The sequence below is a fragment of the Procambarus clarkii genome, chromosome 19 (assembly GCF_040958095.1).
Source record: "Procambarus clarkii isolate CNS0578487 chromosome 19, FALCON_Pclarkii_2.0, whole genome shotgun sequence".
NCBI lineage: Eukaryota > Metazoa > Arthropoda > Malacostraca > Decapoda > Cambaridae > Procambarus > Procambarus clarkii.
The window spans coordinates 24,700,299-24,936,674 of record NC_091168.1 but is presented as its reverse complement, the minus strand read 5'-3'; the positions used below and the strand labels follow the sequence as shown (position 1 = coordinate 24,936,674).

General features: G+C 42.2%; 7 protein-coding genes across 9 annotated transcripts in view; 3 read left to right on the top strand and 4 right to left on the bottom strand.

Moving 5' to 3' along the window:
- The window catches only part of LOC138366340 (prion-like-(Q/N-rich) domain-bearing protein 25), a 3,404-nt gene extending 2,907 nt beyond the window's left edge, over positions 1-497 (bottom strand). The window contains exon 1 of the mRNA XM_069327373.1: positions 304-497. Coding sequence (XP_069183474.1) covers positions 304-497 — 194 coding nt within the window. The remainder of the gene's footprint in view (positions 1-303) is intronic.
- Positions 498-11,577: 11,080 nt separating this feature from the next.
- Positions 11,578-66,845, top strand: LOC123757576 (Cyclic-AMP response element binding protein A). 2 transcript variants are annotated; one of them, XR_011229111.1, is made up of 7 exons: positions 11,578-11,875; positions 54,391-54,773; positions 56,511-56,676; positions 59,119-59,309; positions 60,627-60,770; positions 61,216-61,508; positions 62,615-66,845. XR_011229111.1 is itself a non-coding variant. In XM_045741337.2 (7 exons), the coding sequence occupies exons 1-6, from the start codon at positions 11,602-11,604 to the stop codon at positions 61,438-61,440; spliced, it is 1,383 nt and encodes a 460-aa protein (XP_045597293.2). In that variant the 5' UTR covers positions 11,579-11,601; the 3' UTR covers positions 61,441-61,444; positions 62,615-66,845. The 2 variants fall into 2 exon arrangements, 1 of the variants encoding a protein (XP_045597293.2); XM_045741337.2 differs by having other exon boundaries at positions 11,579-11,875; positions 61,216-61,444.
- A 3,001-nt stretch (positions 66,846-69,846) lies between these two features.
- LOC138366238 (uncharacterized) lies at positions 69,847-90,895 on the bottom strand. 2 transcript variants are annotated; one of them, XM_069327163.1, is made up of 4 exons: positions 90,743-90,895; positions 82,642-82,775; positions 82,025-82,177; positions 69,847-81,699 (listed from the first exon to the last, which is right to left on the bottom strand). In XM_069327163.1, exons 3-4 carry the CDS (start codon positions 82,175-82,177, stop codon positions 81,514-81,516), a joined length of 339 nt encoding a protein of 112 aa, XP_069183264.1. In that variant the 5' UTR covers positions 82,642-82,775; positions 90,743-90,895; the 3' UTR covers positions 69,847-81,513. The 2 variants fall into 2 exon arrangements, with proteins under 2 accessions (XP_069183264.1, XP_069183265.1); XM_069327164.1 differs by lacking the exon at positions 82,642-82,775 and having other exon boundaries at positions 90,743-90,891.
- A 2,309-nt stretch (positions 90,896-93,204) lies between these two features.
- On the bottom strand, positions 93,205-99,190 carry mRpL36 (mitochondrial ribosomal protein L36). The gene is made up of 3 exons (XM_045741338.2): positions 99,053-99,190; positions 94,846-94,995; positions 93,205-94,689 (listed from the first exon to the last, which is right to left on the bottom strand). The coding sequence occupies exons 2-3, from the start codon at positions 94,975-94,977 to the stop codon at positions 94,477-94,479; spliced, it is 345 nt and encodes a 114-aa protein (XP_045597294.2). The 5' UTR covers positions 94,978-94,995; positions 99,053-99,190; the 3' UTR covers positions 93,205-94,476.
- A 5,512-nt stretch (positions 99,191-104,702) lies between these two features.
- LOC123757575 (protein mono-ADP-ribosyltransferase PARP3) lies at positions 104,703-137,703 on the top strand. The gene is made up of 13 exons (XM_045741333.2): positions 104,703-104,791; positions 109,679-109,740; positions 110,285-110,429; positions 111,717-111,848; positions 113,921-114,074; positions 116,365-116,538; positions 117,864-117,961; positions 120,923-121,093; positions 123,109-123,198; positions 125,577-125,668; positions 125,796-125,965; positions 133,279-133,443; positions 136,789-137,703. Exons 2-13 carry the CDS (start codon positions 109,679-109,681, stop codon positions 136,959-136,961), a joined length of 1,626 nt encoding a protein of 541 aa, XP_045597289.1. The 5' UTR covers positions 104,703-104,791; the 3' UTR covers positions 136,962-137,703.
- Positions 137,704-153,932: 16,229 nt separating this feature from the next.
- LOC123757574 (FMRFamide receptor) overlaps positions 153,933-236,376 on the top strand; it is a 687,359-nt gene continuing 604,915 nt past the window's right edge. The window contains 1 exon segment of the mRNA XM_069327162.1: positions 153,933-155,274. The gene's annotated coding sequence lies outside the window, so the exon portion shown is untranslated.
- On the bottom strand, positions 220,764-221,180 carry LOC138366339 (clumping factor A-like). Its single transcript, XM_069327372.1, has one exon. It carries the CDS (start codon positions 221,178-221,180, stop codon positions 220,764-220,766), a length of 417 nt encoding a protein of 138 aa, XP_069183473.1.

Below are 236,376 nucleotides of genomic sequence, written 5' to 3'. Positions count from 1 at the left end.
GATTTTCTGTTTTACTTTCCTCAAGACTCCCTCCTCTCTCTCATAATCTGGTATGTCATTTATCAATTAGAAGCAAACCATGGATACAGAGCGAGGACTTCAGGTTATTCTAAATTTTGTAATAGGATGGTCGGCCATGTCATGCAGCCTGAGTTTAGCCCCTCTCTAAATGGCGCATTTTTTCAGTCTAAGATGTAACGCCCTAATGTGGTGGGGTTGTGAGGTAGGCTTCCACCCCCCCACCACACCCCAGGGGAGGGGGTTGTGAGGTAGGCTTCCCCCCCCCCCCCCCCCCCACCACACCTCGTTTCTGCGGTTGACTTTACAAGCTTGAGTGAGCTGTTTCTTTGACCCGTCTCGTGTGGGTTTTTTGGTTTGTATTTCATCTTTGAATTATGTATTGAGGAGTTTGAGTGCCCTCGAGTACATGCTCGAGCAGCACTGGCTCGACGCCCCGCTCCCACAGGCCCAGCAGCTGTGGGAGTGGGGCGTCTCATCTTGGGCCACCAGCTGTGGGAGCGGGGCGTCTCATCTTGGAGTAATCTTTCTAACATTGGGTCCTCTTAACATTTCGATGGTGTTCCACACCCTGATGGCTTGGTGCTGCAGTCTGATGTTTAGTGTTCCGTGTGTTCAGGAGCTCCTGGATTGTCTAATCATATGGTGGACGGTGTTTTGTTGTGCTCTCCTTAGTGCCATATTTTGCTTGTAATATTTTCATGCAAGTTTTCTTTAAGGTGTGTGCATGTATTGGGGGATATTCTAGATGCTGCCGAACTAGAGCAGCTCGTGACGCTCAATGCTCAATGTTTGATATTCTCCATTATTATAGATTGGCATAGATTGAAGTCTCCAAAGAAGATAATATTTGGCCCCTGATTTTCTAGATTATCGAGGCTGTTTTCTATTTTGTTTATCTGTTCTGTTAATTCCTCAACTGTTACATCTGGCTGTTTCTATATTAGAATAATGTGGAGGTTTATATTCTCTAGTTTGATTCAAAGTTCTCTACTGCCTCATGTGTTAGAGCTTAAGATCTCTGTGCATACAAGTTCCTTTTTAATATATAGACCTACTCCTCCATGTGACCTGTCTACCTCATCACATCTTTATCAATTATATTTTGGTATCCATTCTTCACTGTCCATATAATCGTCTGTAAGTGTTTCTGTGATTGCTCCAGATATTGAATTCGACTCTAATAGGAGGCCATTTATGAATGTAAGTTTAGTTCTTGAGTGTGACTTTAGGTCTTGTATGTTGATCAATATAAGCCTTTACATATTGTGTCGATTAAATGGTAAATTTTGAGTTCTCTTCTATTTCCATCGTGAACAAGGTTGTGTTTTAATTGTCAGTAATATGTCCAATGTTGATAACAGCATTGGTGTTGTGGTGTGTGTGTGTGTGTGTGTGTGTGTGTGTGTGTGTGTGTGTGTGTGTGTGTGTGTGTGTGTGTGTGTGTGTGTGTGTGAGACTTGGGGTGCAGTCTTGTGCATTTCTCGACCCCCATCCCTGCTCTTGCGATGTTTCCGTCTGCCTCTGAACAACTTTCAGCTTACTGTAGTACTCCAATTTTCTTCAGTTCTTTTGCGTATATATATATATATATATATATATATATATATATATATATATATATATATATATATATATATATATATATATATATATATATATATATATATTAGTATATATATATATATATATTAGTATATTTTGGTAGCAGTCTTTCCTGTAGACATATATTATTAAATATGACCGAAAAAGTAAGATTAATAATTCTAACACGAATTTTCTCGATCTTTCGTACGTTTCTTTTCACGGTTGGTGGTAATTCAAAAATCAATTCTCCAAAATTCATTTTTATTTCTAGTCTGACGCGACACTTGAGCGCGTTTCGTAAAACTTATTACATTTTCAAATGACTTTAGCTTACACATACACAACTGAATAGAACTTACACATCTTCGATTTGTTTATATCTACATTTGAGTGAGGTGGATGGGGTGAGGTGGTATTAATAGGGTATTAAATTCCTAAACACAAGACAGAACACGAAACAATGGGTATTGAATGGAAGTGATTTGTAGAAAGCCTATTGGTCCATATTTCTTGATGCTTCTATATTGGAGCGGAGTCTTGAGGTGGGTAGAATATAGTTGTGCATTAATTGGCTGTTGATTGCTGGTGTTGACTTCTTGATGTGTAGAGCCTCGCAGACGTCAAGCCGCCTGCTATCGCTGTATCTATCGATGATTTCTGTGTTGTTTACTAGGATTTCTCTGGCGATGGTTTGGTTGTGGGAAGAGATTATATGTTCCTTAATGGAGCCCTGTTGCTTATGCATCGTTAAACGCCTAGAAAGAGATGTTGTTGTCTTGCCTATATACTGGGTTTTTTGGAGCTTACAGTCCCCAAGAGGGCATTTGAAGGCATAGACGACGTTGGTCTCTTTTAAAGCGTTCTGCTTTGTGTCTGGAGAGTTTCTCATGAGTAGGCTGGCCGTTTTTCTGGTTTTATAGTAAATCGTCAGTTGTATCCTCTGATTTTTGTCTGTAGGGATAACGTTTCTATTAACAATATCTTTCAGGACCCTTTCCTCCGTTTTATGAGCTGTGGAAAAGAAGTTCCTGTAAAATAGTCTAATAGGGGGTATAGGTGTTGTGTTAGTTGTCTCTTCAGAGGTTGCATGGCTTTTCACTTTCCTTCTTATGATGTTTTCGACGAAACCATTGGAGAAGCCGTTGTTGACTAGGACCTGCCTTACCCTACAGAGTTCTTCGTCGACTTGCTTCCATTCTGAGCTGTGGCTGAGAGCACGGTCGACATAAGCGTTAACAACACTCCTCTTGTACCTGTCTGGGCAGTCGCTGTTGGCATTTAGGCACATTCCTATGTTCGTTTCCTTAGTGTAGACTGCAGTGTGGAAACCTCCGCTCTTTTCCATGACTGTTACATCTAGAAAGGGCAGCTTCCCATCCTTTTCCATCTCGTAAGTGAAACGCAGCACGGAACTCTGCTCAAATGCCTCCTTCAGCTCCTGCAGATGTCTGACATCAGGTACCTGTGTAAAAATGTCAACATACCTGCAGTATATGGCCGGTTTCAAGTTCATTTCGACTAAGACTTTTTGCTCGATGGTACCCATGTAGAAGTTTGCAAACAGGACACCTAGGGGAGAACCTATGGCGACCCCATCTACTTGCTTATACATGTGCCCATCCGGGCTCAAGAAGGGTGCCTCTTTAGTACAAGCTTGGAGTAGTTTCCTTAGGATGTTTTCTGGTATGTCAAGAGGAGTGCAGGCCGGATCACGATACACTCTGTCGGCTATCATCCCGATTGTCTCGTCCACAGGTACGTTGGTAAACAGTGATTCTACGTCCAACGAGGCTCTTATCCCTGTGGCCCGTGTGCCCCGCAGTAAGTCAACAAATTCCTTTGGAGACTTCAGGCTGAAGGCGCAAGGGATATTAGGAGTCAGCAGGCCGTTGAGTCGCTTCGCTAGTCTGTACGTGGGTGTGGGTATTTGGCTGATGATTGGCCAAAGTGGGTTTCCAGGCTTGTGTGTCTTGACATTTCCATACGCATATCCAGGTTTATATTCCCCAATAATCTTTGGCAGGTGGAGTCCGGATTTCTTGGCGTTCACAGTTTCGATCAGTTTGTTGACCTTTGCTTTCAATTCGGCTGTTGTTCGTCATTCTTAAAAAAGACGAATATCTGGCGAAAATGAACCTCATACTCTCTGACCAAACTAAATTCCAAAGGGTAACGAAGGACACTACAGCCGAATTGAAAGCAAAGGTCAACAAACTGATCGAAACTGTGAACGCCAAGAAATGCTTGGCGTTCACAGCAACAACCAAGAACGCCTTGGTTGTTGCCCAAGGCGAGGTTTGTGTCCACGCTGAGCTGGCCTAGCACACACCTGTGGTGGTCTGGCAATAGTACACACCTGTGGTGGTCTGGCCCTAGTACACACCTGTGGTGCTCTGAACCTAGCACACACCTGTGGTGCTGAGATGTGGCGTCCCAGTCACACATCCCGCCTCTAATTGTATATTTGTCTTGGAAGTTTATATAGCTTAGGAATTAATCTGATAGTGTTTTTTTCGAAGTTTGTGGTAGTACTGACACAGTACACAGTACTGTACTGTACACAGTACTGTACTGTACACAGTACTGTACTGTACACAGTACTGTACTGTACACAGTACTGTACTGTACACAGTACTGTACTGTACACAGTACTGTACTGTACACAGTACTGTACTGTACACAGTACTGTACTGTACACAGTACTGTACTGTACACAGTACTGACACAGTACACAGTACTGTATTGTACACAGTACTGACGGAAGGCCTGCATTTTTAGTATTGGAGTAAATTGATGAATTGCCGTCAGTGGGAGGTTTTGTCAATACCAGTTTGTTAATTGTGCTAATGGCCGGCGCCTTGTTCGTAAAGCCTTGTTATGTACGATGGTTATGGGGTCCTTAAGACGGCACTCAGTGTGTGTGTAGGTTGTTAAGGTCTGTTGTGGAGGTTGTTAAGGTCTGTTGTGTAGGTTGTTAAGGTCTGTTGTGGAGGTTGTTAAGGTCTGTTGTGGAGGTTGTTAAGGTCTGTTGTGTAGGTTGTTAAGGTCTGTTGTGGAGGTTGTTAAGGTCTGTTGTGTAGGTTGTTAAGGTCTGTTGTGTAGGTTGTTAAGGTCTGTTGTGTAGGTTGTTGAGGTCTGTTGTGAAGGTTGTTAAGGTCTGTTGTGAAGGTTGTTAAGGTCTGTTGTGAAGGTTGTTAAGGTCTGTTGTGGAGGTTGTTAAGGTCTGTTGTGTAGGTTGTTAAAGTCTGTTGTGAAGGTTGTTAAGGTCTGTTGTGAAGGTTGTTAAGGTCTGTTGTGTAGGTTGTTGAGGTCTGTTGTGAAGGTTGTTAAGGTCTGTTGTGAAGGTTGTTAAGGTCTGTTGTGTAGGTTGTTAAGGTCTGTTGTGTAGGTTGTTAAGGTCTGTTGTGAAGGTTGTTAAGGTCTGTTGTGAAGGTTGTTAAGGTCTGTTGTGTAGGTTGTTAAGGTCTGTTGTGTAGGTTGTTAAGGTCTGTTGTGTAGGTTGTTAAGGTCTGTTGTGTAGGTTGTTAAGGTCTGTTGTGAAGGTTGTTAAAGTCTGTTGTGGAGGTTGTTAAGGTCTGTTGTGGAGGTTGTTAAGGTCTGTTGTGTAGGTTGTTAAGGTCTGTTGTGTAGGTTGTTAAGGTCTGTTGTGTAGGTTGTTAAGGTCTGTTGTGAAGGTTGTTAAAGTCTGTTGTGGAGGTTGTTAAGGTCTGTTGTGTAGGTTGTTAAGGTCTGTTGTGAAGGTTGTTAAGGTCTGTTGTGTAGGTTGTTAGGGTCTGTTGTGTAGGTTGTTAAGGTCTGTTGTGTAGGTTGTTAAGGTCTGTTGTGAAGGTTGTTAAGGTCTGTTGTGAAGGTTGTTAAGGTCTGTTGTGTAGGTTGTTAAGGTCTGTTGTGTAGGTTGTTAAGGTCTGTTGTGAAGGTTGTTAAGGTCTGTTGTGTAGGTTGTTAAGGTCTGTTGTGTAGGTTGTTAAGGTCTGTTGTGTAGGTTGTTAAGGTCTGTTGTGTAGGTTGTTAAGGTCTGTTGTGAAGGTTGTTAAGGTCTGTTGTGAAGGTTGTTAAAGTCTGTTGTGGAGGTTGTTAAGGTGTGTTGTGGAGGTTGTTAAGGTCTGTTGTTGCTTGCGTGGGCAGTATAGTTGCCGCTCTGTGCTCCACAACACTTGTAATTGTTTTTTCATTGTTGGGGACAAAAGTTTATACATTTTTCCTCAGGCTTTAATCTGAATATATTTTCCTCCCAATACTTCCTGAATTCCTGTTCTTGTTCATAAACTTTATTTCCCCGAGGCGAAATAAAGTCGAGGTTTTAAAGCAGGTTTTGTACTTTGAAGCTGTTATTTCTTCCCTCCCATTTCAACCCATCTTTTTCCCCCCCTTCGTTTCCCCTCTTTTCCTCCCTCCCCCCACTCTCCCTCCCTCCCCTTTCTTCCCTTGTCTCTCATCTCTCCCTACCATTTTCCCTCCCTCTCGGATCTAACTCTCATCCTCCTCCTCCCCCCCCAGTAACCCCCCCCCCTCAATAACTCCTCCCCCCCTCCTTCTCTCCACCGCCCTCCTCCTACCGCCACCCCCCCTAACACCCCACACTAACTCCCCCACCCCCCTCCCCCCACTATCTCCCCCATCCCCCCCCCCACACTAACTCCCCCATCCCCCCTCCCCCACTAACACACTCCCTGTCCTTCCCCACAAATTTAAATTATTTCCAGTAATTTAATGTGTTGCAATTCACGTGTGTCGGGGAGCAGGTCTCTGTATAGTGGTCCACTTGCACCTTGTGACGACCCCACCACCACAAGTGTTGCTCTCACTCACTCACTCACTCACTCACTCACTCACTCACTCACTCACTCACTCACTCAGGACCTTGTGTATCACTTATGTCAGACCAATCTTGGAGTATACAGCTCCAGCCTGGAGTCCATCCGCTAATTAAATATAAGATAAAGTTAGAGATGCACAGACGATAGAGAGAGAGAGAGAGAGAGAGAGAGAGAGAGAGAGAGAGAGAGAGAGAGAGAGAGAGAGAGAGAGAGAGAGAGAGAGAGAGAGAGACCGACCGACCGACCGACCGACCGACCGACCGACCGACCGACCATAATGAACAACGTCTGAGGAACCATGGCTTTCCTCAAAGTCAAGAAGGTAAAAGAAAAAGCAAGAGAAAGCGGAAACAAAATAACGGAGAGAAGAAAACGGGAATAGCAGCAGCAGCAGCGCTTACAAAAGTCCACAAAGATGAGGAGAGTACCAGAAAGTAACCCTCTTAAAGGTCCAGAGTTGTTTCTATGTTCAGGATGGAACGTTAGCATATAGCAATATATGTAATAAACTAGAGTTTCAAGGAATTGGTGAGGAACTAAATGGCAATTTGCGTGGTGGGCAAGCTGGCTAATTGGCCACACCTTGTTAGGAAATTAACCCAAGACGAGAGACGTGATAAATATTGATGTAACAGCCGTGGACGTGATAGGTCAACCAGCTAGACTTTGGTAATTGAGAGCCACGAGACGATGCATCACTATGGATGTTAAACAAAATCTGCCGAGCCCTGACAGAGGCCTGGCAGCTGAGTGGACAGCGCTTCGGATTCGTAGTCCTGAGGTTCCGGATTCGATCCCCGGTGGAGGCGGAAACAAATGGGCAGCGCTTCCTTCACCCTAATTTCCCTGTTCACCTTGCAGTAAATAGGTACCTGGGAGTTTAGACAGCTGCTACAGGCTGCTTCCTGGGGATGTGTAACAGAAAGGAGGCCTGGTCGAAGACCGGGCCGCGGGGACGCTAAGCCCCGAAATCATCTCAAGATAACCTCAAGATAAGATGCCCCCCTCCCCCCCTAGTGAACCTCTAGAGAGGTCACGACCTCTCCGTAGGGTGCAGTCGCACCTCCACAGATCTCCAGTATCAACTAATGATACTGGTAATGGCTCCAAAGGGCTACCACTTACGGGCTATTCATGCCCGTGCCACCTTTTGGGTGGCTTAATCTTCATCAATCAATCAATCTGAACCTCAAGCATTGATCTTCAAGGAGTCAACTGGGGAAAGTTTATCCCAGTTGGAGGAAGAAAGCGAATGTGGTCGCAGTGTATTGCCGGAACAACCGTGGACATCTTCAAGAGAAAACTGGACTGTTTTCTAAGAGAAGTTCCGGATCAGCCGGGCTGTGGTGGGTATGTGGGCCTGCGGGCCGCTCCAAGCAACAGCCTGGTGGACCAAACTCTCACAAGTCGAGCCAGGCCTCGGGCCGGGCTTGGGGAGTAGAAGAACTTCCAGAACCCCATCAAGCAGGTGTACAAGAATGGGGATGAGGAGGAGGATTCACTTGACTACATATACCGTTGTCGCCGACAAACTTACGGGCTCACCATAGCCCGTGCTACATGAACATTTCGTTCTGAGTAGCTAAATCTAAAACAACAGCAAGCAGACAAGCGTTCTCTGCGAGGTATTGAGAAGAACAGGACGGAAGAGGAGGCGTGTCCAGGGAACGCCTTGGGAGAACGTGATGTTTGAACAAACACTAAAATGGCTTCTCTAAAGTCGTGCTTAATGAACCAGTTTCTGGACTGCCAAAAAAGAAAGAAAAACAAAGTTTTGACGTGATTCCACATACGAGACTGTTAATTTAAATCAGAGTAACAGTAAGGGGTCGAGCAGCGACACGGGTGAAAACACACACACACACACACACACACACACACACACACACACACACACACACACACACACACACACACACACACACACACACACACACACACACACACACACACACACACACACACACACAGAGGAATCTGTACACCAGTTGATTGACAGTTGAGAGGGGGGACCAAAGAGCCAAAGCTCAACCCCCGCAAGCACAAATAGGTGAGTACAAATAGGTGAGTACACACACACACACACACACACACACACACACACACACACACACACACACACACACACACACACGTACACACACACACACGCACACGTACACACACACGTACGTTCGTGTATGTGTCAGTGGGGAGGGGGGGGGTGGAGAGATGTCGGCTTGGCAGAAGGCAACAAGCGGAGTCCCTCAAGGATCGGTGCTGGGCCCGACACCGTTTCTCGTCCACATCAATAACATACTGTATACAAGGGGGAGGGGAGGGAGGGTCCAATCCTACATGTTCATATCCGCAAACGATGCAGACTTGAGCAGGGACAAGACAGATTGGGGGGGATTGTAAACTATTCGAAGATCACTCTAACAGTTGCAGAGTTGATCTGAGAAATGGCAAGTGGATGAGAAAGGTGATTAATAGCAGGTGCCAGGAGACCACGAGGGCAGTACTCCCACGCCACGACAGTAGAGTAAGGACAGTACACGGTGAAGGGGGAACTCTACTTCCTTGTAACAGCGAGACTAACAAATGTCTGTGAGTAATAATTATTCATTGTATGGGGGGGGACAGGAAGCCAGAGTATGTTCATACACGTTAGGCTTATAACGACGTCCCCCCCCCCTCCTTCCCCCCTACTTCCCCCCCCCCTCCTCCTTCCCCCTACTCCCCCCCCCCCTCCTCCTTCCCCCTTCTCCCCCCCCCTCCTCCTTCCCCCTACTTCCCCCCCCTCCTCCTTCCCCCTACTTCCCCCCCCTCCTCCTTCCCCCTGCTTCCCCCCCCCTCCTCCTTCCCCCTGCTTCCCCCCCCCTCCTCCTTCCCCCTACTTCCCCCCCCCCTCCTCCTTCCCCCTACTTCCCCCCCCCCCAAGGTCGAATTACTGACCCCACAACAAACTCACTCACTCCTGAGTTCCTACATACTGCTAGGTGAACAGGCGCATTACGTGTAAAGGAACTGTGCCCAGGCATTTCTGCCCCGCCCGGGATTCGAACCCGGAATTGTTGATTGTGCGTCGAGAACGAACTCGACTGTACTAGCTGCCGGGACCAATGATTGTAATAACTACTTGCAGCATACTATACACTACCTTTTGGATCGCTTTTACACCACCTATGTCAGACCAGTTGTAGAGTATGCAGCTCCATCGTAGAGCCTCGCCTAAAATGCACATCAGGAAACTTAAAAAAAAAAAAAAAAAAGGTTCAGACTTGACCCAGGAATACGAGCGATGGGGTTCGAATGAGGTCTAGACTGACAAGAGTGTTGAGAGATGTTCAAAATGAACACCAAATGAACGTGGAGGGAAGCTTAAGAAACGCGCGTGTCATAACAAAAATGTAAAGTTCTATTTAAACGTGAGAGTATTGGGGGGGAAATGGAATGCACTAAATGAGTAGGTTATAGAAGCCTAATCCATTTGAAAAGTAGATATGAGAGGGAAGGACGTCGGAGTCACTATATTAGACATCAGCGGCTGGAGAGATGGGGTCCTAGAGCGAAAGGTTGATCCTGCAGGTACAAATAGGTGAGTACGTATACACACACATGAGCACACCTACGTACACACACGCTCACAGCACGCACATTATGGGGTGCGTGTATTAGTGCTGGCGTGCATATATGTTTGCGTGTATATGTTTGAGTGAGTGCGCGTGCATGCGTGTGTGTGTGGGGGGGGATGCATTCACTCGTACCCACCCATTTGTGCCCACAGGATGGAACATTAGCTCTTGGACCCCGACTTTCTGGTGTGTGTGTGTGAGGGGGGGGGAATTGCCTGTGCTTGCAACCCATTTCCTTCATTTGCTATAACCTGCAAAATCTAACCTAACCTAACCAGAAACGTACACACCCCAGCAACCCACTAAACCAAACCTAACCGATGTACAGAAAACGCTGATATTTGACGAGCAGTTACTTGTCGCCATAATCAGTGACATTTTTACACGTTGGTCGCCATATAACATCTGAAACACGACTGTGTTAGTTAACTACACAATATATGGATGCGAGAGTGCGCGTCCGCGCTCGCGCGTGTACACAGGTGAACCAGGTTTGGTCGGGACACCTGTGTAGCCACGTAATCAACCTTTGTCGGCGGTTTATAGAGCCGACAGCTTTGTAGTATTCTATAGAGTCGGCTCTCTATATTTTTTTTCCTCAGACTTCGCAGTTTGTGAAGACAAATTATATATATGTTGGTATTTGCAGCATACCTCTTTAAGATGGAGATATATTTCGGGTATATTTTGAATGGAGTAATGCGGCTTGTCACGCCAACACCCTGCGGCTTGTCACGCCAACACCTGCGGCTTGTCACGCCAACACCTGCGTTGTTGTTGATCAGGAATAATTATTGCCGATTGTTCAGGAACTAGGATTCATTATATTAATAATCATTTTATTGTTGCACAAGATTGAGACTTATCATCATGTTCTTCAAGAACACACATTGAGTATGAACAGCCAATCATGCCGAGAACCGCAGCAATTAGATTTTGTCTGTTGTTTTAGATTCAGCTACTCAGAACAAAAGATCCAAGTAGCACGGGCTATGGTGAGCCCGTAGTGGACTTACCTGGCACAGGAGCGGTGCTGTGTATGTGTGAGCAATTAGACTTTTGGGCAGTCTTTATTCTCTAGTGGACTTGAGACGTAATTACGTAGTTATTGTGCACTAATTGATTATTAGGAGACTGTGGAAGTTAAAAGGCGTTAATGTGGTTTTTAAAAGATGTCCAAATTAGAGCAATAATATTGATGATAGCAGTAATTGTCATAGGTTAATGATAGGTAATAATCTTGTTACTCGAGGCCTTGACGGATGCAGAGTCGAATAATGATTGTTCTGACTAACAACTAACTACTACGGACATGTGAGCCGACATACGCTTCACTGGCGGTAACTAGCCTTGACGGGGCCCCGTAACTAGCCTTGACGGGGCCCCGTAACTAGCCTTGACGGGGCCCCGTAACTAGCCTTGACGGGGCCCCGTAACTAGCCTTGACGGGGCCCCGTAACTAGCCTTGACGGGGCCCCGTAACTAGCCTTGACGGGGCCCCGTAACTAGCCTTGACGGGGCCTCGTAACTAGTGTAACCACGACCACAAGTAACAGTTGTTTATGTTCCCTCAGGAGGCGCTGAAGGCGGCCAGCGAGCTGGACTGGGCGGGAGTGCTGGAGAACAGCGGGATGGGCGGCGCTGCAGGAGTGGTGCTCAACGACCGCTTGATGACCGAAGCCTCCCTCGGGGTCATCTCCCAGCTCAGCTCCCTGGGGTCTCTGGGGCCTCTCAGCACCATCCTCGCCGTCCACCACCACGACACGCCCGCCGTCAAGGTGGAGCACTCCTACAGTCTTGTCGCCGACCGTGTCGACCCCGCCTCTCCGCTCTCAGGTAGGTCACCCTTCTCTGCTTCCTAGTTGGGGTCCACCCCTCTCGGCTCCCTGGCTGGGGTCACCCATCTCGGCTCCCTGGCTGGGGTCACCCATCTCGGCTCCCTGGCTGGGGTCACCCATCTCGGCTCCCTGGCTGGGGTCCACCCCTCTCGGCTCCCTGGCTGGGGTCCACCCATCTCGGCTCCCTGGCTGGGGTCACCCATCTCGGCTCCCTGGCTGGGGTCACCCATCTCGGCTCCCTGGCTGGGGTCACCCATCTCGGCTCCCTGGCTGGGGTCACCCATCTCGGCTCCCTGGCTGGGGTCACCCATCTCGGCTCCCTGGCTGGGGTCACCCATCTCGGCTCCCTGGCTGGGGTCACCCATCTCGGCTCCCTGGCTGGGGTCACCCATCTCGGCTCCCTGGCTGGGGTCACCCATCTCGGCTCCCTGGCTGGGGTCACCCATCTCGGCGCCCTGGCTGGGGTCACCCATCTCGGCTCCCTGGCTGGGGTCACCCATCTCGGCTCCCTGGCTGGGGTCACCCATCTCGGCTCCCTGGCTGGGGTCACGACACGGCACAGTGGGTGAACTGGGAGTCCCCATGCAGGTGCGCCGCCCGTGGGACACTGTATGGTCCCCGAAGCATCCTCGAGAGCCTCCCAAAGATAACTCGTACGAGATGTTATCTGGTGGTCGTTTGGAAAGGGGGATAGTTAGTAAGGTTAGTTCTAACGAGCTGGCGTGCCGGCCTGGGATTTCGTCCACTCAACGTCATTTGTTTATCATTGATGATTCGCGTTTCCCAAAGATCAAAACAGTTTGTGGAGGCTTCTCGGGTTATCACTTTAGCGCCTGAACTTCTCGGCCGGTTTAATAGAAAACGGAAGAAGTTTACCGTCGAGGGATTAACTATTTTTGTCGAATGTTTTTGAAGAGATTTGAAGGATAGTTCAGTTTCTATGTGTTAGAAAAAATGGTACATAAATTATATTTTGAGAGGATAAGGGTACAACTGCTTGTTAGGTCAGTGTGGAACGATACCGAGATACTGTCTTCAGAACTACGACTACAGATCCTGAGTTTATTGTAGTTTGCTTATATTCTAAATAACGTTCTGTGGTGCAAAGGATTGTCAAAAGTATTTTGATTGTCTGTGAAGTCATAATTACACAATTATGAAGCGCATTTGAGAGCTATCGTTTAAACCTTTACTGCAGAGTCGAACCAAAGAAGGAATATCGCAATTTCTGGCACGGTAGCCTAGTAATAATTGTCAGGGTATAATCTCTGCCTCCTAGTGTATGTGAGATGCATTTGTGGGCGTTTATCTGGGGGTAATTAGTGGCCCTGGCCCAGGACTCTGTGGGCCTCTCCACTCTCAGACCATTGCTCATGCATAACTTGTTGTTCTTGTAATAACCGGGGGCTTGGTGGTTGTGACCCCTGGGGGTGCCACAACAGCCTCTTAGGGACTAGCCGTAAAGGTAAACTACTGATTGTAGTGGTTACTTGAACGTAATTGGTGACGGGTGTGAGTGTAATTGTGGTGGTGGTGGTTGAGTGTATTGTGGTAATAGTGAGTGTATTGTGGGGGTGATAGTGAGTGTATTATGGGGGTGATAGTGTGGTAGGGGGGAGGTATACGAGTGCCTGCAGGGGTTGCGGTGAGCCCTGCCCCCCTAGGGGTTGTACTGTGTCGGGCAGGTGATGGTCCTATACCCACCTGGCGTGGGTCTGCCATCCCTGGGGTATTATCGCTCTCTCGCTCTTGCTCTCTCTCTTCCCTATATAAACATGCATATACATTTACTGTAGGTTTTAAGTTCAGCTTAAAATAGGCTTCTTGCTGACAGTATCGGCCATGGTGAGAGGATTACAGAATTGCATATTACAAAGCCAAGACTGTTCAATTTCAAAATTAAACTGGAAAAGATTATCAAGGGAAGTGATAAAATGCAAATGATAGGGCAAATGAGGGGGGGGGGCACCTTCGACAAGCCGCCGGCTTCATGTTCTCGTCGAAGCCACTAGTGTCGATAGCCCTCGGGTAAATTACTGGACCCCTAAGTGGTCTGTATGCTAAGCAATTTTCAATATTGATTAAATAGTTTCTTGTTTCACTGAAAATGGAAAGTAACTATCAAATGAAACTGTCATAAAGGCTACATAGCCGTATGTTGCAAAATACAGCCATGTTGCTTGTTGTCAACTCTTACATACAAGTCACATGCTTCGGCAAGTCAGTTCTGTTATGCAGGCGGAGTCCAAAGCGAGATCAAATTGATTGATTAAGATTAAGCCGCCCAGGGGGGCACGGGCATGAATAGCCCGTAATGGCACGATGAAATTCGCATTGTTGTTGTTTTTTTAGATTCAGCTACTGGGAACAAAAAGTTCCAAGTAGCACGGGCTATGGTGAGCCCGTAGAGGACTTACCTGGCACAGGAGCGGGGCTGTGGAAGAGAAATTCGGGTGAAACATAATCTAATACACTTCTTCCGCCAGGGGCGGTGTGACCACCCGCGGCCACAATAAGTATACACACATGCCAGTTATCCATCTATTAAGGAAGACATATCTGTACACGGTATAAGTCTGCTGGTGCGTTATTAGTGGTTAGATTTCACTAGTTTCTGGTTATATACAAAACCTGTGTACAGAATATGAGCAAGAAAAAGGGAGCCGGTCGGCCGAGCGGACAGCATGCTGGACTTGTGATCCTGTGGTCCTGGGTTCGATCCCAGGCGCCGGCGAGAAACAATGGGCAGAGTTTCTTTCACCCTATGCCCCTGTTACCTAGCAGTAAAATAGGTACCTGGGTGTTAGTCAGCTGTCACGGGCTGCTTCCTGGGGGTGGAGGCCTGGTCGAGGACCGGGCCGCGGGAACACTAAAGCTCCGAAATCATCTCAAGAAGATGATAAAAACTGATTTCAACAAATACAATGCTGAATAATTACATTGAATGGAAAGAGACTTCGAGCAGACGATGTGCTCCTCGTCTGAGACACTGACAATGTTGTCTTGTTTACAAACCCGCTCACAAGATCTTAAAATTTAATGTTGTACTTTTCTAAGTTGTAATTTTATGACACGCGGACTGGCCACGAGGAATTGTATTAATGTAGATGCCTTACAACTAGCTGGGGAGTGAATGGCAAGAAAGATTACAGCTGTCACACTGTGTTTGGTGCGAAGGACTTAGAATTTGTGGGGTGAGGACAGGGCAGAGCAGTAAGCTTCTATATATATAGTCTCCCGAGGCAGGGTTTAGCACTTCTGCTGTCCTGTCTACAATCATGGTATATTTCTCATATAATTCTAGTTTGGAGGTCGGAGGCAAGTGGCGCGCCTCGCCCACAGGAGGGCCCTGGCCGCCCCGTCTCCCACTGTCACCCACCCGGCCTCCAGTCGTGTACCAAGCTGGATTATAGTCATCCCAAGTTCAGGTATATTTGACAGCAATCTTCGGGCCATATTTGTCCTGCTCTCGAGCATGCGTTAGCGCGGATTATACTGATTGTAATTGAAAGCAAATTTGAGAAGCCACCCGAGAACCATAACGTTTTTGCACATTGGTGAAGGTGTTATAACAAGACTTTATCACTGGTCCAAATCAGGAGGTAATTGTTATATATATATTTTTTTGTTAGTGGAGACAACAGCGTCTGGCAGATGATGAGATAGAGCCGAGTACACAGCGTGGAAATGAGGAATGTGGTGGTGGTTGTGGCATCGCTTTATAGTGGCAAATGAGAGCAGACACCTGTAGCCTAGCTGCCCCGCAGCGCTGCCAAATTGCTGCTCATTTCTCGTTTTCGTTTTCTTTTTTTTTTCTTTTTCTTTTTTTGCGTGTGGTGCGTGGGATAGATGCGAGGATGGTAGCGGGGTACAGGAGTCAACTGCCTGTGTTCCGCCAATCACCACCACCATGTGCCAGGCTGTCGGCTGTAATTATCCCTCGGCTTCGTCGCCCTGGGAGGAGGGAAGGTGGGGGCGAGGTGCTGCAAGCCACGGAGACGCGTGTCTCTCTCTCTCTCTCAGCACCCGGGACCCATTTTTTTGTCTCCGACAAAGATTGGTCCATAATACTTACATGCGTATCACTATTACAACTCTTTATTTTTTGTTGTTTTGTTTTTCTGTTTTGACTTGCGAGGGTGTGTCAACAGCAGTAATGATTAGGCCACTTACTCCCGTCAATATTTGGTGTACACACCTTTGTAGAAGGACCTGTACAAAACGTTTATATGAGCGACAGTGTATGGAGGATGTACCCTTCTGGAGAGTGGATGTAGACCGGAGGAGTGACAAGACTCGATTCCTATTCTGCATTTGCAGACAATGTTCTTCCGTACACACTGATACTTACACATGACACACATACGAGGAAGGCCTGAGAGGAATGAAAGGGAGCCATGATAACATAATATTCTAACTAGAATTGACAAAGTAGCAATGTTGAGAGCTGGGAAGAGCAGAGCGAGGGGCGAAAGCTACAGAAACAAAACAGTCGGGTGTTAGAATATCTTCGGTGTCAGTTGTAATTATAATAGGAGTGATTGAGGTTAAATGAGTACGGGTGGCGGGGCCAGTAGCTGTAGCTCGACCCAGCAAGCACATCTAGTTGAGGACTTGCATACACGGGCTGTGAGGTCAATTATAAGTATGGTGAGAGGGCAGGGCACGCGTGGCGGTAGTGACTTTTTGTTTTGCGACTACAGTGTACAGGAACACTGCTTGAGAGCGGGGAGGCTACCTACCTTGAGGCTACCTTGAGGTGCTTCCGGGGCTTAGTGTCCCCGCGGCCCGGTCGTCGACCAGGCCTCCTGGTTGCTGGACTGATCAACCAGGCTGTTAGACGCGGCTGCTCGCAGCCTGACGTATGAGTCACAGCCTGGTTGATCAGGTATCCTTTGGAGGTGCTTATCCAGTTCTCTCTTGAACACTGTGAGGGGTTTGCCAGTTATGCCCCTTATGTGTAGTGGAAGGGTGGGACGGTGGGGGAAACTTGTCGAGAGCCAAGAGAGTTGTTGGATGTGTGGGAGACAGGAATGGGGGAAGTTGTGATGTGGGGCAGGAATGGGGGGAGCTGTGATGTGGGGCAGGAATGGGGGGAGCTGTGATGTGGGGCAGGAATGGGGGAGTTGTGATGTGGGGCAGGAATGGGGGAGTTGTGATGTGGGGCAGGAATGGGGGGAGCTGTGATGTGGGGCAGGAATGGGGGGAGCTGTGATGTTGGGGAAGAACGGGAGTTGTTGGGATGTTGAGGTAGAGGAGGAGGGAGCAGTCATTGGGAGGTATGTTTCTTTTACCACAAACCTAGCCATTCATTTCAAATGCTAACACGTGTGTGTGTGTGTGTGTGTGTGTGTGTGTGTGTGTGTGTGTGTGTGTGTGTGTGTGTGTGTGTGTGTGTAAAAAAAAAAAAAAAGGTGGCCCAAAAGTTACTGTGCCGTAATACTATTTTTATTACCGCAATAATAATGTAACAATTTTAATCAAAATTAAACAATACCAAAATTAATAAAATTACGTGTATTTTAAAAATATAAAATAAATGCATTTTAATTTGTATATTTTTGCATGAGATAGTGTTAATTAGATAGTATTACGATACACTAACCTTTCTCTATATATATAATTATGTACATCATATATTACCTTGAAGTATTTCTATACTGATCTTCAAGGTATTCATATAAACCCTTTTTTTTCCTGCGAGATAATTGAAGGTTTGGAGCAGACCGGAAAATCTGTCGATTGTGAGCCTAGCGGATGGAGAATAATTGTATGTCTCTCGCACGCTCATCGCTATAATTTACCGCCTTTATTTTGATCCATAAAACAGGTATTGGGCCAATAATTTGTCCTCTCTTTACTGGAGTTTTGTATTATCTTCTTGTAATGATCTGGTTGTTCAAGTACGTTTATTGGAATAATAAAATACATATCAAAGGGATAGAGTAGCTTAGGCTTTTGTTGTCTGGCCAGCGTGTTAATACACTTTGTATTAACTCCGTAGCCTATGGTATTGGCTCGCCAGCGTGTTTTGCTTCAATGTATATCTATGCCATGTTAATACATTATTGTATTTCCTGGGAAGCCCGTGTGTTGTATTGTGTCTTGCCTTCAGTACAGGGTTGTACTGTCCTGCCCCGAGTGATACTTGCTTAGTTTATTGGCTTAAGAGGTATTCTTGTAATAATCTGGAGAGCCTGAAGGCGTATTTTGTCGGAGCACACTCCCTGCCCGCACCCCCAATCTTGTATGTCCCCCCCCCTCCCCCCTACTGAAGCACTCTTCTCTCCCCTCTTCAAGCACCTGCCCCCTCCCCCCACTCCTGCAGCAATCCTCCCCCTCCCCCATCTCTCACCGTGGCTGGTGGTGCAGCTTGGTGCTTGGCTGTTTACTACTTAAATAACAGCCTCCAGGCTCTTGTTCTTCACGTTTTTCTATTTGTTCCTTATTCTTTGGAGTGGTGGCGCTGGTGGTGGTGGTGTGGCTAGTGGTGGTGATGCTGGTGGCAATGTTGCTGGCGTGGTGTTCGTGTTGATGGAGGGGGTGATGCTAGTTGTAGTGTTGGTGGCTGGTGCTGCTGCTCTTCTTGTTGCTAGTAGTAGTAGTAATAATACTGCTTCAGCTACTGTTTGCATGTTTATATAATATATATATAAACATATATATATATATATATATATATATATATATATATATATATATATATATATATATATATATATATATATATATATATATAATAATAATCATGAATAGCCTGTAATACAGAGGCAGAGGGAAAGTGGATACAAAGTCGCTGGGATCACACCATGAAGGATGAGGTTGTTGCTTTAGATGTAGCTACTCAGAACGAAATGTCCATATAGCACGGGCTATGGTGAGCCCGTGATTGACTTCGGTTGTTCGCTATAACCTTGTTACTGTGATGCTTAGGTCAAAGTTTTAAATGGAGTTGGTGGGGTTTCTTCCTTTTCTCTCGTTTCTCCTTCGCTTTTGTTTTAGCGCACCGGTTTTAGTCTTGTTTTAATAACATTATCATGGTGGCGGATATAGGATGCACAGTGTTCACTAGTGTGTCCCAGTCTTCAACTGCTATTTCTAACCATTGTAGTCGCTGTGGATTTTGCATCTAATGCAGCTGATGTCGTTGGATTAATGTTGAGTTTGATGCTCAGGGCTTCAGAGGTGAAGGGTTACAGAGTCAATGCCGTCTGGGGCAGTAGGTGAAGTGTGAGGTTCTGTCTGGGTCTCGGTGATGGTATGGTGTAAGCAAGCTGGCTGTTGCGAGTTGAGACTTTGTGTTTGATGTGTAGTGCTTCGGTCATGTTTAATCTCATATTGTCGTTGTACCTTAAAATTATTTTGAGGTTACTGGTTAAAATATGTCTGGCGAGGTTGTGTGTAGAAAGTCATCTTCTAGAAAGCCTTTTCAGCGACCTGGAGAAATGATGATGTCTTGCTCTGTATTGAGATAGTTGGGACTGACCATACTAGTGTCTTTCGATGTGTTTCGCTTGGTGTCGGGAGAGTTCAAGCTGCAAGAGTCTTCTTGCTCTTGTAGCAAGTGAAGTGTGTGTGTCTTCCCCGGTTAGTGACGGCAGAGGTCATGTGTCTGACAGTAATATACCTAAGTATTCTTCCCTCTGTCTTATGGGTTGTTGTAAAAAAATAAAAGTTCCTGCAGAAGAGTTTAGTATGTGGAACGGATTCTCACATGGGGGATTCTCACGGTAGCCAGCTAGCATGGCGGTTGAAACCCGTCTTCTCATTTAAGTCGCATTTTTTTACGAAATCTAACAAAAAAAAAATAAGATTGGTGTCAATATTTGCAGATAAAACCAAAATCAGCATGAAAATTTCTTCTGTAGAAGACATTGAAAAAACGACAAGACGGTATCAATAAAGTCCTTGACTGAGCACCGGAAAGTTACACGTTTAACAAGTGATAAAACACAGTGCACAAGACCTGAATATCTGCAAACTGAATATCAAAACATGTCCTCGCCAACATCTCTTCCTCCAGCACTTGCCAGCACTTACTCACCCCCCCCCCTCCTCCCCTCCCCCTCCCCCCCTCCCCCTTCACACTAACCAGCTCCTCTTCCAACCCCTCACACTCACCGGCGCCTCTCCCCCTCTATCCCCCCACACACTCGCCAACTCCTCTCCCACACTCCAGCAAGCCAGCACCACCTGTGGTGATGGCGGCTTCCTGTGGTCGGCAAGTCAAAGGTCGCGTCATGGCCGTCCTCAACAAATGCTTAAACCCGCGTTATCTACAATAGTTTAATAACACAAGTTCTTTGTGTTCATAGTTATAAGTGTCCGGGTGTGACAAGGCGGTTTCGAGAAAAGGTTTTGAGTAGCGTTTAATCATTATGTTGTAATGTAATTTATAACGAGAATTGTTCGGAGGAGTTTCGTTTGATGACTATATGGAAAATGGATCCTGGTAATGTTGATTAAAAAGTTTAAGTGGGTGGCCTTCCATGGCTTCAGAGATGGCCATTACTTGTCAGGCACATTACTCTTGTAGTGGGCCGCGGGCTGGACTTGTAGTGGGCCGCGGGCTGGACTTGTGTACATCCCCCGGTGTCTGTTGGGCAAGATGTGCCTGGTGTTGGTCGTACGTAATCACTACTCATAGGCAGTGATGTGGTGGAGGCAGACTCCATTCACAATTTCAAATGTAGATTTGATCGAACCCAGTAGGCTCAGGAATCTGTACACCAGTTGATGGACAGTTTAGAGGCGGGACCAAAGAACCAAAGCTCAACCCCCTGCAAGCACAACTAGTCGAGTACAGGTAGTCGTCCCTGCTCACCACTCCCACGGAGTCTTCCCTCAGGTATGTGAAGAACTTGACAAGGGATTTCAGGTCTTTTCAAAACAACTAGTGTGGAAACCATGACATTAGCAGTCACTGTAGAACAGATTACTAAGATGCAACGAAATCAGTACGACCAGACTTGACATTACCCTGGCCGCTGGAGGGACAGCTGATTCTCCTTCCGTCTCTTAACTACATTCCAGACTGGAAACCTCCCAGAATTTTAGAAGAAGACAAACGTAATCCGTTTAAAAAAAAAGGGTTGGACGAGGCATGTAAAATCTGAAGACTGCAGAACTCCTGGAGTAAGCAAACAAATGGTTGGTAGAAGTCAATCTGAACAAGTATAAGGCAATAAATGTGGGAAAGGGAGAAAGTAGAACAGAAGGTGTCTACACCGTAAGAGGAAAACAATAGGAGCCAGATAGAGAAAAGGATTTGAGACCGGATATAATTTTAACACCAGAGGCACACACACAAACAGGGGCAACATCAGCAGCATATGTGACGCTGACAAACATTAGAACGTCGTTTAGAAATCTAAATCGGGGCGTTTTCACGGCAATTTATTCAGCCTATGTTAGACAAATACTGGAATATGCAGCACCGGCCTCGAATCCACACGTTGTGAAGCATAAAACCAAAATTGAAGTAGCACAAAGATTTACAACCAGATTAGAGGTAGAACTGTCTCCAGTAGTGAGCGATAGGCAGGTACTGCTCCCACAGTGTCTCGCCCACCCAGTACCTTGCTCGCTCCACAAGCTTGACAGGTTACCATCAAGAAGACAGTAGTAGTAACACTACAAATGTTGTGGACGCCTAGAGAGACATGACGTCAACCACCACCACCACATACCTTGTGGTTACCTTGCCTTGGTTCCGAACATCAACATCCCCAGCGGCCCGGTCTCTGACCAGGCCGCCTCCTGGTTGGTGACCTGGCCAACCAAGCTATTAGACGCAGCTGCTTACAGCCTGGCAATCACAACCTGGTTAATCAGGTATTCTTTGGAGGTGTTTATCAGGCTCTCTTTTGAACATAGAGAGAGATCGGCCACTTATGTTTAGAGGGAGAGTGTTAAAAGGTTTTGGTTGCACAAAGAAATCACATTGTGATTGTATTAATGAGAACATCAGTAGGACCCATAAGGACTCGAACTGGCTTGGGAGTCCACCAGAACATAGATTCGAATTCTCCTCCACAGTTCCTAATGTCTTCAGTCTTGGTTCCCTCGGTGTTGATAGGTATCAGCTAACCAGTTCCAGCATCCAAGTAACCACGTACATGAGACTATCACTGCAGATGCAGCCAAAGCTCACTTTTTAATACAGATTGTATGATTTCAGAAGCTCTAATACTCATTAAATGTGGTAACCCAAATATGCTGCAGTTTATAAGTAGATGTGGAGCATACTGCTCGTGCTGCCATTTAGCGCTGTAATGGCGTCGCTCGACACCCCTGTAACCGATGGGTGTTGTTGTGTTGTTAATGCTTCGTGTAATGACTTTGAATAGCACTGTGGCGGTGATCATCACGGAGCCGTCGGCACCGCCTTCGGCCCATCGTGTTACACGCATTCCGCTCAGATATGTGCGTGGGACCAGCGTTTGGGATGTGCGTGGAGCCTGTGTTTAGGATGTGCGTGGAGCCTGTGTTTAGGATGTGCGTGGAGCCTGTGTTTGGGATGTGCGTGGAGCCTGTGTTTGGGATGTGCGTGGAGCCTGTGTTTAGGATGTGCGAAGGGCCCGTGTTTGGGATGTGCGTGGAGCCCGTGTTTGGGATGTGCGAAGGGCCCGTGTTTGGGATGTGCGTCGAGCCCGTGTTTAGGATGTGCGTGGAGCCTGTGTTTAGGATGTGCGAAGGGCCCGTGTTTGGGATGTGCGTGGAGCCCGTGTTTGGGATGTGCGAAGGGCCCGTGTTTGGGATGTGCGTGGAGCCCGTGTTTGGGATGTGCGAAGGGCCCGTGTTTGGGATGTGCGTGGAGCCCGTGTTTAGGATGTGCGTGGAGCCTGTGTTTAGGATGTGCGTGGAGCCTGTGTTTAGGATGTGCGAAGGGCCCGTGTTTGGGATGTGCGTGGAGCCCGTGTTTAGGATGTGCGTGGAGCCCGTGTTTGGGATGTGCGTGGAGCCCGTGTTTAGGATGTGCGTGGAGCCCGTGTTTGGGATGTGCGTGGAGCCTGTGTTTAGGATGTGCGTGGAGCCTGTGTTTGGGATGTGCGTGGAGCCCGTGTTTGGGATGTGCGTGGAGCCCGTGTTTGGGATGTGCGAAGGGCCCGTGTTTGGGATGTGCGTGGAGCCTGTGTTTAGGATGTGCGTGGAGCCTGTGTTTAGGATGTGCGTGGAGCCCGTGTTTGGGATGTGCGTGGAGCCCGTGTTTGGGATGTGCGTGGAGCCCGTGTTTGGGATGTGCGTGGAGCCTGTGTTTAGGATGTGCGTGGAGCCTGTGTTTAGGATGTGCGTGGAGCCCGTGTTTGGGATGTGCGTGGAGCCCGTGTTTGGGATGTGCGTGGAGCCTGTGTTTAGGATGTGCGTGGAGCCCGTGTTTGGGATGTGCGAAGGGCCCGTGTTTGGGATGTGCGTGGAGCCCGTGTTTGGGATGTGCGTGGAGCCTGTGTTTTGGGATGTGCGTGGAGCCTGTGTTTTGGGATGTGCGTGGCCAGCGTTTTGGCTGCACGTTTCATGTTCTTGGGCGAGTTAGGTTCCGAGGAGGTTGTGCCATTGCCCTGGTGGTGGGCATGATGGTGGGGCAAGGATAGAGGTGCCTCCAGGGAGCCCCTCAGACACCCGCCCGCCCGCCACATTTTGCTGAATCCGCTTGAGGGGGCCCTTGGAAATTCAGAGTTGGACCCTTGGAGGCCCAGCGGTGGCCCCGGGAGGCTCAGCGGGGCCCCTCCGCACTCGTTATTACCACGCATGACAACGACTAATTGGTCTTGTCACGCGCCACTCACCGTAATTGACCATTTTTTGGGCGGGAGAACTCGTGGGCCGGTGGTTAGTGGGGACGGTAGCAGGTAACTGCTGGGGCACGCGCTGGCTGGCTCGCTTGCTCGCTCTTCTTTTGTGGCTCAACTCTCTTGTTTCTCGCGGTCTCTGGTTCAATCCTCTCGTCTCTCCCGGTCTCTGGCTCAATCCTCTCGTCTCTCGCGGTCTCTGGCTCAATCCTCTCGTCTCTCGCGGTCTCTGGCTCAATCCTCTCGTCTCTCCCGGTCTCTGGCTCAATCCTCTCGTCTCTCCCGGTCTCTGGCTCAATCCTCTCGTCTCTCGCGGTCTCTGGCTCAATCCTCTCGTCTCTCGCGGTCTCTGGCTCAATCCTCTCGTCTCTCGCGGTCTCTGGCTCAATCCTCTCGTCTCTCGCGGTCTCTGGCTCAATCCTCTCGTCTCTCGCGGTCTCTGGCTCAATCCTCTCGTCTCTCGCGGTCTCTGGCTCAATCCTCTCGTCTCTCCCGGTCTCTGGCTCAATCCTCTCGTCTCTCCCGGTCTCTGGCTCAATCCTCTCGTCTCTCGCGGTCTCTGGCTCAATCCTCTCGTCTCTCGCGGTCTCTGGCTCAATCCTCTCGTCTCTCGCGGTCTCTGGCTCAATCCTCTCGTCTCTCGCGGTCTCTGGCTCAATCCTCTCGTCTCTCGCGGTCTCTCTCTCCGTCTCTGGGTTTTATAATTGTCATTCACATTAACATATAAATACTGCAACTTAAAGCCTTTATGCTACATCGTCTCGGTTTTAAAGCCTGATCTTAGAAGTTATTGGTTTGTATTGCAGAGCTCTTGTGTATTTACTCTTCATAAAGGATGAAGCTGCAGTCATTTGGCCGTAGCTGTCATCATACATGATCAGTTGACTTGATTTGTCATATATCGATTTATTAGTATATAATCCAAGTGCTATAGTTGAGGGATTGTGTTATAATAAGTGACCAAAGGATAGCAGGCGAGCTGTCCGCCTTGCTGACACAATGTGTGAGTGTTGCCAGCTAAGCTAAGCTTGCTCTCTTGTCAGGGAGCTGTGAGTGCGTGAGAGGTTTTTCACGCTAGTTTCGGCATATATTTATGTATATAGATGAATACTGTGTAGCATTCATGTATATATACATCACAGATGCTTTCGCATATGTTTTGATGTTCTGTTTACGACCATTATATTATGTATTTTTATTTTATTTTGTACGAGAGGGGAATGGATTTCTGATCAGTATTTCATCTAGGAATTGTGTATTATGGGGACCTGGCTTTTTATCTAGTAGATCGAGGCTCTTGAGCCACCAGCTGTGGGAGTGGGGCGTCTCATCTTGGGCCACCAGCTGTGGGAGTGGGGCGTCTCATCTTGGGCCACCAGCTGTGGGAGTGGGGCGTCTCATCTTGGGCCACCAGCTGTGGGAGCGGGGCGTCTCATCTTGGGCCACCAGCTGTGGGAGCGGGGCGTCTCATCTTGGGCCACCAGCTGTGGGAGCGGGGCGTCTCATCTTGGGCCACCAGCTGTGGGAGTGGGGCGTCTCATCTTGGGCCACCAGCTGTGGGAGTGGGGCGTCTCATCTTGGGCCACCAGCTGTGGGAGCGGGGCGTCTCATCTTGGGCCACCAGCTGTGGGAGTGGGGCGTCTCATCTTGGGCCACCAGCTGTGGGAGTGGGGCGTCTCATCTTGGGCCACCAGCTGTGGGAGCGGGGCGTCTCATCTTGAGCCACCAGCTGTGGGAGCGGGGCGTCTCATCTTGGAGTAATCTTTCTAACATTGGGTCCTCTAACGTTACAATGGTGTTCCACACCCTGATGGCTTGGTGCTGTAGTCTGATATTTAGTTCCTGTGTGTTCAGGAGTTCATGGAGCTCCTGTGGATTGCCTGATCATATGGTGGACGATGTTTTGCTGGTGGAAAATTTTGCATGTTAGTTTTCTTTAAAAGGTATGTAATGGTACTGAAGGGTATTAAGAGATGAGACCGGACCATAGAGCCTTGTACAAGTGTACCACCCTCCTTCTCTGTCGACAACCCCCCCCTCGCCTTCTACCGCCCCCCCCCTCGCCCTCTACCGCCCCCCCCCCCTCGCCCTCTACCGCCCCCCCCCTCGCCCTCTACCGCCCCCCCCCCCTCGCCCACTACCGCCCCCTCACCCCCCCCCTCGCCCACTACCGCCCCCCTCACCCCCCCCCCTCCCCCGGCTCCATACACCAACATAACAATTAGAGTGGTGTTGGCCGGGTTTAGCAGGTCGCCGCGACCATGGCCGCCCCCGGCATGGAACAAGAGTAAAGGTGAACACTTGAGAAGAAATAATTGATGGGCTGGTGGCTTGTGGGAGGAGGGGGGGGGAGATTGTCATGATGAGGAGCAGTTTAGTGCACGCAATTTGTTTGCTTGTGGCACGCAGGTTGTTTGCTTGTGACGCGCAGGTTGTTTGCTTGTGGCGCGCAGGTTGTTTGCTTGTGGCGCGCAGGTTGTTTGCTTGTGGCGCGCAGGTTGTTTGCTTGTGACGCGCAGGTTGTTTGCTTGTGGCGCGCAGGTTGTTTGCTTGTGGCGCGCAGGTTGTTTGCTTGTGGCGCGCAGGTTGTTTGCTTGTGGCGCGCAGGTTGTTTGCTTGTGGCGCGCAGGTTGTTTGCTTGTGGCGCGCAGGTTGTTTGCTTGTGACGCGCAGGTTGTTTGCTTGTGGCGCGCAGGTTGTTTGCTTGTGGCGCGCAGGTTGTTTGCTTGTGGCGCGCAGGTTGTTTGCTTGTGGCGCGCAGGTTGTTTGCTTGTGGCGCGTAGATTGCTTGCTTGTGACGCGCAGGTTGTTTGCTTGCCAGGCGCACGCAGATTCTCCAAACCACACTCAAGTGTGCGCAGTTACGTTCCCTTAGTGTAAACAATTGAGAATCTGTTGATCAGTTGAGTGTGTGTACCTGGAGACAACACTGGCCGCTGCCACTGTGAGATATGGCTGCACGGTGGTCACCCTTAGTGCACGGAGGACACCTTTCCCACTTGAATATATATGAATAATATTAGATTATTCTCTCGCTCACACACTCGATCTCATCCGGCCCCCACACTCGCTCTCGTTCATACTCTTGCTCTTGTACGTACACACACACACACACACACACCACACACACACACACACACACACACACACACACACACACACACACACACACACACACACACACACACACACACGTACGTACACGTACACGTACACGTACGTTCTCCTGCTCTCATTCGCCCTGATGAAGAGATTAAGAGAAATTAAGAGAATGTAAGTTATATTTTTAAACTCTAAAGAGACCGAGTAGTGGCGGGCGAGACGATTGAAGTATACAGATGTATCAAAGGGTTGCACGGATAAGTCCACTACGGGCTCACTATAGCCCGTGCTACTTGGAACTTTTTGTTCTAGGTAGCCAATCTTTAACAATAACAACGGTTGCACGGAAGACGATGTGCACAAGGTGTTAAAGATATCGACACAAAATCCTGGATATAAACGGGGGTCATTTTTAGACCCGTGAAAGACCTGGGCAAATACTGGTTTGGGACCACTTGTTGATTTATGGGACAAATTACCGGGTAACGTGTAATAGACGGGGGAATTGCGGGATTGTTTCAAGCGTAGGCTAGACATGTATATGAGCGAGTTTGTCTGGATATAAATGCAAGAGCTACATTGTATGGCCAATATATGCTTTTTGTAGTTTCGTTTGTGCTTATGTTTTTTTGTGAATTGGAAAGTGGGGAGGGGGGGTGAATTTCAGAAAAACCTTGTGTTATACAGTACTTGCAAAAGAGAAATATATTTGACCTCCATCCCTCAACACCCACACCACCCCCCACACCACCAGGACCCACTCCCGTGGTGGTAGAGTATTCAGAAAAGTGTTGAAGGGTCGTGGTTATGGTTGAGGGTCGTGGAGGGAGGAAATGCAGAGGGGCTGTGGTATTGCTTTTTGCAGGACGTCTTTAGAGTAGTCGTGTGCCAGGGTTAGTGGTGGACCTTGAGGTGGCGGGTATAGGTGATAGTTCCTGTACTGGTGGTTCAGCTAATGGGGACGACAGGTGCAGCACTGTCCCTGGGATGCTGGTCGTCCTGGCCTATCCCTTCTAGTGAGGTTGCTGGTGTGTGTGTGTGTGTCTGGGGAGGACATCTTCCACCCTAGCAAGGCTGTTGACCTCCTCCAGAGGCACGTGCCCCCTACACCCCCTGCATGGCAATGCCATATCCACAACCTAATCACAGCGAGAGCGACATCATCCCCCTTACGTCGTGGGCACTGTGGCGGGGGACGCGAGTGTACAGCTCGCTTGTCGACTGTCAATGGCATATAGCTGCTTGGCACGCCAGTCATCCTACAAAACACCCTAGTGCAACATGCCTCTTGAATCATTTAATATTTCTGAGTATTTACTGCATGGCTAGAGTGTCATGTTTGACACGTCTCGGGGGGGGGGGGCGTACCAGCTACCATTTGCCTCATGTCGTGTTCATTGTATTTGATAACTGGTTCCATGCCGGGAGGGTGCGGGGGTTAGGCTTGTAAGTTTGAGCTCCGAGGGTGTTGTGTAGGGCGCCGCCGCCTGCCGCGAAGCTGTTTACATACAGCCTCACGTTAAGTTTGACATTTATTTTTCACTTTCCATCAGTGTTGCTGCACGTCTCGGCTGTGTTGCGTGTATAGCATTAACTGGAGGCGTATTGTGTTGTCGTGCGCTACTTAAGGCTGGCCTATACTTTGCGTTTTCTATGGAGAGTCGCGCTTGCTTGTCAATTATGAAGAAAACCGTCAATTTAGGGGCCCTGTCAAATTTATATTTTCAATTGCTATTCGTAAAGTTGTAACACTTTTGTTGAATCAGGGTTTGCCTAATTGTAACAAATTTTATTAGACCATCTGTACAAGTCCATACAATCACGTGTTAACAATTTCTTGGGTAAGACAGATTTTCGGGATGGAGGCTTTTATTTACAACTGATCTGAATGCTCCGTTCACCAGCAACTTGACGACAATTTCAGTGTCTAATGTAACCTCTTAGGTGAAGTTAGGTTGGGTTATATTAGGATAAACAGTTTGTAATTCGAATAATATTGGATCCCAGATTCAGCGTGTTTAAAGAAAAACACACGATGAAGTTAACATAATATTTTGTAAACACCACTCTGGTGTTAATTATATTACGGTATGCGCCTGGTACCCGTCATAGCCGTCCATATAATGGGCTCAAGGAAGGGAATTATCAGGAGGAAAAGCGCCAAACCATTCCGACTATATAGCACTGGGAAAGGGTCAGGATAAGGTTTTGGAATGGGGGGGGGGGGGGAAGGAATCTTGTCCAACCACTTGGATGGTCGGGGATTGAACGCCGACCTGCATGAAGCGAAACCGTCGCTCGACCGACCAGCCCAAGTCTCTGGCCAGCTTTCCTTCCCCCTCCTCCCCCCCCCCCCTTCCCCCCTCCTCTTCTTCCCCACCTTCCCCCCTCCCTCCTTCCCCACCCTCCACCGGGGGGGGGGGGAACTGAACCCCGGTATTTGTTGAAACAAACACGTAACACTACTGAATTATGACCACTCGTGTGCTTTGTTCCGCTGTTTATACTTCCTCCCGCCAAAATGTTATCGAAATAGGCGTCAGAGGTGAAAACATGCTCCATCTTGATCATATTTATGAGCGAACATTTATAAGCTAACCAAAGGATCAGCTTACAGTGGTTACTTAGTAGTGTTTGTACATTTTATAAAGGCACTAATTCCTCGAGGTGTCTCGATCCATGAGGCTCAATAGTTGACCCAAATAGAACTTGGTGGCAGATATTGCGAAGAGTAATGCAGAGGAAACGGGGTAAAGTTAGGTTAGTGTGCGTCCACAAAAAGCGACGACGCTTGGGTCTATCCAAATAATGTCGCGCACAGACGTAACCAGGGTGGGACGAGGGTAGAGATAGCCTACACTGCTCTATCCTTTTGAGATGGACTTCCTTCTCTCAATAAGATTGATTTATTGATAAAGATTAAGCCACCCAAAAGGTGGCACGGGCATGAATAGCCCGTAAGTGGTGGCCCTTTTGAGCCATTACCAGTATCAATAGATGATACAGGAGATCTGTGGAGGTGCGACTGCACCCTGCGTGACGGGAGATGTCTCCCGTGATTCTCGGTAAACTTTCTTGAACTGGGGGCGAGGGTGAAGCTCGTACATTGTTTTTCTCCACAGACGTGGTCATGCATTTATGCAATGGTAACCATCATACATACAGTTTCTTCAGTCCTCTGTGGACAGAGTTAAGAGTTCTGTTAGACAACATAGTGTAGTGCGTTTTTGACCACTCGAATACAGAAGATTAAAATGCTTTTACAATGCTAACCAGCAAACATACAATACATACACAAGTCTTGTGTGGTGGGTGACCAGGCCTAAGAGATTTTATTCCGCAGGATCCTTTAGGTACAGACTCTTGAAGCCTAAAGGATTACAGAGCCTGGTCACCTGATGCTTGATTCCCACTCCTGCTGGGATGATCCGATATCATATATATTGATCCGATATCATATATATACATGATGGGAGCGGCCGGAAAGATATTGAAAACAAATTTCAGAATTCCTAATACGAAGTGTTTTGTCGGATCTGTGAACGACAAATTATTCATTACGACTCGGCTTTTCAAATGCAGACAGGGACATCAGGACGTGAATTCGACGTGTTTTGATATGACTGCTGCCTGGAACTAGCAATTTTCATTCGGTCAGATGGCAGCCTCGTGCAGAAAAAAAGGTTTTCTTTCTATAAAAAGCGAATATTTTGTGCCCTGTTATAAGTGCCGGGAAATGAAGCCTACAGTGAACCGTTTGTAACTGTGAAGCGGAGTCCGGGTATTAGGTGTGTAGTCAGCAAATCGAATCTGAATTCAACACGGTACTGTTTATGTGAACGTTGCAGATGAGAGCCCTTGACAGAGATGAGCAGCAGGTAGAGGATCTAAAGACAGGTGAGATATTCAAGTAGTTTCAATATTTATACATATGTATGTATGTATGTACACACACTCACTCTCACACTCTCACTCACTCTTGTCCCCTAGTGTGATGGTATACAGCTTATGTATACCATCACATAAATTACGTTGAAATTAGTTGCTGGCACTCTGAGTGCGAATGATACCCAGACTAGAGGAATAAAATAAAAATTGAGTAATCAATTTTTGCGGGTACGTAACATGCTTGTAGACGAGCATACACAAGGTAGCTCCTATGTTTTAACTTCGGACGGGGGGTCAAAGTTGTAGAAATGTGGAAAATATATATTGCGAGTTGTAATAGCAGACTGGGCTGTCCGCCTTACTGACGTGATTGTGATTGGTTGTTTAGGATAATCTCTCGCTAGCAGGAGGAGGCTAGCGAGTATTTGTAAGGATCAACTTTTGTTGATTGGTGATGGGGCCTCTGAAAGGTGGGTTCATATGAATGGTGATGGGAATGAAGACGGTGGTGAGGGGGGAGGAAGGATAGGCCCGGAGGAGGGTGGGAGGTGGTGGTGGACATGAAAAGGGTGGGAGGGGGGGTTGGACGTTAGCGTTTGTCATGTCTACAATGGTTTGAGCGTTTCAATAATGTTGGTGGATCAGTTGTGCTAGATTGCTTTACGGATCAGTTGGAGGTGGATTTGGAAGGTGGTGGATCAGTGGGGGTTGGGGGTGGATGAAGCGTGGTGGATTAAATGAGCCAGGCGTGGCGGGCCTTGACGAGGTGGACCAGGTATGGGTCCACCTCGTGTGGTGGACCAGGTATGGGTCCACCTCGTGTGGTGGACACATTTGGAGAGTGGCGTAGTGTAAATCACTCCCCCACTAACACACTTATTGACTCTTGTGAAAACTCTATGATTTGTACACTCACACATTCAGTCATGCAGTTACCACACTCTCTTTCTCCCCTTTCTCTTTCCTTCTTACTCTCTCTTTCTCTCTCGATATATTGTTTATTATTATTCATTGTGCTCTTGTTATGTTCTTTGGTTCCATTATGAGAGTGAAACCTTTAGAGGCGCGCGTTTCGGACATTCAGTGAATGAAGCAATTTGTTTTAAAGTTGGAACCTAATCACTTGTGTATAACAACGCGTCCTCGTCGACACGGGCCAAATGCTCATTAGTCCACTCGACAGACCCCCTCTTGTTTGTGGATGAAAAACACTTCACCCGACTCTCAGCTGACAATACATGTACTTTTAGTGATTCGTTCACGTCCTCTTCTCGAATCCCACCTCTCGAAAGGCTTTCAAATACGATTATTGCGTCTCTAAAAGCTTCATCCACTTGATGCAAATATCAATAATGGCCAACAGAACATAAACACTTAAACCCAACCTTAGTTAAGGCTAATTATCTAACACATTTAGATAACACATTATCTAACTTCATTTCTAACAGTGAAGGGACGACGATGTTTCGGTCCCTCCTGGACCATTCTCAAGTCGATATAGTGAGAGTTTTCCCCACCTACGATTCTTGAACCCGTTGTTCAAGAATGAACATTAAACTGTGTAATTAGCTCAAGACATGCTTACCCAAATGAATTTTTGGGGGTTCAGTTCCTGAGCCCGTTATGTGCCTGTGTACCCTTTCCACTACCACCCACAGGATGGGTATGTGGGAGTTCACTACCACCCACAGGATGCGTATGTGGGGGTCCACTACCACCCACAGGATGGGTATGTGGGGGTCCACTACCACCCTCAGGATGGGTATGTGGGGGGGGTCCACTACAACCCACATGATGGGGTATGAGGTACATCATAAATGAACTAAATACAGCATGTGCTACTGAAGGGAGGTGTTCCAGCATGTTGTTGCACACACTTGTAGTGTTCACGTGTTGTGTTGAGGTTATATTGAGATGATTTCGGGGCTTAGCGTCCCCGCGGCCCGGTCCTCGACCAGGCCTCCTTTTTGTGTTAGGTGTGAAGAGTTTTTTTTTTAGAATGGTTCATGTCTCCCTGGCTGGGCACTTTCCCTGTTTGGTGCTCTATACAGCAGGTCCTGGGTTATGGCAGTGGTTTTCCTGGAGCCGAAGGTAGGTAGGTGTGTGTGTGTGTGTGTGTGTGTGTGTGTGTGTGTGTGTGTGTGTGTGTGTGTGTGTGTGTGTGTGTGTGTTCAGGCATATTCAGGTGGGGTTCATCGACAGACAACTCTCGCTGCGTTATTTAGACGTACGACGACGACTCAGTCACAAAGTTTACTCCAGTATCCGTTCCTTGTGATACTGGACGTTTGTTTTGGCCTTTTGTGGAACATTTTAGGTGTTTTCGTTAATGTTCCCTAGCTTGAGACATTTGTTTTTCTCAGTTGGAAACTGACCTTTTGGGACCCATGCATAATGGTGCTTGTTAATGGCAGGTTTCAGTAACATTGTGTTCGGGCCTGTAGCAGCTGTGCTTTTTACAGTAAAGCTTCTATTTCTGTGCCTTGGTAGCTTCGATTTTCTAGTGCCAAATAAGTCTAAACTTAATATATTTTGCTGGATTTAACACCACTTGCTACTCAAAAATGAAAGAGATTTCTACTGCAGAATAGAACCCTTCACGCGAAAAAGAAAATGGCGGCCGAGTTAGGCGGTGAGGTGCGCGGCCCCCGTCTCCCGCCCAGCTGGCTGGGAGGCCACGAGGGGCCGCGCTGGGAGCCGCCACGGAGCTGCTGGGAGCCACTCCAAACTTTTTAACTTGACTCTTTTCCTCCTCTAATCCTACCTACCGAGAGCCCTCGTCATGTTAAACATCACCTTGGGTACTCCTCATAACAGCTTTCCTTAGAAAATATCGTAGCGTAAGCAGAAGATCCCATTTTTTTTGTAAGCTTCCAGTATCTCACGCGGCCGACGCCATTTTGTTATTGGATCGGACCACGTGTGAGAGTTTGGTGGGGAGGACCGGGGGAGAGTTTGGAGGTGCATTAGGGAAGGTAACGTTACGTGACCTCATTGCTTCTTGCTATTATGCATTCGTCGAGACGATATTTTCCATGGGGAAGCAGTCGGTACCAGCCGGCGACCTGCCCGGGCACCTGCGTCTCGCCTGGTCATCACTCTCCCTGCTCGTACCTCCAGGCTTATCCACATCTTCCTTGTAGTCATTACATTCGTTTTCATTGTCTGGTGGACTGCATCTAGGCCTCTGGGAGGGGCGAGGGTCTCAAAACTTGGGGGGCGGGTGGTCCTGAGGGCACTGGCCAAGGTCTTGGGGTCCCTTACCCTCTGGATTATACCCTTGAATATCCTTTCGCAACCCCCTCCCTTTGGCCCCCCTCCCCCTCTACTTAACTCCGCCCCTCCACTACCCCAGGGGCCAGCGAGCCCTTGACCTTATGATTTTTATTTTCAACCAGAAGAAATAGAGAACACGGATTACGAACATGATTATATTTTTTTTGTTTACAACAGGGAGGAGCAAACCTCGCTCCCTGCCACGTGGCGCTTGGAGTCGCTGGCGATATAAGGAGACTGGAAACACTGTATCAATACATCGTTATAATCAGCTTTAACCGTTCATACCTCACGTGTTTGAGTGAGAGTGACAATGCAGCAACATGGCATCCATCGTGAGAGTCGTGTTGAGGACGTGGCCACCAGGAACTGTGGGGCTGTTACTACGCTAGCGATGGCCGTCGCTGAAGCCCAGTGTCGTCCTTGAAGGCTACTGGTACTCTTGCCGTTTGCTACCTCATTGGTCCCCTCAGATGAAATAAAAAGTTAATACGTCAGGTTTCAACACAATGGCAAAGAGGGAAGGGGCTAGCACGCCATTAATGCTTGTATTCAATGGTACTTGTCTTGGTAGGCGCCGAGAACTTTGGTACTTGGCATCAGAGAAAACACTTAGACGATAGGTGCCTCGGGCGAAAAGGGTACACCGCAGTTCCAGGTTTGTCGTCATTAAAAGTGGACCCTGATGGTCGCCGGTGGACCCTGGTGGTCGCCGGTGGACCCTGGTGGTCGCCGGTGGACCCTGGTGGTCGCCGGTGGACCCTGGTGGTCGCCGGTGGACCCTGGTGGTCGCCGGTGGACCCTGGTGGTCGCCGGTGGACCCTGGTGGTCGCCGGTGGACCCTGGTGGTCGCCGGTGGACCCTGGTGGTCGCCGGTGGACCCTGGTGGTCGCCGGTGGACCCTGGTGGTCGCCGGTGGACCCTGGTGGTCGCCGGTGGACCCTGGTGGTCGCCGGTGGACCCTGGTGGTCGCCGGTGGACCGCAAAGGGTCGCTGGTGCTGACACAAGATACTGTGATGTCTGAGAGACCCATCAGCACCTTAGGCTTGGGAACACCTTTTAACCGGCAGTGTTATGTTTATTTATGCGTCATAACTTGAGTAGCATCAGATTTTATTCCTAAAGTGTACACATCCACGTTGTTGACAGTGTTCCCAAGACCCCTATGGGATGTTGGCTGTAAAGAACTGGTATGAATTATATGTTAAGAAGAGAGCAAATAAACGCTGTATGCGAGATTGTCGAGAATTTACCCGAGTGTGTTTCATGTCTCTTGCTGTCGCAACATCAAGCAGACTTACAAGTGAGGGTTCGATCCCTCTATATAGCTTCAATATTTCCTCGTAGATAAATCCACGTTCTTGTGATGTAATTGTGCATTAGAGAGTGGTGGTATCAATTGCATGCGAATATTTAGGAAGAGACGAGACTAAGGGAATAGAGATGGAGATTCAAGTAAATTTATTGAGATAAAACATATCCCATAAAGGACCGAGTAGCTTAGGCTACTTCCGACCCTCCTATTTTTTGAAGCGATACACTGGTGCTTGTCCTCATCAGGTCCGATGAGGACTCACAATAAGAGTCCTCATCGCTGGTGACAATTTAGTTAATCACCAGAACCTCCCGGTTGATTTTATTGATCCAACAGATCCTCCTGTTTGACCGGGGGAGTGGGCTCCAGATCCCCGTTGATGGTAGATATGATCTACCATTATGCTTGTATTTTCATTGTTACAGTCGACAAATCTGGTATCTTCGTGCCCTTCACAAGGGTCTGCATGAGTTGTACTGTGCCGAACACAGAGACATCTGATACTTGAAGGATTGGACAATGTCTTCTGGAAATTGTAATGTTTGTATTTCAACATGGCAGCCCCAAGTGATATGGTGTCGTTGGCAGGGTGAACTTTGTAATCAGCATTTCCCCACGGATAACCTTGTTTTACGCAGTGGCCAGTGAAGACTACCTTGGAACCAAGGTGCCCATGTTGGGTTATTAGCACGCCATCACAAACACGTAGGCTGGAACTATCGGACACCACGACAATGAAAATGTCCGCGGGTCCTGTACGGCCTTGGTCACTGACTCCCGCCGCCACCCTCTTGCGCCGAGCCGATGGTTCTCTGCGACGTAGCCGGCGCCCACGTGGCCTACCTCGCCCGCCCGGCTCGACGCCATCATGCTTTCCCTCGCTATAACCGAATGTGCTGTCAGAACTGGCACTCCCGTGGTTTCTACACCTACACAGTATTAAAACGAACATGTGGGCAAGACGCTGAGCATTGTGTTAACCAACATTCTCCCAAGAGGAAGGTCCAGCAGGCGGGGGCTTCAATGACCTTAAACCAGTGCCCTCGGGGCTTAGCTTGTTTTTCTCGTCGAGGTCACTATCCTCCGGTTGTTGACTTTTCACCTTATCCAATTTTAACAACACATTTAGAATTCAGTAACCTGAGACGCAATAACCTTCGTATCCCGCAACTTCATGGTCCAATGAAGGGACTGTGGTTTGATCTCGTCTCATCGTCCAGAAGTGTTGTTTAAAGAACAGGTGGATCTTGGCATAGGTAAAGCGCGTGGCAAAAATGGTGATTAATTTATCGGTGGTGGAGACATTGCCCATCGGAGAGCATTAATACAGGTCCTGATGCCGGAAGGTGTTTGATGGTTGGTGAGAGATACCTGGAGGCAGACGCCAGGTGGCGCCAGGTGACTGACAATGTAGTCAGGTGTAGACGTGGCACAGTGTTGTCTGGAAGAAGACAAGGTGTATAACCTTGCAGGTGTGGGCGTGATATATATAGTGATTGTTAGGATGGAGGCCTGGTCGTGAATAGGGCCACGGGGACGTTGAGCACCGAAATCATCGCAAGGTATGCTTGTTATAGCTTAATATGTTCTGGGGTAGAGTTACTGTTATCTTACAGTATGATCCAAAGAGCTTGTACTGTTATATATATATTTACAACGACCTATTTACAACGTATTACAGCCTATCGTGTGATACTTTACCCACGATCAACCTATAACCTGCCGTCATAAAACTCCAAATATATACTTAATACGCAAAATCCTAATTACTTGATTTGTGAGAAACTAGGAAGACCAGGGAAGCGGATATATACAACTTTGATACATTTAGTGTAGTAGGCTTCCTCTACTATTTCTTACTATTGCAGTAGTTCAGGGAATGCCAAATGTGTTCCATCTGTGTGGAAGAGTGATTTTGGGCCAGGCTTGTACTTCAGTATGACAGCCTTCAATCATCTCTATGAGAAACGCTGTATATGTGTTTTTATTTTAAGTTAATGGTATAATTATTATTTTTTAAATTGTATGCTTCTTTATTTTATATTTTATATTCCGATTTTTTAACATTTATCTTTTAATGTCTATAAATTATAGAAATATAATGTTTAGTTATTCTCAGCTGCCTGACTAAGTGCCACCTCACTCTTACTCTCAGCTGCCTGGCTGAGTGCTACCTCACTCTTACTCTCAGCTGCCTGGCTGAGTGCCACCTCACTCTTACTCTCAGCTGCCTGGCTGAGTGCTACCTCACTCTTACTCTCAGCTGCCTGGCTGAGTGCTACCTCACTCTTACTCTCAGCTGCCTGGCTGAGTGCTACCTCACTCTTACTCTCAGCTGCTTGGCTGAGTGCTACCTCACTCTTACTCTCAGCTGCCTGGCTGAGTGCTCCCTCACTCTTACTCTCAGCTGCCTGGCTGGGTCCCCTCCCCCCCTTCACTCTTACTACAGAAGAACTGGTTGTCGAAACCCGTGTCACGTTTCACTTTCCTTAATAGTTTGGGCTTGTACTATTTGTCTCGGTTTGCTCCTTGCTCCCAACAGGCAGAGGTCCCTGCTGCTGCTCCTTTCCCACACAGGTAGGGTCCCTGCTGCTGCTCCTTTCCCACACAGGCAGAGGTCCCTGCTGCTGCTCCTTTCCCACACAGGTAGGGTCCCTGCCAACTTGTCCTCCCACAAAGAGCGTCGCATTTCGATCGTATACGTTACGCAAGTCCAAAAATTGTTGTGCTAGAAAATGGAAGCGGCTCGCGAAAGTGACGTACTGTCCCGTCTTCTGTTTTGGGTCTTCTGGTAGCTTAGGAGAGGACGCTTTAAATTAAACGTTTTCTTGACGCTGGGAAACCTTAGGAGGACGGGCTGGGGGTCTCTGCTGGCTGGGACGTCGAGAGAATTATCCGTGTACACTGGTGCATAAATTATCAGGAATGTGTTGGGATGCCGGAGGCGGGGTTCTGTTTGTTCCGTCTCTGTTAACGGCGCGCCGGGAGCCGAGTGTTCTTTGTTAACAGTAGTGTACAGGGAGCAGCTGATTTTTTTAACACCCTTGTTTACAATCGGTGGGCCGAAGATAATTGTTGTTCACCTGTTAAGTGTCATGTGAACAATTGGACCCAGTTAATCAGGGGTGGCTATCCACCTCCCCTCCCCCCCCTCTCTCTCTCTCCTGTTAACAGCATTGGAAAACTGTTCTAATTTGCTATCATCACTATACATGATTAGTAAATTGAAGTTATTCATTATTTGTCTTGAGTATTTCTGAATATTTCTAGGTGTGAATTATGGCTGATGTATTTTGAGACGAGACGTTGCATCGTAGGCCTAACAATAGTTGTTACTGTGATACTCTAGGGAACTAGACCGTTGTTAAAGAAGTGAATACACAAATAATTAACCTTTTAGGGTGCAGGCGATGAGTCACAATAACGTGGCTGAAGAATGTTGACCAGACCACACACTAGAAGGTGAAGGGACGACGACGTTTCGGTCCGTCCTGGACCATTCTCAAGTCGATTGTGTTGAAGAAACGTCGTCGTCCCTTCACCTTCTAGTGTGTGGTCTGGTCAACCTTTTAGGGTATTTGTTTCAGCCACGTTATTGGGATTTTTGAATATATAAATAGTGAGAAAAAGCTCGTTTCGAGGAATAAGTAACAGGGGGGGGGGGATGTGTGGATTTATTTTAAGACGATCTAAAGGGTTGTCTTGCGGGAGTCAAGGAGCAAGACGTCTGTTTTCTGAGGATGTGTGGATTTGTTTAGGATGTTGGGGGCCGAGATGGACGCAGGATCACAAGAACTATATGGTTGTCTTGGTGGGGGGGGGGGGGGTGATGCCACCTGGTATATTAAAAACCAAATTCTATGGTTCTTTTTATATTTCCAGTTAGAGGTGTTCGTTCAGTACAATATGGGTCCCTTTTCCTGCGAAAATTAAGTTTTTAAGGTCAGGACCTGGGGAAATGTTGGATGTAGTTAAATATCTTTACAGAGAAGTTGTTAGTTGTTGTTCTTCATATGGCAGTGTGAAATAATAATTTCGCTGGGTGAAATCTGCCCATAGAGCGTGGGAAATATTAGGTATGAATGGTAATTGAGATCAGCTGCATATGGAGTAGGCTGTCAATGAGAGTAGCCGTATAAACCTCTTGTAATGAAGGAGGTTAACCTTGTTCTCGTTAGCCAATGACAACCCTCAAAGTACTTTCACTTCACCATATATATATATATAGAGAGAGAGAGAGAGAGGAAGAGAGAAACACCCCCTCAACAGGGCGCCCATCGTTGCCTCCCCCTCTCTCCTGCAGGCGGTCTCTGGCCTCGACTCCCCCCCCCCCTTCACCCCCACCAACCACCAGCCTCCCTCCCCTTCCCCACAGTCAGGGTTGTCCCCCCCTGGCCGCCCTCCTTTCTTACTCCCCTCCTAAACAAAAAAAATCAATCAGGCTTGCATCTGAAATGACTAATAATGATTATTTACTTTTAAGATTTTCCTGATTACGAAATTGGTATAATTGGAGTTTTCTGTTTACGATGATTATAATAATAGCAAGTGCTGGCGATGACAGTGTCTGGGAAGAAAAGCGAGAGCCTGAGTGGGTGGCAGCCATATGAAAGGCAGTCACCCTCGTCGCCGCCTGACGTACAGGGTTGCAGTGATCCATTTGTTCAAACTACCTAAATTCGGGTCCAAGCCACTCTGCTGAACCTGGGAAGCCGACGGTCTTCGGCGCTGAAGTAGCCTCGAAGTAGCCCCAAACAGTTTAAGGAGTCTGGTTGCACCGCTTCTGGGCCTCTCGACTGCTGAACGACGAAAATGCACTAACAGTTTGATATATCTTTTATCTTGCGAATTGACGAACCCCAAAGAGCAACAACAACCTTCGACTCTCAACTGTACTTACTCCCCCTCACAGTGTTCAAGAGAGAACTGGATAAGCACCTCCAAAGGATACCTGATCAACCAGGCTGTGACTCATACGTCAGGCTGCGAGCAGCCGCGTCTAACAGCCTGGTTGATCAGTCCAGCAACCAGGAGGCCTGGTAGACGACCGGGCCGCGGGGACGCTGAGCCCCGGAGGCGCCTCAAGGCAAGGTACTCTAGTCCATATAACTGGCGTAGACACGAAAGCTATAGAGAGCGGCTTTATGGTCAATCTTGCAGCCAGTTGAAGGGAGCACAACGTTCAAGACGTTTTAAAATTCAATGCTTTCGGTAAAAGGACATTTAAGAAACTAAGTAAGGATAAATCACGAAATTGTATGAAATACAATGAATTTTGTTTACAAAGATTTATAGGCATTAAAATCTGAGCGCCTCCTAAAGAGTAAAAAAAATCAGAGCAAACAGATAAATTATTGAGGGAAAAACTTTTTAGGGAAGAGGTGCCAAGTCGATGATAGTGTTTTCAGCCCTTACTGAAGGTGGCTGGAATATATTAATCTATACCTGGAAAAATATTAATGACTGGCTTTAAAATTGCCTGCTTTAAATCATTTTAACTTCTGGTGAGAGCAAGAGACGCGGTAGAATGCGGACACCATCTCTAATGATCAGTGAGGTTCAGCAAGTGTGAACATAAGCGTGCATCAGAGATGAAACAAAAATTGAGGTTCCTCTTTTCCAGAGGGCAGCAGAATAGTTCCACTTGGTCTTCCAGAAGACAACAGAATAGTACCCCCCTGATCTTCCACGGGGCAGCAGAATAGTACCCCCCTTGGTCTTCCAGAGGGCAGCGAGGATAGTGACCTCTTGGTCTTCCAGGAGCCAGCAGGTGCGGTAACCCCCTCCTGGTGTTCCAGAGGGCATCAGGTGATCAGGTGTGATAGCTGCCCCCCTCCCCCCCAGTCCCTGCTCTTCCAGAGGGCAGCAGGCTGAGTAACCCCATGAAATTATCAAAAGGCAGATTACCTGCCAAATAGATATCATTTTTTTCAGGTTTTCAAATGTCCATGAAATTAATTTTATTTGCATATACAAGCAAGTACGTGGACAAATTCGTCACTGTTCGTCATTATGAGAACAAATTTGTGTGGAGGAGTATAGCCCCGGCGGCAAGGGGGTGAGAGCAGAGGTAATGGGACTCGCCAAGTCGTCATTAGTGGGCTTTGTGTTATTGCTGCCCCGCCACGCACCGGGGCAGTGGTCCTCGCAAGTATTTGTGCAGGCAAAATTCCACGAGTTACGACATCTGTCTCTAGCAACTAAGCATGCAATGGCTTGGCTGAGGGGGCTCTGATAATAATAGTTCTTAGCGGAGCCAAGGTCAACTTCCTGTGAGGTGGTGGTGCTGCTTCTGGAGTTGTTAGTCATGTTGAGAGAGGAGTAAATAGGTCGGCATCACCTGGGTCTGGCACCTCGGTGGGAGTATTGTAGAGCAGGGTGGTGGGAAGGACATGTGATTTAGGGAGCTGCATCACAGTCTTCCTGTGCAGCCTCCTGGGGTGGAAGGGGGAGCTGGTTGTGGCCCCCCATACACGGCCAGTCACTGCCCCTGGCCGCCGCCCCTGGTTCCCCCCTGTACCACCGCACCAGAGGGAGTGCGTGCGATCAGTGTGTATCGTGTAATTACAGGGAGGGGCCAGCGGTGATCAGCACTAGCACCGCACACTCGGGCTACCGATTCAATAACATAATGAGAGGTTGAGAGAAGCTGTTGTTTTGCGGGAGCGTAATATATTAGATGGTGGTTTGTGTCGGCGGTGGCTGGTACACCGTGGCGGGGCACCTGGCTGCTGCCCCGCCGGCGTCCCGCGCCCACAGCTGATGCTTGCCCGGGTCTCAGTGCCTGGTACACCGTGGCTTTGCCGCCCTCCTTCCTGCTGCACCTACTCCTGCTTCAATGTCGCCCAGCAGGTTCCCCCAGATGAAGACAGTGACCCCAGGCGAAACCCACGCTACAGGAGGGGGTATACGCACCGGGGGTACTGCTGGGGGGTGGGGGGGGGGGGTACACGCCTCAGGCCAAAGCCCGAGGTCACATTATTGGCCAGTGGTTGGGGATGATGGAGATAACTGATTGGTAATAATAATAATGATCTCGGCTTCTTGTTAGTGTCATAAACAAAAGCTGAGGATATAATGTGTGCCAAGAGTGAGCAGGAAGCACAGAGCCACATGACACAAGTCTGAGGGCCCCAAGACCGAGGCGCAGTTGATGGAGACACAGAGGGAGATGATACCGCGTCTCTATCATTATCAACTTCATTACCTTTCTCAGTGAGTGACATAAGCTATATAGAGGCTAATCAATATGAGCATACTAGTACTTTGAAAGAAATGGGAAACGAGCGATATGATAAACTAATTTCAGATGCATCAACTACAAGCAAGGGTTATGAAAGGATGAAAATACCATTGTCGTACTCTAGGCGTACCATTGGCGTACTCTAGACGTACCATGGACCTTAGTTTAACTTGGTATACTAGCAAACTACAATTCGCACGAGAGGTATATGTAATATTTCAATTATTTCTTCTGGGTGGACGGTTGGAAAGCAGAACGGGAGGAGTGGCGTGCGTCACCACCTTGACGAAACACGATGGATGACCGACATGAGACTGAACTTCACGGGCCTGAGCTCTATCCTATAAACCACAAATAGGTAATAAAGTTAATTATCATAGAGACGCGGTATCATCTCCCTCTGGGTCTCCATCAACTCCATCTCTCCATCAACTGCGCCTCGGTGTTGGGGCCTCAGACTTGTCATGTGGCTCTGCGCTTCCTGCTCACTCTTGGCACACATTATATCCTCAGCTTTTGTTTGACACTAACAAGAAGTAAGGAAGTCATTCAAAGAACTTGCCTAATAGTTTTAAAGTATCGAGCCTTAGTTCTTGATACCTACCTTTCCAACTATAATATAATGACTCCCGAACCGTGTATTTACTATTTGTCTACAGAATCGAGCTATTAGCTCTTGGAACCCCGCCTTTCTAATCAGTTTCTTTCCTCTATTATATCTACTGCATATATTTCTAACACGTGCACACCAGGAAACAGCCCGTAGCAGCCGTTTAACTCCCAGGTACCTATTTACTGCTAGGTAACAGGAGCATCAGGGTGACAAACTCCGCCCATCTGTTTCCGCCGGCGCCGGGAATCGAACCGCGGACTACGAGTACAGCGTGCTGTCCACTCAGCCACCACCCACTTGTGCGTGCGTGCGTCACATTCGTCGCGTTGACCTCAAATATGCGTCAAGCATCCAAGAGGGATGTAACCCTAAGACCCAGCCCGGGCTGCTTCTGTCCATCCCCAGGGGCTCTACTTGCACTGTTAATGAACCCAGGAGTCACGTCTGCCCTCAGGCGAACTGTTAACGAAAAGAAGAGTGGAGTATTGCGGCTGGACACCGATCTCTGGGTCCCCACTGTTGTTAGGTCAACTCTGGAGAGATGGAGGGGAGGGGGAGAATTAGAATCTAAATTAGTGGATGTTCAGAAGTTTAGAGGGAAGGCAAGTAGGAGAAGATGGATAATGATAGGTTTTGTGGACGTAAAGTAGAGTCGACGGAGGTTAATCTGGGCGACCAACAAGGCGCTACTGAACAGAAACTTTTGGAAACATAATGTCTTGTAGCAAGAGGGTTTATTTTTTTTTTCCTAGATGTGCTCCGAGTACCCTAAGGGAGCGACTTGCGGCGAAACACCTTAGTATTGAACTGCTCGTTTGTTTTATCAGATATTTTGTACCATCATTTAATTGATGGCAGGTCTTTTATTTGTCGAAAGACCTCCTGGCGTTGAAGTCCTCTGCCTCCTGGCGTTGAAGTCCTCTGCCTCCTGGCGTTGAAGTCCTCTGCCTCCTGGCGTTGAAGTCCTCTGCCTCCTGGCGTTGAAGTCCTCTGCCTCCTGGCGTTGAAGTCCTCTGCCTCCTGGCGTTGAAGTCTTCTTACGTTGTGTAGTCGGCTGGTTGCAGCAAAGGTTTACGAGACGCTACATACAAAATGTTGATTGTATCGTGTTTCTTAGTAATGTTGTCGTGTTGGTTTGTGTGACATTCAGAAGAGCTTCATGTTTAAGGCCTACCCTTCTAAGAGTCTATTATTTTTACACATATTCTTATTTTAGGTCCATAATGGGTTTATAATCATCAGTGCCCATGGTCTCGTAAGTGGTCTTCGTGATGTGGTCGCTCCTGGCTTGGTACTTTCTCTGGTACTCCGTGCTGGCAGGTCCTGTCAAGCTGGACTGTACATCTTGGAGATATGCTGAGGTATGCTTCCTGATGTGTGTAAGAATGTGCAGCCTGAGAGGTGCACGTTGGCATAGGTTTTCTCGGAAGCACGTGCTGGAGCGTGGCTTGTAAAAGGTGCGTGCCGGAGCGCAGTTTTTTGTAAGGTGCGTGCTTGCATGTGTGTGTGCGCTCGCGCGCCGAGATAATGAGGCTCGTGTCAGTAATCAGTCTTAAGTGCAGCTTGGAGGGTTGGCGTGAGGTCACGTGTCACGCACTTTGTCTGCCCTCCCGTCTTCTACCCCTCCCACACCTTCCCCCACACCTTCCCCCACACCTTCCCCCACACCTTCCCCCACACCTTCCCCCACACCTTCCCCCACACCTTCCCCCACACCTTCCCCCACACCTTCCCCCACACCTTCCCCCACACCTTCCCCCACACCTTCCCCCACACCTTCCCCCACACCTTCCACTAGTCTATCCTGGCCCGCAGCCGCCACCACCCACACCTACGCCTGGTGCCTCGGAGCTCATAAACCGTTTAATATATGTAAACAAAGCCGCCAACAATCGAGATAAGATGTACAAGTTCATAAGTTCTTGCGTAACTGCTTGGTGAATCGTAACGTCCCTCTTAACACCTCCATGTTACTTTCCTTAAAGGTGAAGGGTTCCGGTGCGCGTAAGACCTTAGCTGGCAAAACAAAATAAAATTCGAAGGTTTAAAATGCACTTTAAAATCACGTTTGTACATATATAAAAAAAACTGTGAAGCGGAAGCATAAATTGTCCAATTAGTTGTCATGTAAGTCTATTTTTTCAGGTGGCATTGTGGTCACGAGGGAACATAGAGCATTAGTGAGGGGCAGCAGATGTAAGCGCTGTACATCACAACACGACCCACTGAGGCTGCTCGTTAAACCCTAATGGAAGATTTGTAGCGGTGAGAGTGCGGCGCCGCCGGCCACCCCGCCTGCCCGCGGCCCCGCCTGCGGCCGCAGTACCCGCGGTCCTTACCAGCTCGCGATGTCTCCACTCCTCGCTCTCCACCCCCCCCCTCCTCCCCCCCGTCCCACACACCTAACCTCCTCCCCCCCAACCCAACCCCTTTCCTATTAAATCCAACCCCCCGAAGTCACACCTTGCTCGTTCGCTGGCGCGCACAAGCGCAGACGACATAGGCCCTCTGGCACATGATCCAGAGGTGTGGAACGAGGCCTCGATCACACCTGTCAAGAGTGAACACTTCCTACCACCTGTCCTGGTTGATACCTGGTTGATACTTGGTTGTGCCTGGTTGATACCTGGTTGATGGGTTTCTAGGAGTTCTTCTCTCTGCCAATATGTCTTCATTCGACGTCAGAATCCCCCAAACGGACAAAATATGATGCTCTATAAATCCCAGCGGCTCACAAACATTCACGTTTGCCAAGCGTGGGTCGCTCAGTTTTGGTAAGGTTTGGGTGTTTTAGTACACCATTTTCTGTCCGTTGTGGCAACTCGAGAGGACGGGCTGGAGGAACAGCTGAGGGAGCTAGACCTCAACTCAAGACAGAAGAGGCATGATAACGACATACAAGATTCTTCGGGGAATGAAAAAAAACCCAGTTCAGTATATGGTAGGATAGAATAAGGGAACATGTTCAGAAAAAGGTGGCGTAGAACAAGGGAACAAAGTGTTCATTTTGAGGCAGGGTAGAACACGTAACATGTTCAGTACTAGGCAGGGTAAAACACGGGGATATTGATGAAAACTCGAGGCACATACAAATCACAGGGATGTTAAAATAGACCATTTTAACTTGAGGTTAATGAGCATATGAAAGGACAAGACCTTACTTCAATGGATAATAGACAGCTGATAAGGTGGAACACAGGAGTTTGCGCGCGATCCTTCAAGCACGTTTAGGAGAGAATGTACAAAGCTTAAGTATGGCTTCAGTAAGAGCAGATCATATCTAACGCGTCTAATAGTTTATGATGAATAAACAGGAGAAAGAAAGGTGGGCTGCGTTTTTTTTGACTGGCGAGTACGTTTGACACAGTCCCGCATGGGTCTCGTATAAAATATTGAGAACTAGGCTAGCATAACTGGAAAAGCGGCGAGGTTTGCGAGCGGCGCGCTTTCTGGTGGGGAACAAATGGAAACCTTGAGACGGGAGAAGTTAAAAGTGGTGAGACGCTATTCCTTGCCTCAGGGATCGTTAGTGTGGCCCCAGTGTATTCCTGGTGAAGTCAACGACCTGGCAAAGGAAATAAGTCAACTGTAGCTATCTTATGTTTGCAGATCATGCAAACTGCTGAAATTTAGAAGCCGAGAAGACTTGCGGAAGGCTACAGGAAGATCAAGAAGGGTTCCAGCAACGGTCATACAGATGGTCACTTTAACCCTAACAGTTTCAAAGTAAGCTTCACCAAGGGTAGACTCTTTTTTAACGTTATAGAATTTTCTGTACAGGCGAGAGAGATTCGTCGATATAGAAAGGTGGACCGCCTATATTTTTGGACTGTGAGGAAACCGTCAACACAGTCCCCCACATGAGACAGGTGCACGAGTTTTAGAAACAGACAGGAGTGAGTGGGAATATAAGGTGTTGTAGCAGATAACGGAGGACCTATGCAACAGTAGACAGAATCATATTGAGGAGGAGAGTTGTCACGAGAGAGGCGTTCTCCCTCGTGACATCTTACTTGTGATCCACGCAAATGGAATCCCACAGAGTTACTCATTCTTCTTAAAGTGTCTACTAATGGACAGACTGAAAGATTGGTTCAATATGTGGCTTCTAGAGCTTAACTCGAGTGCAAAATAATGGTCCTTGATGCTGGGAACAGCAGACCGAACACAGGGACCAGATGAGAGAACAAACCCTATTGAAATGGAATTGAGAAAATAGCTGGGGGTTGATCTCGCATGTAACCTTCCTCCTGACAACCACATCAAACGGGGTAACATCAGATTGGGTAGCATACGAACGGCTGTTAGAAGTTTGAATACGTTATCATTTAGAACCTTGTGTCAGGCTTTCGGCGCTGTGGAGAGGGGAAACCTGCTGCTTGGGTAACATCTTCTCCTCCGTATCAACCTACCCTGATACTTTGCGCCCTGGAGAGGTCACTCCAGACCGACAACCAGAGCGCAACTCCATAGTCTCCTGCGACTGATGGATGCCTACTAGTAGAACCTTGTGTACTACATATGTCCGACCCGTTCTAGAATATACGGCTCCAGCGAGAAGTCTTTCCTTACGTTAAAGACAAAAACTACGGAAAGGTTTTGAGGTCCGCCACCAGACTAGTCAGAGAGTTGAGAAGGATAAGTTCAGAGGAAAGACTGCAGATATTTTACCTCTTGCCACTGGAACAGAGGAATTCTGACATAATATTCTCAGAACTTAAGCGAACACCCAACCAAACTTGTTATACAGTGAAAAAAAGATTCATTCTAATAAAGAAAATATTTTTATATTCATCAAATCTTCAATCCGAGATGTCCCTGCATTCATACGCGCACCAATTCACATTCTAAGATTGCTTGCAGCTCATTGTAACATTTCGTCACAGATTTGTCTGCGTTAGTTTATAATTGCGTTATAATTTGTCAGGAGAACGACGGCTGGTATACGTGTGCTCATTTGTGAGGAGAACGACGGCTGGTATACGTGTGCTCATTTGTCATAAAAATGCAACAATTTAAACATTATTTTGTCCTTGAGGAAATTACACTTTTTTTTTCAAACCCGGTACGTGTGTAATCTACGGTTGAAACAATCCACGTTTCAAGCCTCTAGAAACAATGTTTATACTCTGGTAATCCTTTTCCAGGTTTTTCTTTGACAGATCGTGACAAGTTTATTCAGATTTTCAAAAATGATACATATGACTTAAGATGTGAATGTGAATTCACTAGATAGTGAATATCTCCCGACATTCACCAAGAATGGTGAATGTCGGGAGAAATGAACGCACAACGAACGAACCCGGTGGTTAACAGGGAAGACCAAGGGGTAGGAATTATACGGAGAAAGCGCCAAGACATTGCGACTATATAGAACTTGAAACAGGTCAGGATAAGAATTTGGGATGGGACCGGGGGGGGGGGGAGGAATGGTGCCCAACTACTTGGTTGGTCGGGAATTGAACGTCGACCTTCATGAAGGGAGACCTTCGCTCTACCGTCCAGCCCAAGTGGTTGGGCAGGCGAAGACCAAGAGCTAGATCCAACTCTCCGTAGGCAGTTAAGCAAACACATACATGCGAATATAGCCACACATCCTATCACTGGTTAATAGTTGTTCCCACAACAAAGTTCTTTCAATGTGTAGTTTTGTTAAATAATTGTTTTATATTGCTCAGCGAAAAAAAATCTAATTGGTGGTTGTGATACGGAGAGCTGGGTGGAACCAGTGGCGTGGGTCCGGGCCGTCACACACTCTGACACGGTGATGCGTCAGTCTCACAAGCCGTCAATGGCTCAATCATAATCTCTCAAAGTGTATAATTCCAAAGGGGGAGGGAGGAAGGGATGTCGGGTCATTTTCATGGTGGCCGCAAGGGCTGGCGGCCCGCGGCCCGGCCTCTTATAACATGAATGACGACACCGCCTCCCGTCAATTTCTCGCGCAACAACCTTTGAAGGATAAAATTTCATCTTTGAGATAAGTGGAGTGAAGTGCGGGAGGCCTGAGGTGAGAGCGTGTCCCTCGGATATGTTTACCATCCCGCGATATCCCGGCTCTTGGCTGCACCGGCCCCCACCTCCACGCCCACCACCCACGGCAAGGAATTAGTCTCCATCAGCGGTCTCCCGCCCGTGTAATGTGCAGGTCTTGGTGTTGGCGGCGGTACTGGAGAGCGAGGCGACGGGTCACGGTCATTCCCTGCTTCCTCAGGTGGTATTTTTTTTTTATTATTATTACTCTTAACAAGCTTAGGTACAGCTGTGCGCTGGTGCAGTGGTCTTAGAGGGCGATCTCACAGTGCAGGCCAAGAGCTAGCATATCCTCTTCTTGCAAAGTTTGGTCATACTAGTGGCCTCTACTCTCATATATGGTATGAGAATAGTGAGAGTAGAGTCTACTAGTGTGTACTAGCAGACTTCGGGTAGACTGACATTCCTCCAATGTGTTCCCTCCCACTCTGATATGGCAGATGCCTCCCAGGTCTATCTTGCTCGCAAACCGTCTGTTGGCCAACGAGGCTATAATCGAGCAAACTCAAATTTGAGAATGGGTGTGATTTTGAGAGAGGCAGTTGGAGTGTTGAGGATGATGGCGTGAAGGCGCAGGCGGCCCGCAGGCTGAGGGGTAGTGGGCCGTGTGCACCCCGGCACGCCCTCCTCTGCTCCTATTAACGCCTCCCGGTAAACCCATCCCACTGCCTCCGAGCATAGTTTTTACTTGGCCTGTAATACCTATGGAGAGTAGTGCTTAGCTCCACAGAGCACCAGACAGCGACTTGCGCAAGGGCGCTTAGTATCTCTGGGAGTTTACCTCATGCTGCAGTGCATTTCACTAAATGTAAACCGTCACCAAAGCTATACACACACACACACACACACCCAACATCACTTCGTAATTGAATATGAAAAGGTGTGAGAGTTTTGAAACACCCGTATCTTAAAGAAATGCTCAAATATTTCCGAATCTGAGCAGAGAGGTAGTAACATAAAGGAGTCCACTGATTTTACTGGATGATACATTAATGCGTGACTCTTCTTGCGTGATAGTATGACGATGGATGGAGCTGCTAGTATAGATTTCACTGTGCTCAGTTTTCTATGGTGACGGGGAAGAGGACGGAGGTAGTGAGCTTCAACGACCCGAAGGGCAGCGAGTGTGGCTGGTGAAGCCCCCCTCTTCTGGCCAGAGGATAGCACACACCGCAGCCCTCTAGACATTTTTAGCCATAATCTGAGCGTCTCTAATTTGACGTAGTCCAGCATCGAGAAAAGATCACTTTGCTAAAGGAACACATTTTGTTACTTACAACTCAGTGGATGTAGGTATGTAATTTGCTGAAACTTGACAGACAATCTGATAAAAAAAGAGCAAGGGTTGCTAACAGGGCGACTTCAGTTTATCAAAGATATGGAGGATTTTCCCAGCTTTATTCAGGTTATATGGCTGGATGTTAGCAGTGTGATGGGAGAGATGTTAAGAGAAGCTTCTGGTAGTAGTTTAGACCGCAGCTGTTGTAACCGGTCACAACGTTGCCTGAACGTACAGATGAAACTTCAAGCGCAGGAACGCCCAGGTTCTTGTGAGGTAACTGTGTGGCAGCACTGAATGTGACCTGACTGGTCCTGGTGGTCACACTCACCAGTCCAGCCCTCCTTACAATGCTCCCGAGGTGCTGGATTAACAACAACGGTTGATAAGAGCGCGAGATAAAACTTAACTGAAGGACCAATTCTTTTTTTGGATAGTTTTCTTCCGTATAGACGTGATTAAATCGCGTCGAGCGAAGATAGTTTCACGTATTGGATCCAGGGGGGGGGGAGGGTAGAAATAGCCTAAGCTACTCTATCCCTTTGATATGTATTTCTTTCTTGTCTCAATAAACATTACTTGAACTTGGATCCGGTTAAAGCACGGTTCCGGATATGATTGCATATCCTTAACTGTGTGGTAGTGACCCGAGGACGGGTCGACCCGTCTGCCACGCTCTCAGTTTTTTTTGTTTTAATTCAGCTACTCGGAATAAAACGTTCCAAGTAGCACGGGCTATGGTGAGCCCGTAGTGGACTTACCTGGCACAGGAGCGGGGCTGTGCACTCTCAGTAGTGCTCACTGGTATTTATACTTCCTGGGGCTGTCCGGATTAATGTCATTTATGTTTCAGAAGTGGTGGTTCTCTGCGCGCTATTAACTTCAGCGTGGTTGCCTCCTCTTTTGTAGAAGTGGTACGATACATACGGTGGTGGTATGAGGTTGTGTGGTAGCAGAGTTTTGGTATGGGGTGGCGGATGTATGGGGTAGCGTGCCTAACAGCAAGTTTGTGAGACTCCACTTGCTGCATCCCTCCAGCTAGACGTGTGTGTGTGACTGTTCGTCGGGTACTTTATATCTGTCGGGTACTTCCTTACGCAGTTCAGTGTCTTTTGGTATGATTTTGGTAGTGTGGTTGCAAATTGTTGTGGTGCAGCCTACTCCACCTGAGGCGGTGGTGCTGGTGGCGGCATGGTTGCAGTAGTATTGTGGTATGACCCTTAACCCCCACCCATGACAGAGCCCACCACACCACTACCCTCAGGGTCCCAACACAAACAACTCGCTCTCTCATGACAAGATAACTCTTCTCACATGAGCACCTGTTTTCACATCCCTGCGCGTCATCCATTAATTACCGCGTGAGGATGGGGCTCTAGGAGTGAGAATGCATCTCTTTCCTGAGGCACCAATTATTTTGGCTTGAATTGAGTATAAACTTCTGAACCAGTGCTTTGATATCAGTCTCCGTGCGCTGTGACTCTATGGTCTTCCAGCGCTGTGACTCTGTGGTCTCCCAGCGCTGTGACTCTGTGGTCTCCCAGATGCTTTGTCACACCAATTTATAAATTGGTGTGACAAATTATGTAAGGTTACGTTCGTCTACCCGCTGCTGCTCCCCCACACCCGCATACACCTGGAGAAAAATATTATAGCAAGACAAACAGTATGGTTTTCGATCTGGAAGATCCTGTGTAATGAATTTACTTAGGTTCTTTGATGGAGCTACAGAGATTTTACAGGAAAGAGATGGTTGGGTTGACTGCATCTATCTGGACCCAAAACAGGCTTTCGACAGAGTTCCACATAAGAGGCTGTTCTGGAAAGTGGAACATGCGGAAGGTGCTAAGCTACTAAGGAAGATAAGAAACTCGGACGATTGTCATGTCCTTCGAGAAAACCTGAATAAAAAGAAACTGTATGGAGCACCACTTGGCAAATGGAATTTATTGTGAACAAATGCCATGCTATGGAATGTGGATTAGGAGAAAATAGACCACATACACAACCTACAAATTACGTGAAAAAAATACAAAATTCTGAAAAGGAAATCTAGGAGTGATTCTAGACAGAAAACTATCACCTGAGGACCACATAAAGAACATCGTGCAAGGAGCCTGTGCTACACCTTAAAATTTCAGAATTGCTTTTAAATACATGGATGGTGAAGTACTTAAGAAATTGTTCACAACCATTCTGAGATCAGGTTGTATGGTGCTCATATCTTAAGAAGCACTTCAACAAACTGGAAAAGTGCAAAGGCATATAGCTAAATAGCTCCTGGAACTGAAAGACAAGAGCTACGAGAGAAGGTTAGACACATTAAATATGACAAAACTAGAAGATAAAATAAATAGGCGATATGATCACTACGTACAAAATAAGTAACGGGAATCGACAAAATTGGTTCCGGAGACCTGGTACTTTAAGAACAAGAGGTTATAGATTTAAACTAATTAAACAAAGCTGCCGAAGAAATATAAGAAAGTTCACATTCGCAAACAGAGTGGTAGACGGTTGGAACAACTTAGGTGAGGTGGTGGAGGACAAAACCGTCAGTAGTTTTAAAGTGTCAGTATGACAAAGTGTGCTGGGAAGACGATACACCACGAGCGTAGCTCTCATCCCATAACTACACTTAGGTAATTACTCGTTCCACTTTCTCACAACTTGTACACTTAAGGTGGTTCAGGCTGAGATGAGCTTCCAATTTCCACCTGAAGCCTCTCTCGTGAGGTTCCCACGTGACCCCAGCAGTGTCCTGTGTGTTGGGATGGTGGTGGCTGGTGTTGTACTTACCTGGTTGTACTTGTGAAGGTTCAGCTACAGCTAAAAGCTGTAGCTGAAGAGTCAACTCTTAATGGATTGGTATATAAATTCCTGATGCTATTGGGCCCCGTCATATCTACCTCTGAAGCCGTGAATGGCGTTTACCTCCATCAATCCACTTTTTAACGCATTCCATTTGTTTATTAAAACGAACAAATTCTTTCTAACGTCTCTGGTTCATTCGGGTACTTTGTTCCCAAGTGTGTTCCCTTGTTCGTGTAGCAATTATGCTGAATTGTCTTCACTTTTCTGCTCTCTTTATTCCTGGGAATTTTGTACGTGGTTTTGTTGTTGTTTTAGATTCAGCTACTTAGAACAAAAGTGCCAAAGTAGCACGGGCTATGGTGAGCCCGCAGTGGACTTACCGGGCACAGGAGCGGGGCTGTAACTGCGGTACGTGGTGATCAAGTTTGCCTTTTATCTTCTCTTCCATTGGTGCGAAATCTATTCCATTGTCTTTCTTTCCATGTAGCTCATACCCCTCGGCTGTGGGACGAGTCTGGTGGCATACCTCTGAACTTTCTCCAGCTTCGTTTTGTGTTAACGAAAGGACTCCACACATTATATATATATTCATATATATATATATATATATATATATATATATATATATATATATATATATATTTATATATATATATATATATATATATATATATATATATATATATATATATATATATATATATATATATATATATATATATATATATATATATATAATCATGTACTAATTTTAAGATATTCTAGCTTATTTTTCACTGAGTTGGAGGGGTTTATAGTGATTTGTTGTTGGTTTTTAGATTTAGTTACTCAGAACGAAGTCTCTATGTAGCACGGGCTATGGTGAGCCCGTAATTAGATTATAGTGAGAGATGTGCCGGGTTATAAAAAACACGGTATAACCGTTTATACACGGGGCTGTGGCCGTGTATGCGGGTGTGACTTTGATTCACATTTTCCACACTGTCGACATTAAAGAATATAATTGACGGTTAAAAACTGTGAATGATGTGTTCAAACATCATTGTCCTGTGCTGTAACTTTAGACGTTATCACGACAGTCATGAATGATGTGCATAATCTTACTGTTCATAATCTTACTGTTCTGTGAACAATATTTAATAATATTCTCTTTTGAACAGATTTGGAGAGTGAATGTTTCCCCGCTATCCCGATCTCTGAGGCAGAGGGTGTGGTCGCCCTGTCCTCCACCTCCACAACCACTACCACCACCACAACCACCACCACCAGCACTACCAACACCCTCCTCACTCCCTCCGCCGCCAAGTCTTCCACCATCAACACCGCTGATAAAGATGGCGGCGAGAAAATCCCGTCCAACAGCTTCTTCATCACGTCAACCCCGGGGAACTTATCGACGTCGAGCAGTGCCTTCCGTAAAGCACTTGGGGCGCCGCCCCTGTCCCCGCTACTGTCACCCTCGCCGGAGGGCACTGGGGGGGACGCCGCTCCTCCAACTGGGGACCCCTGTTCCTCCACGCTCCTCAGTATGCCTTCTATTAGGGTGAGTTGCTCTTCTTTAAGAAGCTTTAACAACTTGTAATGATTGTTATCTGTTTATACAATCATAGATTTGTAGGCTTGACAGTGTGGGATTCCCTCCTGCCTGGAGGCTTGACAGTGTGGGATTCCCTCCTGCCTGGAGGCTTGACAGAGTGGGATTCCCTCCTGCCTGGAGGCTTGACAGTGTAGGATTCCCTCCTGCCTGGAGGCTTGACAGTGTAGGATTCCCTCCTGCCTGGAGGCTGGACAGTGTAGGATTCCCTCCTGCCTGGAGGCTGGACAGTGTAGGATTCCCTCCTGCCTGGAGGCTGGACAGTGTAGGATTCCCTCCTGCCTGGAGGCTTGACAGTGTAGGATTCCCTCCTGCCTGGAGGCTTGATAGTGTAGGTTCCACTCTCGTCGGAACTTATACCACATGTGATCAGATTCTTGAAGACGGTGAGCAGTTTAAGACGGACGCCTCCGAGCCGTGTCAAGCTGGGAAGTGTTGGCAAACTTTGATTAATTCCTCCACGATTTCTGAAGTGCCAGTAACAAGTCCCTGGAGGATTGCCTAAGCACCAGGGACACGGGGTGCGTCTCGCCTAAAAATACCGTTTTTAAATTAGCTCCAAAAATCTTATATTAATTTGTTTTCATTAGAATCTACACAAGTTTTTAAAAAGGTAATCATAATTTTTGTGTACGTTTGTATGAACAAAGTGTACAGTGGCGGTACCCATGTAGAGTACAGTGGCTGTACCCATGTAGAGTATAGTGGCGGTACCCATGTAGAGTACAGTGGCGGTACCCATGTAGAGTACACAGCGTAACTAAGTGTAATCATGTGTCCTGTACACAGCTGGTAATTAAACCTCTAGTAACGTGATACATACAAACATAAGAGTCTTCCCACCACCCACACACCTGCGAGGGCTGACAACACGTGTGACAGAGCACAGGTGTGTGGCGACAGAGTTGCTGGTTTGTAATAAACAGGAACACCTTCTTTGAAAGAGTTGTATATACTTTAATATCCCGGAGTATTTTATTTACAACTTTATATATTCCTCTATGATATTTGTTGGTCCCTTTGCCTAGTTTGATTCTTTGTCTTAATTTCCAAACGAGTTTTTTTTTTTAGGGGTGGGGGAGTTTTTTGTATTTTTAGGGGAGAATTAGAATGTGAATCAATTAATATAGCTGTGTGGGAGGACAGAGTCGTTATATGTAATGTCTTCCCATCATACTTTCTCAATTTAGACAGATAACCTCCACCACCTCTTCCTTAACACTGTCCCTGTGTACTGTCAGTCGCAGAGTACCTTATATGTTGTGAACAGGTCTACGCTTGTTCTCTCTTAAGTGATGCGAATAGCAATCCTCCCAACTTCTCATATCCCAGTCCGTAGTTTGAGAGAGAGAGAGAGAGAGAGAGAGAGAGAGAGAGAGAGAGAGAGAGAGAGAGAGAGAGAGAGAGAGAGAGAGAGAGAGAGGGGGGGGGAGAGAGAGGGGGAGAGAGAGAGAGAGGGGGAGAGAGAGAGAGAGGGGGAGAGAGAGAGAGAGGGGGAGAGAGAGAGAGAGGGGGAGAGAGAGAGAGAGGGGGAGAGAGAGAGAGAGGGGGAGAGAGAGGGGGGGGGGGAGAGAGGGAGAGGTGTTAATTGTATTTTCTATTAATGATTATCAAATCAAGAGCTTGGCAAATTAAAAACAAAAATAATTGTTGGTTGTAGATATAAGAATGTTTGATGACTTGCAGACGAGCATGGGCCTGCTGCGGCCCAGCAGCGTGGTGGTGACCCAGAGGTGCGGCCCGGGGGCGCCAGCGCCGTCAGTCTCGCGCCTGGGGCTAGGCTCCCTCACCCTCAGGCTGCCCGCACCCTCCACCACCACCCCCGCCGCCACCTCCCCCTCCGCTGATGCAGGTCAGTTCTTCAATATTCATACAAATTACAGGTGAATTAGCGAAAGCCAAGCTACTTTATATTCATGATTGCTGGCTTTAAATTTCAGAGGGGTAATTTCTGTGACTTATTATTATTATTATCCCCTATGTCACATTCATGGATTGGGGAGGCGGGAGTCCATGGGTGTGGGGGGAAACATGCTACTGATATTAACAAATAATGTCTATTTACCTCGTCTACCATTTACGTCATTACACACTACTGTAACCTATTCTTTACAACTTCGTGTAAGCAGTCGGCTCGTAACCAATTGGACCCAGTTCGAATCTCGGGCATGCTGGGGCACGTTTCCTTACACCTGATACCTCTGTTAACTCCAAGGCAGGAAATAGGCACATTGGAGTTAGGCGAGTGTTGTAGGCAGCATCCTGGTGAAGGCGGTCGTTGGCCCTGTGAGAACCTTCATAAACGTAAGAGGATTCCTGTCCCCGGCCATGGGAAACGAGAAACCAATCCCCCGCCTGTCTGTCTGTCTGTGTCTCTGTCTGTCTGTCTGTCTGTCTGTGTGTATCTCGCACGACGCACACTTGACCAGATGATCACTCACCACGACCAAGTACCTATATAGGGACATATACTTTTCATTGTCATACTATTTCGTTGATATTTTAATTTCTTGTTACATTTATTCTCCCAACATTATTACTACTGTAATAATAATATTACTCATTATTTGTTGTTGTTGGTATTCGAACACATTTAGAACATGAATATTAATGTATTTACATATTCTCGTAGTGTATTTACATACATATATTTACCCTTCCCATTAGCACGTCTCACACCTATCACATCTATTTCACCAGTTATGAGATTTTCTTTAATTTCTTCTTTCCAGCCGTTGTCATCATTTATTCCAAATGGTCATTAAATGTGCGCCCACAACCTCGAACACTTAAGAATCCGAACAACCCAAGTCTTGCTTTTGTTTTTTTTTAGTTCATTGATTATGCAGCCCATACCCATCCTGTGAGTGGTGTGTGGCAAGGGTTGCTGAACTCGGGAATTGAACCCCAAAATTTGTTTTGGCAAAGCAAGCTCGGCTAAAGTTAATTAAGAGAGTTTAATCAGCCGGGAGAGTCTACATAGTTTTTTAAACTATATATATATATATATATATATATATATATATATATATATATATATATATATATATATATATATATATATATATATATATTATATATAATATACTACCCCAGCAAAAACGGAATGTTCTTTAGGTTGGGAGCCGGTCGGCCGAGCGGACAGCACACTGGACTTGTGATCCTGTGGTCCCGGGTTCGATCCCGGGCGCCGGAGAGAAACAATGGGCTGAGTTTCTTTCACCCTATGCCCCTGTTACCTAGCAGTAAAATAGGTACCTGGGTGTTAGTCAGCTGTCAGGGGCTGCTTCTTGGGGGGTCGAGGACCGGGCCGCGGGGACACTAAAGCCTCGAAATCATCTCAAGATAACCTCTCAAGATAGGAACCAGAGAATATGTTAGAACATCATACAATTGATTTGACAAAGATTAGATGAAATACAAATTAATAAGCCAGAAAAAAAAGAAACAAGGAAGTATAGTACTATTTCTTTTAATTCCACCACTTAACTATTTTATTGTTATTGATAAGCTTAGGTACACAGTAAGGTACTAGGGTATTCTTGAGCGGGACCACAGAGCCGAAGCTCAACCTCAACAAGCACAACTAGGCGAGTACCCTGTTCTATGAGGGACTACCGAGTCAAGATCAAACACGACCTATCAGTTCATCCAATATCCCCCCCCCTCCTTCTCACAGGATGGTTAGTCATACAAAAAATCAAACAAAGTGATGTAATAACGAGACTCCCACGAAGGCATTAATAGCACTGGATCCTTATAAGACGTTTTAGCACTCCAAAACGATTCTTCGTGGGGGTCGTATTCCAGGGTCCTGTCCGAAACGCTACGCGTACTAGTGGCTGTACAAGAATGTAAAAACTCTTGTATATATCTCAAAAAAAAATATATATATGTATATATGTCCCATACATGGAGTGGTAACGTTCTTAGGGTAAAACAAGTTTTCCCAGAACCCTTGTGCCTTCGCCTGTAACTATTTCGTAGCCCTACTCATTCCACTATATTGTACTGAACAAATATGCATTTATGTACAGGACCCACTTTAATTATTACAATTATTTGAATGAGTAAATAAGTATAGAGGAAATGAGGTCATACATAAAAAGTTGCCATTGTTCGTAGCGTTGTTATATAATTGAAAACATTTAGTAACAATCTTCATTTCAAATAAGCTGGATTTTATTTTAATTAAGTATGGCTATCACTATTACCAATAACAGTTATAGTAGTTTGTATGTCTTGTTATTTCTAAATCAACTATTTATATACAGGTCTCTCTCACCCTTTTCAGGATTTTCTATGCCACCTACTCCACCTTCTTGCTCAAGTAGCGACAGTGAGTGCGGGAGTCAGTCGCCAACGCGCACGCCTCCGCTCTACGAGACACTCACACCGCAGTTCTGCAACCCACGTAAAAACACGTCAAGAATTATGGTTTCATCTCGGCATCCCATTAATACTCCCCTAATTTCCACCCAACCTGTAAGATATTTTCAAGTGTTTATTTTCGTTAGTCAGAATTGGTATACAATATTTTGTAGCGTAGATACACTACTTTCCAGGGTATGCGTTCCAGGTTTTCCAGGGTATCTCCATGTGGGTTCCGTCCCTACCTGGATTTGATTGACCTGCATTCTGTTAATAGCACAAAATCCAGTTCTGTTTCTTTAAGCGGAGTTTGTCACATGCTGTCTTGTAGTAGTCCCGTACCAGGTCAAAAATGTTCATCTGCTATTTGCCATGTTAAATTCACCCAGTCTGATGCCTTATGGTTAAAGAATTTGTCTGCAGAATTTATCCCATTTATGAACGTTTGTCTGCAGAAACTTTAATTAACATTAATGTAAGCCTTCAAATTACTATGCTTTCGCTGTCTGTATTTTGTAACATATTCTCACTATTAGTTTAACAATTTTGAGCCGTGTACTGTATTACACGAGATAGATTTTGTGGTCCCATGTTATGTGAGTCTTCATTTTTAGTTCCGTCCTCTTTTTCGGCTAAATAGTATGCATCTTGTTGGTCTTGTCTTCACCAAATGGAGGGTGGAATTTCCCATAAACTGTATCTTAATTTAATGTCAAAATGTTTTGCTAGCTGATGAAATTCTCTGCCTCGATGCATTGGCATAATTTGTTTAAGTGTCTCGATAGTACAGTTGGGTTCGATCTCTACTCACAATCGGGAATACCAGGCGGGATAGAAATGGTTGAGCATGTTTGCTACCACCTAATGCCTCTGTTCACATAGGAGTAATTAAGTAGGTAGTACCCAGGACGTAGGCTACTATTATGGAGTTGCATCCCTGGGGAGGGTCAGTAGTTTCGACCTTAGGGTGGGGGGGGGACCTCATCTAAGCCTTATTAATTGATGATAAATAAATTTAATAATTTTATCAAGATTTAGGTATTTTGTATATGAAAAATTTAAATTGTTAATTGTTCTTTGGAGATAGATTTCTTTGTTTTTACCACTAGTTAGGACTGCATTCTAATAATTAATAATCTGCACGCTATTATCCAAGCTTTTGACAATTTGGGGTGGCACAAAGTTGTTGGCAAAAAGATAAAGTTATTTACTTACCAACTGTGACAAGTGCTTGGTCGTCGTCTCGCCATTATCGATATGTCATTATCATCTTATCTTTAGCTAGGAATTTGAACAAGGAAACATGATTTGCAGCTTCATTAGTTTGTCATTTCCCCTGATGCATTACAAGGTCTGGAGAAATGATGCTACACAATGCTTTTGAAGTCTCGGAAATGGCCACATTTCTATTAACTTGTATTTTGATTACAGAAAGGTGCGACAGGAGCCTTAAACTTGACAGAAGAGGAGAAGCGCACGCTCCTCTCTGAAGGCTACAGCATCCCTAACAGACTCCCTCTTACGAAGGCTGAAGAAAAGTCCTTAAAGAAAATAAGGAGAAAGATAAAAAATAAGGTAAACATTAAGAACATTTATATAGTACAGTTTAATACTGTATTCAAATTAATTAATTACATTTTTTTTATCTTCGGTATAATTTGTTACAATACGTACTTATAATGGTGCAAAGCTAGTTGTACCTAGGACATCACATATGTTATTTATTTACTAACGTTATTGATTTTCTGCACCACATGTTGGAAATGTGGAGAAAATCTGCATCACATGTGCAGATTTTCTACTATACAAATTGAATCCCTCTCTCCTAAGTGCCCCCCCCCCCCCCCACCACATAAAAGATGGAAACAGAATAGTGACAATACATTGTTGAGTTTGTATACAATACAAAATTAAGTTTGTATACAATATATTGTTTGTATACAATAAGTTTACATTTTAATATATTAATTAACTGTTTATAATGTTTAAATAAGACTATTAAACATAAATCTCCTTATAGATATCTGCTCAAGAATCTCGCCGGAAGAAGAAGGATTACATGGATGCCTTAGAACGTAAAGTAGAAAAGCTGAGCAGTGAAAATATTGATTGCAAGCGTCGTATAGAAGTTTTACAGAATTCCAATTCCCAATTGATGTTGGAGTTGCAACGCCTTCAGAATATGGTGGAACAGGAAGAAAAGTACCGGATCAGATCATCACCCATAGCGACTCTACTTGCCTAAAGTAGTTAGTACTGTATTTTCAGGGTTGCTTAATGTATGGGAAGATGAAGACTTCTAATATATTATAGGTACAATGGCCATTTCCAAATCTCCAAAACGGAGGACACAGTTGCTACATGTATAATTATGTATGTATGTATATGCATGTTGTTGTTGTTGAATATGACCTAAGGGATAAGATTAATGATTTTAACATGAATCTTTTCAATATTTCTTGTTTTTTTCTTCACTGTCAGGGAAAGTTGAAAAATTAACTCTCTAAAGTTCATTTTCACACTTATCTTTGGTCTGACACCTAGGGATGCATTTTGTAAGGTCACTCCTTACACTCTCAAAGACTAATTTACCATGCTTTTGCACAGGCTTATATTCTCTTTGGGTGAGGTGGTACAAAAGCATGATAAATTGAGAATGTAAGGAGTGACCTTGCAAAACACATCCCTAAGTGTCAGACCAAAGATAAGTGTGAAAATGGACTTTGGAGAGTTAATTTTTCAACTTTTGGCAAAAGCAGTGTCCATATCTTATCCTTTCGGTCATATTCAACAAGTTTGCAAGAAAGACTGCTAACAAAATATTCTACAGTACTGTAATTATGCATGGGTTGTGTGTGTGTGTGTGTGTGTGTGTGTGTGTGTGTGTGTGTGTGTGTGTGTGTATGTATGTATGTACATGTATGTATGTACATGTATGTATATATGTATGCATGTGTATGTATGTGTGATTATATATATATATATATATATATATATATATATATATATATATATATATATATATATATATATATATATATATATATATATATATATAATTATTATGCACATTTTAGAATTGCATAACCTTGCTAAATTTCATTCAAAATTCATACTGTAAACAGTATGTTAGCATTCTTCTCGTTTAGTATTGGGTGTTGTAATATTTACAGAGTTCAATACATCAGGATGATGATTTTAAATTAAAATATAATAGGCAGCCATGTACTTGCCTAGTTGTGCTTGCAAGGGTTGTGTGTAGTTTATCATAAAATTTTCACATGCAGTATAGGTATTTTTATAATTACAAGTCACATGCTTGCATCATGTGTAATGAAAGAAATTATCTTCATGAACTGAGGATTTTTAGGGATTCCCTTTTTATAATATTTTTATAATGCTGCTTTTTTCTCTTTCAGAAAAATCCCTCCAGATAATTCACTTCATGGTTTGTAATTGGTTCATCATTCATCTCCATATTCATCTATTTCATTGGAAGATTTTACAGAAGTAAAAAAATCTTTTACTGTTCTTTCATAATGAGTGCCTTTTTCCTGGTCCCAAGTGGCATTATTACCAGAGTAAGAATATAAACACAGTATCAGGTCATCTCGGTGCATTCCACAATGACGAAAGTTTACGTTTATTGTTGTGGTTGTATGATGTTGAATAATTTAGTTTGGGAGCCTGATCAATGTAAATAATTTATAAAAAATAATTTATACAAAAATATTTTAATAGTACTGTATACACAAGTTTGATATTGCAGAATTTTAGATTGTTGATGAGTTTTAAGAGTTTAATATAAATGGTTGAGTGCTGTTGAGAGGTCATTTAAGACACTCTTTTTGATGATTACAATATTGAATTGTATAACCGAATGCTGCATAGTTCACTCTTTCCAAATATTGTTAGTTCCTGATGGTAAGGTTCATATCACTAATACACGTACTACAAATTTGTCTATTTAAGCAATTTTCCACTCCATCAAAATCAAGAACATAAACATAAGAGATTGTATAATTAATAAGTATGAGATACTTTTCTTTTAAGGAATCATAGGTTTGGAATTCAGAGTACAAAATTAGTTTCTGTATGAAATAAGTGTAAGTAGTTATTGTTGAGAATACTGTATGGATACAGTTACCAGCTTCAGAAAGTACTGTATAGTTTCTGAGAAAGAAACAACAAGGCAAATGAATGCATGCAAGAGATGAGGTAATGAGTATTAAAAAAAAAAAATCAAGCTAGTATGAGTTAAGATGTAATGTAGAAGTGTTCAGAATTTGAATGCTTTCCAAATCTTAGTGATGTTCAGTGGACAAACATATCATGTATGTTCATATATTTGTCTATACAAAATAAATACTGTACTGTATAAATGTTAGAGAAAGATGGAGATGGTTGTCTCTTCATTACCATCAGAAGCTACAACATAACTGTGCTTGTTTTGGGTTCTCACTGCACAAAATTACTTAAGTGTTTCCTACATGCATAGGTAGCATTATATACTGTAGATTAAGTACATTATTTTGAAACTAGTGTATCATCAAAACCCAGTGAGATGAAGTCATGTTATTCTGTGGAGTTTTTGCTGCCTAATGTTTATACCTTTTAAAGAGTACACACATTCTGACTAGTTGTTCTGAACCATTTGTCTGCTCATTTGTACAATAAGTTATGTTTAGGTATATTAAGCTTATGGTTAAGAGTGTTGAATATAAGAATATTCAAGACAACCATATCCCTTAGTGCTAAGACTGAAGGTCAACTTTCAAATTACAGTACTGTACTATACTGTACCGTACCGTACTGTACTGTACTTCAATATTTATGAAACCAACACGTTCGGATTTTCGTATCCAAATTTTTAGAATTCGGTTCTCTATATTAAGCAGAAATTAAATTGAAGAGTATGTCAAGGAAGTGGTTTGGTAATATATATTTAGCTTAGTTTAACTCGCTCACATTCCATTACCACGTTATGTAGCATTTACCGGTACTCACAATTCATAGATTTCTTTTAATTATGTGCACTTAAATGTTTAAATTACATGCTAGACAGCTGGGGAGCATAAGGCAGAAATTAATTTCACTTCAAGTGCCAGGTAGTTAGTACTTTACAAGCAAAATGTGTTTAAATAAAACTGCTCAAAGAGTGCAAGTGCATTAAAAACGTACGTTCATGTTTATATGCAAACAAAACGTATAAGAATAAAGAGCTGTTCAAGTGTAATTTGTTTATATATTTCAAGACTGGCTGACTTATAGTTTGGTAGGCAAAAATTATCTTTCAGTATCACTATGGTACAGTAATTAAAACTTATGCATTCCAATTTTTATGTTTACTATACAGCAAAAATAAAATGAATATAAACAACTGAACAATCAAAATGCTTATGACCAATCATGTTCAGTGTTCAATTCTCTATGCACTGCTCATGTTCAGAGAAACTGGGAAGAGTATGTTGTTGGGGAGGGTGGGGAGGTATGTTGGGAACACGATGATGATAAGCCCCAGAAGTGTATAATATGCCACAATTTCAGGGATTTAGCTTAAGGAAATTGGATTTGTCTCTGATTATTTTTGCTGATGTAGAGTTCTGAAGGGTGCCATTACAGGGATTAGTTCATTATTTTATGAAGTGTTAGTTGTTATGACTTTAGTTGTTCAGAGCAATGAGAAATTCTATGGCATGTATGCAGAGGCAAGGTAAAATATTTTAATATTAATTTGATTTAGTTCATGTGTGTGTTTTATTGCTGTATTGAAGTATGAACATTAATTTAATTCTCAGTCTATGTACTGTGGGTAATATAGTTATTTAAATGGGTTGCATTAGCCTTTCTCAAAGACCAACAAATTATAATCTATTTAAGATAGTACTGATTTTATTATAATTACTGTATGAGTATTTTTATACTGTACTGTAAGTAATTTATTCATTACTATATTAAACAAATAATTACACGAAAGGCCCAGATTTGTGCAATATTCTTCGTTAAGTATATAATAACTGTCCTTATACTGTACAGTACCTTCAATCCTAAATAAGCAAATTCCTGTACATCACTAGCATTACAGTACTTAGTTAACATCAGAGGCTATTAGTACAATATTATAAGTGATTTATCATTGATAATTATATATAATTTTGTTGAATATTCTCATAATCACCACATTTCATCTTGGACAAGGGAATCAAGATGATCATTTAAGTATTATGCTTTCATGATCATGTATGCTTCCATCCAGTGTAACACTTTAAATCTTGAAATTTTCAACATACACAATATTTGATTATTTCTTCTTGGTTGTTGAGTCTGCACAGTCAAGTCGAGCATGTAACCGTTGCTTGTAATAAGATGTGCAAACGTGTGAAACAAACATGTGATGTGCAAAGCGGTAACAAACACGAGGTAAATGAATGAAGTGTTTTTCTTTATTTTTCATCATACATTATTAAAGAATAGTGCCAAGTTTGAAAGTTCATATTGGACTGTCAATAGTAAGCTTCAAAATAAGTCTTAACATAAATGACACTTTTTTGCATGTTTCATAGCAGTGCTTCCATGGGCACATAATTTACTACCTATGCTACTCTGTTGCATTGCATGATTTGGCCCAAGGATTTAAGTGTACACATCTTGCCAGAACCTCTAGAAACTGCCTCCTTAAGATCCATTGGCAGACAATGAAATATCAAATGTTATGTACAAGACCACCATTGATTGGTGAGCAAATATTTTTATAAAAAATAAAATTGAGGCAGGTAGCTAGAAATTCTCCAGTGATTTCTAGAATTATGCATGATTTTCATTACAATGTATATTGTTTTCATTGATGGAGATATCTTTAAATCATGTTTCTGCATATCTGATGTTTGTGTACAGTTCTCTTTACTGTATGGTTTGGATAGGTCAAGATAGTGTAAAATTTCTTGTGTAGTGTATAGAATGCCTTCATTCTAATTAGTCATGTATAAATGTACAAAGTAAATATTTATAAGGTTGTATTCTGATTAAACTTAAGACAGTCTTATTCTCAACTGTTAAGACTTAGTGGACCAATCATATTCAACACATTTAGAAAACATTTGTATTACTGTATTTAGAAGTGTTTTCAATGTGATTGTCTTAAAAGCTGCTGCTATGCCTGATTTTCATTGCTTTAGAGTTACTGTATATGATGTACTCCTGAGATGTCATATGGATGAACTGATTATTTCTCACGTTTTTTAACAGTATAATTTTAAAGCAGACAGTTGTTCATTGTGGTGCAAGTACAATAGGTCGTTTCTATTATTTTTGGCCAAAGTGCAATGTCGGTGTTGTGAATATTGTGTGTGGTTGGGAGTGCTGCTGTTGGTTGCTAGAGCAGATGATGTGTTCATACAGTGAAAATAGCCACATTTTTATCAAAATCTTAAATTTACAATAGCTTCATTTATGAAATCTGTTGCTTTTACATAAAGGACTAAAGCACTCAAAGCTGTTGAAAGTTGAATTGTAAATCAAAGACTCTATTTTGTGTACAGTATCTATAATATCGGTGTGTGGTACTATTGACACCGTGTGGTATAATTGAGACTGCCCTGACCATTCCTGATCTGCCATCTCACTTGTGTGACAATAAACACACCAGATTTCTTGGGCTATTTCTTTTACCTAATGTCATGTTTATAATCTTGTTTTGTGTGTGTGTGCATGTGTGTATATATATATATAATCTATATTCTATTGTGAAATACAGTACCTTGTATTAGACAGGGAAGGGCATGTTGAATAATGTTTGAATATTTTGTTCAACAACTAACTCCACATCTTTGCGATTTGCCGGCATGTGCAACTCATTGTGGTGGGGCTTGTGTGATTTGCTCATCCCTAGTGGACTCTGTTAGTGGGTCCCTTGACTCCCAGTTGGGACTCCTTTGCCAAACTGGCTGCTGGTCTAGAAAGTCGTCTGAAGGTTGTCTTTGGCCTAACGCAATTCATATACTTGCTGTGCATGGAAAGAGACAATCCCCATTGCCCTTCATCTGAACATTGGATCTGCTCAGGATACTGCAGCTCTTGGGAAGGGGGATCCAAACCACCTCTTTGGTGGTAGGGTGGGGGGCAATACTTGAAATTCAGTAATGTCTAGCTGAATCAACTGGCTTTGTGTAGCTGGACTAGTGTCAAGTGGACATTGAGGAGTGAGCACACTTATTGGTTTTGAGTGCTGTTAATAGTGATCTGCATATGGTCTACCTATTATTCCTGGAATTTATGCCCTACATTTGCCCCTTATATCACTTAGTTGGGCATCATGGTGAGTAGAGAGGTCTTTAATTTTGTATCTCATTGACTACCATTCCTGCATCTTCTGGCTTGAGGTGTGGGCAACAAGGCCCTTTTCTTATGCCCATAGAAGATCTGCTTCTCCCTTAAACTGAATGGAGCTCCATGGTGATTTCTTGACTTCTACTTAAATAGGTTCTGACACGGCATTGCCCCTGACATTTTATTCTGTTGGTGACAGATGGCCAGGTATATCAAGTGCTGTGTTCAAGTCCTGAAGACTTAGTCAAACATCCCAGCATTAGGTAAAGTTATTCTAAGAGCCTGTAGAAAAGTAGTTTATTGCAGTGGAGAGCCATGTATTAATTTAGCTCTGGTCAAATAAAACAGCAAGATGTTAAGTTTACAACTGTTCTCAGGCTCACTCTTCGCTGTTGTAAAAACCTAATTCCACCCAAATCTACTACAAAAAACACAATAATTATTACAGTATAGCACCTATAAAATCATTTATGACTCCATACAACAGTTTAACATTTTGTTAAGCTAAATTACAGACTTCCTCTTATCGAGGCCCCTGCCAGCCAAAGGCAATGTAGTCCGTATGATTACCGAGTAGACCTAATATGGTTTAACCGAACTGACAAAGACATGTATGGTACATCCTTCACTGCATCATGCCACTGGAATTGAGCAAAACATTTCATTTTGGTGAGTGTTCTACAATAATAGTTTTCTCTATGGATAAACTAACTACAGTATTACTATAATCTGGTTGGTTTAAATTAGTTTTGATTACTATAATGATTCATTAATATATAAAGTTATTTAATTATTTATTAATTACTTAATAATAGAGTTCTTACTTGTAAAACCACTAGCATGCAAAGCTTTTCGGGCAGGTCCTTAATCCTAATTTTCCCTGGAATATGATTTGCCAAACTGTTTAGCAACCAGGTACTCATTCACTGCTAGGTGAGCAGAGGCTTGGCACTTGATCAATTCTCCCCCATACGACGAGGATACGAACCCAGGCTAAATTGCTCGCGGGATGTGGGGGCGAGTGTTTTACCACTGCTCCATGGGGACTACTGAGTTGTATAGTAAGTATGTATCACATCATATTGAATGATAAGAAAATCAACTGGAGCTCTGAGGTGACAAACCCATGACCAGGAGATTCCCAGTTGCTGATGCTAACCACTGGACCACCCCTGACTTGTAAAAGTCTTTATAACCTGGTAAAGTTTATATAGACAGATTTCAACTGAAATCACAGGAAGTCTGGAGGCCTCTACTGAAGCCAGTCCAAGTTTCACATATAACCCCCAAGCACTCTGCTATAGGCACCGTAGTTTATCTTCCATACACCCGAGTGCTTGGGGATTACATGTAAAACTTGGACTGGCTTCAGTCAAGGACTGTAGACGTCCTGTGATTTCAGTAGAAATCCGGTTCTATAACGTTTATCAAGTCAGGGTGGTCCAGTGATTAGCGTCAGCAGCTGAGAGTGTCTGTCATGGGTTCGAGTCACCTCAGAGCTCCCATTGCTTTTCCAATTGATATACAGTATATCATGTTAATGTGATTTCTTTGTGCATTTGAATGATAATCTTACGATGGTTTAGAACTTCATGGTACAGTACAGTTCTGTAAAGTACAGTACAGTGTACTTATATTGCAGATATTAAAATTTTAAATAATGTTTTCTACATTACAAAAAAATGTAAGGATGTAAGACCATACTGCAAGGACAATCTCCGAATTAAACATACTGCATATTTGTGGCAGACATTAAAATTAAATGGAACATACTTAAAATATATGGAAGTTCAAGTTATAAATTTGAACTGTATTACAATCAGTGGTACATACCTCTGTTTACAAATTTAATCCGTTAGTACTCGGTATATAATGTACCTAATAGGTCAAGTTGACTATCAAGTATTAAATTTTAAAAATTTGTTACAGAATTTTTTCATTATAATGCATTTGATTTTTTAATGTTAAATCTAACAAATTTGATCAAACATATCATAAGTCAGTATTTCATGTATTTAATATTAATTGGAATAAACTAATTAGAAAAGAAATTTGAAAATAACAAATCACACTGTTAGGTAAATTGGGCCTTGAATACTAGACCAAGTAGTACAGTTCTGGCTATTAGGTACAGTAGTAGGCATCTATCAGATACAACAAACATTATATATAATTTGTATACAGTACTGTATTTTGGTAGAAATCTTTCTTGTTGACATGTTATTGAATATGACAAAGAGCAAGATCCATGATTCTAGCATGAATCTTCTACTTTTTTTATATTTTCTTCACCTGAGAAGGAAATTGAAAAATTAACTCTCCAAAGCTCATTTTACAATTTTATTAATGCATGACACAGAGATGCATTTCATTAACCCTTCTCAACATCAAAGGCAAAGTTCAAATGATTACAAGTTTTTTTGTTTATGTTCTAATCTTCATGAGAAACTTGGATAAAACTTCAATATTTTGGTGGGGGTGCCTTATATGCTTAATTGTTTCTATTATCTATATTTCAAGTGCTGTTCAATCTGATCTGTGTATTCATAAAGTAATAGATAACCCAGTTAATTAAAATTATCTACTGTACTGTACTGTGGTTTTTTTTATTTAGTTATTTTTAATAGTAACTAATAGTGTCTACACCTGTAAATGTTGTGAATTAATACTTTTTGTGAGCTGTAAAAGAGAGGATGAATTGTGTGTGTCCAAGTATTAATAAGTGTATGATATGACATTCATGAGCAGAAAAGTTTTTTTTTTTTTTTTTTTATACTTACTGACAGCACTGCCAATGAAAACCTTAATTTGGATATTAAGAGAGTTCCATGTTCCTGTTCAAATTAAGATCACATTATAAAATAGTTGGCATAGGCTATATAAAATAGTTTTCACAGGGGTGTTTTGAATAGTTAAGACGGTGGCTCTCCTTAAAACACTACGGGTTATAATATTTAACCCCTACCATTTGCTTTGTAGATGGCTCTCAGAAATATTTCTTTATACATTTATTTTTTCCACTGTCACTTTTAACCTGTCAGAAGCTTTATCATTCTGAATATGCCAAACATTCGCATAAAAATTACAAGGAAGAATCTAATATATTAAGCAGAAGTCGAGTAAATTTCACATGGTTTACATTTTTGTATGAACAAAAAATAACCCAAAGATAGCCGTTACACCCATAATGCAATTTATTAAGTACTATGCTGTCCTTTCCACCATTTCCCAGCCACAAGTGTAGTGGTCCTCAGTGATTTACATGTAATGTTAGCTTCTCTAAAGTTGGTCAAATCAGGTTGTACTCTCCGAAGGACCTCTTCGTATGTCTTGAGAAGCAGGTCACTGGACACAGGTCTATACTATAGTCCTGCACATGAATAATTCTTACTTATGGAAATAAATATAATGTTTTATTGTTTCTTAATTTTCATAGTACTGTACTGTATATTTAATACTTTTGAAAAGTACTTACACTGTAGATGTATTTTTGTTACTGTACTTCTTTATATACAGTAAATACTTTTCTTTTTACAAATTCGACTTGCCCAAGATTATTAAAGTCTAAATGAGTTATTATAGATGTTCGAATGGTCTCCCTTGTGTATGAATTATTCCCTCTATGGAAACGTCTCGGATAGTTCACATTTGGTATTTTAAAAATCTGACATTTGGAAAAATAATGCTGTCAAGGTTACAGGTAAAGCATCTAAGGCAGACATATGGCCCCAGGCTCAATCAAGCTTGCCAACAATATCTGATTTTACTCAAATATTACCATGAAACCTGTCAACCATTTCCACTCTCCCATGCACAGTGCTAATTAATGTTTTAAGACCAAAAATTTTTCCAACAACTATTATTGAATTGTTTCCAACACCAGGACAAGGTAGTACTGTATACTGATAATCATGTCTACAACTGGCACATTAAACTATTTTGACAGTTGATTTGCAGACAAATAACTTGTAAATTGTTAGACAAAACCTTCATCATAAACCAAAATCTATGGAGACATGTGTCATCTATTCATTGAAGCTGAAACAATAATATTTACATGCATTGTGACAATTAGTTTTGCAAAAGCCTACATGTAAAGTTTATGCCATAAATGATTTTTTTTTATAATAACTATAAATAAATATGAAGAAAAATGTACAGTAATATGATCAAGTGTATATTGACACATAATAGAGCCTTTCTATTTCTTTTAAATAAGGCCACTAATCACGCACAGCGTTTCAGGCAAATCTTAAAACTAACATTGGAGTATGTGCTTGAGTTTATCACCAACACTTGTTGCTGCCAATACTTATAAATAATCATAAGTGGTCACATTATCATGTTTAGGATTTCATTATTTCATTAGTACTGTATATAGAAGTCTATGGGAATGGGGAGGGAGGAGGACTCTCCATTGCCTGGGTCTCTCTGTTGTTTGTCTGATCAATCTCTTTCTCTAGAAGGGGGTACCCAGCAGTGCCTGGGATTCTCTCTCTCCCCCCCCTCCCCCCCTCTTTTCCTCTTTTCCCCCCTCAACCCTTTCCCAGCCTCCTCCCCTCTTCCCTTTCGTCTTCTCCCATCCACTGCTCATCTCCATCTCCCTACTCTTCCCCCCACCTCAAACAGATAGACATTTCCATTTATAGTTATAGAAGAGGAACCTAGCTGCACCTGGGTCTTTTCCACTCCTTTAAACCTTTTCCCCTCTTCACCCCTATCCCATCCCCTTGGTCTATTCTTTGTGATCCCCATCTTAAGAAAAATGTATTGTCAAGAAGCACTGTAACAATCATATGGGTCTTCCAGAAAATATATCGTCACTAAGAACTCTAGGGAACTGATACCAAATATTTGGCATTTGACTAAAAATCACATGGGTCACTATAAATGCTAACATTTCTTAAAATATTTAACTTGGGTCTACCCTGACCTACCTATGTCTGTCCCATACCCCAGACATTTCCACCCTGCAAATTTGGGTAAGGCTAGCCCCAAGTAGAATCTGGCCTCCAACTCTGGACAGAGACAGACAAGTTGACAAACAAACTCTCATAGTATTGATTACCAGAAGAATGAATTTACTACAATTAATTAGAATATGAATGATGGAGTTTACGTGGTAGTAAGTATTGGGTTTAAACAGGGAGAATAGTTATGATAGTACACATACAGTACAGTGTTTAATACTAACAATAACAGCAACCACTACTGGCTGAATTAAGATACAGATTATATGAGATTAATGCTACTTGGTATAGCACATTAAAAGACCTCTTCTTTTAAAAAAAAGAACTTCTTTAAAAGGTTCAATGCAACACACAAAGGGGGCAACAGTTTCAAGCTGAAGCTACAATACAGGACAGAAAACAGGACATGTTTTCCACTCACAGGGTTAAAACCCAATGGAACTGCCTACCTGCTGAAGCTGTAAATGTCAATTGAATACTTCAGTTGAAAACTGAGCTGGAAAAAGTACTGGAGAACATTGATCTTTGACAAGCTACCAACTTACTATCCCTAATGAGGCCACTAGAAATGATGGCCACCTCACGAAAATTCAAGTAAAACCACCTGCTAAAATCTCAAGTTACACACACCACAACCACCATCTCGGGCTACTCACTCCTCAACCACCATCTCAGGCTACACACATGACAACCGCCATCTCAGGCTACACACATGACAACCACCATCTCAGGCTTCACACACCACAACCACCATCTCAGGCTTCACACACCACAACCACCATCTCAGGCTACACACACCACAACCACCATCTCAGGCTACACACACCACAACCACCATCTCAGGCTTCACACACCACAACCACCATCTCAGGCTAAACACACCACAACCACCATCTCAGGCCCCCCACACACCACAACCACCATCTCGGGCCTCACACACACCACAACCACCATCTCGGGCCACACACACACACGCACCACAACCACCATCTCGGGCTACACACACCACAACCACCATCTCAGGCTAAACACACCACAACCACCATCTCAGGCTAAACACACCACAACCACCATCTCGGGCTACACCCACCACAACCACCATCTCGGGCTACACACACCACAACCACCATCTCGGGCTAAACACACCACAACCACCATCTCGGGCTAAACACACCACAACCACCATCTCGGGCTACACACACCACAACCACCATCTCGGGCTACACACACCACAACCACCATCTCGGGCTACACACACCACAACCACCATCTCAAACTAAACACACCACAACCACCATCTCGGGCCACACACACACCACAACCACCATCTCGGGCCCCCCACACACCACAACCACCATCTCGGGCTCCACACACACCACAACCACCATCTCGGGCTACACACACGACAACCACCATCTCGGGCTACACACACCACAACCATCATCTCGGGCTACACACCACAACTATCATCTCAGGCTATGCACACCACAACCACCATCTCAGGCTACACACACCACAACCACCATCTCAAACTAAACACACCACAACTACCATTTCGGGCTACACATACACCACAACCAAAATCTCAGGCTACATATGCCAAAACCACCATCTCGGGCTACACACACCACAAGCACTATCTCGGGCTACACACCACTACCAACATTTTAAGCTGTATAATAATTTGAAATGTTACTTGCTGTTAAATGTTAAGTATTATCTTAAAATAATATAACCAAACACCGATTAATGTTAGGTTTGGCCTGTAGCAAGTATACTATGTCAGTAATATACTTTCTCCATATTCTTATCAGCTTATGTGCAGATAAAGAGAGGGCTCTGTTAATTCTACTTAGTCCACTAATTACAATTAATACCTCTTCCCTGACCTACTAGAGGATAGTCGGGCAAGGTGTGGCCCAACTATATAAGCCATCAATAAGCAAATAATCTTACAAGATATTCATGCCTGTGCCACCTCTTGGGTGGCTCAATCGAATAATTATCCATCAGTTACCTGGCACAGGAGCGGGGCTGTAAGTCCACTACGGGGTCACCATTGCCTGTGCTACTTGGAGCTTTGTGTTCCGAGAAGCTGAATCTAAAACAACCAAAACAACAGAATAATCATTATCGAGTTACCAATAATCATTGGCAACTTGTCAAACAGTAATCCACAAGACAATCCAACCCAGCCAAGAGTACATAAAAAACACCAGCACCAAAATAACTAGCACTCCTCAACAAAGCCCATCTACAATAAAGTAGCAGAAGGTTTATCTTCTACAATATGGTATCTACAGGCTACCAAGTTAGATAGGCTAAATATCTTGACTGGAATCCACAGGGAAATAGCAGTTCGGTTATATAGACTACGTTTAGGTTACAGATGTAACTGGGATGATGATGAACCCAGAGCTAGGGAATGCATCTTCTGCCAAACAATCAGACAAGCCACTACTTCACTATCTCCTGGAATGTGAAGCACTTAATTAAGGGTCCCTGAATCTTGCAGTAACCACCCCAAAGTCATCAACACTGCCACTCTTCTGGTAAAAAAAAAAAAAAAGTGTCCAGCAGCTAGACATCCTCATAAATGCTGTCAAGAAGTATCCTTCCCCACGATAGCAGCCACATATTAAGGAGTGATGATTTCAATGTGACCTCAGCATGCCGTATGAATTCGCTCCAAAAAAATTTACCTTTTATGGGCTATTCATGCCCATACCACCTCTTGGGTGGCTTATTCTTCATAAATCAATCAATCGGATAATCAGATCAGTTATCTGACACAGGAGTGGGGCTGTAAGACAATACTACGGTTCCACTACGGGCTCCATAGCCCGTGCTACTTGGAACTTTTGTTCCGAGTAGCTGAATCTAAAACAAAAACAATGATGAATAATCATCAGTAATATCAACAATGGTTCAGTACAGATACTGGAGAGATACCACAAATCTTCAACATTCAACAACAAGAACAACATTCAACACTGTCCAGTTCCTACCATCACAAAACGCTTTAGCCTCGACACAAGAGCAAACATCCAGACTCCGCCCGCATCAAGCTCCTCGACTTTGCCAGCCACGCTCTACGACTCTCACCCCGCATCCGAGCTCTCTACTCCTGGCCTCACTCGGCTTTCTGCCCTGCTCCAGACTTCGTCTCAACTTCTACGACACTACACTACACTGCCAACAATCCAACTGCTATAACCAAGACTATACAGTACTCAATAAATATAAAAAACCACTAAACTGTGTGTAATCAACCAAATACATACATATAGACATTCGTTACAGGCCATAAGGCTGTGTGGGATTATACAAAATATTGTACCAACTGTGTAAAAAGTGTATTTCAAATCCTGAAATATTTTCATGTGATAAAATAATATTAAAATTATTATTACAAGATACTGTACCTCCCTTTTTTATTTTTAACATACTGTACTGTTTTCAGTGACAATGCATGGTATGTAACCGTGTACATTGAGAAGTATGTAGGGCAGGTTAACTGATTAAAGAATATCTGCCAAAAATGTTGTGTTCCAAGAGAATTATTGTAGTTTATTACAGTACTTCATATAACAGGAATCAATCCTTCAGTAAATTAAATATGCAGACAAACATTATACAGTACTGTACATTCCATACTTTTAATGTTTCATTTGTAAAATGGAAGTACACAGCCATTAGATTATAAGTGTGTTTGTCCAGTATGCATCTAATAAAAATTAAAAGGAATTTGACAAACTGACTCACTGATAGAGCCTCCAGTAATAGGTTTTAAGTATTTGTTTCCTATTGTTGGGGATAGGAAGCCAATTAGGCTTATCAAATTCCCCACAGGAAGCCAACCACTGACCTTTCCCAGTATCAGAAAGTAACCTATAACAGATGCCCAACTCCCAGGTATCCACACAGCACCGCTCCTGTGCCAGGTAAGTCCACTATGGGCTCATCATAGCCCGTGCTACTTGGAACTTGTTCCGAGTAGCTGAATCTATAACATCATCCCAGGTATCTATTTATTGCAACAAGAGCAACAGCATCAAAAGGCGTAAAGAAATGTGATCCAACATCTCGTCCTGCCGGGAACATTCAGTTGTCAATCAACTGCACCGACCATTGCAGTACAGGAAGAGAGAGAGGCCTTAAAAGGCCTGGGTCATGAAGAGGTTTACAAAACCATGAAATATGGGATCCGAGAAAGCCCAAGTGTGGTTTAGTAACAGTAATATATAGATGTGTATATTGAAGAGCCTGACAGCACACTATTTTCACCTGTAAATGTGTAGTGACCTGGGTAAGAAATGTTTGCAAAGTGAAGATTATGTACAGTAAGATATAAGGATCTTCACTTGGTTGCAGCCTGGGTGAGAATCATATAGTGTAGAGCTTCCTCCAGGCATGTAGACTGTCAACAGCAATTATCGTCTTTATTGAGGCTCAGTCTGGATTAATATTGTATATACAGTAGTTAAAAGCATGTATCCTGTATATTGAAAATTGTGCCTACTGAAGCTCATGTGTAGCAAAGATTATGAGTAGTAAAGATCTTGTATAGCAAAGATTGTGTACATTGAATATTATACGTAATAATTATTGTCCATCGTAAAAATTGTGAATATTGAATATGTACACTATTAGTGATAATGTGTGGCACAGTGGTAAGTGCAGTTGGGTCACCACAGAGAGGTTCTGGGTTCAATTCTGCCCAGTGACACAGCCAGGGGAGAGAGCAAAAGCGGCAGTCACTCCCCCCTGAGCACTTTCTTCAAAAGTGGAACCTTTTCAACATTTTGTAACTTGTGCAATAAAACTGATATTACTTAAGAGTTTCTTTCATTCAAAGACATACAGAGATCACGAGCACTAGCAATATGGTAAATTCAAGTGTCGGGAAACTGATCATCAACAATGGCATAAATTCAATGACGTGTTCCATTTATTCAAACCTATTCATACGGTATCACATTTTTCTGACCATACCAATAACTAGCTCAGATGCGGAATGATCATTTAGCCTCAAGTACAAAGTCATACCATCATCCTACAGTGGGCGAGAATAGATTGTCTGGGTTAGCTTTGCTCTTCATTGAAAGGGTTGACTACTGAGCTGGATTATAATTATGTAATAAATATCTTCCAAGAATGAAGCCTAGATGAAAGAGGCTGCTGAAGTTGCTTCATACATTTTTCATATTGCTTTGTTTTCTTTTTACATGTAAAATGTAAAATAATTAAATAACGTGTTTTGTTATGTTTTGATTTTAAATACAATATGGATTCATGAGCCTACTGTAAAGCTTTTTTTTTATTGTATTTTGATTTTAAATACAAAATGTGTGTAATATAAAAATATATGATACATGAGTAGTGCCTTTTTTCACATGCTTACTCCTCCCTAACTTTAGAACCTTCCTACACCACTGATTCTGGCCCAGAACAAAAGTGTCTGTGAACTGTTTCCTTTCATCTGATGCCACTGTTCACCTAGCAGTAAACAAGTAGTTGAGAGTTAGACAGCTGTTGTGGGCTGAATACTGGGGAAGGTCAGAAGATGGCCTAGGGAGAACCTGGATAAGCTTAAGCTTAACAGGCCTCCTGTCCCATCATTGGGAAACCGTAAGTATTGACGTTCAATCTCTGTGGGGCATGCCAGGAGGGTAATTTCCTGTTCTGCACCCAGATAATACCCGGATACTTCTGCTAGTTATCAATGCAACGTGATAGGGTACTTCAGATATTTATCAACAAAGTAATACAAGATTACGAGAGGCATTCAACACGAGTTCTGCATAATGTTGTATGATCATAAAATAAAAGTAAAAACAAATATGTAAAAGCTGTGAGCATAATGTGTGTATCATTATCAATACAGTACCCCTGTTCTAAAGCTATCCATTGCTACAAAATGGTGGTTATAATTTGTAAATAAGTATGCACAACACACACACACACACACATCAGCTGAAGAATCATACATCCTACATATATATTGCTACTGTAATATTGTAAAACTGGAAGATTTTATCTATGCCCTTCCATGTTTCTAAATGAAATATAAAGTAATATAAGAACTATACTCGAGAAACAATTTTTAATTAAGTGCAAAATGGTGCACTTACCATACATACAGTACATTCACTCTTATCTCACACACACAACACACACACACACACACAGTAGAGAGTTGGCTACTTGGAGGTGTAAAAAGATTATTATTAGATAGGTCACGGAAATTACAGATACTGCACAGTAAACAAAACAATGCTATTGCATACTTGAGTTTGACTAGTATCACAAGGAATAAAGATGCCAAATGTCATACCAAACTAAGATTTGTTCAGATATATATGATGGTACACATGTAGTAGATACTGTACATGCAAAGATGCTATGTACAGCAAAACCCATTCCTTCTTGAATAGATTGTCAAATATCAACCAAAATAAACGTGAAATTTTTGTATTTAAATTTATAATAATACTGGTATTGATAAAGTGCTTTGGTGCGATATACATTTAGAAACTCAACAGGAAGGTAGGATACTTGTAGGCCTTTTTGATAAAAAAAAATTTTTTTAATAAAAACAAGAATATTGTTACATTTCTTATCAAAGCCACATACTGTATTGTTCTTCATATGTAAATCTAACTATTTTGTAAATAATTAGTAAATTGAGTAAATAAAAGTAAACTAAGCAATAAAAATAAATGACAACTTTATTTTCTATGAGGTTTGTAAAACTTAGCTCTCCCATACAATTCATAATAATTATTTTATTCATTTTGTGTGTGTGAGCAAAATACTTATGAGAAATCTTGTACAAACTTCAGAACATAACTAATGTTTAGATATCAGCACCATTATTCATATTGTATTATTCACATGAAAGAAGGAATAATAATAATTATTAATTATAATTATTATTATATTAATACAATTAATTAATTATTACTCTTCCTTCTGCTGGGTCATGGAGGAAGCCGCCTCGGGTGAAAGAGGGATGTTACGATATCTGTCTGGAACCCGTAGGTGCGAGGCTCGGTCGTCCACCTCCTGGGGCTCTTGTGGCCCAGGCTCTGCTTCAGGAGGCTGGGGTCATTCTTGCCCTTACTGGGGTGGTTCTTCTCCAGCCCCAACAATGGCAGTCTCCAGGTTTGGAGTCACTGTGCCTTCTTTTACTAACTTCGAGGTAAACTCCAGAGGTGGAGCCCCTAGGGCAGTTCATTGTTGCCTTTAACCTTGTTCCGACAGTTCCTGCAACAACGGAATGCCAAAACCAATCGTTTTGGCGTTTGCCTTTCCATTGGAGACTTTCTGTGCCGAACAAATGGGTGATGGCGCCTGTCACCCATCCCTGCTGCATGGGTGACAGCTTCTTCCCCGTATCAACCTACTCTGGCTTTGTGCCCTGGAGAGGCACCGCCAGACTGACAACCAGAGCACAACTCCATAGTCTCCCGAGACTGATGGATGCCTACTACTACTATTGGGTGAAGAGATACATCATGATGGTAGATTAGACCAACTTGCTGGTATAAGGAATGACAAAGTAGGTGCACAAGTGCCCCTAAAATAACAAGCAGCACATCACTCCAAGTTAGGTATCCCAAATTCCTCTCATACGATGAGAGTCAAAATGACTAATGTAAAAAATGCTATACAGTATGTATTACCATATATTGTACCAGAATATGCAACCTAAATCTGATACCTGGCTGTATTCGAAACTTTTGTTTCATTCATATTATAACAAAGATATTATTCATAAGAGTTCTTTGCAAAACAAAACAAGAACAAATATATATACTGTACAGAACAGTAACATGATCTGGTAACATAACCCTACCTATAGAAAACATTTTTACTGGACAAAAGCAGTTCTGACTAAGAGTATTTATAAGCCTAAACAAACTTGTACAAGAATACAGTACTGTACTTGTAAATACAGTAAAAAAATTATTTTAATTATCAAATAAAAAATTACGAGTAACTACATTCCATAACCAATGTGATGTTGTACAATGCCATTCTGATACAGCCTACAATAAATGAAAATGATAGATGGTTGGATTCTAAGTTTTATATGATTATGTATCTCTTAATGGAACCTGTCCTCAGGGTAAAGTGATTACCACGAGACACCAAACCCATTCTTACATCAACTGGACAGTTATCTAGATATTTGTGATGCTCTGAAAGCATATTACCGTTCCAATAATAGTCGTCTTGTAGACAACTGGCAAGACAACCTTTATCCTAAACAGAATATTTTCAAGATGTAATTGTATCATATTATAAATCATTGGTTTAAAATATAAAGTCTATGCTTAACTCCTTTTCTTTGAAATTCTCCGAAGAATTTGGTTTTCTGTAAATTAAATTCTAGGGATATAAATAATTTTTGAATTTCCTATTTCACATATTTGAGAATGCACCATATTAATTTAACCAAATGTAATTAAAGTTGACCTAACCTAGATAGGGAATAGATAGACAAATAGCACTAAGTATATAGTGGTTTAGAAGTAATACCCCCAGAGTACCACCTCCCTGAGGACAGGTTGTTTAATGTCACAATTTAATGAATAACCTCTCTGTAACATCCACATATAAACACAATGACATTAAAATGATATAACACATTTAGATTCTTAAGACAATACAATATATTACAACTCATTTAAAATGAAGCAAAGTGTAGAACAACAGAGTGACTAGTTACAAGACAAAACTGAATTATATTCTGTACATATTTTATATACATAAATATTCCTACACAAACTTACATTAGTTTATATTTCACTTCAAATTAGAACATTCAATTGTCTCTTAATCTTTTGTAAAAGAAAGACCACTAACCTCTATAAACCCTCAAAGGATGAAAAGGCTTCTTCTTGGCCATGATGAAATACAGTGCAATACTGTAGTGTAGTACTTTAATACTCTTAAAGCAGCAGAGATTTTCATGTGGTCATCAGTGACTGTTGGTGGTAGTCCTCATTGGTTAACTATTGATGAAGAGCATCCTCTGGAACAAGTCCTCCTGGCTGGATCCAGATGTAACCAAGAGCAGACATGGTACAGTAAGCATGGTAGTAGCGACCCGGGCTGCGGCACCAGTACCATCTAGGACACTTGCACCGAAATTCTGCTTGGAACTCTGTCTTGCACACTTCGCCAGTCCAGCATGTTCGCTTTGAGAGTAATGTTTTATACCAATAATTATAATTCAACAAATGAAAAACTACATTCTTTACACAAAATAATGGTTAACTGACAACCAAAATTATTTGTTAAGTACAGTACTATGTTTATCCTGTATTTATATTTGTAGGATGATACAGAAACAAAATAATTATTAACAAACAATTAAATGTACATGATTTAGTTAGAAATGGAAGTCTGTACAAATTACGACTAAATATGTAATGTTCTGTATCTAAAAACCTTATCAAATGCTATATCTTATTGCTAAAAAAATTATGAATATGAACTTTTATAACTAATTCAAGACCTTACCTCATTATCATACTCTTTGATGGATGTATCAAAATGTGGACCTCGTCCAGGCTTGGCATCTACAACCAACATTCCTCCTGTTAGCACCACAACAATCGTCATTAGCAATGCTACTCGTCCCATTAGTAAAGGATTTGAAGAACTATGTGTCATCTGAAATTCACAAATTATATTTCTTGAAGTATTGTTGCTTAACATTGCATGATGGTTTAGACTAATATATTGCATGTTAAGCAAGGGGTTGGTGCTTAAGCATTAGAGAAAACAAACCCCACCAGATATGCAGCATAAGATAAGTATTGTTGTGTCAATACAATACTGAATACAAATTAGGATCAGGTTGAAACAATTTTAGTTCCTATTCCAGATTAAAGTAGCATCCTTGCATTTTCAGGTTAGTAACTTCTTGTGATGGAAATACTTTTCAAGTGGCTAAAGACCTAAGTCCACTTATGAGCATAGCCAACTTGCTCTATTATCATCAAAATATGTACTCTATGTCCATTGGTACATTATGAGTTCTAATGGAACACACTAGTGTCTGAGACTCAATCACCTGAGCACAAGATTTCTCCCTTATGACCTCAAGAGAACCTACAACTGGGTGAATGACTTACCAACCATTGTTGTATGCAAATATATCACTGCAACTGCAGACTGCTCCAGCTGGATTCATCAACATGGACATCGTAATTTGTGGATTGATACTTTAGTTCAATGCCAATCTGAATTAATGAAGAACGCTCATCTTCTGTGAAACATATAATAGTGAGTAGATAGTTCTCTGAACTGAGTTAAGATGACTTGATAGTTCTTAAGCAAATTAATGCTTATCACTAGCTAATAATAATTTAAAAGGTCTCACTTTTATATACTGTATATATAAAAATATTCCTGGTCATGAAATGTACAATTACAGCCATGACCTAACTATAGATTGGTACTTATGTGATAGTGGATGTCCAGATCACTAGTGTGCCTCCCCTTGCTAGAATTATGCAGTGTCATCACAATACACTACAAAACACTTGCAATCTGTCTTCTCCATCTGCTAGACAAAGGGAGTGTGTATACTCAGTTGTACTCTTACTGTATTTACTTATACTGTACAGCTGTACTTTTAGTCTGTATACTTTATAATCCATAATGTTTTTATCTGCTGTTTATATGTAGCTTACATATACAGGATCATTTACTTTACAAATCATATTCTTACTGTTACTTTAGTTCATAATTGTTCATTCACCATCTTATTTCATTTACTTTATAACTTACTTTATTAAAAATCATTTTCTCAGACTGTCTTTTGCTCAAACCTCAGAAATCAAACGTATTCAAAATGTGAATTTTCTGAGAGCGAAAAACAGATCCTCCGAGGTCGGAAGGGTCTCCCCTCTCTCACCTGGGGCATATAAGGGTGGATGCTCATTCATCCCTGGTTCATAATTGGTACTGTACTTACATATAAACACCGTGATTGCCTTAATCGTACTTACATATAAACACCGTTTATATGTAAGTTCCCATGAGCTGAGAAAAACTCAAACCCAAAGGCTTTATGACAGCACACTTGTGCCTCAAGGCTGATAAATGCACTGCATGGTAGGTGCTCAATAATACGTGGCATTATTCAGGGAGGCAAGAGCCACCCCACAGGCTGTCGATAGCCTGTGGGGTCACAGGCTGTCGATAGCCTGTGGGGTCACAGGCTATGGACAGCCTGTGACCCGACGACAATGCGTCAGGCGGCCAGTGTGTAGTCGAATAGTCAAAAGCCAAACGCGCTAATACCAAGAATGCCCCTGTAATACTTAAAACCCCAAATGGGCAAAACTCAGACTTCTTCCTATGACCCCAGGGCTAAGCAGTAGACAGCGGGCCTACCAACTCCGGCGCCGGATACCAATTTCCCCAATCCCTCCCCCAGGAACCAGCCAGAAAACGGGGCAAAAATAAACTTCCCTGTGCGGCGTCAAATAGTGGGCTGCTGAAGAGGGATGTCAGGCGGAAAATATGGCGAACCAAAGAGAAATAAGTGCGTTCCGTCCCCCGGCGACGCCCAGGCGGAGTAGGTGTCCAGAAGTCCACTCGTCATCAAGCCTGAACCAAGAGTCCTCAAGGAAGGAGTGTGTGCCAACCCCCGTGTTGTTGCTCGAGGCGCGCCGACGATCGAGGTATCGTATGCGCCAAGGCTGCCCGATACCGAGAAAAAGACTACGGGCTCACGATAGCTGCTTGGAATTTTTGTTCAGAGTAGAAGAGTCTAAAAACAACGGGAAAAAGCAGGGATGGGATCCCTAGTCTCTTCAGGCCACGGACAGGACGAATGAAGCGAAGGATGTCATCATAACGGACGTCTTCGTCTCTCGCACCTGCCCCGGTTACCCGGTAAGAAGAACGGGAACCACGAGGTGGGGAATATTCAGCCAACAAACGGTCTGTAGTCTGACGCGAGCGCTAAGAAATAATAGGTATTTGTATGCTCAGCACAGTAACCGGACCAGGCAATGTGATGTAGTCATTGTGCGAATTCGCCTTTGCTATAGACACATCTGGCAGGTTAGTGAGGCTGAGCCACTACCAGAATATTCAGATTGTAAACTCTGTGATAAACCTTTAAGGCATTCACTAGAACACTATATTGTTGAATGCGAAACTGTAAAAGACTTTAGACCTCCTGGCCTCTTGTACCACCAACTACGTAACTATTTCATTGACTCGGGTGTTCTGGACAACATCCTAACAATTTATCCAAAATTTGCTTGTCCATTTTAAAGAATGAAGAACAATTTTATTTATATTACTTCTAAGCTGCATCACATGAACCCATTCCTGCCCTGTGTGGCAGTGCACAACAGAAGTTTGTTTTCACATATTCATACATTAAAACATTGATTGTAACCATGATATGTATGTGCTTAAGCCCACAGTTTAGACCTATTGTCTTGTGTATGACCCTCTGTCCTGTGTGACAGTGAATACCAGCATTATCCTCACTTTAATAAGAATTAATCGAAATCCCCAGATTAGGCAAAATGGTAATTAATTTTGTCAATAAAGGTGTTCATAATAAATGAAATCGTGGACAGTGGAGGTGTTCCAGTGATATGGGTGGGGCACTACTGGATTCAGTATGGAGAATCTACCAACCGTAGACGATGGAGATGTGCATTTTGCACGCCTGTAGGGTCCGGGCAAGTCGGTTGTCTCCCGCTAGTTCCTCTGTCATTTTTCTCTGATCTCTGCAGTGCTGTAGGGGGCAGTGAAGTCATTACAGCATGTGGCCCCCAACTGTTCCTGGACTAAGAGTCGATTTAGTTCTGGAATGATTTCTGTTGCCCGTGTTGAACTTCCTCTAAAGCGGCTATGTCTTTCCGAAAGTGATGTCTCCGTTAAATAATCCGATAAATAAGCCAATAATTCTGCTCGAAACGCTATGGGTGTTAGTGGCTTTGCATAAATATAAAAATACCAGTATTATGTAATCTCACCAACCCATTGTACTTTCTTGCAAATTAAAAATTATTATTATTGTTATTACTACTACAAGTGGGGCGCGCTAGAGAATTATATAGTTGAATTACTACCTTCTTTTCCTTAAAGTCAAATATTTGCTTGACAATTCCTTGGGTCATGGTTAGCTTTTTTACCGCAGCTCCCACTTGTGCAACTTTCAGTGAATGATGAATTTAATTCCAAGCTGGTTTTTTTCTTCATCAATCTGCTGTAGGGAAATGTCAATTTGGCAGTAACGTAGATTGATTTTACCCGAGGACCACTGACACTAGTGGCCTCGACAAGGACAAAGCCAGTGGCTTGTTGAAGGTTACCCCCCCCCCCCCTTTTATTGAAAGACCTTGTATCTGGGGCATAATTTGTCGCACGTTATGGATATCCCTCAATTTGCTCTCTTCACCTTCAAACATTTGTGTGGGAAATGTGATATTGTCTAATCTCTCTAGTGTGAACACGTGGTGTAAAGTATTCATTCAGAGTGTTTGCTACCCTTTAATCGTCTATTACAACTTAGCCTCATTTTAAGGGGTCCTAACTAGTTTAGTTTAGTTCATTTATTATGCACCCCATACCCATCTTGTGGGTCCTAACTGCCGTGTCTTTTGTTTTGGTTTTACTTCTTATATAGGCATAGAACGACCTTGTATCTTTCTTTGTTTTCGGCAAGTTTCCTTTCGTAGTTTCTTTTAGCTGATCAGATATCTTGAGTAGCTGAATTTAACGCCTTCTATATATCTCATAGTCTTCGTAAATTTATACCTTCTCCAGATTTACCTGAATTTACCCGAGGCCCACTAACAGTGGCTTCAACGAGGACAGGAAGCCGGCAGCTTGTCGAAGGTTCCCTCATTTGCCTTGACTTTTTACAGTTAGACTTTAAAATTTAAGAGAGTTTTGGCATTTACGGCTTCGGCGGGTTGGCGGTTCCAGGAGTTTATAACCCTCTGGGGTGGAAAAAAATATATGTTCTCAGTCTTACATTGTAGACTGTTCAGCTTGAAACTGTTGCTCCTTGCTTGTGTTACATCTGACCTTATGAAGAAATTGTCTGGATTTTCCACTTAATATTAAAGCCTGTATCATCCAACTACTTCCCCTTTTTTTTCCTTCTTGGAATATATTTTTGAAAAAGAGTTCAGTTTTTAGTTTAGTTCATTTATTATGCACCCCATACCCATCTTGTGGGCGGTAGTGGAAAGGGTTACAGAGGCACATAATGGGCTCAGGGACTGAACCCCACAATTCATTTAGCTAAGCAAGTTACAATCTTGATGAGCTAGTTACAACAGAGTTCAGTGATGACCTTTATGAGATTTTTCTACGATGCTTCCATACCATGATCTATTACAGGCGACGAGTCACAATAACGTGGTTAAAGTATGTTGACCAGACCACACACTAGAAGGTGAAGGGACGACGACGTTTCGGTCCGTACTGAACCATTCTCAAGTCGATTGTGACTTGAGAATGGTCCAGGACGGACCGAAACGTCGTCGTCCCTTCACCTTCTGGTGTATGGTCTGGTCAACATGATCTATTAGCTCCCTCCAGGAAGTGTTTTGCAATTCCTCTCTCATTCCTTGATAAGTCACCTCGAGGACAATCTAGACATGCATCCTAGTTCAAGTGCATGCCCGCCACACCGTTGACGGCAAGTGGGTTTGGACGACCAACATGCGACGCCGATAATTCCCTCATCAGGCAGGGTGCACACACGCTCCTGCCCAGGACTGGGGCGCCTTGTCATGTCCTGGCTGCCCTGTCGGGTTGGGTGGGGTGCTCCGAAGTACAGTTATTAAGGTCACTTAACATTTATCTCTGCACATGCAGACCATAGGCTGCAACTCGCAGTTGCAAATTATAACAACTTGCAGATGCAACTTACTAGCAACTGCGAAGCTGTAAAGAAATCCAGTAGCTTCGGCTGCAAATTACTAGCAACTGCAATTGCAAATATTTTATTATTAATATTAAATTTAATAAAATGTTATATCGCCTATGGTGTTTTGTTTTACCCAACGCACAAAACTGATCGTTCATGCCATCTTCCGCAGTTATCATAAGATCTAGAGTGCCATTTCCTCGAGTGGGCTCTGCCATATGCTGTGTGAGAAAGGAGACAAACATTTCAGCATGATGCTACAAACATTTCAGCATGATGCTAACAAGAGATCACCATCATGCGGGTGGGGTTGACCTTGAGCAAGAGGCACCTCCCCTCACTTCATTGTTAGTATCCGGCTCAGCCCTCCTAGACACAGGTATTGCTGCTGTCTGGTCTGCTCGAGTGGTGCCAACAGTTACTGCTGCTGTCTGGTCTGCTTGAGTGGTGCCACACGCAACCTGACCACACCCGCAGCACCAGACCCAAATCTTAAGGTGTTAGCTATGGTTTACGATTCATACCGAAGGTGTTGCAAGGAGAACCCCCAGAGTAAAAGGACCATGTTGCAATGTGTGGCGGGTGTCTACACCAGGTGCCAACTGTTGAAGGGGAAATGGCAGGTAAAACCAGGCCTCTCTCGCTTCTAGTAGATGGGGAATGTAGACACCCATCCCACATGTATGGAAGGAAAGGGAGTCACTTCTTTTCATATTTGTGGGTTGCGTCACTGAGTGTCTAATTTTCGGCCACGTTATTGTGAGTCAGTTAATAAAATACGTGTGATGAACGTACAAGCTATATAGAATAACATCATACACACCAACTTTTCTATTATCCTGTAATATCAAATGCGTAAAACTATTTTAAGTATCAACAAAATAACTTGTTTGCACTGTGCAATAAATGAATCTGACTGGAAAAATGTGGCGAGTGGAGGTACCGCAAGGCTCCATATTGGGGCCAACCCTTTTTCAAATACACCAATGACGTGAGAATATTACAATCCACATCATCAAATTTGCAGATGACTAAGATATGGGGTAAAGTGGGAAGTGAAAATGATATCGTCTTACAAAAAGATCTACATGAACTCTACAAAAAGTCGAAAGACTGGCAAATGTTTTTGAATATTGAAAAATTTCAAGATCTGGGTTGTGGCGCATAACAGTGCACGTCACAACTACCAAATCAACATTATTTACCCGAGGGCCACTAACACTAGTGGCCTTGAGGACATGAAGCCGGCGATTTGTCGAAGGTCAACAACACCCACCCACATTTGCCCTGATAATCTTTTCTAGTTGGACTTCAAAATTCAACAGCATTTTGGCATTTACGTCTTACGTCTTTTACCAATACATAAAATATTTAGATATGGAGATATTACAGGATCATAAAAGAGCTGTTGTTTGTGATTATTAGTCGTTACACTTCACAGCCTATTCATAACCTCAAGTCATTTATCTACTAGAAGCGGAATATGGATACAGTGCAAGGATTTAAAGTATCATTTGTAATAAAATAGCTTGTCATGTCATGCAGTGTGAATTTAAATTTATCTGTAAAGAGTTAAATGCTTACAAAGTCTAAGATGCAATGTGCTAGTGTGTGTGTCCCTGTATTTGTCCACACACTCTTTGCTTCATCTAGATCCCTATACAAGTCCAAATGGCACAAACCTTAACCAAGTCGTATTCGAGCTGTGAAAATTAACATGTTACTCTATTGACTTTGTTCCTTGCACAATACACATGTTTTGACACATCTCATTGTGGTAAACAATGAATCTGCTTGTTCCTACTTTCTTCAAATTCAGTCAAGAGCTCTCTTCTAATGACACATTTAATGGATTTACCCGATAGCTCAAGATTACGTTCGACAATTTCTGTGTTTACTACAAGGTTAGCAAGGGTATAAGCTTTATCATGCTCTTTTAGTCCACTGCCGAGACTCGTGTACCCGCCTCGCCACCGATCGACTACCCATCTAGCCCTGAATTCCCTAAATATTTCCATAGTGAATCGCAACTCTGGGACGCTTCGCCCAGCCCTCTCACCTTTAACCATCTGCGTCTCGGAGGGGACCCAACCCTCGGGGTGCCTTCCCTGGCTCTAACCCATCTCCCGTCCGTCCTAGTGGCCCTTGCTCTTTAAAGCATTTTCGTTCTATATTTAGCAGCATTCGTTTCTATACTAGTGCATCCGCTTAAATTCTTTTTTCTCTCTTACAAGCGTGCCCTTTGTGTTATAGTGTCTTTACATTCATTACGTATATCTGAATATTTATGTTACGTACATAAGTATCGCCAAATATTGCTAGTCTGTTGCCATTCCTACCGTCGTTAACAGTCTCGTTAAATGGTGATTGTCAGTCATTATACACCCCCGGCCACCACCCCTCACAACCCCGTGTCGTTGTAACTGTCTACGATAATCGTCAATGAAGGTTATCATGCAGTTTGGTGTCATTTGCTAGATTAATGGTCAATCTATATTCGTTCCCGAGAACGTCTCATTGTAGTAACCTTAAATATGCATGATACTATTTTGGGACGAGTTTGTTAACGTTTACCACCAAGTTGACATTATAATATCAGGCTGAATTGTAATAAATAATATGTATTACGCACTCTCATGCACTCACAACCCAACCACCAATTGTGTTGACAAGGCAATTGTCGTGAACAGCACCACCTGCTGTGGACAATTAGGACAACTGGTTCAGCTCCTGAGCCCCATCATGTGTCTTCTCTCTAACCTTCCCGGCCACCACTACCCATAGGATGGGATGGACCCGCGTATATTGGCCACATAATAAATGAACCAAACGAAAAACTGCACGGGAGACATCTCCCGTCACGCAGGGTGCAGTCGCACCTCCACAGATCTGTTATGTTACGTACATAAGTTGCCAAAACGTACGTACATTGCTCAAAAGGGCCTCCACTTACGGGCTATTCATGCCCGTGCCACCTTTTGGGTGGCTTAATCTTCATCAATCAATCAATCGAAAAACTGGTATACACAAGACAACTGGTGTAGACAACACACTTGGTTAACAATGTGCTGCAAACAACGATTAACTGGTGGCGGGTGCAGACAATACGAGTCCTAATGAATTGGGCCGGTTGGGCGACACGACTTTAAATTGTGGCTGCAAGACTGATGCAGTAAGCTTGAACTGATAACAATATATATATATAACTGTAGGCTACACTTAATTATAATTATAACATGGCGTGTTTACTCTAAATACTTTAAAATGCAATAACATGTGTTTAATGCAGAAATGGCGATTGTTGTCACAGTTCCACTTACCCTATAGTAGTACAAACACAGACACAGCAAAAAAGAGTAAGGTTTGAAGAGCTTATCGAGTGCACCTTACACCTAAAACGTTTCCTGATGCACTGATTCCCCTCGAACCTCTCCAGCTGACGATGCCGGCAGCAAACATCGCAGTTGTGAGAAAGCGCGGTTGATTGTTCAGCCGTTGCCAGACGTATAATGTAGGTCGAATTTCGGGTGGGGTTCAGCTGCCACTGTCTTCACGTAGATATACACTGAGTGCTGCAAAGCCCATGCTGTGTTAAGGATGTGGTTTAGATCTTCTATCATTGTGGGATCTCGCTGTTTAAGGGGATTGGTTTATCATCATTGCCAGACGTATGATGCTCAGCTTATTGATGCCGTTGTTGTTAATACGGCTCATTAGTTATTGGATAATTTTATTGTTACCCCCAGTGGTGGCTATAGTTTATTGTGCACTCCATACTCATCCTGGGCACAATTTAATCAAATCAAATAAAAAACTTTATTTATAAACGGTTGTGCATTTGTAATTAGAAAGGTTACATAAAAAATATAGTACATTAGTTACAGAAGTCACAATAACAGAATAACAAAGAGGCATTGTCATAATCACAATCGGCATCATAATTGGGAACAAATTACACAAATCATTTCAATGTTTGCTAAGCTGGTGTACTGTATAGCTATCTAAATAAAAACACATTTTAGGCATAAAGTGCATGCCATCTTTCTAATTCTAAGAATTAGAAAGATGATACATTGTATAGATACAATGTCACAAAATTATGATGATGAGACAATTAGCAGAACAATAATTAACAATATCAATACATATATTTGCACACTCACAGCATTTTACATCAAAAGATTTCTGGCTCAAAATTACTCCAAACACACAACTCATAGAACATCGATCTGACTTCAGTTGGACTCAAAATGCCTGCCAGTAATCCATCTACATGGGCAAGCATTTTGGTATGAGTATGAAGGGTCACTACTGCCCATACTCATTCCATAGGCAGTAGTGGAACCCCCCCCCCCCGCCATACTAATCCTAGGCCTGTATCCCCCATACCCATTCCATGGGCAGTAGTGAACCCCCCGTACCAATCCCATAGGCAGTAGTGACACTCCATACCCATTCCATTGCAACCATGCACTGACTACATTGAGGACGGATTGTCCATAGGCAGTAATGGACAATCCCCCATATCCATCCCGTGGGCAGTAGTGACAATACCCATCCCATGGGTAGTACTGGACCCCCCATACTCATCCCGTTGACAGTAGTGGAAAATATTTTATTATATGGACTCAGGATCTGAACCCCAAAATTAATTTAGCTAAGTGCAGGATATAATAGAAGTGTTTCTGTTTATTATTTTAATCTATCGTATGTTGGTGTCTGCTTTTGAGGACATGACGGCAGTGATGCTGGATGCTTATCACATGCCTCTGTATGATTAACCATCCTGTGTGATGGGGATTTGATCACATAGTATTTTTTAGCACTTTAAACCTCCTCATCTCCCCCCAATGAGGAGGAAAGTTCTGATGCTAAAGGGTGTTTCCCACTTGGATAATCCAAGTCCTTGGGCAGTGTGTTAAGCGTGATTTGGGTAGGGAAGGAAGAGTGCTAAGAATTATAAGTCAAGATCATACTTCTTGAGTGTTGAACCATGGATTACTGCAGTGTCTGTCTCTGTTATGTAATGATCTGTTCAAATACTAATAAATATTAGGTTTCGATTGCCTAATTCGGTAACATATGGCTAGGATGTTTGCTTGATTTATTAATTGTAACACTGTCTGCACTCTAGTGGACTGGTCCCTCCAGTTACCTTATCATTGAATGATAAGAAATGATAAGTTTTTTCTCGTGGATAAAAAAAAAACCCATGTGGCTGTTTTTTTATCTACCCAGAATCGCTAGTTCCAATGTCTATGTTCAACTAATAATGTATAACACACAAAAATCACAATAGCATGATGCATCAAATGAACAAATCCACAAGGACTGTGATGAGGGTTCGAGCCTATGTCTGAGAGGATCCCAGATGCGCCTTAATCGACTGTGCCACGACACGGTCAAAAGAATTGCAACCGGGAGTTCATCTGCCCTCACACGGATCCTGCAGTCTCTCCGAGACACAAACCAGGGTTTTACACAATTCCCCCGGGCACCCGGGGGAATTGGTAGAAAAAAAAAGGTTAGAACAGCTTGTTGACAGAGCCCGGGTGTACGGGGGAATTGTGTAAAACCCTGGTTTGTGTCTCGGAGAGACTGCAGGATCCGTGTGAGGGCAGATGAACTCCCGGTTGCAATTCTTTTGACTGTAATGGCACAGTCGATTAAGGTGCGTCTGGGATCCTCTGGCATTTCTGGCATTACCAGTTTCCTACGTCACTCAAAACTATCTGTATGAATAGTCTGGGAGATGAAGCACAAGGTTAATCAAAATATTGCATTTGTTATGCAACTCATATATTTATCTTTTGAGTGGTAATGGGAAAGGTTACACAGGCACACAGTGTGCTCAGGAACTGAATCCCAAAATTTGTTTATGCAAGCAAGTTACAGCATTGATGAGCTATTTACAATTCATTAACATGTATAATAATAATTCATTTTATTAAGGACACAAAGCCTGTGTATACATATACAGTATTTTAAGCTTGTATTGAGGTCATCCCATGGTCGAACCATTGACCTTTCTGAGGATGCAACCCAATAACAGTTGCCTAACTCCTGGATACCTATTTACTGCAAGGTGAACACCTGAATTAGGTAAAAGAAAATGTGTCCAACCATTTCTGTCCTGCTGTTCATAGTTTATCTAACATCAAGACCCCAAAAAGCTTTAACATACATACACTAGACAGAATTTAGTTTAATAATTATTTTATTATGAATCTGATATATTCCCACCCTGTGGGTGATTGGCAGGAAATTTGTCAGTGTCACAAAATGGGTTCAAGTTCTGGGCCCCAGTGATCTTCGAGATAAACAATTTACATTTAATTGTGGTAAGCCAGTTACACGTAATATTAATTTGCCTATCATGCACCCCACATTGGTATCTAGTGGGCAGTGGTTGAAAGATCATGTATAATGCACATTGGTTTACATACAAATGGGATCTAATAAGCTACTTTTTTTTAATACTATGTGCATGTCCCTTATGTCTTTTTCCCATTACAGTATTTCATTCTTTTATCTCAAAAGTTCTGTACATTTGTTGGAACAACTCTCTTAATACATGCCTCTCTTGATATAAATAATCCAAACAAGTATCATTCACAAAACAATCCCTACCAAAAATGCAAAAATGTCTAGCAAGAAATACTAGAGACTATCTACCTCCACAATAGTCATAAAAATATGATGAGTAGATATATACAGTACTGCATGTGCATTTGTACATATTGTATGTATTATCATCTACTAAAAAAAGAGCTCCCTCCCCCCCCCCTCCTTGAACCCTAACCCTTGTATAGAATCTTTTCTTAACATTTGTAATGCCTTCCAGCAAAATTAAAATATGTAAACAATGCAGTTGTATAGGTTAATAAGACAGCAGATATTATTACAAAATATTTACAATACAGCAACATTAATACAGTTCTCAGCTGTTGTAATCCTTGAAATTCATAAATACACAAGGGAAATAGGATATGGCTGCAGTGTAAGTTTTACGTGTCATGAAAACCACATTGAAGATTCCCAGTTGTTAACAAGCTTACCATGGTCGTTTTGGTGACATTGTAGCATGTGATAACATCCAAGTGTTTTTTTCAGATTTCTGCATGGCCATCTGTTTGTGACGAGGCTTGGTATGACACATGACATAAAGTCGCCCTTGCCGCACAACAAAGAAGCAGTCTTTACAACGTCGCCTAAGTCGACCCTTCTGTTTCATTCCACATACTGGAACAAGTGTGGGAGTGATTGGCTGTTTTGAAGAGAAAATAACTCTGGCTGTAACATTTAAAGAATAACAAACTATGAATACTGTACACTCAGCAAGCAAATCTAACAAAATTATTTTGTTTCAGGCATGAATATATTGAATGTTGAAAAAGCATCTATAATAGACCTTGTCCCTCACCTGCAAAATCGAGTTTCGTGTTGTGATTATTGGCTCAATTGGTCTAAGAATATGAAGAGGCCTTACTAGTGGCGGAACTACCTTCAAGATATTACGTGGAACTGCTCGACAAAGAAATGATAAATAGTTCATTTCAGATGCTGGTACTATCTGCAAAAAAATAAATACATAAATAAATAAAAAAGATAATACAACTAAGTACAATACTTTACATACTGTACATACAGTACTATACACACACACACACACACACACACACACACACACACACACACACATTATACAGCAGTAAGGAGAGAGGCAGAAAGAAATTTTGAAAAAGGGATAGCAGATAAATGTAAAACAGAACCGGGCCTATTCTACAAATTCATAAACAACAAATTGCAGGTAAAGGATAATATCCAGAGGTTGGAAATGGGAAACAGATTCACGGAAAATGAAAAGAAAATGTGTGAAACATTAAATGAAAAGTTCCAAAGTATGTTTGTACAAAATGAAATCTTCAGAGAACCAGACACAATAAGAATTCCAGAGAACAACATAGAGCGGATAGAGGTGTCTAGAGATGAAGTGGAAAATATGCTAAAGGAGCTCGGGAGGAACAAAGCAGCTGGCCCAGATGGCGTTTCACCATGGGTTCTGAGAGAATGTGCATCTGAGCTCAGCATTCCACTTCACCTGATCTTTCAGGCATCCCTGTGTACAGGAATCGTAGCAGACGTGTGGAAACAGGCTAACATAGTTCCAATCTACAAAAGTGGCAGCAGGGAAGACCCCCTCAATTATAGACCTGTATCATTGACAAGTGTAATAGTGAAAGTATTGGAAAAGCTAATCAAAACTAAATGGGTAGAACACCTGGAGAGAAATGATATAATATCAGACAGACAGTATGGTTTTCGATCAGGAAGATCCTGTGTATCGAATTTACTCAGTTTCTATGATCGGGCCACAGAGATATTACAGGAAAGAGATGGCTGGGTTGACTGCATCTATCTGGACCTAAAAAAGGCTTTCGACAGAGTTCCACATAAGAGGTTGTTCTGGAAACTGGAAAATATTGGAGGGGTGACAGGTAAGCTTCTATCATGGATGAAAAATTTTCTGACTGATAGAAAAATGAGGGCAGTAATCAGAGGCAATGTATCGGAATGGAGAAATGTCACAAGTGGAGTACCACAGGGTTCAGTTCTTGCACCAGTGATGTTTATTGTGTACATAAATGATCTACCAGTTGGTATACAGAATTATATGAACATGTTTGCTGATGATGCTAAGATAATAGGAAGGATAAGAAATTTAGATGATTGTCATGCCCTTCAAGAAGACCTGGACAAAATAAGTATATGGAGCACCACTTGGCAAATGGAATTTAATGTTAATAAATGTCATGTTATGGAATGTGGAATAGGAGAACATAGACCCCACACAACCTATATATTATGTGAGAAATCTTTAAAGAATTCTGATAAAGAAAGAGATCTAGGAGTGGTTCTAGATAGAAAACTATCACCTGAGGACCACATTAAGAATATTGTGCAAGGAGCCTATGCAATGCTTTCTAACTTCAGAATTGCATTTAAATACATGGATGGCGATATACTAAAGAAATTGTTCATGACTTTTGTTAGGCCAAAGCTAGAATATGCAGCTGTTGTGTGGTGCCCATATCTTAAGAAGCACATCAACAAACTGGAAAAGGTGCAAAGACATGCTACTAAGTGGCTCCCAGAACTGAAGGGCAAGAGCTACGAGGAGAGGTTAGAAGCATTAAATATGCCAAAACTAGAAGACAGAAGAAAAAGAGGTGATATGATCACTACGTACAAAATAGTAACAGGAATTGATAAAATCGACAGGGAAGACTTCCTGAGACCTGGAACTTCAAGAACAAGAGGCCATAGATTTAAACTAGCTAAACACAGATGCCGAAGAAATATAAGAAAATTCACCTTCGCAAATAGAGTGGTAGACGGTTGGAACAAGTTAAGTGAGAAGGTGGTGGAGGCCAAGACCGTCAGTAGTTTCAAAGCGTTATATGACAAAGAGTGCTGGGAAGACGGGACACCACGAGCGTAGCTCTCATCCTGTAACTACACTTAGGTAATTACACACACACACACACACACACACACACACACACACACACACACTCTACATTACAAGCTTACTCACCATGTCTGTAATTCATTCAGCATGCCCAAACCATCTCGATCTGCTCTGCTCTGCATTTTATTTTTAACGTTCTACAAATCTCCATGATATTCTCATTCATTATTCCATCTGGATTACTATATTCAACCACAAAGGCCTTGCCTCCTAAATGACATATCTGCTTTGGAGAAAGTTCAACACAGCATGACAAAAAACATCCCAAAACAGAGTCAACTCTCATACAAGGAACAGTTGAGGGCTACAGGACTAACATTGCTGCAAATGAGACATGACAGGGTTGATCTCATCGTGACCAGTTCACACCAGTTATTCCCTCTATCATCATTCTATTATGCAGGAAGAACTGCATGTCTATGGGTCATCCAATAAGGTTAGCAGACCTTCAGATGTTAACACTGTTAGGCTTAGGCTTGGCTGCAAGTGACTCTAGGGGTTTGCATCATCTGATGTATATTTGACTAAATATAAACTCTGTCAGTAGAACTATTTGCATACTTTGCAATATTATATAATGTTATGTGAAAAAAAATTGGAATTCAGAGATAACACCATCAATGGTGTCCAACAAATGTGTAAGTACTTCATTCATAATGATGTACGGACTGCCAGGAATCTTAGCAAAGTACAGTATCCAAAATTTGATTACTGTACTTAGGTAATGCATGCACATGACTGCAAAGTTGTTGCCCAGTTGGGTGGGTGCGAAGCAAAAACAGTAACTGTGTGACTGTGACTCACCATAGATGTAAAGTGCCTTGTATAGAGACTGTTGTTGACTCACTTATTATATAAAAAGATTATTGACATGTATTTGTATTTGTGTACTGTACATGGATATATATATATGTACATGTGTATGTAATATTATCAATTGTGTAACTAGCTTCAAAAGATTGTCACTTTCTTAGCTAAACGAACTATGGGGTTCAGTTCCTGAACCGATTATGTGCCTCTGTAACCCTTTCCACCACTGCCCATGGGATGGGTACGGGGTGCATAATAAAGAAATGAAATGAAAATAATTGAGACCCTAAAAATACTGAACCAGTTTGAGGATATTAATCCAGGTTACTTCTTTAAAAGATTATATGTTACACATAATGCATCATCAGCTTCAAACTTTACAATTCAAAGTGGACTGAAAACAGTTGTTTTTTCACCCATAAGGTTAAAACCCCATGGAACTACTTATCCACCAAAGCCATAAATGTTTCAGTTTAAAATCAAGATATAAAATATCCCCAGGAACTTTGGATAAGATGCCAACTTCCTTTAACTCTTGAAGCCTTTAGGGATATATTAGCCTTCTGGTAAATTCAAATGATTCTTTAACACTACACATGTTTTTCAAATTGTCAAATTTGACTGCTTTAACTCTTTGTTTTTTTCATGTTCATACCCCATCATCACATACACTTACATATATACAAGTTAACACCACTCTTTCATACAGAAGAACTAGTACAGCATCAACAGATTATGCATCAATTTTAATAATAATATAATACAGTATACAACATGCAATCAATGAGCTTGAGAATATATACACCACAGCATAAGGGATATGACATAAAGGTATTAACCATATATTTGGAGGTACCAAGCATATTCTTGAGAGCTGTATACCACATGCCTTGTCGCTTGGTCACTAGTGGCAAAATGGTATCAATATTTTCTTCAGCCATTCATCCAGCAGTGAATAGCAGCAGTGAATCATCCAGCAGTGAATAGGTGCCTGGTAGTTATGCAACTGTTGTGGGGTTGCACCCTGGGTAAGGTCAGTAGTTCAACCTAGGGGGTCTTATTTATGTATGTATATGTATATGTATATGTATATGTATATGTATATGTATGTGTGTGTGTGTGTGTGTGTGTGTGTGTGTGTGTGTGTGTGTGTGTGTGTGTGTGTGTGTGTTTGTTTGTTTGTTTAGTGTGTGTGTGTTATTCTACTGTATACTGTACATACACAAGTAACACAACGTGCCCATTGTACCTATACACTTAAACAACGCTCATATTAACTTGAACAAACCTCTGTACGATATTCTTTTCCTGGAAAGAGCCGCAGTGTGCTCGAGGAGTCCAAAGGTCAGGCAACAGTGTTGTTGTGGAGACAATCCGCGCGGGGGTTCGCGACGCCCGGACTATCCGGATACTGGCCGCCTGCGTTCGCCTAGTCTGCTTTCTTCAAATTCATAATAATAATATTATTATGAACTTTCTACAAATTCATAATAATAATAATAATATTATTATGAACTTTCTACAAATTCATAATAATAATAATATTATTATGAACTGTCTACAAATTCATAATAATAATAATAATTATAATAAGCTTTCTAATAATATTCTAAGCTTTCTCGTCTAATGACACTTTTTTAGGGAACTATTTCATAATAAAAAAATGCGGTGCGCCTCATTTCCCACACAAGAATTTGTCAAACTTTTTTACACCGTAAGAAGTGCTCATATATTAATTTTTAGGCCTAGATCTAATGTTTTTATTTGTGTATTTATTTATATTGAGGTACGTATATTCTTCAAATTTTGATTCATCATACGATCTGCAGTATAGATTGTTATATACATAACAGTAAGTAAACTTGGGATACATGACTACAAGATTTCTCGTAGTAAGAGTTTTTTTATTTTATTTTTTATTAACAAGCTTGGGTATAAACAGTAATGTGCTGCTACCTAATTTTATATGAAAGATTACACAGTGTAGATAAAAAACTAGTTATAACTTCATCTAATATCCCCATCTCAGAGAAAATGCCTGCCTCAATTCAAAAAAATTTGACTAGATAATAACTTCATGATTTTCATGAGACTAATTCAATTCAATTTCTTTCTTTATTATGCACCCCATACCCATCCCGTGGGCGGTGGTGTAAAGGATTACAGAGGCACATAATCGGTTCAGGAACTGAACCCTCTAGTTCGTTTAGCTAAGCAAATAACAATCTTCTGACGCTAGTTACAAAACTATTAATGTTATATATATGTGTACACATACTCATGCATACATGTACATATACATATATACATACACATACATATTTAATCACCCACACAAATACACACATCAATAATCTTTTGAGTCACAAGTGATTCAACAAGAGGCTCACAACAGTCACTATACAAGGCACTTTACATCTATGATGAGTCCCATAGTTACTAGTCTTGCTGCACACCCACTCAACTGGGCAGCAGCTTTACAGTCATGTGCATGCATTACTTACAGTAAGCAAATTTTGGATACTTCACTAAGATTTCGGGCAGCACATCATTATGAAAGAAGTACTTACACATTTCTTGGACACTATTGATGGTGTTATCTCTAAATTCCGCTATTTTTTCACATTCCATTATATAATGACGCAAAGTATGCAAATAGTTCTGCTGACAGAGTTTACACTTAGTCAAATCTACATCAGCAGATGTTACAAATTCCCTGAGGTATTTGTAGCCGAGCCTAAGCCTAGCAGTGGTAACATCTAGAAGTCTGCTAACCTTATTGGACCACCCATAGACGTGCGGTACCTCCTGCATAATAAAATGATGATAGATGGAGTAACTGGTGTGAATTTCACTTTGCCTCAAGTCTCCGAAATTTAGTTGATGTTCCCGGAATATTACTGCCCTCAGGCTGCTCAAAGGCAGTCCGAGTTGGTAATCAATTCCCTCTTTACGAGCAAAAGTCTTGGCCAACTCATCAGTTCTATCATGCATTCGGAGACCAATATGGGAAGGAATCCACAGGAGACAGACTCTGACTTCATCATTGATTATTTCATTATATCTGTGTCTAGCTTCAGAGATAAGCGCGTCACAGTTATGCCCTTGGGGAGCTGAGGGCAGTCAAGGATGACAAGGAGTAAGCAGTGAATCATGGAAATATTATATTATAATAATTATTTTTTACCAATTTCTAAAAGATTCCTCTCAATTTTTTTAACAAGCTTAGGTATACACAGCAATGTGCTGCTACCCTATTCTGTATTTGGAATTTAAATTTTTAAACAAAGTATAAGAACTATAGCAACTGAGGAATTAGTATATGTTCTATATAGACCAAATTTAGTTTAGTTAATTTATTATGCACCCCATTCTCATCCTGTGAACGGTAGTTTAGTGTGCACCCCATACTCATCCTGTGAGCGGTAGTTTATTGACCTGAATATTATTGGTAGTTATTATTTATAGGTAGTGACCTGACAGACGCATCAGGGCCCCCGCCACCAGGCACAGGAGCAGAGGCACCCTGGCGCACATCCTTTCTTAAGCCCACGACGAGGCCCTGCTCAGCAGGAGCAACCTTCCGCCGTGGGAAGCTAACAGCAGTAAGCGCAGGGGACGCCACAGGAGTGAGCACGTCAGAGCCCCCCACAGCACCGCCAACCACGGTGGGAGACGCCGGATCAACATACTCTCCTACCTCCACCCAAGACACACCACGAAGGGGAGACACACTCGGAACCCGCCTGGAGCGCTTGGAGACAGGCTGCCGGTCGTCCGAGCTATCACCTTCGTCATCCCGTAACAGCAGAATTCTCCGACGGGCGCGCCTTCAAAGCCCCTACCGGACCCCACACTGCAGGAGACAGCTCCTCGCGGACATCCAGAGTGACATGAGACGCCGTATGCAGGGACGGAACAGGCAGGGGCGGCAGAGACGGGGCTTGCTGGGGCGTCAGGGGCAGGAACGACTCAGGCGGGGAAGCCGGCGGCGGGGGTGGGGCCGCCCCAAACCCCACGTCAACATCTACACCACCACCCACATCCGCACCCAGACGTACCGCAAGATCCAACACCGGGGCAGAAGCCGGCAGGGAAGCAACACACATTCCAGCACTTGGAGACAGGTCCGGAGCCGACAACGGGGCAAAATCTTCCTCCCGGAAGAGGTTAACAGGGGTGACCCGGCGCTCCTCTCACCCCGCAGCCTGGTGGCCCGGTAGGCCGCACCTGAAATAATGTCCTGGGTTGTCCTGCTTGAAAGACACGAATCAGGAACCCCAACAGCATGATGGAGGACGGTACAGGATCCCTGAGGCGCAAGGCGAGAGTGCGGGTCCCACACGACACTCTTCCATCTCCCGGTAGGGACGGCATTCATCCTCACATGAAAGACCCGCCCAAAACAGGCAAAGTACCGACGTAGAAGGTCCTCAGGGAACTCGAAGGGCATCCCATGCACTACTACATGGGATGAGCCACTACTACAAACGTCGTGGCTCAACAACGGTCAGAGAGGGACACTGACCCACCATCTCCAGGAAGATTGAACGAGCGTCCATCATAGCGCGTGACGAGATCTTGGTACATCACTGGGGAGCCGAACTTGACACTCGCCCGCCGTCCGGCAAGCAGCTGCACCCTACACACAGACTCCACAGGGACACGTAGCATATCAATTAACACCACCTCTACAGCGTGGTAGGAAGCATTCCCAGAGAACTCCAGGCCAACGGAGGCCTGCTTGGTGACAGGAGGAAAAGGCCCCCCCACCCCCATGACTGCAGACCGTCATGGCCCCAGGGGCCCCTCAGTAGAAACATGGGACGCAAGCCACATCAGCAGCGACACCCACACCTCGCCGGGTTGACAACAACTCAGTCAGATGGAAGTTGTTGATTTATCTAGTCAGTGTATGCTGACCTCACCTAGTTCAGTTGCTGGTCGACCTGGGCATACTACTGATCTTGATTGTCGCGCATTAAAAGTTTCCCAGAGTTTTGTAACAAACTTTCCTAGTTTCCTGTGACGTTTTGTGCAACATTCTTTGAAAATGGAATACGCTTTGCACGATGAATGTGTGTACTTTACACTTACACAGAGTGACGGTTTCTCTTCATGCAGGATCGGCGTTCAATCCCCGACAGTCCAAATGGTTGGGCACCATTCCTTCCCTCCCCCCGTGCCATCCCAAATCCTTAACCTGATCCCTTCCAAGTGCTATATAGTCTTAATGGCTTGGGGTTTTCTCCCTGATAGTTCTCTTCCCTTCCCTTCTCTGATAAGAGTGCGCTTTGTTAACAAACACAGTAGTACAAACAGTGCGCTAAACACTGTTAATGGAAACGCAAATTATACGATCAAGAGCTATGTATTTATTCAGATGAGAACAGCAGCGAACACAAACCAGCACATATACGAACGAAAGGATTTGTATGTACAAAATTCTCAGTGAACAAAGTTGTTTCGACGATTTGACCAGTCCCCTACTCATCCTGTGAGCGTTAGTTTATTGTGCACCCCATACTCATCTCTTGAGAGGGTAGCCCAAAACGCATTACCTGAAAATAAATGTCAACTGGATTCACTCATAATGACCTAAACGCGACACGTACGTAATTATGGCTGTATGAAATACACGTTTACTCTATCTGCTAAGTAACCAATGTAATTAATTATTATTATTATTATTTTATCATTATTAATATTATTTTATTTGTATTATTATTAATATTATTATTATTATTATTTTACTATATTATTATTATTATTATTATTATTATTTTATTTTTATTATTATTACTAATATTGTTCGAACCTATGTCCTGGGTGTTTCCAGACGCTTTCTAGTCAACTGAACGTCAAGAAGAATTGTTCGCCCCTCAAAGGTCCATGGAACTGCCTACCCGCCGAAGCCGTAACTGCCAAAACTGTGTTGTATTTTAAAATATACTTGGATAAGATCATCAAGGCATTTTTTTTTTGGGGGGGGGGAGGGGAACCTTCGACAATTCGCCGGCTTCCTGTCCTCGTCGAGGCCACTAGAGTTAGTGGCCCTTCAGGTAAATCAGGTATATTAATTAAACATAATGCGCTTATGAAGTGGACATGTTCACAGACCACAGCCCCGCTCCTGTGCCAGGTAAGTCCACAACGGGGCCCAACGGGCCCACAACAGGGGCCTGACAGCTGAGTGGACAGCGCTCGGGATTCGTAGTCCTAAGATTCCGGGTTCGATCCTCGGTGGAGGCGGAAGCAAATGGACAGTTTTTCACCCTGATGCTCCTGTTCACTTAGCAGTAAATTTATTTATTTATTTATATACAAGAAGGTATATTGGGTTTGTGAGGATACATAGCATGGTGTTAAACATGCTATGTAAATAGGTACCTGGGAGTTAGACAGCTGCTACGGGCTGCTTCTTGGGGATGTGTAACAAAAAGGAAGCTTGGTCGAGGACCGGGCCGTTGGGACGCTAAGCCCCAAAATCATGCCAAGATAACCAAGAAAATAACGGGCGCACCGTGGAACTTTTGGTTCCAGATACTTGGAACCTTTGTTCCGAGAAGCAGAATCTAAAACAACTTTGTGTACTAACTCGACTGAAGGATGAGAAGTGGGACCAAAGAACTGAAGCTTAATCCCCGTAAGTCCAAATAGTCCCCTGTACGTGTAGGTAACTCTAGTCGATAACATGCTACAACAGGAATTACTGTACTCTAGGTAGTGAGTGAGTTGCTTAATGTTATATTGAGTGCTTATTTTTCTGACTATACCATACGTTAATTATAATAATTAACCATAGTCCGCGCCGTCTCTTATTAATATTTGTAGCAGATAATATTGTAATATGAAGAAGAGGGGAATTTAGTGCTGTTATTTACATGGTAATTGGCAATGAGTAGCCACATATAAGTCCGCGCAAGGCGAGGCCCGGCAGCAGTGTGGCGTAGCGGGGCGTAGTGAGTGTGTGTGTGTGGCGGACTGACTAGCTGCTCCTGTTGCACCACACTTCAGTTTAGTCCAGGTAGGGGGGGGCTTAATTTATATATATATTCTAGGTACCTAGTAAGAATGTTAATGTTTTTATTTTTCATTGTAATTAAATTCGGGGAACTGAAGTTTTTTTTTTTTAAGAATCGGCGTCCATGTGACCTTGAACATTTGTGCATAGTATATTCTAAAATAATATGTAATTTTTATATAAAATATGTATATAAGTATATATAATATATATATATGTATAAATTATGCTATGAAGAGGTTTCTTTGCAAAGCGCAGTGTCGAACAAACGTCAATACTGTTTGTTGAAATCCAAGTTGGCAGGCATCCATGACGACACACAGCATGCAGGGGGCGGGTGGTTGGGGGCGTGGGGAGGGGAAGGGTAGGTCTGGGGCGTGGGGAGGGGAAGGGTAGGTCGGGGAGCGTGGGGAGGGGAAGGTAGGTCGGGGAGCGTGGGGAGGGGAAGGTAGGTCGGGGAGCGTGGGGAGGGAAAGGTAGGTCGGGGATTTAAGGGAGATGAGGGTGAGACAGGCAACAAAAGAGGGGGGGAAGGGGATGCGATAAGGTGGTGATGGGGCAGGAAACTGCATGAGGTTGGAGGGGAAAGGGAGGTGGTGGGGGGTGGAGACAGGTTGTGGCCTGGAAAGAAAGGTTGGGTTGGCTAACCTGATGTGTTTGATTTAAAGACCTGCCTGAAACGCTATGCGTGTTAGTGACTTTGCATGAATGTTAAAAAATACCAATTTTATGTAATCTCGCCAACCCATTATACCTTCTTGCAAATAAATTATAATTGTTATTATTATTATTATAGGAGGAGGAGGGATATTGGCCTGGGCGGGCTGTGAGAAAGGGAAGGTAGACGAGGGGAAGTTGTGGGGGCAGTGAAGAGAGTTGAGGGGAAGTTGTTGGGCAGTGAATGAAGGTGAGGGGAAATTGTCTACGTACATTGTTTTGTCGTAGATCTCCAGGAGCAGATAACGATATGAGATATGGATAGATACGTGAATAATACATTCATTATAGTGCTATCAGGGCAAAGCGAGGTACATGAAAGTACAAAGAATCTCCTACTCTGCTCTTAATATTATTATTATTATTATTATTATTATTATTATTAGTATTATTAGTATTATTTTGTATTTACACAGTTGGGTTCAGGAACAAACGACTGCTGACTCCTTTTAGCAATCTGAGAGCTTTCCCATTCCATAGCTCACGATAAACCTCCCCACTAGGTTCCTTGGAACGCGACCCGCCAATTAATCATTTAACATCCAGGTACCTAGTCATGCTGAGTGAACAGAGGCGTACAGTTAAGGATTGGCGCCTAGTCAATCCTCCCCGGCCAGATATATAGAACGCTTGAGAGTATCTGCAGAGACATGATGTAACATGTTGAAAGATTTCAGTAAGGAGCAGAGTGATGTCTGGGATTGGGATTTGTTATTGTTCTAATTGCTGATTTCTGTTGAGTAATTAGGGGCCGGAGGTAATTAAGGGTGGTAGATCGCCAGGCACAGATATCATAGATATCACAAAAAAAAAAGATGAGATATGGATTAATGAGTGAATAATATAGAGTAACTAGGGGCGGGCGAGTAACATAGTATCTGACTTTGGAGAGAATGCCTACTGTTTTAAAAACTGTTTAGTTACTATAAACAGTATATTGTATATGGCAATGGGAATTTAGTTTGTAATCGTGAACACCAAGCTAGGACTTTCCTTCTATTCTGCTCGTAATTTAGGTATTGTTACTTCTTAGATTAATTGTTACACTTAACCAAACAATATGTAAAACATATTGTCAATGTTAAGAGTAAGTTTGCTAGAAGTCAACCACAAATGGACTTGATTAAGTTCAATATTCACCGTGTCATTTAGAATAAGTGGGTAAGCATGTGACAAAATTAAAGACTTTGTATCATCAGAAAACAGAATTGGCTTCAAATGTTGTGTGGTATTTGGAAGATCATTGATATTTACCTACCTGAGGGCTACTAACCATAGTGGTTAACTAACCCCAAAGAGGACAGGAAGCCGGAGGCTTGTCAAAGGCCCCCCCCCCTCCATTTGCCTTGATCTTTTCCAGATATATTTTGAAATTCAGCATAGTTTTGGCAGTTACGGCTTCGGCGGGTAGGCAGTTCCAGGGGCTAATAACCCTGTGGGTGAAAAAGCATCTTCTGTTCTCAGTCCTACATTGTAGCTTGTTGAGCTTAAAACCACTGCTCCTAGTTTGTGTTCCATCTGACCTGAAGAAAATATCTTGATCAACATCCTCTGAGAATGATATAAATGTACTGTATATTATATATATATATATATATATATATATATATATATATATATATATATATATATATATATATATATATATATATATATATATATATATATATATGTCGTACCTAGTAGCCAGAACTCACTTCTCAGCCTATTATTCAAGGCCCGATTTGCCTAATAAGACAAGTTTTCCTGAATTAATATATTTACTATAATTTTTTTCTTATGAAATGATAAAGCAACCCTTTTCTCTATGTATGAGGTCAATTTTTTTTATTGGAGTTAAAATTAACGTAGATATATGACCGAACCTAACCAACCCTACCTAACCTAACCTAACCTATATTTATAGGTAAGGTTAGGTTAGGTAGCCAAAAAAAGCTAGGTTAGGTTAGGTTAGGTAGGTTAGGTAGACGAAAAATCATTAATTCATGAAAACTTGGCTTATTAGGCAAATTGGGCCTTGAATAGTAGGCTAAGAAGTGCGTTCTGGCTATTAGGTACGACATATATATATATATATATATATATATATATATATAATATATCCGACGGCGCTCGATGGGATGGTCAACTTGGGCATAGATATTTCACTGAATCACCTCACTTGGTGGAACCACGTGAGCAACACAAATGCGAACACAATTGAATGGGTCCCAAGCCAATATGCAACTGAAAACTGCACACCCCAGAAGGATTCGAACCCAGACAGCCAGGAGCACTATGCACCTTGGCATACCTGGTACAGTACCTTAACCACTAGACCACACTGACTGTACAAAAATCTTAGTACTCGTGAGACTATTTATCCAAGATCCTACAGCACTTGGTGGTCAACTTGGGCACAGATATTTCATTGAATCACCTCACATAGTGAGGCCACATGAGCAACACAAATGCAAACAAGTTTGAATGGTCTCCAAGCATATATGCAACTGAAAACTCCACACCCCCAGAAGTGACTCGAACCCAGACCGCCAAGAGCACAATGCAACTGGTGTACATTGTACTTTATCCACTCGACCATCAGTAACCGTACAAAAGACAATAATAGCCGAGGCTATTTGACCACTGTCCCGATGGCACTTTGATGGTAATTTTGGGCACAGTTATTTCATCAAATCACCTCACTTTGTGAGGCTACATGAGCAACACAAATGCGAACAAGCTTGAATGGTCTCCAAGCATATATGCAACTGCAAAACTCCACACCCCAGAAGTGACTCGAACCCAGACCACCAGGAACACAATGCAACTGGTGTACATGGTACCTTATCCACTCGACCATCAGTGACTGTACAAAAGACGATGATAACCGAGGCTATTTGACCACCGTCCCGACGGCACTTTGACGGTAATCTTGGGCACAGTTATTTCATCAAATCACCTTACTTTGTGGGGACACATGAGGAACACAAATGTGAACAAGCTTGGTCTCCAAGCATATATGCAACTGAAAACTCCACATCCCAGAAGTGACTTGAACCCAGACTGACAGGAGCACAATGCATTAACTGGTGTAAATGGTACCTTATCCACTCGACCATCAGTGACCATACAAAAGACGATGATAGCCGAGGCTATTTGACCACCATCCCAACGGCACTTTGATGGTAATCTTGGGCACAGTTATTTCATCAATAACTGTGCATGGGGGTCTACCACTGCAAACCACCTCAAGCCCATCATCACCCAGCAAAAATCTGCTATCAGAATAATAACAAACTCTGCTTTCAGACAACACTCAGCTCCCTTGTTTAAATTCCTTAACATGCTAAATATTAACTTCCTCCACACATTCTCTTGTGTCAACTACATTTACAAAACCCTGTTCTTAAATGCAAACCATGCTCTGAAACTCTCCCTGGACAGATGTAATAGGACCCATTATCACCACACCAGAAATAAATATCTCTTTGATATCCCCAGGGTCAAACTTAATCTGTGTAAACACTCTATGCAAATAAAGGGACCTAATCTATGGAACTCACTCCCTAGTGAATTGAAAAGCTGTCAAACTTTTGCCTCATTCAAAAACAAAAACAAAAAATACCTAATTTCATCTTCGTTGTTTCCTGCACTGAGCTTTAAATTTGCTCTGTATCTAGTGTTACCCAATCTCCCAATCTTTATGTACTTAATCCAAACAACTTTATCATTGTGTTCATTGCTGTCTTCTTTTATGTGCTAGCCATACGCTGTATTGTGCCTACTAATTTTTGTTAAACTACCTTTCAAGCTGTCATTGCAATCAATCTGAGCTACCTATGTGCTTTAATATACAGTACCTACAATTTTCTCTCATCTTTTATGTTTTTCTTGCTATGTAACTGTTATCATTTTTATAAATTTTGCTAGTATTTACCTACTTAAAATTTTCTTAGATTAAGGACCTGCCCGAAACGCTGCACGTACTAGTGGCTTTACAAGAATGTAATTACTATGCTATGGCTATGTATCCTCACAATCCAAATGTACCTTCTTGTATATATATAAATAAATATATGTATATACATATATATATATATATATATATATATATATATTTATATACAGTATGTAAGTCAGTTAAAAATAAATATTGAAGTTGCATAAACAGATTTAAAAACTCGGTTTCAGATGGCACGGGGTCGAGGACGGGGACGAAAGGTTGCTGTAAAACGAAAGAATGATGTTGACGAGTAGGTTGTCATTGTTTTTTGTTTATTAGCTGGGTGATAAGCTCTTGTGATGCTTATTTAACAATTATGGCACTTAACTTTATATATTAATGAACAAGATCTAGCTTTGCATGTTTAGATAGGGCTAGAGAAGGATGACTTAATGAGTTTTAAGACAATGATATATTTCAGTGAAAAGGAAAAATAAAATAAGTTAGTCTGAAATTAAATAGTAGTACAGCAGTTACCAATTACAGAATCTCGATGCCTGAAGGCTCAGTTCCTGAGCCCATTATGTGTTCTAATCTTTTCCACTACCACTCATACAATGGGTATGGGGTACATAATAAATTAACTAATTACACTAACTGAATCATTCTTGAATGATTACATCCATATAGGATTTATACGTATTAAAAGTTAAGTTTTGGAGCAATCCTTCTTAAAATTTGGTACTGTAATCAATATGCAAGATGTGTATCTTCTGCATTACATTGAATCAGGTGCACAGCAATATACATGTGCAGGTCCTGTATTTTTAAGACCAAGCTGAACACACCCACAGTGAGCCTCCAGCCAAGCTGCAGCGTGATGAGAGCACCAACACAAAGCTGCGACGTGCTATCAATGAGGCTAAGGAAACTGCAACACAAGATGACAAACCCAAGCAGATTAAGCCAGATGAAGTTCTTCTTAGAAGCTTCCCACAAGTAATATATTTCTTCATTGCATTTAATCTTTTTCTTTGTTTCTGGGAGGAGCTCTTTGGGGACTTCCTGAAGCCATCTCACTAAAATGGCTTCCAACTACTAGGCCATATCAGTCGGATGGAGTGAGGATATAATATCATCACCCCACTAGGAAAACTAACAGAAAATCAGTGTAATTTTTACAGATAGCTGCAATGTCCATAGAAAATGAAGCAATGAAACTGAAAAATGACTCCGCAGAGTGTGTTCAGGAGTTTGCCCCTTCAAGACATTGTACCATTCCAGGTACACTGCTTTTGCTGCTGTCTTTTCTAACATGTCTTGGGCAAATGTTAGAGTTTGGGGTTTCAGGGATTGAGCAGGGTCTTAGTGGCCTGGTACTTTGTTAATGTCACTTGTCCCAGTTGGTCTCCATAGTTTATTTTTGAACTAATAAAGCAGGTATTTTTGGACTAATAAATCAGGTAATTTAGGTAAATCGGGTAATACCTGTCATTTTTCCTCCTCTCTGGTAAGTCCCTTGTTTCCTATTTCTCTGTATTTACTTAGCTTTAGGGAGCCACCAACGGCCTCCTCCCAGAACATCAGCATTACATGCAATGAAATATCCCCTTCTGGTAGAGCCCTGATGGCTCCCGGGTTATCTTCTCTACCAGATTAATTTATTCGAGGTGCATCAGCTCTGGATTGGCCTCAGAGTCAGCAGTGGGGCTGGGGCTCTGGGCACCTAGTGCCGGCTATTGGTACTTACGGGTTTATGCTAGTTGGAGAATCCCTTGTTTACACTTTAATAGTTTGCAGAATCTTTTGTCAGTTTCATTGCATTTTTCTATGAGCCTTGCAGTTGTTTGTAAAGCTTTGCTGACTTTCTGGATGTGGGATGATATTATGTCTCTGTGAGAGGGCCAGGTTCTGTCTCTGGTTTCTGGTGGGCCAAAGAGGACTCTTGTGACTGATGTGGCCATCGGTATTGGAAAGCCATCTCAGTGAGAGAGCTTCAGGTATTTACCAGGGCTCTACCAGAAAGAGGTATTTCATTATTTTCAATGTTTTTTTTTTTTTTTTACAATTGTGTTGGTTTTTATTTGCATGTTATTTATTAAAATTAAATAGTGTAATATATAGTTGACATGATAGTGTAATATATAGTTGACACCAACTATTTCTTGATCTATGTTATTTGTTTCACTCATACTCAAATGAATGTTCAAGAATAGAAATTTTTTGAAATACTGGTACTGTATTTTAAATTTGTATTAATTTGTTATTGCACTGTTTACTTTACAGGCCACAGTTTATGAAGACTTTGCCTGTATGTTAAACCAAACAAACATTGGCCATAACAACAATAAGTTTTACATCATCCAAGTAAATCAAGATAAGAAACGCTACATTTGCTTCACTCGCTGGGGACGTGTGGTAAGTATTGTGGGAGTCACAAGTAGCTTTACTCGTGGGAGATGTGTGGAATTATTTGGAGACATCAGATGTTAAGGGAAAAAATGGTTATTTGCATTTCATTATATTAGTATGCTCTGAAATATATTCTATTGTATTGTACAGTGGCACCTCGATTAACGAGTTTAATCCATTCCGGCACCGAGCTCGTCATATAGAAAACGCGTCTTGCGAAACAACAACAAAACTGTCGTAAAAGGTGTCTGAGAACCAGCTGGAAACGCTCGTTAATCGAGGAAAAGCTCGTTAGTAGAGACAAATGTTCTGCGAGTGGCTCACTTGTTACTTGAAATGCTCGTAGATAGAGCTGCTTGTTAATCGAGGTGCCACTGTATTATAATTGTTTCAGAAATATTTCTTTAACTTGATCTTTAAAATATTTCTTTAACCCTCAAAGTGTGGTCATAGTTATGCAATTACCTAAGTGTACAAATGTAAAGTGTAATTACGCAATGAGAGCTATACTCATATTGTCACGTTTTCTCAGTACTCTTGATACTGGATCTCAGTACAGTAGTACACTTGGGTTCGTTCTCGACTCACAATCAAATCCCGGACCGAACAGAAATGGTTGGGTGCATTTCCTATTGCTTAATGGTTCTGTTCAGCTAGCAGTAAGCAGGTATCCAGGAGTTAGTCAGCTTGTTGTGGGGGTTGCATCCTGGGGAGGGTCACTAATTCAACCTTGGGAGGGGGACCCCTCGATAATAGCCTAACATGGATATACTATACAATGGCTGTCTATTCCTTGACACAAAGAATTAAATTATTATATGATACTTTGAACCTGACAGTTTTGGTTTCAACCACCTTCTAAACTAACTTTGTTAACAAAAGTGTGTTTTAATAATAATAATTTGATTTAAATATTAGACAGAAGAACATGATACAGTAGTTAATTGTTACAGAGCATGTACAGTTAATAAGGCATTACTATGCAAAGCATTTTTGACATAACTTAATATAATTCATTTCAATTATTTATAGTCTTGATGGTAGTAAACTCTTAATACTAAAGGAGAAGTTAACTAACATAGTGTATATGGATTGTTCCAGAAATTTAGCAAGTGATAACAGATTTTAAGTGATTATGAAGAAAGGTGTACACTACGGTACTTTAATATAAAATCTGTAGTATTAGCAGCAGAATAGTTATAGTGATAAATATTTACAATACTGTAACAGGACGACACAAAATTGATTTATTTGGAATGAGGAAATGTAAGTGAAATTTGTTACATGATGGTAATTTGATATTTCTTAGTCTATTCTTTAATCCTTGGGCTGCACCCCTGTTTATACAAGACAATGCCCTGTTCCACAGGAAAAAAATTAAACAAACAAAATTCCCCTTCTAATATTGTAAACTGCATTATGACTTTCACAATGCAATTGTGAAAGTCAAAGTCAAGTGTGACTTTGGCTGTGGTGAAGAAGAAAAATCTCTCAATGGCATCATGATTCATAAGCGTTCATGTAGCAATTGCCCTATGGAGGTTGTCCCGGGCCAGGCATGGGCCAGAAGTTACTGCAAAGATATTTCATACATACACAGTATTTATTTCAATATCGCTGATTTGATTTTTCTCTGTTGTTTGTAGCAATATTATTCAGTATCATCCGAGAAACTTATATAACGAAATTTGTGGAACATTGAAATGCTCATATATTCGTGTAACTGATTTGCACAGCATATTATGTTCTTAGAGTAATAAAATGTACTGTACTGTAGGCAGCTGTAGCTATTGTCATTTGATGATTTTTATAATTTAGCCCAGTTTGTGTACCATTAATGTTAATATATTATTGAATTAATTCTGAATGTGACAGAAAGGGCAAGATCAATGATTCTAGCATGAATTTGCACTATTTTTCTTACGTTTTTTACCTGAATTTACCCGAGGGCCACTAACACTCTAGTGGCCACGATGAGAACAGGAAGTTGACGGCTTGTCAAAGGTCCCTCCCATTTCTCCTGATGATGATTTTTCAAACTTATTGTTAATGTTAATAAGCATATTATTTCATCCCAGGGAGAAGAAGGCCAGTCTAATTCAGACTGTCATAAGGATGCAGAAGCAGCAATAAAGGTATTCAAAAAGAAGTTCAAAGACAAAACCAAAAATGACTGGGAGAAAAGGGAAAACTTTACACCTCATACAGGAAAATACACCCTAATAGAAATTGGTAAGTGAACTGAATGTCAAGGAAGATTTGCTTGCTGCCTTTGTGTTCGGTGCATTTTATAGTTATTTTATGCTCTCTCTCTGCTTGTCTGTTATCTCTCTATTGACTTCATATTATCCCATACACCTACAGCAGTTTCAAAATTCTTTTCTGAGGGAAGCCCTTTGTGGCTCCCTGAAACTATGCACTGAGATGGGTCCCACAGTCAAAATAAACCACTGCTGGGTTCAAAAGAGACCAAAGCCTCACAACCCACCTAATGAACTCCCCCTAACTATCTAAACAAATGATGACGACAGTGCTGTACTTCCTGACGACAGTACTTCTAACTCTGAAACATCTGCGAGTTTCTGGGTCAGGGCAGGGTTCAACTCAAAATGTGGCTAGATCAGCTCCTGGGGTTGATCCTTCCAATTGAGGTGCAGAGGCAGTTGAGTCAGCTACTTCTGCTACAAAGTTTTGGGGTTGTCCTTTCAGCCAGCCCCTCTCTTTTGAAACTTTTCCCCTGGACTCCACTGTTCTATCCTGGGCAGCGGTGCATTCACAAGACCCAAGAGTGCAGCGTCCAGGGTGGGGGGGTTAATATTGAATCCTGGGTCTTGTTTGACTCCAAGTAGTTCGTGTTCCTTCCAAGGAGGGTCTCCTTTTGCAGGAGGAGGGATTTTCATATACCCCCCCTTCTTGTATAAGTATAATTTGGCTGCAGCTTCCTCCTAGGGTTCAATTCCATGGGCCTTTGGGCACATCAGGATTGTCCCTTTGGAGGCTTCCTTCCTCTCAGGAAACCTTTGAAAACTTTGGAAACCTCCTTTGGTGGCTCGGGAGGCTCTCCTCACGTACCGCATGCGAGACCCAGATTGCACCTCTTTAATGGACCCTTCCACTTTTGAGTTTGGATCTTTTGCTTTTTGGATGAATTATGAGGTTCCAGAGTCTTCCTGGCTAGTGGACAATCCTTTATTCTTGCTTTGGGCTTGATGCCGCTTTTGTGTTGCCTGCATGCTTGAGTGACATGAGGTGTCAACGTGTTGCAAATGTTCCTGGGGGTGCCTTTCTTTTGTGTCCCTCAATGGTTGCCTGTTTTCTCCTGCTCTGTCTCACGATGTGGGTCTTGTACTGCTCCATGCCCAGATGTCTCTGTTGTCTGCAGCGCTTGTGGTGGACGACCTTTGTCTATTTTCGCATTTTGGTTCCATCGTGCAGTTTCTGGGCCATCCTTGAGATCCATAACATCTCTGGGTGGATGTTAAGGTGCTTGGTGCAGGACCTATTGCGGTGTTGGCCTCTGCTGCTCTTCCCACACTGTACACTCCCATGCTCCGAGAGGCAGTTATATCACATTCTTCACCATCCTAATGGGTGGTGATTGGGCCAAAACAGCCTTCACAAGGATGTATTGGCCCAGTCTTTGAATTAAGCATGGGCCCTGGATCTCTTGTCCACCTCTCCCTTCCCTCCCCTCCCTTCCTCTTTCCTGAGAGGTAGTGTAGCAGTTTCTTTCCTCTGCGGTTCCTGCTTGTAGACCTATTTCAGACCTCCTTTGTTCTTGTGGTATCTCTCATCCTTGGAGACAGTCAGATAGAGCTGGGGTGATGTGTGCTGTGCATCAGGGTAGGTCTGCTGTGGAGCCAGATTCTGGGTCACAAGTGCTTCACCCAGCTGGTCCTTCTCCAACTGGTTGGCACAGTGTTCGCTCAGCATGGGAGGCACCAGTTCATATATCTGTTCAAAAGGGCTGGCATGGTTCATGCCGACCCTTTTGCAGTTTGCCCCTTTCATGGGGCAGAGGAGGCTGGCTCACCTGGTTTGCCAGCTCCTGGTTCCATGATTTGTCAGCTTTTCGGGAAGGCGGGGCAAATGAGTTCATGCTAGTTTCGAGAGATTCGATCGTTTACTCACATAGTTGGGAAGATCATTAAGTGGGTTGTGAGGTTTTTGTCTCTTTTTGAACCCGACAGTGGTTTCTTTTGACTCGCTGACTTTCTGGATGTCTTGCCTGGTGAGGTGACAAAAGTCACCACTCCCTGTACCTCAGTGAGGGGGGCCAGGTTCTGGCTCTGGGCCACAGTATGCCCAAGACCTCTATTACTGATGTGACCTGGTAGATGGGAACCATCTTAGTGTATAGCTTTAGGGGAGCCACCAGGACTCACCCAGAAATTGGCATTTTTATTACATTCAACTGTTCTTTTTTTTTGTTTTTATTAATTTCTGTAACTAATAACTCATTATTTATATATTTTTAACTAAAGCTTATATTTGTCGATTATCATGCATCCTATTTTCCTAGATGATGCTGATGATGAAGATGAGGATGGAGTGGATGCAGTAGATGCTGGAGGTCTAAAGAAAGAGCTGGTCACCTTCTCAGGGCCTTGCTCACTAAACTACAGGACACAAATCATGATAAAACTTATCTTCTCTGACGACATGTTTGTCAACCAAATGTCACACATGAAACTTGGTATGGAAATACAGCACTGTATAGTATACATACTATGATAACTGTAACATTGTGTTAAACACCCAATAAGGTTTGATTAAGGTTATAATACTCTTTGTTGTTTTGTATAACTGCTTACATAATGAGTAGGATGCTCAGTAAACTGGCTGCTACTGGTGGCAACAATTAACTAACAGCATCTACCTTCCCCTGACACCAACTCCCACAACTGACACCATCAGCCTCACCTGACAATAGCCCCCCCACCACTGACACCACCCGCTTTCCCTGACACTAGCCACCACCAATGATACCACCTGCCTTCCCTGAGACCAACTCTCACCACTGACATTGCCTGCCTTCCCTGACACCATTCCCCACCACTGACACCACCTGCTTCCCCTAATCCTATTTTGTCATCCTCAACCCCCCCCCCCCCCTTGGATGTAATGAGTAAGTAAAATATAACTGTACAATTGTGCACACTTTGATTAGGTGAATCATGGATGATAACATCCACCTCCCGACACTAGGCCTCGGTGACACCTAGGATGAAGAATCCTTGCATAATTAAAAGTATGTTTCACTGAACAATTTGTAGTGAATACAGTTTGTTCGGACCATCTAAGAATTCGATGGAGTGGGGTTTGTTAGTGAAGATTACATACACACATATGCATATATGTATGTAATAAAGTATCCATAGGGATACTTGGGCTAGATCTTCTGCTTTTATGCCAAGTTTCTCAATGTCTCTTCAGCGACTCATTTTGTTGTTTCCCGTACTCGGGGCCAGGAAGCCTATTTTGCTTATTGAGGTCCACCTACACCGGTGACTTATTGTAGTCAAGATTTAAATCATGATAGTTGCCTAACACCCAGGAAGCTATTTACTGCTAGATGAGCAGAGGCAATAACTGCAAGAAAACGTGTGCAAACATCTTGCTCTATTTGGGAATTGACTTGGGTTCAATCAGCTCCAATCAGCTTTGAGCTGATTGTGCTAACCACTGTGAGTACAGGTATATTTATGTAATGGCTGCAAGAGGATGGAGAATGGTATATACAGTATAGTCATCTCTTGCATTTCCATTTCTCATGCAAAACCTTAGTTTATTTCACCCTCTGATAATACAGACATGATTTTCTTTATTAATGTTGAACAGTTAAAGTTAGGTAGTCTTTAAGTGAAACATTTGAGAGGAAGTACAGTACCAGTAATGTGATTATAGCATTGAGGGATAGTATATCAATTGGTCCTCATGCAAATTTATTAATTGTTTATTTAGAGATGAGAAGAAATACTAGTGTATCATTAAATTAACTTGCTTTGTCATTCGACACAGATGTAAGGAAGATGCCCTTGGGAAAGCTCAGCAAGCTCCAGATTGCAAAAGGACTAGAGGCTCTCATTGATATTGAAGAAGCTATTAAGCAAAATAAGGTATAAACAGCATTACATAAAATGGCACTGTAGTGGAATTTTATTTATTATTTTCTTGGGGGAGTCTCTTGGTGCCTCCCTGAATCTATCTTGCTGAAATGTCTTCCCACTATGGAGTCATATCAGCCATAGGAAGTGTGTTTAGCATACCAGGGACCAGAGCCAGAACCTGTCCCCTCCTCACAGGCCCAAAGAGCTGGAGATTGTTATGATTACCCACACTGAGAAAGCATCTAGAAATTAAGCAAAACAATATAAATAAATGCAAGGTTCACAGAAAACAAAGCACCAAAACAGCCAGAATGACTTTGGAAATGATTGATTTAAAACCATTTGGTACGCTCGAAACTATTCAAGCTCCATTTTGAAAATGGGAACCAACACATGGCACCCCAGAACTCCTGGCTTCCACCTTGACCATTAGTAAGTCCTGTTGCTGATGTTTAAGAGGTTAGACCTTCTTGAGTTACAGGCCATTGGCGAGTCCCACTTCTTTCCAAAGATAAGTGATTGCCATCCTTTGGACATTGTCTTGTGGGAGCCATTTGCATATGTGTCATTCCCAACCTTTAATATTTGTTTCACAATACATGTGTGCTTACAAGCCTCACTTCTTGTGTGGACTTTGTCAGTTTGCATATTTGCTATGAGCAGCATGTGTTTAGGACAGACTTTCACTAAGCACATATTCAGCGTGGGCCTTGCATTGACATTAACTTCTCTGGTGTGTTCGGGAGTTTGTCACTGTGAGCCCTGACCACCAGAGTGGAGAGCCTTGCCCTGGTTGGTGCACAAGTTGTTGACTACTCTGCAGAGCCCTGTAATTGAGAGCATCCGCTTTGTCCTTTTATGATGTGCACTGGAGGTTGCGCAAAAAGAAACTTAAATTACTACATAGTCATATTAGAAGTAAATGTTCTGGAGGAGTTGGTCCACCCTGCCCCCTCTGTCTGTTCAGAGGTGTTAGGTTAGGAGTCCTCTCCTCATCTCTGCACTGTCATTACGACGTGGTTGGACTCTGGTGTGGTCAGGTTAATCTCCTGTCTTTGGTGGGGTGTCCTAGTTGTTCCCAGTCCCCAAGCAGGACTCGGTGAACCTACAGTACATCCTTGACCTCTTGGGATTGAACAGCTTCATTCCCTGTTTGACATTCTGCATATCTATTTTAACTCAGGTTTGCCATTTGCTGGCTCTTGCATCATCGACTTCAGGGTTTTTTTGGTTTGGTTGAATGGCACCATTCTCCTACATTACTCAGTGTATATACAGATGCCTCAATTCTGGGTTGGGGCTTTGTGACCAAGCCTCTCAGGGTCAGTGGTCAGGTCCACTTTGTTGGTGCACACCATGGTGTGTGTGATTTCGTGACCATGTGGAAGGTCCTTCAGAGGATACGCCATCTCGGCTACATCTTCCGGCTCCAGTCTGACTGCTCTCCAGGGGATTTATTTCCTGAACCATGGGGAATTACTTCTGTCCTTTCTTCTTTGGAACTGGAATTATTATAAATATAACTCAGCTGCATGTGTAGGTTGTGTCCAACATTCTTGCAGATGGTTTCTCTTTTTTTTCTTCCCATTTTCACAGAGTGGACCATTGATGACACATCTGTCTGTTGGCCTTGATAGACACTTGGTCACTTTAGGGTAGACCCCTTTACATTAGCATCGAACCAGCAGTGTTGTCTCATGCTTTCTTTCACCTCCAGCTGGCTCATGCTTCTCCTGAGCTATCTTGGGCTCTCAGTAGGGTGCTGCTCTTTTTATTCTTCCTCCCTCCCCCCAGGTTCATGACTGCCCCTTTAGTTTGGATATCTTTTGTAAGGCATTGTTTTTGTTGGCTCTGTCCTCTGGTTGTAGGGTTGGAAGCTTTGTGCTTCCCGTCAAAGGCATGGGTACAGTTCTTCCGGCCGAAACTCAGGGGCCTGCAGAAACTGCACGGCCCTGGTGTTCAGTTTCTTTATTTGCTGCCTGATCCTTCTTTTCTGGCAACGAGTGAGATGGATTGTTTCCAAAGGAATCTTTTAGTGATTGAGGCTTGGTTTGGCCAGCTGGGGTTGCATTATTTGTTGTCTGGTTGCAGTAGTTCACCACTACCTCCATACAACCCACTCTGCTTCAGTGGATGCTATGTTTGCTGATCTGGTTTCCTTCATTCCATGTTTCAAGGCACATTTATCCCTGGTTGTCAACTATGTCATTACATCTCGCCTCTACCCTTGGTCCATGTTGTTGCTATATGGCTATGGCTGCTATATTTGGTTCTGTGTTTTGGACTGTTCTTCAGGTTCAGGGGGTTTGGAAGGTCTATCTGGGTCAAAACGACTTGTGTAATTGCTGCACTTCTCCTGGTAAGTTCTATGTTTTCCTTCTTCTCTTTTGTTAGATTGCTTCAGTGCTTCAGGGAATCACCAAGAAGCTTCCCCCATTAAACTGGCATTGAATGTAATGAAATGCTTCCTTCTAGTAGAGCCTTCCCTCCTACCAGGTATGTTAGATCGTAGTTTATCAGATCCTAACTGGCTAATTGTTAGGGTGGATGCCTGAAGCTCTGAGATGCCACTATGTTGGTGACTATTTGCACTAGGGGGTTCGAGCTAGTTTCAAGTAAACCAATTGATTTTGAATGAATCAATTGTAGTCAATTGGTTGTTTTGATGCTTGGTTTTCTGTGAATCTCACAGTTGTCTGTATTGCTTCACTTACTTTCTGGATGTTTTCTTGGTGTGGGTGATTATAACAATCCCCAGGTCTCCACATCTCTGAAAAGGGCACCAGGTTCTGGCTCTGCTACCAGCTAGACCAAACAGGACTCCTATGGCTGATATGATTCGGTAGTGAGAAGCCATCTCACCAAGATAGCTTCAGGGAGTCACTAAGGCTCTACCAGAAAGAGGTATTTCATTACATTCAGTGCTTGTTTTTAATTATCCTAGTTAAAGGTCTGAAATTTTTCTTATAGCCTCGGAGTGTGCTGATGGAATTATCATCCAAGTTTTTTACACTTGTACCGCACAACTTTGGTCGACAAACTCCACCTGTACTAAATGATGACAAAGTGGTGCAAGACAAGAAAGAAGTAATGTTGACCCTCAGTGATATTGAATTGACACAGAGTCTTCAGAAAGATAAGGTATAGTACAATTCTGCTTCATGATCATTGTTGTGATATTTTTGTGTAATTGCAGCCCTCAGGCACATAATTACTCAACATATATCAGTCTCTATGCAACCTTTAAATAAATCTTTGAACATGTTAAATATAAAAACACTTGATATACTCTCAAATGTGCTTTTATACTGGCTCTTCAAACCTCAGAAGTGTCATACCAGTTCCAACCTCAAACACTTCTTAGAGTGCTGCAGTATAACCCATAGATACCACACACACAACAAATATAAATTTGACATTCATAAAGTCCAATTCAACCAATCAATAATAATAATAGTTTTATTTAGAAAAAATAGAGTGTCAGAATAGATACTTAGTAGGAACAGTTTTTGTATATTTTATAAAGCCATTAACTACATTTAACATTGTTAAGCTAATGAGTGTATTGAGTTTTAAATTTTTGGGGTAATACTCAAATCTATATTATATGTAATCTAACATATACTGTATATAAATTATTACAAAATTAGAAAATGATATACAGTTTTGTGAAGGTGATAATGATGAAAGGTATAGACTTCATAATTTTATATTCTGTAGCTTTAGTGGTAACTTTAATAATAGTACATTTATGGTGTTTAATATTCACAATAACAGAAGACACAGATTGTGTGCATTAGAATGAAGAAATATGAGATTTATACTATTGTACGTGGTGCGGCAGATATATAAATGCCAATACTGTATGATTTTAATTAGGTATTCCTTTGTTTCTCTTTAAAAATGGATTAAAGGTAAGGTAAGGTAATTATCAAGAGAAAGCACCAAGCCATTACGACGATATACTGTAGCTTAATGTTAAGAAATTAAAACAACATTTTTTTTATTTGAGAAGTTATTATACAAGTTAGGATATTTATTTGCATGGCATTTCTGCTTAGATTGAGTCGTACTCTTGAAATATCAAAAAGATATCTGTTTGTTTGTCGTGTGGTGTCCATGGTTTCTGTTGAACCTCAGACACTCCTTAGAGGACTGCAAGGTTAATATTACTTCTTTAGAATTTTATAGATACAGAGTACATTTCAGAGTTTGTTAGCTCTTTAATATTTAGCCTGTTCAAGGATTTAACTGTTCTTCATACTGCCTGGAGTTGTAATTTGTTATAGTTCTTATTGCTGATTTATGTTGATTAATTGTCCGAGGTAGTTTTGAGTTACATACATATATAGTTCCAGGCACAGGTAACATAGTTGAAATATGGATAGATGAGTGATTAATAGTGTAATCAGGGCAGAGCAAGGAACATAGTATTCAATTTTTTAGCATGCCTACTGCTTCATACTTTTGAATTATATTTTGTATATAGCATTGTAGCTCGGCTTGTTGTCAGTGTGAACAGCTTGGATTTTCCCTTCCGCTCTGCTCTGTTTGGCTATTGCTTATTCTTAATTCTATTTGGTTGGTTGACTTATTTCCAAATAATATGAACATTAATGTATTTTCAATGTTAAGGATGAGTTTGTTAGTGGTCAGCCACATGTAAATGCTTTTAGTTTAATATTTACTATGTCAGTTATGGGTAGGTAGATCAGTTGGCATTGGTCACATGGAAATACTGCCTCAATTGATAGATTTTATCTTTGGGTACATTATAACTGTGCCTTAGTACATAAATGATCATCTACTCTGTTTTCTCTTAGTCTCCACATTGTGGCTTTTAATTAATACAGTATTGTTATCTCATTCTGGGTGTTTTCCCTTTCCACTAGCATCCAGTCTTTTCAAGTTTCTATCTTACTTCTTTGAATTTGAAATGGCTGGTCATGGCTGTATGAGGCTGAGCTCTGAAGGATGGATATTTTCTAGAGAAGATCTACTCTGATAGATCTGGACTCGGATCTATCATAGATATAAGATAATTAAAAAATAATCATAACATTTCACTGATAATTAGGTATCAGTGATATGTTTAGATTGAACTTATTCTTTATTCTCTTATCAGACCAGAAATAATGTGCAATATCATTTTATAGGTCAATAAGGACATGCATCCTCTGTTGGAAAAGTATGAAATGCTTGAGTGTGTCCTGGAGTTGATAGACAAGAAAACAGCAGAGTTTAAGGTAATATAATGCTAAGAATGCTTCTTTATTACTATTGTTTGCTTATTTGGCTACATGCTGGAATTTCAAAGTACTGAGGAGGACATAGAAAGCTATTAATTGCTGCCTTTAATGTTACATTACATACAATTGTTACATTCTTATAAAGCCACTAGCACTCATATCATTTTGGGCAGGTCCTTAATCCTAATTTTCCATGGAATATGACCTCCAAATCATTTAACAACCCGGTACCTATTCACTGCTGGGTGAACAGTGGCTTACAGTAAGGATTGGCACCCTAGTCAATCTTCCCTGGCCAGGATATGAACCCATGCCATATTGCTTACAAAGTGCGGGGCGAGTGTCTTACCACTGTGCCACGGGGACTTACCACTGCGCCATTTGAACTTTGTTCTTCAAAGTATTGGTTATGACCCAGAACTAGACCACAAAATGCTTATTACTGGGTCACAAGGTAAACAAAATTTAATATTAGGTACCTTAGTACTGTATATTGTAATCGTAATATTATTTACAATTATATATATTTGTTTTGCTGTACTAAATTTTTGTTATTAGGTATTTAAGGAAAAAGTATTTTTAAGTTAACAGGAACAATATCAAAGTGAGAGAGTGTGTGTGTGTGTTTGTGTATAATGTGTATCCTCTCAAGTCATATACTGCCTCACATTCTGAACATGTCCAGGCCTGGTACAGCAGTGAGTGCAAAGACTTGGTTCTTTTTATTGTAGATGTGGGAGAACATTTACTTCTTTTAATTCTGTCCTAACAGGCATATTTATTAGGCAGCATCACATACCCTGTGAGTGATTATACCACCATAGCAGCATGTTCAACACCCCAATTGGACAAAAACCCGCTGGGTTGTTCATCCTGTTACTTGTACCCAAATGCAGCTGGGACTCTCTTAACTTCAAGTGAATAGTCTGTCTGAAATTTTTTATCTTGCAATGACTACAATTGCATGGCATGCCACCAATTTGCACATGGTGGCCTGCTCAGTAATGGTTATCAGTGGCAAGATTTAATTATGAGAGCAGTTGTACCTGACCAGAACACAGCTAGTTGAGTAAGGGGATCCTTGGTGGGTATCCTTTCTCAGATCTAGTCATGATCCACTGGGTTGTTAGTATCTCTCCAATGCACTGAGCAATTTAGAGGAGTATTTAAGTTGGTCCTACACCAAATATTTAGTTTATTTGTGATTATAGGCTACAAGGTTTTGATACCCCAGAACTAAGTCAATGGTTTAATTAAAGTAATAATTGTAGCAGTACTTTAGGTGAGTAAACGTAAACGTACTTTTAAATATTAACAATGTTTATTCAGTAAACTTACTAATATACTGGGTGCTTGACTTTACTTGAGATTGGTTACAAAGCTAATATCTTGCATCAGAGGGATATGAAACATCCAGCTGATTTTGCTTCCAGTGAAGAACAAAACCTATCTTAACACTTCACTTGATAACCAATTGTAAACTCGGCTCCAATTACTGCTGGTATCAAGGGATTACACAGGAGCTCCAGACTGAATGATCTGGGAAAACACACATAACGGTATGCACAAAGAAAGCAACTCGGTAATTACTCACAGAATAGATCACACATGACTTATCAGTGAGACAGTCAACACTATATGATTGTAGCTAAATGTGTGGTGTATAACAATCACATATATGAATAACTGTGTGCAATGTGGTACCACTCAGGTAATCGCATAGATATGCTATAGTCTTACTCAATCTTATACTTCATGCCTCACATCTTCAGAAAGACATAGCTGCTTTGGAGAAAGCAGCAAGAAAAAATCATTCCAAAACTAAGTCGACTCTCACACCAGGAATGGTTGAGGGCCACAGGGCTAACAACACTACAAACCAGATATGACAGGGCTGATCTCACCGTAACTTTTAAAATGCTGAACAATTTGGAAGATATTGATCCAGACAACTTCTTCAAAATGTCAGATGTAACGCAAACAAGAAGCAACAGTTTCAAGCTCAACAAGTGACAATGTAGGATAGAAAACAGCAGATGCTTTATAACCCATAAGATTATAAACCCATGGATCTGCCTACCCTCCAAATCCATAAATGCAAAAATGCTGCTGAATTTTAAGATCCAGCTTGATAAAATCATCAGGACAAATTGGGGGACCTTTGACAAGCTGCTGGCTTCCTGTCCTCATCGATGCCACTAGAGATATAGTGGCCCTCTGGTAAATTCAGGTAAGTTTTAGAAAACAGAAAAGATGTCTCTAAAGATTTAGTTAAGATGTGTGATGTTCCACTAATATATTTTAGAGTAATGTTTGAACAAGCATGTTTTTACCTTCAGTAGCATATAAAAATACAGTAAATATTTATTTTGCAGATTCTTGAAGAATATGCAAAAGCATGCCCAAATACCAGAAAGGGATCATTACTGGATGTATGGAGAATCGATCGTAAGGGTGAACGGGAAAGGTAAATTGACCCTAAAATAAATTATTAAAGTATTACCAAGTTTGCTCTGTATGAGAAAGATTTAAATTTTTCAATATTTCCTAAATTAGTTTTAATTAAGTATTAAACATTCTTATATCTGATACAGATTTGCAGCCCATGATGACATAAAGCATCGCAAGTTGTTGTGGCACGGTACCAATGTGGCTGTGGTGGCAGCCATCTTGAAAGCTGGGATGAGGATCATGCCCCACTCTGGTGGGCTAGTGGGCAGAGGAATTTACTTTGCTTCTGAGCATGCAAAAAGTTCCTGGTATGGTAAGTTACAAAATCTTGATGGTTCTTTATAAATAAATACAGTAATAATAAATAAATGTTAATTCAGGCAAAGTACATACATTCAAAATGAGTTACAAACAGAATGTTGGATTTCTAGATAGAGTTAGTACATACTACAGTATGCCTAAAGCCACTAATACACACAGCATTTTGGGCAAGATGTGGGGAAAAACACTTAGACTAAAATTTAAACATTAAGATTTAGATAACATAAAATTTAGACATTAAGTCACTGCACATTCTCTCATGTGTATTATACATATATAAAACCCTAAACTATAATGCCAATCCTGATCTCAAAAGCTTCATAGAAGGTTGTAACAGAACCCATGAGCACCACACCAGAAATAAATACAGTTTTGATATTCCTAGAGTACGACTTAATCAAACCAGAAATGCTCTACAAATCAAGGGGCCCAGAATGTGGAATGACCTTCCCAACTATGTTAAAGACTGTACCTCTCTCAACCAGTTTAAGTTAAAAACGAAGCTATACCTAATAAATTCCCTGTAACCTACCTTACCCCTCTGTTGTCAACCCATGTATGTTTTTTGTTTTTTTTTTGTTTTTCAAATCAACGCTGTTTGAATGTAATTTTCTGTAATAATTTGTAATTGTATTTGTGCTGCTTTTTCAACAATGTTCCCCCCTCTTTTACCTCTATTTTTATTTGTACTCAACACATTTTATTCTTTTTACCCATTAGTTTTAAGCTTTAGTCATTAGTGTTTTTTCCTGCCCGAAACGCTTTGCGTAATAGTGGCTTTAGGCATTGTATGTACTAGCTCTATCTATAAAGCCAACAAACTTTGTAAAATCTCTTTATGTATGTACCTTTATCTAAATAAAAATAATTATTATTATTATTATTATTATTATTATTAAAACTAATTGAAATCAAAAGCATAAAATGAATTGAAAAAAGGAAACAAAAAAAGAATGCAAATGCATTCTTTGAATTTTTTTAATCCATTTTACATATTATTTTTATTTTTACAATAATTACATATTATTATTATTTTTTGAATGCATAATTGAATGCATTTTTTAATTCGAATTTGAATTTTGAATTAAAATAATTACATGTTGGATGGAAAAGCATTAGTAATTTTAACTAAATAAACAGACGACTATAATTTTCTTAATTTATACTTGGCAGATATCAGCACATATACAAGTTGGTTAATAATCAATATTGTTTGAAAATAGCAAGACATAGGTTGACATTTAGGAGGTAATGTTGGTTACATGGATTTTATTAGGTAGTACTTAGTTTTTCTATTAAACTGGTTGAGAGAGAGACAGTCTTTGATGTGATTGGAAAGGTCATTCCACATTCTGGGTCCCTTGATTTGCAGAGCATTTCTAGTTTGGTTAAGTCGCACTCTTGGAATATAAAATAGATATTTGCTTCTAGTGTGGTGCCCATGGGTTCTGTTACAACCTTCTAGGGTAGCATTTAAGGTCAGGATTGGCATTACAGTTCAGAGTTTTATATAAATAGCATACACTTGAGAGGATGTGCTGTGACTTAATATCTAACATATTCAAAGATTTAAGGGGGCCGAGTGCTATCTGGGGCCAGAGTTTGTTATTGTTCTACTAGCAGATATGTGATGAGTAATTAGAGGATGTAGATGATCTTGAGTAGTAGAATGCCAAGCACAGATACCATAATTCAGATAAGGATAATTGAGTGAGTAATAGAGCATTATCAGGGCAGGGTGAGGTACATAATATCTGATTTTAGAAAGAAGGCCAACTGTTTAAGAAACTTTTTTTGCTATATTTTGAATGTAGCCCTGGAAATTCAGCTTGTTATCAATGAAAACACCAAGGAATTTACCATCTACTTTGTTACTAATTTGGATATTGTTAATTCTTAGATTAATTTGATCTGAGGATTTATTATCAAACAAAATACAGTAAAGAAAGTTTTGTCAATGTTAAGGATGAGTTTGTTAGCAGTTAGCCAATGATGAACTTTAGTTCGGTATTCACTGTGCCATTCAGAGTAAGAGAGTTAGGACTGGATAAAATGAAGGTTGTGTCATCAGCAAATAAAATTGGCTTGAGGTGTTGAGAGGCATTTAGAAGGTCATTAATGTAGATGAGAAAGAGGAGAGGGCCAAGTATACTGCCTTGTGGAACACCAATGTTGATTGGTAGGGTTGGAGAATTGGGATATTTCTTAATTATTTATTACTCATTACTTTTTGTCACTATATAATCCATGTTACATAGTAGCAATTAATGAGCTACTGTATGTAAAATATTATTATAATACTGTACTTAAAATACGTAATTCCCATTGTCAAAGACAGAAAGCCTGAACGGTACCAACTTATATTGAAGTCCCCCAATTGGTCAAAACTATTGACCTTCACCACGATACAACCCCACAGCAATTGCCTAACTCCTGGGGTATCTTATTATTGCTAGGTAAACACAAGCATCAGGTGAAAGGAAACATACCCAACCATTTCTCTCCTACCTAGGATCCTTGATTGTGAGTTGAGAATGTAGACAACTGTACTATAAGTCCCGTGTGAAGGCACAGTATATATTATTTATTTATTTATTTATTTATTTATTTATGCATATACAAGAATGTACATAAGGAATGTGAGGATACAAATATGGTAATTACAGTCTTGTAAAGCCACTAGCACGCGCAGCGTTTCGGGCAGGTCCTTAATCTAAGAAAATTTTAAGGAGGTAAATACTTGCAAAATTATAGACAAAAAATGATAACAGATTACATGAAATGAAAAAAAAGATGAGAGAAAATTGTAGGTACAGTATATTAAAGCACATAGGTAGCTAAGATTGATTGCAATGACAGCTTGAATGGTAGTTGACAAAAAAATTGGTAGGCACAATACAGCAGAAACAATATAAGATTGGTTGCAATGACAGCTTGAATGGTAGTTGACAAAAATTGGTAGTCACAATACAGCATATGGCTAGCACATAAAAGAAGACAGCAATGAACACAATGATAAGGTTGTTTGATATTACATAAAAATTAGGAGATTGGGTAACACTAGGTACAGAGCAAATTTAAAGCTCAGTGTAGGAAACTAAGAAGATGAAGTTAGGTACTTTTTGGTTTTGCTTTTAAATAAGGCAAAAGTTTTACAGTTTTTCAATTCACTAGGGAGTGAGTTCCATAGACTAGGTCCCTTAATTTGCATAGAGTGTTTACACAGATTAAGTTTGACCCTGGGGATATCAAAGAGATATTTATTTCTGGTGTGGTGATAATGGGTCCTATTACATCTGTCCAGGGAGAGTTTCAGAGCATGGTTTGCATTTAAGAACAGGGTTTTGTAAATGTAGTTGACACAAGAGAATGTGTGGAGGGAGTTAATATTTAGCAAGTTTAGGGATTTAAACAAGGGAGCTGAGTGTTGTCTGAAAGCTGAGTTAGTTATCATTCTGATAGCAGATTTTTGCTGTGTGATGATGGGCTTAAGGTGGTTTGCAGTGGTAGACCCCCATGCACAGATACCATAATTAAGATAGGGGTAGATTAGTGCATAATATAGTGAGAGGAGAGCAGAGTTAGGAACATAATATCTGATTTTGGAGAGTATACCAACTGTCTTAGAGACTTTCTTAGTTATGTGTTGAATGTGGGTGCTGAAGTTGAGTCTCTTGTCTAGGAATAGGCCAAGAAACTTGCCATCATCTTTATTACTGATGTTAATGTTGTCTATCTGTAGCTGAATTGCATTTGATGATTTGCTTCCAAATAAGATGTAGTAAGTCTTTTCGATGTTTAATGTTAGTTTGTTCGTTGACATCCATAAGTGGACTTTTTTTAATTCATTATTCACAACATTATTTAGTGTATGTGGGTTGAGGTTTGAATAGATAAGAGTAGTATCGTCAGCAAACAGTATAGGTTTGAGAATATTAGAGACATTAGGCAGATCGTTTATATATATAAGAAATAGAAGAGGTCCTAAGATGCTGCCCTGTGGCACTCCAACGGTAATTGGTAGAGTGGAAGAAGTTGTATCATTGATGGTTACATATTGGTGTCTGTCACTAAGATAGGATCGGATGTAGTCAAGGGCAAGGCCTCGGATTCCATAATGCTGGAGTTTAAGTAAGAGGTAGTTGTGATTAACAGTATCAAAGGCTTTTCTTAGGTCAATGAAGAGTCCAATCGGAAACTCATTTTTGTCAAGGGCTGAGTAGATAACGTCAAGGAGACTAATGATTGCATCGTTGGTGCTCTTTTGGGACCGGAAGCCAAACTGGCAGGGGCTGAGTATGTCGAATTTTACGAGGTAGGAATAGAGCTGTTTGTAAATAATTTTTTCAAATATTTTTGATAGAATGGGTAGATTTGATATTGGTCTATAATTGTTTATGTCCGCCGGATTGCCTCCTTTATGGACTGGCGTTACTCTTGCTTTTTTGAGGATATCAGGGAAGGTGTGACACTCTATAGATTTGTTGAACAGTAGTGCTATGGGTGGGGCAAGGGCATGGGAGGCTCTCTTGTACACAATGGACGGAATTTCACTGGTGTTCCCTGCCTCGGTTTTTAGAGAGTGTATGATGGACACAACATCTGCCGTTGGTACTTTCAGTTGGTACTTTGGTACTTTCTAGTATGAGCTCAATGAATAGACACGTGAACATTGCTTTCCTTGACCTTCATGCCAGTGTGAAATATGGTCGTACAGTAGATGAATTATTGAATTATTGGGTAGAGCAGTAAGAGATCAAAACAGTTGGTACTTTCTAGTATGAGCTCAATGAATAGACACGTGAACATTGCTTTCCTTGACCTTCATGCCAGTGTGAAATATGGTCGTACAGTAAAACGGTATGTGGATCTTTGGAATGAGAGGTGTGGATCTTTAGAATGAGAGGTGTGGATCTTTGGAATGAGAGGTGTGGATCTTTGGAATGAGCGGTGTGAATCTTTGGAATGAGAGGTGTGGATCTTTGGAATGAGCGGTGTGGATCTGTGGAATGAGAGGTGTGAATCTTTGGAATGAGAGGTGTGGATCTTTGGAATGAGAGGTGTGGATCTTTGGAATGAAAGGTGTGGATCTGTGGAATGAAAGGTGTGGATCTTTGGAATGAGAGGTGTAGATATTTAGAATAAGAAGTGTGGATCTTTGGGATGAGAGGTGTGAATCTTTGGAATGAGAGGTGTGGATCTTTGGAATGAGAGGTGTGGATCAATAGAATGAGAGGTGTGGATCAGTAAAATGAGATGTGTGGATCAGTGGAATGAGATGTGTGGATCTTTCGAATGAGAGGTATGGATCTTTCGAATGAGAGGTATGGATCTTCGGAATGAGAGGAGTGAACCTTTGGAATGAGAGGTGTGGCTCCTCAGAATGAAAGGTGTGGATCTTCAGAATGAGAGGTGTGGATCTTTGGAATGAAAGGTCTGGATCTATGGAATCAGAGGAGTGGATCTGTGGAATGAGAGGAGTGGTCCTATGGAAGCAAGAGAAGTGGACTTGTGAAAATGATTAGTGGACCTTTGAAATCTAGAGACATGACCATGTGGAAGCGAGAGGTGGGGTCCCAGGCAGCAAGAGGACAGGTCCCAGGCAGCAAGAGGACGGGCCCCAGGCAGCAAGAGGACGGGTCCCAGGCAGCAAGAGGACTGGCCCCAGGCAGCAAGAGGATGGGCCCCAGGCAGCAAGAGGATGGGCCCCAGGCAGCAAGAGGACTGGCCCCAGGCAGCAAGAGGACTGGCCCCAAACAGCAAGAGGACGGGCCCCAGGCAGCAAGAGGACGGGCCCCAGGCACCAAGAGGACGGGTCCCAGGCAGCAAGAGGACGGGCCCCAGGCAGCAAGAGGACAGGGTCCCAGGCAGCAAGAGGACAGGTCCCAGGCAGCAAGAGGACAGGTCCCAGGCAGCAAGAGGACTGGCCCCAAGCAGCAAGAGGATGGGCCCCAGGCAGCAAGAGGACGGGCCCCAGGCAGCAAGGATGGGCTCCAGGCAGCAAGAGGACAGGCCCCAGGCAGCAAGAGGATGGGCCACAGGCAGCGAGCGGGTGGATGGGATTTTGGATTGGGGTACATTCAATAAACATGAAGAAAAAAATATGTTATAGGCCTGCTTTTGCACAGGAAGGAATAACATAATACAGTAATATTCTGTTTATGAAGAAAAGTTCATATGGTTTGTGTACAAAAATAAATTGTGTTTATATACCTGTAGTATAATTCAATTTTAATACATCGGAGCTATAACTGAATTTATATGGATTCGGTAAAAGATTAGGCGTATAGGAGTGACTGGGCTGGAGAGATCCAGACATGAGATAATGAGGTGGTTAAAAGAAATTCTTAATGATACATTTCTGTAAAAGTTTTACAAGTTATCCTACTTGGCTCTCCCAAAAATAAGGTCTGCTGTGGCTATAAAGCCAACATAATATTGACACCTGTACCACAGGGAATGCTTCAGATGATTCCTATAGGGTCAAAGAGGTGTTAGGAAGTAGTAGAGAATATTCACTGATGGCTACATGTGATGCCTGAGATTGTTTGGCAAGGCTTTAGGTTTTTATTGTTATAACCTGCCTGGAGGTCATTTTGAGATGAAAAAGTATTCTTCCTGCAGTGGTCATTTGAAACACGTGAAGTTGACATCAAAATTCTGTCTATTAGCTACAGCACATCTTGACTTAGAGAGCAACCAAGTATGCAACAACTAAGGAGCTTATAAAAACTTGGCCTTATTAATTCTGACATAGGATATTCAAAACACTTTTTTCATACTACTGTATTGTATGTAATACAGTATTATTAAAGATTACTTTGTTGATCATCCTGACAGTTGGCAGCCTGTCCTCCAAACAAAGACCCAAAAGTGATTCCATGCACCCACCAAACTCCCTGTTTATGAATGAAAAATGGTTTATACATGACTCACAACTGGTTTCGTTCGAACACTTCCGGAACAAATGCTTCACTGACGAATTTTGTTCGAGCCACAACGCTATAAATGCTTCACCCACATACTGTACTACAAATACAAATAATCGCCAACAGAACCTAAACACCTAACCAAACCTAACCTATGCCTATATATGCACAATATGCTAATATATTATAATATTAATTTATATTTGAGAAAATTCCCATTTTTAATGAACAGCATGTTAAAATTTATGAATGTGTCTGTGGGGTCGACCACTGGATGTAATGGACTTGAGTCGAGGACGGGTTGACAGTTGGCCACCTGTAATACGGTAATGTAATACCTAATTATTAAAGATTACTTTGTTGATCATCCTTACAGTTAGCCCACACTATGGTACATTTGAGGGCGAGGATATGGTGGGCTTCATGTTCTTGGTTGAGGTTGCACTGGGGCGAGAGAAGAGCATACAAGAATGTGATTCTAGTCTCACCAAAGCACCTCCTGGGTATGACAGCGTTGTAGCCAGAGGAAGGTGTGAGCCAGGTGATTATTTATTAAGTTTTGTAGCAGTATCAGGGAGGCCTCTAAAGGTTTTCTCACATATTTTTGGTTTAAATTTAACTACTGTATATTTAATCAACTAATTTGCTTCAAACTAGAAATATTAGTGTATGTGGCTAACAACATTGTTTTTATGGCTACCTTGGGAGCTAATTTTTGTCATTAGAAACTAGGAATGTTGAGTGTTCTGTTTCTATTTTTTTAAATTATTGAGCCATTTTCATAAAATGTGGTAATGGCAGGTGATGTACTTTCATAAATCTCAGGCATCAGTTTACTTGAATTTACCTGAGATCCACTATCTCTAGTGGCCTCGATGAGGACAGGAAACTGGTGTCTTGTCAAAGGTCAGTCCATTTGTTCTGATGATTTTTATCAATCTGGATTTTGACACTGCTGATAAAATTCAGCAGTGATTTGGCATATGCAGCTTCGACAGGTAGGGAGTTCCATGGATTTATAACCCTATGGGTGAAAAAGCTTCTCCTGTTTTATGTCTGACATTGTGACCTGTTGAGCTTGAAACTGTTGCTCCTTGTATGTGTTACATCCAACCTTTTGAAGAAGTTGTCTGGATCATTATCCTCCAAATTGTTCAATATTTGATGATTTAAATGAGATCAGCCATGTCGTGTCTGGTTTGCTGTGTTACCGATATGGTCCTCAACCATTACTAGTGTGAGAGTCTACTTAGTTCTGGAATAATTTTTGTTGCCTGGTGTTGAACTTTCTCCAATGCAGCTATGTCTTTCTGAAAATGAAGTCTCCATGCCTGGATACAATAATCTAAGTGGGGGGGGGGCACATCAGAGTTGAATACTACCTTCTTTTCCTTTAAATCAAAGGTTGGCTCGATTGTCCTTAGGGTTTGGTTACCTTTTCTGTGGGAAGCCCCATCAGCTCCCTGAAGCTACCTGAACTGATATGTGCTATATTAGTTTGGGTCATCAGTCACAGGAGTTCTTATGCCTACCACAAACCATGGGCCAGAACCTGGTCCCTTCAGAGAGATGGAGGGAACAAAGGCCCCTGAGCACTTTACATTTAAAGTATGTTATAATTGCCATCGACTAGGGGAAGGACCCAGAAAGGTAGGCAAATCTAAACAGATCACTGTCTGGTTAACCTGTGCAATCTACGTCCAAAAATATAAAAATAACTCTAGAAAGAAACCTAACAAGCAACACTTCATGCAACTAGCACTCACACTCATTAGTGCTATCCCCCCTTCCCCATACAGAGGGGGGAGGGGGAGCCGCAGCCCACCACTCCAGTTCTTGAACTGCTGTGCTGATGGTCAGATCAGTCACTTTTGGCCTCAAGTTGCTGATATGGATTTTTGCCCTGTGTATCTACTCCAGCTTTGTGTGTGGTGTGGTGGCCAGGTGTCTTAGTATTCAGGAGCAGCATGCACCTAGGGTGACCTTCCCTAGGTGCTCCGTGAGTACTGCCCTTGCATGCCAGGGTTAATGCTTCCCTGGGGCATTCGGGAATCACTCCTCGTTTGAGGACTTCATCACTTGATGTTGTCTTTGCTCTTGGGGTACGTCAGGGGTCTAGGGCTTTCCATCTTGTCCCAGATAGAGAAGTGTTATTGGCTGGGTGGGGCACTGCGACTGGTGCAGCTATCTTTACTTTAATGCTGCTTTGATGTTTCTCTCTGCCTGCCAGTTTGTTTGTTGTGTCTTTGGGAGTTTTGTTTTAGTTTTCTTTTCATTCTCTGGTGTTCTCACCTTGTTAATACAGTACAGAGGAGGTCTGCTTAGCTTCTTATTAGGCAAGCCTAGGTTGTGTTGGTAGTCCTCTTATGTTGCCCCCGAGGTTTCATAGCCACTACTGGTGGTCAGTTTGTGATCTACCTGATAGAGTTCTACCGGCTTAGCTGGCCTCAGTGCTTGGGCTTCCCATAGGGCTAAATTCACCCTACTAGCCCTGGAAAACCCCTGTGGGCTCAGTCGTACAATGACTACTACTTCTGAGCCCACAGGGCTCCCTGAAACTTCTGAGTTTCAGGGAGCCTCCAGGGCTCACCCAGAAAATGCCATTTCATTACAGTCAATGCTGGCTTTTTACTATAGCTTATCCTTGTTATGATGTTGGATGAGCTTTCTGGATGAGCCCTAGTTTGCTTCTTCCCTCCCTACCAGGGGCCAGATTCATGAAGCAGTTATGCAAGCACTTACAAACCTGTACATCTTTTCTCAATCTTTTGCAGCTTTGTTAATAATTATTAAACAGTTAATGAGCTCTAAAGCACCAGGAGGCTGTTTATAACAATAACAACAGTTGATTGGGACGTTTTCATGCTTGTAAACTGTTTAATAAATGTAACTAAAGCCATCAACGATTGAGGAAAGATGTACACATTCGTAAGTACAGTACTTGCATAACTGCTTCGTGAATTTGGCCCCCTGGTTAGCCGGTTAATCTGTGGGCTGTTTATCAGCTCCAGAATTGAATAAGGAAGATGGCTGCGTGCAGAAGCAAGGCCATTTTGTGATGGCGTTTGGTACTAAGAGCTTTTACCTGAATTTACCTGAGAGCCACTAACACACTAGTGGCCTTGACAAGGACAGGAAGTCAGCAGCTTGTCAAAGGTCCCCCCCATTTGTCCAGATTTTTTTCAAGCTGGATTTTAAAGTTTAACAGTGTTTTAACATTTACGGCTTCAGCAGGTAGGCAGTACCATGGGTTTGTAACCCTCTGGATGAAAAAGCATCTTTGCTTTCAGTCCTACAGTGTGGTTTGTTTAACTTGAAACCATTGCTCCTTGTTTGTGCTAGTTGAAGAAGTTGTCTGGATCAGTATTTTGCACGAAGTTTGAATGTTTCTCCTGTTTTGTGCGAATTGTTTGGTTGTTTTTAAGCTTCGGTTTTTGTCATCTCTTCAGTTGTCCGTAAAACTTCGCTGACTCTCCGAATGCTTTCCCGGTGAGGTGGTGAATTGTCACTCGCTCTCTGCACTCCTGTGAGGGAAGGGGGACCAGGTCTGGTCCCCAGTAGGCCAAACAAAACTTCTGCATCTGATGTGAACCATTTGTATGGAGCGGTCTTGGCAAAATAGCCCCAGGGAGACACCAGAGCTCATCCAGAAAAAGAGGCATTTCATTACAATCAATGCTGCATTTTTGTTTTGTGTTTTTGCTTATTTTCTATTTATCAGGTATAACCCTTAAGTTGCTCCAATTGCCCTGGAGCAATTGGTCATTAGGTAACAATATTCTTGCACAGAATAAAAATTTGACTGTATTTGGATGGTTTTATCAAATATTTGTGCAATATTTTAGTGATTGAATTTATATACAGTATATGTATATTTTTTTTGCAGATCCTAAGAAGAACAAGATAAAAGACTTTGAAGGTAATGAGGTGGTGATTCCAGTTGGAAAGCCAGTTCCTCAGAAGGAATGGTCAGAAAGCAGTTTTCAACAGAGTGAATATCTTGTCTATAAAGAGAGTCAAGCTCGAATCCGATACTTGCTAAAGTTTTCATTCCAGTAGATGTTTACATTTGGGAATTCTTGTTGTCCACCAGTCTTTTGGTGTGGTTTGACTCGAATGTTTTCACAGAAGTGCATTTTAAATATTGTACAAGTTTTTTTTACACAAACATCATGCTCTTCAGGTACTGTACAGTTGTCTAATATTTTAAACTAAACTAAACCAATTTATTGATATGCTCTTTATATGTACTGTACATACACGTACCGTATTGTCATTTTCTCAAGATGTAGCACATTTGTAAACAATGATTCCTCAGAAATTAATCAGTTTTGATGTGGAATCATTCTGTACAAATGAACTGTACACTGGACAGCCATATTGAAACTAAAAAAAAAAAATTAGATATGGTACAGTTAACAACTTATTTACCATATATTGTAATATAATATCCACAGATTGCAGTCCCTGTGGCTCAGTGACAACACTTGCCATAAGCTTTGCAAGTGATCATATTCTGGTTCTATTCTGGTGATCATATTCTGGTCTAGGTTCATATTCTGGCCAGGGAATGTTGACTAGATAGATATGATACTGTTTATTCAGGTAAAAGTACATACATTCAAAATGAGTTACAAACATAATGTTGGATTTCTAGATAGAGCTAGTACATACTATGCCTAAAGTCACTAATATGCTCAGCATTTTGGGCAAGGTGTGGGAATAACACTTAGACTAAAACTTAAAACTGATTGAGATCAAAAGCATAAATTGAAATGAAAAATGAAAAACAAGAAAAAAGGAATGATAATAATTAGATGATGGATGGAACAGCAGAAATTGCAACAGTACAGCAGGAGTAATTTTAACTAAATAAACAGAACACTACAATTTTCTTTTAAGTTTATACATGGCAAATATCAGCAGTTAAGCAAGTTGGTCAATAATCAATATTGTTTGAAAATAGCAAGACATAGGTTAACATTTAGGAGGTAAGGTAGGTTACATGGAGTTTATTCGGAAGTTCTTAGTTTTTCTCTTAAACTGGTTGAGAGAGGTATAGTCTTTGACAAGATTGAGAAGGTCATTCCACATTCTGGTCTCCTTGATTTGCAGAGCATTTCAAGTTTGGTTAAGTCGCACTCTTGGAATATCATGTAGGTATTTGTTTCTAGTGTGGTTCCCATGGGTTCTGTTACAACCTTCTAAGAAGCATTTAAGGTTGGGATTGGCATTACAGTTCAGAGCTAGCTATACATACATACATACATACATACATACATACATACATACATACATACATACATACATACATACATCGTACCTAGTAGCCAGAACACACTTCTCGGCCTACTATGCAAGGCCCAATTTGCCTAATAGGCCGAGTGATTTTCTTTATTTTCAATAAATTTTTTCCAATTAGTTTATTTGAATTATTATTATTATATTATTATATTATATTAGGAACTTAAATTATTGACTTAATTGTGTTAGTTTAGATTAGGTTAAGATAGGTTAGGTTAGGTAGGGTTGGTTAGGTTCAGTCATATATCTACGTTAGTTTTAACTCAAATTTAAAAAAAATTAACTCATACATAATGAAATGGATAGCTTTATCATTTCATAAGAAAAAATATTGAAAAATATATAAATTCAGTAAAACTTGGCTTATTAGGCAAATCTGGCCTTGCATAGTAGGCTGAGTATGATGCTCTGGCTACTAGGTACAATATATAATATATATAAACATCTAACATATTCAAAGATTTAAGTAAGGGGCCGAATGCTGTTTTAGGGCCTAGGCACCAATCCTTAACTGTATGCCTCTGTTCACCCAGCAGTGATTGGGTACCTGGTTGCTAAACAATTGGCAGGTCATTTTCCATGGAAAATTAGTGGGTAAGGCTTACCTGAATTTCCATGAGCTATGGGAAAGAAAAGCTCGCAGTCTGCAAACAGGAGTTGGCAGTCGTCTGTTCCTGTACCCACCTGTGTTAAACAAAAATTTAGAAAATTATAATATTTAATTATTACTTAACTGGATGGTTCTGCTCATATATTGTAAAATTATATACAGTATTTACCAATAGATACAGTGGCCAGTTACAGTAAATATATTTTTGGTACAGTATTTAAAAAGTCAATGGGATTAATGGGATATATATTAAGCCCCAAAAAATTTAATAGATGCACTATAAGCTACTGTAATGTAAAATTATAATACAGTATAATAAAACTAACAACTATAATTGTATAAAATATGATTTAAATAAAACAAAGAAATAGGTTGAACAACTATTTTTTGTTTAAATTTTTAACTTTAAAAGTACAAGCATATTACATTAAATATGAAAGTATATTAATGGTTAGAATGTTTAAGAGCACTCTGCCTACACCCACTTTATTAACTTTCTTAATAAGTAATATTCTCATGATTATTATATGAAACTGGGTTTATAGTGTGCTTTTCCTAAACATTATATTTACACAAATATGAAATCAATATTTTAAACAAAATCAATCAAATCAAATCATCTCAAGACAACACAAAAAGCGCACTTAATTTTGTAAGATTCTATCATTTAATTAATGTTTGAGTTATTGTTGAATATAAAAAAATTTAGTGTTCGTTGAAATCTCACTTTGTGTGCTTAGTCATGTGAACAGTAGAGAATAGTAGTATCTATTTGGTAGCAACTTTTCTCTCAAACAAGTCTTACAAAACTATAGCATATGTACAAAATTTTAGTACCTAACAAATTTTTAGTACATTACTGTATTTGTATTATTTTAAATATGTAAACACTTACTATACTGTACAATTTTGGTAGCTGTGCTGTAGAATTTTGATCACAGTATATGTAAGCAACTGCTTGTCATATGTGATTTACCACATTCCATTTATATAGTTTCTTGTCTCTTATAAGCAGATCACTTGTATAATAAAATGTATGTGTACTTAGTAATTATTTTAATTTACAAAAGCCCTCATGAAAATTTCATGTATGGAAACCAATTCTGTAATTATATTTTAGTTCAAATCCTTTTTGTCTATGTACTCTTTGGAGCCATTCTTAATTATTAATTGCTAATTAAGGAAGCTTTAGTTAGGAAGAACAAGATAGACAGATATGCAATTGAATGGGTGACCTCACCTAGAAAGTTTTGTCCCACTGCCCCATCAGTTGTGTCTATAAGCTCTTTTGGGAAATGATTAACATGCATCTAGTCCGGTTTTAAGATCATTGTTATCTCTCCCATCTCAATCTGGCTATCATGGGTGTAGCAGCATGGCGAATTTCTAGGTAGTTTGGAGGTTTATGTTTATACTGCCTTTACTTCAAATACCTCAGTTGTAACCATTCTTTTTGATTTGGAAAGGCTTATGACTACCTGAAAGTACAATATTTCAGCTCTGCTGCATTCTTTTTTCCATTGAGGCCATCTTGCGTTTCCTTTCTGGTCATATATTTAAGATACCATTACTGCCGTCTCTGCTACCTTTTTGACAGTACTGTATGGAGGTACAGTATTCCCAAAGTTGACTAATTTTTGTCCTGGTTACCCTTAACTTTCTCTCTGCAAAGTTCTCTCAATTTTATGTGGACGATCTCACTATCTGCTGTTACAGCAGGGATTTCTCCCTTGTACAGCACTGACCCCAGCTTGTGACTAATACAGTAGTGGGCTACTAATCATGGTTCCAAGTTCTACAACACTGAGACTTCTACTATGACTTACAGGAATCACCTTGGGGTATGAAGATATCTCCTCAAGGGTTTCGCCTTATTGTGGTGAGGGGGCTAACATATGATGCTCTGGATTTGATGGTGATTGCCTCTACCCTGTATGTGCAAAGGAACTATGTAGAGTGCCTGTTTGGGTCATCAAACCACCCTGCCTGACGGGGGACACTCTGAGGTAGATTAGGGTGTTTGGGCTGGACTCAAACTAGAAGAGAAGAGAAGAGGACTCTACACCAATACTGAAGAATGTACAATACAGTAGGTTTACTTTGTTAAAAGCGGGGAACACCGCTTGGGATGATGCACTCTTTCCCGCATTCAACCTCACTGCCCTGATAAGTGGTATCACTTGGGGTATGGGGGCCTAAACTTTAATAAATGGAATTTATATGGAAAATGAATTTGCTTCTGAAACTCAGGCTCATGGGTGGGTAACCAGGCCCTCTAAGTAAGACTGTAATGGAAGATTGGGCTCATAGCTCTGGTTGCTCAGACCCGGCTTCGTCTTTGGTTCATCTGCTGATCTTTTCCATTTCCCAGCCACTTCCTTGGCAGAGTCAAACCCCTAAGTCCCCATTGGTGACTACCTTATCACCTAGACTCCTAAAGTAACTGATCTTTAATGCCAAACCTGACTCCTGAAGGCCTACATCAAAAGAATAACATCGGTAGCATATGTGAGGTTGGCTAACATCAGAACTGCCTTCAGAAACCTGTGTAAGGAATCTTACAGAACTTTGTATACCATGCATGTAAGGCCAATCCTCAAGTATGCAGGCCCCACCATGGAGCCCGTACCTTATCAAGCACAAGGCGAAGTTGGAAAAAGTTCAGAGGTATGCCACTAGGCTAGTCCCAGAACTAAGAAGCATGAGTTACGAGGAAAGGCTAAGTGAACTGCACCTCACGTCACTGAAGATAGAAGAGCTCAGGGGAGACATGATCACTACATACAAAATTCTTAAAGGAATTGACAGGATAGACAAGGATAGATTATTTAACACGGATGGTACACTCACAAAGGGCCACAGGTGGAAGTTGAGTACCCAAATGAGTCACAGAGACATTAGAAAGAACTTTTTCAGTGTCAGAGTAGTTAGTAATTCATTCCACTAGTACTTCCTAGTGGAATGCACTAGGAAGTGATGTGGTGGAGGCTGACTCCATTCACAGTTTCAAATGTAGATTTGATGGAGCTCAAGGGAGGGAATTATCAGGGAAAAGAGCTCAGGAATCTGTACACCAGTAGATTGATGGTTAAGAGGTAGGACCAAAGAGCCAAAGCTCGACCCCCGCAAACACTACTAGGTGAGTACACACACAGTGGGGGCCTCGCATCTGAATGGCTAGTGCCTTGGGGTCGTGGTCCTAAGGGTCCGGGTTCGATTCCCGGCAGAGGCAGAAACAAAATGGACAGTTTCTTTCACCCTAATGCACCTGTTCACCTATCAATAAATAGGTACCTGGGAGCTGCGACGGGCTGCTTCCTGGGGATGTGTGTGTGTGTAGGAGAAATATATGTAGTAGACATAACAGAGGAAAAATAAATTGGTTATAAAGGAGGGGTTCAAGAGCTAATAGCTCGATTCTGCAGATACAAATAGTAAACGCACACACACACACACACATCATTCAAATAAGCAATTCAAAACAATACATTGAAATAATAAATATAAACACAATAAACGTATACACCTGCGTGTATACCTACCGGCTTCGGGGGAAAGGGAGCCGGTCGGCCGAGCGGACAGCACACTGGGCTTGTGATCCTGAGGTAGCGGGTTCGATCCCGGGCACCGGCGAGAAACAATGGGCAGAGTTTCTTTCACCCTATGCCCCTGTTACCTAGCAGTAAAATGGGTACCTGGGTGTTAGTCAGCTGTCACGGGCTGCTTCCTGGGGGTGGAGGCCTGGTCGAGGACCGGGCCGCGGGGACACTAAAAAGCCCCGAAATCATCTCAAGATAACCACTATAGTGAATACTATACGAGATATATAAGTAAATGGTGACATATGTACAATTCGTCAATATAGTTATGTCACAGTGTATCCAGTCACAATTGATATACGCTGGGTCTTTATTACCACTGGTGCTTGAGCAAGCATTATCTGAGCACGGGATGTTCGTGCTATTTAAATTATGCAGCAGAGAGAAGGGAAGGGAACTATCAGGGAGAAAGCGCCCAGCCACGACGACTATGTAGCACTTGGAAGAGGTCAGGATAAGGATTTGGGATGGGACGGGGAAAGGAATGATGCCCAACCACTTGCACGGTCGGGAATTGAACGCCGACCTGCATGAAGAGAGGCCGTCGCTCTGCCGTCCAGCCTAAGTAGTTGAGGTTAAACAACAGAGAAAAAAAAAATAATCTAATTTAATGAATTTTGCCAAAACATTTTCATGCAAAATTTCACTAGATATACTCAGTAAGGATAGTGAGATCAAAATATAAATTCCAATAATTCATGTAACCTCATTATTTAATATAATGCGACATTTCATTAAAAACCATTAAACGCACAGCTTTAAACTATTAACTAACTGATGTTGCTTAGGAGATAATGTTTGACTAAATTAAGAAAACCCAAGATGATAAGTATACACACACACACCTCAGGAACCTGAACACCTGTTGATTGACGGTTAAGAGGCGGGACCAAAGAGCCAGAGCTCAACCCCTGCAAGCACAATTAGGTGAGTACAGACTAACAGAGAAACAAGGTCAGAGATCAAAGTACTAGTAAACTATAAGAACCTTGAAGGGTCCCTAGACCATAAAACCCGTTGCCTGCCGTCATAAACACTGCTTCAGTGTGAATGTAACCTGATTGACTCTCGCTCTTTCCTCGGGGAACAAGCCTCTCTAATCCGGGGGTAGAAGTGGGGGAATGTTTACAGGCTAAGGGAGGTTGATCATAGGTGGCAGCGGTTGTATTCTTTGATGATGGCGCGAGAGCCTGAATGGACGGGTTGAGGGTGTTGCTGCGATTTTGTTGACAAATCCTCTTCTACTTTGAAAATGCCATTGCACATGTGCATACATATAACCATGTAAACACAATGAGTATACATACATTTGTATCCACGCACAAGTACTCTTAGACAGTTGGAACAAGTTTAAAGTGAGAAGGTGGTGGAGGGTCAAAACCGAAAGTAGTTTCAAAGCATCAAATGATAAAGAGTACTGGGAAGACGGGACACCACGAGCGTAGCTCTCATCCTGTAACTACACTTAGGTAATTACACACGTATTAATACTCATCCAGGTGTCTGCTGGAGGACGATTAATCTACTGTTCCTAAGCCAAATAAAAACAAATCCACTACGGGCTCACCATAGCCTGTGCTACTTGGAACTTTTTGTTCCGAGTAGCTGAATCTAAAACAACAGCCAAATAAAAATATGATTAAGATGATTATGAATATGATTCAACCACGGATAGATAAAGAGTTCTCTGCTGCAAAACTTGACACTTTTATTAACCAATCAATTTGACTAAATTGAATATCCCAAATTATACACACATTCTTTTACCATCATGCTCTTCGGATTTGTACCCATATGTGCTTATCTAGTTATCTTTTTGTTTCCATATTCCAACATTTTGGTTTGGTGGATACGCGAATGGGGGGTAGAAATAGCCTAAGCTACTCTATTCCTTTGAGATGTATATTTTTTCTTGTCTCAGTAAACTTACTTGAACTTGAACTTGATACGTCACCAGAGACGAAGTATTAGCACGTGAGAACTTTTTAGTAGTTCATTCAGTCATGAACTTCTTTCAACTCTGGTCATGTTACAATTACAATTTCGTTGGAAATTTCGTTTCTCATCTTTGAAATAGGGATTTTTTTTCACAATATTGCGATGTTGATTTTTTTTATTTTGAAAATTAATGTGATACGACAATGATCGCTTAAACTGAACCTTCACCCTTCAATGCATGTTTTAATATCTCGTCACTGGTAGTTCAGATTAAATATAGGACATTTTCCCCCCTGAGTACCATTGGTCGCAATTCAATTTCGTCTGAAAACTTTATTAATTATTTGATAGGTTGCTTTACCTTCTCCCAAGGATTAGTTTGTGGTCGCTTCTCTTCTTCTCTGAGAATTGCATTATATTGTTTCAGCACGTTTTGTGTTTTTACTCTAAAAGTGATGTGCCCTATTAAGAACTTTCTGAATAGCGATGATTGACTATTTCAGTGCATTTATTATTCAAGGCTTGAGGGCACATTCTTTTGCATAACTCTAGTAAGCAAAGCATAACAAAGATAGTAAAATCATGCATAATTGAGATGAATCTGGTAAAAGCACCATCGAGGTCTGAACATCACTTGTTCATAATAAAATACCCCGGAACAAAAGAACAAATCATATTATGTTTTTCAGTACCTTTTAATCTGTATGTTATGTTGTAATTTTTCGGAGTTAGTGTACCTTGGTAAAGTTACATAGAATATTGGCAAATTATCATAGATATTAAACAGAACAATAGCACTAGTTGATATATATTTGTGATGTGTCAGTGCCAGCTGTAGAGGGAACCCGACCCCCCATTTTCTGTTCCTCGGTGAAAGGCTGTAATCTTACCGACACCTGTGTAGTTCCTTCTCACTATTCAATTTTTACTCCTCAGAAGTGATGTGGAGGGAACCTTGATCAACAAGAGTTTATATATATATATATATATATATATATATATATATATATATATATATATATAGGTGGTACCCCTTCTATATATATATATATATATATATATATATATATATATATATATATATATATATATATATATATATATATATATATATATATATATATATGTCGTACCTAATAGCCAGAACGCACTTCTCAGCCTACTATTCAAGACCCGATTTGCCTAATAAGCCAAGTTTTCATGAATTAATGTTTTTTCGTCTACCTAACCTACCTAACCTAACCTAACCTAGCTTTTTTTGGCTACCTAACCTAACCTTACCTATAAATATAGGTTAGGTTAGGTTAGGTAGGGCTGGTTAGGTTCGGCCATATATCTACGTTAATTTTAACTCCAATAAAAAAAATTAACCTCATACATAGAGAAAAGGGTTGCTTTATCATTTCATAAGAAAAAAATTATAGTAAATATATTAATTCAGGAAAACTTGGCTTATTAGGCAAATCGGGCCTTGAATAGTTGGCTGAGAACTGCGTTCTGGCTACTAGGTACGACATATGTATATATATATATTATATATATATATATATATATATATATATATATATATATATATATATATATATATATATATATATGTCGTACCTAATAGCCAGAACGTACTTATCAGCCTACTATTCAAGGCCCGATTTGCCTAATAAGCCAAGTTTTCAGGAATTAATGTTTTTTCGACTACCTAACCTACCTAACCTAACCTAACCTAACTTTTTCTGCTACCTAACCGAACCTAACCTGTGAAGATAGGTTAGGTTAGGTTAGGGAGGGTTGGTTAGGTTCGGTCATATATCTACGTTAATTTTAACACCATTAAAAAAAAAATGACCTCATACATAATGAAATGGGTAGCTTTATCATTTCATAAGAAAAAAACTAGAGAAAACATATTAATTCATGAAAACTTGGCTTATTAGACAAATCGGGCCTTGCATTGTAGGCTGATAAGTGCGTTCTGGCTACTAGGTACGACATATATATATATATATATATATATATATATATATATATATATATATATATATACATATGTCGTACCTAGTAGCCAGAACGCAGTTCTCAGCCTACTATGCAAGGCCCGATTTGCCTAATAAGCCAAGTTTTCCTGAATTAATATATTTTCTCTATTTTTTTTCTTATGAAATGATAAAGCTACCCATTTCAATATGTATGAGGTAAATTTTGTTTTATTGTAGTTAAAATTAACGTAGATATATGACCGAACCTAACCAACCCTACCTAACCTAACCTAACCTATCTTTATAGGTTAGGTTGGGTTAGGTAGCCGAAAAAGGTAGGTTAGGTTAGGTTAGGTAGGTTAGGTAGTCGAAAAAACATTAATTCATGAAAACTTGGCTTATTAGGCAAATCGGGCCTTGAATAGTAGGCTGAGAAGTGCGTTCTGGCTATTAGGTACGACATATATATATATATGAGTTCTTACATTCTTGCAAAACCACCAGCACGCATAGCGTTTAGGGTAGGTCCTTAATCCTAATTTTTCCCCGGAATACCACCCGCCAAATCGTTTAACAACCAGTTACTGCTGGGGTGAAAATTGGCTACAGTCAAAGATTGGCAACTAGTCAATCCTCCCCGGGCAGGATACGAACCCGAGGCCAAAGCTCTCCCAAAGCGCCGGGCGAGTGTTTTACCACTGTGCCACCGGGACTACAACAGTTCACCTGAGTTAGTTCACCCGGGGCAGTCCTGAACTCAAGCCTTGTTCCAGTGGGGGAACAAGTGGCCCGAGTCGGTGTAGACTGTGAATTCTCTGTAATAACCAATGGAGTATTGGCGCTTGGACGGACGTATTCCGGGATGGCCCGCCTGAGTTACGAGATGGAATTAACGTCCGTCTGTCCTCTAAGTTAAGGCTTGTTATAGGTAAAGCCTTTAGGGGGGAAGCCAACCAGCGTGCTGCTGGAGAGTAGAAGTGGTGTTTGGACACTGTGACGATACCTCGGAGGACTGGTCCATGATTTACTGAGAAAGGTGGACTCGCCGGCGTGAGTACCCGAGAAGAGAGGCTGAGGGAAGGTACCTTGAGTGTTGTACGATAGAAGATATCGTACAAAGATATAAAATTAGTCGGTGTTCAATCCCCAATCGTGCAAGTGGTTGGGCACCATTCCTTTCCCCTCGTCCTATCCCAAATCCTTATCCTGACACCTTCGAAGTGCTATATAGTCGTAATGGCTTGGTGCTTTCTCCTGATAGTTCCGTTCCCTTCCCTCACTTGTCTTTAATTAGTAACTGCATGCCACTCAGTTTCTAATTAATGCCTTCATTCCTATCTTACTCTCCCTCAATAGTAACTGTGCCCCTTTCTTATTGTATCTCATATGTGACACATTTGGGCTGGACGGTAGAGCGACGGTCTCGCTTCATGCCGGTCGGCGTTCAATCCCCGACCGTCCCAGTGGTTGGGCACAATTTCTCCCCCCCCCCTTCCCCAGGTCCCATCCGAAATCCTTATCCTGATCCTTTCCAAGTGATATATTGTCGTAATGGCTTGGCCCTTTCCCCTGACAATTCCCTCCCCCTCATATGTGACTGTATTTATCGTTCAATACATTTCATTCGTGAATGTTATTCCTTAATGCCGTTTATCTGTGGTTTTTCTTCTCTCACTACTATCTCTCGCCTATGGTTCTTGTTCTCTCACTACTATCTCTCATCTGTGGTTCTTTCTCTCTCATGTTGATATTCCTCTCTCACTACCATCTCTCCTCTGTAGTTCTTCCTCTCTCATTGTCTCTCATCCGTGACTATTCCTCTCTCACTCATTGATATCGCCCCTTGCCAGCTGGCATCATCTGTGCATGCAAGTAACAGCCCCGCTCCTGTGCCAGATAAGTCCACTACGGGCCCATCATAGTCCGTGCTACTTTGGAACTTTTGTTCCGTGTAACTGAATCTAAAACAACAAACAGTCTGTGCATGATGACAGGCGAGAGTGTGTGGTGCCTACGTGCGCGCCACGAGAGCACGGGGCCTCTACTCTCCTACGTGTACCTGTGGACGGCGATTTGCAGTGATTGCGTCCCGCCTGTCAGATAATCAGCCGTTAAATAGCTCCAGAGCCTATTGGGGTTAGGCCATATCTACATCTGAAGTAGTGGATGTAGTTTTATTCCACCAATGCTGCTCTTTTCACACTGAATGCGTACAATTTTCTAGAACGGCTTGCCTTGTTTTTTTATGTACTTGTGAGTCTCGGGATTTCCGATGTAAATTATTTCAACTGTATACCTGATTGTAAACTACGACATAACAATCGACTGGGAAGACTGAAATATCACTACTTTTTGAGCGGAATATTGCATCCTTCCCATAGGCTGCAGGAGTGGTTGACCAATCTGTGCTTCGCTTGCCTCCTCATGTCCACTAGAATTTTAGCATTCATTGGCAAAATTTTGCTTCCAGTTCTTCACAGGTGGACAAAGTTAGCCACTATTAGCAATACGTATCTCAAACATATACATCACAGCCTCGACTACACACCTCTCGGACAAGCATACACTATCGTGTAAGGTAGTTTAATAACCCTATTAAAAAGCCTATGCCCATCGCGTCAGACCGTACTTTCCACATAATTAATATTTATGTTTAAGCTGCAAATATATGCTTTCCATTACCAGTTCAAGTTGCAAACATGAATGACAATATATTTCATAAGAGCGAGTGTTCATAAATAATACCATTTTATATATGGAGAGAGAGGATTGCCTCGTTTACAATCTTATTGAAATTAGCCTCGCTACAAGGGGGCACCAGGCGAGGCCCGCAATGCCCTGTCTCTTCCCCCCCCCATCCCTCACCCGTATCTTATCATCCCCTCTCACCTTGGTACACTGCTGCCTAGGTCTCAGCTCAATGTCAGTCATGACCCCCCAGTTCTCTTCTGCAACTTGATTCTCTTAAATCTGTATCATTCAACAGGTGCCACTATCATTTCCCAAGTTTAGATCTTTGCACTTATTAACATCTTCCACGTTCACTTTTCTATCAAGTTCTACAATATGGTGAGGAAATTATAAAATTCCCATCCCACCTCTGGTGTCCGCTCAGGAGTTCACTATAGCTGATTTTACCGCTTACTCTAGCATCTAGGTCGTTGAGGAGAGCTGATGGAATGGGGTAGGGATGAGGACATCACATTAGATAATGACAAGGGGTAGAGGCTAGGACAAATGGGTTAGACATCAGAACGACGAATAGAAAATAGGACAACGGTAAATTGAAGCGAGGAAACCAGAGAATACGAAAACACGGGTAGACGCAAAACAATAATTGATGGGCATAAATAAAGCATGGGGTTACCTTGCGATGATTTCGGGGCTCAACGTCCCCGCGGCCCGGTCCTCGACCAGGCCTCCTCGTTGCTAGACTGGTCAGTCCAGCTGTTGGACGCGTCAGGCTGCTCGCAGCCTGACGTATGACTCACAGCCTGGTTGATCAGGTATCAATTTTATGGGTAGATACAAAAAACCTACCCATCCTCCTGAAAAGACAGCACTTACAGTAACCATTTGGTCGAAAGTATCAATATGTAGTATTAGATGGACCCCAAAAAAGTTCACTTTTTGCACTTTTAATTTTAAAGGTTCTGGAAAAAAATAAAGTTGAAACGCAAACTTAAACATGTCTAGGCCTCGTATATATCACATATATCTATACTATAAGAGAGAATGTGTTTATTTGCTTAAAATTAGAGACCACACGGTTGGTGCTAGCCTCACCCAGATTGGCAGAGGGAATGAATGGTCTAGGGTACGGAACGGACATAGACGGGTCAAGGTCGCCAGAATTAAAAAAATGAACAACGTGAAAGGGGCCCACATTCAGACTCCCACGACAATTTTTGGCACTGCCCGCCAGCTACACAGCTAAATATTTCCAAAGCAAACTTTTCAAACCCAATTTTTCTTCCACCGTTATTCACTGATCTCGGGTAAATTAACATAAATTTTCTGCTGTCAATAATTTGCCTGAACTCGCATAAAACAGACGATTCTTTCACAGTGTCAAAGGTTTCTCAAATCACAGCCATTTATCAGAGTAAAAGGTAATTTGATTTTTTTTTGTATTTCACACTGCTAAGCTTCTGTAACTGGCGACCACCACACATTAGACAAATAAACAGAGATAAACAGATAAATGGATAGATGGATCTATATATATATATATATATATATATATATATATATATATATATATATATATATATATATATATATATATATATATATATATATATATATAAACCACTTCTGGTGGTATATTGTGATGGATAGATGGTACATGGATGGATAGAGGGACAGATAGATGGGTAGACAGATGAGTAAGTGGATGAATAGGTGGATGGATAGATGGACAAATGGATTGATAGATGAAGAGGTAGATGGATGAGCAGCTAGATAGATTGATATTAGATGGATAGATGTATAATAGCTGGATGGATATATATAAATGGATAGACGGATGGATAATTGAATGGATGTATGGATTAATGGATAGATAGATGGATAGGTAGATGGATAGGTAGATGGATGAACACATCGAAAGATAGATGAGGGATGGATAGAACAACATATATATATGGATAAATAGATGGATGGATACATAGATGATTAGATATAGATGGATATATGAATAGATAGATGGATGGATAGATGAATAGATAGATGGATACATAGGATGGATAGGTGGAGAGTAAATATGGATAGATGGATTGAGAGTAAAGATAGACAGAGGGATGGAGAGTAAAGATGAATAGATGTATGGAGAGTAAATTTGGACAGATGGATGGATAGATGAACAGATAAATAGATAGATGTATAGATATAGATGGACAGAAGGGAGACAGACAGACAGACAGACCCCGGGGAACACCGGGTAACCCTCCCCCCCTAATGTATTATATTATGAATAAGATAGCGTGTACTTGGCCTGTTATTGCTAGGAGAGCTGAAGATAGGTTAGGTTAGGTTAGGTTAAGTTAGCTTAGGTTGGGTTAGGTTAAGTTAGGTTAGATTAGGTTGGACTGGGTTAGGTTAGGCTAGGTTAGGTCTTAAATTTTTGTTGCGGTTAAGAAAACTTTCCCATTTGTCCGAATTCAGTAATACAAAAGTTTAACTCTTGTATACCAGTGCACGAAGCAAGCACTGGTATACACAAAGAAAGCACTGGTATACACGAAGAAAGCACTGGTATACACGAAGAAAGCACTGGTATACACGAAGAAAGCACTGGTATACACGAAGAAAGCACTGATATACACGAAGAAAGCACTGGAAGACACCAAAAATTCAGTTGTAAGGGTACAGCGGTTGTGGAGTCAGGGTACGATCGTGGGAGAGAGAGAGTAGGTGCAAAAGGGAAGGGAGCAGGTCCTAGAGGCTGGGAACAGGTGTTAGGGGAGGGAACAGGTGTTATGGGCTGGGAGCAGGTGCAAGAGGAAAGGGATCAGGTGCTAGGGAAGGGCAACAGGTGCTTGGGGGCAAGGAAACATTCACTAGAAGCTGGAATCTGGTGTTTAACGGAGGAAGTAATTGAGCTAAACATGCTAATAACAAATGAACAAATCCACAAGGGCCGTGATGAGGATTCGAACCTACGTCCGAGAGGATCCCAGACTTAATCGACTGTGCTAAGGCGCGTCTGCATGGGATCCTCGCGGACGTAGGTTCGAATCCTCGTCACGGCCCTTGTCGATTTGTTCATTTGATGCATCACGCTATTGTGATTTCTGTGTGTAATGCTGATAACAATTTTGTGATAAATTTGTCTCATACAGACTTGGACAAAAAACACTACTACTGCTCACCACTACTGCTCTAGGTTATGGCCTGAGTTTCAATGTCACAAGAAATATAAAGTGTTTAAATAGCTAAACGTTTTTGTAACTTAGAAAAAAGAGCAGTGACATGTCAGTTTAGTGTAATACAAACTTTCAAAATGGTTACTCCACGGTTTAGATACTATTATTGGTATGGTTTCTAATTAAAATATAAATAATAATAGTGATTTAGCTGAAAAATTATGTAATTAGAAAGACCTCTGTAATTATAAAATGGTTACCTTTAATGTAACTTTGTTATTCGCTAAAGTTTCGGTTGATGACTTACTAAGATTTTTTATCTGATGAACTATTAAGATGTAATTTACCCCTTCCAGTTCCTACGTTAATGGATTTTATAAAACTGTGTGTGATAAAACAAAGTTTACACTGGAAACCTGAACAAGACAACTCAACCGTTCTTGGATGTGTTAATTTCTAAATGTGAAAATAATTTCATGTTTTCTGTATATAGAAAACTAACACAAGGTCCTATTGTACTCTTTTACTAATTTCATTATCAGAGGAAAACAAGCTCTGTTTTCTTTTATGTTTCTGAAGGCTCTACGAATATGTAGTCCTGAGTTTATTGATGAAATTAGTTCCATATTTAGTCTAGTTTTTAATTTAAAACATCCTAAGTCATTTATTGACAAACACAGACAAATTGCTCATAAAAGTATTTAGTTTGAAATAAAAGGAAGAATTCAGTATTAAGCATAAAATAATTCTGCCATTGCATGATCGCTTCAATGAAGTTCCTAGGCTACTAACAAATTTAATATCAGGGTAGCATTTAGGAATAGTGATACCTTAACAAACACTTTCATTAGAAATTCCCCAAGTAGTTGCAATGGATGTGTATATATAATTCCATGTAAAAATTGTAATAAATTATGTTGGCCTAATACGTAAACATCTTGAGCATAGCATAAAAACAAAAACCATAAATATAGTATAAGGACAGGACAAGAGTCCAATGCATTGTTTGTTAACTTAAGAGAGTGTAAACATTCAATTGACTGGACTAATTCATGCAAAATTGTTGAGTGTAAATAAGTTAGTGAAATAAATATTATTGAATCTTCTTCAATTCTTCAAAATATTATTGAAAATTGAATCTGAATTATTGCAGTGAATTAGATAATATTAATGTAAGTCCAGGTTTACGTAAATTAGATAGCTCTGTAATTGGTTAGATTTGTGATATGTATAAAATTATGTAGAGAGTAATGTGTATGTGTAGTACATTCCAAGGATTAGGGAATGGGAATACGGAATAGTCCCATTAGGGAACTATTCCCTAATGGGAATAGACTTGAGGAATATTCCTAAATGGGAATGGGGAATAGACATCATGTCTATTCCCATTTAATCATCCCACTTCCATTTTTCGATATTTTGTTTATGAACCTTACCCACTCAGGTGTAGTGGGATATATATTCCCAGATCCATGTCTTCTCTGTCTGTATTCATTGATAATATTCCAGCACAAAATATGAACCATGACACTGGTTCAGACACGAGAAACAACAGCCAGAGGCAACGGGAGATAGTTAGTGGTAGTAACAGTGGCAGCCACCACTTGACCCGCCTAAAGGATATATACCCGAGATCAGCAGCATTTACACAAGAGCAGCAGCCGGCCATCACCATCAAAGCCCCCCCCAGAATCAACATTACAGCATGTTGGTGGCGGGATCTATAGATGGGGGTCGGTGATGGTGGTAGTGGTGGTGGTGGCAGCGTTGAGGAGGGGAGTGATGGCGGACCGGCCCAAGCGGCTAGGGTTAGTCGTTGTGCAGCCACGGAGCGGTAAGGTGGCGTCGTCGTCGACGGGGTGCGCGTGTGGCTGTGTGGAGGAGGCGGTGGCTGTTGCGTGTGTGTGTGTGTGTGCCAGGAGACCAGACCAGACCACCTCACGCCTCTTAAAACTTACACTCTCTCTCATACAGCCAGCTTCCCCCTGAGGTAGAAGACCAGGGCCGTCCAGCTCTCATTTTACCACCCCCCTGACGCCCTAGACGTGCCCTTCGTAAACCCTAAAGGGTAGGGGGGGAACGCGTTAAACTTCGGTATGAAGATCAACGATCCGGTAGCTAAGTGGTTCGCGCTCGTTAAAACAGTAACGAAAACTGATTTTTGTTGGAGAATCTCGGTGCCCCTAAACTTGTGTCAGTGGGTCCGGCTATCCTTAATTCGCCGGAAATGAAATTTGATTTAATTATGCCTAAATTCATCATGTACAAACATCTTGACTTAGTGTGAGTTGTTTACACATTTAAAAAAAAACACACACAAACTTGTCAGATGACGGACTGCAGTTAAACATTATTCCAACTCCAGTTTATTTCTCAGTAACTGGACTGGATTAGACTGTATTACGTCAACGGAGTTCGCCCGCACCGTATAGTTTAAGGATTGATTAGTGTCAGTGTAATAAATGTCGATATTGTGCCATATAATTGTTCTGTGTAAGTTTATAAAATATAGAGCAAATATAAACTTAAGTTTGGTGAAGCAGGGAAGTGATTACATACATATCGCAAACTAACGATAGCAGAGCTAACGAGTTTCCGCACCAGAACGAGCTCAGTCGCCTCCAGACTCGTGTGCATCTGTTTAAATCTCAAGGAAACTCATGGAAAATAATAATAATATATATAAGGTATCTTGAAAAAAAGAAAAGAAACATCGCTATAGGCTACGGCTTCGTCGCTATGTAAATTACTGCTTGCCACAGAACGCGACATGAAGCCAGCCTAAGCAAAAATAATTACCTGTGCGAGTGCCTGTCACCCCACACCTTGGGGACAACGCTGAAAAAAACACAAATCCCACGTGTTGATATTAAACTCATACGTCAGGTTTGTGTGCTCTATACGTTAATGAGCTCGTGTACTCGAGTGAGGGCCCTCAGTGTGGGGCAGGACACGAGAATGTGAGTGAAAGAGTGCAACACCCACCAGGAGATATCACCCACTCAACACTACCCAAGGGTATAAACCTAACCTCGAGACCAGAGCCTGATGACTTCAGGATTCATCGCATCACTTTTGCAGGTCAGTAAAAAAATTTGTAGCGTAATGAGCACTTTGGTAATTCACTGTAAGGGAGAAGAGAGAATATGGGGTTGCAAAATAAATGAAAAATGTCATAAATACAAGTGAAAATAACCCAGTATCAGATTTTACACAGACGACAAAATCAAGAACGAAAAAAACAACAAATTTTTACTTAAACTCGTATTCATAGTTTTCGCGAAACTGAAAACAAGACTTTAAATTTGCATTTAAAATTTTTAACTTACAAATCGTTAAGAAACGCACAAAATAATATATTATTTTCGTCTACAAATATTTATCAGCACAAAGCAACACGTATTTATTATATACTAATTATTTGTATTAAGACATACTGAATATAATACATTGGTTGTTTATTGGTACATAATATGCTGTGGTGTTTAGACAATATTTTGAACAGGAGAAAATACTAACGGGAGGCAACGTTTACTAACGAGAGGAAATATTAGCTAACTTTAGGACGTAGTAAAGAAAAATAACACTACTTACCAACCCACCAACATCACCTACCAACCCACCAACATCACCTACCAACCCACCAACATCACCTACCAACCCACCAACATCACCTACCAACCCACCAACATCACCTACCAACCCACCAACATCACCTACCAACCCACCAACATCACCTACCAACCCACCAACATCACCTACCAACCCACCAACATCGCCTACCAACCCATCAACATCACCTACCAACCCACCAACATCACCTACCAACCCACCAACATCACCTACCAACCCACCAACATCACCTACCAACCCACCAACATCGCCTACCAACCCACCACCATCACCTACCAACCCAACAACATCTATCAACTCACCAACATCACCTACCAACACCACCTACCAACCCATCAACATCACCTACCAACCCACCACCATCACCTACCAACCCATCAACATCACCTACCAACCCACCAACATCACCTACCAACCCACCAACACCACCTACCAACCCACCAACATCACCTACCAACCCACCAACATCACCTACCAACCCACCAACATCGCCTACCAACCCACCACCATCACCTACCAACCCAACAACATCTATCAACTCACCAACATCACCTACCAACACCACCTACCAACCCATCAACATCACCTACCAACCCACCAACATCACCTACCAACCCACCAACACAACCTACCAACCCACCAACATCACCTACCAACCCAACAACACCACCTACCAACCCACCACCATCACCTACCAACCCACCAACATCACATACCAACCCACCAACATCACCTACCAACCCACCACCACCACCTACCAACCCACCAACACCACCTACCAACCCACCAACACCACCTACCAACCCACCAACATCACCTACCAACTCACCAACATCACCTACCAACCCACCAACACACCTACCAACTCACCAACATCACCTACCAACCCACCAACACACCTACCAACTCACCAACATCACCTACCAACCCACCAACACCACCTACCAACCCACCAACACCACCAACATCACCTACCAACCCACCAACACCACCAACATCACCTACCAACCCACCAACACCACCTACCAACCCACCAACATCACCTACCAACCCACCACCACCACCTACCAACCCACCAACACCACCTACCAACCCACCAACACCACCTACCAACCCACCAACATCACCTACCAACTCACCAACATCACCTTCCAACCCACCAACACACCTACCAACTCACCAACATCACCTACCAACCCACCAACACACCTACCAACTCACCAACATCACCTACCAACCCACCAACATCACCTACCAACCCACCAACACCACCTACCAACCCACCAACACCACCAACATCACCTACCAACCCACCAACACCACCAACATCACCTACCAACCCACCAACACCACCTACCAACCCACCAACATCACCTACCAACCCACCAACATCACCTACCAACCCACCAACACCACCTACCAACCCACCACCATCACCTACCAACTCACCAACATCACTTTAACAAACTGTTGGGATCACTCCTCTAGGAGGAAACCGTCCAGTGTATGCAGATTTTAGAATGCAAATCCCTTCTTAATGTGAAGTCACCTCTGGGCCTTGCATAGCCGTGGGGATTATAGTTTCAGGGCGTGGGAGTTGTCAACTAGTCTGGTTCTTGTCAAGTTTGACACACAGTAGGCTGGGCCCTGATAATCCAATTCCTACTTTTAGGCGAACTCTTAATTGCTTGCTTTCCCACTTTTCTGGTTTGTCGTTTCTTCAATGAAGGGCAGACAGGTGTTGTTGTTATAGATTCAGCTACTCAGAACAAGTTCCAAGTAGCATGGGCTATGATGAACCCGTAACTTACCTGGCACAGGAGCAGGGCAAGTAGCGCGGGCTATGGTGAGCCCGTATTGGACTTACCTGGCACTGGAGCGGTGCCCTGCTCAGCAGACAGGTCATTTCGACCTAACTTATACTGAGAAAACTGGCCAGGCCAAACGCGCCACATCAAAAACACAAGTTGACATTGAAATTTTTTTTTTACAAATGAGACAAATAAGAAGCAAAATAAGAAATATTCAGGCACAAGCAGAAGTGGCGAGGAGAGATATACTGTATGAGGGAAGTCAAACCATGTTACACTTCATGTATGTGAGTCAAAACACGCATTTCACTTATGGTAAAAGGAGAAATGCTTGGAGTGACCCTGTACACATGCGGCTCAGGCTTGGGTACAAATATTACTGGGAATATGAAATAGGTGTCAATGATAATGAAACGAAATGTAAACTATATGGTATGTTAAGGTCTCACACCCTCACCCATTATGTTCTTGATTGCCCGTTGATTAATGTATATAGAAACGTTGAGATAAGGATTGTTCCTGAACAAATAGCCTGAATGCGTCACAACGGAAAGATTGATTATATTCTGGAGAGAGAGCTGTAAGAATTTTGCACTAAGACTAACTTTATTGAATTGTCTAAATATCTTTTGCAAATTGTATGTTTATCTAGTTATAAAAGTATTTGTGTGTACGTCTGGTAACACACTGCATATGTGAATGAAAAAATGTATATGTTTATCACTTAGAATGTTCAGTAATATGTTGATCGTTTGTTGTTGTTGTTGTTTAAGATTCAGCTACTGGGAACTAAAAGTTCCAAGTAGCACGGGCTATGGTGAGCCCGTGATGGACTTACCTGGCACAGGAGCGGGGCTGAAACTTGGATCGTTTGTGATGTGTGTCTATATATATATATATATATATATATATATATATATATATATATATATATATATATATATATATATATATATATATATATGTCGTACCTAGTAGCCAGAACGCACTTCTCAGCCTACTATGCAAGGCCCGATTTGCCTAATAAGCCAAATTTTCATGAATTAATATATTTTCTCTAATTTTTTGCTGATGAAATGATAAAGCTACCCATTTCATTATGTATGAGGTAATGTTTTTTTATTGGAGTTAAAATTGACGTAGATATATGACCGAAGCTAACCAACCCTACCTAACCTAACCTAACCTATCTTTATAGGTTAGGTTAGGTTAGGTAGCCGAAAAAGTTAGGTTAGGTTAGGTTAAATAGGTGAGGTAGCCGAAAAACAATTAATTCATGAAAACTTGGCTTATTAGGCAAATTGGGCCTTGCATAGTAGGCTGAGAAGTGCGTTCTGGCTACTAGGTACGACATATATATATATATATATATATATATATATATATATATATATATATATATATATATATATATATATATATATATATATATATATATATATATATATGAACACGTTGTACTGAACGGGGTGAGAATAGCTTGAGCTACCTCATCCCTTTGTGTGTATTTATACCTCAATATACTAATTTCAGTTTCAATATACCGAAAAGGTACAGCGATTAAATTAATCTCTTAAGCCGGTAATTTCATTACAGATATATTTAATGTACAAGTACCAATATGTACACCATATATATATATATATATATATATATATATATATATATATATATATATATATATATATATATAAATATATATATATATATATATATATATATATATATATTTATATATATATATATATATATATATATATATATATATATATATATATATATATATATATATATATATATATATATATATGTCGTACCTAGTAGCCAGAACGCACTTCTCAGCCTACTATGCAAGGCCAAATTTGCCTAATAAGCCAAGTTTTCCTGAATTAATATATTTTCTCTAATTTTTTTCTTATGAAATGATAAAGCGTCCTATTTCATTATGTATGAGGTCAATGTTTTTTTATTGGAGGTAAAATTAACGTAGATATATGACCGAACCTAACCAACCCTACCTAACCTAACCTAACCTATCTTTATAGGTTAGGTTAGGTTAGGTAGCCGAAAAAGTTATGTTATGTTAGGTTAGGTAGGTTAGGTAGTCGAAAAACAATTAATTCATGAAAACTTGGCTTATTAGGCAAATTTGGCCTTGCATAGTAGGCTGAGAAGTGCGTTCTGGCTACTAGGTACGACATATATATATATATATATATATATATATATATATATATATATATATTTCGTACCTAGTAGCCAGAACGCACTTCTAGGCCTACTATGCAAGGCCCAATTTGCCTAATAGGTCAAGTGATTTTCTTTATTTTCAATAAATTGTTTCCAATTAGTTTATTTGAATTATTATTACTATATTATATTAAGAACATAAATTATTGACTTAATTGTGTTAGTTTAGGTGAGGTTAAGATAGGCTAGATGGGACGCAGGGAGGAATGGTGCCCAACCACGTGGACGGTCTGGGGGATTGAACGTCGACCTGTATGAAGCGAGACCGTCGCTCTACCGTCCAGCCCAAGTGGTTGGGAATGGCTGAATATCAGTTGGCAGGCACCCGACACAGCTTGTCGGGAGTTAGAACAGAAAATAAGTCCACTACATACCTTCGGCAAGTAGCGTATTGTAAAGACGAATAATAACAAACAGCAGCTCCCCTATGACCCTGTAATATCTCCATAGCTCAAGACAATTATGTATTAGCGAAAAGACCTACCATTAATGTATAATGATTAACTATAAATACATAGCTATTGAATTGGAACAATCTCTGTAACTAACTGACATTATAATATAAGGTGTGCAGGACAGATGGTATTGTTAACATAATAATCTCCGTTGAGGTCTGATAAACTCCTTTTGTGGCCTGTGAAATTCGTTTTTGCGCTACCGCTCATAGGATGAGTATGGGGTGCGCAATAAATTGTTTTTCTTTATTATATATAACAGAGTATATATACAAATAAAAAAGTTACCATAGCAACAAAACTGTACACAATCACCACATAAAACAGAGAACCAAACCAATTAATAACACAATACAAGTACAGAAACACACGCACCCAGTGAACAGTTCACGTACGTGCACAATTGTTACACCAAACCCACACACAGAGTTAACACAGATAAGGTACCTAAACCAAAGAACACCAACACCACTCAACCGCATATACATATAGAAAAGAAAATTTTTCCCGAAACGCTATGCATACTACCCGCCAAACACACCGAAACTACGACGTTGGTACAACGTTCGAACAAGTTTTAACACTTCCTAACCAGTTATAACAACCAATATAGCAAGTTGTAACAACGTTCTAATACGTCATAAACACGTTAAGCCAAGATGTAACAACTTTATTACAAGTTGTAACAAGCGGAAAATAGACAGTTTCGGTTTGTGTTTCCAGGGTAGCGGCTTTAGGTATTGTATGTACTATCTCTATCTTTAATTCCAACATTATGTATGTAACTCAATGTATGTACCTTTACCTGAATAAAAAATCTAAATCTAGAATCTAAAAATTCACTCACAAGGGACCTTAACAATCGGAGACCGCTACAGCGCACCAAAATGAAAAATACAATAAACACAATAATACACAATAAGGGAACTCCTACAGCAGCAAACACACAGCATAAACTAATGATAAACATAATAAATCTGAACACGTTCACATGAAATTGGCATACACATGACTGGAATTGCACAATAAACTAGCAGCCTCTGGCGCGGCAACAATCAAAATCAGATTTGAGCAGGAGACCAGACTGTTCACAAGTTGGATAAAGACTGTTTCTTCCCTTGATTACCTATGCTGACTCGCCTAGGTCACATATTTATTTAGGGTCTCACATATTTAGTGTCCCGGTAGTACAGTCAGGGTTCGTTCTCGACGCACGATCGCGAATTCCGGGTTTGAATCCCGGGCGGAACAGAAATGGTTGAGCACATTTCCTTTCACCTAATGCCTCTATTCACCTAGCAGTAAGTAGGTGGTACTCAGGAGTTAGCGTATTGTGGGGCGGGGGTAAATAATTCGACCTAGGGGGTGTGAGGGGGAAGGGGCTCGATATAAAGACGGCCCACCAACCATTTTTCGAAGTTATCATTTCAACAATTCGCCCACTTTCTAAAAAATATATATTAGACTGGTGAAATACGAAATAGCACTCAAGAAAGTGTCGTATCCGTGTCACAAATCCACCTATATCATTTCCGTCTATATCACCACCCAAACCCACCCACATCACCTAACAAACCCACCTACATCACCCACCAAACCCACTGACACCACTAACAAAGCATATATATTACATTAAATTATTATGCAAACCTTGTATCAGGGCTTTGTCAAGATATGTAAATATTAGCCTATTGGATATTTCAGTGTTTGAATGTGTCGTCTAAATTAATTCCTGTCTAGCAATCTGTGTACCTATAACAGCATTTAGTCTTTTGACTATATTCACAACATCAGAAGGATTAGAGAGCAAAACGGCAGCCTTGTTGGATTAACAAGGACTAGGCGGTACCCGTATTAAATCCACCACCTCCGACCAATATTCCTTTTTAATCTGGTATTGAAATCTATTAACAGTGCTAATTGGCGGCCCATTCCCCTCATCCACAACCCTGTTTTCCATACCAGAATTTCCCCTATATCCGTCCTAAAACTACATTTCTCCAGCTTGTTCCCATTGTTGTTGGTTCTGACCTGTACCGACAGTTTCAGAAACTTTTTTTTTTATATATTCCCCTTGTTTACGCCCTTAATCCATTTGAAAACCTACATTATATTTACCCTTGTTCTGCCTTTCTTTATTGAGTCGAGATTAAGACACTCAATCCGTCTTCGTGGTAAAGGTACCAGGTATGAACCTCGTCATCCGAGTATATGTTTATTATGTAGTACAGTGCGCCAGAACTGCGTAGCGTAGTCTAAGTGGGTCCTCACTAGAGCAAGGCAAAGCTGAAGGACAAAATTCGTGCTTCTGTTGTTGATGCTTATTATAAATCCCAGCACCCTGTAGGCTTGCTTCGTGCGTTAATGCATTGCTATCTCAGACCTCAAGCTCCCTGCTAACTAGGAGTTCCAAGCCTCTCAAAATTTTGATCTTACCATGACGGCGTTATTAATGTGTCTTTTCCCAGGTTAAGGAATTAGTATTTTCAGCGTTTAAACTGTATTAGTTATTTTCATACCCAGCACGGGGAGATTTAAGTATTCATTAGTTACATTTGACTGCACGCTCAATCTTTGTGTCGTTCCCAAACTTGGTGATACAGTAAGGTGATACAGTAGCCTAGTGACATCCATTCCCCCTCCGACTTCACTTCTTTCATGCTTTCTTTCAGTTTTTTATCTTTCAGCCAAGTCCTCATCGAGTATATGTTTCTTCTTGTAAAAAAATATGACTTAATTATTATGTCTCCTGTCTTAGAGTGTATTAATGTCGTAAGAAATTTAACAATTGTTATCGATTGTACTGTCTTTTCAACTTCTTCAGTATAATATAGTATAATATCGTATGCATTCCCGTTTTCATTAAAAATATAATATAAAAATAACGATTTGTTAGGATATTTATGATTAATTTTGTCTTGTAAATGAATAATGCATTTATCCAATATTTTCGTTGACCAGGTCAATATACATACACGCATAATCAATGATAAATAAAATTATTGAATAATTGATTACTTAATAAATATGATTCGTGCATACATCACCTTATCTATAGCCTAGCCAAAATATTAATATCTGTAAAGCCCTTCATATATTTATTTATACATAGGCTACATAAATTTGTGCATTCATGGACATACGCATCAACACACACACACACACACACACACAAAATCAAGTTGATTGATAGACAGTTGAGAGGCGGCCCGAAAGAGCCAGAGCTCAACCCCGCAAGCACAACTAGGTGAATACAACATACAACTAGGTGAATAATACACAGTTGATTGACTGTTGAAGGCGGGACCAAAAAGCAAAAGCTCAACCCCCCCCGCAAGCACAACTAGGTGAGTACACACACACACACACACACACACACACACACACACACACACACACACACACACACACACACACACACACACACACACACACACACACACACACACACACAGGTTCGAACGGACAGCATTCAAGATTTGTTGTCCATGGACTCGAGTTCGATTCCCAGCCGAGACAGAAACAAATGGGTAGTTCCTTTCACCTGACGCCTTTGATCAAGCAGTAAATAGCTACCTGGGAATTAGTCAGCTGTTGCGGGCTGCATCCTTTGGTTGTGTGTGTGTGTGTGTGTGTGTGGGTGTGGGTGTTTGTGTTTATTTACAATTTGTGCCTGCAGAATCGAGCTCTTGCACCCTCGCCTTTCTAATCGTCGGTTGTCTAATGTATAACTTCCGACCTATTTTCCATGTACCTTATATATATATATCAGCCCTCCTCCTAAGGTTTCCCAACGTCAAGAAATTGTCGTACTAAAGTGCCCTTATCCTTATCCTTATCTACCAGAGGACCCAAAACAGAAAGCCGGACAGTAAGTCAATTTCGCGAGTCGCTGCCATTTTCTAGTTCGACAGTTTTTGGCCTTAGGTAGAGTATACTTCAAAATGCGACGTTGTATTAGGAGGAAAAGTTGTATATACTGCATAGTTCTCACACACATACACATCCTCAGGATGTGTATGTGTGAGAAGCAACTGTCTCCAACCCGTAGCAACTGTCTCACTCCCAGGTACCTATTTACTGCTAAGTGAACAGAGCTTCAGGTGAAAGAAATTCTGCCCATTTGTTTCCATCTCGGCCGGGAATCGATTTATGCCCCTTAGGACTACGACCCTGGAGCGCTGTCCACTCAGTTGCGAGGACTGTGTGCGAGTACGCACCTAGTTGTGCTTGCGGGGGTTGCGCTTCGGCTCTTTGGTCCCGCTCCTCAACTATCAATCAACTGGTGTACAGATTCCCGAGCCTATCATATCTACATTTGAAACTGTGTATGAATTCTGCCTCCACCACATCACTGTGTAGTGCATTCCATTTCTTAACTACCCTGACACTGACAAAATTATTTCTAATGTCTCATTGGTTAATTTGGGTACTCAATTTCCACCTGTGTCCCCTTGTTCGTATTCCAACAATGCTAAATAGTTTGTCTTTGTCTACCCTGTCAATTCCCCTGTGAATTTTATATGTGGTGAAAATGTCTTCCCCTAATTCTTCTGTCTTTCAGGGACGTGAGGTTTAGTTCCCGTAGCCTTTCCTCTTACCTCATACCTCTCAGTTCTGGGACTAGTGTGGTGGCATACCTCTGAATCTTCTTTAAGCCTGTCTTGTGTTTAACTAGGCTGGCGACTTAGGCTGGAGCTGCATATTCCAGAATTGGTCTAACATAAGTGGTAGACAAGGTTCTGAATGATTCCCTACACAAGTTTCTAAAGGCAGTTCTTATGTTGGCCAATCAATCGTATGCCGCTGATGATATCCTCTTGATGTGGGCTTCCGGAGACACGTTCGGTGTGATATCAACCCCCAGATCTTTCTCTCTACTTGACTCTTGCAGGATTTCACCTCCCAGATGGTACCTTGTGTTCGGCCTCCTGTTCCCTTCACATAATTTCATTATTTTACACTTACCTGAGTTAAACTTTAGTTGCCATTTTCTATATCTGTTTGTTCTTGTTATAGATTCAGCTACTCGGAACAAGTTCCAAATAGCACAGGCTATGGCGAGCCCGTAGTTTACCTGGCACAGGAGCGGGGCAAGTAGCACGGGCTATGGCGAGCCCTTAGTGAACTTACCTGGCACAGGGGCGAGGCTGTAACTAGATTTTCTATATCATTCCTTCAGTTTGTCTAGGTCGTCCTGTAGTCTCTGTCTATCTTCATCTGTCTTGATTCTTCTCATAATTTTTTCATCATCAGCAAACATTGAGAGGAATGAGTCTATTATACCATCTGGAAGATCATTTACATATATCAGAAACAGGAGGAGTCCAATAGTGTGTACTCACCTATTTGTGCCTGCAGGATCGAATTCAAGCTCTTGGACTCTGCTTCTCTAACCGTTGGTTGTCTAATGCAATGATTCCTGACCTATTTCTGTATCATACCTGCTTTTAAAGTTATGAATGGAGTTAGCCATTCATTACCCAGGGCGCCTGACAGCTGAGTGGAGAGCGCTTCGGATTCGTAGTCCTGAGGTTCCGGGGTCGATCCTCGGTGGAGGCGGAGGTGATGGGGTTGCTGCTACGGGCTGCTTCCCGGGGGTGTGTAACAAAAAGGAGGCCTGGTTGAGGACCGGGCCGCTGAGACGTTAAGCCCCAAAATCATATCAAGATAACCTCAAGATAGCCTCTACAATCTGCTCCTTTAAATCATTCCATTTACTTACTATCCTTCCGCTAAAAGAAAACTTTCTAACATATCTATGACCCATCTGAGTCTCGAGCTTCCATCCGTGCCCCCATGTTCTGTTGATATTGTAAAAATGTCCTGTTTCCACACTGTCAGTCCCTCTATTTTATGCGTCTGAATCATGTTCCCCCACTCGCGCCTCCTTTCTAACGTCGTCAGGTTTAGTTCCTTCAGTCTTTCTTCGTACCTCATCCCTCGCAGCTCTGGGAAGAATCTTGTGTAAACCTCTACACCTTTTGGAGCTTTCTTATTATTTGTTTTAGATGGAGGCTCCACGATGGGGCGGCATACTCTTAAGTGTGCCTCGCATAGTGTGTGTACTCACCTAGTTGTGCTTGCGGGGGTTGAACTTTGGCTCTTTGGTCCCGTCTCTCAACTGTCAATCAACTGGTGTACAGATTCTTGAGCCTATTGAACTCTATCATATTTAGATTTGAAGCTGTTTATCAGAGAGCCACTAATACTAATGGCCTCGACGAGGACAGGAAGTCGGCGGCTTTGCGAAGGTCCCCCTCCCCCATTTGCCTTTGATAATCTTATCTAGCTGTACTTTAAACCCCAACAGTGTTTTGGCATTAATGGCTTCGGCGGGTAGGCGGTTCCATAGGTTAATAACCTTGTGGGTGAAAAAGCATCTCCTGTTCTCTGTCCTACACTATGGCTTGTTGAACTTGAAACCGTAGTTCCTTGTTTGTGTTACACATGACCATTAGAAGAAATTTTCCAGATCAACATCCTCAAATTTGTTTAGTATTTTAAACGTTTCAATAAGATCCTCGCCGTCATGCCTGGTATGTAGTGATGTTAGCCCTGTGGCCCCCTCAACCGTTCCTTATACGTGAGTTGACTTAGCTCTGCGATGATTTTTTTTTGCCCGGTGTTGCACTTTCTCCAGAGCAGCTGTGTCCTACTGAAGATGAGGTCTCCATGCTTGGATACAGTAATCCAAATTTGGGGCGCACCAGAGAGATATACAATTGAATCACTACCTGCTTTTCCTTGAAATTGAAGATACGCTCGATTATTCCGAGTGTTTGGTTAGCTTTGTTGACTGCTGGTCGTACCTGTTGTACAACTTTCATTGAGTGGTGGGTCTTTTAGTGGGTGGTTCTTTTCTTTTTAGTTCTTTTAGTTTTGAGTGGGTGGGACCTCTAAGGTCCTTTTTCTCATCATTCTGATGTAATGTAATGCTTTTGCACAATTTGGTAGTTGTGGGGCGGATTGGTGTGCCCCAAAATGTGTATGGAGTTAGCCTCCACCACACCATTGCTTAATGCATTCCATTTGTTAACTACTCTGACACTGAAAAAAATCTTTCTGATATCTCTGTGGCTAATTTGGGTACTACGGTGCCACCCGTGTCACCTTATTCGTGTTTCACCCATGCTAAATAGTTTGTCTTTGTCCACCCTGTTAATTCCCCTGAGAATTTTGTAGGTGGTGATCATGTCTCCCCTTACTCTTCTGTCTTCCAGGGACGTGAGGATTAGCTCCCATAGCCTTTCCTTGTAGCTCATACCTCTCAGTTCTGGGACGATTCTGGTGGCATACCTGACTCTTCTCTAACTTTATCTTGTGTTTAACTAGGTATGGACTCCAGGCTGGGGCTGCATACTCCAGGATTGGTCTGAGATAAGTAGTATACAAAATTCTAAATTATTTCTTACACAAGTTTCTAAATGCAGTTCTTATTTTGGCCAGTCTAGCATATGCCGCTGATAATATCCTTTTGATGTGGACTTCTGGGGACAGGTTCGATGTGATATCAACACCCAGATCTTTTTCTCTATTTGACTCTTGCAAGATATCACCTCCCAGATGATTCCTTGTGTTCAGCCTCCTGCTCCCGTCACCTAATTTCATTAGTTTTCACTTTCCGAAGTTAAATAAACTTTATTAGCCATTTTCTAGACCATTCCTTCAGTTTGTCCAGGTCGTCCTGTAGTCTCTGTCTATCTTCATCTGTCTTGATTCTTCTCATAATATTTGCATTGCAAGTACAGAGTCCCGTGGGACTCTACTGGCGACATCTCGTCACTCTGATGTCCCCCCCCCCTCTCACAGTTACTCGCTGTTGTTGTTTTAAATTCTAATCTAATTCTAATTCTAATATAATTCAGCTACTCAGAACAAAAAGTTCCAAGTAGCACAGGCTGTGGTGACCCCGTAAAGTTACTCGCTGTTTCCTGTTGCTTAGATACTCCTTTATCCACTGGAGCACCTTACCTTTTACTCCCGCCTGTTTCTCCAGCTTTGTTAACAGCCTCTTATGGGGTACTATGTCAAAGGCTTTCTGACAGTCCAAGAAAATGCAGTCTGCCCACCGTTCTCTTTCTTGCCTAATTGTTGTTGCCTGGTCATAGAATTCTATTAAACCTGTAAGACACGATTTACCATTCCTGAACCCATGCCTGTGGTGTGTTGCAAAGCGCATACTCTCCAGATGTCCCATGGGCCTTTTCCTCACGATCTTCTCCATCACTTTGCATGGTATACAAGTTAGGGAAACTGACCTGTAGTTCAGAACCTCTTGCCTGTCACCTTTTTTGTATATTGGGACTACATTAGCTGTTTTCCAGCTTTCCGGTAGGTCTCCTGTCTCCAGTGACCTGTTATACACCACAGAGAGTGGCACACTTAGTGCTTCTGCACCCTCTTTTAGTATCCATGGTGAGATTCTGTCAGGCCCAACAGCCTTTGTCACATTCAGCTCCAAGAGATTCTTTTTGACCTCATCACTGATGAGCTCAAATTCCTCTAAGGTTGCTTGGTTTACTTCCTCTCTTAAAACAGAGGCTTGTCCTTGTGTGTGTGTGTGTTCATCTAATTACGCTTGCAGGGGTTGAACTTCGGCGCTAGTAGGGTAAAGTAGGACTGAGCAGGTACCTGCCATCCTGGTTTGCAATGTTACAAACATAGAAAACATAAATGTTGCAATGTTGTCTGGAATGTTGCGAGCATAGAACACATGAAAGTTGCAACATGAAATAAAAGGGTAAGAAGGGTGAAGTGTAAGTGTGGTGAACGAAGTTAAAAGGGAAATTGCAAAGGGGGATGCCAAAGTGTTTGGTACAGTATATCACTGAAATTATGTTTTTTTTTAATTCGTAGATTATGATTTCAACATGCTTTGTCGTAAGAACATGCTTTGTATGAACGAAGCTAAAAGGGAAATTTCGAGGGTAATTCCAGTGTTTCGTTCAGTTTTACAGTGTTTCGTACAGTAGAACTGTTTCGTACACTGGTAATTATGGATGTGTACTCCGTAGACTTGCAAGTTGCAACAAGAACATGCAGAGAGAGAGAGAGAGAGAGAGAGAGAGAGAGAGAGAGAGAGAGAGAGAGAGAGAGAGAGAGAGAGAGAGAGAGAGAGAGAGAGAGAGAGACTGTTCTTGGCTTGGGGTACGAACGAACGTTAGAGGGTGATACTTCAAAGTGATTTGGACATTTCACTACGTAAGGAGGAGGGCGAGTAGTAGATCACTTCGTTCAGTGGAATGCAATTCTGATGAAATTATCGATTTTTGCTTAGTGTAGAGATGCACAGCAATGTATACTTTCCAGAAAAAAAGAGGTAAATGAACAAGAATAATTAGCACGAATGTTGGATCAGTATAGGTGTAGGTCAGATGAAGAGCAGTGAACATTTACCTCACTCTACTTCCCTTCCCTGTTCATCTTCCGCCACCTCCACCCATCCGTAGTGCCTACTCCCCATCACTCTTCTCCTTCCCCTTCCACGTCCCACCCGCCTAGCCCCCACCACTCTAACTAATTCCCCCTCTCCCCTTTTCCTTCTGCAACACCATGCAACGCCGTCCCCAACTCTCCCCTCGCATCTACTTCTTCTCCTGCAAGCTCCTTCCCTCCCTAGACCCCTCATCATCTCTATCCCACCTGGGGCCTCACAGCTGAGTGGACAGCGCTCGAGATACGTAGTCCTGAGGTTCCGGGTTCGAGCCCCGGTGGAGGCGGAAACAGATGGGCAGACTTTCTTTCACCCTGATGCCCTTGTTACCTAGCAGTAAATAGGTATCTTGGAGTTAGACAGCTGCTACGGGCTGCTTCCTGGGAGAGTGTGTGTGTGAAAAAAATGATTGACAGTTGAGAGGCAGGCCCACAGAGCCAGAGCTCAACCCCCGCAAGCACAAACTAGGTGAGCACACTCACTTTTTCAAACACAAAGTCCCTCGCGCAACTCACTCTCTTCATTTTTCAGTAATCTCAAGTCTGTAGAGTTTACCAATGCAAGTTCATAGTCCTAGTTTTTTTTCTTCTAACGAGAGTACTTATCCAAAAACTTTTAGTTTTCCACTGCAAGCAACACAAAATTTATATTTTCAACTCTTGTGGCGTAAGTAGTGTTCCCAGTATTCATCCAATGTTCAATATTTCTCACTTATTAAGTGGTAAACAACACTTCTCAGATTCACCTCCCTCGAACGGTTAAATCCCACACACACACTAGCTAGGTACTTCAGATATCCATCCCTAGATATCACTAAAGTTATACAAACGCTCGCTCATTTCACAATTTAAAACGCAAAATATTCTTTTCACACTACTGAAAAAAAATGTTCTTCCCAATTCATCAAACCCACCTTACCGATATTAGTGTTCAATCGTAAATCACATCTTTCTTCTGAATATTGATACACCAACTCATCTCATAAATCTTCATGTAAAATCTATACTCAGCAAACCGGCTGAGGAGCCGATGGCTGAGCGGACAGAACACTGGACGCGTGATCCTGTCGTCCCGGATTCGATCCCGGGCGCCGGCGAGAAACAATAGGCAGAGTTTCTTTCACCCTGATGCCCCAGTTACCTAGCAGTAAATAGGTACCTGGGGGTTAGTCAGCTGTCACGGGCTGCTTCCTGGGGGTGGAGGTCTGGTCGAGGACCGGGCCGCGGGGACACTAAGCCCCGAAATCATCTTAAGATAACCTCAAGATAAGTTTTTTTTCTGTAAGCTTATTCTGTAACATATTCTTTCTGAACTTTGCAAGATCAATCTTTGTTTACACTGCATGATCACTGATCACATAACGTTTCACTACTCAACTTTCATTCGCGAGCTCATCTATCAGTCAGTCAGTTATTTTACGAGCAAATTTCACTTCAGGTATCCATCTTAATTTTGTATGTTCTCTGCTTCAACATAAATTACTGTGCAGGTGTCGCAAAAATGAATCCAGTTTTAAAAAGTTTTGCAAGATCTCTGTGCTCACCTACATATTGATCAGTTCAGCTCTACGAAATTTCAACCGAGTTTACTAATAAATCATCATTTTCCATCATCTAGAAGTTGTTATTTCCAATAGTAGGCTAAATTATAATTTCAATGCAAGATTTGCATCATCGGGTTCTCGTAGGTTTATCCTATACTTGTATTTTTCCACATAAGCAGAAGGTGATATTTCTAATACCAGGACAAATTAGCAAAATATAATTTTTAATTTACGTGTATTTTCCAGAGAAGGTGGAGTTATTTCCATTCATATTATCAGTTTCCATCATCATGTGGCATTGACAACCAAACTATCCTAAAATTTTTACATGTATATTCCCCATTACTTCTCATACATTAAGGAAAAACCTTCCAAACCTTATATATCCTAGAGTACATGTAATTTGACCCATTTGTAATTGGATTTGTGGGATCTCTTATCCCTTATCCTAACCTTTTTCTGATCTCTGTGTTTATATAATAAATATCTACTAGAAATAGAATAAAGTAAGCACAACCCGGAAATAATATTAAATGAGATTTCAGCCCCCTCCCCCCCCCTTATCCCGACCAGCACATAAAAATTCAAGATTACACCACAATCGAAACACAGGGCCGCTTAGAAGTGTAGCAAGCTTAGTCAAAATTGGCTGTCTAGCAGTGGGGTGTCACAAGTCATGGCCCTTTAGCAAATTTAACTATTTAGGTTCTCCCAGGACAGCATGCTATTTCATCATTGGCCCATGCACAAAGTACTTAATAAGGATATTGCAACGATCCTTGTTGGAGATTTCATCGCACATCAAGCACCGTTCTTTTATAGAAACAATCTGAGAGATGACAATAAAGGGAGGCTTGTGTGCATGCTTTAACGAGAGCAAGAAAGTTAACTTTTCAGAGCCCCTACACCAAAACGTTCTTTAGTGACAATAATCAAGGAACACCATACATAATTCTAGCAAATAACGACAGTAACATCTTTCACTGCAGAATCATTCCAGGCAGTAATGTGGAGTCAGACCACAAACCAGGAATTATTCATTTTCAAACGACACCCTTTCAAATTCTTGAAAGTCCCAATCCCAAATTAAGCACTCATAGACTACGTTCATATATAGAGTTTCTTAACAACGGCCCAACTGTAGACATTAACAGCCAACCAGTGCCAAAAATAGACAACAATGGAAAATTATACGTACTCGCATTAAGGAAGCAACTTTAGCTAACTGTGATCAAACTAACACCAAAATTAGCCAACAATATAAACCCACTAGAAAGATAAAACAAAAACAATGAGAACGCACACATACCGGCCTCCAGCTCTCCTAGCAATACGAACCATAAGAGAAGTCATAGGCTTGATATTACGGCATAAACGCCATATTTGGTGGACCCTGGCAAAACAACCCAACCAGTACAGGAAAGAACCAGCTAAATACTGGACGAAAATTAAAGAACTCCTCGGGTCGACTAAAACACCTGGGGCCAGATTCACGAAATAGTTACACAAGCACTTACGAACCTATACATCTTTTCTCAATCTTTGGCGGCTTTGTTTACAATTATTAAACAGTTAATGAGCTCCGAAGCACCAGGAGGCTGTTTATAACAATAACAACAGTTGATTTCGAAGTTTTCATGCTTGTAAACTGTTTAATAAATGTAACCAAAGCCGTCAAAGATTGAGGAAAGGTGTACACGTTCGTAAGTACTTGCGTAACTGCTTCGTGAATCTGGCCCCTGTAATGTATATGTTCTGCGGCTGGCAGGGTCACTAACCTAACGTATACCAGTTTGGGTGATAAGACTCAAAGAGTTTAGTATTTTTTTGTTAATATTTATTTAATATAGTCTTGAATACAGCAGTCAGTTGTTGGAAATGTAGTGACTTATCGTGATAGCTGAACATAGGCCTGGAGCAGAGAGCTTTGAGCCAGGCCGGGGGTAGAGAGCTCGAATGCAAGGTGAGAGCATAAAGCTCGAATGCGGGACGAGAGCGGGAAGCTCGAATGCGAGACGAGAGCGGGAAGCTCGAGTACGGACGGAATCTCGTGTTTTAATTCTTTTAAAATATCTTCATTGACAAGGTTCTCAGCAGTGTGTTGTAACAATGTTGGAAACATATAATAGGAGGGTTGATCACTTGTAATTATTGCTTGCCATAGCCCTCACATCTGAAACTTTAATATATTCAACATTTTAGAATATATAACCGCGTTTTCCTTGAAGTTTGAAGTTTAAATAATTAAGAATACAAATATAAATCAGGTAAGACAATTTAGTAATCCAAATATCATACAAAAATTGTGCTAAGAGATTGTTTCTTTCAACCAAAATGGTATGAATCACACAGACCCTTAGTTCATACACCATGCCAAGGACCTTGCCAGGCGACAGCCAACGACGATTTGCGAGCAGCTGTGGAAGACAAGTTGTTATAGATTCAGCTACTCGGAAGACGTTCCAAGTAGCACGGGCTATGGTGAGCCCAGTAGCTTACCTGGCACAGGAGCGGGGCAAGTAGCACGGGCTATGGTGAGCCCGTAGTGGACTTACCTGGCACAGGAGCGGTGTTGTGTGTCTGTGGACTCTGGAAGACAAGAGTTGTTGGCGTTGTGTAGTTCGCGCTCTAGTCACCAGGCAGCACTAATCGCCCGGCAACAGGCATACATACCATCAGCCTCGTAAATAGCAATGATGCGTAATAAGTGCGAAATGAGATTGTCTGTTGTTGTTGTTATAGATTCAGCTACTCGGAACAAGTTCAAAGTAGCACGGGCTATGGTGAGCCCGTAGCTTACCTGGCACAGGAGCGGAACAAGTAGCATGGGCTATGGTGATCTCGTGCATAAGATTGTCGCTCTCACTTGCTTAATTATTTATCGTAGATTTTTGTTATTATCGCGACCTATTTTATTGATTTTGCGACTCACTAATGGGTCGGGACCCGCAATTTGAACAACCTTAGCCTAGTGTGACGACGTTGGGGAAGGAAGGAGCGACGATTATTGCTTATAATAATAAGATAAGAGAGAGAAGGAGAAGAGGGGGGTGGTGAATGGGACTCTCTTACCGCTAGCCTCACCCGTCGTGACACAGTTTTGTGCATTCACCCATTGTGGTCGGTCTCGAACCCAGTGTAGATGTAACGATGCAACCCGTCCTTTTAAAACTAGCTCATCAAGACTGTAACTTGCTTAACTAAATGAAATTGTGGGGTTCAGTCCCTGAGCCCATTATGTGCCTCTGTAACCCTTTCCACTACCGCCCACAAGATAAGTGTGGGGCGCATAATAAATGAACTAAACTCAGAACCTAACCTCGAGTACACTCTTGACTCAAGACTATGAAGTGACGTCTGTTTTGCTGGCACCAGCAACTCTGTATATACCTGCGGCCATTACCCAGAGGTGGGGAACTGTCAGCACGGCCCGCTGTCAGGAATGTACACTGCTTGCCGACACAGACCAGTAGACCATGGCCTCCAAGCAAGGACGTCTTCGGCTTACTCAATTCCCCGCTATATTGTAATAAACCCTAGCGTAATTAAAGGCTAGGTTAAACAGTTTGTCAGAATTCCTTGTAATTTCACCTCAGGGTTTCAATTTCAAGCAGAATTAATTAAGGCTATATTTAAATTTGAAAGAGTTTACTGCAATAAATAATGCGTACACTTCTATATACAACATAAATTAACAATTCAAGATAATCGTAGCTACAATGATGTAATTGTCTTGAGGCTTCAATTGCTAGACTGAATAGCCTAGTTTTTCGGCTCTGCCACGAAATCACTTAAAATCGCCACGAAATCACTTAAAATCGCCACGAAATCACTTAAAATCGCCACGAAATCACTTAAAATCGCCACGAATTCTTTAACAATTCTAGCGTATAACAATGTTTTTCCACTGTCCACTATAATATTAGTTTAGATATACAATGAAATCATGTGTACAGAATAATGGAGATAACGGATATGCATCTCACAATCGAATGAAATATACTACTACTTGCACAAATCATCCTTAGAAATAGGAATGGAAACTAACAATGCAGCCTGACGTAAATTCAAAATCATTATCACTTAATAAACCCGTTACTCCCACAAAAAAAGTGTCTACTGCTCATGTATTGCGTCTTTTACCTCACTCATCCCTTATTTCATAATTCAGATAATGTGGCACAAAAATATATAAGCATGTCCAACTTTGAAGGCGCTGACTCAAACACACTAACATAAGCTAATGGCCAGCATTCAGAGCAGGCTCTTAGCACATCATTAATAACTCCCAGCTATTCCTCAGTTTGCTCTCCCTTTCCGTATGTTGTAAGATATCATTGAACTAGGCTCTACGAGCCGAACGTTACCTGAGCTTTACCAAAACCAACGTGGGACTTCCCATACGAAAATAATTATATACCTGTTACACTACACTTTCAATCCAATAATACATATCAAATGGGTAACAGTCAACTGTCCCTTCGTAGCCTCAGAGAGCATTCTGCTTCAGTCGGCCTCCGTCCGCTGAGTGGAGACCTTGTTTCAGAGTTGCTTATACGAGCTGTGGACACCTGTGGCTTCTCTCCGGAGACCGATACCTGTTTACAAAGTCTATTTAGTTCCCTTAGGTTACTTCCTGGGGCTCCACCTCACACTAACCCTGATAATAATACAACCCTGATATTGTACTATTATCACCTCCACATATATGGGCCAGTCCCCACACTGCCTTCCCGAAGCAGCAAACTCTGGCCTCCAACTTCTGCAGTTTCAATATAATATGTAGGCCGGTCTTCTCGTAACCCGCCAGGGGCTTCAGTCACTGGGTACTTCACTGCAGAGCGTTCCTCACTGTAATTTAGGCTACCCCCCACTGGGTACCTGAGACAAACTCACTGGTCCCCCCCTCTTCCCCACTGCCTACTGTCACTCCACATACTACCCAACCTGTTCTCCTTTCCATATCTCCTCCCCCCCCTCCGTCTCCCACACACCCACTCATCTTCCTTCCACACAGACCCACTCCCAGCCTCCCTATCCACATTCCCCTTCCCTCTCCCCACACCCATCTCATCTCCCCCCAACACTTTAAACATTTTCCCCATGCAATAGCATTATTACTGTAACAAAATTGTTGCCCCTTAGAATTCAAATCTGTCGGCTGTTATTCAAATGGTAAAGTGTATGAACTTGGCACTTGTCTGTTGTGATCCAGAGAGGAAATCTTTAACATGCACCATTATATATATATATATATATATATATATATATATATATATATATATATATATATATAATATCTATATATATATATATATATATATATATATATATATATATATAAACTGAAAACTCACACCCCAGAAGTGACTCGAACCCTACTGCCAGGAGCACTCTGCAAACTGGTGTACAGGACCCCTTAGGGTATTTTATCAAATCACCTCATTCTTTGGGGCACATGTGAGGAACACAAATACGAACAAAGCCTGAATGGTCCTCAGGCATATATGCAACTGAAAAACTCACACCCCAGAAGTGACTCGAACCCATACAGCCAGGAGCACTCTGCAACTGGTGTACAGGACCCCTTAACCACTTGACCATCACGACCGGACAAAGATAATGGTAGCCGAGGCTAATTCCCCATCATCCCGCCATGCCAAGATTACCATCAGAGTGCCGGGCCCAATCAAACGCATATATATATATATAATATATATATATATATATATATATATATATATATATATATATATATATATATATATGTCGTACCTAATAGCCAGAACGCACTTCTCAGCCTACTATGCAAGGCCCGATTTGCCTAATAAGCCAAGTTTTCCTGAATTAATATATTTTCTCTAATTTTTTTCTTATGAAATGATAAAGCTACCCATTTCATTATGTATGAGGTCAATTTTTTTTTATTACAGTTAAAATTAACGTAGATATATGACCGAACCTGACCATCCCTACGTAACCTAACCTAACCTATCTTTATAGGTTAGGTTCGGTTAGGTAGCAGAAAAAGTTAGGTTAGGTCAGGTTAGGTAGGTTAGGTAGTCGAAAAAACATTAATTCATGAAAACTTGGCTTATTAGGCAAATCGGGCCTTGCATAGTAGGCTGAGAAGTGCGTTCTGGCTACTAGTGTACGACATATATATATATATATATATATATATATATATATGACAATGTCAGACCACGGAGGAAAAATGAAACAGGAATTTCCTTAAGTACTTTCGTATATTAATACATCTTCAGAAGGAGTGATTATATATATATATACATATATATATATATATATATATATATATAATATATTATATATATATATATTATAATATATATATATATATGAATGAAAACTCACACCCCAGAAGTGACTCCCAGAAAACTCACACCCCAGAAGAAGTGAGTTTTCATTCGCATATAGTCCTGGGGACCATTCAGGCTTGTTCGCATTTGTGTTCCTCACGTGTGCCCCAAAGAATGAGGTGATTTGGTGAAATGCTATGCCCAAGATTACCATCCGAGTTGCCGTCGGGGAAGTGGCTCAAATAGCCTCGGCTATCACTTCCTTTTGACGGCCGTGATGGTCAGGCGGATTAAGGCGCCCTGTAGTTACCAGTTGCGTTGCTTCTGGGAGTATGGGTTCGAGTCACTTCTGGGGTGTGAGTTTTCATTCGCATATAGTCCTGGGGACCATTCAGGCTTGTTCGCATTTGTGTTCCTCACGTGTGCCCCAAAGAATGAGGTGATTTGGTGAAATGCTATGCCCAAGATTACCATCCGAGTTGCCGTCGGGGAAGTGGCTCAAATAGCCTCGGCTATCACTTCCTTTTGACGGCCGTGATGGTCAGGCGGATTAAGGCGCCCTGTAGTTACCAGTTGCGTTGCTTCTGGGAGTATGGGTTCGAGTCACTTCTGGGGTGTGAGTTTTCATTCGCATATAGTCCTGGGGACCATTCAGGCTTGTTCGCATATATATATATATATATATTATATATATATATATATATATATAATATATTATATATATATATATATTATATATTTTTTTTTTTTTTTTTTTTTAATTATTATAAATAGGGAAGGGAGTACCACCTCTGGCTGGAAGAAGGGGGACCCATAGCCTCGGAGGAAACCACACATAACGCATTGGAGGGAATGTGGGTCCTCCAATACAGTTTCTGTGTGCTTTTCTCCTACCCCCCCCCCCTTCCCTTTATATATATATATATATATATATATATATATATATATATATATATATATATATATATATATATATATATATATATATGTCGTACCTAATAGCCAGAACGCACTTCTCAGCCTACTATTCAAGGCCCGATTTGCCTAATAAGCCAAGTTTTCATGAATTAATTTTTTTCGTCTACCTAACCTACCTAACCTAACCTAACCTAACCTAGCTTTTTTTGGCTACCTAACCTAACCTTACCTATAAATATAGGTTAGGTTAGGTTAGGTAGGGTTGGTTAGGTTCGGTCATATATCTACGTTAATTTTAACTCCAATAAAAAAAAATTGACCTCATACATAGAGAAAAAGGTTGCTTTATCATTTCATAAGAAAAAAATTATAGTAAATATATTAATTCAGGAAAACTTGGCTTATTAGGCAAATCGGGCCTTGAATAGTAGGCTGTGAAGTGAGTTCTGGCTACTAGGTACGACATATATATATATATATATATATATATATATATATATATATATATATATATATATATATATATATATATGTCGTACCTAATAGCCAGAACGCACTTCTCAGCCTACTATGCAAGGCCTGATTTGCCTAATAAGCCAAGTTTTCATGAATTAATGTTTTTTCGACTACCTAACCTACCTAACCTAACCTAACCTAACTTTTTCTGCTACCTAACCGAACCTAACCTATAAAGATAGGTTAGGTTAGGTTAGGTAGGGTTGGTTAGGTTTGGTCATATATCTACGTTAATTTTAACTAAAATAAAAAAAAATTGACCTCATACATAATGAAATGGGTAGCTTTATCATTTCATAAGAAAAAAATTAGAGAAAATATATTATTTCAAGAAAACTTGGCTTATTAGGCAAATCGGGCCTTGCATAGTAGGCTGAGAAGTGCGTTCTGGCTATTAGGTACGACATATATATATATATATATATATATATGTCGTACCTAGTAGCCAGAACGCACTTCTCAGCCTACTATGCAAGGCCCGATTTGCCTAATAAGCCAAGTTTTCATGAATTAATTGTTTTTCGACGACCTAACCTACCTAACCTAACCTAACCTAACTTTTTCGGCTACCTAACCTAACCTAACCTATAAAGATAGGTTCGGTTAGGTTAGGTAGGGTTGGTTAGGTTCGGTCATATATCTACGTTAATTTTAACTAAAATAAAAAAAAATTTACCTCATACATAATGAAACGGGTAGCTTTATCTTTTCATAAGAAAAAAATTAGAGAAAATATATTAATTCAGGAAAACTTGGCTTATTAGGCAAATTTGGCCTTGCATAGTAGGCTGACAAGTGCGTTCTGGCTACTAGGTACGACATATATATATATATATATATATATATATATATATATGTCGTACCTAGTAGCCAGAACGCACTTCTCAGCCTACTATGCAAGGTCCGATTTACCTAATAAGCCAAGTTTTCATGAAATAATTGTTTTTCGACTACCTAACCTATCTAACCTAACCTAACCTAACTTTTTCGGCTACCTAACCTAACCTTATATATAAAGATAGGTTAGGTTAGGTTAGGTAGGGTTGGTTAGGTTCGGTCATATATCTACGTTAATTTTAACTCCAATAAAAAATAATTGACCTCATATATAATGAAATGGGTAGCTTTATCATTTCATAAGAAAAAAATTAGAGAAAGTATATTAAATCAGAAAAACTTGGCTTATTAGGCAAATCGGGCCTTGCGTATTAGGCTGAGAAGTGCGTTCTGGCTACTAGGTACGACATATATATATATATATATACATATTATATATATATAACTATTTTAAAATTTCATTACACAAATATATATATATATATATATGTCGTACCTAGTAGCCAGAACGCACTTCTCGGCCTACTATGCAAGGCCCGATTTACCTAATAAGCCAAGTTTTCATGAATTGTTTTTCGACAACCTAACCTACCTAACCTGACCTTTCGGCTACCTAACCTAACCTAAACTATAAAGATAGGTTAGGTTAGGTTAGGTAGGGTTGGTTAGGTTCAGTCATATATCTACGTTTATTTTAACTCCAATAAAAAAAAATGACCTCATACATAATGAAATGGGTAGCTTTATCATTTCATAAGGAAAAAATTAGAGAAAATATAATTATTCAGGAAAACTTGGCTTATTAGGCAAATCGGGCCTTGCATAGTAGGGTGAGAAGTGCATTCTGGCTACTAGGTACGACATATATATATATAATTCTTGACGTATGGCTATAATTTTGGAAAACGTATTGTAGGGACCAGAACTATGGGAAGCATCGTTGTCTTGTGTCCAGCATGATGATGATTGCCTGAGACACTGAATATGCCAGTCCTGCTGGGGTTGGAGGGGATGGGGGGGAAGGTGTTCAGGGTATTTCAGTTGTCGTGTCGTTCGATATATATACATCAGTTTCACGAGGAATGCGAACTACAACTTTGACCTGTTTTTAGAACGTACTAAGCACCCCAAGCGTGGAAGTGGGAGTGAGTGCGAGTTCCAAGCAGCTGCTGGCAGAGGTCCACTCACTACGTACCATCACCCGTCCTGCCGACCATAAAAACCAAGTTACCTTGTGCAGACGACCTCTTTCAGACCACGCCCAGCCCAAGCCTCTTGGTCTGTTCTAAAGGATGTTGCAAGTTACTTTACCCCAGGTTTAGAACAAGTGTGCGGATAGCGGAAACCAACAGTTCGGGTAAGCGGGGTGTAGGCGAGTACACGCAGAGAGGAGCTCAAGGTCAGCGTGTTGATAGTCGGTAGGTAGCATGCGGCCACCCCGAGTCCCTCTAGTCATCCTACATGTGCTTTTGCCTCTCTGGCTCGACGCGGCTCCTTGAAAAAGCTGCTCCTTAAAGAGTCCAGAACGTCAAAAGGTCATTTACTTGTCGTTCGTAATACAAATAGTACATACAACCGGGAATAAAAATTTGTAATTATAACTGATCGCACCTCACGTTTTCGGCAGTTTGTATGAATAATAAATTAGTTTATATAACCTGGACCCACTGAACGTGATCGCGAAAGAGTCAAAACATTCGTTGCCCAGAGTAAATGTTATAGTCATAAGACTAAAGTGCTTAACCATCATAGAGCAGAAACGAGTTGAATTATTTGTTGTTGTTGTTGTTTAAGATTCGCTACTCAAAACAATAAGTTCCAGTAGCACGGGCTATGGTGAGCCCGTATTGAATTATTTGCAGCAGATGTAGTTATAGATCATGTCAGTGGGTGTGGGGGAGCGAGTGAGGTGTGTGTGGGGGCGGCGGCCAGGGGCTGTTGTTGTTGTCGTGAAAGCTGGCGGAATAGCGGCCATGGCGGCGTGACTTTTGACATCTGACGCGATATCTAGCTTTATCCGCCTGTGTCGACGCGAAAACTCATGTTCAGAGCATTTTTTTGGTTAAGGTGTTCACAAATGAAGAGGAGAAATAATCAAGTACTCCAAATGCACTGACGATATCATAAAGTTGAATGTATACCGGAACTTAATATAATACTGCCGGAACAACAACCGTGGACATCTTCAAGAGGAAACTAGATTGTTTCCTCCATGGAGTGCCGGACCAACCGAGCTGTGGTGGGTATGTGGGCCTGCGGGACCGCTCCAAGCAACAGCCTGGTGGACCAAACTCACACAAGTCAAGCCTGGCCTCGGGCCGGGCTTGGGGAGTAGAAGAACTCCCAGAACCCCATCAACCAGGTATCATACACTTTCCCAGTAGGAGACGTGTGAGGCGGACGTCTGACTGAAAGGCCCAATCAGACCTTACTGTTCAGAACTGGTAATACAATGTGCAGCTTGGGTGTCGTGTGCCTTGCCCAAGTTGGATCGATGGATGGAGAAATAGATGGATAGATGTAGTAGGCATCCTGCAGTTTCGGGAGACTATGGAGTTGCGCTCTGGTTGTCAATCCTGGCGCAGCATCTGGTATGATTGATGAGGCCAATCCGAGAATGGCAGTCCATCACACACTGAGCACAAACGAAGTCTGATTCTGGTCTGTCTTCCTGGATAGATGAATGGCTAAATATTTGGACAGATAGACATGGCCAGATAGATCGACAGATAGCTGATAGATAGAGGGATGGAGAAATTAGATGGATACATAGATAAATAGAGACTGACACGAGCAACACAGGGTGGGTACTCCTCCCCTCCTCAGTATACAAGAAACAATTTGACTGTTGTGTAATCTAAACAATTTTATTACAGAGTCGTATTAATTTAAGAAAATCAACTTCGTTGGCCTTAGGCCTAGTTCGACATCTACGAACAGGCGGCGTTAATAAAGTGACTAGGTCAATATACACTAGAAAAGTTTCAGAAATTTTATATTATTTTTTTTTTAATTTTATGTTTATAAATTTAAATCTTAGTAATGTTAGTTAATTGTAAGTTAGACTAGAAAAGTTTCAGAGATTTTATATGTTTTTTTTATTTTATGTTTTTAAATTTAAATCTTAGTTCTGTTAGTTAATTGTAAGTTACTGGCGATAAAACTGTTACTTTAGGCTGGTTTCAATTAACTTTACATTATAGATTTACAAAATAGCATAGTATTTACAATCTTGTATTTACTATGCTATTTTGTAAATCTATAATGTAAAGTTAATTGAAACTAGCCTAAAGTAACAGTTTTATCGCCAGTAACTTACAATTAACTAACATTACTAAGATTTAAATGTATGTTTAATGTAAATGTAATTAAATGTATTATTAAGATTTAAAATGTATAAATAATGCGTATGTCACTATCTGCTGTAACTGATACCATAGAATGGAAATGTTACTATACTAGATTATTTTTAAGGTATTTTCAATTCTGGTAAATGTGCATTTATTTAAATAAAAAACGAACACATTAAACAGTTTAACAATTTGGTAAAGGTTGCCCCTAGTAATTGTCCATTCAGTCGCTCGATATAAAGTGTCCTTCCATATCAATAGTCTAATTACTGAAATTAAAATGTTCATGGACTCATTCGCGAAGAAATGACCTTAAATTTATCTGCAGCAGGAAAAATAATAGCACACGAAAAAACGCGATTGAGGGGAAAAATAATAATTATAATGTTACCAGTCATTCGTGAAGTGTGAAAAAACAATTAGTTTCTTTCACCTAATGCCTCTGTTCACCCTAGCAGTCAAATAGGCAGCTTTTGTGCGGCTGAATCCTCTGGATGAGTGGATGTGCGTGACATGCATAGAAATGTAGTGGGAGAAATATATAATAAATATTATGTAGAGACAATTTGGTCGGTTGTCAATGCATATTAGCCAACCGACGGTAACACAATGAACAGCTTGATCCTGCAGGCACAAATAGGTAAATACACGCGCACACACACACACACACACACACACACACACACACACACACACACACCACAGTTTCAAATGTAGATATGATAGAGCCCAGTAGGCTCAGGAATCTCACTTGAGAGGCGGGACCAAAGAGCCAGAGCTCAACCCCCGCAAGCTCAACTAGGTGAGTACAACTAGGTGAATACACGGAGAGCATAACTGGTTGAAGTTTTAAGCCTAGTCAAAGCTGTGACTCATACGTCAGGCTGCGAGCAGCCGCGTCCAACAGCCTGGTTGATCAGTCCGGCAACCAGGAGGCCTGGTCAACGACCGGGCCGCGGGGACGCTAAGCCCCGGAAGCACCTCAAAGTAACCTCAAGGTAGTCTCCACACAAACGTAATGAACTGTAGGTAGCTTGGTCAAATCTTCTTGCTAATTCTTAAGGAAACTTTCAGGCGAAATTCCGTATATAGTTTTTATTTACAAGATGGAGAGTAACTACAGTCTTGTCTTTCCTGGATGTAACAGTCTCGTAAAGGAATGACGTCTTCCACACTTGAGTGTACAATCACTTGGGCTGGACGGTAGAGCGACGGTCTCGCTTCATGCAGGTCGGTGTTTAATCCCCCAACCGTCCACAAGTGGTTGGGCACCATTCCTTCCTCCCGCCCCCTCCCCGTCCCATATCCTTATCCAGACCCCTTCCAAGTGCTATATAGTCGTAATGGCTTGGCGCTTTCCCCCTGATAGTTCCCTTCCCTTCCCTTCCACACGTGAGCCTATACGAAGAGAACTACAACAGTAATGTGTGTTAATGATAATGTTGACTGCCTTGACCGGTGTAAGTGAAGTGTTGTAGATGCAGAACCCAACAGCGCGCTGTGCAAGATGGAACCAGATGGACGAGAAACTGAGGAGAGTGCGGCAGGTCCTTGCCAACAGGTCTCTGTAATGGTTATTTGGGATAGGTCATCAAAGGGAAGGTGAACTGCCGTTTTACCACTGATGATGATGATGAGGTCAACACCGAGGAAGCTCTCCCACGCACAAAGCAGCCCACGAGACGGAGGGAAGATTCCTGACAGGCATCATCAGTAGATACATCGATGTAGGGACATCGTGGCTCCTAACAATAATAGAGAGAAGATGCAGCTTACTGTATGCTGCAACAGGGGGGAAGACCGCCTTTACATGCCAACGTGGCCGGACTGTCGGCCTCCGATCTTGAAATCAACTTGACCCAAATGAATGCAGGGCTCTAGGAAGGGAGAGGAGAGTGGCGTTAGGAAGGGAGAGGAGAGTGGCGTTAGTTGGTTAAGGTCTCGTATATATTGGTGTTCTGGCATTGGAAGTTGTAGGTGGTGCGCTAGTTGGGTGGCAGTGGATGGTGTGTTAGGTGGGTGGCACTGGGGTGATGAGGAGAGGTGGTTATGACAGGTAGATCGGCAAGTTGGTAGGCTGGTAGTGTGGCTGGCTGACTGGTTGGAATGCTGATGTGAAGGTTAGTAGTCAGGATGCAACATGCACGCGGATCTTGCCCGTGCTTCAGATAAATGATCTCCTCCCCTCTCGCTGGCTGTCCTTCCCAGCTACTCCCCGGCGCTTCCACTCAAACTGCAGTAATGTCCAACAAATGGTTATTTCAGTTTAACCCGAGCAAATGTGACGTAATGAAGATAGGTGTAGGGAGCAGGAGGCCAGATACAAGGTATCATTTGGGAGATGAAATCCTTCAAGAATCAGGGAGAGAGAAAGATCTGAGGGTGGATATCACGCCAGACCTATCTCCTAAAGCCCACATCAGGAGGATATCATTAGCGGCATATGCCACTTTAACTAACATAAGAACTGACTTTGGAAACTAGTGTAAGGAATCATTTAGAACTTTGTATGCTACGTATGTCAGACCATTCCTGGAGTATGCAGCTCTAGCATGGAGTCCTTATCTAGTCAGGCACAAGACTAAATTGGAGAAGTTTCAAAAGTACGCTACCAAACTAGCGAACTAAGGGGTATGGACTACGAGAAGAGACTACGGGAACTAAATCTCACGTCTGGAAGAAAGAAGAGTTATTGGAGAAATGATAACCACATACAAGTTTCTCAGATGAATTGTTAGGGTAGATAAAGACATTATTTAACAAAAGGGGCTCACGCACAAGGGGACACACAGGTGGAAACTCAGTACCCAAATGAATCAAAGGCATTAGAAATAACTCTTTTAGTATCAGTATCAGAGTAGTTAACAAATGTAATACATTAGGCAGTGATGTGGTGGAGGCTGACTCCATACACAGTTTCAAATGTAGATATGATAGCGCCCAGTAGGCTCAGGAATCTGTACACCAGTTGAATGACAGTTGAGAGGCGGGACCAAAGAGTCAAAGCTCAACCCCCGCAAGCACAATTAGATGAGTAAGTACTCTTAATGATTTCTCCTCATTACAAACATACACTTATTGCACTGGTATTTTTTGCTTAGTATTAATATATCCAGCTTACCCTTTGACTAACCACCAGCGCAAATGACCTCGTTCCGGCATTAAAGAAATGGTGAATCTATCCTCCACCATCCCTACCCTAGTCACTCATGTCACAACCCTCCCGTCCACCACCATTCCAGTCATCTGTACCTGTAAACGGATCTCCCAATCCTGAGCACTCCAGGTGCAAACTCTGTGAGCAGGAACTGCGACATGATCTCCCACACTACATCACCGAATGTCCAGTTATCAGACCATTCAGACCCGTTGGCATTAGGTACCTGGAGCTTTGCAATTTCTTTATTAACTCTCGTGTTGTTGAGGATATCTTCGTAATGCAACCAAGAGTTTGCCAGTGCAGACTACTGATCACATGGCCCTGTATGACTAACCATCCTGTGTGATGGGGACTTTAAGCATAACGTAGCCAGTTCTTGACACATTTTATACTTTCCTACATGTGACTACATGTGCAGGTGCCTATAGGGCAGCTGCACAAATTCATATGTTATCTTGAGGTTATCTTGAGATGATTTCGGGGCTTTAGTGTCCCCGCGGCCCGGTCCTCGACCAGGCCTCCACCCCCAGGAAGCAGCCCGTGACAGTTGACTAACACCCAGGTACCTATTTTACTGCTAGGTAACAGGGGCATAGGGTGAAAGAAACTCTGCCCATTGTTTCTCGCCGGCGCCTGGGATCGAACCCGGGACCACAGGATCACAAGCCCAGTGTGCTGTCCGCTCGGCCGACCGGCTCCCTAAATGTACCTAAATGATGTACCTAAATGTGTTAATAAACAAAATTCATCCACCGCGCATTTTCGTGGTTTATTCGGAAAACGATGAATGGGATTCATTTGGGTTACGGGTTTATAATATTACGTTTTCTGTGACAGAGAAAGAGAGAGGGTGGGGAAGAAAAAGTGGGAGAGAGGAAAGGAAAGGGTGGGGGGGGGGGGGAGTCTTAGGGGAAGAGAAAAGGAAAGAAGGGGACAAAGGTGGAGAGCGAGAGCGGAGTGGGAAGGAAAGAAGTGAGAGGGGGAGAGGAGAGAAAGGGAGGAAGAGGAAGATTAGGGAGAGAAGGAAAAGAGGGGATATGGGAAGAGCGATAAGTAGGGAGATTGCGAGAGACGGTAGAGAGGGGGGGGGGGGCTCGCAGAAAGGTGGGATGGAGGACCAGAGATACGAGAGGAGGTAGAGAGAGCACAAAAGAGTGGAGGGGAGAGGGGAAGTGAGAAAGAGACCCAGTAACCGCCGGGTACCCAAGCTTGTATTAAATAAAATATTCAGTAAACATCGGAGAACCGTGCAAGTTGCAAATGTTGTGCCAATCTTTTAAAAGCGGAGTTGTGATGTTAAACTGTCACCGTGTATTAGACCTTTCTAATACATTAGAAATTATTAGATTATTAAATTATTAGATTATTATTAGTATTAGATTGTTTCGATTATAGCTTGACGCAATAATCGAAAAGCCACTTGTTTGCATCTCGAAAACATAGATGGATAAATAACTCACAACAAGTCTCTTTAAAGGATCCGATCATGCTTCACAAATTTGCTCTCATTCTTGTCTCGCATATTTAAGGCAGTTGATAGTGGAAACGATGGTGACGTTGTGTGCCTTGACTGTAGCCAAGCTTTTGATAGTGATACATGAAAGATCGGTTAGAAAGGCAGAAACTCCTGGTAATGGAGGTGGTTGTGGTGTTTATCTCAAAGTTGGATAAGGGCATAGTCATTTCAATAGAAACAAAGAATTAGCGTACATTGAATTAAATCCAAGTGGGAAACTGTTGTAACTAGAGTGCCTTTGGGGAGGTGGCACTCCCCCAAGGTTGTCCTGGGACCTCAATTGTTTACCTTATATATATAATTTATTTAGACAGGATTGGACAACAATATTTTTCAGACAATACTAAAGTATGATTGGAAATACATTCAGAAGATGACTCAACATCGCTTCAAAAACATCTAATAGGCTTTCGAAATGGTTTGAAATGGTAATGCTGAAAAAAATGTTGGGTTCTTAGGCTGGGTAATGATAATAAATATCAATTGCAAAATCTAATTGCAAAAAACCTCTGTTGAGTCCAGATTAACAAAGATCTAAAAAGCCCCCCCCCCCCAAATATATGCGTAAATGTTGGGAATCAGATTTTTCTTATTCCCAACATTTCAGGAAACTGAGATTTTTGTCTTAGGGCATTTTCAATAAAACGACTAATGTTATTCTTCAGCCTTATCTTGCTCTTATTAGGTCCTAGTTAGATTATGCAGTTCACTTTTGGTTGTCATACTATACAATGGACATAAATTAACTTCAGCGCGTACAGAGGTGGATGACAGTTAATCCCAGGAATTAGAAACTCTTATGAAAAGAAATTAAAAGAACTCAATTAGCATTCCTTAGAAAGACGAATAGTAAAGAGTGGTGGAAGTATTGAGATGAATGAAAGGGTATAACAAGGGGGAAATTAATAAGGTATTAAATATGTATCACACGAAACAAATGAATGGATTTTGGACAACTTTACATGCCTGAAGGACCTGGGTAAATACTGTTTTGAAAATAGAGTTGCTAATCTCTGGAACAAATTACCGGCTAACATAATAGGACAAGGGACCGCTGGCTTGTTTCAAGCGTAGATTAAACATTTATATGAATGAGTTTATGTATGTAAATAGGAGCTGCCTCGTATCGGTCACTAGGCCATCTGCGGTATATTTCATTCTTATGTTCACTTGAGATTTGCTCTGTGAAAGCCCTGACCTGGACATATTCCATCTATAAAATATGGTCCAAGACCACATCAAGGGGCAGACCACCTTAGTCCCAGGATCACCGTGCACTAAGTGCATAAGGGTCAATATAGTCTTGTTTAGGTGAACCGCAGCCAGGATAGCTGGCAGCCAACTATCTAAGCAGAGTCGTCATCTGGAGCACCACTTCTCCGAATGGTTCCTCACAAGAGGGTGGATGACCTGGCAGGAGCCCACGAGTGGGTAAGGCGGAGGTCGGAGGGACCCCCATCTTCTTGAGGTTATCTTGAGATGATTTCGGGGCTTTAGTGTCCCCGCGGGCCGGTCCTCCACCCCTAGGAAGCAGCCCGTGACAGCTGACTAACACCCAGGTACCTATTTTACTGCTAGGTAACAGGGGCATAGAGTGAAAGAAACTCTGCCCATTGTTTCTCGCCGGCGCCTGGGATCGAACCCGGGACCACAGGATCACAAGTCCAGTGTGCTGTCCGCTCGGCTCCCATGTGCATACATGACAACTCTTCCGCTCCAGGGCCTTGCTAGGGGCTTCCACTGTGAATATATTTTTTTCCATGTATGCTACTGTCTAAGTCACCAATGCTGCTGCTTAGGCAGCTTGTTGTTTTGCCCTCAGCTTTAGTTCTTTTTTAATGATATACTGTGCACCTCTCTCTTTGTGTGCTGTGTGTCCCATATATGAAAAACGAAATACAAAATAATTGTCCATTTGTACATGTTATTTATTATCATCTTAACTCTTGTGGGTTGAGATGACCATCCACCATTTTTTAGATATTTTAGTTTGTGTTGATAAGGAATTAGATATGCTTAGGGGTGCCTTCTCACCATCCCCAGTGGCTGGGGGAAATGGTGCCCTGAAGCTACATAAAAACCCTTCCTCCCTACCCCCTCCGCCCGAAGTGGCAAGGGGAGTTAGGGGACAAACACAACTCCTCCCTCCCCCACTACAACAGCCATCCTCCACTAGCACAAATACATCACGTGAACCAAAGCAACTACCATCACTGTGTTTTGTATCACTACAGTAACCATATGCACCACCATCACTGCTACAGCTAACACCTTCCTCCCCCCCCCTCCTGGCACTACCATCGCCAGCACCGTCAACACCATCATGACATCTATAGCCAGTACCACCACAACCATAGCCAATACCACCACCTCCTCCACCACAACCATAGCCAGTACCACCACCACAACCATAGCCAATACCACCTAAACCAACAACAACACCACCACCACAGCCCCTAAATATCACCCGTGTTCATATCAAGTAATATTTACAATGAAAGCGGCTGGTCCAACCATCCGCATATTGCCAATAAACATCGATACGCATTTTGGGATATGAAGGCCAGCAGAGACCATCTCCACCAGTGAACACATCACCACCACTGCCGCTAGCCTAATGGCGCGGCCAAGTACGAGAGGCAGGTCGGTTGCGGACCATGCAGCGCCCAGACCTCACTATACGGTATTACAACACATCCAGAGGCAATTTGGGAGAGGGAGTGAATGGATGAGATGCCTTCTCGCTAAATACACACCAAAACAACGACGTTGTTACACCGTTCGAACAAGGTTTAACACCACCTAACCAGTTAAAACAACCAATATAGCAAGTTGTAACAACGTTCTAATACGTCATAAACACGTTAAGCCAAGATGTAACAACTTTATTACAAGCTGAAACAAGCGGAAAATAGAGACAGTTACGGTTTGTGTTTCCAGGGTTGGCATGCTAATTAGTTATGTTGATGGGTGAGATACAGATTTATTTTTTTTTTGTTGCCGCTGGAGGCGGCTAGTTTATTGTGCACCCCATACTCATCCTGTGAGCGGTAGCGCAAAAAGCATTACAGAGGGCACAAAAGGTCTTTATTAGACCTCATCTTAGATTATTACATAAACAATTTTATCTACAGATATTAGGTTATATCCGGACTTAAGAACCTTATAGTTAGAAGGAAAGGTTTGACAAAAGGTTTAAGAAGTCGATCTGAAGCTACAGGGTCAAAGTAGTTAGAAATTTAAACAAATAAAATAAGGAAAGCAAAAAGAAACCAGGAAGTTCGTATAGTAAGGCGAGCAAAGATAAATCCTAAAGTATTTTTTTCAGATATATCAATCAAAGACGAGGGAAAGGATCGTGCCATTAAAATCGAAACTTGTCAGGAAACTGATAATGACGAAGAAATGAGTATTATTTAAAAAAATTACTTTGTCTCCGTATTTACTAGAGAAGAACATTATGCCAGCAGGTGAACAAATCTTATGTAGGCGGTGCAGCGGTCAAGTTAATTAGTCGTTACCCGGGGTGAAGTTATTTAAGAAATAGAACAATTCAAGCCAAATGCGGTTCAAGGGCTAGACGAAGTTTTCGCCAGTTGCTTATAGAATGTACACAAGTTTAGGGAGCCCTTGTCTTGTATATTATTGAGCCCTTGTCTTGTATATTATTGAGCCCTTATCTTGTATATTAGTGAGCCCTTGTATATTATTGAGCCCTTGTCTTGTATATTATTGAGCCCTTGTCTTGTATATTATTGAGCCCTTATCTTGTATATTAGTGAGCCCTTATATATTATTGAGCCCTTGTCTTGTATATTATTGAGCCCTTATCTTGTATATTAGTGAGCCCTTGTATATTATTGAGCCCTTGTCTTGTATATTATTGAGCCCTTGTCTTGTATATTATTGAGCCCTTATCTTGTATATTAGTGAGCCCTTGTATATTATTGAACCCTTGTATATTATTAAGCCCTTGTATATTATTGAGCCCTTGTATATTATTGAGCCCTTGTATATTATTGAGCCCTTGTATATTATTGAACCCTTGTATATTATTGAACCCTTGTCTTGTATATTAGTGAGCCCTTATCTTGTATATTAATGAGCCCTTGTTTCGTGGAGGGTTGCTAACATGAGGCTGTTTTGTTTTTTTAAGAAGTGAGGTAGTTCAATTGCGCCAAACTATATTTAAATTAGCTTGTGTCTTGAACCTTGTCTTTCGATTAAGTTCTTAATTTTTACCATACCTAAGTTTCTGAAATTTATCACTGTTAAAAATCGTGTTATTTTCTGCTGGTTTGTTATAAAAATCATGTTATTTTCAAAGGTTTTATTTATATTGGCTGTTAGTTTTGTTTAGAGTCTTCTACAAAGGTAATTTCGGGGCTTAGAGTCCCCGTGGCCCGGTCCTCGACCAGGCCTCCTTTTTGTTACACCCCTCCCAGGAAGCAGCCCGTAGCAGCTGTCTAACTCGCAGATACCTATTTACTGCTAGATAACAGGCACATCAAGGGTGAAAGACACATTTTGCCCATTTGTCTCCACCTCTACCGGGGGATCGAATCCGGAACCTCAGGACTACGAATCCGAAGCGCTGTTCATTCAGCTGCCAAGCGCCCCAGTGCCAGTGAGTAAAACCAACGATGCACGTACCGGGAAATTGGGTCTGACAGTGCTCAGACGAATTTATGAATTGACTGTTACACTTTGCATTCTATATGACAGGAAATGTAATATCCATCCCCCTTCCCCTGTTTACCTGTTTTTCCTGTGCCTGCTCGAGGACCTTTCAGAATGGGCTGTTCAGCCATTTCATCCGTTTAGGCCTACCGTTGATTTTAAATTTCATCACATTTGCGGGGCTGAGAACAGATAATTCAACCTACACATATAACATGAAAGGGGTTCCGTCCGCTTTGGACTCTTGATCAAGTGGTAACTGAGCGAGATTTGATTGATAAAGATTAAGCCACCCAAGAGGTGGCACGGGCATGAATAGCCCGTAAGTGGAGGCTATTCACGGAGGCTAATTGACGAGTGTCTTACCATTACGCCACGGGGACTGCTGAAGATGCCGTGAGATCCTCCTGGTTTGCTTATATATAAATCACAACTGTTTGTCAGGTCAGTCTGAAGGGAAGGGACCTATCAGGAGAGAGTGCTAAGCCATTACGAAGGTCAGTCTGAAGGGAAGGGACCTATCAGGAGAGAGTGCTAAGCCATTACGAAGGTCAGTCTGAAGGGAAGGGACCTATCAGGAGAGAGTGCTAAGCCATTACGAAGGTCAGTCTGAAGCACTAGTGGAGAATTGTCAACATTAACTTAACATTAAGTTTGAAAGTTCAGCGTTGGTATAGAGCTTTATCTGATTACAATCGAAGTCTGGAACTATGAGAGAGAGAGAGTGATAATAAAGAGTTGATTCAGAGGTTGGTGTGAGTTACGGGCTATTCATGCCCGTGCCACCTTTTGGGTGGCTTAATCTTCATCAATCAATCAATCGTTGGTGTGAGTGGCATATAGTCCCTATAGGTTTGGCTCCATCAACATGACCAACTTGCTGTCTTAACTTTACTAACCTCTCCCATTTGCCACTCAAAAGTTTTAATGACGAAAGTAATTCTGTAAGTTTCCTAATGCCTCTCAGTCTGCTGGTATGAAACATCTTATTTTTTTTATTCAACTCGCCACTTAGATGAAGCGAAGAAGGCAGCAGATTACCGTTTAGAGTTTGGTGATCTAGAGAGATATTGGATTCATGTTAACGACGTGACTGGGAATGTAGTGAATGGACGTCCTTATCCCGGGTACGTTACGGGCTCACCATAGCCCGTGCTACATGAACACTTCGTTCTGAGTAGCTAAATCTGAAACAACAACAACAACAACCCGGGTACTGTTGGCGTCCGTACATAAGGCAAATATAGACACGATGAAGCACCTAAATTTATTCGTTTGCCTTGTTCGGGTTGAATGTAGACACAGTAGTCGCTTCTGTATATATTTATTGAGTGAGGCAAACAGGTGTATAACTGGCCAGCCGAGGTCCACCTACTCTGGGTCTGTGAGGATAACTGAGGCTGCTGGGAGCATGGCTTGATGCTCCTCTGTCTGGCATGACGTCAGAGGCCTACTTGCCTGTGATTGGTTACATTTCAACTGACAGAATTTGAGTATAACACCGCTCGGACACGCTACCAAGTCGACGTCCCTTGTCGACAAGCTCTGGCTAGCTATATAGTTACAATGATACTGAAAGGACCTCGGTGGCATTCAATAATGGCTTACATGTGAAATTTGCATAATAAAACATTGAAAGAAGATCAGGTGTGCGTAATACTAACAACTCGGCATATATGCACCAAAAAAAATTCATCATAATAGGTGAAAATCATGGTAACAATTCTTTGATTAAACCAGAGTATTAAGAACATGTGTATGTCTACTGATCAGATATGAACAATACAACTCAAGGTATTGCCTAAACAAAATTAACATGTGTCAATGGCAAGTGCTTGAAAACCATACAAAATTAAACAATTATTACATTAATACAACAAAGTTCTGACCTAACAACCACAATTGAATTTCAAGATAGATAATTATTTTTTTTTTTCTCATTTTTTTTTTTTTTTTCTCTGAAATATACAATATATTTACAAGACCAATGTACAATATATATAATGTGCAATATATTTACAAGCATAAACAAGACCTGGATCAAGAAGACTAACATATGCGTGATAGCAGTCAGGATTCACTGGCCACAATGTGGTTGCTAGAACAATAATAACTCCTATGACAAGCACTGTAAAAATACAAATGGTAGTAGACTTAACAATGGCATCTAATTTATAACAAAATAAAGTTGAGAAAAACTATACATTATATATAATGGTAATAATAAGACACATGTGGTAGAAATACTGCAAATTACTTTTTTTTTTTCAAAACAAACAGAATAACTGTAGAGTGCACTCAATTATAAATTCTGCGGATATCTACACCTAGCTCATCCAGAGCACTATACAACTCTGGCTCTGACTGAAGGTCTGGAACAGATGAAACTTCATGTGACAAACTATCATCTTGAGAGATATCCTCGTTAAAATCTAGCCAATGGACATGTGGTGAGTGCACGGTTGAAACGAGAGGTCTAGATCTAAGATTATAATTGCTAGTATGGGGTTGCTGAACATCCAGTGGTCTGTCAACCACAGAAGGTGGTGTCAGGGCAATTACGTTGGCACGTTGTTCTCAACTAGCAATTACGTTGTTCTCAACTAGCAATTACTTATCTCAGGGTTGTAATTTATGAGGATCACCAGTAGCCAAAGTAGGAGAAGCGTCGTGAAGATCTGAAGAGGCCCATGTGAGGCGTGTTTACAAACTGGATGCGACGGCAGCGCTCCTGGCGGCGGTGGCGCGAGACTCAGGGACCCCACACTGTTCAGGCTAGAGGCACGAAGATAAATTCTGACGACGACAATATTGCGACGATGGAATAACCAGTTGATACCTGCGACGATGGCTGACGACGATTGCAGTAGCTTGCACCCTCACGAAGCTTGATACTGTCAGCTTGGGTGGCGGTGGTGGTGGTGGTGGGTGTAATAGGTGGTTTTGGCTGGAACACGAGGCGATGCTGGGTACTGGAACTTTTGCTTCCAGAAAAAAATTTCTGGATCCCACTGCTGCTACCAGTATTCGTTTGCCTTGTTCGGGTTGAATGTAGACACAGTAGTCGCTTCTGTATATATTTATTGAGTGAGGCAAACAGGTGTATAACTGGCCAGCCGAGGTCCACCTACTCTGGGTCTGTGAGGATAACTGAGGCTGCTGGGAGCATGGCTTGATGCTCCTCTGTCTGGCATGACGTCAGAGGCCTACTTGCCTGTGATTGGTTACATTTCAACTGACAGAATTTGAGTATAACAAATTATTGGAACCGTCTCGATGCTCTCAACATATACTCTCTATGCGAACAAGCCTGAATGGTCCCCAGGACAATATGCAACTGAAAACTCACACCCCAGAAGTGACTCGAACCCATACTCCCAGGAGCAACGCAACTGGTATGTACAAGACGCCTTAATCCACTTGACCATCACGACCGGACAAAATGAGGTGATTGCCGAGGCTATTTGAACCACCCCACCGCCGGCACTCGGATAGTAATCTTGGGCATAGCATTTTACCAAATCACCTCATTCTTTGGGGCACACGTGAGGAACACAAATGCGAACAAGCCTGAATGGTCCCCAGGACAATATGCAACTGAAAACTGTCCGGTCGTGATGGTCAAGTGGATTAAGGCGTCTTGTACATACCAGTTGCGTTGCTCCTGGGAGTATGGGTTCGAGTCACTTTTGGGGTGTGAGTTTTCAGTTATATACTCTCTAGAAAGGAGACCAAAGAGGTATCACATAATATGAAAATGAAAGCTACTGGAAGGCCAGGTCCCACATTTTCGCAGCAAAATAATAATATACAGTACTGGAACGAATGATGTCATACAAAATGCAGAATAGACCCTTTGAAGAACAGAGGTGCCATAGGCACAGTCAGAGAACACTGTCAAGCCTGGCCTCGGGCCGGGCTTGGGGAGTAGAAGAACTCCCAGAACCCCATCAACCAGGTATCAACTGTATGAACATCAGAGGTCTACCGCTAGTCACTCTCCTCCCAACAAACATAAGATACCTTCCTGGAATAAAAGTGGACGTGTTCAAGGAACACTTAGACAAGTTGCTGCAGGGGGGGGGGGGGTGCCAGGCCAGCAGGTTGTGGACGTGTGGGCCTGCGGGCCTCTCCAAGCAACAGCCTTTTGGACCAAGTTATTCTCTAGCGGCAAGGAAACGGCTCTCTGAATCCTCTCTAGGTGTTAAACGTCGTCGTCCCTTCACCTTCTAGTGTGTGGTCTGGTCAACTAGGCCATACTGGACTCCTTCTTCCTTTCAGTCTCCGTCGCCCACAACAAAATACCTTTATCGCTGAAGTAGGAAAATGCCTTTACTTGGTCACACTGGCCGCGGGAGAAGCAAGCGTGCTAAAGGGCAACTTTTTCCTCAGCCTCCATTTCTGCAACCTCTTAAGTTTTTTTTTTTAAATCTTGAGGTGAAGATTCAACCGAGCAGTTTGTGCAGTCTCTCACGCGGTGTTTCACGGTGACTCATTCCTAGTATGGGGGTGATTCTCGTATGTAACTTATTATATATATTTTTTGTGGAAATATATTTTAAACCAAATAATCTAGTTTTGTAAGTGTAGTTTAAACTACTTGTAATATATAAAAAAAACAATATGAGCAGGTATACAGCGAAAGTGTTAAGATAATTTAATTGTTTTTTTTTCAACTTGAGAATGGTCCAGGACGGACCGAAACGTCGTCGTCCCTTCAATTTCTAGTGTGTGGTCTGGTCAACATACTTCAGCCACGTTATTGTGACTCATCGCCTGCTTAATTGTTTTTTGATATTTTGATGAGTTGTTTGCTCTTTAGATGGTAGTTTGGCGAGGAACGTGTTGCCCAATCAATCTCGATTGACCAATCTCTTGGTCAATCTCCTTGTGCAGTTCTGTGTAGCGGCCGATAAGGTGCATTTTATATGTTTGTGATATTTATATTGATATTCTGTAATTATGGGAATGATACATAGAGGTATCATGTATCAAACTAATTTTTTTAAAGCACACAAAATATTCATTCAAATTAATGCAATAGATACCTGCAAGTTAATTAATATGGATAAGTTGGGTAAGTCTAATTCCTTCTGGTAAAGCCACTAATATATATATATATATATATATATATAGGCGAACAAGCCTGAATGGTCCCCAGGACTATATGGGTGTTCCTAGCAGTATGGGTTCGAGTCACTTCTGGGGTGGGAGTTTTCAGTTGGATATATATAAATATTGTATCTGTTTGCGCAGGTAATAAATATTTAACTGTACCATGTCTAGACAGAGTAATAATCTGTAGTAACCAGTCAGACAACGCATGCAAATACTACAAGACATCTTCGTATGGCTGTGGGAGATACTTTTAAGTGCTCGATTTGCAAATATCTTTTTTTTATGTCGTCCAGTTTTATCCCGGTCTGTGCAAGGAGCGGATGGTCAGCAGCCTCGGCAGCCGTAATATATGCAGTTGCTGGCGGGTTCGCCGTTGTACCACTTACGGGCTATTCATGCCCGTGCCACTTCTTGGGTGGCTTAATCTTTATCAATCAAGCGGTACGCCGTTCATAGTGGGTGCCGGAGACGTTAGCCAGGCGTCGACTCTGGTCTGACTTACTTACCAGGTTGATGGGGTTCTGGGAGTTCTTCTACTCCCCAAGCCCGGCCCGAGGCCAGGCTTGACTTGTGAGAGCTTGGCCCACAAGGCTCTTACTCCGTCCGTACACACACACACACACACATGGGTGGAGGTGCTAACCCAAGGTCCTTTGCCACCACAGCCACCACCCCCCACCCCACCCATCCTTCCACCTCAACACTAAACCAGAAACCCGCCCTGCGGCTCAACAAGTCCACTCAACTCCTAAGCACATATCTATAGCACGCTTGTGAAGCCTAGCGCAGATATCTTGAGGTTATCTTGAGATGATTTCGGGGCTTTAGTGTCCCCGCGGCCCGGTCCTCGATCAGGCCTCCACCCCCAGGAAGCAGCCCGTGACAGCTGACTAACTCGCAGGTACCTATTTACTATTTGGTAACAGGGGCATCAGGGTGTAAGGAAACTCTGCCCATCTTTTCTCGCCGGCGCCCGGGATCGAACCCGGGACCACAGAATCACGCGTCCAGTGTTCTGTCCGGTCAGCCACCGGCTCCCACCACAATAAAATCATAAGTGACTGAATCACAGTCAGTTGCCTGAGGATCCTCTGTTCATGGAATTAAAACTGATGACACTACACACAGAAATCACAATAGCGTGATGCATCAAATGAACAAATCCACAAGGGTCGTGACGAGGGTTCGAACCTACGTCCGAGAGGATCCTAGACGCGCCTTAATCAACCGAGCTACGACATGGTATAAGAATTGCAACCGGGAAATCAACTTGACCTACCATGGATCCTGCAGTCTCTCCGAGACACAAACCTCTCGGAACTAGGTTCGAGCCCTCCCCACGGCCCTTGTGGCTTTGTTCATTAAACCTGATGAGTTTGCCAAACCTTATGCTCTTAAAGAGGAGGATATTGATTACCACCTTCGATACAACCTGAGGGCGTAAACTACCGATAACTCAAAAACCATAACTACCTGAAACAGTGAAATTGTCACTTACCATCTGTCATCATTCTGCTACGTGTAGGAATGAGCAACATGGCTATGGGTCATCTTATCTTGAGATGATTCCGGGGCTTTTTAGTGTCCTCGCGGCCCGGTCCTCGACCAGTCCTCCACCCCCAGGAAGCAGCCCGTGACAGCTGACTAACACCCAGGTACCTATTTTACTGCCATCCAATAAAGTCGTGTAACTAAATAACTTTATCAACAAGCAATACAAGTATGTTTGTGTGACCCCCACAACCACCTAGTTGTGCTTGTGGGGGTTGAGCTCTGGCTCTTTGGGCCCGCCTCTCAACTGTCAATCAATCAACTTTTATCCCCCCCCCTCTCCAGGAAGCAGTCCGTAATAGCTGTCTAACTCTCAGGTACATATTTACTACTAGGTGAAGAGGCGCATCAGGGTGAAAGAAACTCTGCCCATTTGTTTCCGTCTCCGCCGGGGATCAAACTCGGACCTTTAGGACTACGAATCCCGAGCACTGTCCACTCACCCGTCAGCCCCCCCCCCCCCCTATGTGTGTGTGTTATTGAATGTGACCGAAATGATGAGATAAATTATTCTAGCGCGAATCTTCTCAATTTTCCTTTCCTATTTCTTCACTTGAGAAGGAAGTTGAAAAATGAACTCTTCAATGTTCATTTTTACACTTTTATTTGGCCTGACGCTAAGAGATTGGTTTCGTTAGCTCTTATTAACATTTTCAAAGGCAAGGTTCCAATGATTAAAAAGTTGTTGTTTGTTTTAGATCAGCTACTCTGAACAAAAAGTCCCAAGTAGCGCGGGCTATAGTGAGCCCGTAGTGGACTTACCCGGCACAGGAGCGGGGCTGAAACTTGATTTTTTGAATGAAATTAAAAAGTTTGGTAAAGATTAAGCCACCCAAAAGGTGGCACGGGCATGAATAGCCCGTAAGTGGTGGCCCTTTTGAGCCATTACCAGTATCAAGAGCTGATACTGGAGATCTGTGGAGGTGCGAATGCACCCTGCGTGACGGGAGATGTCTCCTTTGTGAATATGTTAAGATGAAGATGAAGCCACCCAAAAGGTGGCACGGGCATGAATAGCCCGTAAGTGGTGGCCCTTTTGAGCCATTACCAGTATCAAGAGCTGATACTGGAGATCTGTGAAGGTGCGACTGCACCCTGCGTGACGGGAGATGTCTCCCGTGTGTAAAAAGTTTCTTGCTGCATCATATATATACCCGAAGGGTGAGATGAAGGTAGTGGGGTGAAGGTTGTTGTTGTTGTTATAGATTCAGCTACTCGGAACAAGTTCCAAGTAGCACGGGCTATGGTGAGCCCGTAGTGGACTTAGCCGGCACAGGAGCGGTGGGGGTGAAGGTGAAGCACCTCACTTTTCAACCCGTTCTCGCACTTTCTTACAGTCAATATTGACTTATTAAATACGTGCATATGTGACATACTAAACATACTAGTTTACCTTGAAAAGCATCATAGAAAACACCGACCTTACCTAACCTTCTTAGTATGTTAAGCATCTAATTGCTTCGTAATTACAATTATTACTTAACCTATACCTATAATAGGTTAAGTAGTAATTGTAATTACGAAGCAATAAGATGCTTATCTTAACATACTAAGAAGGTTAGAAAAGGTCGGTGTTTTCTATGAAGCTTTTCAAGGTAAACTAGTATGTTTAGTATGTCACATATGCACGTATTTAATAAGTCAATATTGACTGTAAGAAAGTGCGAGAACGGGTTGCACTTTTAAGTCCCCCCTGTATCATGTCACTCTGGTGTTTGCATGATGACTGGTGCAGTATGGTGTGTGTGTTCCGTCGTGTTCTGCAAGTTGGCAGAGAGTAATGTGGTGCTAGTTGGCTATTGATACGTGGCTTGGTTTGCTTGGTGTGTAGTGCCTCGCTAATGTCCAGTCTTGTGTAGTCGCTGTATCTACCGATTAGTTTGTTGTTCAGACTCAACCTCCTCACAATCGACTTGAGAATGGTCCAGGACGGACCGAAACGTCGTCGTCCCTTCACCTTCCAGTGTGTGGTCTGGTCAACATACTTCAGCCACGTTATTGCGACTCATCGCCTGCATTTGTCAGGATATCTTTGGTGATGGTTTGGGTCTGTATAGAGACTTATATGTTCCTTAATAGGTTCTTGTTGCTTGTGCATTGTTAGGCGTCTTTAAAGGGATGTTGTTGTCTTGCCTATATATTGAATTCGTTGGGAATGACGGGCTTAAGTGGGAATGTGAAGGCATATACGACATTCGTCTCTTTCAAGGGGTTTTGTTTAGTGCCAGAGGAGTTCTTCATGAGCAAATTGGCAGTCTTCTTGCTCCTATAGTATATTATTAGTTCAATCTTATGATTGGTGTCAGTAGGAGTCACATTTCGATCAATAATATTTTTCAGGATCCTCTCTTCCGTTGTATGGGCTGTGGAGAAAAGGTTCCTGTAGAATATTTTAATAGTAGGGACCAAGAGTGTACTGTTGTCTGTTCTGGAGTCGCATGGCGGCTCATCTTGCTTTTTGAGGAGTTCCTCGACATATCCCTTAGCGTATCCATCAACTCTATTGAGTGCCTCGTCAACCTGCAGTAGGCTGATGGGGAACTCGGAAGAATATGGCAGGTCCTGATAATGACCTATCGATCAATAATGATCGATAATCATTATTGGATACCGACCAATAAAGGATATGTCGAGGAAATCATCAAAATGTAGGTAAACCTTTCTTTTTGATGATTTCCCATGTCACTTTCACCACTACCTGCATACCACTTTCACCACTACTCCCATACCACTTTCACCACTACCTCCATAAAACCTTCACCACTATTCCCATACCACTTTCACCACTATTCCCATACCACTTTCACCACTATTCCCATACCACTTTCACCACTACTCCCATACCACTTTCACCACTACCTGCATACCAAACTTGCTACTAGTCCAGAGGCTACAATTGAGCAATATAGGTACGGTCTGGCCGGCCTCTACCCCGACAATCACTCTCCGGCCTTGCTCGGAATTCCTAAGATGACTTAGCGTGTTGTGTTTGTGTGAAAATGGTTTGACCTGTCGTTGTTGCTAACGTCTTTAGCGAGGGCTGGGCTGCAAATGACAGGTTGTGTGTGTGTGATAATGGCAATGGTGGCAGGTGCGCGCGCAGGTGACGAGTGCGCCTGTTGCCCGCGCAAGGTGAGCGGGAGTACTGCCGCTCCGGACTGGCATCAACCTCTGGGTATTTTTTTTCGCTTTGTCTTGACATACCAGAGCGTGGTGTGTGTGTGTGTGTGTGTGTGTGTGTGTGTGTGTGTGTGTGTGTGTGTGTGTGTGTGTGTGTGTGTGTGTGTGTGTGTGTGTGTGTGTGTGTGTGTGGCTTGAGCCTCACCTCATGGCTCTACCACTTAACCTACAGTTGACCGGTTTAGCCGAGCTCAATACCACCGTTAATGCTGTGAGGAGCCAGTCATCCCCCGACAATCTATCCATCCCACCTTTCATGCTCATTTACAACGTTACAAAGGTGATGACATCTCCCCCTCTGGCGCGGCCGAGATCACCACCCACCAATCATCTGTGGTCCCCACCCATCTCAACTATATTAAAGAGTCCATCCGCTCTTCGTGTGATATCATCTCAGTGTAGCTTATTCACCTGGAGGTGCTTGCGGGGTGGAGCTCTCCTAGAGCCCCGCTTTTTATTACTCTTTCCTCGTGATCTTTGTAATTTATTTTGACACTTTAATGAATATGTACATAGGGAAGGCATAGGCGCAAGGGGGGGGGGGGGGGAGACTGGTGGAAACAGGAGTACCCAGATGGGCCATAGAGATATTAGAAAGAATTTTTTTAGTGTGAGAATAGTTAACAGATGGAATGAATTGGGAAGTGATTTGGTGGAGGCTGACGTCATACACAATTTCAAATGTAGATTTGATAGAGTCCAATAGGCTCAGGAATCTGTACACCAGGTGATTGACAGTTGATTGATAGTTGCGGAACCAAAGAGCCGAAGCTCAACCCCCGCAAACACAACTACGTTAGTACACAGACACACTCTGTCTGTCTGTCTGTCTGTCTGTCTGTCTGTCTGTCTGTCTGTCTGTCTGTCTGTCTGTCTGTCTGTCTGTCTGTCTGTCTGTGTGTCTCTCTCTCTCTCTCTCTCTCTCTCTCTACCTCTCTCTCTCTACCTCTCTCTCTCTACCTCTCTCTCTCTCTCTCTCTCTCTCTCTCTCTCTCTCTCTCTCTCTCTCTCTCTCTCTGTCTCTCATTCACACAATGTAAACAGCTTAAATACCCCAGGAAAAGTTTACCTGGCTGATGTATACACAGGCCCCGAACGTTAAGACTTTTTTCAAATTTTAATCATCATAAATTTAGAATCAAGGATATATATATAGAGAGGTAAAACTTCTGTTCCTTACGCTCAAGAGATGTGGGGGTGAGATTACACACACACACGCTCACACACACGCTCAGGCCTCGCAGCTGAGTGGACTGCGTTTCGGGGGTTGTAACGCTAACGCCACGGGGTGAGATCACACACACACACACGCTCACACACACGCTCAGGCCTCGCAGCTGAGTGGACTGCGTTTCGGGGGTTGTAACGCTAACGCCACGGGGTGAGATTACACACACACACACACACACACACACGCTCAGGCCTCGCAGCTGAGTGGACTGCGTTTCGGGGGTTGTAACGCTAACGCCACGGGGTGAGATTACACACACACACACACACACACGCTCAGGCCTCGCAGCTGAGTGGACTGCGTTTCGGGGGTTGTAACGCTAACGCCACGGGGTGAGATTACACACACACACACACACACACACGCTCAGGCCTCGCAGCTGAGTGGACTGCGTTTCGGGGGTTGTAACGCTAACGCCACGGGTTTGATTCCCGGCGGAGGCCGAAACAAATGGGCTGAGTTTCTATCACCTGATGCCCTCTCTTCACATAACAGTAAATAGGTGTTTGGTTCCTGAACATGTGTGTGCGTGTGTTAGACATATATATGCTTGAGATATATATGTAGACATAATAGAGAAAAAATAGTTTGGTTAGAAAGGCGAGGCCCAAGAGCTAATAGGTCGATTCTGCAGGCACAAATAGTAAGTACACACACATTACAATATGAACCCTGAAGTTCGTCTTTCCTAACTAAAGACTCTAAGGCACACTTTCTCGTATCAAGATGTTATGAATGCGTGGGCAAGGCATTCCTAGGAGGAATTCCTTGGAGATGTGTCTAGGTGTGCCTAGGAGAGGCACTTGGGAGGAGTCCCTAGGGAGAGTGCAGGGAGGACACATCAGCTGGGAGGACTGCCAAGCCCTGGCCACCAAGCACTTCTAAATATAGACAATAGGCTACTGATGTGTGAAGCAATATTTAATTCGCAGCAGCATTATCCTCGTTCACTTATTCAGCATTGTTCACGGCAAGATCCCTGTCATTTACAGCGGCATTGTCAACGTTTGCAACAATATATATATATATATATATATATATATATATATATATATATATATATATATATATATATATATATATATATATATATATATATATATATATATATATATATATATATATATTATATATTCCTCTTAATATCTCACATCGTTATGTGAGATTTTTCATTTTCCCGCCCTGCGCCCCCAGACAATTACGACCACGAGCACTTTAACCCTCACAGTGACTCTTCACCTACAGTACATTTATGTGCATGAGCTGGCGCCGTTATCCAGGCCATGAACACATGCCCCCTCTCTATCTCCTCCTTGCTCACGACCATGTCATGGTGCTGGGGTCTAAGGCGTGTGTTTGGGAGTAGTACCCAGGGTTGGTGAATCCTCCTATTGGCTCCTACTGATAATCCCACTGATAATCCCACACACACACACACACACACACACACACACACACACACACACACACACACACACACACACACACACACACACACACACACACACACATGTATATATATATCTGTGTGTGTGTGTGTGTGTGTGTGTGCAGGCAAGAAATAGCAAAATGGGTCTGGCAACATACGCGGGGGATTACAACTACCACGATATATGCAAATGGATTTCAAATATATTCATTGTGGATTATAAGGCTATATTCACATTCAATGATCGCTGCGGTTATTGATTCCCCTCAACCCCCACCCTCCCCTCTTCGTCCCCCCCCCTCCTCCTCCCTCCACGCCCCCCCCCCCGGCCTCCCTCTCCCCTCTTCACCCCCCCCCCACTTTAACTATATGGAGTAATAAATATTCTTGAAAAGCGTAACATATTGGTCTTCAATTACATTTATACAGATGGGTTATATATATATATATATATATATATATATATATATATATATATATATATATATATATATATATATATATATATATATATATATATATATATATGTATGTGTGTGTGTGTGTGTGTGTACTCACCTATTTGTGTTTGCGGGGGTTGAGCTTTGGCTCTTTGGTCCCGCCTCTCAACTGTCAATCAACTGGTGTACAGATTCCTGAGCCTACTGGGCTCTTATCATATCTACATTTAAAACTGTGTATGGAGTCAGCCTCCACCACATCACTGCCTAATGCATTCCATCCGTTAACTACTCTGACACTGAAAAAGTTCCTTCTAACGTCTCTGTGGCTCATATGGGTACTCAGTTTCCACCTGTGTCCCCTTGTTCGCGTCCCACCAGTGTTGAATAGTTTATCCTTGTTTACCCGGTCGATTCCTCTGAGGATTTTGTAGGTTGTGATCATGTCTCCCCTTACTCTTCTGTCTTCCAGTGTCGTAAGGTGCATTTCCCGCAGCCTTTCCTCGTAACTCATGCCTCTTAGTTCTGGGACTAGTCTAGTGGCATACCTTTGGACTTTTTCCAGCTTCGTCTTGTGCTTGACAAGATACGGGCTCCATGCTGGGGCCGCATACTCCAGGATTGGTCTTACATATGTGATGTACAAGATTCTGAATGATTCCTTACACAGGTTCCTGAACGCTGTTCTGATGTTAGCCAGCCTCGCATATGCCGCGTTATTCTTTTTATGTGGGCTTCAGGAGACAGGTTTGGTGTGATATCAACTCCTACTGTACTCACCTAATTGTACTCACCTAATTGTGCTTGCGGGGGTTGAGCTCTGGCTCTTTGGTCCCGCCTCTCAACCGTCAATCAACTGGTGTACAGATTCCTGAGCCTATTGGGCTCTATCATATCTACATTTGAAACTGTGAATGGAGTCAGCCTCCACCACATCACTTCCTAATTCACTTCCACACACACACACACACACTGTGTGTGTGTGTGTGTGTGTGTGTGTGTGTGTGTGTGTGTGTGTGTGTGTGTGTGTGTGTGTGTGTGTGTGTGTGTATTCTTGTAAATTCGAGGGTCGGCGACTAATCCAATACAAAAAGTAGTGATAAAATCCCATGAAACCTGACCTGCAGGAATATTTATGAAGGTTCTTGTAATTAGTTGTGAAATATTTCCATTTAATTGACATGAATTTAAATAAATGAAAGTCTGGCTGTCAGTTTTGTAATTAATTAAAAAACATGGCCGACTACGGCTTTGGCGAGTCTAGTTAGAGGACAGATGATATAGTGTTATACACTTGACTTACCATTGGGGTATCTTTGGCCTTTGGGGGCACTGTCTGCCATATATATATATATATATATATATATATATATATATATATATATATATATATATCACCAGCTGGTTGAGCACTATTCCAACATTAGATGGAACATTAGATTAGGCAGAATATGGCGTCTTATTTCTTTATTGCAGTTCAGTTTTATCTCTCTTATCCTTTTATTCAACCCTCAAGTATATGGACTTGAAGAATGGACTTCGACTGTTTAATGATTCAAGTGCTCCTCGACTAAGAACAAGTATGAAAACACGTTTATCGTCTTGAGTTACTTTATCCAAACCAGCCGCAATGGCCAGACACAAGGTACGAAATGGGAGGTTATCTTGAGGTTATCTTGAGATGATTTCGGGGCTTTAGTGTCCCCGCGGCCCGGTCCTCGACCAAGCCTCCACCCCCAGGAAGCAGCCCGTGACAGCTGACTAACACCCAGGTACCTATTTTACTGCTTGGTAACAGGGGCATAGGGTGAAAGAAACTCTGCCCATTGTTTCTCGCCTGGGATCGAACCCAGGACCACAGGAGATGAAATGCTTCACGAAATGGACAGAGAGGCTAAGAGTTAGTGGTTGATATCACACTGAACCTGTCTATTGAAGTCCACATCAAAAAAGGCCTATGCCAGGTTGACTAACATAAGAACTACGTGAAGACATTTGGGTAAGTTGTTGTTATAGATTCACCTACTCTGAACAAGTTCCAAGTAGCACAGGCTATAGTGAGCCCGTAGCTTACGTGACACAGGAGCGGGGCAAGTAGCACGGGCTATGGTGAGCCCGTAGACTTGCATTTGGGTAAGGATGCCCAAGCTTTTGGATGAAGCTTTCACTTCACTACCCCCACATTCTAGATTGGAGGGGAGGGGGGGGGGTACCCGGCGGGTCCCGGTACCCCCCCCCCACTCCCTCCTCACCAAAGTTTAATCTTTCCCTTTTTATCTTTCTCCCTTCTCCCCCTATTTCTCCTCTCTCTCTTTCTCCTCTGACAGCTGATTGGACAGCGCTTCGGATTCGTAGTCCTGAGGTTCCGGGTTCGATCCCCGGTGGAGGCGGAGACAAATGGGCAAAAAAGTTTCTTTCACCCTAATGCCCCTGTTACCTAGCAGTAAATAGGTTCCTGGGAGTTAGACAGCTGCTAAGGGCTGCTTCCTTGGGGTGTGTAACAAAAAGGAGGCCTGATCGAGGACCGGGCCGCAGGGACGCTAAGCCCCGGAATCATCTCAAGATAACCTCAAGATAAGATAACCTCCCGCTCAATGTCTAGTAGCTGGACACTGTCATAAATACTGTCTGTGTCCTCCCCCACGATAGCAGCCACACTGTAAGGACTGACGATATAAATGCGACCTCACCACACATTATATCCTCTCACGACCAAAGATCACATTCACTACAAAAAAATCAACCATTTACGGGTTATTCATGCCCGTGCCATCTCTTGGGCGGCTTAATCTTCATCAATCACCTCCCTCTATTCTCTCTCCCGCCACTCAACCACCTCTGTCTCCACCCCTCTCATTCTCTCTCCCTAAAAACGCCATCAATCTCCTCTTTTCCCCTTCCCTTTCTCCCCCTACATTTCCCCCCCTCCCTTATCCCCCTTCTTCTCTCCTATCCTACTCTCTCAGTCTCTTATATCCCCTCTTTCTTTCCCCTCTTCTCTCCCGCCTTTCCTTCTCTCTCTCTCTCTCTCTCTCTCTCTCTCTCTCTCTCTCTCTCTCTCTCTCTCTCTCTCTCTCTCTCTCTCTCTCTCTCTCTCTCTCTCTCTCACAGAAAACACACACACAAGCACCGCTGAGCCATCAGCTTCCGGCTCATTGCTACCCAATTTTAAATTTAATGTGTGTCGTCGTCATGAAAAACTGCTTTCCCAGTGGTCGCGTAAATCCTCTTTGGCAAGAACGTGATAAGCAGTTGAAATAACAGGGTTCATGGGGGCGTCCTCCCCCCCCCCCCTGCCCCCCCACGGGGAGCTGGGACAACACTGATGCTATGAATCCCTAGCTGGGATTAATGCTCAATGTATCACATAATGAATGTGAATGATAGGACACGTTTCAGCATTTTTTTTTTGAAGTCTGGCCATGCTGGGTCTCTGATAACTAGTGTATACTAATTTACCTGCGAAGTATTAGCAACCTGGAGGTTAGGGAGGAGGAGGCCTTGTCGAGGACCGGGCCGCGGGGACGCTAAGCCCCGAAACCATTTCAAGATACACCCAACCATCTCAAGGTAACCAGGGCGTGTCTCCGGAGAGTAAGGAAGCCTTCCCGACTCTCCAGGCTTGTCGATACCGCTGCTAAACGAATAATTACAAAATAAATAAGAATAAGAATAACTAATAATAAATAACTAAGAATAAATAATAATATATAAATGAAAATAACTATAAAATAACTACATTACACTGAGATTCACGAGCAAAATATCGTAGTTTCTTTTCATTTGAACCCAAGAAAAAATAAGCCATTTTCTTCAATGCTACAAACAAAATCTGTTTGTTCTACTGGCTTTTGAAAGAAAGAATTTTCAACTGGTTACTACGCCAGGGTAATTTCAACGTCATTTTCATCATCGTTTGTTACGCAACATCATCCATCAAATGCCATGTATCGTTCAGTTTTCATTTTAGATTCGGAAATTTTAATTAAGATTCTTTGAAAATCTTGCCCCAAAATTCCACTAAATTAATAATTTTTCTTCGAGGGTGGAAAGTGAGGCACGATGATGTACGATGTTTCCCCGAAGGTGGAAAATGAGGTACAATAATGTACTATATTTTTCCCGAGGGTAGAAAATGAAGCACGATGATGTACGATGTTTCCCCCAACCCGTTCTCGCAAATTTGTAAAGTCAATATTGACTTATTAACTACGTGCATAGGTGATATACTAAACATAACAGATACCCTTAAAAAGATTCATAGAAAACACCGACCTTACCTAACCTTGTTAGTATCTTAAGATAAGCATCTTATTGCTTCGTAATTACAATTATTACTTAACCTATACCTATTATAGGTTAGGTAATAATTGTAATTACGAAGCAATAAGATGCTTATCTTAACATACTAAGTAGGTTAGGTAAGGTCGGTGTTTTCTATGAATCTTTTTAAGGGTATCTATTATGTTAAGTATGTCACCTATACACACATTTAATAAGTCAATATTGACTTATTAAATTTGCGAGAACGGGTTGTTTCCCCGAGGGTGGAAAATGAGGTACAATGATATACGATGATTCCCCGAAGGTGGAAAGTGAAGCATGATGATGTACTATATTTTCCCAGAGGGTTGAAAGTGAGTCATGATGATGACGATCTTGAGGTTATCTTGAGATGATTTCGGGGCTTTAGTGTCCCCGCGGCCCGGTCCTCGACCAGGCCTCCACCCCCAGGAAGCAGCCCGTGACAGCTGACTAACACCCAGGTACCCATTTTACTGCTAGGTAACAGGGGCATAGGGTGAAAGAAACTCTGCCCGTTGTTTCTCCCGGCGCCCGGGATCGAACCCGGGACCGCAGGATCACAAGTCCAGTGTGCTGTCCGCTCGGCCGACCGGCTCCCCCAGTGATGATGTATAAGTTTTCTTGACGATTGTGTAACGTCACGTCCTCTGCATATTCATGTTTGTTGAAGTTTTCTTCACCTCGCTGGTTACACATCTCGGGTAAAAAAAAAAAAGAAAAACAGAGAAATGAATGTTCAGAAAGAACAATGAGTTTCTCAACCGTGAATAATTCGCAGTTAAAACTATTTTTACTTTTCAGAAAACTGGAATATTCCCATTTTCCACCTGGGTACTCTCACCTATTATGCTTCCGTTGGGTTAACTCGCCCTCCCTGCCCCCCTTTCCCCTTTCCCCCTTTCCCCTTTCCCCCTTCCCCCCTTTCCCCCTTCCCCCCTTTCCCCCTTCCCCCTTTCCCCCCTTCCCCCCTTTCCCCCGTGGGTAAATTCACCTCGCCTGAACCCTTGGGTAAACCCCACCTCCCCCTCCCCTGCCCCTGTGGGTAAACTCGTAAAAAAAATTATTATTATTACGTTCGTCAGGAGACACATAATTAAGTTCTTTAAATGTAACTTTATTGAGCTCTTCATCACTGTTGTCTTCTTTTGTATATTAAGTTGCTTTTGTTTATTTGCAAACAAAAGCTGTGTTTGTCTGTACACTCGTTGGCGATGAGGTTTACCTGTAAATTATTTAATTCCATTTTTATGACATTAGATCATTCTTTACGATATGTTTGAAGTTATCAAATTACTTTATTTTGGTCATTAACCTAACCTAACCTGTTTTCTGAGCGTATGCCTTAGTTTTTTTTGCGTACTTTGGGTTATCTTGAGGTTATCTTGAGATGATTTCGGGGCTTAGCGTCCCCGCGGCCCGGTTCTCGACCAGGCCTCCTTTTTTGTTATACACACCCCAGGAAGCAGCCCGTAGCAGCTATCTAACACCCAGGTACCTATTTACTGCTAAGTAACAGGGGGCATCAGAGTGAAAGAAACATTTTGCCCATTTGTCTCCACCTCCACCAGGGTTCGAACCCGGAACCTCAGGACTACGAATCCGAAGCGCTGTCCACCCAGCTGTTAGGCCCATGTATATTACATGTACAGGTATATTTACAGGATATGTACAGATATAATACAGGTATAATATACAGTACAGGTATATTACATGTAGGTATAGTCACATGTGGCGCCTGTTGTTTGATAGGTTATTCTTGAGGGAGGAACTTAAGCAGTCTCCGTGGTGTAGTGGTAAGACACTCGCCTGGCGTTCCGCGAGCGCTATGTCATGGGTTCGTATCCTGGCCGGGGAGGATTTACTGGGCGCAATTCCTTAACTGTAGCCTCTGTTTAACGCAACAGTAAAATGTGTACTTGGTTGTAACAACGATTCTTCGCGGCGGGGATCGTATTCCAGGGACCTGCCCGAAACGCTACGCGTACTAGTGGCTGTACAAGAATGTAACAACTCTTGTATATATCTCAAAAAAAAAAAAAGAACTTGTAGTGAAGCAAACTGTAGGTGGGATTTGTATTTCGGGGTCCTCGCTCAGACACGTCTCTTGTGCGCTGAAGACTGCATCATGCATCGCTTTAGATGAGACTGTGAACACGAGTCCCGCTAGAACAGTGTTGAGTAATGCAGGATTGATCTAATTTGTGGGTTGTAAAGTGTAAGGAAAGACTTGGCATCTTAGTGGTGCGACCTGTTTTTAACATGCAAGAGGGAGATTTTCATGGTGTTTTACTAATATATAAATCGCTGAATTATATATATGTATATATATATATATATATATATATATATATATATATATATATATATATATATATATATATATATATATATATACAAATTTGTCTTCTGTCCCTGTATTAGATGGTATATTGTGTACCTCTGTGAGATCACCTCACTTTATGTGGAAGGGAAGGGAATTATCAGTGGGGAAAAGCGCCAAGCCATTACGACACTATAGCACTTGGAAGGGGTCAGGATAAGGATTTGGGATGGGACGGGGGAGGGACGTTTGTGTGTAGAGAAACAGTAGCTTTCCGTCGTCGTCCACAAGATAAAATGGGTTTAACTAGCTGATGTGGAGGATGTACTTGTTCCACCGGAGTGGTCTGAGTATACCACCTTGGTGTACACTTGTTCCCTCCTCCTCCTCGAGCGGCAGCAACTGTAACAACATCCTCCAACGTTCCATCACTTGAGTAGTAATGGAGAAGGTGGAGAACAATCCCATCTCCTCCAAGTCAATTGTCTCAAATTATTATTATTATTATTACACAGAGCAATTACATTAATATGATAGATCAGTGAACAAATCCAACAGGAGCCGTGAAGCGGATTCGAATCTATGCGTTGGAACACCCAGGGCATATAGGTTCGTGCCGTGATCAAGACTCCTATTGGATTTGTTTATTATTATTATTATTATTATTATTATTATTTACACAAGGCAGGTTATTCGTCAGAACTTGTTGCGGCAAGAGGTGGAGCCTCAAAAATCCTTAAAGAGTTTACTGTGGTGTTCCGGGTTGAATAGCTTTTAGCATGTCGTGGTTCAGCGGTTTGGCGAGCGTGTGGCATTCACCAGGATGGTGGTTCGATCCCCGCTCTGTTCCCTAGCCATTTTCTCGTTATTATCATAGTTATTATTAGACTTACCATCATTAGTTTCAATATAGTGTTTTTTAAGGGTACTCTCTCTTCCTCCCACAATCTCTCTCTTCTATTCCCTCTCACAGTCTCTCTCTTCTCTCTTTCTATTTATTATCAGTTTTCATATGTTTAAGACACAATAAGAAACCTCCCGAGTACTGAAGGTGAGTCAGAGCGTGTCAGGAGAGAAAGGAATGAAGGAAAGGGAAAAAAGAGGAGAGAAACTGTGGGTGGGAGAGAGAAGAGAGATTGTGGGAGGAAGAGAGAAGAGAAGGAGAGAGTGGGAGAGAGAGAGAGAGAGAGAGAGAGAGAGAGAGAGAGAGAGAGAGAGAGAGAGAGAGAGAGAGAGAGAGAGAGAGAGAGAGAGAGAGAGAGAGAGAGAGAGAGAGAGAGAGAGAGAGAGAGAAAGTACCCTTCAAAAACTCTAAACTTGACGTACGGTCTACTGCAGAATGCTCTTAGTGATGTACTGGGCGGCTCCACCCAGGCTAAAAGAAATAGTGTCTGTGACAAAGTGAATATTGTCAAGGAATATCAAGATCCTTGACAATATCCACTCTTATTTTATCCACTCAAATATCAATAGATCAAGCACGTTTTTTTTTTGCAGGAATATTGGATTTATTCCCACAAAAAAATGCTTGATCTATTGGCTAAGTTATCGTGAGATGAGGTCAGAGTTTGGAGAGCAGGACTCTCGAAGCCGACTACAGGTAAACAAAGGGAACAAAATAGCATAGCTGATAAAGTATACAGATGAATCTTTATCTTAACTTACCGGACACCAAAGCCGACGTTAACTAAGTCTTCAAATTGGTCTCTGAAAGCAATGTAATCTTTAAGAAATTTTCACTTTCTTCGAAGAAACAGAAACTGGAGTAGAATACAAAACACAGTTAAGCACAGTCAAGAAAGGGTTGATTAAGACCTGCAGAGGTACTTAAGAGGCTCTCAGAAACCCATAGAGGCTCTTAGAGATTCTTGAAGGTCCTTAGTCACGATGGCCGGGGTCAGCATACCTGATATGGAAGTTGGTTAACAAGATACTTGAAGATGGTTATAGTTAATTATCTCCGAGAGGATAGTAGCCAAGTGCATCAGTTGAGATGGAGTGACTCACACATCTGGAGGCTGAGCACACATCTTGGGGACATTCCTTGCACACTCGACAGGATTTATAATCCCTGTGCGTCTCTAATTATTATAAATATATTTATGTAATTTTTATGTTATATATATATATATATATATATATATATATATATATATATATATATATATATATATATATATATATATATATATATATATATATATATATATATATATATATATATATATATATATAGTAAACATTGCTTTGGAGAGAATCATCCAGCTAGAATTATACTCTCGTTTTTTTTATTTAATTAGTGATACTAAATCAATCTTTTGTTCAGAAATTATAGCACTGAATAAGTATGTAGGATTCTTAGCGCCATTGTTAAGAGAAGATAGCCACCTGCCTTAGGGAAAAGACCACAAACTGTGTCTGGCAGCAATGAAGAAATAGGGAAGACTGATCTGAAAAGAAACATAGCGGTGTTCGCTGGTTCAGAAACATAATGTTGAACATAAAGTTATTACAAAAACAGAATGTGCACTGATTATAATTATAAATTAACTCCTCAGCCCACTACAGAGGAATATTTTTTTTGGTGGGGCGGGGGGGGGGGGGGTTTACTCTGTTTCACTCCATCGCCCAACCACTTGGGCTGGACCGTAGAGCAACGGCGTCGCTTCATGCAGGTTGGCGTTCAATCCCCGACCGTCCACAAATGGTTGGGCACCATTTTTTTTCCCCCGTCCCATTCCAAATCCTTATCCTGACCCCTTCCAAATGCTATATAGCGCTTTCTCCAGATATAGTTTACAAGCTATTCATGCCCGTGCCACCTCTTGAGTGGCTTAATCTTCATCAATCAATCAATTCTGAGAGTTAACCGCCCCGGCACGTAGATCTTCATGGTGACATTCTGTCTCTCTTCCTCTGTCCTGGATCAACTAAAGGAGCCCCTCCACCCCAGTAGAAGGGGTGGAGGAGTAGGAGTAGAAGGAGTTCTTCTACTCCCCAGCTTGGGGAGTAGAAGAACTCCCAGAACCCCATCAACCAGGTATACCCAGGCGCCCCGTAAAGGCGCCTAGTCTTTAATGTAATAAAACTCAAGGTTATAATACTTTGGACGCGGGCGATAAAGCCTACAGGAAAGTACACTTCTGTGACTGTATTGGAAACTATATAGAGGGTGAACAAATCGACAAGGGCCATGGCGAGGATTCGAACCTACGTCCGAGACCATAGAGGGTGTATTTTAGGTCTCCTGAACGCGTGAACTAACATCATAATAAAATAGTGAACACACTGATCATGAGCTATAGGCCTACGTGCTGTTGAGATAATATTATCCTGGTCAAATAATTGTGTATTTTAGAAATCTAAGTGATTAAAAGTAGGCTCAGTGACGTGCATGGCACCACATGCGTCACAGCGACGTGCATGGCACCACGTGCGTCACAGCGACGTGCATGGCACCACATGCGTCACAACTACGTACATTACCTCTGTGAGAACAGTTCTAGAGTGCGCGGTGCCAGCGCGAACAGTCGCCTAAATCGTTACGAAGCAAAACTAGGAATTACTCAAGCGGTTTACAACAAGATTAGTTCCTGAACTTTGAAGGCTGAGCTTCGATATAAGGCCAAGGGAACGAGACCTCTCCAAGCACAAAGAAAGCGACCAATGGGAGACGTGATCACAACATATAAGATACTCAGAGGTATCGACAAAAATTCACAAAACTATAGGTTTTGCATGAGCGCGGGCAGGACGAGAGGATTTACGGGGAAACTCGATGCTCCGATGCCGAGTTTAGAATAAGGAAAACGAACAAGGGGAAAGTAGTTCAAGTTAACTCATTGCATAGTTGCAAGAGAAAGTATGATAAAGTCAAATAATTGAAAGTCTTTGCAACACGCGATCGACGTGATAGAAGCGTGACCCAGAAGCTATATCTCTCACGGGCTATTCATGCCCGTGCCACCTTTAGGGTGCCTTTATCTTTATCAATCAATCGCTATATCTCGGCCTGCAATCTCATACGAGGGTTAAAATTGACCAATTATTCAGCAACAATCTCCTTAAAGGAAGAAAAACTGAAAACGCTCCAATAACTAATCCTCTATTAAGAATATAATACAAAGCAATATCCACCTTTCCCCGCAACCGACACCTGAATTTAGCTTAATGCCTAATTTTAACAAAAATATATAATAAAAAATGGGATAGTAAAGTGAAGAATTGACGGGGGGGGGGGGGGCAAGAATCAGAGGCTGCTTCTTTATTGAATTTTGCTAGGAATTGCTTCTTTATTGCTAGGAATAAGAATATTGCTAGGAATTGTTTCTTTATTGCTAGGAATATTCTCCTTCTACTACGGCAGCCACCATCACCACGGTGGCCGTCCTACATAGATACTGGGAATTGGTTGTGGAAATCACCTTTATGGCTCTGTGTGGAGAGGTAAGAGACGGTGGTAGCTGGCGAGTATTGCCCTAGATCCCTCCTCCCCCCCCCCCAAAGCTTCCACTTTGATGTGGTTTATAGTGCTGTGGAACAAGCTGATTGGTTCGTGACTAATGTAAACCTTTCCCAATCAGTTCTTGGCTACTGTGACGTTAGTTTGTTTCTGTTACTTTGGTTCTTGAGCTTCTCTGTGGTGTAAAATGTTTTAAGTTCTGAGAACCAATCTTTACAAGATTGTAATTTCAACTTAAACTCTATGTTCTCTCTTAACCCCCAATGTACTTTCTTGTATATATATAAATAAATAAACTACTTTTGGCGTCAGCTGATTGTGTTGATACACAACGAGATCGGTAAAGAAAAAAATTGAATTGGTCTGTTGAGTCTACTGATGAGTTCGTAACATTATCTTGTCTACTTAACTTTATAACAACTAAAACGTTGTTTGATTCGTTCCCATTAATGGATATGTCAACCAATTAATCAACCCATCCTATCCATTTTGTAGGTACTAACAGTAACGATGAGGACCATAGTATATATGGTCTATAGTATATATATGGTACGTTGGTATATATAGTATATATACCGACGTACAACGCAATTAGACAGTAGAAATCTGAACGATTGAGTTGGACAAACCGGAAAACTATTTTTGACTTGTGTTGCTTTGACAAACTAAACTAACCTTCCTAGGCCTAATGCGCGATATCTGAGGCCTAATATAGTACATGTATGTGCTATACTAGGCCTAGGAATATTTAAGTTTGTTTTTATAGCTTCATTTATTTTAAAAGATTTTCCTTACTAGTCAGTATACTACTGTCTAAAAGCTTAGTATGTGCGAATTCGTGACTGTTGACGATCCTTACAACAGGAGGACGAGGGTATGTTATTGTATACCCATTTTACCCTCCGATGTTAGGCTGGTGGCACTCGTTAGGCTGGTGGCACTTGTTAGGCTGGTGGCACTTGTTAGGCTGGTGGCACTTGTTAGGCTGGTGGCACTTGTTAGGCTGGTGGCACTTGTTAGGCTGGTGGCACTCGTTAGGCTGGTGGCACTTGTTAGGCTGGTGGCACTCGTTAGGCTGGTGGCACTTGTTAGGCTGGTGGCACTTGTTAGGCTGGTGGCACTCGTTAGGCTGGTGACACTCGTTAGGCTGGTGGCACTTGTTAGGCTGGTGGCACTTGTTAGGCTGGTGGCACTTGTTAGGCTGGTGGCACTTGTTAGGCTGGTGGCACTTGTTAGGCTGGTGGCACTTGCTAGGCTGGTGGCACTTGCTAGGCTGGTGGCACTTGAGATGTTAATGAGACTCGCCCCCACCACCACCTGGTTCCTCCCACCGTCACTTAACCCCACTGTGAAAATATTACACTCCAAAGCTTGAAATTTGTATTAACCAGCCTTGTCATTAGGCCCTGTGACGGTAGAGGTGTGTGTGTGTGTAATTACCTAAGTGTAGTTACAGGATGAGAGCTACGCTCGTGTGTGTGTGTGTGTGTGTGTGTGTGTGTGTGTGTGTGTGTGTGTGTGTGTGTGTGTGTGTGTGTGTGTGTGTGTGTGTGTGTGTGTGTGTGTAAGGCAGAGGGTATATATACCTGCCGTTGACAGCGTGCAGGGGGGGCTGGAAGACTGCTCCCGTCAGCTCATACCCTGTCGTAGCTCAGTCGATTAAGGCAGTGTCTGGGATGCTCCCGGACGCAGGTTCGAATCCTCGTCACGGCCCTTGTGGATTTGCTCCCGTCACTCTGACCTGCCAATCACCCTTCATGCTAAGACATGCTCCGCCAAGCATCTCCTCTCCACCCATATGCTCCGCAGCTTAAATCAGCATAGCACACAAAGTTGGATGTGTTCACAAAGAGGGAGATGATGGGGATGACGGTGGTGGTGGGGAAGATGGTGGTGGTGGGGGAGATGGTGGTGGTGGGGAAGATGGTGGTAGGAGGCCCACAGGACTGACAATAACCATGTGCCAAGCAGCTTACCTGCTGCCTGGAAAAGAGTGGAGTTCACCTCCGGGGAGACCTGCCCTGATGTACCAACGTCCAATTTAGTTTTTCTTTGGTATGCATTTTATCCTACATATAATATATATGATTATTTGTGTAAGCTGTATTTAAGTGATATTTTAATGGTTGGGTAAAAGAGAGGAAATTATGTTTTAAGTTCCTTTGATTAACAAGGCTAGTGGGATTTTTAATCACACTAGCGCGGACTTATCCTGATTCTGATACCTATCCTGTTATATACGCGGACCTATCCTGTTTCTGATATACATGATCTAAAGGGCATAGACTCATTCCTCCTAATGTTTGCTGATGATGCAAAAATTATGAGAAGGGTTTAGACAGAGGAGGATAGAAAGGGACTACAAGATGACCTGAACAAACTGAAGGAATGGTCCATCAAATGGCTACTAAGCGCCTGACAGCTGGGTGGACAGAGCTTCGGATTCGTAGTCCTGAGGTTCCGGGTTCGATCCCCGGTTGAGGCGGAGGCAAATGGGCAAAATGTTTCTTTCATCCTGATGCTCCTGTTACCTAGCAGTAAATAGGTACCTGGAAGTTAGACAGCTGCTACGGGCTGCTTCCTGGGGGTGGAGGCCTGGTCGAGTACCGGGCCGATGAGGATGAGGATGGTAAGGTTCTCCAAGATGACTTTAACAACCTACAGAGTTGCTCCAAGAAATGGCTATTGGAATTCAACACCAGCAAGTGGAACGTGATGGGAATGGAAAATGAAGGGAAACTACCGCTGTCTAAGACTTGGGAATGGACATAACACCAAATCTAACTCTGGAGGTTCATATATATATATATATATATATATATATATATATATATATATATATATATATATATATATATATATATATATATATATATAACGTCAGCATCATACTCTACGCTAGTAAAAGTTAGAACATCATTCATGAACCTAATTAAGGAGGCATTTAGAGCGCTGTACACCACCCATGTGATACCGGTTTTAAAGCATGCCGCCCCATCATGGACTCCCCCCCCCCCCCACACCTAAAAAAAGCACATAAGGAAACTCAAAAAGGTTTACAAGTTTGCGACAAGGCTCGTCCCACAATTGGCAGAGATGGGGGGTATGAAGAGAGACTGAAGGAACTAAAGCTGACGATGCAAGAAAATAGAGAGATATGATAGAAACGTATGAAATACTCAGGAAGGATTGACAAAGTGGAAAAGAGGAAATATTCGCAATGAACTCTTAATAGAACGTAGGTCAGGAATCACTGTATTACACAATCTTCGTCTAGAAAATCGGTGTCCAAGAGCTAATGTTCGATCCTGCAGGCACAAGTAGGCAAGTATACATACACAAATGAGAATATAAAAAAATAGGGCGAGACATAATTACCACATATAAAATACTCAGGGGGGAATTGACAGAACAGATTAACACAAACGACTTAGCAAGGGTATTATACGAACAAGGGGGGACACAGAGAGAAAGAAAGTACCCAAACAAACCACAGCGACATTAGAAAGATTTATTTTTGTCAGTGTCAGAATGCGGAGCTGGAGGCAGACTCCACACACACACACAGCTTTAAATATGTGTGTGTGTGTGGAGGTCAATATAATCTGGAATCTATATACACCAGTCGATTGAGTATTGAGAGGCGGGACCAAAGAGCCAGAGCTCAATTCCCGCAAGCACAACTAGGTGAGTACACACACACACACACACTCACTCACTCACTCACTCACTCACTCACTCACTCACTCACTCACTCACACACACACACACACACACACACACACACACACACACACACACACACACACACACACACACACACACACTTCCGCATATACACTCGTCATCACTAACACCATCACCGACATTATCACTATCATCACCATAATTACCGCTCACTGTAATATCATCATCAAACTGCTCATCACTGTCAACTCCATACAAATCATCACACCATCACTAACGATAGTACTAACATCATCATCCGTTATCACCATCATTAGCGCTCATATCACTATTTTTAGCACTCATCACTATCACCATCAACGCTATCATCATTACTATCACCAACGCTATCATTATCACTATGATCGTCATCACTATCACCATCAACAGTCATCATCACTGTCACCATGAACGTTATAATCATTATCACCAATGCTGTTATCACTATCACCGTCATTAACATCACCGCTATCACCATCACTGTCAGTAACATTATCATTATCACTATCATCACTATTAGCATAATCAATATTATTATAATTAATGCTATCATCAACACTCTCACCATCACCAACGCTCTTATCAATGTTATCATCACTGCTACCATCAATGCTATCACTCCTCACTATAGCATAATGGACGCTATCACCATCAACTCTGACACCATCATCAACTCTGACACCTTCATCAACGCTGTCACCATCATTAACGCTGTCACCATAATTAACGCTATCACCATCAACGCTATCACCATCATTAGCGCTCATATCACTATCATTAGCACTCTTTTTAGCACTCATCACTATCACCATCAACGCTATCATCATTACTAACTAACATCAGTAGTACTAACATCATCATCCGTTATCACCATCATTAGCGCTCATATCACTATTTTTAGCACTCATCACTATCACCATCAACGCTATCATCATTACTATCACCAACGCTATCATTATTACTATGATCGTCATCACTATCACCATCATCAACGCTATCACCATCATCACCATCAACGTTATCATCATCCCTCCTCTTAATACCTTGAATACAGTTTAATACCGAATTGCTCCATAATATGTTTTCAGCAGTTAGGCCGTATAACAGTCCATTGATCAATTAAGTATTTTAAACTGAACAAAATAAATAAATAAATAATAAATGGTCCCCCCCCCCCTGTCATTAGTGAAACACAACACATTGAGCTTAGCATATTCATGCATTTGTGTAATTGATTTTTTTAATTTGCTTCCTAGTAAGTGGATTATCGAGTATAATTGCGTTACTAAAATTGTTGTTGTTGTGTGTGTGTATATATATATATATATATATATATATATATATATATATATATATATATATATATATATATATATATATGTCGTCCCTAGTAGCCAGAATGCACTTCTCAGCCTACTATGCAAGGCCCGATTTGCCTAATAAGCCAAGTTTTCCTGAATTAATATATTTTCTCTAATTTTTGTCTTATATGAAATGATAAAGTTACCCATTTCATTATGTATGAGGTCAAATTTTTTTTATTGGAGTTAAAATTAACGTAGATATATGACCGAACCTAGCCAACCCAACCTAACCTAACCTAACCTATCTTTATAGGTTAGGTTAGGTTAGGTAGCCAAAAAAGTTAGGTTAGGTTAGGTTAGGTAGGTTAGGTAGTCGAAAAACAATTATTTCATGAAAACTTGGCTTATTAGGCAAATCGGGCCTTGCATAGTAGGCTGAGAAGTGCGTTCTGGCTACTAGGTACGACATATATATATATATATATATATATATATATATATATATATATATATATATATATATATATATATATATATATATATATATATATATAAGGAAGCGGGCCTCGGGTGAAAGAGGGCTGTGACGATCTCTGTCAGGAACCCGTAGGTGCGGGACCGGGACTTCCACCTCCTGGGGCTCGTGCGGCCCCCCCCAGGCTCTGCTTCGGGAGGCTGGGGTCGTTCATGCCCTTACTGGGGTGGTTCTTTTCCGGCCCCGACCTCGGCGCTCTCCGGGTTTGGAGTCCCTGTGCCTTCTTTTACCAAATTCGAGGTCAACTCCGGCGCTGGAGCCCCTAGGGGACAGTTAGTTGTTGCCTTCAGCCTCGTTCTGACAGTTCCTGAGACGGCGCTGGAACCAATCGTATTGGCGGTTGCCTTTACATTGGAGACTTTCTGCGCCGTAGAGAGGGGGGAAACTGCTGCATAGGTGACAGCTTCTCCTCCGTATCTACCTACTTAGGCTTTGCGCCCTGGAGAGGCCACTCCAGACCAACAACCAGAGCGCAACTCCATAGACTCCTCGGGGTTGACTATAGAGTTTGACTATATATATATACTGTATATATATATATATATATATATATATATATATATATATATATATATATATATATATATATATATATTAAAAATGATATAAATATAAAAATATAAAAATAATTATATATTAAAAATGATTTTTACAACTTGTTATTGAAGGTCTCTCCTAATCAATTTCATGAGAATTTAAAAAAAAAAGAATTAGGTAATTGACCACGTGTTTCAAAATATTTATTCTCCAAAATTCGAAATTTAAAATCTGTAAATGTTTGACTTATAATGAATGTATTAAAATCTTTATAGGATATTTTGAAATTGACACAGTTATCACTACAAGGGCTGTTTCTAACTAATATTTTTCCAATTATGTTTTAATAATTAAATACTAGATATATACATCGAAAAGTTTCCTTCAGTATTTTCGAATCCAGAAAAAATATGATAAGCTTAGTATACATATTTTGGACGAATTTTCTCATACGGATTTTTGTATTCGCTTCTGGTGATGTGATGAAATGAACAAGTGGATGAAACTTAATGTATATTATGTATTATATATATATATATATATATATATATATATATATATATATATATATATATATATATATATATATCCATGGCAAAATCAAATCCTTTTTTTATGCATTTCTATGCTCTCTGAAAAAGGATGGAGGTAGACCGATTGCCGTTAGTAATTCCTTTCACAGACTCGTTGCAAAGGCCGTTGTCAGAAGGATGAGAATGGAAGCAGCCAGCATGCTGCAATCCAACCAGGTGGGGTTTGGGGGTCCCCTAAAGCAGGGAAGCATCAGTCCATGCAGCACCAGCCTATATCATTTCTCTCACCGAAGACAAAGAAGTAGTAAAATTAGATTGAAAAACTGTTTTCTACTCTGTTTAAAGGGAAATAGTTTTCAAGAGAGTCGAAGAATGTTCTTCCCGTTGTTTCAGCAAGTTACAGCAGACTCCACGCTCGTGTTTGTCTGCTGTGACAAAGCTTCGACGAGCACAAAGTCAGCTCAGCAGAGGGAATTCTTCAACAGGGATACCCCAGCCCCGTTGCATCCCTTCCTTTTCTGCATAGCGGTTCATGAAATCACAAGCAGACTGTCCAGCGAGTTCAAACTCTGGTTCCTAGATGGCGGCACTGTGGATGGTGCACAACCTGCTGGGAGACCTTGGGTGTCGCCCCTCACCCCTTCACGCGGGAAATAATTTCACCCAACAAGAAGTCATTAATGTAGTAAAATCAACTTTACCCGAATCCTCAACCATTGAACCCACCGACAGCTCACTGCTTGGAGCACCTTTGGATCAAAACGCCATTGATTTTCCCTCGAGGAAAATTTCAATGACCTAAAGAGAGTGAATGAGAGAATAAGGAACTCTGACCCACATGATGGTCTGTACCTTCTCTCACAAGGTGTCTTAACTTTACCCACCATGCTTAAGGTGCTCTCCCACTACTGGTAGCCCACTTCTGTCAATGCGACGAGCTCCTGAAATCAGTATTTAGGAAGGCATTCAAACGAGCCAGCATCAACTATGTTTACATCATGTGTAAAGGGCCATGTTGGATGGGTGGTAGTGTAACCATTGGCAGTATCAACAGCCTCCAGGAAGGCCCAATCCGGCGTGATCCAGGTGGTGAACTGTCATTAATCTCTCTCTCTCTCTTCCCTCGCGGCCTCTCTCTCCCCTCTCACGTCTCCTGAAGACGTCTCGTCAAGGGTGCGATTTTTGTTGGTCGGTTTCATATCTTGTAATGTTTTTTATATATTTTGAAAGCGGGTTGGTGCTGTTGGATATGGTGGTTGGTGGTGTTGGGGATGGTGGTTGGTGCTGTTGGATATGGTGGTTGGTGGTGTTGGGGATGGTGGTTGGTGCTGTTGGATATGGTGGTTGGTGGTGTTGGGGATGGTGGTTGGTGCTGTTGGATATGGTGGTTGGTGGTGTTAGGGATGGTGGTTGGTGCTGTTGGATATGGTGGTTGGTGGTGTTAGGGATGGTGGTTGGTGCTGTTGGATATGGTGGTTGGTGTAGAGGATGTTGGCTGGTGGTAAAGAGGATGGTGGTCGATGGTGCAGAGGATGGTGGTTGATTGTGTTGGGGGATGGTGGTTAATGATGTAGAGCAGCGGTCGCCAACCTTTCGGGCCTCACGGACTCCTAAATCCATCATTTTAAATCCCTCGGACCACTAATGTGACCCGTCGGACCACTAACAAGAACTTACCTCCAACAGTCAGTGTTGTTAAAGCAATTACTTGCTTTTGCATATTTTCACGCCTTCTTTGACAACATTAAAGTGGGTTTGCTAGCTAAATCCGGGTGTTATATTCTTTGGAGTTTGGAAGGTTTCAGGGCCTCAACCTGTCCTCTTAAAAAGAACGTCGCTTTTGGCCGTTTGCCCGTATGGCCGAATTTGGACGTAATTTGAAAATGAAAAAAAATGAAAATAAATTTGGGATTTTTTTTTCAACAACAGTAAGTTAAGGGTCCTCTGATAGGTTAGGTGGGCAGGAAATTCCCATAAAGTTTCAAAACGTTATGAAAAACGTTAATTTAAAGTGTCCTCTTATAACCTCTGCGCGTACGCCGGACGACTCAAACAGAAAACGGAACAGAACGTCACTTTTGTGAGTCGATTTCATTTCAAATTACGTCCAAATTTGGCCATAGCGCGCATACCAGCCAAAAGTGACGTTATTTTTAAGAGGACGGGTTACATCATGAGATCAACTCTCAGAACACATGGCGGCCGTGGATACTGCCGCTCTCTTAACAGGCTCTTGAATAATTGCTATATTTCCAAGTTGTTCGAATCATATTTTCTTGATATTCTGAGTTTTTTGTTTTTCTCTCCGCCTCCAGGAAGCAGCCCGTGACAGCTGACTAACTCCCAGGTACCTATTTTACTGCTAGGTAACAGGGGCATAGGGTGAAAGAAACTTTGCCCAATGTTTCTCACCGACGCCTGGGATCGAACCCAGGACCACAGGATCACAAGTCCAGCGTGCTGTCCGCTTGGCCGACCAGCTCCCGTGATCGACTCTGAACCATTGATCAGTTCTGAACCATTGGTGATCAACTCTGAATCATTGATCAATTCTGAACCATTGGTGATCAACTCTGAACCATTGATCAACTCTGAACCATTGGTGATCAACTCTGAACCATTGATCAACTCTGAACCATTGATCAGTTCTGAACCATTGGTGATCAACTCTGAACCATTGATCAGTTCTGAACCATTGGTGATCAACTCTGAATCATTGATCAACTCTGAACCATTGGTGATCAACTCTGAACCATTGATCAGTTCTGAACCATTGGTGATCAACTCAGAACCATTGATCAGCTCACCGTTTAATCCACTACACACAGCACTATTGTTACTATTATCATTAGTTACACTATCTTTCACAGTACAGTACTAAAGAAATGCAAAATATTCCTTTGCTTTGTTTCACTCATTATCAGTTGATTGCATTCGCATCTGAAACCAAACAAGAAATGATAATTAAGGTTAAAGTATTTAATGTCATTATATATAACAGTTCAAAAAAAATCACAGTTACATACAAATGAACCTAAAGTAAAATAATAGCTTCAGGATATAAGATTTTCTTAGAATATTATTATTTTTTTTATTATTAATTAAACATAATACAAATAATGTTCATATTTTTCTGTGGACCACCGGTTGGCGATGCTGGTGTAGTGGATGGTGGTTAGTGGTGTTGGCGATGGTGGTTGATGGTGTTGGGGATGGTGGTTGGTGGGGTAGAGGATGGTTGTTAGTGGTGTTGGCGATGGTGGTTGATTGTGTTGGGGATGGTGGTTGGTGGGGTAGAGGATGGTTGTTAGTGGTGTTGGGGATGGTGGTTGATTGTGTTGGGGATGGTGGTTGGTGGGGTGGAGAATGGTGGTTAGTGGTGTTGGGGATGGTGGTTGATTGTGTTGGGGATGGTGGTTGGTGGGGTGGAGAATGGTGGTTAGTGGTGTTGGGGATGGTGGTTGATTGTGTTGGGGATGGTGGTTGGTGGGGTGGAGAATGGTTGTTAGTGGTGTTGGGGATGGTGGTTGGTGGGGTGGAGAATGGTTGTTAGTGGTGTTGGGGATGGTGGTTGATTGTGTTGGGGATGGTGGTTGGTGGGGTGGAGAATGGTTGTTAGTGGTGTTGGGGATGGTGGTTGGTGGGGTGGAGAATGGTTGTTAGTGGTGTTGGGGATGGTGGTTGATTGTGTTTGGGAATGGTGGTTGGTGGGGTGGAGAATGGTTGTTAGTGGTGTTGGGGATGGTGGTTGATTGTGTTGGGGATGGTGGTTGGTGGGGTGGAGAATGGTGGTTAGTGGTGTTGGGGATGGTGGTTGATTGTGTTGGGGATGGTGGTTGATGGGGTAGAGGATAGTGGTTGATGGTGTTGGCGAAGGTGGTGTAGAGGATAGTGGTTGATGGTGTTAGCGATGCTGGTGTAGAGGATAGTGGTTGGTGGTGCTGGCGATGGTGGTTGGTGGTGTAGAGGTACCTGATGCAGAGCGCCTGGGCTGATCACGCCACATTATATTCAACAGATCTCATTATATCTCTTCGGAAAATAGACACGCTCATTATGCTAATGAAGAACCACGACTTCCATTACCAAAGCTCCGCGTTATTCCGTATATAAATAACATTCTGGTAAGCAGTAATTAGACCTAATGAAGACAAAAGGAAATCATATCTAGCCTCATGTTTGTTGAACTTATCTATAATGAAAGTCAGGCGATGAGTCACAATAACGTGGCTGAAGTATGTTGACCAGACCACACATATCAACTTGAGAATCGACTTGAGAATGGTCCAGGACGGACCGAAACGTCGTCGTCCCTTCAACTTTTAGTGTGTGGTCTGGTAAATATAATGAAAGTCGTAAATTAAAATGCAAACAAAATGAAGGAAATATATATATATGGATGGACAAACAATCTATCCAAAGGGAAGGGAACAAAGGAAGCATGTGAGGCTGGGCACCACACTCGTGTCTATTGGCTGATCCAGTTACCAGACAAAATAACAAATGGGAACTGCTCTCTGGCGGACTATGGCAACGCTGCGCTCACCTCGACGTTGGCTCGCTTGTAAACAAAATTAAATCATTCTTGTCCACGTTAGTCAACAGCCAGTGTTCTCAGCCCTCACTTTTTCATAGTTGGCTTTAAACATATATTGTTAATTAAATATATATATATATATATATATATATATATATATATATATATATATATATATATATATATATATATATGCGAACAAGCCTGAATGGTCCCCAGGACTATATGCGACTGAAAACTCACACCCCAGAACAACTGGGGTGTGAGTGACATATATATATATATATATATATATATATATATATATATATATATATATATATATATATATATATATATATATATATATATATATATATATGTTTAGGGCATCTATTCCTCTGACTAGTTCATGCCTCTTGGTTTAATTGGAAGAGGATGCCTCCAAATGTCACATTTTTTCAAAGTTGACTAAAAGAATAAAAATTAACGGTAGAATGTATTATATTTATAATAACTTTTCGAGCCTACAAGGTTCATTCTCAAGTGAGGAGACAGTTGTTGTTGTTTTACATTCAGCTCCTCGGAACAAAAAGTTGCAAGTAGCATGGACTATGGTGAGCCCGTAGTGGACTTACCTGGCACAGGAGCGGGGCAAGTAGCACGGGCTATGGTGAGCCCGTAGTGGACTTACCTGGCACAGGAGCGGGGCAAGTAGCACGGGCTATGGTGAGCCCGTAGTGGACTTACCTGGCACAGGAGCGGGGCAAGTAGCATGGACTATGGTGAGCCCGTAGTGGACTTACCTGGCACAGGAGCGGGGCAAGTAGCACGGGCTATGGTGAGCCCGTAGTGGACTTACCTGGCACAGGAGCGGGGCAAGTAGCATGGACTATGGTGAGCCCGTAGTGGACTTACCTGGCACAGGAGCGGGGCAAGTAGCACGGGCTATGGTGAGCCCGTAGTGGACTTACCTGGCACAGGAGCGGGGCAAGTAGCATGGACTATGGTGAGCCCGTAGTGGACTTACCTGGCACAGGAGCGGGCCAAGTAGCATGGACTATGGTGAGCCCGTAGTGGACTTACCTGGCACAGGAGCCGGCCAAGTAGCACGGGCTATGGTGAGCCCGTAGTGGACTTACCTGGCACAGGAGCGGGCCAAGTAGCATGGACTATGGTGAGCCCGTAGTGGACTTACCTGGCACAGGAGCGGGGCAAGTAGCACGGGCTATGGTGAGCCCGTAGTGGACTTACCTGGCACAGGAGCGGGGCAAGTAGCACGGGCTATGGTGAGCCCGTAGTGGACTTACCTGGCACAGGAGCGGGGCAAGTAGCACGGTCTATGGTGAGCCCGTAGTGGACTTACCTGGCACAGGAGCGGGGCAAGTAGCACGGGCTATGGTGAGCCCGTAGTGGACTTACCTGGCACAGGAGCGGGGCAAGTAGCACGGGCTATGGTGAGCCCGTAGTGGACTTACCTGGCACAGGAGCGGGGCAAGTAGCACGGTCTATGGTGAGCCCGTAGTGGACTTACCTGGCACAGGAGTAGAGCTGTAACTTATGCTGTAATATCTGTAACTTATGCTGTAATATCTGTAACTTATGCTGTAATATCTGTAATTAGAGGAAACAGATATAGATTAAGCCACCCAAAAGGTGGCACGGGCATGAATTGCCCGTAATAAGAGAGAGGAGACAATTGTTGCTGTTGTTGTTTTAGATTTAGCTACTCAGAAAGAAATGTCCATGTAGCACAGGCTATGGTGAGCCCTTAATTGAGTTCGGTTATTCGCGATAACCTTGTTACTCTGATATTTGGGTCAAAGTATTAAATGGAGGTGGGGTTTCCTCCTTTTTCCCTGTTTCTTTTTCGCTTCTGATTTAGTCTTGTTTTAATAGCCGAGCCTGGCCTCGGGCCGGGCTTGGGGAGTAGAAGAACTCCCAGAACCCCATCAACCAGGTATCAACCAGGTATCAATAACATTATCTTGGTGGTGGAAGTAAAGGAGACAGTAGGTAACAACGGATTTATACCAGTGGAAGATCTGGTCCATAGTTAAGTGAGGAGAAAGTAAAGAATAAAGGTAAGGTGCATGGATCAATACCCCTAAACATACACATTTAAGTCAGGTAATTAGAGCACAGGTAGAAGCGGGACCAAAGAGCCAGAGCTCAACCCCCCGCAAGCACAATCAGGTGAGCACAGGTGACCGTTAGTGTGCATGGCTCTTTGGGCAGTAACGTTATCGTTAGCATTTTCGAGTTCCGGTTCTGCTCTCGGCCTCATGGTGGGTAGAGGGAATAGTTCCGTTATTTGAGTATTTATGGCGGGTTGTTGTGGATGTTTAGCTGAAGGGATTCAAGACTTTGTAATTTGACATCTTGGGCTTTGTCTAATATGCAAGTGTTTTTATTCAGCATTTCTCTTGTTAGGGTGATGTCAGGGGCTTGTCTCATGTGAGTTTTAGGGGGCACTTGATTGAAGATGACAGGTTAAGCGCCTCGTCAGCTTGGTCGACGGCATAGCCATGTACTTAGAATGAAGGCTACATCCTTCGTGGGGGGGCAGGTGGACATGTATACCACGGTCGACTACTGCAGTTGGCTTCAGACTGCCTTTAATGAAGAATTCAGTGGTCTTTTTCGCTTTATAGTATAGTATGATGTCTATCTTTTAACATAGACATCATATACTATACAAATTGTTTTATTCATTGTTTTTATAAATATATGCCCTGGAACTGAAGTTTGATGTCGCTTGCTCACAATATAAGGAAAACTGTCTTCATGGAGCAGACCCACTTGGCGATCAGAGTGATGGAAGGAGCCCAAATCATTCCCAATCATAGGGGCAAAGAAAGTGTGAGTGAGGGAGTGTTGAAGCCCACTTACCCTACTGGATAATGAAGGGATGGGACGCAGCCAGGGCTTCACCCTTTCCCCTCACACAAGCAAGATGCTGGCTTTTGTACACTTGTTTTTTTACGGGTCTAAATTCAATTTCCTCTGACTCGCCGCGAGCTTCTCGCGGCTCAGTACTGACGGGTTTACCAGATGTTAGGAGCTAGGCAGGCCTTCTTCTTCCCCCCCCCCCCTCCTCTCTCTCTCTCTCTCTCTCTCTCTCTCTCTCTCTCTCTCTCTCTCTCTCTCTCTCTCTCTCTCTCTCTCTCTCTCTCTCTCTCTCTCTCTCTCTCTCTCTCTCTCCTCTCTCTCTCTCTCCCTCGCTCCTCTCTCTCTCTCTCTCTCTCTCTCTCTCTCTCTCTCTCTCTCTCTCTCTCTCTCTCTCTCTCTCTCTCTCTCTCTCTCTCTCTCTCTCTCTCCATCTCTCTCCATCTCTCTCTCTCTCTCTCTCCCTCTCTCTCTCTCTCCCTCGCTCCCTCTCTCTCTCTCTCTCTCTCTCTCTCTCTCTCTCTCTCTCTCTCTCTCTCTCTCTCTCTCTCTCTCTCTCTCTCTCTCTCTCTCTCTCTCTCTCTCTCTCTCCTCATTCCTCCAATATTCTGTTTTCCCCATTCCCTCCCTCCCTATTTTTCAGATCACAACATAATTCGGTTTATACAACTCATTATTTTTATATACGCCATTACACACACACACACACACACACACACACACACACACACACACACACACACACACACACACACACACACACACACACACACACACACACACACACCATTACCCTCAGCTTCTCCCTTACCCTTTCCCTCTCCCTCTCTCCCCCCACCCTGTCCTTCACCCTATCCCTCACCCTCATCACTCTCAGCCTCCAGTGACAGGGTCTCCCGTCTAACTCGGCCTTTCATCGGAATTCATCAAAATGCAACATAGAAAACAGGAATTCTGGAAGGTGTCCTGAGAGCCTCGCTTGTCCGGCCACGCACGCACGCCCACACGCACTCACACACACACACACACACACACACACACACACACACACACACACACACACACACACACACACACACACACACACACACACACACACACACACACACACACACACACACACACACACACACACACACACACACACACACACACACACACACACACACACACACACACACACACACACAAAATACAATTGGTCACAAGACAATTGGTCGAACAATTGGATGTTAGAGTTTAACCCAAGCAAATGTAATGTAATGAAGATAGGAGTAGGAAGCAGGAGACCAGATACAAGGTATCACTTGGGAGATGAAATACTTCAAGAGTCCGAGAGAGAGAAAGGCCTGGGGGTTGATATCACGCCAGACCTGTCCCCTGAAGCTCATATCAAGAGGATAACATCAGCAGCATATGCCAGGTTGGCTAACATAAGAACGGCCTTTAGAAACTTGTGTAAGGAATCTTTCAGAACATTATATACCACATATGTCAGACCAATCCTGGAGTATGCGGCTCCAGCATGGAGTCCATATCTAGTCAAGCATAAGACTAAACTGGAAAAGGTTCAAAGGTTTGCCACCAGACTAGTACCCGAGCTGAGAGGTATGAGCTACGAGGAGAGACTACGGGAATTGAACCTCACTTCGTTGGAAGACAGAAGAGTTAGGGGGGACATGATCACCACATTCAAGATTCTCAAGGGAATCGACAGGGTTGATAAAGATAGGCTATTTAACACAAGGGGCACACGCACTAGGGGACACAGGTGGAAACTGAGTGCCCAAATGAGCCACAGAGATATTAGAAAGAACTTTTTTAGTGTGAGAGTGGTTGACAAATGGAATGCATTGGGAAGCAATGTGGTGGAGGCTGACTCCATACACAGTTTCAAGTGTAGATATGATAGAGCCCAATAGGCTCAGAAACCTGTACACCTGTTGATTGACGGTTGAGAGGCGGGACCAAAGAACCAGAGCTCAACCCCCGCAAGCACAACTAGGTGAGTACACACACCACTGAGCCAGAGACAGCCATACTACCTAAGAGCCAGAGCTCAACCCCCGCAAGCACAGTTAGGTGAGTACTCGTCTTAATGTATGTCCATACTGTACAATATATATATATGCAAAGAGAGAAACCCAAGGAGATGAATAACATCTATTCAGTATTTGTAATACATTTTCATCATTGTTTTGAGTCGTGTGAGGGAAGTTGTTGGGGAAGGGGAGAGAGGGAAGTGAATTAGCATATTAAAGAATATCTCATAATGCTTGTATTGTTGTATTGTATGTATTGTATTGTATTGTATGTATTGTACAGTATTGTATGCTGGTAATAGCGATTGTAAATGCCTTTCTTCCTGCCTTCTATATATATTAAATTATTAGTATTGATGTCATCATTTTTGAGAATATCGGTAGAATTTATGATTAGGATTCGAACCCAGGTTACATTGCTTTTGACCATGTCGCTGTTGTAGTTGGCTAGGGCTAGAGTACCAAGTGAACGGGTTCGACTCCTCCTGATTTTCCTCATTGATACACCACGATAACGTCATTTCATTGTGTCATTATCGTTGTGAATATTTGTATTCAGTCATCAACTGTCTGTTAACATTCGCACCTAAAACCTTGACCAAACTCGCACGAGAATTATGATATTACATTTTCGTCGATGATAATTAATGGAGCCAATATATCTAAACAAATTAGGTACATTATTAGTGCATGACAGAAATATGGAATATTATAAGTTATAGTCAAAAGTTGACACTGGTCGACGACCGGGCCGCGGGGACGCGAAGCCCCGGAAGCACCTCAAGATACGGTATACTAGGGAGAGTATGGAAGGAAATGCAAGTCCTCGCGTAATATGTGGATAAAAAGATAACGTGGAAGGGAAAGGACATGAGAGGAAAATGAGGAGGAAGAAGAAAGAGAAGGAAAAAGAGATATAGGACTAGAAAAATGAGAAAAATAAGTCGGATCACGACTCGCTGGATGGGTGGGTGGAGGGTTTAATATTAAGGCTTCCTATGAGGCGAAGTTATAATTTCCTCTTCGTCTTACGACCCCTAAAAATAAAATACTTGTAGAAGGGTGCGGGAAAAGCCTTCCTGATCTTAACATACGCCTATTACCGGTATTAGGGGCGACTTATGGCCACCGTTCTCAGAGCCAAGTTAGCTTAAGTGTAATGATGACCAACACCCTCAGTTAAGGTATTCTCGGACCCAGTTAGAATAAACAGTTAAGGTATTCTCGGCCCAACCACTTGGCCTGGACGGTAGAGCAACGGACTCGCTTCATGGCACCATTATTTTTTTCCGTACCATCCTAAACACTTATCCTAATCACTTGCTTGAGCTAGTTAGGTTCCTGCTTACGCTTGGGCTGTGTGTGAAGAGTGTAAACTAAACTTTGTTAATCTTTCTCTACATAAGGAAGTGTTCTAATTCCTGAGATTAATTCATTCTTCTCTGCAAGCGTTCAAGTGAATTTTTGTTAGTTTTGCAGTTCGGAAACCAGGACTTACATGGTCGTCTCAGTACTGTAGAATGATGGTATAACTGTTGTTATACCAACATAATTGTTGTTATACCAACATAACTTTTGTTATACAAAGATAATTGTTGTTATACCAACATAATTGCTGTTATACCAACATAAGTTTTGTTATGCCAATATAATTGTTGTTATACCTATATTTATACCAAGATAATTGTTGTTATACCAAGATAATTGCTGTTATACCAACATAACCTGTGTTATACCAAGTGTTGTTATACCTGGTGATGTAACTTTTGCTATACAAGATGCCGGTGTATGCCGGTGTATGTTGTGTCTGCTGGCATACATGTTGGTGTAACTTTAGTATGGAGTCAGGTATATCAACAACAACACAATGGGTATACCTGGAGATAAGTTTCAATTCAGGAAAGACCTGGGTAAATACCGGTTTACAAATATGGCTGTTGATTTATGGAACAAAATTTCTTTCCGCGTGACATAATAGTCGTGGGACCCCCTTGATTGTTTCAAGCGCAGGCGAGACACACACACACACACACACATATATATATATGATTTTGGGTGGATGAAAGTAGGAAGTGTCTTGTATTGGCCCACAATAGGCTTTTTTTTTTTTTTACAATTGTCGTTATATATCATATGTTTCATGTGCAGCTACATATAGCAAGAGTATAAGAACAACTAGATACCAGGACCAATAAGAGCTGGGTGGCAGCAAGAGACGGGCTGAGCTCTTTTTGAGAGCGCCCCAGCAAGAGCACCACCACCAGAGCCGCCGGCAACTATGAGGATTCCCTTAGTGAGCTCCTCAGAAAGTTTGACTGACCACAAAGAGGTTCAGTTCCGGCGCTGATTCCCTCCAGAATTCTTCCCCTGGTTTAATTTTTCCTTATCTCTCTCTCTCTCTCTCTCTCTCTCTCTCTCTCTCTCTCTCTCTCTCTCTCTCTCTCTCTCTCTCTCTCTCTCTCTCTCTCTCTCTCTCTCTCGCCTTAACACTTAGCATATTGAGTTCCTCCTAGACAGCGTTCAAGGCCGTCCCTCACGTCACGGTGGCCATCATAGACCTCTTGACCACCACTCTTGTAAATAATGTCAATAAACACTCTTGTAAACACTCTTGTCAATGAGCCAAGAGCAAGTGGGGGAACGCTCTTAAAAATCCTCGCACGTAAATGCTTTCTTTGATGCAACGGAAGAAAATATTCTTCGGCGACCTATCTAAGATCACCCTGAAATACAAGAAGAAAATGAAAATACTATACAAAATGGAAATATTAAAAAAAAATGTTAGTTCAGATTGCTTTTAAAAAACTTAAAAAAATGGTATTTATACGAATTGCATTAAAAACAGCGGAAGAATAAATTATACAAGATGAAAACATTTGGGTGTTGACGGGGCGTCTCAGTGATGACGGGGTCGGGACGGTCAGCGGACTCACTGTCTCAAGGCACTAAATACATCATTATGAGAGCAGTGATTTATGGGGGGTCTTGTTTCCCCCCCCCCCCCCCCGCGCTCGGAGAGCTCTCACCACACTCCTCTAGTTTATTGTGGGGCGGAGTGTGGTGTTTGGGGGGGGGGGGGGTATGGTGTGTGGGTGGTATAGTGAGGGTGTTGAGGGGGGGGGGGGTATGGAGTGGGTGGTATAGTGTGGGGGGGGAGTATGGTGTGTGGGTGGTATAGTGAGGGTGTTGAGGGGGGGGTAGAGTATGGTGTGTGGGTGGTATAGTGAGGGTGTTGAGGGGGGGGGTATGGAGTGGGTGGTATAGTGTGGGGGGGGGGGGAGTATGGTGTGTGGGTGGTATAGTGTGGGTGTTGAAGGGGGTGGAGTGGGTGGTATAGTGTGGGGGGGGGGAGTATGGTGTGTGGGTGGTATAGTGTGGGTGTTGAAGGGGGGGGGGGGGAGTATGGTGTGTGGGTGGTATAGTGAGGATGTAGGGGTAGAGGTTAAGGTTATCAACTGAGAGAGGAGATATCAGGGATTAATGACAGATCAGTAAGGGGTTTCCTTATACTTATCTATCAGTATTTATCTATCAGCGACTTTGGGGAAGTGAGGTTTAGCTCCTTAGTCCCGGCTTACTAGCCTTGTTGTTCCTGTTGCGTTAAAGCTTCACTATTTTAACGAGATGCAATTCCTTAACT

Bases quoted from the DNA above. Each gene is read 5' to 3' on its own strand.
- LOC123757576 (XM_045741337.2), top strand. From the start codon at position 11,602: ATGTTCCCTCAGGAGGCGCTGAAGGCGGCCAGCGAGCTGGACTGGGCG. The intron at 11,876-54,390 runs GTAGGTCACCCT...TCTTTTGAACAG, and splicing joins CCCCGCCTCTCCGCTCTCAG to ATTTGGAGAGTGAATGTTTC. The intron at 59,310-60,626 runs GTAAGATATTTT...TTTTGATTACAG, and splicing joins CCCTAATTTCCACCCAACCT to AAAGGTGCGACAGGAGCCTT.
- LOC138366238 (XM_069327163.1), bottom strand. From the start codon at position 82,177: ATGACACATAGTTCTTCAAATCCTTTACTAATGGGACGAGTAGCATTG. The intron at 81,700-82,024 runs GTAAGGTCTTGA...TTACTCTCAAAG, and splicing joins TCAAAGAGTATGATAATGAG to CGAACATGCTGGACTGGCGA.
- mRpL36 (XM_045741338.2), bottom strand. From the start codon at position 94,977: ATGAACTATTTATCATTTCTTTGTCGAGCAGTTCCACGTAATATCTTG. The intron at 94,690-94,845 runs GTGAGGGACAAG...TCTTCAAAACAG, and splicing joins CACGAAACTCGATTTTGCAG to CCAATCACTCCCACACTTGT.
- LOC123757575 (XM_045741333.2), top strand. From the start codon at position 109,679: ATGGCACGGGGTCGAGGACGGGGACGAAAGGTTGCTGTAAAACGAAAG. The intron at 111,849-113,920 runs GTAAGTATTGTG...ATTTCATCCCAG, and splicing joins TCACTCGCTGGGGACGTGTG to GGAGAAGAAGGCCAGTCTAA. The intron at 125,669-125,795 runs GTAAATTGACCC...TATCTGATACAG, and splicing joins CGTAAGGGTGAACGGGAAAG to ATTTGCAGCCCATGATGACA.
- LOC138366339 (XM_069327372.1), bottom strand. From the start codon at position 221,180: ATGAGTGCTAAAAAGAGTGCTAATGATAGTGATATGAGCGCTAATGAT.